At 44.0% G+C, this 274,539-nt stretch overlaps 25 protein-coding genes, 1 long non-coding RNA gene and 3 pseudogenes across 40 annotated transcripts; 16 read left to right on the top strand and 13 right to left on the bottom strand.

Annotated features, from left to right (window-relative positions):
* Nucleotides 1-8,601: 8,601 nt before the first annotated feature.
* On the bottom strand, nucleotides 8,602-10,544 carry LOC133931367 (uncharacterized). The gene is made up of 4 exons (XM_062378234.1): nucleotides 10,381-10,544; nucleotides 10,160-10,300; nucleotides 9,929-10,080; nucleotides 8,602-9,122 (listed from the first exon to the last, which is right to left on the bottom strand). The coding sequence occupies exons 1-4, from the start codon at nucleotides 10,486-10,488 to the stop codon at nucleotides 9,098-9,100; spliced, it is 426 nt and encodes a 141-aa protein (XP_062234218.1). The 5' UTR covers nucleotides 10,489-10,544; the 3' UTR covers nucleotides 8,602-9,097.
* Nucleotides 10,545-15,799: 5,255 nt separating this feature from the next.
* On the top strand, nucleotides 15,800-19,795 carry LOC133930939 (large ribosomal subunit protein mL101 (rPPR4)-like). Its single transcript, XM_062377725.1, has 2 exons — nucleotides 15,800-16,043; nucleotides 18,060-19,795. The coding sequence occupies exons 1-2, from the start codon at nucleotides 15,828-15,830 to the stop codon at nucleotides 19,449-19,451; spliced, it is 1,608 nt and encodes a 535-aa protein (XP_062233709.1). The 5' UTR covers nucleotides 15,800-15,827; the 3' UTR covers nucleotides 19,452-19,795.
* Nucleotides 19,796-23,031: 3,236 nt separating this feature from the next.
* LOC133930938 (SPX domain-containing membrane protein OsI_21475-like) lies at nucleotides 23,032-29,459 on the top strand. 3 transcript variants are annotated; one of them, XM_062377722.1, is made up of 11 exons: nucleotides 23,032-23,261; nucleotides 24,647-24,719; nucleotides 25,106-25,226; nucleotides 25,661-25,972; nucleotides 26,139-26,243; nucleotides 26,364-26,818; nucleotides 27,273-27,574; nucleotides 27,718-27,902; nucleotides 28,426-28,616; nucleotides 28,771-28,904; nucleotides 28,991-29,459. In XM_062377722.1, exons 2-11 carry the CDS (start codon nucleotides 24,667-24,669, stop codon nucleotides 29,227-29,229), a joined length of 2,097 nt encoding a protein of 698 aa, XP_062233706.1. In that variant the 5' UTR covers nucleotides 23,032-23,261; nucleotides 24,647-24,666; the 3' UTR covers nucleotides 29,230-29,459. The 3 variants fall into 3 exon arrangements, with proteins under 3 accessions (XP_062233706.1, XP_062233707.1, XP_062233708.1); XM_062377723.1 differs by lacking the exon at nucleotides 23,032-23,261 and adding an exon at nucleotides 23,293-23,416; XM_062377724.1 differs by lacking the exons at nucleotides 23,032-23,261; nucleotides 24,647-24,719 and adding an exon at nucleotides 25,295-25,344.
* A 5,892-nt stretch (nucleotides 29,460-35,351) lies between these two features.
* LOC133883200 (cytochrome P450 704C1-like) lies at nucleotides 35,352-40,222 on the bottom strand. Its single transcript, XM_062322436.1, has 6 exons — nucleotides 39,847-40,222; nucleotides 39,213-39,428; nucleotides 37,841-38,122; nucleotides 37,064-37,402; nucleotides 36,225-36,425; nucleotides 35,352-35,769 (listed from the first exon to the last, which is right to left on the bottom strand). Exons 1-6 carry the CDS (start codon nucleotides 40,189-40,191, stop codon nucleotides 35,584-35,586), a joined length of 1,569 nt encoding a protein of 522 aa, XP_062178420.1. The 5' UTR covers nucleotides 40,192-40,222; the 3' UTR covers nucleotides 35,352-35,583.
* A 2,201-nt stretch (nucleotides 40,223-42,423) lies between these two features.
* LOC133930937 (cytochrome P450 704C1-like) lies at nucleotides 42,424-46,368 on the bottom strand. Of its 2 annotated transcripts, none has more exons than XM_062377721.1 (6): nucleotides 45,942-46,368; nucleotides 45,405-45,620; nucleotides 44,682-44,966; nucleotides 43,920-44,258; nucleotides 43,232-43,432; nucleotides 42,424-42,787 (listed from the first exon to the last, which is right to left on the bottom strand). In XM_062377721.1, the coding sequence occupies exons 1-6, from the start codon at nucleotides 46,290-46,292 to the stop codon at nucleotides 42,602-42,604; spliced, it is 1,578 nt and encodes a 525-aa protein (XP_062233705.1). In that variant the 5' UTR covers nucleotides 46,293-46,368; the 3' UTR covers nucleotides 42,424-42,601. The 2 variants fall into 2 exon arrangements, with proteins under 2 accessions (XP_062233705.1, XP_062233704.1); XM_062377720.1 differs by having other exon boundaries at nucleotides 44,676-44,966; nucleotides 45,942-46,367.
* A 2,815-nt stretch (nucleotides 46,369-49,183) lies between these two features.
* LOC133930288 (putative pentatricopeptide repeat-containing protein At5g13230, mitochondrial) lies at nucleotides 49,184-50,877 on the bottom strand (annotated as a pseudogene).
* Nucleotides 50,878-51,641: 764 nt separating this feature from the next.
* LOC133930936 (uncharacterized) lies at nucleotides 51,642-57,593 on the top strand. Of its 2 annotated transcripts, XM_062377718.1 has the most exons (13): nucleotides 51,642-52,016; nucleotides 52,098-52,195; nucleotides 52,570-52,598; nucleotides 52,955-53,195; nucleotides 53,275-53,370; nucleotides 53,459-53,574; nucleotides 53,657-53,737; nucleotides 54,478-54,601; nucleotides 55,339-55,388; nucleotides 55,919-56,009; nucleotides 56,778-56,813; nucleotides 56,893-56,993; nucleotides 57,186-57,593. In XM_062377718.1, exons 1-13 carry the CDS (start codon nucleotides 51,727-51,729, stop codon nucleotides 57,300-57,302), a joined length of 1,470 nt encoding a protein of 489 aa, XP_062233702.1. In that variant the 5' UTR covers nucleotides 51,642-51,726; the 3' UTR covers nucleotides 57,303-57,593. The 2 variants fall into 2 exon arrangements, with proteins under 2 accessions (XP_062233702.1, XP_062233703.1); XM_062377719.1 differs by lacking the exons at nucleotides 55,919-56,009; nucleotides 56,778-56,813; nucleotides 56,893-56,993; nucleotides 57,186-57,593 and adding an exon at nucleotides 55,495-55,697.
* A 17,682-nt stretch (nucleotides 57,594-75,275) lies between these two features.
* LOC133930934 (LRR receptor-like serine/threonine-protein kinase SIK1) lies at nucleotides 75,276-82,771 on the top strand. The gene is made up of 26 exons (XM_062377717.1): nucleotides 75,276-75,819; nucleotides 76,263-76,334; nucleotides 76,558-76,629; nucleotides 76,728-76,799; nucleotides 77,081-77,152; nucleotides 78,069-78,140; nucleotides 78,219-78,290; nucleotides 78,378-78,449; nucleotides 78,537-78,605; nucleotides 78,769-78,840; nucleotides 78,928-78,999; nucleotides 79,083-79,154; nucleotides 79,234-79,305; nucleotides 79,389-79,460; nucleotides 79,547-79,618; nucleotides 79,710-79,781; nucleotides 79,901-79,972; nucleotides 80,052-80,123; nucleotides 80,199-80,270; nucleotides 80,358-80,429; nucleotides 80,512-80,583; nucleotides 80,671-80,741; nucleotides 80,829-80,960; nucleotides 81,056-81,394; nucleotides 81,488-81,858; nucleotides 82,050-82,771. Exons 1-26 carry the CDS (start codon nucleotides 75,590-75,592, stop codon nucleotides 82,398-82,400), a joined length of 2,931 nt encoding a protein of 976 aa, XP_062233701.1. The 5' UTR covers nucleotides 75,276-75,589; the 3' UTR covers nucleotides 82,401-82,771.
* A 3,185-nt stretch (nucleotides 82,772-85,956) lies between these two features.
* Nucleotides 85,957-94,412, bottom strand: LOC133930933 (protein TPX2-like). The gene is made up of 15 exons (XM_062377716.1): nucleotides 94,082-94,412; nucleotides 92,992-93,123; nucleotides 92,184-92,340; nucleotides 91,607-91,715; nucleotides 90,440-90,487; nucleotides 89,967-90,088; nucleotides 89,801-89,873; nucleotides 88,749-88,858; nucleotides 87,657-87,726; nucleotides 87,242-87,307; nucleotides 87,060-87,122; nucleotides 86,911-86,985; nucleotides 86,781-86,824; nucleotides 86,592-86,677; nucleotides 85,957-86,520 (listed from the first exon to the last, which is right to left on the bottom strand). Exons 1-13 carry the CDS (start codon nucleotides 94,344-94,346, stop codon nucleotides 86,786-86,788), a joined length of 1,329 nt encoding a protein of 442 aa, XP_062233700.1. The 5' UTR covers nucleotides 94,347-94,412; the 3' UTR covers nucleotides 85,957-86,520; nucleotides 86,592-86,677; nucleotides 86,781-86,785.
* A 13,693-nt stretch (nucleotides 94,413-108,105) lies between these two features.
* Nucleotides 108,106-112,016, top strand: LOC133930931 (1-aminocyclopropane-1-carboxylate synthase 6-like). The gene is made up of 4 exons (XM_062377713.1): nucleotides 108,106-108,970; nucleotides 109,050-109,202; nucleotides 110,386-110,546; nucleotides 110,638-112,016. The coding sequence occupies exons 1-4, from the start codon at nucleotides 108,503-108,505 to the stop codon at nucleotides 111,494-111,496; spliced, it is 1,641 nt and encodes a 546-aa protein (XP_062233697.1). The 5' UTR covers nucleotides 108,106-108,502; the 3' UTR covers nucleotides 111,497-112,016.
* Nucleotides 112,017-112,969: 953 nt separating this feature from the next.
* On the bottom strand, nucleotides 112,970-116,897 carry LOC133930932 (barley B recombinant-like protein D). 2 transcript variants are annotated; one of them, XM_062377715.1, is made up of 3 exons: nucleotides 116,604-116,897; nucleotides 115,383-115,498; nucleotides 112,970-114,257 (listed from the first exon to the last, which is right to left on the bottom strand). In XM_062377715.1, the coding sequence occupies exons 2-3, from the start codon at nucleotides 115,449-115,451 to the stop codon at nucleotides 113,337-113,339; spliced, it is 990 nt and encodes a 329-aa protein (XP_062233699.1). In that variant the 5' UTR covers nucleotides 115,452-115,498; nucleotides 116,604-116,897; the 3' UTR covers nucleotides 112,970-113,336. The 2 variants fall into 2 exon arrangements, with proteins under 2 accessions (XP_062233699.1, XP_062233698.1); XM_062377714.1 differs by having other exon boundaries at nucleotides 116,660-116,896.
* A 4,204-nt stretch (nucleotides 116,898-121,101) lies between these two features.
* LOC133930930 (histone H1-like) lies at nucleotides 121,102-122,134 on the bottom strand. Its single transcript, XM_062377712.1, has 2 exons — nucleotides 121,885-122,134; nucleotides 121,102-121,785 (listed from the first exon to the last, which is right to left on the bottom strand). Exons 1-2 carry the CDS (start codon nucleotides 122,068-122,070, stop codon nucleotides 121,363-121,365), a joined length of 609 nt encoding a protein of 202 aa, XP_062233696.1. The 5' UTR covers nucleotides 122,071-122,134; the 3' UTR covers nucleotides 121,102-121,362.
* Nucleotides 122,135-124,047: 1,913 nt separating this feature from the next.
* LOC133930929 (histone H3.3) lies at nucleotides 124,048-124,910 on the bottom strand. Its single transcript, XM_062377711.1, has 2 exons — nucleotides 124,730-124,910; nucleotides 124,048-124,624 (listed from the first exon to the last, which is right to left on the bottom strand). The coding sequence occupies exons 1-2, from the start codon at nucleotides 124,799-124,801 to the stop codon at nucleotides 124,286-124,288; spliced, it is 411 nt and encodes a 136-aa protein (XP_062233695.1). The 5' UTR covers nucleotides 124,802-124,910; the 3' UTR covers nucleotides 124,048-124,285.
* A 2,416-nt stretch (nucleotides 124,911-127,326) lies between these two features.
* On the top strand, nucleotides 127,327-129,438 carry LOC133930287 (protein DECREASED SIZE EXCLUSION LIMIT 1-like). Its single transcript, XM_062376923.1, has 4 exons — nucleotides 127,327-127,416; nucleotides 127,535-127,641; nucleotides 127,947-128,010; nucleotides 128,213-129,438. Exons 1-4 carry the CDS (start codon nucleotides 127,327-127,329, stop codon nucleotides 128,351-128,353), a joined length of 402 nt encoding a protein of 133 aa, XP_062232907.1. The 3' UTR covers nucleotides 128,354-129,438.
* Nucleotides 129,439-144,438: 15,000 nt separating this feature from the next.
* On the bottom strand, nucleotides 144,439-147,443 carry LOC133930928 (arginine decarboxylase 1-like). The gene has a single exon (XM_062377710.1). The coding sequence runs from the start codon at nucleotides 146,792-146,794 to the stop codon at nucleotides 144,695-144,697; it is 2,100 nt and encodes a 699-aa protein (XP_062233694.1). The 5' UTR covers nucleotides 146,795-147,443; the 3' UTR covers nucleotides 144,439-144,694.
* A 7,567-nt stretch (nucleotides 147,444-155,010) lies between these two features.
* LOC133930286 (uncharacterized) lies at nucleotides 155,011-161,117 on the top strand (annotated as a pseudogene).
* A 21,674-nt stretch (nucleotides 161,118-182,791) lies between these two features.
* Nucleotides 182,792-187,335, top strand: LOC133930927 (probable lysophospholipase BODYGUARD 3). Its single transcript, XM_062377709.1, has 4 exons — nucleotides 182,792-183,675; nucleotides 183,784-184,121; nucleotides 184,428-184,633; nucleotides 186,559-187,335. Exons 1-4 carry the CDS (start codon nucleotides 183,060-183,062, stop codon nucleotides 186,881-186,883), a joined length of 1,485 nt encoding a protein of 494 aa, XP_062233693.1. The 5' UTR covers nucleotides 182,792-183,059; the 3' UTR covers nucleotides 186,884-187,335.
* Nucleotides 187,336-189,897: 2,562 nt separating this feature from the next.
* Nucleotides 189,898-190,808, top strand: LOC133931360 (uncharacterized). Its single transcript, XM_062378226.1, has one exon. It carries the CDS (start codon nucleotides 189,958-189,960, stop codon nucleotides 190,489-190,491), a length of 534 nt encoding a protein of 177 aa, XP_062234210.1. The 5' UTR covers nucleotides 189,898-189,957; the 3' UTR covers nucleotides 190,492-190,808.
* Nucleotides 190,809-195,868: 5,060 nt separating this feature from the next.
* On the top strand, nucleotides 195,869-201,871 carry LOC133930925 (protein CANDIDATE G-PROTEIN COUPLED RECEPTOR 7-like). 7 transcript variants are annotated; one of them, XM_062377706.1, is made up of 4 exons: nucleotides 195,869-197,422; nucleotides 199,095-199,218; nucleotides 200,689-200,800; nucleotides 200,892-201,871. In XM_062377706.1, the coding sequence occupies exon 1, from the start codon at nucleotides 195,969-195,971 to the stop codon at nucleotides 197,334-197,336; it is 1,368 nt and encodes a 455-aa protein (XP_062233690.1). In that variant the 5' UTR covers nucleotides 195,869-195,968; the 3' UTR covers nucleotides 197,337-197,422; nucleotides 199,095-199,218; nucleotides 200,689-200,800; nucleotides 200,892-201,871. The 7 variants fall into 7 exon arrangements, with proteins under 7 accessions (XP_062233690.1, XP_062233687.1, XP_062233689.1 ...); XM_062377703.1 differs by having other exon boundaries at nucleotides 200,689-201,053; nucleotides 201,440-201,871; XM_062377705.1 differs by having other exon boundaries at nucleotides 200,689-201,053; nucleotides 201,146-201,871.
* Nucleotides 201,872-211,875: 10,004 nt separating this feature from the next.
* On the top strand, nucleotides 211,876-214,933 carry LOC133930924 (NAC domain-containing protein 43-like). Of its 2 annotated transcripts, none has more exons than XM_062377701.1 (4): nucleotides 211,876-212,043; nucleotides 212,287-212,463; nucleotides 212,564-212,883; nucleotides 213,912-214,933. In XM_062377701.1, the coding sequence occupies exons 2-4, from the start codon at nucleotides 212,292-212,294 to the stop codon at nucleotides 214,554-214,556; spliced, it is 1,137 nt and encodes a 378-aa protein (XP_062233685.1). In that variant the 5' UTR covers nucleotides 211,876-212,043; nucleotides 212,287-212,291; the 3' UTR covers nucleotides 214,557-214,933. The 2 variants fall into 2 exon arrangements, with proteins under 2 accessions (XP_062233685.1, XP_062233684.1); XM_062377700.1 differs by lacking the exon at nucleotides 211,876-212,043 and adding an exon at nucleotides 212,050-212,180.
* A 3,530-nt stretch (nucleotides 214,934-218,463) lies between these two features.
* Nucleotides 218,464-220,985, bottom strand: LOC133930923 (glucan endo-1,3-beta-glucosidase 11-like). The gene is made up of 2 exons (XM_062377699.1): nucleotides 219,666-220,985; nucleotides 218,464-218,887 (listed from the first exon to the last, which is right to left on the bottom strand). The coding sequence occupies exons 1-2, from the start codon at nucleotides 220,854-220,856 to the stop codon at nucleotides 218,804-218,806; spliced, it is 1,275 nt and encodes a 424-aa protein (XP_062233683.1). The 5' UTR covers nucleotides 220,857-220,985; the 3' UTR covers nucleotides 218,464-218,803.
* Nucleotides 220,986-223,956: 2,971 nt separating this feature from the next.
* On the top strand, nucleotides 223,957-228,013 carry LOC133930922 (granule-bound starch synthase 1, chloroplastic/amyloplastic-like). Of its 3 annotated transcripts, none has more exons than XM_062377696.1 (14): nucleotides 223,957-224,102; nucleotides 224,670-225,008; nucleotides 225,101-225,181; nucleotides 225,287-225,385; nucleotides 225,497-225,586; nucleotides 225,686-225,749; nucleotides 225,854-225,954; nucleotides 226,041-226,150; nucleotides 226,254-226,497; nucleotides 226,611-226,787; nucleotides 226,880-227,071; nucleotides 227,179-227,265; nucleotides 227,415-227,543; nucleotides 227,638-228,013. In XM_062377696.1, exons 2-14 carry the CDS (start codon nucleotides 224,688-224,690, stop codon nucleotides 227,752-227,754), a joined length of 1,812 nt encoding a protein of 603 aa, XP_062233680.1. In that variant the 5' UTR covers nucleotides 223,957-224,102; nucleotides 224,670-224,687; the 3' UTR covers nucleotides 227,755-228,013. The 3 variants fall into 3 exon arrangements, with proteins under 3 accessions (XP_062233680.1, XP_062233681.1, XP_062233682.1); XM_062377697.1 differs by having other exon boundaries at nucleotides 223,965-224,098; nucleotides 224,664-225,008; XM_062377698.1 differs by having other exon boundaries at nucleotides 223,967-224,098; nucleotides 224,661-225,008.
* A 398-nt stretch (nucleotides 228,014-228,411) lies between these two features.
* On the top strand, nucleotides 228,412-228,898 carry LOC133930034 (uncharacterized). Its single transcript, XM_062376726.1, has one exon. The coding sequence runs from the start codon at nucleotides 228,412-228,414 to the stop codon at nucleotides 228,721-228,723; it is 312 nt and encodes a 103-aa protein (XP_062232710.1). The 3' UTR covers nucleotides 228,724-228,898.
* A 5,607-nt stretch (nucleotides 228,899-234,505) lies between these two features.
* On the top strand, nucleotides 234,506-235,069 carry LOC133931358 (uncharacterized). The gene has a single exon (XM_062378225.1). The coding sequence runs from the start codon at nucleotides 234,635-234,637 to the stop codon at nucleotides 234,881-234,883; it is 249 nt and encodes an 82-aa protein (XP_062234209.1). The 5' UTR covers nucleotides 234,506-234,634; the 3' UTR covers nucleotides 234,884-235,069.
* Nucleotides 235,070-245,503: 10,434 nt separating this feature from the next.
* LOC133930920 (uncharacterized) lies at nucleotides 245,504-245,992 on the top strand. The gene has a single exon (XM_062377695.1). The coding sequence runs from the start codon at nucleotides 245,627-245,629 to the stop codon at nucleotides 245,873-245,875; it is 249 nt and encodes an 82-aa protein (XP_062233679.1). The 5' UTR covers nucleotides 245,504-245,626; the 3' UTR covers nucleotides 245,876-245,992.
* Nucleotides 245,993-246,210: 218 nt separating this feature from the next.
* Nucleotides 246,211-247,127, bottom strand: LOC133930918 (uncharacterized). Its single transcript, XM_062377694.1, has one exon. The coding sequence runs from the start codon at nucleotides 246,675-246,677 to the stop codon at nucleotides 246,399-246,401; it is 279 nt and encodes a 92-aa protein (XP_062233678.1). The 5' UTR covers nucleotides 246,678-247,127; the 3' UTR covers nucleotides 246,211-246,398.
* Nucleotides 247,128-248,322: 1,195 nt separating this feature from the next.
* LOC133930921 (uncharacterized) lies at nucleotides 248,323-249,878 on the bottom strand. The gene is made up of 2 exons (XR_009911818.1): nucleotides 249,455-249,878; nucleotides 248,323-249,082 (listed from the first exon to the last, which is right to left on the bottom strand). It is a non-coding gene; the product is annotated as an uncharacterized LOC133930921 (long non-coding RNA).
* Nucleotides 249,879-254,478: 4,600 nt separating this feature from the next.
* On the top strand, nucleotides 254,479-256,161 carry LOC133931357 (protein EXORDIUM-like 3). Its single transcript, XM_062378224.1, has one exon. The coding sequence runs from the start codon at nucleotides 254,532-254,534 to the stop codon at nucleotides 255,552-255,554; it is 1,023 nt and encodes a 340-aa protein (XP_062234208.1). The 5' UTR covers nucleotides 254,479-254,531; the 3' UTR covers nucleotides 255,555-256,161.
* A 3,333-nt stretch (nucleotides 256,162-259,494) lies between these two features.
* Nucleotides 259,495-261,536, bottom strand: LOC133930285 (rubisco accumulation factor 1, chloroplastic-like; annotated as a pseudogene).
* Nucleotides 261,537-274,539: the final 13,003 nt, after the last annotated feature.

Genomic DNA, 274,539 nt, shown 5'->3' with positions numbered 1-274,539 from the left:
TTGCACATTCTTATTATTGTCCCAATTTTATGGCTAATCCAGTGTTTTTTTTCTCAAAAGAATGGCAAGAGTATTGTCATTTTTTTTATAGAACAATAAAATTGACTCAATTTATAAGAGAAATCGGGCTCGAAAGAAACTAATTAAGTGACTTGTCAAAGAAAGAGATGAAAAATAAGGAAAGGAAACATCAGGTAAGAATTCATAAGCCAATGGAAAAAAATGAAGCAAGTGTCTGGGAAGATAATACCTCCAAAAAGCTACAAGAAAATCACTCCCCTTGCATCTTTTAATCCATTTATAGAGGAACTCAAAGTTTACAGTAACGTGGAGGAGGGGAAGGGGCATAAGGAGTACCTCACTCCAACATAAAGCTTAATTGAGACAGGGGATCAACTCTTGGTGCCTTATCCTGCCATGAGGCAAACTGATGTTCCCCTTCGATTCTAGCCTTACCCACCTCACACCAGGATACAAAGGAAGGGTGTCACATGGGGGAACTACTCCCTCCTGAAGCATAGTTGGTGGTAGCTCAAACTAAGAAGGAGGGTCAACATGACATAGTTGCCCAACCCCCACGGGACATGCCTGTTCCTGATGGAATGATACTGGTGCATAATTAGAAGGGCCTCTACTTGACCGTGCCAACTCTTGGCCAATCCTGTCACCGTCACAAGACAATCTTACTGAGCATCTTCATGTGGGCCAAAATGTCCACACATCTAACGAGTTGCAGTCTTTTGAACCTCCGGAATAAGAGGAGGGGAATTTTGACAACCTATCACATGTTAGCGCCATAACTGAGGATGGTCATAGCTCACAAGGATGGGTGCCTATCCCAAAAAAACAAAGACCAAACTCCCAAGAAGAAGGACTCAACAATTACCACCAGGGCAAGCTCCAGGATCCCCAGAGATAGCATAACAATTCAAGCCAAAGCTACAAAGAGAGCACAACAAAAGAACTCAACTGCAGGTACTTCTTCATCACCTAATCAGTTCACTATTCTAAATAACTCTATTAATTTGTATATTGCTAATGTCATTCATGAGTTGGAACTAGTAGCTGATAACATTGATACTCAAATTGATACATTTAAAGCTGAGGAAGTAGTTAGGGCTAGGACTGTAGAGGCAAATTATAAAGTTTTTCTGCAAAAACAGAGTGAACAGGAAGCCTCAAGAGGGGGGGGGGGGGGTTGGAAGAGGATATGACCATGGAGGTCGTTGACAACTCTTGCTAGAGATCTTGATAACCCTAACTCAGGTGCAGTTGAGCCCACAAGGAGTGGATCTATGCACAGAAAGGGGAGAGGCATACCAAAGAAAAAGAACAAATGATAATTTTTTTTTTATGGAATGCTAAGGGGTTAGGCAAACATGTAAAGAGAAAACAGATAAAGGACTATTTTATGCAAGAAAAATTGGATATCATAGGTATCCAGGAGACTGTGAAGAAGGACTTCACAGCAAAAGAGCTTAAAGAAATTGCTAGGAATGAGAACCTTGTTTGGAGTGTTCTCCCTGCTCAAGGTCATTCTGATGGGATCCTTGTTGGGGTCAAAGAGGAGTTGATGGAAGTAGAGCAATGTGTAGTTCATCAATTATGTATTCATGTAACTGTGAGAATGAGGATCACCAACTTCAAATGTGAGCTCACCACAGTGTATGGCCCTGCAAACCACAACTTTTCCAAGGACTTCAAGGACTTCATCTGTGAATTGGAGAGGATTTGTGACAAGTTGTCACTACCTATCCTTCTGGGAGGAGACTTTGATCTCGTCAGGGAGGCCCAAGACAAGAACACTAGTAACATAGATAAGAACTTGATGAACCTCTTCAATGACTTTATTTGGAGATTTCACTTAAGGGAAGTGAAAAGAGCTTGTGCCAAATATACTTGGACCAACAAACATCTAACCCCAATAATGGTGAATCTAGATAGATTTCTGATGTCCAATTATTGGGAGCAGCAATTCCCCTTATGTCATGCATGGAGCCTGACCAGTTTTGGCTCAGACCACAGCCCTATTTGCTTGGACTCAGGAGAAGCTAGGGTGAAGAGATGTAAATATTTCACCTTTGAGAGATAGTGGCTTTTGATAGATAGCTTCAGAGGGAGGGTTCAACAAAGGTGGCTGGAGAAGAAAGCAAGAAGACATGCTAATAGCTACTCTATGGATCTATGGCATGGCAGTTTATGTGACATTAGGCAGTTTATGAGGGTTGGCATAGAAAACATATTGGTGAACAGACCAAAAATAAACATGATATGCTGGCTCAGCTTGCTATGCTTGACAATAAAGCAGAGTCTGAAGGCCTGGTCATGGAGGAATGGGAATCTAAATATAAGTTAGAAGAAAGCCTTGAGAAAATTCTCTCCATTGAGGAGATCTTCTGGAAACAGAAAGGTGAAAATACCTTCATCAAAGAGGGTGACAACAACACAAGATTTTATCATTTGTTAGCCAATGGGAGGAGGAGGAAGAATTTGATCATGCCCATGGAAACTGAGCAAAGTCTGATCATTTCACAAGTTGGGAGGGCTATTGAATGACAATGAATGCTTTTGTCCACGAGTTATTCAGTAGCAAATGAAGAAAAAGGTGAGGGGTATTTATACCCACCCTCTCAAAAACTAGCCGTTATTGTGCCTTTTGAACTGACACAGAGTATCCGAGTTTACTCGAAGACTCTGGGTAACACTTAGCACTTAGCCGAAAGCACAATCCGGAGCCTACCTGGAGGGTGTGAGGAACCGTCCAAATAGTATTCTAATTAATCATCAGGAGGATCATTATTCATAATCACAACCTCGACGATTAACCCGAATACCATTCCGGTAGTCCCGGCACGTGTTTTGTGACTAGGATCAGAACACATGCCTTCCAACCCAAATATCACAACACAGTTTAATAGAGAGCAAGTAATTAAACTGGATTACAATTATTAAACATGCAACTGCTTCCACAATTTACAACAAAAGAAGAACAGCAACAACTAAGCAGCGGAAGAAAAAACCTATACAACAAAAGAGTATGGAGCCGTATGCCCTTAGGCTCCATACCAAAAGCGTCGGAGTTCGGAGTAGAATGTGCTACTCCTGCCCGCCACCCGGATCGGCAGGCAAAAAGTAGCCGAAAACCGCCTCTTCCTCGCCGACCTGTGAACCTGAAAGCAACTTAAGGGCAGCACCCTTAGTACGAAGGTACTAGCAAGTCTTACACAGTATGAGTATATATATATTCTCGACTCCAAGGATCATGCATTTAAAGCTGTAGCAAGGATTAAGACATGTTTAAGTTCATTAAGCGGTAAGCAACCTAGATTCTAGGTGTAAGCAACTAACTTAACCAACCACCAACTCAAACCCTGCCAACCAACTGACCATAACAGATATGTAAACAACAAGTGTATAAAAGTAAACCAATACCACCAAATCACCGACCACAAACCGACCAAACCACCCAATCCAACCATGCCACAACCCACATCGAAACTCTACGACCAAAATATGGTCGCTCGGTGGAGATAAGCAATAGCGATGCTCATGACCGAGAGCGCGGCAGTTCGAACTGATTATACACCCTGCAGGGGGATACTCCTGGACCCACACGACACAGGGACCATACGGCTTGTGCCACCCGCTAAGATGCGCACAAGGGGGTACCCGTGACAACCTTTCCCAACCAGGCCCAACCATGTGGATCAACCATAGCTCGATGAGGCGGTATTAGAACTACTCCTCGAGCAAACTAATACCGCTAAAAGCCCGGACTCAAACCGGACTCACACCGTCTATGACGAGGCCCACATGACCACGTCTGCGAAGGTAATCGGCTCGCCTACCATTATATCAGCATGTGGTGAGTAAGGTAAGTGCTAAAGCCGACTACACCGATGATCGGTGCTTAACCGGTGCAAGCGGTCTACGGTGTCCGGGTTCCCTTCCCGAACTGCCTGATGACTCCTCGTGAGCAGATGACACCCCTAACACCGCCCACACCTCGTCTCAACTCACCACTCAACAACCGACACATCATCAACATAACCACAAATGTGAACAGGTAAAAAGCCCTAGGCTCGCGACAACGGTGGACGCCGTCGTCGACTTCTACCGGAAAGCCTAAGTACCACTAAGCATAGCGAACTAAAATCAGACTGCGACGACACCACTAGGCTCCAATGGAATAACACATGACACGTGACCGAAATAGAAGAATGCATAGGCATAGGTTCTACCCAACTCGGAACCCGACACATGCAATGTATACATAAGCGTAGATAACATATTAGATTTTCAAGTAGACACGGTGCAATATGATAGATGCTTGCCTTGCTGCCCTAGCTGCTGCTCACAGCTACCCGAGTCACGATCACCACTGCGGGAACCTCCGGGTACAGCCCCGTTCGCCTCGTTCGCTGGGTCGAAGTTCCCTAAAAGAATCACGCATGCAATGTAATGAATATGAATGACATGCAATGAAAGATGCTTCACTGTAAGACAGCAGCGGAGATGCAATGCACTTATGCCATGAGTTAAAAGCCTGAAGGATTTCCTTATTTGAATTATTGTTTAACATTTAACAACTTATTAATCCTCAGTAAGCATTTCATAAACCCTAGCATTTTTAATGAACATGGCATAATTTAACAAGATTAACAGAATTTGATTTACCAATTTTGGACTCATCAAAAATTGTTTATGAATTATTAAAGATTAAACACATTCGTTAATTGAATAAAATTAATTATACCTTTCACAACACCTAGTATTTTTCATGTGCAGAGTATGATAATACAAGGCCAACAAAATTAGATTCATCAATTTTGGAAACACCAAACTTTAATTAGGAATTATCAAAGCCTAGACATAATTTATTAACTCAATAATTCACAGCACATATTTCATGGCCACTGGCATTTTTAATGGACAGATCATGACACAACAAAACCAACAAAATTGGTTTTAGGAATTTTGGAGCTCTACACAATTTCCTATGCACTTTTCAAGTTTTCAGCCGATTTAACATTAAACAAATATTCTAATTCGCATTTTCCGGAGTTTTCCCGATTAATAAAAATGCCCGAAATACTTTTTGCACACCCGGCCGGTTAGCCACTGAGGCTGACAGTGGGCCCGGTGGGTTTGACCCGGGTCAAAATTGACCCGCGCCCAGTACCCCACGCCGGCGGCTCGGGCGACGTCGCCGGCGGCGAACGGCGGTCTGAACGGCCCGGCCGAAGGTGGCAACAGCACCAGCACGAGCACGTGGTCACGGTGGGGGTACATGTCGACGCCGGCGATGGCCGGAGCACGGCGATCGGCGGCGAGGGGCAAAACCAATCCGGCGGCGGCACGGCTTTGACGCGCCGAAGGCGAACGGCGACGCAACAGACTCAGGTGAGGGCAGCTATAGCTTCTACGAGGGCACGTGGACCAAATGGCGCGGCCCAACGCTGAAGAACTCGACGGTGGCACGGCCGGCGGCGAGAGCTATGGCGCGGCGGCAGCCGGTCGTCGCGGACTCACGCGCCAACGACGGGACGGAGGGAAAGCGGCATGCGCAAAAGGTGTACCGGAGTATGGGGAAGCTCACCGAGCGCTTCACTGGGCCGAAGAAGCAGCAACGAGGCAGCTCGACGGTGAGGTGCGGAGGGAGGCCGCCGGCGCCGAGGAAGACGGCACGAGCTCGCCAAATTCGACCGAGAGGGGAGGGGATTCGCACGGAAATTAGTTGGAGAGGCTCCGACGATCCCTCTTTGCGCTTCTCGCGGCTTGAGCTCGAGGGAGCTTGCCGGTGGCGCGTCGGATTTGGCCGGCGGCGCGGCGCAAAGCGGCTCTGCTCTGTGGTGCGCTGGGCGACAGGGAGAGAAAGCGAGGGAGAGAGAGAGGAGCCACGAGAAAGCGTCCAGGGGGGGGGTTAAGGCCGACGACGCATCCACTCGAACGTTCGGCCGGTGACTCGACGGCGTGCTGGGTTTGCCGGCCACCGAAGTCAACAAAGCCAGCACCGCCCTCTGGAAGCAGCGCGGCTGAGTGAGGAGGGAGGATGACAAGCGGGTCCCGCAGGAACAGTAACCGCCAGGCAAAATATCTCCACCACTTTAGCCAACCATTTTGGAGGTCTTACTGTGGTCTAAAATTTGTGGAACAAATTTTGTTGGCTTCTATAAATCATGAACAATCCATTTTACTTTGTTTGACCCAAAAAGCTTGCACCAAACTCAAATGAAAATTCTCCAAAGAGGCAAGCTTTTCAAACTTGTGCTGATTTTTATGCTTTGAAAACAATCCCCAAAAATTTGGAAAAATTCATTTATATTCTCCTCCAGGCACCTACTAATTTCTAAAATTATTTCCAACTCTATGTTGTATAGCAATATTGTGAGTTGCTTAACAACGCATCAACTAATATTGATTTTTACAATTTGTTTAATTGAAAATTGCATGCCTAAAACTGCTCAAAACCAAACAAATGATGCTAATGACGCCCATTAGCACTTAAATATATGTTTTAGAAATTCTGGGCCATGACAGAGGGTCCGGACCAACCCGGAGCCTCTGGGATAAAAAATAAATCCGAACTAATAGCCCCGTCCCAGAGCTCTACCCGAAGACTCCAGGCAAGACACCAAAATCCGAAGTGTTCGGGCTAACCCGGAGACTCCGAATTCATAAAACACTTCCCTTTTTTCGGTATCCATGGGTGATTATGTCTCTCAATTTTTAGTTCTAAAAAGATACTTTGAGCACTGAGACATCATCAAGACTATCATTATGCATCCTCTTGATAGTACGGCATTTCTAAACTCAATTTTAACAATAAAAAAGAATTAAAGCCTATTGAGTAACTACATGTTGCTGCTCTATTCTTTTTAGGGACGCCAACATCGTTTAACTTCTCCAAATGGACTTAAAACATATTCATAACCTCAGTAAACTCATTAGTTCCTTAATCATTTATCATCAATTAGCTAAAACCCACATAGGAGGCATAGATGCAATTTCAAGGCGGGCGGCGGTGGTGATGAACGGAGTTCGGCTGCTGACATGGCCACGGCAAACGAGAGCGAAAAGGGACAATTCCTCCGAGCTTGAGCTTCTAAGGGCTAAGGCGGAGCTACGCTGATGATCGCTCGGGGCCTAGCTGCCTTCTACGAGGTCGGCGATGACGAGCGGCGGTGGTCGAATAGGGCACACGCCAAGGGAGAGAAGGGGAAGGACATCGACCAAATTAGGGCTTTGGCTAGCTAGCTTAGGTGCTATAGAAGGTGTAGGCGAGCGGAATTAGAGAGAGTGTATCGGTGGTCGGAATCGTGATGGTGGCCAACGACGGGCCCAAATTGGGCGTTTCCGCTTCGTAGCGTTTCGAGCTTGGGGAGGGGCCAAAATGGACTCACGGTGATGCCCTGAGCATGTTGATGTCCTTGGTTCGACCTACGGAGCACCGAGGAGGGGTAGCTATGTTTGGGGGAAACTTCCCAAGCGCAAACCATCCATCTCAGCCTCCTGCAGATCAGTGATCCAAGATTGCACAAGAGTTAGCACCTGCAAAACCACATTGTGAGCCTCTTCCTGAGAACGCTCAAAAAGGGCCGTGATAAGAGTAGCCTGAAGCAAAGGGTTTCCAGAGCCTCTTCACGCCTGTTCTGAACCTGTTGCCAGCTAAAGCCAGCTCGGGCTTAGTTTCGTGGTCCTGTCCTTGGATTCACGCTCCGGAGACGAGAACTCGATCTCGGTTGCAAAATCCTTGGTACCAGACTCAGGTGGTAGACCCTTGGAGTTGTGGCCATTGCCGCACCGCTGTCGCAGCGGCCGCAAAGCAACCCGGCGCGGCGAGCATGTGGAATGCTTTTACCATTTAACAGTTCAGCCAAATTCTACCGCCGCTCTGCTCCGCATCGCAGCCAAATTTAGACTTATAACTGACGGAATGAGGCTTCCTGTTGGCTGCGGTGGCGTTTTCGAACATCAAATTTGAGACTCGGTGGGGCAAAAGCGAAACATGACATATGATGATGGCAGAAACGAAATCCGGTCCGTGCTAATGGCAACAACGAAATTTTCCCTATTTTTAATGTATGCGAAACATGGCATTCTTCGGAGGTATTCAAAAGAAATGATTCGAATTGGTACCCGATAGAATACTAATATCGATATTGCATTTTGTTGAAGTTTTTACTTCATTTCGGGAGCTCAAAGTTTCAAATATCCCAATTGGGTTCAAACTCGTACCGCAAATCGAATGTTTCTAGCATCTCAATTATGTAAATACGAATCAATACTGATATTTGGTTGAAATACTAGAAGGATATTAATCTGTGAAATCTCAGTTTTTCGGAAGCTCACAAGTTTTGAAGTATTTACTCGGGTTCAAACTTGTCACCTTCAGTATCTCGATTACCCCAAGTAATAGGAAACCGATACCGATATTTGAAATACCAGGAATCAAAATTCTGCAGGAATCAAGATTCAAGACATGTGTAATGACTAGTAAATCGTAATTCAACTGGTTAGATATATGAATTGCTTATTGTGATTTTTTTAGATTAGCCACCTACTGTTTGCAATACTTTATGACTCTTCTTGCACCAATCGTATACTCAAGAACAAATCTGCCAAATCTTGTTTCATGAGAATTTTTTGCAATGTTAGCAGTCAAGCAACAGTAATAAGCTAATACACATTATTACAAATGCCATAAGTTGCATGAGAATTGAACTCTGAGCAATTGACTCTGGGCAAAAATAAGTTGTTCTTGCCTCAGGACAATTCACCAGAACCTAATATTAGACACACTGCAGGGATAAGATAAACAAAAACACCACATCATGCAATGAAGATTAAAAAAAAAAAAAAGATAGGCCACACTTCATAAAGGAGGGTTATGAACTTGACTCTGAGCAAAAATAAGTTGTTCTTCCCTCAGGACAAATCACCAGAACCTAATATTAGACACACTGCAGGGATAAGATAAACAAAAACACCATATCATGCAATGAAGATTAAAAAAAAGATAGGTCACACTTCATAAAGGACTGGAGTTATGAACTTGACTCTGAGCAAAAATAAGTTGTTCTTCCCTCAGGACAAATCACCAGAACCTAATATTAGACACACTGCAGGGATAAGATAAACAAAAACACCATATCATGCAATGAAGATTAAAAAAAGATAGGTCACACTTCGTAAAGGACTGGGGTTATGAACTTGACTCTGAGCAAAAATAAGTTGTTCTTCCCTCAGCCCTCAGGACAAATCACCAGAACCTTAATGCATTTGGTGGCCTTTATGTGCGTTGTCTATATTACAATTACGATTTGATTCATTTATATCTTGGAAACACACTGAAAAATGGTTCTAATCTCTAATCTCTTAAGTGATGCAATGACTTGCAAAAATAGTGCAATTGAGCGTTGCAGGTTAAAAAATGTATGCAACTAAACGATTTGGTGCCAAACACGTACTTTATTATTTTTTTCTGTTAACTACATTACTGCCCTCACCTTGCTGCTCGGATAGAGACCATGAGACTGCACCGTTGTTTCTGTCAAAGAGCCGAACATGTAAACCATCTATTATTCAGCTAACTCATGCAGTTTTGGGACCTTCTTAGAATCAGAGTTCAGAAATAGTTTTGGAGTATTGCTAATTACTTGAGCACTAGTATAATGCTAACAACTATATAATCATGGCCGTATCAAAGTACATTCAAATAAGATTCCGTCGGTGCTGCTCTATTTGTTAATAAACAAATGTATAGGACTAATTAGCAGTACAATTTTAGAATTGGATTTGAGGGGTTATTTTTGGACGAACAAGCCGCCAGAGAAGGCGTTTGTTTAACTGTTTAGTGCAACTAAAATCATTTTAATCAATTGCCTCTAGAAACGTTGTAAATTGAGAAAACTGAGGTAGGGTTTACATGAAGAGGGGATTTCGAATTCTGTGCTTCTCCAGACTGAGGGGGTTCTTCTCCTTGTGGTGTTGTTCTTGGCATTTGCATACCGGCTCACCTTCAAGAGGGGCCTGTGATGGGCGTTTCACGATACCTGGTTCCTTTTCATCACCCAACACCTGAATACACATGAATGAATTTGATAGCATTATACCGATTGATGAATGAATGATAAATTACATCTCCCCTTTAACAAACCTTCCCTATCTCCTGCTCTGCCTCCTTGTCTTCGTCGTCGTCCTCATCCTCGTCCTCAGAGTCCATGAACTCGTCCTTAAATCCCTCCCATCTTTTTTCGAAGTGCGACCCGTCGAATGGTAGAACCACAGGACCATGTTCCTGAAGAAATAGAAGTTAGGAGGAGAATTGAAATCGCAACTTGGCAAGACAAAATAGACAAGAAAAGCAATTGAACGCACCTCCAATACCATGTCGATCTTCTCATCGACCGACAAATCGGTACGGTCCAAGATGTAGGAGAGGTCAGGACCCGACAAAATCGGCGGCGGCGGCCTGAGAATCTTCATGGTTACCGGAAGTGTACAAAAGCGGCGGCAGAAGCGAAGGCGGCGTGAGGGATGGATGGTTAGTTTTCGACTGGCCTTTTATTGGCGGAGCGGAGACTCTGGGCCGACTCTGCGGCGCGTTATGTGGGCTCGCGGTGCGGGTCGGCCCAGCAGCTTTACGGCAAGGCCCGCGCCACTTGCATCTTTACTCGCAGCCGCAGCCACTGTCGGTCCTGTGTCTCGCCCACTCGCACAGTAGCTTCTCCGCCCACCGCTCGACCGCACCTCGCCGCCTCCGGTTGGCAGACCCCCGCCTGCATGCGTCTCCACTCTCCAACCGACAACGTCTTGATCTGGTGAGTAGCCATGCGCCTCCAGCCCTTCACTCTCGAGCCGGCAGTGCCGAAGTGCGACTCACACTAGAGGCTTCGCAATTTCGATCCGCTTGCTAATGAAAGGGGCAAAGGGCCATGTGACAGTACTGTTTGTTTCTTTAATTGGTTTATGCTACCTAATCAGTTAATCTACTAATCTATGTGCTGAATTTGGACCTTATTAGCATTGTGATTGTGAAGCAAAGTAGCAGCAGTTGTGGGTTGCCTAAAGCAACCTTACTTCAACATGTTGCTCCTAAGCAGATTGTTTTCTGTCACATCCCAAAATTCCTATTTTGGGTTGTGACTATTTTAAAACAATAAAACAATATATTTTTTGAAATTTAAAAGCTTTTCTAAAAAAATTAGAGTTTAAATAGAATTTGTTTTGTGTGATAAAAAAGTATTTATAAAATATTAGAATAGGTTAGGGAATTTCAAAATTGGATAAATTCTTGTTCTTTTTTTCTAATATTATCCAAAATCCCTACATCAGTTTTTTTTTTCATTTTATATCTTGTCATCATTTCTTCAAAGTTCCGAAGTTCATTATCTTTATTTCTCCCTAATTCCTTCCCATACCAAAGATGCCCCAAGCTACCATGTCCCGACTTCCATCTCTAAATCGAGAGGAGGATATGAACAATGCCATTCACCTTCCCGACTCCATGACTTCTTATTGGAGTTTCCAAAACCGATGAATTCATTAAGCACACATGTCGTTTAATTGCTAAAATTCAATCCCCTCATCAATCCCTCTTTATTTCCCTCAATTCAAGGTCATAATCGACGCTTAATTATCTCTAATGGCCATTACTCCGGCTACCAGTTACTCCTCGTCGCCCAGCCTCATCTTCTTGTATAGTTTCGGAGTTCAACACTACCTCAAATGCAAATCTTTACAATACCAAAGTTGTAGATCTTTTCGAGTACTACAAGATAGGGTTCAAAAACGTCCAATTTGAAGTTCTAAAGGTGAAGTTATCGTCCTTGAACCTATGTTGTCCGTTTCATCTTCCTGCACCCGTTCATTTCGTCTTCCTGTGCCCGTTCGTTTTGTCTTCCACCATCACCATCCTTTCACCTCCCCTCATGGCTGTCCCTCTCCCTCCCTGCACCTATAAAAGGCACCCTCCTAGGTAGCTGCAAGCAGCACACCTCCTCCCCCACGCCGAAAGGCTACCAAAATGACACCCTAACACCATCTACCCCAAGTCCGGCGGAGCACCGCCCATGCTCGTTCAATGGTGACCCTCGCATCGTGCCCTCGCTTCCAAAGCATCGAAGCAAGGTGAGACACTACCCTATGGCCTCGCCTTCGCTCCCCGTCCTCCGTCGAAGCACCATGTCGAGCCTCTTCGTTGACCGCTGCCGAGCTCCATCACTCCTGCTCTTCGCTGCACCTCCGACCCGACCGTGCCCACCTTCGGCTTCACCAAGGCGATGCGCTGCCGACGCGTCTGCTCCTCGTCGCCCCCAAGTCCTCTGTCATCAACACCACTGAGGATCCTCTCCACAACCGTGCCCCACTGGACTGCATTGCTGTGCCGCCGCCATCGATGTCGTCTCGTCTCCGTGAATCCTTCTTCCCCAATCATTGCAGCAAGGTGAGGACCCTGGACCAGCCCCTTCCCCTCCTACTTTCCCCTATATGGACGTCATTTGTGATCCCTAACCGAACCCCTAACCCCAGCCAAACTCTGGTCTATGCCATCACGGTCCTCACCGTCGCAGATAGGCGCACCGTCGTGGATGGCATCATCGTTCCCCGGTCGATCAGAGCTTGGATCTCCATGCCCTTTGACCAGCATGTGCCCCTAGATGTTCCTTATGCCCACACCAGTCAGATTTGATATTTGAGCCCTGAAGCCGCCGTGATCATGATCGGCGTTGTTGTTACCCCTGTTTGGATAAGTTCTACGCGTGCACTGCGTGTTTAGTCCGTGTTCCCTGTTGATCTAGAGACCGTATGGGTGCACCTACTGCATCACGGCGTGTCCCATAGAGTCTTCTACCGTGACCCTAGGAGCTCTTCACTGATTGTGCGGCGACACAACCGAAACGTGGTTGTCAACTGAAGCATGTTGCAGCCGTCACCTTTCCCATCCCCCCTGTTTAATCTCCTTTTCAGGTGAATTGGTATCCAAACCTCCACCCTAGCATTGTGCTCCCAAGATATATGAACATTTCTATTCAGTTGGTTTCTCAAAGTTCACAGACAATCTCTGGGAACGCGAGCGTCTTCGTTGTTGTGTCTATGCGCGGCCACCACCGAACCTGGGAGCGTTCGCCGTTGTTTTGCCGCTACCTCAAAACTCCTTTGCCAAAACAAACCATAGAACCGAGCTTGTCTTCCCGTGTTCTACACCGTTCTCTCCTTGATTTGTTGAAACACCATTGCTGCCTAACGTCAACATTGGTGATCGTCGCCACCGTCCCTATCGAATCGTACACCTCGCCACCTTTAGCTCGCCGGTATGCGTGTCCTTCTGTATCTCGGTTCATGGCTGCGTAGCGACCCGGTTGCGCCATCTCCATCAACCCCAGGCCTTCCCCCACCGGCGACGCCGAGAGCCCACCGCCGGTCGACTCCTCCACGCCGAACTCCCCTGCTCTACTCTCTCTCTCTCTCTCTCTCTCTCTCTCTCTCTCTCTCTCTCTCTCTCTCTCTCTCTCTCTCTCTCTCTCTCTCTGTGTGTGTGTGTGTGTGTGTGTGTGTGTGTGTGTGTGTGTGTGTGTGAGAATCCCAAACAACACCTCTAGAAATCCTTTATTCCTATCTTTACTTTCCTGTTTATGATATTTACACGTTAGCACTTGCCTTCTATAGTTAATTTTGTTACATCCCTTATAATTCAAATAGAATTCATCTTTTCAAATCTTGTTCAGTGAATATCATTCAAATCCAAGCAGCACTCCTTGGTTCATCTAATCTCATGACATATCCAATCATAGCATTTTTTTTATGATGTGATGCCTCTGTTTGATGTACTGCTTTTAGTTGTTTGTGTTTTCTCTTTTGTCGGTTGTTCCTGTGAGTAGACGACTACGCTCTGAAGCAGTACGAGGATCTCCAGGAGCAACAGTTCAAGATAACTGAGCAACATCATGAAGGCAAGTGTCCTAGAACATTTTACACCTAATTTTATAAAGTTTTATTATACAAATTGCATGCTCGTCAAACATAATATCCTATAAATAGGGTTTACTAGTTTCCCCTCATTTTCCTTATAGCCGTAGAATGGTGATCATGGTTTGAGTAGAAAATGCTTAGTGTCGCTTACTCATGGGTAGAATAGGCAAATGATGTTTTGTTTAACAAAGCATGACAATAACCTTGGTAAAGATGCTTAGACTTATGGAAGTTAGGGTATGGGCAAATGTGGTATGATGGTTGGCATGTGTATGTGTTCCAGGCAGATTGTAGGCTTTGTCGGATATTGGTTATCTCCCTGTGTTGGTTGATAGCGGTCTTGTTCAAACCATATTAAGGATCAGTTCGTGGAGCGACCATCCATGAAAATAGTACGACCACAAGTCTAGTATGGGACGGCTCTAGCCGAGTAATTCGCTATCCTCTCAGCATTGAGAAGGTCATTTGGTGGTACGGTATGGAAGGGTGTACTTCCTGGAACCGTAAGACGTAAGAGCGGGCTTCTGGGGTGGAGGGTGTATTCCACTTATGTACGGCGGTGAAACCTCAGTGGATCGACATGTGCTGGGGGAGGCGTTGGAAAGGCTTTGCAGTGGATTCCTAGTGCACACCTCAGAAGTGTGTAAGAGTCATCCGTCGACCAACGGATACTCGGCAAAATAGGAAGACATGTCTTGTGGGTAAAGTGTACAACCTCTGCAGAGTGAAAACTGAATATTCAACTGTGCTCACGGTTATGAGCGGCATAGACCCCTCACATGATTAGTCGAGTGGTTTATGATGGTTTGGATAGTCTTTGGTTTGTTCGGGTGGATCACAGTGGTGGGAACTGTAATTCAACCTTAGGTTTTTGGATAGAGGTGGATGGAATCTCAGATAAGGAGCAAGGTGGTTAGAACCTTGGCTCAAGTTTCATATAGTAAATATGTTGCTTTTATAACTGTTTTACTACTAAAATAGCATTTATGCAAACAAACCCCTGAGTTAAGCTATTCTTGATATTGGTCTCATGTCATACTTTTTCCAAACTTGAGGAGTACGATATGTACTCACATTTACTATTTCCAATAATATATGTTGTTCAATTGGAGAAGACTACAAAGAAATCAAGTGTTACAAGTCACGTTGCCCCCAGTTGATTGCCTGTGGTATGCCTAGAAAATCCATAGAAGTCCTCTTCTGTTTTTCCGCCGCTATCTTGTAAACTCTGATATTTATCTTAATAAAGTTGTTTTGTTTGATATAAAACTGTATATCACTTATATGTCACCGCATATATGATAAACTGATCTTAGCATATATATGGAGTACATTTGGTTACTCTTTTGAAAAACCGGGCAGCATTTTCTATACTTGCATCATGGAACAACACAGATTATTTTTATTTTGTCTTTTTGGCATGCTCTGGCAGAATAAAAATGAATCCACTGCTGTGTGATAGAATGAGTCCACTGAAACATAATACGAGCTGTGCAGTTGTTTCATAGGTGGGCTATGCTGAGAACTTGTTTTTTTTTTTTTTTACCTGTCACTAATCTACCCCTGTGCTTTATCTGTACTTTTTCCTGGATTAGTAGGAAGTACGCAGAGACGGAAACAGAAATTGCATCATAACCAAAGTATGGATTACAATATATAGTGGGATAGCCCACTGCCCATTAAGGCCCAGGAGGCCCAAAGGAATCACGCGAGTGGAAGGCGAGCTCCTCCCCGGGGTTTTTTTTTTTTTTTTTTTTTTTTGAGAACTGAGGTCCTCCCCGTTGCGCCGCCAAAACCCTCAGAACCCCCCCCCCCCCCCCGAGAACGCCGGCGAGGAGAAGAGGGAGGCGGAGATGGCGACGCGAGTGAAGGACGTGGCGCGGCGGTCAAGCAAGAAGTACGTGGAGGAGGCGCTGTACCGGCGGCTGTTCCGGCGGGGGTCGACGCCGCAGGCGGTGCGGGAGGAGGTGGACGGCTTCCTCGACAGCCGGAAGCGCGCCTTCAAGTGGGAGGTGGGCGTCTGCGTCCGCCGGATGCGGCGGCACGAGCTCTTCCGCCCGGCGCTCAAGGTCCGACCCCCGGTTCTCTCTCTCTCATTTCGTGATCTGTTGGTCCCGGAGTTTGTGCGTCGTGATGCGGCGGCTGTTGTTGTTAGATCTGATGATGGAATTAGGATTATCGAGGGGGATAAATCCCCTTGGATGTTTACTTATACGAATATGGCAGTGCGCTATGACTTGCATATTTTGCCAAGATGAAAATATTTAGTCAAACGGAATGCTTAATTTGATTGCCAGTGTTGTGAAATGTGCTAGGTCACAACAGTAGGCTTCGACGCGGTGAAATGCCACTCACGGTCTCATATTCAGTACTGTGTTCAGATATGTAAACCAAGCGCTCCACTATACGATATTGTATTATTGTGTCTTGCCTTTGGGGGGTCCTGTTTGCTTGGCCTTGGATGCACTTGCAGTGTATGTTACTGAAATACTAAAAGCGTTAGACCGGCATCGCAGTGTTGGATCAGTTCATCTAAATTGGGCTGCAAGTAGTCCCATTTTACTGTTTAATGAAGCATCATAACAGAGTCGCTGCTCGCCTGTTCATCGGTATGCTTAACTGTATTGATGATGTTCCATCTGAGGGTTTTATTAAAATGCTGTTTAGTGCTGCCAGAACACAGTTGGACACCAGTTTCTTGCTTTTCTCCCCCGCAGAGCCAGCTTCCTTATTTTGCCATCCTTGTGGTACTTCCTTGTTCTGAATGATCAAGTTTGTGTATTAAACACTCATTTGTTTTGCATTTTCTTTGGAATATTCCGTTTCAGCTCTACCCAGAGTTCTATTCCATATGTTTAGCCTGTCACTCAATTATCAAGGTGTCCTATGTTTCTCCACATCGTTGCAAATTGCCAATCTTTTATTCATTTACTATTGACTATTCATTATCTTATCGCAAGTTCATGGTGGTTATTGTTTTAATTGTTCTTGCAGAAATTGGTACTTGTTACACTATGACTCCAATATATAAATATGTTTGGCCACATTATGCTGTTTAAACAGTTTCTTCTCTGAATCTAGCACTTCCTCAGAATTTTAAGTGTGCTTTGCACACCACAACATTGTCTATGATGCTTTGCCACATTATCATGCACCTAAAGCATACCCTCTTAGCTAATTGGACAACTGACATTTTTAGCATCACTAGTTATTTTAGCCTGAAATTATTGTTTGAGTTTTGTTATGACTGATTGCGGTTAATGACTTAATGTTTGCATTGCATTATTTTGAACTACCTTTGATATGTTAGGGTTTGATCTTGTTGCTTCATTTCGGTGCAAGGTGTATAATTGAAATTATGAACCTTGCGCTTCTACAGAAATACATTTATATCTCATTGTCATATTCAACATTTTGTATCTAAGTGCTACAGAACTGTGAATAATATAATGTATTGGGTATACGGCAAAAACTATTTTAGCTGTATGATACTACTATGCAACATAAATATTACTGTATTGCACAGCATTTTACTGTAGTAGTTTCTCCTTCACAAAAGCACTAACTTGTCCAAATTATTTGCTCGCTTGGCACTAGCTAGTGAGTTACACCAATTGGTCTTTGAACTCATTATACCAAGCTAAAGATTTTGTTTCCTGCAAGCTCCCATCTGAATGACCACCAAATTTGCAGTATTGTGCGATTGTGTATGTAAATGCTGTTGGAAGACTGGATCCCTTGTGTTAATGTTATTTCTATGTGGACTACAAAGAGTTCCACCCCTAATAGGTGTTCACTGTGTATAGTTTTATATCTGGAGCAGCACTTACAAAACCATATATTACCCTTTTTAAGTGTACTACTGTGAAACAGTCATTTCTATTTGAAATTTTGTTGGTTGCTTTCGTTCTGGTGTATTTATCTGAATCGCAGCAGAATGTAAAATGCCTGTTGTGTATTCCAGATGGACATTAGTATATAATTTTAAATATTGTGTATCTGCTTGTGATGGTTCTGAAATTGAAACATATCTTTCAACGAAGTTTAAATAGATCCTTTCTCCCTATTTTTGTTTATTTCTGCAGCTTTCTGAAGTTATGGCCAGAAGAGGCATGAATCCTACAGTCAGTGATCAAGCAATCCGCCTGGATCTTGTTGCAAAGTCAAGAGGCATTGCTGCTGCTGAGAAGTACTTCATGGACCTCCCAGAAACCTCCAAAACTCATCTCACATATGGCGCTCTTCTCAACTGTTACTGCAAAGAGTTGATGATGGAGAAGGCTGAGGCCCTTATGGAAAAAATGAAGGAGCTCAACTTTGCATTCACTGCCATGTCCTATAACAGTTTAATGGCACTATACACCAAGGTCAACCAACCTGAGAAGGTCCCCAGCATCATTCAGGACATGAAGGCTGATGATGTATTGCCAGATATATTCACTTACAATGTTTGGATGAGGGCACTTGCTGTTCGTGAAGACATACCAGGGGTTGAGAGGGTGATTGAAGAGATGAAACGGGATGGTCGTGTCACTCCTGATTGGACTACATACAGTAACCTGGCTTCCATATATGTTGATGCTGGACAGTTTGAGAAGGCAGAAGCTGCTCTTAAGGAGCTTGAGAAGCGGAATACTAGCAATGATCTTGAAGCCTACCAGTTCCTTATTACATTGTATGGGCGAACACAAAATTTAGTGGAAGTCCATCGTGTTTGGCGGTCATTGAAGCGGAATTGTCCTAGAATGGCAAACATGAGTTATCTCAATATGATTCAAGTTTTGGCGAACTTGAAGGATCTGCCTGCTGCTGAGGCCTGTTTCAAAGAGTGGGAAGCCCGGCACATCCATCCATCTAAGACTAACACAAAGGACTTTGAGGCAACTAAAACATCTACAGTTGAGCCCGAATCTTCAACTAATGCACCTAATAATCAGTCCGATGTCAAGGGAACCAAGGACAAGGGCACGGAGAACCTCGATGTGAAGCATCCTAAATATGACATCCGGGTTGCAAATGCTATGATTAAAGCATATATTACAGAGGGTATGTTTGACAAGGCTGTTGCTCTCAAGAAGCGTGCCAAGATGCGTGGTGGAAGGCTTAACGCTAAGACATGGGAAATTTTCATGGAACATTATCTCAAGGAGGGGGATCTCAAGATGGCTTACTGGTGCGCCGATCGTGCAATCAAGAAGGGACACAGCAGTGGTAGGATTTGGGTGCCACCACGTGAAGTGACCGAGAGACTGATGGTCTACTTTGAGATCAACAAAGATGTAGATGGAGCCGAGAAATTTGTTGAAGCTTTAAAGAAGGTGCAAAAGGATCTGGGCCCGTTGGTTTTTGAACCGTTGATACGGACATATGCATCTGCTGGGAAGAAGTTCCCTGGGATGCGACACCGGCTAAAGATCGAAAACGTTGAAGTCAGCGAGGGAACTGCCAGGTTGCTCGAATCTATCTGTGTCGACTAACAGACGAGCCTTGCTCTTTTATTCATCTCAATAAGAGCAGTATGCTTGCTGGAAAACTCAGCTACTCGTTCTGCAAAATCTGTAATACCAGTATGTACACTGAAACTAAGCCAACATTTATTTTGTTTCATCATGTGGTTCGGGAGAGTACTCCTGGGACATGAAGTGCTGCTCAGTTCGAAAACTTTCAGTTCTCATGTCCGTCCGCCCATTCTGGGCGGGTTGAACTTTTATTTTATTTTTTTCCCCTGTGATCGGATCAAATTTTGGTATCCTGTACTGTTCTGACTTCTCCAATGCCATCCATACGGATTGTACAACTAAGTGATGCTACTTTGGATTGATCTGCAGACTCATATTTAGTAATTGTACAACTAAGTGATGCTACTTAGTGATCTGCAGACTCATATTTAGTAATTATACTATTCACGAGAATATTGTGTCGATTTTCGTCACCATGTGAAGTTGGAGGATCCTCCTCGAGCCTAAGCCAGTAGACACGTCAGTAACCACGACAGTGGTCAAGGAAATTGTAATGGACATGTGGTTCGTGGAGGAATCGATGGAGCTGCATGCTGCTACACACTACAAGTCTGGAATCTGACAAGATATGGTAATATTTAGTAGCACTGCTAGTGCAGGAGTACACGTTGGTACGATCGCATCGCACGTGACGGCGGCACCGGCACCGGCACCACGGCCGATCAGTGTGAAGGCTCGCTCGGCTCAAGTTGGCGTTAACAATGGCGCGTGATTGGCTCGACCTCTCCCGTTCCACCGGGGAGAAGGTCCTCCTCACGTCAACGTGCGTGCATGGGCAGAATCTGCCAAGCACATGCGATCCGCGGCGAAGCTACAAGAAAATTAATAGTGGTGCATACATGTATGGTTCTAAAGTAATATTGCTGATTTTAATTGTTTTACATGATCAAAATAAGCTACTTAGCGTAAAAAAGGCCTAGGCTGACGTTCTGTGCACCATCTTAGCTTAACGTGGCGAAACCTGCAGAGCCAGACCGACATGTCCCTCCGGACGTGTGCCCATGTATTGTGCCTTAGAATGTGCACCATCCTGTGTTGTACGTGACGCTGAGAAAATCCTAGGCTGACGTTCTATGCACCATCTTAGCTTAATGTGGCGAAACCTGCAGAGCCAGACCGACATATCCCTTCGGACGTGTGCCCATGTACTGTGCATTAGGTTGTGCAGCACCCTGTGTTGTACGTGACGCTGAGAGTCACCGGCAAAGATGTTACTAGTTGAAACAAATTTTATAGAATTTAATTTTATAAAAGATTTTTTTTCTGATATGTGTTTATTTTCTCTCTACTCTTCAGTTTAGTCGTTAGATCATAAAATGAATGATATAGATAAGATCTCGCGATAATCTTTATAGATAAGATCCTATAGAATTTACTATGTTTCTATAGCTTTCGTAATCCCTAGCAGATTTATCAGTGACAGTGAGGCTGTGATTATCGACCGGATCTAAGAACATGCGTGTTGCTAATCACTTGGCTCAACCAATCATTCTCCATCCTGGTGGTGAGGTGGAGCAGCACAGCACAGAGCAAACGACAAGGCCTGTCGTCTACCCATCCCATCTCGTCGAGACTGATTAGCCTGCCGGGCCGGCAGAGAGATAACACCGCTTGCAGCGCAGAGCAGCACACGGCTGCGTCCAGTCAGCTGGATCTCCTGTCCGGAGATGAGACACAGACGTCTGCAGCGCAGTGCAGAATGGTCACTGTATTTTCGTGTCCGCTAGCTTAGCCGTGGATTAGTCTCTGCCCCTCTCAAGCCAATCTGACCGGATACGATTAACGTGAATTATTATTATTATTATCGTCGTCGTCAGTTCCGCTGCCTAAGTTTTGGCTTTGTCTCGGTGCTTTCTCAGCCGTTGAAACGAGCGTAGTCGTCGAAGTCGCTTTCTTTGTCCTGGCCGGCATAAGCAAGCTGGATTTATACGTTTGCACGCGAGGCTGCAAGGATGAGAGACACATGTGGAGGTACTGCCGCCATGGCAAAGGGAACTTTTTCACGTGCTTTTATACGTGTATGACTTATCAGTTTTATTTATTTGTATTAAGATTTATATTAAAGAGGTAGGAAAAAAATATAAGATAGGTGAGTATCAGACCAGAGGGGTGGTTGATTGAGATAACACTTTGTGTGTATAAGTGCATGAGGTTTTGTATTTCTTGCCACCGCGATGGCGGGTGACGTCCTGCTAAAAAAAAAGATGGGCGAAGGTAGCAGGGTTGGGGAGTCAGATATTAATAAAATATAGATGAGTAAAATTTAAGAAATGAGATTTAGAAAGTTAATTAAAATACGTAGAGAAATAAAAATAATTTTTTGAGAGATTTTTTATATAGAGATACAAAGAACAAGGTTTAATGAGCCATTTATAGATATGCTCTGAGAAGAACCATAGACAACATCAGTGGCAGTGCATCTAAGTTGCTACCTACTACTATAATCAATTAGGGATATCGATAAGGGCATCGCTACTTCAAATATGGTGAACTTATTTCTTACTATTTATATTTTCTTGATAAAAATAGAACAATGTTAAATTTTTGTAATATTTTATTATTTGAGAACATGAGAGAAGCATCACAACCTTCTCTGAATATCACTCCTCAAAATCCAAGTATACTCAGACTCAAAACTAAACTCTAGTTATGATTAAGTCCTACGACAACACATAAATAAAATACACATAACCCTTACATACGAAGTTCAATTGAGACGTTCTTAAATTTTTCTGGAAAGCTTGTGATAAGATTTTTTTCAATAGATCTTGTCTTATCCTTAGATTTTTTTATAGATTAGTCAGAGTCGATGAAATAATATGATGTGTCACTGTTTTTAGCCTTGTTGGGTCTTATAATCGTATTAGGATTAGAGTCCAGGTTATGTATGTCTTCTTCTATAACTGTATAACCCTAGGTCGATCTCCTTATGTCTCTTATAAATATATAATAGCCGTCACAGTTTAAGCTCAGATTTTACTTAGATCAATTATATTTTAGACAGTTTCACCATATATCTATTTGTAGAATTCTAACTCGAGTACTTCATTGGTAATCAGTAATATTCAGATTGTACCTATGTATTCTTGCTTGTGTTCTCAATTCGTTTACAGAAAAAATCTTCTTAACAAGATCAACCGTGTCTTGACACAGTTAATAACCAAAGAGTAATGGTATAGTGGTTACAAGTTTCTCAATCTATTTTGATCAAAGCTTTTTAATCATCAATATAAAAACTCTACCAATCAATTTATTAATTTAACTTATCATCAGACATGGATCTCGTAGCAAAGTTTTACGTTGTATCTCTTTTTATCAAGGAGACTCGGGTGAAATCAAGCTTAACATATTTTTAAACTGGAATCAAGCTTCACTTTAGACAGAGGAAGCTAGTAGAATTGAACTATTAGCAGTGCGTATCATAAAGCAGCTTTAGATGATGAGCAAATTGTTGTACACTAAAAGTGGACCACAAGTAATGCACGACGTAACGGACTGGAGCCACGTGGCGCGCTGATGTGGACCACCCGGAAAGTGCAATCCGAGCAAGCGCGCGGGCGCGAACGCCGCGCACCGCCACGCCTCTTCGCTCCTCCTGCCTCGCCGCGGCGGCCGCCCCTCTCCTCCTCGGCTCGGCCGCCTATAAATACCCGCCTGCGGCTGCCGCTTCACACCACACGCGCCCCTCCCTTCCCTTCCCCCTTCGCTCGCCCCTCTTGCCCACGCAGACGCGCTGCGCCCGCGGCTGCCCCTGTTGGCCGGACAGAGGTAACAGCGAGGCTCATTCAACCTTGATTTTCCGCCTGTTCTTGGGACTTTTTCGGGGGTTCAATTTGGGGGGCTCAGCAGGTAGTTAGCGACTCAACATTGAGAGGGAGGGTAGTGGGATTCCCTCCCATGGAGCGGTTTCTGTTGATGACATGGTGCGTAGCGTTAAGGAGTGTTCGTTTTTTACTCCAAGTTTTTGCGGCTCCGAATCGGGCGGATTCTGCGATGATTTCTCTACGTGTTTCAGCTTTAGATTAAGTGATACTGTCTGTATGTGCTCTGCAGCTGCGACTTGCTGACATTTGTGTGCATCGGGTTCGCCTTGATTTCAGACTGGGTGTCAAATTTGTTTAGTTTCTTAGGTCTTTGTTGCGTTCTGTTTGGATTGGTAAGGTTGTGCTCCTAATTGTTTGGACTTGTAAGGGTTCCTGCCTATTACTACCAATTTGATTGAAACTGAGGTAGCCTGTGGCAGAGTAGGGTTCTACAGTCATTTGCAGGTTGTAGCTCGGATTCAGTTAGATACAGCCTAATCTTCAAAGTTGTCTTTTTTCAGTTGTTCTCCCGGTAGTTCTTGAAAATCTATAGCCAACTGGTTTCGTAGGTTTTCATATAGTTCCATGAAGCTCTTGTGCTGACTGTTCTACTGTCAACAGCATGTGCATTGCGAGTTGATACTAAATTATTTCAGGTTAATTGATTAGGTTATTGGCTGAGGAGTTATCAGTCAGTAAGCGAAGCTGGACTTTTGTGAATCCTTGTCATTTTTTGCCTTGTGAGAATGCGACATGAAAACGATTTGTGATCGTCCAAATTCATATGCGGGCTTTAATAATTGGTCAGTAAGTCACTTATGTTAGGTCTATTGAAAAGGATTAGAGAAATAGGTTGTGGCTGTAACAGCAAACTTGTCTCAGTCGGTAGCGAGAACAGAGGTCTGTGCCACTATATGTTATAAAAGACACTTTAGGTTAATTCTCACGTGTAGTACACCGTGTATGAAAGTGAAGGCACTTCAGGTTAATTCTCACGTGAAGTACGCTGTGTATAAAAGTGACCATCACAAGATGAATTGTAGTACTCATACTTTGAGGAACTATCCTGGGCCGATAGCCTTTCTGTTGGATGTTTCATCTTAGGGTGTAGGTTCCTTGCGTCACCTTACTAAGTTTGTCATTTTATTCCATGTAAAACGGTAACGTCCTATTAGGAGTTCAAAGCCGAGTTACACTAAGCAGAGAACATATGTCCATAATGAGATTGTTTATGTAACTTTGCTCGTTGACAGCTTTCTTTTATTTGATGGCACTCACATCTCAGTGATTCTATCCAATATTTGTTTTTTTCCATTTGTGCTACTGACACGGCGCTACATTTGTTTGTAGATTAACTAGTCAAAGTCAAGATGGTTAACTTCGGGAAAAAATTGATGGCTGATCAAATTCCAGAATGGAAAGGGTACGATTCATGGTTTTTGTATATATTTGTTAATTCTGAACCAATTTATACTGGTATAAAGTTATGAGTTCTCTGAACATCTTCTATTTCCTTACTTCAATAAGTGGTTTACCTTTTATTTTATTTGAGGAAAAGTAGCTTATATCCACTGCTCTAAGGAAATATACCTGGATTATCTTAGTTACATTTACTGAACAAACTAGATAACCTGGTAATGAAAATTCGACATTGTTGAACCTTTGGTTGTTGTAATCACATTCATGGACATGCTTCCCGGTAGTTTTGAGCCATCGTTGCTTTGATCTCCTCCTTGGTGTAAAAGGTTTCAGAGTAACGTCTTCAGTTACCAAGGTTGACCATTGTCTTCTTCGTGCCAATCTGTTCAGATATTATATAAACTACAAGATGATGAAGAAGAAAGTTAAACAGTATGGCCAGCAGCTCCAACAGGGTGAGAAAGATCGTAGCCGGGTTCTCAAGGATTTCTCAAAGATGCTTGATGATCAGGTAATGCAAGAAACAGATATCTGAGCAAAGTCATCACTTCATCCTCTCTGATCTGCTTTAACTTGCAGACTTTAGCTTCTCTGTGGATATTTAACTTGCAGACTGTAGCATCAACATGGTGAGCATGCATTATCTATATTTGACCTCTGTGTGCACTGGCATGTTCAGCAATACCTTGCTGTTTATGCAAATGATTAGTTTAGAAATACAATGCTGTGGAATGTTATTAGAAGTTCCTTGATCAGCACTTTTAGTCGATGATTTGTTCAGAAAGATATGGTTATGTTGCGTCTTTCGGTACATAATTCATGTGAGCCATTGTGTAGTTCAGCTGGTACCTTTCTTGGATTGATATTAATGTGAGTAATTTCATCCATTATTCCTACTGGAATCAATGTATTAATCTACAGGTGTATTATTCTATGTTTATTCAGATCGAGAAGATTGTCCTGTTTCTGCTAAAACAACAAGGAATGTTGGCAAGCAGGATAGAGAAGTTAGGAAAGCAAAGGGCAATACTACAAGAGCAGCCAGATATATCTGGTATTGCTGAGTTACGAGAAGCTTACAGGGAAGTTGGTCTGGATCTCATCAAACTTCTCAAGTTCGTTGATCTTAATGCAACTGGCATTAGGAAAATTTTGAAGAAGTTTGATAAGCGCTTCGGTTACAGATTTACTGATTACTATGTGACAACTAGATCAAATCATCCCTACTCTCAGCTACAGCAGGTCTTCAAGCATGTGGTAATGCACTGACTCCAGATTTAGTATCATTCAAATTTGTTGTTGTACGTGTGTTTATTTGTATTGCATAAATTCTTCTGTTTGTTACTATGGTCTTGCCTTCCCGATCCTTTGGAACATTCCATGGAACTTGCATCAATATACCTTACCTTTTTTATGAAACCAGGGTGTAGGAGCTGTTGTAGGAGCCTTGTCACGTAACCTTGCAGAACTTCAGGTGCGTCAGGGAAGTTACTTGTCTATTTATGATCAGCCATCTGCTGCTCTTAAGGTATGTTTCTCTTCTCGCTATTCACGTGATACCATAGTTGAGAATGTTTTTACTCATCCAGTAGAGTAGGCGCTATACTCAAGACTTGCTGCTGACCAGGCTGTTCTGGATCAACTGCAGGACCCAATCATTGATATGATAAATTCGTCAGTGGATAAGCTAACACGCTCGACTAATTTTCTTCGATTTTTGGGGCAACATGCCCTGATTGTGGATGAGTCTCCTAGTACTGCAGGGGAAGAAGAAATAGAAGACCAAAAATATCATTTCATGTCCCTTATGCTGAACCTGGTGAACACATTCCTTTATATGGTCAACACATACATCATTGTGCCAACTGCAGATGACTACTCAGTGAGCCTGGGGGCTGCTTCTACTGTTTGTGGTGTTGTCATTGGTTCAATGGCTGTTGCACAAATATTTTCCTCGGTTTACTTCAGTGCATGGTCCAACAAGTCATATTTCAAACCACTTGTTTTCAGTAGCATTGTTCTTTTCTTGGGGAATGTGTGCTATGCAATGGCATATGATATGAAGTCCCTAACAGTCCTTATTGTCGGCCGTTTACTCTGTGGGTAAGTTTTCTTTCATAGAAGCACTGTTCACAACTTCAACTATACAGTTTGACTACTGGGCGTTTGATTATTTCAGTTGTAACCTTTCTCGCACAAGGGTTTTGCTTTAGTTGTCAGTTTTATATTCAACAGCAGGAAAATGATTTCTTCACTCTTCAGTAGACAGTGTCCTTGCATTTTTAGAAATAATTTCTTCAGTTGCTGGTGTCCCTTTTCAGAATAGTGTTGATCAGAAGCATCAGGGTACAATTGCAAAGATCTCCGTATTATTTCTTTTTGGCTGGAGGAAATTTGAAATGCGATTCCTGTGACTTTTTTGTGACACAAAAGAAAAATCTTGTACTAAGTATTCTGCATGGCAGTTATTTATCTTTTCAGCATTGTTTTGTGTTTACATGTTTTCAGCACTGCTTTATGCTTTCATGTTTTAATGAGTATAATTATGTTGATACAGGATGGGTTCTGCAAGAGCTGTCAATCGCCGTTACATTAGTGACTGTGTCCCTGCAAGGATACGTATGCAAGCTTCAGCAGGATTTGTTAGTGCAAGTGCACTTGGCATGGCCTGTGGGCCAGCGCTAGCTGGTCTACTTCAGTGGAAATTTAAGATCTACATGGTTACTTTCAATCAATCAACTCTACCTGGTTGGGTGATGGCAGTTGCATGGCTATTGTACTTAGTGTGGCTATGGATCTCATTCAAGGAACCAAACCGTGCTACTGAGGTGAATGATGCCCCACAAAATCCTGCTTCTGGTAAGTCCAGAAATCAAATGTTCTGATGCCTTTTCGTTACTTTGGATCGTGCACCATAACTAGATTTTTCTGATCCACTATTCAGAAAGTTGTCTGATCTATCTTCTTGATTTAATTTGATTGGATGTTTGTCATGATGACAGGACAAAGGGTGGATATTGGGAAACTAGAAAATGGACTTGCGCAGCCATTGCTCACAGACTCAGGAATTAAACGAAATGAAGATGAATATGAAGAAGTTGATGGCAGTGAGGAAGCTGCAGAAGACTCTCACAAGCCTGCAACATCTATTGGCTCAGCATACAGATTACTTACTCCGTCAGTAAAGGTAACAGGATGTCATTATCCTAAATTAACCACTTTTTCTTGATTTGCTTCTGTACCTTTTTTCTGAGAATTTGTTTGAATCGACAGCAAGTACTGAGGGATTGGAAACAGGCTAAATATGTTTCGGTTTCTTTAGTTGTTGCACTCTAAACGGTCTCTGACTTTGATTAGTCTGCTTCCTGATTTTTCTTTTCAAAGCAAATAGAGGCATGTGGTTTTGATTTGAACAAGTTACCTCCTCTATTATGAAAAGATCGTGTCCTACACAAGTTTTTCTTAAAGTAGGTACTGGAAAGAGGTACTGTTTTTTTTTCAAAAGAAACCAAATCCGTTAGATATCAAAGTTATACAATACTTGGGGGGGGGGGGGGGAATAACCTTCTGCCTTTCCCAAACCCATATGAGGGTTCTCAAATTTTAACCACTCTCTGCTTAAGCTAAATCTACCTGATCCAAGGGAACACACTATTATTGTTTTCTCTTACTTCTATACATCTTGACTTAATTGTACTTTGCTTATGTAGGTCCAATTGTTGATATACTTCATGCTCAAATACGCAATGGAGATTTTACTTTCGGAGTCAAGTGTTATCACCAATCATTATTTCAGTTGGAATACAAGCGCAGTGGCAATATTTCTCGCAATCCTTGGGTTGACAGTCCTTCCTGTTAATGCTGTTGTTGGGACATACATCAGCAACATGTTTGAGGACAGGTTTGTGAATTCCATGCTTCAGTACTGGCATTGCTTATGCCCTTTCCTTTTTTTTATATTACCACAAGTCCATGACCGAGGACAATTTTCTCCCAGTCGTTATATAGACAAGCCTACAACTCCACCTTACCAAATTGATTGATGTTTTCGACAGGCAACTCTTGATGGCATCTCAAATTACGTTGCTAGTAGGCATTATTTTCAGCTTCAAAGTTACGAGTACATACTCTGCTATCCAGTACGTCGGCTCAGCACTCGTCACATTTGTGTCTGCCGAAGTTCTTGAAGGTGAGAAATCCATTCTTCTCCGAAACGCATGCCATTTCATAGCATGTTTCTCATTGGCATTGAGCAAAATGTCCAAATTAATGCAGGCGTGAACCTCGCCCTCCTATCAAGCGTGATGTCATCCCGTCTCGCCCGTGGCACATACAACGGTGGCCTCCTCTCGACGGAGGCAGGGACCTTGGCAAGGGTGATCGCAGACTGCACCATCACCGCGGCGGGCTACCTGGGCGTGGGGAAGCTCCTCAACGTCACTCTGCTGCCGTCCCTGGTGATCTGCGGCGCGTCCATCGCGTGCACCCTCCTGACGTACAACTCGCTCTTCTAATGGCTCCCGCAGTGTATTCGTCGTCGTCATTCGTTCCGTAGTAGTGCAAATCAAGGCAGCTAGTAGGCGGCCATCGATATGATCGCTGTAAATTGATCGCTGCAGCTGAACCGGGCCTTGCCCTCCAAAATTTTGATCGGTTTGATCTTTGGTCCCTCTCTGTTCAATTCTCTGGTTTGTTAACGTTGGTATTGTGCTCAATCTCGCGGCGTACTCGTCGTGATTCCATACTCGCATGTTCACATCGATCTGCCACTGGTATCCCTTGGCTCTTGCTGGTAGCTGCCAGGCCTTGAGCTGTGGCTTCGGCTCTCGACAATGTCACTGTTGAGACTTGCAGGAGGGATGTCGAGGCTTGGCTGTGATTAACCATTTCATTACTACTTCTTGTACACAAAACCTTCGTGAGAGCTGATTACTGGCCTGAGTTATACGACTCCGAGCATAGCCGGAGCGCGGCGGCCGTCGCCATCGTCCCTCGAAGCTGCATGCAGTGCTGCACTCTCGGTTGTCGGGACGGAGGCATCGCATGCCCTTTTCTACGTATCAGCAGACTCTCTGATGCACCTCCAGTTTTCAGTTTTTGTGCGCCGTGATTAGGCAGGCATCTAGGATTTGATCGTACATGCATCCATGGACGGCGAAACGAGATTGGTCCCAAGAGACGAAAGCCGGCATCAAGTTTACTGCGCGAAAAGAAGCACACGAGAGTCGAGACTTCCGCCGGCCGGCCAGATCGAACAAACACCGGCGCATGCAAGACTCCAGAGCTGACGATGGGCAGCATCTGGACGGTGTACGACCTGTCGGTGACAACTGACGACCTTCTTCCCGGACGGGCGCGTCTTCCAGCTTATCGAGTACGGCGTCGGCATCAGATGCAAGGACGGCTTGTCATGCATGGTCAGCTCATTGCTTCTGCTTCCAATCCAATTGCCGCGAATCCCGCGCTTCCGGTGCCCTTGCCGAAGGAGCCTGCCAATCTCCTCGATCTCCTTTTGACCGGAAGAGCTAAAAGATGCTTCTAGGGTTGAGGTGGATGGTTTGGAGACCTTACGCTTGAGCTGGATGTGGATCGGACGAGGGGGCTGGCCTGCAAATGAAATAGCGTCCACCCCTGGTCTTCGCGTACGTCGAGTCGGCGACCAACGCCACCCGCTGGGGAGCTGGGAGGCAAGGAGGGAAGGCAGGAGGAGGAGCGCGGCCGGCGCCCTGGAACTCCTCCGCCAGAGGCGATGGCTGCCACGGTTGAGAGCGGCGATGCCTAGTGGAAGTGTCATGCATGAGCTGAAGACTGAAGTGAGCTGGTTGCCATGGCCATGAGCAAGACACACGCTGTCCTGTCAAGAACTACTCCTATATGGATGTTCAGAAATTGCTAGCAGGATTAAAAAACCAACAGCAAGCAGAGATTCAGCTAAGACATTCCTTTTCTTGTATTGTGCAATAGTAAAAAGCTGCCCAATTAGGCATGGGTAGTTCAGATGTGCAGAATATCTGAACATTTTCTTCGAACACTTGCAAAACCTCCTGACGTACGTACAATCTAGATTCATGAAGGGTACATTAGCAGAAACATTGTGCCCCGGTAAGTTAAACTGAAGGTAGCAGAAGGTAAGCTCCTGAGCTTTGCAACCTAGCTGGTTCAGAGTTCAGAGAATTGACACGGAGACAGAGTGATGCCAAAGTAAACATGGCATCTAGTTCACATGTGCAGAACATTGTCTTCCAGAATCTGCAAATTCAGGCCATCAGCCAGCACACGATAGAGACATTGTTCTCGTTTGCAGCTGTGCGGCATGCCTTTGGTTCTGCTTTTTCTATAGACTAACTACTGCCTGATTTAAGGACGTTCCATGAACTGATGCAGCTGAAAAAAAAACATGAACTGGCCGATTTTAGGCCAATAATTGGACTCAAGTGTTACATAAACACCCATTGCAACCAAAATATAAGTCTTGAGCAATGGAGTTGGTGATTCAACATTATATTGACAAGGGAGGAGACATGGTCTCAACAACGCGACCACGCAAAGGCAGACACATGTACGTACAACGACAGCAGCGAGAGATGCTTGACAAGCGACGAGCCTGAGCCACCACTGTCCATGACAGTGGCTGCACACCGACCGATCGATGGACCAAGGGATTCTCTTCTCCATATCGACGGAGCCCTGATCATGGCCGGGGAATAGGATAAAGTAGCTGGTCTGAAGGGAATACGGAGAAGGGATATCCATGGTACAAACCCTCGCCCAAAGTCGCAGTAGTGCATCTCAGTATCGATCTCTCGGTCTCATCGTCCCACGCCACGGCAAATGCCGCCGCTGCCTGAGCTAGCTTCGATCTGTGGACGCGAGAGCTAGCAGGCCGCGCGCGCCGGCTGTAAGAGGATCGCGCGCGGATGCCGCAAAGTCGACGAAGGCGAGAGGAAGTGGTGTTCCGAGCTAGCGGCCGGAGAGCGAGCAAAGAGGAAGAGCTAGAGGGAGGAAGAGAGGTCCATGCCGCCGACGATAGTAGCTGAAGGCAGTAGTAGGCAGCTCTCCTCTGGCAGGTGATCATCGCTTGGTGAGATCGATCGGGTAGGATCGAGCTATATTTTCATGCATGCAATATAATATTGATGCAAGCGCTTCTCGCCTTCGTGGGTTGCCTAGGTATATAGCTGCTAGCACCATGCATGCATCTAGTACATGTAGTACATATGTGTATATACATGCATGCATGTTGTATACGCTAGCGATGCAAGAATGCATACGTGCATGCACGTAGCTAGATAGGCCATTGGGTTGTTTTTGGGTCAGCTTGGTAGCTTGGTATTCGATCGATCGATCGATATTTGTCAGATCCGGTTTCAAAGAACAAATCAGATGTAATATGTATATACATATATATATATGTCAGGATTAGTTTTCATATATTGATGTCATAAGTGAAATATACAATATCATTATATAATGATATAATTCATTATAAAGGACTCGTATGCTTTAAAAAAAACACTAAGATAATTTGCAACGGTAGCACATCTTTCATCCATTCCTAGACATTGTCCGGAGGAACACCAGCCTAGAACACTGTCTCTGGGTTGAAGTCTTCATCTCTCTAGAACTCAGCTCCATCATCTATGAGGTTATCAAAGTCTTCTCCTTCTGAGTAGCAACAGGAGATTGGAAGAAAATAAGCGTGAGTATATAGAGTACTCAGTAAGTGTGAGAAAACATAGCATGAAGGCAAGAAAGATTTGACTCATGTTTACTGCATCTATGTGTGACGACACCAATATTAAAAGAACAGCTCATCGGATTTCATCCGACTACCAGACTCACCAAATATTCCATATTCGGCTACCAACTCATCGGGGTGCCACCACCCGACTACCTAAAACCAATCATCCAAGATCCCCACTAATCATTAAGAAGTCTAAGTCCACTATTGACAGTCGTGATTCCCGTTTTGCTTCACACTTCTTGAGTGTAGAGCCGGGGTCTCACTACAAGGCCTTTACAAAACGCATCCAAATCCATATGCACCTACTAAGGTTTCACCGCTAACAGGATTCCATTCACTGCAGAGGCCCTCTCTTGTGTCACTCAACAACCAAATGGTGCGTACAGAATAGGGAGGATATCTAATTAATTAGTCAGTCCGTATCCATATAAACCTCGTGATTGTACTATTTAGCTAGGTTACATGCTCCACAAACCGGTTCTTAGGATCTAAAGCAGGTACTTGCACATCATCCAATGCGCACATAGCAGCCATACCAACCAAACTAACTTGCCTAGATCCTTATGGTCTATGTTGCTACAAAAGATTATCCAAACCGTTTCATATTGCATAGATCATTAATCAAATTAACATTTATCCCACCTGACTTGACAGCATAACTAAATATTTCTATCCTTGACACCCAAACTATAACACCGGCAATGAGGATAATCATGAAAAATACTAATAAACCATAAACATGATATTCATATTGACAAAGCATGCAATTAGAAAGTAGAAGATACACTTTCCTATGATAGAGTCAATGTGATCAAGGACACTTGCCTTCAACAACAGGTTGCTTAAACTCATCGAAAGTCTGGTTCTGCAGATTCACGAACTGTTCAGTTCCTAATGCAATCGCGACAACAAAAAACAAGCAAGCACAAACATCTAAGAATATTACATCAAATAGTAGCAAAACACTATAAAAGCTTACTAACACAAAGAACTCGCTGCTACGATCACAAGAACGCAAGAATCGTCTAAAACGGAGTTGTAGAAAAAGTTATAAGGGTTTTAAGGTATATTGTCTTTTCTGTAAAAGAACAATGACTATTTGATAAAAAGAGAAAGTTTTAGGGACTAATTTAAAAAGTTCAGGAACCTATATGCAAATAAACAAACTACATGGGCTAAAAGTAAAATAACAAGGCATGGCAAGGGCTTATTTGTGAAAACAGAAAAGTTTAGGGGCTAAATATAAATTACCTATTTTTTGAGAATAAAATGATTTGTTTTTTTACTAAAAATTCTATTTATTACGTCATGCTGGCATCACTGGCTTACTAGGCGGCTAACTGGGCTCCGTTGCTGACGTAGTCGTGCCACGTGGGATGAAAGCGCACGCGTGGCATGCACACATGGCAGCGGTGACTAGAATTAGGTTATTTAAATCTATTAGGTCATGTTTATGATTTTGGTGATTAATAACAATATAGTCAATAAGATTAACATATTTCTCAAGAATATATATTAGTAGGTCTCATGGATCCAATACATGAAGAAGTCATCGAAGCTGGAACAAAGAGAGGAATAAATTGAACTTGTTCTATAAATTTTGATGTGATCAAATAGGATGGATTTCTATATAATCTTGTATAGCTTTTCACAACTTTACATAGAGCCCAAGATCATCAAAATCGGAGTTCGAAGCGAAAAGTTATACCCAATATACATAATGTTGTTCTACTAAATTTTGCGTGACCGGATTGTTTGGTGCTCACATCAAAATTAATCCAGTGCTACATAGGATAATCCGGTGAGAACAATGAAAAACAGTCCGGTGTTCACAGAAAGTTGAAGCGGAGTCTTTTGACTCACCAGATTATCCGGTGTTCACAAAATGAACACATCTCACTAAGAGCTCTAAAATAAATATATGTATATAGGATAATCTGATGTGTTTATTCGGTGTTCAGTGAGTTATCACAGGATAATCCGGTGTTTACAGATGAGTCTGAGTGAGTTCCAACGGCTAGATTCTTCTGCTATACTCACCGAATGATCCAGTGCTCACAAAATAAATACACCGAAATATTATTTCCAGAGAACTCCAAAATGAACATATGCACATAGGATAATCAGTGCATTTGTCTGGTGTTCAGTGAGTTATCACAGGATAATCTGGTGTTAATAGAGGCTTGAGTGGGGGTTTCGACGGTTAGTTTGTGATAGTGTACTTACCGAATGATCCAGTGTAAGTACTATTGTTCTTATCAGATCATCCGATATTAATAATTTTTTTTAAGTTATTAAATTAACAACTAGTGTGCGAGTTTAAAGCTACATGCCAACGGCAGAAACATGTCAAACACCAGCAGTGGCATGAAATGTTGCCTTGCTAGAATGACGTTTATTTAGGGATGGATGCACATGGATATTCGATAAGTTGAGATTGTGCAGCCTAATAAATAACACAGACTTAGCTTTAGTTGGCCCAATCATTCTAGGCCGAATAAATAGCATAGTACTGGCCTAACCGGACCACTTATGTTTTGTCCCATAAACAACGTAGCGTTGTCCAAGGCCCAGCCAACCTGGCCGAATTGAATGTTCAGGATCGCACGCGATACTTTATAGCCAAGGGTTAGCATGCATCCACGTGGGCCCTTATTGCTGATTTTAGCTTCTCAGAAACTAAAAGTTGAAATAAACAAAGTTAGTTTATTGTTGGTTTTTGAAAAGTTAAAAAGCTGATTTCTAATAAAATAAACTAAAAGCTGATAAGCGGTTTGAAACTGATTTTTCTAAAAAGTTGGTGTGCTGAGAACCTAGCTTTTGACATGAGTCATAATTAGCTTTCAGCAAAAATCACTTTTCAGTAAAAATCCACAAGTTTCATCTGTGCCAAATGGGGCCATAGTCCCCTAACTCAAGGCGATAGTGCTTGCTTTGCTCCTTCAGTTTGCATGCCCCAAGAAAAGCCCTCCAGAATTCCATCAGCTTTCAACTGCCTTGCTGCTTCATTGTTCGCTTGTAAGTACTCGGTGTGAGTTTCTACTAACTTGCGCAAAATAAAAAGTTGTGTGATATATACATATTTCCACTACAGTACAAAGGATGCAGTAGCTTGTTTGGCAGTTCAAGCTGAACGTGGGTATGCACACAAATGAAGGCCTTTGTCGATGTGGAGGGTAAACATTGTTTTGTATGTCGGATCCTTGGATTCATCTGCCAGTTTGAACCTGAAGAAGTGTATCAGGGTGGCAGCCATGATCTTCATCTGCCTATATGCAAATTCCTTCCCCAAGCAGATTCGGGGGCCCGCCTGATCATGGAAGAAAGAGTTGTTAAATGCAAATGGTTGCCTAAATGCTAATGAAATTAGTTTTGGTTGTTTAGGTAACTTGATAACTGATGCTAACACATGTCATCTTTTTTTTTACTGTTGGGGTTATCTGAACTCTGTAGCCACTTGATGTTAGTTGCAGTGCTCGTTCTGAAAACAAAGTGATGATTTATCGCCTGTACCATTGGCTTTAATACGATTTATCTCCCTCCCTACTTCAGTTGGACTGTAATATTTCATACTAATTTTTCTGCTTTTAGCAAGAGAATGCCGCATTTAAAAGCCACTATCTGCTAATATTCTAATATTTTATTTGCTCCTTTCTAATTCTTGGTGAGAATCTAGGTAGTACCTAGTATGGACAAGTAATGTGATTATAATTGGATCTAGGTCCTCTAAACATGCGAGAGATAACTATAGCCAGTTATACTTACATTGAAGGATACAAACTTGTAAGGGCTCTCTTGCTGGAAGACTCCGTTCACAAGCCATCTTTCAGGCCTGAATTCTTCGGCATCCTCACCCCAGAGGTATGTCATTCTCCCCATTGCATAAATAATGTAGTTCATTCCATCTCCTTTTATCACTCTATAGCCATTAGGTAGTACGTCATCTTCATCTGCCATCTTACCATCCTGTAAGAGTGCCGCAGAAAAGTTCACCAAGGAAATGCCATTTTGGTCATAATATAATCTTTACTAAAATCTCAGAAATGCGATGTCGAGTAGAGCTTTACTAGATTTATTATCTGCACTAAATTGAATAATTAATTTATGTTTTCAATTTTGATTGAGCAGAAATTTCCCTCATTTTTTGCAACATATTCCTAGAATTGTAATTGCCGATTTATCCCTCTTGTAAGAGTGCCGCAGAAAAGCAAATGCAGCTTGAGAACAGCTAGTAGAAACTTCAAGGTGGTTTATAGTCTCTAACTTATAGTAATTTTACATGGATATAGAACATCCGCTTTCCTTTCTGATTATCTATTATATTTTTTTGAGATTTTTTCCAGACTTCTAGACTCTATTTTCATGCATTTGCAATAGTTAGTGCATTTTCACTGGATATGCACCCATCTAACAAAGCTCCTTCTTGGTTAAAGTTCTTACTGTTAATTAAGGATTCGCAGATTTGACCACAGGTATGCTAACACCTTGTAGGTTATGATAGTCGTTTGATGCCTTATCCAATTAGGTCAAATCATGATTGGATTTGTTTATGAGAACCCTAGTCTATATATGCAAGGAATAGCCTACAGGGAATTTATCTGTACCACTGGGACAGCAGGATACAGCCGGAGCGTCTCAGATATCGAAGCGTGGAGGTAGTGCATTTTGTCAATAGCGCCTTCGTTCAATCTTGCCGTGAAGCCTTCTGTGTTGTTATCTTCCTCGGCCCACTCAACTGACTCCTTGATTTCAATGGCAACTTTATCCTGCACCACTGGGTTCTTGCAGAGCATGTAGAAGAACCAGGAGAGAGTGTTCCCAGTCGTGTCTTTCCCAGCGATCAGGAAGTTGAGGACTATGTCACGCAGGTAACGGTCATTCATTGTCTCAGGGTCCTTCTTGCTTCCTATTATGAATCTTGAAAGTATGTCCTCTTTGGCTTTCTGCATGTATCATAAAGGGAAAGATAGGATTAGAAGTAGAACTAAGAGAAGATATTGTAGAAGTAAAAGTTTGCAGTATATTTGCTTTGGTTACTAATAGTAGATTGGAAACTTGCTCAAAAACTGTGGAGTACATTGCTCAACCAGACATAATATCAGATAATCTATAAAATCATGTCTCTTAGATGTGGTTACTTGTAAGTTTAACTGGGTTGCAAATTATGCATGCAGTATCCATACTTTAACAGATCTAGGTTAGTCCATCTTGTTAGGATGTGAATATTTATGACTGGACACCAAGATCTATTATTTCAGTACCAAATTGAGTTTTTTTTTCTTTTTTGCATCAGCTTGTTACTTAAAAACATAAACTAACACAAAAGGCAGTATATACACATTAACAAACTTATATCGCTGGCAGAGTCTTGTGGCCCTTACATTATCTTGTCCATTCATTTGCTCTCTCTTTTGATGTATCAACTTCATCACGAAGTCATCAATGATCTGAATGTTCCTTTTAAGTCTGGCTTCTGACCCGATATTGAAATACCTTTTCAGCTGCCAGAATAGATCAACATATCGGTGGTAAACAATAGAGTTTGCCTCATCAAATGCATTGCTGAACCGAACGCTAGATTCATCTGATCCAGATAGTGTGTTCAACTCGAAACCGAATCCCACTTTGAAGATTGAATCCATAGTTGTTTTCATCAAAAGCTCCTGAAGAAAGGTGCATCAATATTACACAGTTTTTCCATCAAATATTTATTCATAAGGAGAAGTACCAGGCTGGTCTACTAGTATGTATTAGAGCTCAATCAAGTCCTCAGTTTTTTTAGAAGCATACTCCCTCAAGCTGAATCAAATTAATTATATGTAGTTTGTTCAAAAAACCACCTGTAGCCTTCTAGATAAAACTGAGTCAGCTTTTGTGTTTAGTGAAACACTTTCTTCCCACAACAGTTAGCTTGAATCTATGTTTAGGTAGAGGATCTTATTTCTTACTGTTCTGTAAATTAAGGTGGTGGAGCATAGACTACATCTACCTGTATGGTCTTACTGCTTACTATGAACTTTCGAATAAGTCATAATTCATAAAGGTAAATGCATGTTATGTGTTAGAGTAGTACTTGTGTGACAGCGAGTTTAATCGTTTTTCGCTGTCGGTTGTTGTAGCTACAGTAGGATGGGGGCTGACCCCCGCGGTAATATACACCTTTGGATGAGCTCAATCCAAATAGAGGTTATTAGCAGCTATTGAGTGCTTGAATAAACATTAGAAGTTGCTGACAGCGAGTGCTTCAATCCAAATAGAGGTTGTTAGCAGTTATAGGCTTTTATGTGTTTGAATAAATATCAGAAGTTGCTGGCAGCGAGAAAACTCATGTGCTCGCGTGTGTGTTTATACGACTCACCTCTCGTAGTATCGAATCTAGCATTATGGTCTTATAATTATTCCCTACGTTCTATTTTACTTGTTGTTTTGGACATTGATGCAGTTTCTAATATACACCTTTGACCATTACATTTTCTACACATATATTAGTAAAAATACAATGACCTGAAAGTATTTTTCATGACAAATATAATAATAACATTTTTATGTGACAACTTTAATACTTTTGTCTATAGTAGAGATCAAATTTTGTAAATTTTGACTACACCTATTCTTAACGACATCTATTTGAGAACAGAGAGAGTACTGATTTAAGCTTTTTAATCATAGCGATACTTGCATGTTTGTGCTGACGTCTACCAGTATGCCCTTGTCACCTACAGATATACACTTTTGCATTAGTCATAGAGGTACCTGCATGTTGATGGTAGTTCTGTTAGCTGCTGCAGATGATATCTTATCTGCCAATTTTGTAGCATTCGTTCTGAACACAACACTGCTGAATTCACGTAGCACTTTGGTTGAGAATACATGGCTTGCCAGCTTCCTCTGGTGCCTCCACTTCTCCCCATCCGTTGCAAAAATTCCATCCCCGAAGAGATCCTTCATAATTCTAATATTGAAGTCCCCCTGTATATCAGCCTCAAACATGTTCAAAATAATGTACGTAAGCTCTTATTGTGGTAATTTGCCATATTTATTTAAGTTAATCCATTATTTGTGAGGTTAAATAATTTAAGTTGTGACAAAAAAAATGAGGTTCACTTTAAATTAAGTTTGAGGTTGATGGTAATCTACAGTTTTGACAATGTATTAGATGTTAACCATTTTGCGTTCAGTTTACTGGAGTCACTAGAGCTTATTGAATGAGGATAAGGGGTTGTTTTGAATGGATGGCTTGGTAATTTACTGTAGACTACTGAAGTTTGGACACCATCTCTTGCAGGATTTGGACATCTAACATATAGAATGTTACGTATCAGATGTTGATCCTAGAGAGGGATGGGGGATAAAGAGGGAGGGCAGAATGATCGGCATGGAAAACCACCTTACTGTATTTACTGAAGCTGGTCTTGAGGACATGCTCAATGACGGCTGGGTCAGAGGTGAACATCTCGCTGTGCCCAGGGTACACCAGCCTGCAGGTGCGATGCGCCAGCGCATACTTCACATGCTCGTCGAACAACCTGTCAAAGTTCTTGAGCTGCCGGAGCACGGTCCCGATGAGTGGCGGCCGGCCCTGGTCTCTCTGGGCAAACTCATTGACGCAGAAGACGGCGAAGCATGCAACAACACCGAAGATGTAGAGCGTCACCACCAGCAAGGCCATGGCAAGAGCTGAAAGCAAGCACAGGCCTGCGGATGCAGCGAGGGAGGATAGCTGGGAAGCCATTGGAGCTGTTGCCAGGTGCTTACTCGAGCAAGATTACCATATACTCGGCCGTTATTTATATTTGTTTGATGATTTGGTCATGGACCCTGTGCTCAATGATTGAAACAGCGACATGTTTTTCTATTGGTACCGTACGAGATCCGTTGTCAGGGTAGCGTGTGTAACCTAATAGTCTTGGGCTCCAGGAATCAGGACAGTCTTGTGCCGTACCAAATGGAGCATCCGGTGTTCAAACTCTCGATTGCCAAGTGGCCACTGGCCAGAAAACAACTAGAAATGATTTGCAAATTCGGACTTCGGTAAGACTTGTTATTCTGAATCTCTTTTCTCTTGGAGGTTTCGTAGCAACCAATTTGTCCAAATGCACTGATTTGAGGATTAACAACTGGTTGGAAGGCCAATGTGATGGAGAAGAATTCTTTTCAGTCTTGTGCAATAGCATATCGCACTTTGCAACCAAGTAGAACAATTTGGTTCAACGAATTTTTTTGGTCGTCCTTTGGGGCAGCGCCTAGCTATCAACGAAGGTGCCAAATCAAGCAGTGAGCGGCAACTTGACAAGAACGTCAGCAACGACGTGGCAGATTGTCCTTCTGCGTAAGTGCCATGGGCAACAATCCAAGGTGTATCGGTTTGTTTCCTTTTGTTCCAAAATAGATGCTATCATATGATAATGAGAAACCAAATTGAGATCTATCTTAGTTTGATTGTGATGAGTCGTTGATACCATTATATTTGAGTTGAATCTAGTTGGTATTAGCTTAGTTGTGCGTGATTTTGTTTATGGCGAACTCAAGTTTCAGTTTGAGTTTCTATTTTAGGTCTAGGAAAAATGAGTTCATCGGAATATCTGGTGTTCAGGAAGTTGGTTTCATCGGATGGTTCGGTGTGATGCTGAAGTTGATGTCGAAGCAATTATGTGCTTAAGCAAAAATGAAGATCAAGGCACTGGATTGTCCTGCGATGGGCTTAGAGAGCACCAAACTATTTCCTGCAGAAAAGAAATTTTTGGTGAAAAGTGAAAGATTTCACTGGATGATTCGATGATGCAATGCTGGTAGCGCCGAAGTATTTTCTAGTTCACAGCAAAATTTGAAATTTGAGTTTGGCATCAAATCTGAAGAAGTCACTAGATAGTCTAGTGTGGGAGTTTGTGAACATTGGATAATACACCAGACTAATTTTTGCAGAGAGGTTGCAAAAGGAGAGTCTGGCGGAGATGAAGGCGTCGGATGGTCCGGTGACAGGAAAGTGAGCATCGAAGTTTTACACTGGACCAATTTTTGCAGAGAGCATCTTTCAGTGCGCTGAATGGTAACACACTCACCGGATGTTCCGGTGCTCAGTGAGTGAACACGTTGGAACATCTGGTGCTCACGTTTTCTGCAGAATGAGTTCTGAACTGAGAATTTGTGTTATGGGCTAACTAGAGATATCCTTAGAATTTTGAGATATGTATTTGCTTGACTCATGTTGTGCAGGTGATGGATGCAACTTGACAGCCAATGGTAGGATGATCGGGGCCAAGCGGATGCTTGGTGCTAGACGATTAAGGAGGACGGGCGGAGTCAAGGATGATTCTAGCGGTACACGTGGAGTTCAAGCAAATCATGGAGAGAACGAAGGATGAAGACGACATATGACAAAGTCAAGCGAAGGAGATGTCGGTGTAAGTGACAATATGGTCCAAGAGATCGGGAGCAGGAGAGACTTTTTGACGGTCAAGATCGCAAGATGAAGTACACGTGTCGATATTAGAGCGCTTGCTTGAGACAAAACCCACCAAAATGCGCCCCCAACCCCCATAAAAAAACATAAATCCTCGTCTTTATTCCCGGTGCTCTCAACGGTAGGCACCTTCTCGTCTTCGCGAATTCGGCTCTAATCTGATCCTCACTGGTATCATGCATTTGTTGTCTTCACCTGATTCAAAGTGTTTGTCTATTGGTTCTCGATAGTTTGCTAGATGCGTAGACGAGAAAAACTCGACCAAGGGAGAGACATCCCGAAGTCATTGCATTAAGGTCGAGAAAAGGCTTCGAAAGTCGACTACAACCCGCACACTATCGCCGAGCAATCGTGTCACGACCACGAGGAACACATAGCGAGAGGCCTTTTTTTTTTGCAAGAACCAGGGTTCGAGTCCTGATTGGTAGTCTCACACCTAGAGGTCTTACTAACGAGCTATTATCATGTTCTCGCGTAGACAAGAGAAGGTCTGCCATGTCTGAATAGTCCTAGTGTTCTTAGTATTAAGTGTTATGCGATAGAAAGTATACCCAGCCAATTGTCTCATGCAGCTTCATTGTCCTTTACAAGTACCCAGCATAAGTTTTTACTAAAGAATAGTTGCGGAATGTGTAGATACATCCACTACAGTAACAAAGGATACAACAGCTTGCTTGCCAGTTCATACTGAACGTGGGTATGCATACAAATGAAGGCCTTTATCGATGTGGAGGGTGAACATTGGTCTGTATGTAGGATTCTTTGATTCGTCTGCGAGTTTGAACCTGAACAAATGAATCAGGGTAGCAGCCACGATCTTCATCTGCCTGTATGCAAAATCCTTCCCTAAGCAGATACGGGGGCCCGCCTGATCATGGAAGGAAGACCGGTTAAATGCAAATGGTTGTCTAAAAACTAATGAAATTATCTTTGGTTGTCTTACTAACTTGAGAACTGATGAAAACATGTCATTTTCCTGTTGGTGGTATTTATAGCAACTTGATGTTAGTTGCATTACTCATTCTGTATTTGAAGTGGCGATTTATCACTACTGACAATGAGGTAACTTGGTATTTTCCTACTTCAGTTGGAATGCAATGTTGTATGCTTCTTTTTTCTGCTTAAGCAACAGAATGCAAGAACTGAATAACACTAGCTGTTACTGTTTTATGTTTTTTTTTCTCTTTCTAATTCTCAGCTATGATCTGGGCTGTGCTTGGCATGGACCTAGTTTAGTTGGAGTAAGACATGTTTGTAGTAAAAATATAGGCCCTTTAAACAAGTGGAGAGATGTGTCCCCTGTTATACTTACATTGAAAGATACAAACTTGTAAGGGCTTTCTTGCTGGAAGACTCCATTTACAATCCATCTTTCAGGCCTGAATTCTTCGGCATCCTCACCCCAGAGGTATGTCATCCTTCCCATGGCATAAATCATGTAATTCACTCCATCTCCTTTAATCACTCTATAGCCATTAGGCAGGGTATCATCTTCATCTGCCATCTTACCATCCTGCATGGATGCCACAGAAAATTTTTACCAAGGCAATGCCATTCTCGTGATAGTATTTTGTTGCAAAAATCTTGGAAATGTGATATTGAATCTATCTTTAAAGAATGTAATATTGACTTAGCATTACGTTGAGCAATTAATTTCTGTCAGAAATTTTTCTTGGTCTGCAATTTTTTGCAATTGATTCCTACAACCATTTAACCCTCCCTGTTGACTTTCAAGAGTAACCAAGTTTCTTGTTGTTAAGTATAGACCCACTGGTCCATTATTATCATGTAGGTTACCATACTGAGTTTGTTAAAGCTACAAATGAATCTAGTTCTTCAGTGCCATCATTATTTAAGCTAATATCTAAAATTGCATGGTTATGATAAGGAACTGTGTGAGTAGGTGCTCAATGCCAAATCCAGATTAAGCCAATATGTGTACATTGTTATTTTAATTGGCCTCTACTCTGTACAGGAATAGGCTTTGAAGTTATTCATACCACTGGAACAGCAGGATACAGACGGAGTGTCTCAGAGATCGCAGCGTGAAGATACTGCATTTTGTCAATAGCACCTTCATTCAGTCTTGAAGTGAAGTTTTTGATGTTGTTATCTTCCTTGTCCCCCTCAAGAGACTCGTTTATTTCAAGTGCAACCTTATCCTGCACTATGGGGTTCTTGCACAGCATGTAGAAGAACCAGGAGAGGGCATTTGCTGTGGTGTCTTTCCCGGCGATTAGGAAGTTAAGGACTATGTCACGCAGGTAACGGTCATTCATCGTTTCAGGGTCCTTCTCGCTTGCCAGTATGAATCTTGATAGTATATCCTCTTCGGATTTCTGCATGTGTCATAAAGGAGATAGAATTTGAAGTAAAGCAGGTTGTTAACCATGAGAAAATGTACTACGTCTACATGACTACATTCAGAACTTATTCCAGATTTGTGGTTGTCGTGATAATACAGCTTGAAAACCCCCACAACGCCAATAATTTTCACCGTCGTACACTGTTATTTCAAAATCTGAACCATTAGAAAATTTGATAACATCTGGTATTTATACTATAACAAGTGTTGACTAATTTATGCTAGGATGTGAATTTGAAATTGCTTGATACCAGTAAATCCTATATCGTTACCAATTTAACATTGTGTATCAAGTTAGTTGTTACTCCAAAAACATGAGCACCTCGAGAAAGGCAGTATCCCTATCCATACAGTAACAAACTATAATACAGATAGAGTTTCTTAGCCTTACCCTTACATAGTCACGTCTATTCTTCATTTGCTCTCTCTTTTGATGGATCAACTGCATTACAAAGTTGTCAATAGTCTGAATACTCCTCTTCAGTTTGGCTTCTGATCCAATATTAAGAAACCTTTTCAATTGCCAGAATATATCAACATATCGGTGGTAAACAAGATAGTTTGCCTCGTCGAAGGCCTCGCTAAATTGAATGCCAGATTCATCTGATCCAGATAGTGTGTTGAGCTCAAGACCAAATCCCACTTTGAAGATTGAATCCATAGTTGTTTTCATCAAAAGTTCCTGAGGAAAATCCCATTACAGTTAATATGTAATCGAAGTGGTAAAAACTAGGTGAACTTATAATCAAAAGGGTAGAAATAAGGGGAACTACCAGGTTACTATCAGAACTTTGTGATTGAGCTTGTTCAAGGTACTCAACTTTTGGAACATGCTTAGTTCCTAAAACTTTGAACTCTGTTTCAAGTAATCCCATTATGTTTGTTTGCTTGTTCAGAAAACTGAGTTGTAGAGATCTCGCAATTCATCAGTGTTTACATGTTTGCTTCACTTTTCAGCAAAGAACAGCTAGCTTGAATTCGGGTTTAGATGTATAATTTTGCGCCTTATGTTATGTAAGTCGCCTTGCTAAACTAAATAAGAATAGACTGCAGCAACAGTTGTGATCTTTATCACTACTACCATCTTTTGTATTGATCATATTCATAGTTATAGGAGTACCTGCATGTCTATGGTAATTCTGTTGGCTGCTGCAGATGAGATTTTCTCTGCCAGTTTTGCAGCATTTTTTCTGAACACACCACTGCTGAAGTCACGAAGCACTTTGGTCGAAAACTCGTGGCTTGCTAACTTCCTCTGGTGCCGCCACTTGTCCCCATCTGTTGCAAAAATTCCATCTCCAAAGAGATCCTTCATGATTTGAATGTTGAAGTCCCCCTGCGAATTAGGTTCCGACACCGTCAAAATCATGGATAAGCTCAATTTTTTTTACACCCTTGTTTATAAGGATAAATACTAATACAAGTAATCTGACTAACTTGGACATAGCCTCACTTCGTGTTTCTACTTATACTTTGCTTATAATCGGTTCACTGTTAGCTAAGCGCATCAGTAATATCCATTCATACTTTGCTTCATATTACTTTCATGAAAACACTCTATAACTTTGCTTATAAATCTTTCAGGATTTACATAACAGAGACTGAAGTAATCTATTAGCAGAAAGGAGGGACAACCATGATCAGCATGGAAAAGTACCTTACTGTATTTACGGAAGCTAGTCTTGAGGACATGCTCAATGACGGCTGGATCAGAGGTCCAGAGCTCACTGTGCCCAGGATCAGGAAAGACCATCCTGCTGGTGCGATGGGCGAGGGCATACTCCACATGTTCATCGAACATCCTGTCGTAGTTCTTGAGCATCCGGAACATGGTCCCGATGAGCGGTGGCCGGTCCTCGGCTCTCAGTGCAAACTCTTTGATGCAGAAGACGGCGAAGGATGCAACAACACCCAGGATGTAGAGGGTCACCGCCAGCAAGGCTATGGCAAGAACTGAAAGCAAGCACAGGCCTGCGGATGCAGCGAGGGAGGATAGCTGGGAAGCCATTGGAGCTGTTGCCGCAGCTTACTCAGAGCAAGATTACCATCTATTTGCTTTGGCCCTTGACCCCGTGCTTTAGTTATAAAAAGTGTCGTGTGGTTTTCTATTGGTCCTGTGTCAGTGTAGCTTGTGTACTCTATTTTGGATTTCAGGACAGTCTTGTGACGTTGCACACTGTGTATCCCGTGTTCAGACTCTCCATTGGCTCTAATGAATGCTGGTCAAAAGTGTAACTATAGTTTATTTGCAAATTCTGAGTTTTGTAAGGTTTAATGGTCATCGCTTTGACTTGTGAAGGTTTCTTAGTAACCAAGTTTTCCAATTGCATACTTCTATATATGTTTGGCTTTACACTGATATTTCAGGAGAAAGAACAATAGGTTGGAAGATCAATATGATGGAGAAGAATTACATTCCATCTTGTGCAAGAACAAATCACACTATGCAGCAAACTTGAATGCTAAGCTTCTGTTTCAACGAAAATTTTCTGTCTTCCTTCGGGGTAAAGCCTATCTGACAAAAAAGTGTCAAATCAAGAAGTGTGTCATGAAATGTCCACTGGCTAATCCTATGGTTAGAAAAAAGATTAGAATAAAATAGAAAAATGCTATCTATTTCGTAAAAAAATTGTTAGACGATTATTTACTCTTTTTAGTAGCTATTCTTGATCTTATCTAAGAACATCAGCAGTGACCTTGCAGTTATTAGATTTATCTGTACTGCGCCACTGACATGCGGAACAATCCAAGGTATCTTCGTCACCGATGTGCCCTTCGTTTTCCCTTTTCTGAACCTATATTCCTATCCTTTTCGCAGAGTGACTGATTGTCCTGAGATCGCTCTGAACATCCCCCCTACTATCCAAATGGATTATCCTTCGATCTAAGATGTCTCCATGGTGTCAGTCAACCTTTGAAATTTTGTCAATTAGTTATTACAATCTATAAAGGTAGTACATTTTTGTCTCATGAAAATAGTATGTGCAGAATTGTCGTCGATAGTACTTCAGAGAATGCTTTTAGAAAGCGATGATGAAATATGTGCACGAAAGACCTTATCAGCTTCATAGATAATAAATAAATTGAACCATAAGAACTAAGGCCTATGCTCAGCTGGTTAGGATTCCTACGGTGAAACATGTTCGAGTCTCAGATTAAGTACGTGCTCATATTTATAAAATAATTATATATATTCTTAATGTACTGTTAGCACAAAGATAAAAAGTTATACTTATTTCATATAAAAAGCACTAAAGTCTTGTTTAAAACTCAGGAATTTCACATAAAACGGTACAACCCCCACAAAAAATCTGTGGAATTCCCGCGTCGCACTAGAGGCACACAGATTAACCTAGGGTCGTCCAGCTAAAGAAACGCTGCAGACTTTGGCCTATCCAGCCCAATTACGCTCATATATGTCGGCTACAGCAAATCTCTGATGTTTGAGGATAGGTTGGAAGACCAATATGATGGAGACGAATTATGTTCCTTCTTGTGCAAGATGAAATCATACTTTGCAACCGTATAGAAATTGAACTGCTAATTTTTTTATAGTTTTTAATCCTGAATTTAGTTATTTTTAATCGTTATATGTTCGTAACAATCGGTGCTTTAGATTCTTTTCTTTTTTCTAATTAACATAGTAAATTCGTGATCTTAAAAGCGAACATAGCAGTTCCATTTAACACTCAAATAATAATATAATAGATAAACTGTTAGGTCTTTTTTTTAGGCTATCTATAGCATATATTTAAAAAATCGTCCTCTATAACACTATTACAGTATCCTCTAATTCTATTACAGTACTCTCTATTTTTTTCATCTCTAACAGTTACTCTATAACTTATTTTCCATTAATTTCCCTCTTCTTTCGAGCTCATAGTCAGACATCCAAAATCTGCAACACTATTTAGATACTGTAGCACGTGAAAGTAGGACACTGTAGCTCTGACGGCTTAAAGCCTAGCTAGCAAAAACAGATGTTGGATCAAGCAGTGAGCAAGATAAAAGTCGCCTTGCTGATCCTGCTAGCAGACAGAGATCAGGGAGGATAGCGAGATCGAAATGAATAAAATAATCGATCAGTTGGCGAGCATGGAGTGACAACTTGACAAGAACGTCGGCAATGACGTCGTCGTTCGGTTTATCTGTGCTTCGCGTCAAACAATCCATGGTTGTTTCCTTTTGGTGAAAAATGGATGCAGTCATGGCATATGTATCTTGAACTCTGAAACTTTGACCAAACTACGATCTAACCCAAAAGGAAACCGAATAATAACCAGAGTTTTTGACCATCCAGCCCAATTTCTTTTCGGCCCAATAAATTACAGTTTCGGCCCATGCACTCAGCTCAATCGAGTTGCACTTGACTTTCCCCAACAACCCGATCACCAGCGCAGAAATTCTTTATTTTTACATTTTTTAAATCACTAGCTGAATATCCGTGCATTGCAACGAGAACTAAAAATTTATACACGATAATATTATTGACTCCTCGCCAGGAGCGAGGATAAACCACGGGGGACAACATGATTAAATTCATTTGTCAATTCCAAACTGCATGACCAAAAAAAAGCCACATATATTATCTAGTTAGCCAAACAAGTATTAAGAACACCCCAACCTGTATTAAATCCTGGGATATATACAATGCAAGCCGACTTAGGCTTAGTTTATCATTGCAATGAGAACATGTAGTCAAACTTCTCTAGCTTTGACTAGAGATAAGTAAAGGCTAAATTGGTTGTGGAAATGATACAATCATGTTTGTTCAGCAAAATATTTAGTGCAATAATTATTGTATGTATCTTTTTCCTAACATATTCATATAAAAAGAATTTTCAAAGTTACATGCAGGAGACCATGATCATGTCCAACAGACCAAAACGTCATACATCCTCACTTAGCATATGTATCAATCAGTGAATTGCTGACAATAGTGTCATTTTTGAATGTGGATTTCTCAACCAAACTGTGAATCTGGACAACATGTTTGATGGATGCTGTGCTCGCACAAGCCCGGAGCACGCTGGGTATGTAACTTGAGTTGAAAGCATACGCACAGCACGTATCTTTTGGAACACACTCAAAGCTTCTTGTCCAAAACCAGACTGGCAGTAGCCAACGATAATTTCAAGTGAACTTTCCATGTTTATGCACTTGGCATAGAGATCCATTAGTGCATTTCCAAGAAACAACTCAGGCTCATGGCCTAACTTTATAGCAAGGTTATGGATCTGCTTGCCTAGATCCAAGAAGGCGATATTAGCACAAGCTTGCAGAACACCAGACATACTAAATCCATTAGGCACCACAGAAGACCGCATCCTTCTTAGCAACATCAGAAATGCCTGTTCATTCTGATAGCTCTGAGCATACCGGGAGATGATAAAGCTAGCTCCGAAGTATTACATCATCATGGGGAATCATCTCGAAAACAATGCGGGCATCCTCAATGTCTCCACATTTGGCATACATGTCGAGCAAAGGCGCCCCACCTGCATGAGGCTCAGTATCATAAAGTGTTTTCACTGCGTAGCCATGGATGCCCCTTGCCTAGCACAGCTGATGACAAGCAAACTGCGGCCTTGAGCACACTAGTAAGCGCAAAAGGATTAGGCTTGGAACATACCATCCTCATCTTGGAGAAAGCATTAAACGTGTCCTCCAAACAGTCATTTTCAGAATAGCAAGAAATCATCGATGTCCAAGTGACAGCATCCTTATCGACGATCCCAGCAAACACACGCCTCGCATCGCCGATAACCCCACACAGAGAGTAGGCATCAATCAAGCGTACGTGCACGCCGCAGGGAAGGCCCGGTACATCCATGGAGACCACCAGCTTAAGGATCGTGGTGAGTACGAACTGGTTCACCTCGTGCCCCTCCCTCCGCAGCCTCCGGAACAGGTCCACGGCCTCCTCGACGGAATGCCTGAGCGGAACCTGCGCGCGCAGGCCTGGGGGCCGAGCTTCGCGTACAGGTTCAGCAGGACGTTGACGCAGAAGGTGTCCAGACGCGCAACGCCTACGTGCGCGTGCACAGCACGGCCGGCGCGGGCGTCGCCGCCCACGATGCAGCGCTGCAGCAGCCTTGCGCACGCGTAGGGGAGTCGAGCTTGGGGAGCACAAGCGAGGCGAGCTTGTAGTCTAGCCAATGCAACACCGCGTTGGTGGCCACACCGCAGCTGGGCGGACGATTGGGGCGGGCAAAGGTGCGGAGGAGGAGGAGGCGGTGGCGACCGATTATTGATGGCAAGATATCATGTATTCCTTCCTGACCGGCTCCACGACACCATCCATGGGGGATCCCAACACAGATAACGTCGCCTTGCCGCGGGACCGATCCCATGACGGCGAGTGGCTGGCGGTGGCGCGGGGGGAGGGGAAGGGAGGACGCGACGGGGAGGAGGTTGGAGGCTGTGGGGTCAGGGGAGAAGTCGGTTGCGGTGACGCGGTCGTCGAGGGTGAATATGGGCGGGGGTGGCGACGGGGGACGCGTCCGAGGCGAAGCGGGAGACGCCACGATGGGACGGGATCGGGGAAGCGAGGTCGTGGAAGAAGGGGGACTGTCGCGCGTTACGGCTGCCATCGTCGCAACGCGAGACGGTGGGGGAGCGGGAGGAGGCGCGACGTGGGATGGTTACGGAGATCGGGGAGGAACCGGGGAAGTGAGCGCGACGTGCGAAGCTGGAGCAGACGGAACACCTGTCAGAGCTATGGAGGGGTGACGAGAACTATTTTTTAAATAGTAGAGAAAAGATTGTAATTATATGGGTCTATTTAAAAAAATTACAAACCTAGACTCTTATGGTCTATTGAAAAGACAACACGTTTAAAATAAAAAATACTATATTTTAATACTCTTAAAATTCAAAACACTATCAAAATAGTTAAACAAAAATTCTATTATGTAGATGATGGTATCATACTTCATATGATCATCCAAGAGACTAGCATTCGGAACACGGTTCGACCAGTGGTCCTGAGCTCTCTATGAAAACTCTTTGATGCAGAAGGCTTGAATCAGATTAAGGTAATATTTGTTTTTCATTCTAAGTATGGATTCTAATTTAAAAGCAAAAGCAAAAATAAAATAATCGTATTCTAAAAACTGATTTTTATAATTCGTAAGCTAAATTGTATTACAAAATCTTATGATATATAATCTGATAGAAAATAGTTTATACGGATTCTGCAGACTGACTAGATTGCGCAACAGGCAGAAAGACAACCTAGGCCTGTAAAGCCCAAATAATTCAGTATGGGCTCAGCCCAGTATAGGAACCCAGCCCAATCGAGTTGCCCCAGGGCGGGGGGACTTGACTTTCTCTCCCCAACAACCCCACACCCCACGCAAACCTCCCCGCAACTCGATCAAACCGCCCACAAAAAAATTCCCCCAAAAATTCCCGTCTCGAACCCCGATGCTCGTCAGCGCATGAGCTTCCTGCGCGGCCTCGCGGACACGTTCTCCTCGCTGCTCTCCTCGTCGGGAGGCGGGGCGGGGGCGCCCATGGACGCGCCGTCGCCGTCGCCGGCGGCGGTTGTGGGGGAGCGCGTGGCGGTGAAGCTCAGGGGCTACTTCGAGCTCGCCAAGGAGGAGATCGACAAGGCCGTGCGTGCCGAGGAGTGGGGGCTCCCCGATGAAGCCGCCGCGCACTACCGCAACGCGCAGCGCGTCATGCTCGAGGCCAAGGCCGCGCGCGTCCCCGACGCCGTCCCGTCCAGGTGCGTCTGGTTCCCTTTCACTTCCCGATCGCGGCTAGGGCTTCTGGTTTGCTGATTGGCGAGTGCCTCTCGTGCTTGCAGCGAGAGGGGGCAGGTCAGGGTGTATCAGGAGAAGATCGCCAAGTGGCAGGCACAGGTCGAAGAGCGGCTCAGAGTGCTCGGCCAGAGGAGCGGTGAAGGTATCCACTCAATTTTGATACGTTATGATGTGCCACTGCAATGTTAGTGAAATGCGATTGGCTATGTGCACTTCACGCCTGTGATGATTCCTGCCACTTATAGGCTCAATTGTTTCATTGTGTTATCTGTGTGAACATAGAGATTAGTATTTAGTTCAACTTTCATAGTTTATATACCCGACTAGCGAATTGCTTTCAGTTTTTCTACTGCTTTTGTTCGTCTTATGGGGGTGATACAAGGAAGTTTGAGGTTTATAGTCTTTGTTTTTTGTTTTTGTTTTTTTTGTGTCAGGTGCACAAATTTTTCCTGCTTGCCTTGTTCACTGTTGTTCCTTGGGACTTAACTTTGTGTTATCTTGTGTGTGGTTTTGCAGGAGCTGCTGCTGCAGTGGAGCCGAAGAAGGTATAGATTTTTCAGACTTGTAGCTGTATGCGTGGCTATGTTATTTTGTTTTGGACTTTTGGTTAACTGCTTAGTCGCCTTGAATTTTAGTGTCTTCATTTTGGTTGTTTACAACTCTCATTGATACTTTTAAGCACTGTTCTATACCTAGGTTTTTTTAGTGAATATGTAACAACTGTGGCCTATGTTTTGTTCCTTCCCGACCAACAGTGTTTCACTGGTCTGTTGTAAAATAGTACACTGCTCTAGTAGTTTAGCCAGCCAAGTATGCTCGCTGGGGATATGTATTTCTTACAATCTTCCCCAATTTTCAATCATAAGACGTTCCGACAAATGATGAAACATCATTTTGGTAGGCTGTTACAAGCAATCCTGTAATTAGGACTGCAAAACCAGCACCCACTAGCATCCAAAAGTCTACTTTGCGGAATAGCCCGACCTTTAACAGAGGTGGCCAAGCATCTGCACCTCAGAAGAATATCAGTGGAGGTTCCAAACCTGTTCAAAGAGCTGCTGGAAGCTATGATGACAAGCTTGTCGACATGATAAATACAACCATTGTGGATAGAAGTCCTGCTGTAAAATGGGATGATGTTGGTATGCAGCTAAGAATTTGTTTTTTATACTCCAGCACAACACTCTATACAGTATCCTTGATCTGCCTTTTGACTTGTAGCTGGTCTTGACAAGGCAAAGCAAGCACTTATGGAAATGGTTATTTTGCCTACTAAACGAAGGGATTTGTTCACTGGCCTTCGGAGACCTGCTAGGGGTAAGCTCCTGCATTCTGGAATTGTTCTCTTTCCGACACTTGTTCTAATAATAGGACGACCTAATGTTAATTTCATATCATCTTCTAGGGTTGCTTCTCTTTGGCCCACCTGGGAATGGAAAAACAATGCTCGCCAAAGCTGTTGCATCAGAATCAGAAGCAACATTTTTTAATGTTTCGGCTTCTTCATTGACATCGAAGTGGGTATGTGATTATCCCTCCTTTTTTTGCAATCTGATCAATATTTGGCACAGTCTAAAACAACTCATTTTCATTGGCAAAACAGGTAGGCGAGGCTGAAAAGCTTGTCCGGACACTTTTTATGGTTGCTATTGATCGGCAACCATCTGTTATTTTTATGGATGAGGTACTTGTTACAGACCCGGATAGTAATCATTTTTAGTTAGTTTCTCAAGACAATTTTTCTGAAAGTATGTAATACTATTCTGTTTAATGTTGGCTTTGCCTCCATATTTTCAAGGAATTGTTCTCAGTAACGGAAGCCATCAGCGTGACTTGAAAGCATGTCCGTATGAATTTGTTAGAATGACAATTGCTGGACATTTTTTTTTAAAAAAATAAAGAAAATATTATTCTGGAAACTTTGGTCCACTTGAACCATGCAATTATTATACATGGAAAAGACACAATTTCCATGTTGACTTGTTTCCCATAAACTTTGCACAAAATAGTATAATTTATCAAACTTTGCATTCTGCCCTTAGGCTTCTGCACCGATGTTTTTTACCAAGAACCCCATGGCCTTCTTTTCGTAGTCCTCCTTTTTTTTTAAACTTGGTGTTTGTGCTATGGACCCATGGGATATTGGCATATTGCCTCCTCCGGAAATTTATTTGAACTTTGCCTTATGGCATTGTAACTTTTAATTTCACCAAAAAGTAAATATTTGATTTTGAGAGATTCCTTTTCTAAAATATTTCTGATGCTAGAAGTTTGGATGACCAGAAAGATATTATCTGCATTCCTGCTAACTTAGTTGGTATATGATAGTAAAGTGAATTTTTAGCTGATTTTAATTTAATTGTTTTCTTGTAAGAGTGGAGTATGAGGCTTCTTTTTTTATGGTGACTAATTTCTATTATACAGATTGATAGCGTCATGTCAACAAGGTTAGCTAACGAGAACGACGCTAGCAGGCGATTGAAATCAGAATTCCTTATCCAGTTTGATGGGGTGTCTTCGAACCCAGATGATTTAATAATTGTTATAGGTTAGCAAAGTCATCTTTTTCTACTTGACTAATTATGGTTACTTTTGTGTTGTGTTTGGTTCTAGTGAAAGTATTTATTATACATCTATTGTATGTACAACTGTAAGTTGCGGCAAATAAACCTGAATCCCCATGCCGAAACATCTCAATGATAAGGACTACTACTTTTGGGCAGGCAACGCCTGATGCTTGCTTCACTACAGCTGCTTTGGATTTGATATCCAACACTATGGATTTAGTCTATTATCTTGCCCCTAATTGTATACAATCACATATAAGTTGCAAGTAAATGACCCTCAATTTTGAGACTTGGTATAAAGTTTTTATGACTTAAGCGGCCTTGGGTTAGACTTGCCAGAATTGTGCTTCTTGGGGGTGGTAGCTCTGACATTTCTGAACCGGTTTCCAGCATATAGAGCATGTTAATGAGATGCCATTATTAAGTCAGTATAATGCATATTATACTGTTTACCTTGTCAGCTTTTTACGTTCCACATTTTCTCACATTGGTACATTTAAAGTAAAGGCAGGAAAATAACAATTTTCTTTTATGTTACCACAATTATATGGTCTTCATCTTATCAGGTATAGATAGCAATAGATTCCAGTGAAAACATATCAAGATTAGTTATGTGCACTGTGTTCATTGATCCTACTTGCCAAGGAATTATCTACATACTAATTTTGTTTCTAATACTAATTTTCTATATTTTGTTGATGGCAATTCATTTGTGTAGGGGCTACAAATAAACCACAAGAGTTGGATGATGCTGTTCTTCGAAGACTTGTAAGATTGATATCGCCATATGTATTGAGTGTCTTGCTTTTGTAGAGCTCAGAGTTGGTGCTGCATGAAATTTGGCACCTGTTCTCTGAGACACTTTTTGCCTCAGGGTATGATGGGAACCAGAGGGAATTCGTCTGGAGCCGAGACTGAAAAACACTAGTTTTACTAGAAACTAAAGCGACTTGTTGTGTCTGCCAACTTTTTCCTTTTAAAAAAAACGAAGGCTACTGTAAAATGGTCTGTTTTTATTGGAAAGAAATTATGTATATACATTCAAATAAGAAATCTACCTTGAGGAGTGAGGATTGAGTACTAAGTTTTTTATTTTGGTAGTGACACATAATTCATCTATGACAAATTGACAATATTGTCATTGCTATGTTCTGTATCGGTCACAGTCAGAGAATGATTTGGGAAGTGGAAGTTGGAACTACTTGAACACTTTTCTGTACTGATTTTTATATTAATACTTAACTGTACTGGCTTAATTTATCTATATTTTAATGTTATTTTTTTAATCTTATAACCAGGTAAAAAGAATATATGTCCCACTACCCGATTACAATGTACGGAGGTTACTTCTGAAAAATCAGCTCAAAGGACAAGCATTCAAATTATCCAGTAAGTAACTACCTTTAGGGCTTCTCTATGCTATATATCTTTTGCTGCAAATAATCTTTTGTGGCAGAACTGTTTATTCATTTTTGTCACAGAAGTTCATTAACCATTTAGAGTCTTTGTACATAAGTGTGTTTAAATATAGTTTACAAAATGGATCACTGAAGACATACTTAGGCACACAGCTGATTTTCCAATTTTGCAGAGGCTCCTGTTGTTATGGAAACCATGCACCCCTGCCGGTTAGTATTTGGTAGGTCTATTAGTATTACGAAGGTTATCTTTAGGAGTCCAAGTCGGTTAGCTAGAAGTATTAGAATCAGTTTGGTATATTTGTATGTCTGGTACTATAAAGGCAAGCAATGAGGTCTAGCCAAGGAATGAATCAACAATCAATCTTGTAAAGGACTTTGCCGACCAAACTTGTCTATGATCAGAGTCTCTTCTCGATGGGAGAAGAAGCCCGAAGATTAGAGGGCGATCAGCCCTTATCTCTGTGTGTTCATCTCGTACCATAATACCCGTTTTCCTTTTTCCTCCTTGAATGCCAACTTCTTGTTTGGTTCGTGAATAACGTCTACACGAGTTGTTTTCTCTGTCTAATGTGCATGAGTTGCGTAGGGAGCAGTGATTGAAAGGTGACGTTGTAGACAGACGAGTTGTTGGAACCTTTGAGTTTTTGTTGCATTATTTTGTACACTGTGGCTATTCTGTATGTACTACATCTCACATTAATGACAACATAATAATCTAGAACTGAATCCTTTGCAGGTCATGATTTTGAAAGGCTTGCTGTAGAGACTGAAGGTGATTTTATTTTCTGGTATACGGTCATTTTGAAAAGATGTCCTACGTAATCCTTTGTACTGAAATAATGTGCTCATAGGATACTCTGGAAGTGACCTGAGAGCACTGTGCGAAGAAGCTGCAATGATGCCAATAAGAGAGCTTGGTCCACAGAATATTCTTACAATAAAAGCAAATCAGGTATTTCTTCGATGCTTTTAAACAATTTGAACTTTAGATATATTCATTTTGTGTTTATTCCTGGTTTAAGTTGCAGCTTTAACAGACTTTTAGTTATCTTCACAGATAATGTAATCCTTAGCTATTGTGCAGTAAAAAGTGGGAATGTTGGTACCACAGCAAGTCACGCCCCTTTTCTTTACCTCTTTGCAGTTGCGACCTTTGAAATACGACGATTTCAAGAACGCAATGACTGTGATTAGGCCAAGCTTGCAGAAGAGCAAATGGGACGAGCTGGAGAAATGGAACCAGCAATTCGGTTCGAGTTGACAATGATGTGCACTGTCTGCTGAGCAGACAGCCCTAGTTTGATTTGTACATCATTTCCTCGGCATTATGGCTTACTAGTGGTCACACGCCCATTCATGCGTCCACATTGGGTACAATGCAAAGCAGAAGGTATATCACTGGAAGCGGTCTGTAACAATGTAAATGTTGCTCAGAAGCCTCCAATATAGCTAATGAGTTGGTTGAACCGAGGGCGAATTAAAGGTGGCCTCATGCTGTAAAAAAAACAAGGCTTATAACTAAAACAACGCCAAAGTGATGTTTTACTGTGTCCTTTCTCTTACCACTGTGAATGGCTGAATGGCATGCAACTAACTTGCACTGCGTTTCTGATGACTGATATGACGCTCCCTCCACCAAACCGTTCTTCAGATACTTAATGCAGCCAATACACCGTACTTGTGGGAAATACTAACTTTGGTAGGAACGGCCTTAATCCCTACTATGCAAAAACAGCCGTTTGTTTTCACGTCATATATTTCTCTACTCTCCTCTTATTTAATAAAATCTTTAAAATTTAAATAATTTACTTATTTTTGTCATTTATCATTATTCTTTAGTCTGGTTACCAGTTACGGATATGAGGTGCATTTTACCAATAAAAATAAATAAAAAATTAACAGATAATTCTATCTTTTTTTATCTCATCTGGAATCAAATTATGATATCACTCTCAACATATTTGTTTGGTTATACTTTTACGACATATCCATATCCTTATATCTTAAATTTATACTCAATATTACCGTATTTAATATTTATATTTGCATTACAACTTATAAAAGACTTAGCTAGTTCTGCAGGCTCATGTAGAATTAGCTAAGGCAAGGATGTTTCCGTGCTCCTGCAGGCTTCAGATGCAGACAGCGTCCTGGCTCATCCTCCATTCATCTTGCGGCCGCGGAGGCAACTGCTAGAATCTCGATAGACGTCCACACCCGCCTCCCGTCGCGTTCGGCTGGCCCACGACCACGAGTAGCACAGGCGGAAGGACAGGCCGGCAGGCGCCGCCGCCGCTGGTCCTCCACCGTTGCGCGCGTCCCCATCCTGATCCTGTCTCCCGCCAAGCCTTGCAGCGGACAAGAACGCCCACCGCTGATCGCGCACCACCGGGCCGCCAAGCCTTGAAGAATCTGACGGCTGAGGTCGCACGCGCAGCGAGATCCCGGCCGTCCACCGGCCTGTCGGTGATGGAGGCAAGCAGGGAGCAGTGTCTTTAAGTAGGTCACCCGAGTTAGTTAGGAGAGTGATAGCAGGTTGACATGCAAGGCGTCAACATTCAAGAACAAATCGTCATGTGCAACAAATCAGGATTCAGGAAGCGACCGTCGATAAATCGATCATGAATGCAACCATGGCTTAGGATTCTCGTTTAGGTGAGATTTGCATAGTTGCTGTATGTTGGTAAAAAATATGGATCCTCGCGTCAATACAAGAGTACCTCGTGTGCAATTCGTAGCACCACGCACAGTGCGTGTAGCTACGAGGATAACTATTGTGCTTTCGTGGTAACGAGTGACTGATTTATGAGCAAACCGACAAAAGATAATTAACCTGGCGAGCAGCACCTAGGAAACCCAGTCTGACACTACAATGACGGATCTTTATTAGCAAATCGCACCCGAGAGGGACCCCGTCGGCGCATGATCGGCCGGCGGCTTGTCCTTGGTCGTCGAGATCAAGAATGAGTAGCAGAAAAATGAAGGAGGAGGAACATGGCTACATGAGCTAGGTAGAAAAATAATAGATGTGTGTTGGTATTTGATATATTGTTGTATGTTTCAATCAGCCATGATCCTCTCATATTTAAAGGACGGCAGGTACTAGCCCTACAAAATTAAGACTACTAATTCAAACAACAAGACTTATGGATATGATTCGACTATAACACATGAATCCAAACTTTCTATAACTAATATATCTTTCCTATTCAATCACATAAATTCCCATATATCTACCTTATTATTCTTTACAGTAGTTCGGCCTTCTTCGATTCGACTAACTTTTTATCCGAACATTCGCCTGTATTACCTGGTCGTGGTCGTGGTCGTGGTACTGTTCACCAGCTGGGGGCTGTTTATCTGGACATGGTACTGTTTACTGGTCAGAGTATTTTTCCCGGCCGTCGGTACTGTTCATCTGGCTACTGTTACTGTTTACCTGTCGGATACTGTTTACCTAGTCGGAGTACTATACACTAGTCAGAGGTATTGCACACTGGTCGCAATTACTGTTGACAGTTGAAAAAAATTTTCCAGCGCTAAAATTCTTCATAATATACCAATTTCAATCCTTAACACTGTAAAAGAAATTGACCTCTCTTCCTATTATCTATCCTCACTCTCCGACATTTGGGCAAGATGATCAGACAGACAGACAGCTGGGCTGCGGTGAATTTATCTGTGGACGGCGATCTGATCCTGTTGATTTGGCTCGGAAAGTCGGAATGTTCTTCTGACAATCTGCATTGATCTACTACATCTACATGCCGGCCTGGTTGGTGAAGTGGGATTCAGGCTCAGCGCCAATCAGAGCTGAGATTTGTACATGGTGTGTCCATGCTTTGCTTGCTCATGGGAGTTGTTGGAAACATTAGTGTCAGGAGATTGTGCCGGTCAGATCATATCACGTTCTCCCACTACCATTGCCGGCCTTGCTGATTACTTCAACCGCAAACGAAATATGCTAGAGCATAAAACCGCTTGAATGATGATTCTCAGCGAACAAAATGGACCACAATGCAGTATATATTTCAAATGTCACCCAGATCAGACACCGATCGAGAATTCAGGGGATGTTTGATTCTTGCCTCCAAGAAGTTAAGTTAAAATTTAGTCACGTCTATAAAATTTTGTTTCCATTTGGTTAAACACCAAAATGTGGTCACACCTAGTTAATTTTTTTCTATAGCAAAACTAGACAAGATTTTGACATCTAAAATGGCTGTCCCAATTTTTCACTGGCCAAAATTTTAACTTAGTCTCAAATCAAACACTACTTAACATAATCAAATTTTAATATAACTTTAATTTAAATATGACCAAATTTTAGTTTGAACCAAACAGCCCCTCTGTATCTAATCATCAATAACACAAACCAGACGGTGCTTGGTTGGTAGTAGTTGGTGCCAGCACTACTCGCACAGACAAACACGCACAAGCAAGCTCAATGTCACATGAAGCCTGTTGTTGCATGATGGATCGAGAGGTGCCGCACAAAGCGCAAAGAAAAATGCTTCGATTTTGAAGGCAGCGATGGATGCCCATTGGATCCACGTCACATCGCTCGCTTCGCTTCGTTTCGTTTCTCCTTCAATTCGTCGCAGCCATTGAGGTGAAATTGAAAGAAACCTTCTGAGGATCCCTCCCTCTTCGGGGCCATGCAAGTGAGTGACCCTGCTGTCCACACCCCTCTAGCTAGTGTGCCACACCCTAGCTACTGTCCCAGTACAATTACTTTACTGCTCCTACATCACAAGAAGCTAGCACATGCTGAAGGCACTACTCGATGGCCATGCATGCAACAGTCTAGATAGATGAGCTCAGAAATGCTAGAGAGAGAGAGCGCGCGATTGGCAGTGAAGTGTTTTGTAGGAGCCGAGCAGGAAAGAGAGAGAGAGAGAGAGCTTTTTTTCAATTTGCCAGCGCTTAATTGTTTCCTATGATTTTTTTGCAAATTCCTATGGCTCGGTATTTGCAATAGGGACTGGAAGCGGATACTGGCTTTCTTGTACTATACTTGACAGAAATTTCCCCTAAAAGGGAAAGAAACAAAATCTGATGCATTTGGAACTGTTACCAGAACATCTTGCTAATCCTGACAGATCTCGAAAAGGTTGCTCTGGGAGCATGGAGTCATATATGTTCGTTTTGTGTGAAGTAAACGGAGTTATATATGCTCATATGCAACAAATGTACAAACCTTTTCACATGTTTTAATAAGACACTCTCTAGAACCTACCCCTACCAACCAAAATCAAACCTTAAATTTGTTTCTTATGTGTCTTATTGCGACAGAAGTTTCTTTCAATAATAGACGACGTATTCATCAACAATAAGGCATTTGTGCTGACTTCGTTAATCTACAAGTTCTATATCTCCAGTCTTTAGTAAGTGTTGTATGAATACGTATGCGTACTAGTGTAAGTATGTGCGTTCATCTGTGTGTTGCACTTGGTTTTAAAAAATACACTCTCTAAAAAGCAATTAGCACTTGTAGCCCTAGATAGATGCAACAGTATTCCGCATTGTTGCCTGTTGGTCTTATCTCTTCTCCTCACCATGGAGTATGAGTAACAAACTTTTTTTTCTCATCTTCCCCAGTTCTCTGGGTGCCATCATCATGCACCCTCTGCCTTCAAGCTCACATGGCCTGTACCAGCAATTATAAGCCCACTGACCTCTACCATTTTACAAACTCACCCCTCTGCATACAAGATATAACAACTCTCGACACTTTTCTCTACGAGCATGGTGCGATGCAGGGCCTACTTTTGCTTTTGCTGATACGAGGGGTGGGTTTGCAACTTTGCGTTGTGGGTAGCTGGGCTAGTGCATCAAGGTGTGGTCCATGGTGTGGCTCATTCTCTTCGTAGAGCGGCTTGCTTGCTTATTAGTTATGGGTAAGATGTTGCAAAATTTTAGATCACACAGAAATCATAATAAAACCTACTCAAGAAGGATGGGTTCATGTTCATTGAGTTGAGTGTGTAATACACATGCTCTTGTATTTTTCTCAATGTTTGGACTTTATGAATGGGCATATATGCAACCATTGATTTCAATTTCGTTTTACATTATTTTCATTCACCGGCAAAAACATCCAAATTCATAAATTTTTTGCTGAAATTTTGGTTATTTTTGTTTTCTGCTCTGTAGGTCCCACATGTCATTGAAAGAAAATTTCGAAATTCGATATTTTGTTCTCCTCTAAAAAATCCCTAAATTTCACCTAAATTTCGTCAAAAATTTTAATCCGTGTATGCAACAGCCACGTGGCAAAATCAATCTCTCTCTCTCCTTTTTGAGGGTATCTATACGTTTCTTCCATCATGTCTTGTTATTAGGGGACGAGAGAGAGGAAGTAAAACTATAGATACCCATCACGGATTCTATGATGGGTTCGATCAATCCATCCCCATGCATGCAAATTGCAATGCATGGTCCTAGCCACTTCACACATACATACACAATACCACATACCACTAATAATACGAAGCAAAAAGCAGAGGATACGCTGCTCTATATTCACCTGCTGACACCTGCGCCTGCCGTATCCATTGTAGACTGAGCTGTAAGCCGGCCATTAGTCTCATGCACAGAAAAGAAAAAGAAGAAAAATGAAAAGAGACAAGGAAGAAAAGAGAAAATCAAAATTCAAATATGTATATTATATACATGCCAATAACTATTCATGATTTGCCATGGTTTTGTGTGCACAGGAAGGAGAAAAAACTTTGTTGCTGATTGATTTGACCTGTGATCTTGCACAAAAAAGGACCCCTGTTGCCCTGCGTACAACAGTTGCAGGACAGCAGCATTCCTTGTTTGCGGCCACTGTACTATTATTGTGCTTCAGTATTACAGGGACTAGTTTCAGAGCATTTTCCTCACAAATCAGGAACCCTAGGGCTTACCAGACATGCTTTAAAAATATAATCAAAAATTTTATTTTGCTTAAAACAAAACTAACCATCTATACTCATTTTTAACTTGGGAGGCTCAATCATGTGAGGAAGTTCAGAGTTCCAAAACAATTGATCGAAGCAACAGTAGGGAAGCTTGAAACCTGCAACCTTCCAAAGAATTGCCTTCAGACCGGGAGAAGGTAGGTATTCTTCCCTACTGTTGCTGCTGGTCCCCTCCCATGCACAATCTCGCTCTCTCCAATGCTTGAACAGAACTTCAGATTACCAAAATGAAACTAAAACCAAACAAGAACAGGAGATGAGATGCAGAGAGCACCAAGAGCAGCTGCATGCTATGCATGTATGTGCCATTGCTGATGGCAATGGCGATCTCCACAATGGCTGCAGCAACCTTTTGACTACTCCAAAACTAGGCACGCAGCCGTTGCCCCATGTGTCATGCATGGGTGGCCTGTGAGCTAGCTTCATGCTGACTTGTGATGAGTTGCAATGCAGGATTGCTTGGCCTTGCCTAGCTCTACTCTAGCTCCCTGCAAGCCAGTTATTGCATGGCAGTTACAACCTTTGCACAGTTCGGGCTAGGCTTTCGGCTAGGGCAGAGAAGAGAGCGAGGGCACTGGCTCGTTGAAGGCAAGTTATTTGCTCGCCTCGCCTTGCTAGCGAGGCTAGCCTTGTTTTTTATGGAGAGCCAATTTAGCTCTCGGGCTATCAAAGAAAAATTAAAGCTGAAAAGAGCAGCTAGTAAACGAATCAAACATCTAATCACTTTCCCAGTCAAAACAAGCGACAATAAAGGATCCAAACACGCCCCTATCAAGCATCTCCTCCCCCAGGGAGGAGGGAGAAAGAGGCTTTGGAATGTTCATGTTTGTTTGCAAGCGGTATTGTGGTGTGTGTGATATTGTGCAGCTCCTCTTTTCCCTTTTCTACTTTCAGATCAGGTTGGAAAGTTTGTGGCGGTCAGACCGGTGATTTATGGTGATCAAACCGCGGGGGTGTAGATGCGATTAACCTCTGACGGTCAGACCAGGAGCCTAATGGTCAGACCGCTGAAACCAACGATATCAATATATAACCCGAATGGGTATTCTTTGTGACGAGTGCGAGATCATTTGTAAAAGGAGAGAGTTCATTGTTGAGAGAGAGCTAGGGTTGGGAGAGAAGAGGAGAGTGTTAGATCCATCAAATCTAATCATGCAATAGTGAAATTTGTTGGGGATTTGGAGCCTCCTCTCTCTTATTGGCTCCCACCTCTTATTTTTCATCTTTATAGTGGATTGTTTGCTCGCCGCCACCCGTGGTTTTTCCCCGCCACGTAAATCTTCGTGTCTACTTTTGATTTGGTGTTACTCTTGTCATATATGTTGATTAAGTCACCATCTTATTTGCTATTGGTCCATATGTTGAGTTGTTACTTGTATGAATGGTAGGCATATGAGGTATACATGTGTTCTTTGATATGTTTATGTTAGGATCACGTGGATTGATGCTCTAGTGAATTAATTATTGCAAGTGTATGCTTATTGATTCATTCGGTAGCTTGTGATACTTTGAAGCTTAGGGCTTTGTTCTTGTTTATGCTCACAAGTTATTCGGTGAAATGCTTGTGACACATTAGCTCACCGATTTTTGTCACTTTTGCTACCCCTCTGCGCCCACAAGTGGTATCAGAGCCATGTTATATTAAAGGCACTTGTTAGTTGTTGTTTTGCCTCAAGATGTCAAGTTTGAAAGTGAGCAAGTTTCATGACAATTGGTGCTTATGGCAAGAATTGGTTTATATTGTAGTAGAGGTAGACAATTTGTGTGACTAATTTGTGATGAAGTTTATGTTCCTTATTTGAGATAAATTTGATACTCTCACTTTGTACAAGTCATTTTGTGGATGGCAGTTTGATGGTGAATTTGGTCTACATGCACATTCTGAAAAGTATCTCGGCCAAGTATGGATAATTTGTTTACTATCTCTCGGTCATATGTGATGAAATTTGAGACAAAACCCTTTATGTTATATCTGTGGTTGGTGCTTTTGTTATTCTCCTGACAAAGGGTTTGCTTCAGAAGATTTGCATAGAGTTATGGTACGTGTTATAATCTTGTAGTGTCATATTTAAGACAATTTGAGTATAGTATTGTTGATGATAGTGATTATGGCTTATGAAGAAATTGTACAAGTGTTGGAAATTCTTGTGCAAGGAATATGTGAGGTTTGTTGTTGCAAGGTCTTTGGATACCTTTTGGGATTCTTCTTTGGCAACTTTGGCAGTCTGAGGTGGAAATGCAACATTTGATGAATTCTTTGTTGCTTTCTACTATTGGTGTGATTTTGGGATAGTGCTTCTGTTTCAAAAGCTATGAGACATGTTGAAGTTCTGGTTCTATTTGTACATACCATTTGTCTACATTGAATGTGACTGCCACCTTTGAGCCTTTATGAATTTGTTGTCTACATGCTGGCTCAAAGGTGGCAGTCACATTCAAAAAAAGCCCTTATGAATTTGTTCATCTTGAGGTTGTTTTAGATGGTTTGTTTGATAACATCTTGATTGCAGTCTCATTGGGACCATTCTGAATTAGGCCTTGAAAAGTGAAGGTTGTGCTCCTATTTAAGTCTGAGATGGAGGAATTTGAGTGCAAAGTAGAGTATGTTCTCTGCAGGGACTGTTATGTTTGAGTTAATGTCGGACCCCTCCTTCGGGTTACCTTGTGCAACTCATATCAGTCCCTGGATCAGTAACTGGTACACACATCTTTCTAACAGAAATAGATATCACAGGCATACATCGACTAAAGTACTATATTAGGGTACAACACATAGTTCATTACAATAAAGGCTCGTAGGCATATTTAAACAAAGCATCACAGCACAACGGAGATAACGCAAAAGCGACACAAGCCCTACAGGCAACTTGAATGCAGACAAAACCAAACCTTCATACTCTTCATCTTCACCTTCGTCGAAATCGACCACTGGATCATCTGAATCTATATATAGCAAAAGTGAGTTCATAAGGTACTCAGCAAGTTCTACCTCAAGGGGAGACATTAGATGCCTAAAGGTATATCAAGGATAAAGCTGTAGAGTCTTTAAGTTTTGCAGAAAGCTAATTTTTGATGCATGGTTCAATTTGCAAAGACTATCTTAAAACATTTTTGAAGGAACAAATAAGTTGAGCTTATGGGGTTGTTGGCCCTGGGGGAGATACTTCCATCCTGTTAGTTCTCACACTTCTTTTTGCTAGTGGACACACAGTTCAGGATATTCCAGGCATATAGCCAACACTTTTTGAAAACACGGGCACACTGCCACTCACACGCCAAGGAGATACACACTGAAAAGCTAAATCATTGTGACCGAACAATAGCATGTCCTTGATCGAGGACACGACTATCCGAATAGGTTTAATACTCTGCAGAGGTTGTATATTTTACCCACAAGATATGCACAAACTCCAACCTTAGTGATTGGTAGAACTGTCATAACGAGACGCAACGTCCTCACAACATAGTTACAATATCCACCCACGGGATACTAAGATATCAGGGGTCTTAGGATATTCACGGGAATGACCACTTAGCAATCCCAAAATTCTGACATAGCCTTAACAATATCACCAACCGGACCTTGTGTTACGTGCTGCCCAAGTCTTCTCCTGGTCCCCGTTGACACTACCGGCCTCCGAGTGGGTACCGAACTAAATTGAAGGGATTGGATCAAGTCCTGCGCATTCAGGTCATGTGGTTGTACGATTTAATACTAGGTAGGATGTCACAGTGAACCGGTCCTTATACGACCGAGGCAAGTGTCTCCCAGCAAGAACAACACAAAGACGAACCTTGCACTAAGGTTATTTCCACCTTTGTGGGGTACCTTACTCACCCCCGTTAAAAACACACTAGAGTTTACATGAACATATCTTACACACAAACCAAGCACACTACACTTCACACTATTTAAAAAGACATGATTAACGTATGTAATTATCCTAGTTCTTTATTTTAGCAAATCAATTCTAAGCATGCTACTAAACAAATATTCATCCAAACAATCATTATAGTTGATGTTGAAAACCTTCTAGGATTTCAACGAAATAAAGATGATAATATCAAGGCATGGCATAAGCAAGCTAGGTCATAACTACATTAGCATATTTTTAAAATTACAGTTATTAACTTAAGCATGCATATCCCTATAATTTAAAACGATGGCTCTATGGGTTGTGTTTGAAAATATAGGATCAACATGATCAACGTGTAGGACTTGCCTTCGTTGAAGTCCTTGCCTGCTCCTTCTTCAAACTCCAGATCCTCTGGATCTTTCTTGAACACGTCTTCCTCTAACAAACGCAACAAACGGCAAAAACACACACATAAAAAATCAATCAAATGATTATATTAAAAACTAATTAATTTAAAAAAATTAAGAAATTGATATGATTGGGTATATCTCGAATTTAGATGAATATCGGTGGAAGAATCATCGAAAATAGAGCTAGGACGAAGGAAAACGAACTTTAGAAGTTTTGTTGGGAGAAAATCAGAAAAAGGAAAAGGAATATCCTCAGAATATTCCTCGGCTATGCTCCGGTGAAACGGCTCATGGTGGTTCGGCTCGGGCGGCTCGACTCAGGGCTGAACTCGGCTCGGTTAGGGCAGCTCAGCTTGGCTAAAGGGAGGGCCCACCTGTCAACAAGGGGGGGGGGAGGTAAGGGAGAGGGGGAGGTGGTCGACTTGGGCGGATCGAGCAGAGAGAGAGCGAGAGGGAGAGGCAGAGGGAGAGAGGTGATGGGGGCGGCAGATGGTGGCGCGCCGACGACAGAGAGCGGCGGTCGGCTCCGGTGATTGGCAAAAGGAGGCGGTGGCAGTTGGATCTAGCTCAGGGAGCGACAGATCTAGATCGACTGGCAACAATGGAAGCAGAGGCAAATCTGAGCCGATGATGGCGTGTGCTGTGGCGGTGTGGCAAAGGTACGTGATAGTGTTAGGGTTTGAGGGGATCTTGGGTTGGCTTTCGAGAAGGAAGAGAAGCATGATGCTCACCGGCAGTGGCGGCGCTCCGAAGGCGGAGGTGGCGGTCGGCTTCTGTGGTGGCGCAGTGGGAGAGGAGGCATTGGAGAGGAGAGGTGGTGCTGTGCGGTGTGGAGGAGAGCAGGAAAGAGGGCATTGTTCCTCTTTATAGGGGCAACAACATGTGCATGGTGGCTGGACGGGGCGTGAGGCGGAGCTCAGGGTAAGAGGAAGCGGCGGGGCCCGTGAGGATTGGCTGCGATGAGTGGTGATGGGACAGGCGGCGTGGCACATAGCCCCGGCGCATGCGGCGGCAAGCGGCCCCAGGTCATGGGGATGGGAGAGTGAGAGGGATTTTTGAGGATTTTTTTTTTGGAAAAACATGGGTGTGACAGTTAAGGTCAATGTTTGGTATTGCGATTGGCAGTACATTGTGGTTGTCTTAGCTCTTTATGGGAGGTCTTATATAGAATTTGGTTGTACTCCACTAGCAGCATATTCTTTCAGATCATTTTTCTAGGGGCAGTTATTGAGTTCATAGCTTTCGTGTGCTTTTAGTCGATAGTTTGTTGTACATGATGATGTTCACATGTGCAAGTTGCTCATTTAGTGAGTGTTGGTTGCCGAGTTATGTACTTTAGGTGGAGCACATTTAGAAAATACGGTTTGATGTTTGATCAAAGGGTAGCAAATCCAGGACAGGTTGTTGGTTTTTCTGATTCTGTTTTTTATGGGGATCTTGATGAGATGCACTCTCTCACTGGTTATGTATTTTAGCTTTATGGGTCTTGTGTTAGCTCGAGGGCAACTTTACAGCATACGGTTGCATTATCCATCACAGAAGCTAAGTTTATGTCTTTGGCTGAGGCAGTAAAGGAGGCTATTTGGTTACTTGGTCTTTCTTGGTGATTTGGGCATTAAGCAAGTTAAACGTGTTTTCTTTTATGATAATCAAAGTGCGATTCACCTTGAGTGTTGCTTGGAATTAGTTGGTATTTGTGCTTGCCCTAGTTAGCTCCATGTGGAGCATCGGAGGTGGTGAGGTTGTTACATGTTAATTGGTTCACTTGAAAATGAAATATTCGAAGATTGAACATTTGACATCAAAAAGCTTAATGTGTTGGTTTTATGGTTCAATTGTTGTTGAGGTGGAGAATTGATGCTATAGTAAGTTAATTATTGTAAATGTATGTTTATTGATTCATTCTACAGTTTGTGAAGTAATACTTTGAAGCTTAGTACTTTGATTTTATTTATACTCATAAGTTATTCGATGAAAGGTTTGCGACATCTGGTGCTTGTGTGGCAGACTTTATGTATATTTTTCCTGTACTGATTTGCTATACCTGTTTGCTGTTTTCTCTTTTCTTTTGCATCCTTGGCTTGTGTTGTGAGTCTTGTGACACAAATGTCTCACAGTGACATAGTACTACTCAATACGATTCAGAGCTAGCAAGCTAGCTGTTGTCTTTCGAAAAGAGAGCAGAGCAAGAGCTAGCTTTGGCGATGAAGGCTGCAAAGCCGCAGCATAAATCTGAGGCTAGCTACTTCGGCTGTGCCTGACCTATGTCATGAGAAGCTCAGAGCTAAGCATCTTTCTCTTTATATATTATATAATGTATATGCATTTATCTGACTTGTTTGAGTACTTGCTTTGTCTCACCTCTAGCCTACAAGGAGCCAGAGCCATGCATTGCATTGGGGTTCTCAGAGGAAGGAGAATCCAGTTCATCACAAACATATGTAAGTCAGCTTTGCCTTTAATTTTTGAAGGGAACAAGTAGATAAAGGAGACACGTTTTAAGGCGCGCATGTATGTTTTGGCACATCGGCCGTACGTGCAGAAGCGCTCTCTCCCTCTCTCTACATACAGAATATATATAGCCTACAGATTCTATTTCTGAAACAAATAATTGCCTGCCGCCTGTGGAGGCCAGCAATCGTTCAGAAACCTATAATACAGCAGCCATATAATACAACACACGGAGAGTCTATTCCGCGGTCAGATTAATTGTAGTTTAATGTTACGTCACCTTTAAATGATAACTCAATAAACTGTCAGTTACAATTCACTATGTGGATCAGTTACAATCGCACGTTCAAAAATATATAATTGTAACACAAGAAACTAAAGAGTTACGTTTTAGATTATACTATGATTACAATCACGTTCCTTAGATTATATATTATTAGATAAAGAATTCGTTAGGTATTATGTTCATCTATAACACAATTGTAACTCAATTTTTTTTATTTACATCTAGTTGTAACTTCTTATCTTACGGATTAGAACTCTACTATTTGTACATGAGAGTGACGCAACAATAACTAGAGTTGAGTCTAGACACATAATATATATACAATCAATATATATATATATATATATGTGTGTGTGTGTATAATAATATGCTACACCTAGGATGTAGAATATGTGTGTGTGTATGTATTTATCTATAGCCGACTGTAGAATAGCCATTTCTGTAGTCGGACCCAAAGTGAGCGCACCTGACCGATCGATCTCATCCTGGCCCAGCCCAACCACCTAACAGACTCGCTATCTTCCTGATCCCTTCATCCCGGCTTGGCTCGGTTCTTTTTCATCCAGGCTCGGCTCGGCTCTCTCAGTCATCCTCATTCATAGCGATGGAACCAGCTGAGCTCCCCCCAAATTGAGCCCCCGTTTCCAGAAACTAATGCACTTCATTATAGTAATTGATTCAACATCTAACAGTTAAAATATATTACTGAGAGCAGTAATTGAATAGAGTGCATGTAATTCAATTACTACTTATTGTCGTAATTGTCCAACCATAAATGTAGTAAACACTACATGGCGTTCTCGTAAATATATTTCCTCCAACTTCACTCTTCATCCAAACCACTACAACATTTTGTTATCGATGATATATCATTTTATTGTCAATCAACATGTTAATTGTAGGAACTCAATTTTTAATTCATTCCCGCGGTATCCTATACATCTAAAATGAATACAGCCACTACAAAAAATGTAGTAACTACCACACTCCATTGTCGTAATTGATGTTAGCTTTTATTGTTATCATGGCTGCATTTAAATAACGTAATTCACTTCACTTTATACGGTAAATTGATGTACATTTTGTGGTAAGTAAAATATCAGATGACTTTCAACTGGTCTATATTGGTGGTGTGCGGCAATCAGATAGCAGAGGCTGAGTTGGTCACGGCTTGAGTCGGGCGAAAACGGAAGTCCGAGTTGATTTTCTTGTTCATGGTTCATGGATGATGCTTAACGATTTATGTATGTTACATATACTATGCTTGCGCTAATTTGATTCAAACCATACTATTACATTTTTTAGTAAATAGAGTAGCATTTTGTAGTAAGAAAAGAAATATCTCATTGTCAGCACATAGTAACAGGTGCGGCAATTTTACGGTAACACAATCAATACATCTCTTTGTTTCATAGATGGGGCTAGCTACGGCGGCCAGTAAGATAATAAATGCCGCCAGATAGTTACATCCAAATATAGTCAACATTGGTTTCATTGCTGCAGCGGACACAATCAAATATAGTTGGTAATTTTAGGAGCCTGATTTGATTTCCGTAGACCCGGCAATCAAGTATTAACTGATCCTCACGAACAGGACGGTAGTTATGATTGAAACTGGTCGGCTCGCTTCGGCTCGGCTCGAATAGAAGGCATGGAAAAACGTCCGGCTGTTGAACCGCCTAATCAGATCCGGTTTCTCCGACGCTCGTCAGTTACGATCTTGGCAAATCATAATCGGCTCGGCTCGACTATGACGCAACCAAAACCAGCTCAACGCAGAATCGGTTTCCAGGAACCAAGAGAGCCACCATAAGAAGTCTGGCTATAGGATAAACTATTTTATAGCTGGCTACAAATTATATCGTCCCTATATATATATATGTATATGTATATATACACATATGTATATATACACATATGTATATGTGTGTGTATATATATATATATATATATATATATATAGACACACACGCACACCTAAGATGTAGAATATGCATGCATGCATGTATGTATGTATGGTGACCACTGAAAACCGTTCCTGTCATCAAGTCGATCGAAGGGCTCGATTGTATATATCAGCAGCTCGCTCGATCTTGAATCGAATCCTGCAATCCATGGCTAGTCTTGGATCGATCAATCATCAATGAATTGACTAACTCCCTGCCTGCAACTGCATACATATCTAGACACTGCAAGCGTACGTAATCCGATTAATTCCTCGCTTACACAACATAACGCAGCATATGTGTGTGTGCATGATGCAGAGCCAGCCATTGGAGCTAGCCGTCTCGATCATGTAGCAGGTGTGAGCCTGAACGAACACAGCATGCAGCAGCAGCAGCAGTTACTTCGATCGATCTGAACTGCATGCGTAGGCGGCTTCAACTGAATATCGTCTCTGCAGTTGAAGCCACATGCCTTGAAGGCATATGGCTGCCTGCCTGTGCTTTCTGAATTTCTGGTTCATGCATGCAGAGACGATATGATGCAAGCAGGCACGCATATACAGTATGTGAAACTGCAGGGAGAAGTAGATGCTGCTCACGGGCGACGATCAGAGCGCTATGTTTGTGTATGGCGTTAATGACCTTGATTTGGTACTGCTCATGTACGTACGCGTAGTATCGTTAGCTGCAACCGCATGCATGAACACTGTCCCAAGCATGCATGACAGGCAACATTGAAATTTTGGAGGGAAACCAATTTTCTATTTCCGAATAACAAACAATGTATCGATGTGCTATGTATAGTTAGTTAATCTTATTTTGTTTTTTCCTTTTTTTAAATGAAAATCGAACACGGGGGAGAGCCTCCTCGCCAATTCATTCAAAACCAGTGCATATAAGCGTCTAAGTAACATATTACCCTATCCGATTATAAATAAATAATTTTTTCAACAAGATCTGATCAAAATTTTCAAACTTTGACCATCAATAATTTTTAAAATATTTAATTTTAAAACATGAAAAATTATATATGTGGGTTTATCTTTAAAAATACTTTCATAATATCGTAAACTTATTGAATTGTGTAAATATATTCTGGCTGAAAATAATATCATTGGGCCGGCCCAAAAATATTTTCGCATCTCTAATATTTCAGACATCATGAAAATTTGTTGCCGTAGTTATTTCCGTATGTTGCATTCCGGTAATCTCTTGCATATAGATTCGGACTCGAAAAAATTATCTATTCGAGTTAATTCATATATATCTCCAATATTTCAGACGTTAAAATTTAATGTTTCAGACGTTATGAAAATTCGTTGCAGAAGTTCTTCGAGAATGTTGCATCCCGACATCTCTTGTGTATAGATCTGGATCTGAAAAAATTATCTATTCGAGTCAATTCCTATATTTTCGCATCTTCAATATTTCAGATGTTCAAATTTAATATTTCAAACGTTATGAAATTTTGTTGCTGAAGTTATTTTTGTATGTTGCATCTCGGAATATAGGAATTAGCTCAAATGGATAATTTTTTTTCTGGATCTGTGTGCTTTTTTGGTGCATTTTTTTATGCTGCGAACATTGATTTCAAATGTTACAGACGTTAGTCTTCGATGTTACGACAGGCAATTGCAACGTTCGATATATCGAACGTCCGGACGCTAGCTTTACTGTTTATATAATGAGATAGATATTAATGGTGCCACCAATTGCTGATATAGTATAGAGTTCATATTTTGTTTAGTAACTTAAGTACAACATACAAATACACGCACACACTTATCACACGTACTTACTCATAAATCGTCTGTAAAAAATCGAAGATACCTATCTTAGAGATTTAGGTTCAGACTTAGATGGACTAGCATTCTTACACGGTTAAGAAGAGAGAAATGATATTGCTCTAGAGCTGGATCCAGTGGTACGAAATTCTTGTTTCTGCCAAGACAAAACCAAAATATAAGTTTGATTGATACTACGTCAATTGTTCATGTATATATAAGCCGCTCTAACACCGTTAATTCGACAACCGTCTCGATGGCTGGACGAGCACCTCTCCCCAAGCCACCTGCATGGATCTCCACCCTTCCTGATGAACCCTAATCCCATGGAAGTCATGGACACATGGTCTAACTAGATTAATCAAGCAACATCTCCTTGACGAGCCATGGGCAACACCTCGTACGGGTGCACGGCCGGTGGTGACCACAATCGACCTCCAGTTATCCATCTCCCGCCGCAGCCACACGGTCCTGACATGCTCTTACATATGGGTCCGGGACCGCACAACCGCTTGCCCTAGGCGTGCTATTAGGGTGTGTTTGGTTTTTTAATATGGTGTTATAGAGTTATATCGTATAGTCTGGTTGAGTTAAAGTAAGTTGAACGGAATCATATTTGTTAAAAGAAAGAGTATTTGATTGGTTGTAATATATTTAAATAGGGCTAAGCTAAGTTTATGTTTAGTTGATCAAATCTGAGATTATATGAACGGATGCAAAAGATAAAATTATGATTGTTTGCTCACATAGAGATAATTTATTACACTAACAAATAACTCACATATATAAGCGGATGCAATATGTCACCCGTCATGACAGATTACTAAGTGAAGCTTGAATTCTCAAACCAAAATAAGATCATATATTTACACATATTGGTATACATCAAGCTAGGCTGGGACAATTTCGTGTAATAACACACCTAGTCTTAGGACATATTTGTTTTAGCTGTAGATTGTGAAAATCAGTTTATATATTGTAGATGGTTATAATCTAAATTGTAAAAGCTAATAGCTATTTAGTAACCCGAATTCTAGAATCGGTGGATTACTACTTTTAGGTGTCAATAGTATGTAATACCTCAGTTTACTTGACATATTTATTTTAAAATACAAAAATGTATAATAAAATTTAAAGGATACATAGCAAACAAAATATAATATAGCTGTTTATTTACACAATCAGATTATAAAACACAATTCACCGTCTAAAATCCCGAACAAACCGGTCCTTAACCCGCTTAAACCCTTCCCTCCCTGCAATCTGACACGTGGGCCGGGAGATGCTGCTGCGTACGAGTGGCCGCTACTTCGTTCACTGACAGATGGGGCGCCCGCCACCCTGGACCCGCGTGTCATGGACTATTTAGCCGGGACGCGCAACCAGCCAAACGCCATGGAGAGCTGCGGGCCCCTACGGGCTACACGTACCCCTCTGCCATGGGCTCGGTCACTGACGTGGTGGGCCCTTAACCGTCAGCCTTAACACTCACCCCTCCCTCCCGCTCTTCTCTCTCCTACCACCACCATACCACCTCGCTCTCTTTCTCTCTCTCCTCGCTGCGTGCAGTGCAGCGGCTGCCCCCCGAAAGCAACAACAGTCACGTCGCTATCGCCATCACCACCACAGATCACCATACGCATCACACGCCGACCCCGTCGCCCTCCTACTACTCCCTCCTTCCTCCTGCTCATCACATGGACATGGAGCAGCAGTGTCGCCGGTGCTCGCAGTAGTGGCCGCTAACTTCTTGGCCGGGGCTGGCTTGTGAGAGGAAGCAAGAAGAAAGGTGCTGGCTTTGGGGCTGGGAGGGCGAAGCCGTGAAGGTTCTTGAGGATTCGTGGGAATGGTGGGGAGGATGGCGCTGCCGTGGTGGTGGGCGGCGGTGCTGGTTCTTGCTGCGGTGGCGGTGGCGGTGGAGGCGGGAGGAGGGGACGGGGACGGGCAGGCGCTGATGGCGGTGAAGGTGGGGTTCGGGAACGCGGCCAACGCGCTGGTGGACTGGGACGGCGGCCGCGACCACTGCGCCTGGAGCGGGGTCACCTGCGACGGCGCCTCCTTCGACGTCGTCGCCCTGTGCGTCCTCTTCGATCTCTCCTCCATGTTCTTTGCCTGGTTCAGTTTGGCGGCTGCTTGGCGGCATTCTTGAAATCTTCCTCCCCTCGCTTGCTCCTGTGTGCATTTGGTGTTCTGTGTGGGTTTCTTGCGGTATTTTTCCTGCATTTTGATCAGGAGCAAATCACTTGGATAGTTTTATTTTTGCATCATGCTTTTCTTTATTTTTGGGGAAAATTCAGGATTTGCCACCCACCCCATAACTCCATTGGAGTATTCAAATTTTGTTGTCAGTTCTGCTCTTGAAATCTTCCTTTGATGCAGCGTACCAAGAAAAAAAGTGAAATTTTCTTACAGTGTTTTGTGTTTATCTTGTACATTTTTGCTGGAAAAGAGGGGCTTATCTTATTTGTTTGCTAGAAAAGAAGCATCTTCTGATGAGATTGTTTCCCGTGAAAATACAGGAACCTGTCAAATCTAAACCTCGGAGGGGAGATCTCGCCGGCTATAGGGGAGCTCAAGAGTCTTCAGTTCTTGTGAGTGCTGATGAGTAGAGTACCGTACAATTTCCCCTTGCACCTGCTTGAGATTTTGTGCATTTGACTATACCTGCTTCTATTTTTTTTAACCCTACGCCTGATTTGACCCCTCATGCCTTGATGTGACTCAGTTCTTTAGTATTTTACTTTAAGCCGCCGCCCCCTGGATTTGCTTGCTTGCTGATTATTTTATTAGTGTGCTAATGATTTGCTCGTGCAGGGATCTCAAGGAGAACAAGCTCACAGGCCAAATCCCAGATGAGATTGGGGATTGTGTCTCCTTAAATTATTTGTAATTCCGTAATCCAAGTCTTATTTTATTGTGTTATTACCTTTTGCTGTAGATTTGTATTTTTTAAAATCGGGTTCTGTTTATGCTTGTCTTTGCAGGGATTTGTCTGGCAACTTGCTGTATGGAGACATCCCCTTCTCCATCTCCAAACTCAAGCAGCTTGAGGAGCTGTAAGCTGATCTATTCTTGTTCCCTTCTGCCTTTTAGCAAGAGCTATTGCTTTCTGATACGATCACTTTTTCACCCCAATGATATCTGGGGAGTTGTAGTGAGAAATGGGAAACCTGTTGCACATTTTGCATTTCAGGATTTTTTGTGTGAAGTTTAGTGTATAGTACAGACATGTGTTAGTGAGATTTTGTTTCTTTGTGGTTTATGGCTTGCTACCTACTGTTTTTAATGCTTTTAGATTGTTGGTCTTGTGATATTTTTCTCACTTTTATTGATGCAGGATTTTGAAGAACAACCAGCTCACGGGACCCATCCCTTCCACATTGTCCCAGATTCCAAATCTCAAGACCTTGTAAGAGCAACTCTAATCGACTCTTTACTCCCCTTCTTATCCTAAATTTTAGCAAAAATAGCAAAAAAAACTCTTCAACTGATTCCCTGTCCAACTTCCTATTTTTGAGCTCCCTATTTATTCTCTCTTACTCTCCACATCTAGTAAATGGGAAATATTCCCTATCCAGTTGTTACTGCTCTTGCACAGGTGAGGAGATGAGAAGGAGAGAGAGCAGGTGAGGGCTGGCACGTTTTAAGAACAATTACATCAAAACAGTTATCACATAAACACACGCGTTATAAGAGTAATTACTACATAATTACACACGTTATAAAAGCAGTTACTACACAAGCGCACACATTGTAGAAATTTGTAAGAACAGTTGTAACACAAGTACTCATGTTGTAAGAGTAGTTACCATATAAGAACACGTATTGTAAGAACAATTATCACATAAACGAACGTGTTATAAAAATTTATAAGAGCAGTTATCATACAAGCATATATGTTGTAAGAGCAGTTGGAAATATAGCCGTTGAAAATAACACCGTTTAAATATGAAATGTTATTTGTCAGTTACAAGATATTAATAAAATAAAGGTGAGTTATAAGGAGAAAATTTATGGAATCAATTGAAGTGTGCTGGAAAGTAGGAAAAGAAATCTAGATAGTGAATTCTCTATTCAAGGGAATAGGGGACCAGGGATAGGGATTGAGTTAGAGTTGCTCTAAGCTTCCTACGACCTTTCACCATCCGTGATTCTTTACTTCTTTTGTGATTGCTGGACACATTTGGTGATTTATGTTATGTTTGTTTTACCTACCTTTTTGGCTTTTTGTGCTTTATTGTGCATACCAAGGGAATTTCTTTTCGGGTTGCATTTTTTGTAACTTATGTAGTTCCTGGTGATGTCTATTTGTTCATTTGGAGTAGGGATCTTGCGCAGAACAAGCTTACTGGTGACATCCCGAGGCTCATCTACTGGAACGAAGTGCTGCAATACCTGTAAGAACCCTACACAATTTTGTTTTGTGTACTGTAGAAGCTTACAGATGTCAACATATCTGTTCTCTTGATCCTCAGAGGCTTGAGGGGTAACTCATTGACTGGAACTTTATCACCTGACATGTGCCAACTGACTGGGCTGTGGTACTTGTAAGTTAACTTCTCTGCTCCGTTGATGCGCTGATGCATATGGTACAGCTTGATCTTATTGACATTGGTTGCCTTCCATATATACAGTGATGTAAGGGGAAACAATCTCACAGGAACCATTCCAGAGAGCATAGGGAACTGCACCAGCTTTGAGATTCTGTATGTTGGTTTTGTGGCTATTCTATTGATGTTTTGGTTCTCATAAGTATAGGATACTACGATGCTAATTTCTTGTGTGTGACGCAGGGACATTTCATACAACCAAATATCTGGAGAAATACCTTATAACATAGGTTATCTCCAAGTAGCCACACTGTAAGCTTTCCTGATTTCTTCAAATATTTCTATATTTGCACCTTATTCATACAACTGCAATGTTCTGTTTCTTTCAAGTAGCTTTTTAGCTGACTTACTCATGCATATGTGAATGCTTGCTTTTGCCAGCCTTCTGTTTAATCCTTGCATTGTTGTTTTACAGGTCACTTCAAGGGAATAGACTGACTGGGAAAATTCCAGAAGTGATTGGCCTCATGCAGGCTCTTGCTGTCCTGTGAGTAAAATACAACACTTCAATCCATACTTATTGGTTTCTTTACTAGTCCATAATGAGTTCTTTTTGTCTGTAATTGTTTCTCAGAGATCTGAGCCAGAATGAACTGGTAGGGTCGATTCCTCCGATACTAGGCAACCTATCCTACACTGGCAAACTGTTAGTATCATCAGCAGCACTCTTCTTTCGCAAAACCATCTTAGTTTCATTTATTAATAGTTTCTGTCACTATTCTTTTTCAGCTATTTACATGGAAACAAACTTACTGGACTCATACCACCAGAACTGGGGAACATGAGTAAACTTAGCTACCTGTAAGTGATTGGCATCTAAATATTTTTGCACTTCTGTTGATGTGAAATCTTAATGAGGTTCAGTATTTGTTCCATCCAGGCAACTGAATGATAATGAACTAGTGGGCACAATTCCAGCTGAGCTTGGCAAGCTCACAGAATTATTCGAGTTGTAAGAACCTGTCCCGTATACATGTATACAAAGTAATGCTAGTTTTACCAGTGCGATTTCTGATAAGTTCTACATTTATCTAGAAATCTTGCCAACAACAATCTTAAGGGTCATATTCCTCCAAACATCAGTTCTTGCACAGCACTGAACAAATTGTAAGTTTGTAAGCATGTATTTATCTTAGTATTCGACAGAACATTTTTGCATTTTCCATGCTTAATCGTGTTCCTTTCATTCTCAGCAATGTTTATGGAAATAGACTAAATGGCTCTATCCCTGCTGGTTTCCCGAAGTTGGAAAGCTTGACATACCTGTGAGTAGTTGCTCATGCAGCAGTTTGCTTACAATTATTGCTTTATTTGAGCAGACTCCAATATGTTATTATTTTTCTTTAAAAAATACAGGAACCTTTCTTCAAACGATTTCAAAGGCCAGATTCCATCTGAACTTGGTCGCATTATCAACCTGGACACACTGTAAGGAGACCCTTTTATCTATATTTGTTACTTCGTGCTATGAATTTTCCGAGTTATGTTGTTAGTTTGCAGACGCTATGGTTTGATAACTTGAACCTTCTTCCTTCATTTTGGCACAGAGATCTTTCCTACAATGAATTCTCTGGACCAGTTCCTCCAACTATTGGTGATCTTGAGCATCTCCTTGGATTGTGAGTTGATGACCATCCTTTTAGAATCCATAGTCTTTTTAATGTCATTATTGCCTAATGTTCAAAATTGTACATGCAGGAATTTGAGTAAAAACCATCTGACTGGGTCTGTTCCTGCTGAGTTTGGGAACTTGAGAAGCGTCCAAGTAATGTAAGTGAACACCCTTATGATGTGTTATAGTCATCTTGAGATCATATGATTCATAAGTTTTCTTTAAATGCACAGCGATATATCCAGCAACAACTTATCTGGTTTTCTCCCAGAAGAACTTGGACAGTTGCAGAACCTTGATAGTCTGTGAGTCCTCTTCCATGATACCATTAGTTTGATATTCGATTGCATGCCACCTTCGCATTTTTACTGAGCTGTGGTTTTATTATGCAGGATTCTTAACAACAACAATTTGGTTGGGGAGATCCCTGCTCAGCTGGCTAACTGCTTCAGCTTAAATACCTTGTAAGTTTTGTGTGCAAACACTATCCTATTAGCATCGGCAATGACTTCTCCAGCATTAAAACATGTGTGATTTCCATTTCAGAAATTTGTCATACAACAACTTTTCTGGACGTGTCCCATCGGCAAAGAACTTCTCAAAATTCCCAATGGATAGGTACAAGCATATGGCTTCATCCGAGTCTTTTGATATCCTTTTTCTATTGGATTATAATTTCTTATAGAAACCAATACCTAAATGCAGCTTCATGGGTAATCCAATGCTGCATGTGTACTGCCAAGACTCCAACTGTGGACACCCTCATGGAACAAAAGGTACCAAACAAGTCCTGAGCTGATACTCAGCAGTCACTACTCCATTTGCTTCTGAGTTCTAACTCGGTTACATAACTTGTGCTCCAGTTAATATTTCTCGGACGGCGGTTGCTTGCATTATCTTAGGCTTCATCATACTACTCTGCATTATGCTATTGGCAATATACAAAACAAATCAGCCACAGCCACCTGAGAAAGGATCTGACAAGCCAGTGCAAGGTTTGTGTACATCTCACCACTTGAATTGCAATCTATGCCATAGCCATGTATTGATATGATGATATTCATTTATGCTTCTCTTGACCATGTTCCAGGACCACCAAAGCTAGTAATCCTTCAAATGGATATGGCAATCCATACCTATGAAGACATTATGAGGTTGACCGAGAATTTGAACGAGAAATACATCATTGGTTACGGGGCATCAAGTACTGTCTACAAATGTATGCTCAAGAGTGGCAAGTCCATTGCTGTCAAGCGGCTTTACAGTCAGTATAACCACAGCCTCCGTGAGTTTGAGACAGAACTGGAGACAATCGGCAGCATCCGACACAGGAATCTCGTCAGCCTTCATGGCTTTTCACTCTCTCCTCATGGAAACCTGCTCTTCTACGATTACATGGAAAATGGTTCCCTGTGGGATCTTCTTCACGGTTAGGACTTCTGAACTTTGATTCACGTTGTTTCCTTTTATTCTTTTATGTGTCCCGTTAAGCTTCTCTCTGGTGATCTGTGGTCTCTTTCAGGTCCATCAAAGAAGGTGAAGCTTGATTGGGACACACGGCTGAAGATCGCAGCGGGTGCAGCGCAAGGACTGGCCTATCTTCACCATGACTGCAACCCTCGCATAGTCCACAGGGATGTCAAGTCCTCAAACATCCTGCTTGACGAGAACTTTGAAGCGCACCTCTCAGATTTCGGCATCGCCAAATGTGTCCCAACTGCCAAGTCCCATGCGTCCACTTATGTGCTAGGAACCATCGGTTACATTGATCCAGAGTATGCCCGGACGTCGAGGCTCAATGAAAAATCAGATGTCTACAGCTTTGGCATCGTTCTTCTGGAGTTGCTCACAGGGAAGAAGGCTGTCGACAACGAATCGAACTTGCATCAATTGGTACGTCACCCATACTGAATGTCCTAGTCAGATTCTTAGCACCATTTGTTACACACACCGTGCAAGTCAAAACTGAACAATCAGAAGAATGCAATGCAATGTAGCTGCAGACTCCAGCCTAGACTTAGTGATTTGTAGTACTGTGATTTCTTGGAATGGTTTGCATGACTAGATGTTCCTTGCATGTGTAGATCCTCTCAAAAGCTGATGACAACACGGTGATGGAGGCTGTGGACTCGGAGGTGTCAGTGACGTGCACAGACATGGGCCTCGTCCGGAAGGCCTTCCAGCTCGCCCTGCTGTGCACCAAGAGGCACCCCTCCGACCGGCCAACCATGCACGAGGTCGCAAGGGTGCTGCTCTCCCTCCTGCCGGCCCCTGCCATGAAGCCTCCGGCAAAGACGGCCGGCGACTACTCGCGCTTCCTCGCGACAACGGCCGACATGAAGCACGACATGTCTGACATCGGAGACAACAGCTCCTCCGACGAGCAGTGGTTCGTGCGGTTCGGTGAGGTCATATCCAAGCACACGATGTCATGATTCTCTAACTCTAGGGACCTCAAAAGTTTTCTCCCAAGTAGAGCTGGAACTAAGAAGCTAGTAAAAGCATAGTAGCACAGTGCAGGAAATAGGTGTAGGATTCGGTCATTGCTCTTGTTCATGTTGATTAGAAGTGTTCAAATGGTAGAAATTGTTGTTAGGATGGATTGCAGTGTGGTTCTTGGTGTAATCAAGAGTAGATGGATCAGAGGTGTCCCGTGAGCGCCTTGAATCTGGGCCATATATGCGTTGCGATTCAGAGGTGCCATGAGTTTCTTGGATCCTGGAAACGCATTGAATTGAACCATGCACCCTGCATTGGACAGGGTTGTGCAATGTATAAATGAAATGCATCACCTTTTTTGACGGTACTTATGAGTTGCTCTGCCTCTCTGGTGTATGGCTGATCTGTATTTATGCCTGTTTGGCTGCCTCACTGTCCTGCTTGTTCGTCAGATAAGAACTAGCTGGAAACTCGCACAGTTGAAATTACAGCGTAGCTCCTACCTCCTGTGCATCTTCACAGTGTAATTTTGCGTTGAATGGGTGAATATTTCCGTCCTAACTTCTTCGCGTTTCCGTGATGTACACTTGTATTGTATTGCCTTTGAAATCTTTGCTGTGAGCTGGTCAGCTGGTACTGCGAATAAGGTGATAACAGGCGGTCTGGACTGTAGGCTCCTATTGCTGTGCCAAGACGACGCCTTCCATCCTACACAGGCAGCCGTGCCATTCCACGCATGGGCGAGCTCTGTCTCGTCTGGTAGTCAGTGGCAGTTCTGCGAGCAAATGTCCTCTCGGTTTCTCCGATTTGACCCAACCATGCTGCTCTGAGCTGAAGCATGGAAGGCTTCTGTTAGCAGCAGGCGTTGCCATGTAGCTGATAACTCGCACACCGTGCATGACGCATCGATGCACACCACTGGCATCTCCACTGAAGCCCAGGGTCAGCTGCTCTCTCTCTCTCTCAGCTCCCTAACGCGGAGCAGACTCGTCCTGGTGCTATTCACTTCAGCCGGCGACTGCACTGTACCATCCTGGTCCAGACAAGGCCCTGAACAGTATCAGCGAGGAGCCGCATGCGACGCGAGCATCATCGAGCACAGAAACAAACCCGTGAGGCGGCGGCCGGGAAGACGAGGGTCGCCGGCGTGCTGTCCGATCAGCAGCAGCAAGTCTGAGGAATACCAGAGCCAAGGCCGTGCAAACCGGCCATCAGACAGACGGGTCGGCGTCGATGGGACCAACCGATGTGCGCGGCGTGGGATCTCACGGCCACTGATCAGCCTCCAGGCCCCCCGGGGCAAGCCTGAGCCTGACCTGACCGCTCCCTGAGCCACAGCGCCAGCCAGCACTGCTCACTACAACTGTGAACCAGGAGATTCCTGGGCTACCGCTTCCATCTGCAACAACAAAAATTTCGTCCGATGCATCTGGGAACTTTGGACAGCAGTGAACAGCACGGATTCGGATCCTCTGACCTCAAGGCAGAGGTGTACGGTAGAGAAACCAATGTGAGGCAGTGATGGGCTGTTGAATTGAATTTGTTTAGCATGTATTTATTGATATTTGTTCTATTTCGTGACTAACTTGAGTTGAAGGAAAAATGTAATTGGTAATTTTCTCCGAGTTTAGAAATTTTAGTCTCACCGGATTATCCTATGTTTGAATTCTGACTGCATCGGATGATCCGATGTGTGAAAGCAAATGAAGCACCGAAGCATTTTTGTGTGGCGGCAAAATTTAAAAGGGTCACCAGATGATCTGGTGTATGGTGATAGTGAGCAACGGAGTATTTTCTTCAAAACAAAAAGATTAACACCAAAATTTGAAGTGAACACCGGATGTTCTGGTGTTGGCAATGAGTGCTTACCAGACTAATTTTTCTAGAGAGCAGATCTTTTATTGGACAGAGGAGTAACACTCACCGGATGATCCAATAATGTGTACATTAAACACCGAATGTTTCATCGAATAAATATTTGCAGAGAGGTTGCAAGCTTGTGATATGGAGAAGCTGAACGCACCAAACGCTCCAGTGATTGAAGTGTGTATACCAGAGTTTTGTATTAGAAAAATATTTACAGAGAGCAAAACTTTTAGTACGCAAAATAAGCTATACTGACAAGATGGTCCGATGTTGAGCCACAGAACACACCGGAGCATCCGGTGTTCTCGAGTTCTGAGGAATGTTCTTTCAACTAAGTATTTTAATTTTGAGTTAATCTGGAGATGATTTGGTGTGGGAGAAACATGTTTGCTTGTTTCATTGTGTGTAGGTAATGTATGAGACTTGGTGGTCAATGGCAAGATGATCGGGACCAAGTAGAAAGCTTAGTGTTAGACGATCAAGGAGGCGAGACGGAATTAAAGATGATCCTAACAGCACATGTGAAGGTTAAGCAAAAAATAGATGGAGAAGGATAAAGATGGCGTGTTGACAAAGTCAAGCGAAGGAGATGTCGGTATAAGTGATAAGATGGCCCAAGGAATCGGAAGCGAGAGAGACTTGTCAGTAGTCAAGATTGCAAGATAGAGTACACACGTCAATATCAGAGCGTTTGCTTGAGGCAAAGCAAGTGGTGGCTAGTTATGTTTTGAGAAGCGTGCTAGGGTTTCACGGTTTTACCATAAAACTACAGAAAGACTAAAGAGTCATATGGCATCATCGCGAAGCTTACGTTGAGACGAAACTAAGTCGTGAAAAAATCATAACTTTCCGTACTGAAATATACGTATGGAGGCTTATCTTTAAAGCTAAGGAAGTACAATATAAGAAGTAATTGATTCTAACTATGATATCACTGCTACTCACACGACTCAGGTTCAAATCGAAAAATAAGAGGCTAACAATAAGGGTAGAAATATTTTGTTCACTTAGACTGAGTTGGAATAAGTTAGACAGGATCCAGCACATTCGTACCTCCGTACTGTCCTCTATTTTTATAAAATTCATTTTCTCACAAGGTAACTCTATAATCTTCCAAGGTAAAAATGAGCTTATGTTCATCTCATTCTAGTCTCCTTCTTTTAGTTCCCTTACCTTCGGTGCAAGTTTTTTTTATTTTCTTGTTAATTTTTGTTTTTCCTTTGAGCTGTAATTTTTCAATCTTAAGAAGTTATTCTTCTTATTGCTAGAGGCATAAATGCTAATATTCTCATATATTTGAGAAGGTTTTGAATCCCTTTGTCTCTAGATCATCATCTCAGAGAGTTACTTCTTTCGGTAAATATCATTTGCTTTGGTTTTCGTTCAAATTTCAAGCTTTGTGCACAAAGGTACATGAAAGTCTTTAATAGAGTCTATAACTCACATTTTATCCGAAAAGTCATATTACATTGAAACTTTCTCTCTCGCTTTATCGCTTTAAAGTTTATAATTCTATTTGTGCATTTTTAAGAGACGTTGGATTAAAAAAAATAGATTATCTATTTTATAAGAAATTTATAAGACATCTATACACCCTCTCTAGCCACCTTTCTCGAGTGATGCTACAGTGATATATAGCCGAGCACTGCAACACTAGTACTGTTAATGTAAATATTGTACCTATGATACCATTGGTGGATGTGCTATAGCATCAAATCTTATACATCCACCTTAAATCAAATAACTCGCAAAAATTTCTTGTGAAGTCAGAGAATCCCATCTCGCACCGGATGAGCAGATCATTTCCGTTTCTCAACTACGATGGGATTTCCAGATGATGGAAGAAGAACTATGGCAGAGAAGCGAACAGCTTTGGAAGGCAACTGCAATACGTTACACTTTGGAGATCATGGAAGTCGGGATGCGGGATGCACGATCGCAGATACACCAGATGAGCCGCCCCACAACACCATGAGCTATGGTTTCTCTAGCTGTACAAAGGATCCCAGCCATGGCTGTGGGCAGCTGAGAGACAACGTTAAGCTACCGGCAGCAACAACTATGTAACAGGCTGGGACAAGAAACAATGTTTCGTTCCCGGGGTTAAATATCCGAATGCCGGAGATGGCCGACGACGCGCACCTCAGCGGTGGTGCCTTAATGTCAAATAATGTATGGCTTCATCTTGTTAAATGAAGAAGAGGAGATGAGTTTCCTTGTAAGTCCTACTGTCCAAAACAAACGATTGACCTACAGGATGTGGGGGACACTGTCAACACAGTAGTTCAATTTCTATCGGTGTCAAGACGATAAGTATTTACCTTTGTGCAGGTGGAGAGATGGGAATCTGAACCGGTCATTGTCAAAAGAGAAATCCTATATATTGTGTTTCTTGATTGGCTTGGGTCTGAAAATTGAGAAACAAACAAATGGAAGGTGTGTCATGCATGTTTTTAACTTGAGAAACAACATGCTAGTCATATCATCCGGTAGACAAACGTTATACTCACCAGAGCTAGCACTGCATGTTACCAATCATGTTCTCTTTGCAATCCTTGCAGCATAGCAAAAGAGATATTTGAGCACTTTAAATGCAAAGGGATGTACAAACAAGAAATGAAAGGGAATCAAGGAAAGAACCTTGGTAGTGATATAATTTGGCAGACCACTGGTCTGACGCTCTATTCCACGGTGTGCTCCAGCAGTTAAAGAAAGCTGCCAAAATGATTTATGTAAACGTCAGTGTAATTAACATGAAGGCAACCCGTTTCTGTTCTATTAGTACAAACCTTGTTAAAGAGTTCTGATAATGGAGCCGGATTGCCTTTCCTGCTTGTTGATAAGTTGAATTCCTGAGGTTTTATACCACAAGTGCAGATATTTTGAGGAATGGAGAGGCTGCACATTCTCAGAGACAAACAACAACAACAAAAAGATCAGAGGAGAAAAGAGTACCGCTACAAAAGAATACCTTAGTCACCGTTGTATTCCTTTTTGCACTTCGAAATACACCAACATCACCTTTGCTTGCTAATATCTGTTTAAGCAAGAAGAACAAGAGTCACTAGTTGCATCTTCTGCTTGACCAAACTGCAAGGCAGGAACCTTCATATAGTGATATAGTTTGTCTATAGCTGTTCCCTATGAATTGTCATCAACAATCAATTCCTTTTCTGTCTGATTAATTTAAAATAAAAAGGCATCGAATCCCAAAACTTGGAATTATCATCATTGACAAGTTTTTTTAAAAAAAAAATAATTATCATCATTGAAATTTGGTTCAAAAAAAGGCACTTTAGAAAAAGGGTCCAGGCCAGTTGAAACTAGAGGCTTCAAAGTTAAAATGAGCTCACAGATAAACAGAAGATATTGTCAGTATCAGCTACCTTTCTATCCAAAGGCCGAGCTTTAAATTTAAACATGTCATCTCTGCAATCTTCTGACTTTTTATCAACACTGCTAGGAGACAACAGAGGAAATTTTGTTAACAGACAAAAAGTTGTAGAAATGGATATTATTACTACATGCCAAATTGCCCGTGTTTTGGTAAAATCATAGGTGCTGCGTAGAATGATCACAAAAGGAACCTTACAGTCGCCTTTTGCCAGATCAATTCAAGCCTTGGCAATGCTATATATATATGGGCTGTTCTACGGTACTCCTCTTACCTCCTTCAAGGTAAGACGAGTATTAAATCTCAACCATCCATTGATCAAGGGCAGGTTTGGCCACATGAGTATCTACCTATTATGGTAAATTACCAGCTATTTATAGAAGATAACCTTTTAAAGGAATTTAATTCTCTTTCTAATATTAATACATGAGCAATTAATTACACCAACCATGCATTTACATGTTGAGTGACGAATTTATTCTCTTGATCTAAGTTAGATATATAAGTGGAGGCGTGATTCTGTTTTTGAAAATCTACAACATAGTACTTAAAAACACATTAAGCATGTTATATGTATTGTCAGAAATAATGTGTACATTTATGTGATAATCACACATTGTAATTTGTAATTTGCACAACATGTTGAAGGAAAATGCAGTCTCAAGAAAAGATAGTAACATAGCTCCCCTTTGTGCATGCATGAGAAATTAGAACCAAATTTGGCATATACAGCTAACAATAATTACCATCATTATAACTTTCTTTATTTGTCTTGTGCTTTAATGGAAATATTATTTTCTTCCATAATTATACGAAGTGAAAAGTCGATATTATCCTTATATAGTCATTGGTGACCTATTACATACTAAGAGGTAATAGTAAATAGTAGCCACTAGATCAAGAAAGATTAATGGCTCCTATTGATTTGGGTGTACTGTAAAATTTCCCTATATATATACAGGGATATCACAGGACCCGCAGTATGCAATAGATTTTGTGATTTGACCATTGCATAAGAGTCCAACAGAAGTAGGATTTGGGTAGTCCGCTGGAACTAAAAACGACACACGTCAAACAGACTTACTTGTTAAGATGCCTTGCACGATTGGATGTACATGCTGGCACATTAGACCCCAAAACGTCATGTTGTCTACTTGCATGCTGATGATCAGTAGCCCGTAAAGGTTGAACTACCTGCGAGAAACAAGTTTTGAATCTAAACCAGCAACAAAATATGAGTAAATTTCAAAAACTTACAACTATTTTGATACATATTGCAAAAAACTATAACTTTCTCACTATGGACCCACCTGTCATCCTGTGGTAACAGGTGGTAACAGGTTAATCCTCCTATTACATGTCATAGAGGATGATAGATAGGTTCACGATGAGAAAGTAGTAATTTTTTGCAATATATATCAAAATAGTTGTAGATTTTTTAAATGAGCACCAAAAGTTATAGTTTTCTGCAACATATTTCAAAATATTTGTAGGTTTTTGAAATTTACTCACAAAATATACAACTATACAAGAAAAAGAGTAAAACATATAAATATTGCAAATCCAATAGCTCTCTAAATTAAAAGTGGATGAGCTTGTTCTAGTATAGCACACCGAATCAACAACTAGGGAAAAAATAGGATCAAACAGAACATCTTAAACCATGGAATTTGATCCAAAATGCTGTATAAGGATAAATAAGGGAAGGCGAAGCTAATTTACAGGCAATGAATCTATTAATATATTGGTTTCCCTGTACTATGTTCTCTGCAGATGGTTATATATCAGTCATTTCTTTGGAGATGACATTAACAAAATCACACCTAGAATGTTAGACTAACAGCTTTCCACACAGATCATGCTACTGGGAAGCATATCTCAACTAAGCATACGTTCCTGGGAGCCAATTTGCTCATTATTTTTCAAGGTAGTGCAACGATTTCAGAATTAGCACTCAGGAAATTAGTGTAAATTCCTCCCAAAATGAAAACCTTGGAATGTTTGGGTACATATTATTTGGAAAGGGTTTGCTACGCTTATCTTCTTAGGAAGTAGGTATCAATGTATATCAATTAGCAAACGCAGATGTGATTCATAACAACTTAAAATTATAAGTACATGCCTGATAGTTCCCACCTTTCTAGTTGATGCCACCGGCATTGTAGAAGATGGTGCAACCCGTTGATTTAACTGCTTTGAATTAGTTGGCCTGAAATTTTCAGGTAAAGGAGTGAAAACTACCATAATAGAAGTACATTATATTCAGGAATGAAAACATAAAATCAAGTGAAAATGACTTTACACTGCTCTTAAAATCCTTGACCTCTCCGCTCTTAGTTTTGTTGCCAATTCAGGTTCTCTAGGAATTGTAACCTTTAATTTGGGTAGACCAGTAGGACGATCAATGTTAAGACTCATAGCATTCTGTAGCATCCATAAGAAATTGTTGTCAAGCAAAACATAAGACACAACTAATAGAAACTATAAGAAAACTAACACAGAGGTCGTGTTTTAGAACATAATAGCAATATCCATACAGGGCAGTTTAAGACATGTACAACAGCTATGACTAGTTGCAAAAGTAGGAAGCATGCATTTTTTTAAAAAAAGAAATACATGGAATAATTCTATTCAAAGACCAATATAGGTAGCCTCAGATAACTGGAACAATACAATGTCTGAAAGACGATCTTGGAATAAAGGATATATGGATGCTACAAGCATGAAATATCTATTTATAATCAACTTAAATGGATGGTTTGAGGACGTTTTTACCTTTGCATGATTTTTATGAATAAACTCAGGCCGGTGAGTAGCAGCAGCCTGTACCACAAGCAAATAGCTTCAGTAAAGAGCAAGCAACAAAGTTATCCAATACAATGATGAATAATATCAATCTGCACCTTTAGGTGGCACAAACATTTCAAGATAACAAGCCAGTGTTCAAGTAACAAAAACAGAGGCACGGTATCTACATATCATTCTTACTAATAAAATGTATCAAAGAATGTTAGTTCACGTCAAGATGATATTAATTTTTTTAGTCCGAAAATGAAGTATTGCCAATTCCTGAAGACTGTTGGTACTTCCAGTAACAAACTGAACAACAGTTCAATAGAATTAGCAAGGAAATTAAATTTAAGTTTCTACTGGAAGAAAACTAGGATTTCCTTCAAAATGCAAGCATAATCCGCATGACGTATATATGCAACAGAAAACCCATAATACATTTGTATACTGATGAAGCATCAAGGCATGTAATATGCAACTCGGCATCTATGTTTTGTTCATTTTAGTGCCAAGGCTAAAGGCAACCAACTAAAGCGAATGACACCACCACTTGTAGAGGGGGGACAATAGCAATTTCTTTTTGTTCCAATACTGAAGCTCGCAAGTGCAGACAAATAACACTACCACCTGGTAGGGGAAAACATTAAAAAGTCCAGTAGCTGTTATTTTTGCCATTATAAGTGCAACAGGAGCTGCAATTGTCACTTTTAAGATAAACATTGTAAATTAGTTCGGATAAAACAAGAACATGAAGTTTGGATCATAATGCAGTCCCAAAAATAGATAAAAAGTTTAAATGATGTGACACCACCAATTGTAGAGGGGGGACACTAGCAATTTCTTTTTGTTCCAATACTGAAGCTCGCAAATGCAGACAAATAACACTACCACCTGGTAGGGGAAAACATTAGAAAGTCCAGTAGCTGTTATTTTTGCCATTATAAGTGCAACAGGAGCTGCAATTGTCACTTTTAAGATAAACATTGTAAATTAGTTCAGATAAAACAAGAACATGAAGTTTGGATCATTATGAAGTCCCAAAAATAGAGAAAAAGTTTAAATGATGAATAAAATCACTATAATCTAAATTAAAATCAGCTTCACAATAAAATTTGGCAAATTTCACATCCTTATGAGAAAACTGTAGCATACCTTGTTGAGATGTCCATTTTCTAATTTCTGCCTTTTAGCGGATTGGTAAGTGCAATCGTTCGAGCTCATGGTACTTCTCTCGCTTCTCACTCCCACTGACTTTTTACTCCTGAAAACAAATCTAGTTTATATCCCAACAGTACTCACAAACATGAAGACAAAGTTCTTTTAGAAAAAAATGTGGATGCCATAATTTTACATTTATTGAAAATTAATTAGGTAGAGGGTAATAATAATAGATGTTTGGCTGCTTGGGGATAACATGAAAAAAAATGAAGGGAAAAAAATGGAAAACGAAGAGGAGATGAAAACGCTTGTGATTACAACAATATTTAAAACCATATCTGGCATAAACTGTTATGGCCAATGCTGAAGACACCGATTTCATGACGTATGATTAATCTAAATGAACAAACCAAAAGGCATATATAGCACAAGAGTGATGAAATAAGTTCGAGGATATCAATTAGGCAGGTGGCTCACAGAATCGACTGAGAAAATGCTATTTCCAGTTATTTTATATTCAGCCCAGATAAAGTTCGCAAAATCGATTAGTTTAACGCATAATATTACTTACTGCATTGAATTCTTCACTTCCACTTTTCTGTTTCGCCTGGCTAATTGACTGGCTGTAGGCTTCATTAATGTGGAGCTTTTCGAGGAAGTGCCCCTCATAGTATTTCGACTGCCAGGTATTCGTTCATTTTCTGATGCACCATTGCATGGTCTTCGTTCTATTTTTCAGGAAAAATACAAACAATTAATCTATCTTAGAAGAAATCAATGAAATATAGTAGCACGCTAGGCTGAACAACAGGCTCAATTTCGGGACAGACGATACAGAAGAAAATGGAGAATTGGACTCACAAGTAAACTGCTGACTCTTGCTCATTAAGGAAAGAACTCTAATGTGTTAGGGAAATGTTTCAAGAGTTTGTCTCAGTTCTATAAAACGGCTTATATTTGACATTTTTGTCTGTTGCCAGGCTAGGCATAGGCATATTGTAAAACATGTTGATCTGTAGCCTAGCAAGCACCTTTTCATCAAGAAAAGGACTTAGCTTAGCTTGTCATAGTATCAATATTTTTAATCAAGAAAGCTGGAGTTCCTTGTGTTTTCTGCTACTGGTGACCCAATGGTTCTAGAAAGGTAAACAAAACAGTATAGTGATCCAGTGGTGGATGTGCAATGCTCAGAATTATCAGTAACATCCAAAACATGAATAGAAGTAATACACAACATTAATTCAGCCACATATTCATAAAAATAAAGAAAATTCTAAATGTTGATGATAACTGAATATTGAAACAAATTAACATATTAGAAATGAAATAGTAGACTTCAGGAAACTCAGTGCTAGCATTTAGCTTTTCAAGAAGTTCACCCTGATGGAATCTTTGTTCAGCACCACTAGAGCATTCATGAGAAGTTGTAGAACACTGCACAGCATCTGTATCTGCAGTGCTTCTTAAGCTTTGCAATCCAAGGTCTTCGGCTAACATCTTAGAAATTAATGCTATATAAACAAAAGAGGAAAGGTTAGTGATATTAACTAGGCACCGAACGCCAGTAACAGTTAAAGAAGAAATAGAAAGTTTGATGCCGAGGGAGCTAAATAAAGCAGCACAAATGTTTTTATACAATTGATTGGTCAACGATTATCACTATAGTAATTCAACATGCTTTATCCATCTTTCATCGTTGACTTTCAGCAACCAACTTCTCGATCACACAATTGCAAGGGTCAAGAGTATGAGCATTCCGTGTGAAATTATAAAATGATTATGTGACTATGAATGATATGACCACACAAATGTGATCCTCTTTTTTTAAATTTCATTCCACCAGCTTGAATCGGGAGAATTCCGTAACTTTTTTCTTCGTGTGTCAGGATAATAGGAATATCTCATTGTTGCTGTCCATCAAGCTGTACATGTAAATACCCTGCAAACACTTTATAATCTATACTAATCCCAGATCAGTGACATTTGACTATCATAGTATAACATTACCCAAAAACTTAACTTTTCACAAATTAGCAAAGCTCCATGGGATGAAAATGCTCATCTCCAACAAAATTTCAGCCCCAGTGCTCAGAATATAACAGGCGCATGTGCACCGCCGCCCTCCCCTCCCCTCCCCCCCCCCCCCCCCCCCGCGGCTAAAAAAGCACCACGGATTCGCACTCCGAAACAATCTTGTATCATATATGCACGAAACAAAACGTTATTCAACACTAATAACCATAAAAATCTCGCGAAATGGCCACTTCGTAAATCCATCAAATTCCGCCATGCCACTACATAAGCATGTAACATAGGAGGAAGGCTCGAACATCACATTTCAAGCGCACACCGATCGATGGAACCACTCTCATCCCCGCATGATCCCCAGCCCCTTCCCAAATCACCACCCCTCCACGCGGAGAAACAGAATGAGGAATTTTGGAGGGAAGGGAGCGAGAGGGCACGCACGCGAGGGCGGGTAGCTGGGGGCGGAGGCGAACCACAGCTGCGCTGCCGCCGCCTCCACCGGCGCCTCCTCCTGGGCAAGGTCGAACCACCTGGGCGCGTCGAACTCGTAGTCCAGGTCCACCTGGAACCACGCGACCTCCATGACCATCGCCCCCTCGACCACCCGCTCCGCTTCCTCCGGCTCGAATCCCCTTTCCCCGCCTTCGCCGCCAGGGGAGGAAGGGGTGGAGGAGGCGTCGCACATCTCCTCGTCGTCGCTGTCCATGGTGCGGCGGGGCACGGAGGCGGCGTCGCGGCGAGGTATTTGAAGGTGGCCGGAGAAGGGGCGGAAGGGAAGGGAAGGCCGAGGAAATTTGAAATGCGGGGTCGGGACGGGAGGGGCTGGGATTTAACCTGGGGACTATTTGCGCTTAGGTCCCTGTAGTTTCCCAGTTTTCTGTTGAGAGATGGATTTGGGGGAGCAGAGAGCCCCTGCAGCAGCAGTGTACCAATCGTATCCTGCAGTACAGTACAGTACAATACAGTACTGCTCCCGGTAAGGGCATCTTCACCATATCTCTTATCCAGTGCTCCGTAAAGTAGCCAGGTTACTGTAGCATCCGTAACATTGTAGCAACACTGTTTATAGAGATTAACGATGAATTCGGAGGGAGGAGAAGAGTATTAGAAGGTATAAACAGGATAGTTGTTGAAGATAAAAAAAAAAAAGATAAGAGATATTATAATAATATTATGGGATGTTGTAATAGTATTATAGAAGATGAAATAAGTGGTAGTTAATGTCGTAGGTACCGAGGAGCTATTCTTTCTTTTTATTTCTATATTTTTTCTTGTGGTGATACGTTAAAAATATTAGTATAAAGTAAATTCAAATACATCATGCATAAGGTAATATTTATGCAGCGATGGATCCAACAGGGGCTGGTGCTCCACGGAGAGAATGAAAGAAGGAAGGAAAAAGAGCGAATTTAGGAAATAGGAAGAAAGGAGGAGATAAGCTGCCTCTAACACTCCATCCACCGGTGATAGTTTCTTGAGAATATATTCTGTTACTGAGCCCAGAGCCGCCCGAGAGATTGAGCTTCCAACACTTGGGAAGCACTGCTCATAGATTTTCTTCCGCGTTTAACCAAACTCATCGAGGCCAATGGAAAGCTAATGGCGAGCATTGACAAGTTCATCGGGGGCCGCCAGGGTGCTGCTGTTTGCAAAGAGCATTCATTAATATATTTTCAATTATACATATTTGTCGTTTTTAATTTTTTACAGTTTTTATGTGCAACTTTAATTGTTATTTTTTATTAGAATATATTTAGAATGAATTTAATAAAACTATAAGTATTGAATTATTTATAACACAAAACTACAAGTATCGTGTATTAATTTCACATAAAATCTAATTTTAATTAGATTCACAAAAAATGGTCTTATATTTCTTCAAAATCCTAAAAAAATTGTCTGTGTTTCATAATCCATGTGCAATTCATTTTAATTGGATTCACTCAAAAATATTGTGTAGAATTTAAACTAAAATTTTCTAAAAAATACTACTTTTATAACTCATAACAATTGTTAAGGCCACAAATAAAATCCAAAAAATCTAGAAATTTCATTGATAATCTTCTTATATGATGGACTAATTTATAAAATTATTTCTAGCCATATGTTATATGATGGAACTTACTTTTTTTACCATATAATCTAGGATTGAAAATAATTTTAGAAATTAATCTATTATATAAGAAGAATATTAGTGAATTTTTCTAGATTTTTTAGATTTCATTTGAGGTTCTAACAATTGTTAGGATTTATAAAAGTGGTTTTTTTGAGAATTTTATTTTAAATTCTATACATATTTTTTAGTAAATCTAATTAAAATAGGTTGCACATCGATTATGAAAATACATAAAAAAAAATTCTAGGATTTTGAGAAACATAAGATAATTTTTTAAGTTCTAATACAATTAAAATCAGATTTTATGTGAAATTGATGCACAATACTTTTAGTTTTATGCTATTAGTTACAATACTTATAGTTTTATATTATAAATAGTATAATACTTAGAGTTTTGTATAATTCACTCATATATTTATAATATTGAATAAAAATATAATATTATCGAAGTATTTTTCAAGATAAAACTACACTAGTGATTTTTATGTTTTCAAATTAAATATTTTAAAATTTATTAACGTTAAAATTTTAGTTAAATCTAATCAAAATGATAAGAATTATGACCGGAGTACATGCTGGCATTGGCCGGACCGGAGAGTCGTCGCCTCGGAGAAGGGCAGGGCAGGCCATTGGCGAGGCAAGGCGACGGAGGGGCATCACCGTACTTCCCGCTTGCCTCGGAAGCCGCGCGCAAGAATCCGATGTGAGCATGCATGCCAGCAGGCAGCGAGCGCTTGTCGGCTTCTCTTCCATTCCGGAGTAGTGTCCAGTGCATCGACATCCGGGTTTGCTCGAGGTTACCCAAGCCTGACACCTTCCTTGTTCAACGCCTTGGTTCCGGCTAATCTGGTTCAAAACTTGAATCTGGAATAATGTCGTGCTGCATTCTCAACCACCTGCCGACTTCACTTTTGTGCGGCGCAGACGACCGGCCGGCGAGGCCCCAATTACTCCGGTCGACGGCGGTCGATCCCATGGCCATAGATGCTCGTGGTCGTTCAGCAGCTCCGGCAGTTAGTGCCGCTGCACCTGCCTGCACGTACTTGTAGACTGGATCGCCCGGACCCGGAGCAATATACCTAGTTTGTGTGCAGTAGCTCGCGCAGTGACACTGGATCGAGCTCCAGCAGCGGCGTTGTGCCCGGGGCTCAAAATCTCAGCCCATCTTCGTACGAGGGAAACCCAGCAGCGATGGGCTTGAAAGGGATGCAAAGGGAGCCCAGAGTTGGTTCCCACGGACTCCATCTTCTTGGACGTGGCTATTTCGCACGCGCCTGCAAACAGTACTCTGAAGTTCAATTTCCACTCTATCTTCTTTTCTCTGTTTAAAACAGTGATGTTCTGTTACTCTAAAAATCTTAAATTTTTTTGTACGTGTTACATAATCCATGTGCAACCCATTTTAATTGAATTCACCAAAAAAATCCTATGTATAATTTAAACTAAAATTCTCCAAAAAAAAGCTACTTTTATAACTTCTATCCATTGTTAGGGCCTCAAATAAATTTTTAAAAAAATGGTAAATTTCACTAATATTCTTCTTATGTGATGTGATAATTTATAAAATTATTTTTAGTACTAGGTTTATATATGTTTGAATTCAAATTAAGTTAAAAGAAGAATATCACATGAAATTATAAAAATACATATAAATGGTGCATTACAAAGGAATCAAATTTTTTACCATATAATATAGGGCTGAAAATAATTTTAGAAATTATCACATCACATAAGAAGAATATTAGTGAATTTTACCATATTTTTAGAAATTTATTTGAGACACTAACAATTGCTAGAAGTTATAAAAGTAGCCTTTTTTGGAGAATTTTAGTTTAAATTATACACAGTACTTTTATATGAATTCAATTAAAATGGGTTGCACATAAATTATGGAACACATACAAAAATTTTTAGAATTTTTGGAGCAATAGAATATCACTGTTTTGAACACAGAAGATAGGGGAGGAAATTTAACTTCAGATTACTGTTCACCGCGGGTTACTTTTCAAGCACGGGTAGCTGTAAGGCGGGAGTGTGACTGCTTACGGTTCTCTCAGCGGTGATAAGAGTCTAACTATCTCATAAAAGGTCGGTAGACATTTATTTTTGTAAATCTTTTCATCCGAGATATATTAAATGAATTTTTATGTAAAAAAAATATAAAAAAAACTCACTTTCAGATAGCAAGGCGATAACTAGCGTCCACACGATGCACATGGGCAAGGTGGACTTGCGTCGAGCCCACTTACTTCGAGAGCATGCCGCGGGCGCGCACAAGGCCCACGTGGGTGGGTGCTCGGTGTACCTAGGTCTCCGGGTATTGCTGGGCAAGTCACTTTTGAAGCCTTATTTAGAATTTTGGCTCAAAAATTTTAAGAACAAAGTTTGGAGAAAAAAGTTCTGAGAAAATGTTAACGAGAAAAGTGTAGCTCAAAAGGTTTTGAAAAAAAAATTAATGAGAAAAGATTGGCTCAAAAGTTTTGAAAAAAATTAATGAGAAAATTTTGGCTCAAAAGTTTCAAAAAAAGTTAAATAGAAAAGTTTGGCTTAAAAGTTTTGAGAAAAAGTTTGCACGAGAAAAGTTTGAAATAAAATTCCAACACGAACCTTTTTGAACAAAATTTTCAGAACAAAAAATTTAAACAAAATTTTATCAAAAAAGTACGTTGGCCTCCCCGGCCTCTGCCCACGCGTGACCGTGTGCCCCGACAAAGCCCGTCGTCTGTGACTTCGGGCGTGCGAAAGAGAAATTTTGCTCGTGGGTACATTTGTGAATGAAAAACACTACACAGCGGGTATACAAGTATGAGTATATGTAAGACATACCAATACCCGCAATACTTATTTACCCGTATATTCTCTCTAACATGTAGGCCTAATCCTCCAAACACTAATTCTAGCTCAAATCCACTCATCCACATTCCACACCTGGTCACCTATCGTCACCCCTTAGCTACTTGTCAGAGTCACGAATCTTGACTCAGATCCCACCCCGCCACCAGTCCAACATGGCGACGCCACCATCATCGAGCCCTCACGTTCCTCCTTGCCGTCGTCGGGCCCCGCACCATCGCCTAGCCCCGCTCTATTGCCCATGTCATAAGGACCTCCCCTTCCTCCTTGGTGCTGTCGTGGTGGACAGCACTGCTCCTCCCCTTCCTCCTCGCTACTATCAAAGCTTTAGCTGCTAGATCTGCCACCTCATGTTGCCACCAGAGCCAGACACCACCACCAGGAGCTCCCCTACATCACCGAAAGGTCATCTATCGATCGTTGTCATCTCCCCACCGCAGGAGATTGCCACCCGCGTGAAGATCGAGCCATTGTTGTCGTCTTCACCTCTGGTCATCGCCAGTGCCCTCCTCGCTCATCATCTGGCATCGATGAGGACCCTCTCACCTCCCCCTTCTCTCCCTCTCCCTCGACCGAGCCTTATCGCCCTCTCCTCACTGACAGGTAAACGGGTATACCCATGGGTGACTGGTTTTCTCCCCGCTCTTTGTCCGTAGATGTTCGTGGGTATACCTGTGGGTGAGATAAAAACCAACGGGTATGCCATCCCTACTTATGAACCCTTGTAAACCTCTTGCTTACTAATCAGGCACCATGGAAGCTTTAGACGAGATGACAATAAGACAAAAGGAATGCATCAGACATGCACTGGGTGCACGTGATGCTTTGTTTATGCTTGTTCTTCACTTTTGTAAAGATAAAGTAAAAGGGAAAGTTTGCTGTCACTGGATCAAATCAAAGACGCCAGAAGAATTCCCTGTCTGGACCTCGCCTTTTGCCGCTCTTTTACCTCCTGTGTTCTTCTTTTTGACTCACAACCGTGGTTTACTCACCACTCCTTGTCAAATTAAGCTATCTTTAAGGCTTTCGCCAATCTGTCTTCGGAAGGTGAACAACGAGATTGCACTACAATTTTTTTTAGAAAGTAAAAGGCTGGACAACTCTAAACTACTGGTCAAATCTAAATCTATACTCTATGTCTGTATCTTTTAGAAATTAGTCTATTTTCGCTCCCTCAACTATGACCTTCATTCGATTTTCATACCTCAACTTCAAAACCAGAAATCTTACGTCCCTAGATACTTTGGATGGTTGTTTTGCGCACATGGCCGAACTGACTAGGTGCTGACTCGACACTTGTTTAATATGCCTCCTCGTCCTCGTCCTCCTCTCTCTCTCTCTCTCTCTCTCTCTCTCTCTCTCTCTCTCTCTCTCTCTCTCTCTCTCTCTCTCACACACACACACACACACACACACCCCTTAGTCTTTCCCCGCCACTTGTCCCAAATCCGCCATCGCTCTCCCATCAAAAACTCTAGCGCCGCCTGCCCTCCCCAAATCCGCCACTGCTCTCCTGTCGCCTCCGTCCGACCGGCATGGCAAGTTCGACGAGCTCTACATTGGTGCACTCGATGATGAGTACTGGCAGAGAGGGTGGTGAGTTCTCCTCCTCGATCTCGTATAGAGAGGGGTTGTTTGACTACTTGCCGGCGGTCTACTGTGAATGTGGTGCTAAGGCCGCACGACGGATCTCTTGGAGCAACGACAATCCAACAAAGAGGCACTTGAAATGTGCTTGAGCTCGGGTAGGTTCAGTTCCTTTAATTTTTGGTTTGACTCATTTCCTTCTCTATATGGATTTGGTCTGATTTAACATAGTATTCGTGTGCACACAAGATTGGAGGTTCCAAGTTGTGGAGATGGTATGATGGTAGGACATATGATTTTCTCAGACAAGTGTTGGTTGACATACGAGATGCAATCAGATCTTTGAGGAAGGAGAACAAAGAACTTAGAGCTGCTATCGATGCTGGAAATGTAGAGATCCAGGAGTTTAAGTTGAGGATAGAAGAATAGGTTGCTACTCTTATAAGATGCCTAAGCTTGAAGAATGAATGTGATGCTGAAAATGTTGCTAGGATTCGGAAACTAGAGAAACAGAGAAAAATGTTGATATATGTTATTGTTGCTTGTGTAGTGATGGTTGTAAGAAATTTCAGTTTGTAATTCCTAAGACATGTAACCATTGAGCAAGGAATGAATGCATGCATGCTTATCATTTTTGTCATAGTATTGAGTAATGGGGGCATCCTAACTAATAGGCCCCACAGGGGATATGGCGTTAGGCGGAGGATATTCGCTGAACCCTGACCTATTGCGCGACCAGCCCTTAACTCGCACGACCAGCGTGAGTCTTGCACGACTAACCTCCTTGCGATTTAATATGATCCCGCCAACAGCCCTTGCTCGCCATGAGGCATCCATACCTAACCTGTCTAGTCACATTTATTAATATCTATTCAAGTGTTTTCCTTCCCAAGACTCCTCCTCTAGCGAACAAAGTCATGGCCGGCATAGATGGGCAGTGCCCTATCCCGCAACATTAATTGCTATGGAGTAGGATGTTGTGGACCAACTTAACACCACACAACAGATGGGACAGAGTCTGCAAAAATGAACAGGCAAGTGGACGAGTTTGCAAGTGGACTCACGGAAGGCTAGGACGGAATGGCTTGTTGGATAAGCTTATAGCGCACGATGAGGGGACAAGCAGGACTACTGAGGTAAGGTAAGAGTGGAGGCATCCAAGAGGATGGGATGGGTCCCACAGTACCACCGGTGTAAGGTGTGGCGTGCACGCTCTGTGTGATGATGGCTTGAGAAAAGTACATCTAGCTAGGTATGAGTCAGCAGAAAAGACCGATTTGCAAGTTCTCCTCCTCTTGTATGTACAGAGGATAACGGGTCTAGCAAAAGGGATAATTTGTAATCAGTTCACAAACACTGATAATAAAATATACATGACGTAGGGTTGTTATCTTTTGGGGGGCCTGAACCTAGATAACCCTTGCGTTCTTGAGTTCATCACAAACATATGCATACCGCAAACGTTGTTCATATGCCCATCAATCGGTCCACACTCTAGAATCATTGTCAGGGACTAACCATCGACAATTGGCACGCCACGTAGGGGGAGCATTTCTGCGTTTCGGTAAGTGTTAGAGATTAGATTGGGCTACCCATGGTCGGATCCACGGCAAACACTGAGTCCCGTTCCGAGGACCCCGATCACCGTGAGATGTTTGTTATGGGGTACGACCTAGATTAGCCTGATATGCGCTAGGTATGGGACACCAAATCAGAGTTTGAAGGCTCTAAGGCTCCACGAAAAGTTTGCGTAATAGTGCAAACTACAATATACAGATATTGATAGGTAAAAGAGCCAAACTACAATATACAGATATGATAATGTAGAAAGAGTTAAACTTGCATAATAGTGCTTACATTCTGTAAAGTGTTGTTAGTACTATCCGAGTACAATATCTCCAACCCAATGCATCTCTTCTTCCTCTATCTAGATGGACTGTTGTCAGAGCCGTTCCTCATCATCTTGCTTAATTTAGTTGAGCTTTGTTATATATTGGTTACAAGAAACTATAATAAATTATCACAAGTAAATAGCTTTGAACAATAGCATTTTTTTCAACATACAGGTAACAATAGCATGGGGGAGCAGAGATGACCATTGGGCTATTTCCAACAGTTGTGCTCTGGACTTGCCCTTCTCTCTTCTCACAAGTGCTCCTGTTATGTCCTAATCGTTTGCAACGACTGCATCTGATGACTGTGCCAACCTTAAAAAAAAAATTGTTGTCGATTTTGGCTTCTCATATGCCTTTATCTTCCTACAAACTTTTGGTCTCCCAGGCATTTTGATATTTTTAGGAGCTCTTGGTCTTTCCCTTTTAGATATTGGTTATAAATGCATTCCCTCCACTGGTTGCAATCAATGGTCATATGTCTTCTTATATTGTTCAATTGAGTAACAATTGCTATGTAGTCATCAAGCTGATTTTATCTCCAGTAAATGCATGTTATGACATGTGGGCAATGCAATCCTAACAACTGTCAATACCTACATAAACATGTCTTGCTTCTTAAGTTAATAGTGAACCTATGCTCATTGTGAGTAACTTCAAAAGCATCATTACCATTGTATATTGCATGACATTATGCTGATATATTGATATAATCACAAAGTAAACAAATCAATGAATTGGTCTTCTACAAAGAATACTACCGCGACTAGAAAAACCGACTCAACAAACACCAATTACATGAAAAAAAACTAACCTTCCAATCTTGATCTACGCGGGGCAATATCGATCTGCACGTGTCACGGTCGTCTTCCTCCCATGCTACACCTTGAACGCAGATGAGTAGGATGAGGCTGGGGGCGACAGATCTTGTGTCCGGTGAGGGGCAACGGAGAGGAGGCGACAGGAGAGCAGCGGCGGATTTAGGACGGGTGGTGGGGAAAGACTGAGGGGCGAGAGAGAGGGGAGGCATATTAAACGGGTGCTGAGTTAGCGTCTAGTTAGCTCGATCACGTATGCAAAATAGTCGTCCAGAGTGTCTAAGGATGAGTTGTAAACGGTTTTGATAGATTGGGGACGTAACATTTCTGGTTTTGAAGTTGATAAACGGAAATCGAATTGAGGTCATAGTTGAGGGATTGAAAATAAACTAATTTCTATCTTTTATTTAGTTAACATAAAAAGCACGAGCCTAGTGGGAAACTTTTGATCTCATCCATTGATCTATTTGATCGAATGGTCCAGATCATGCATGTGTTCCCTCGTAAAATCATGAGATCAAATTAGTGGTGCAGCTAATCATTGCACTATTTTTATATTTAGTTCCAATCAATTTGGAAACACGAATCAATTAGTCCAATCGCAGGATCCAAAATGGCATTGCTCCTTTATAAATAGCAGATAAATCAATTAGTCCCGACTAATTTTGATACCCCTGAGCACCATTCTATGCTCAACAGCCTTTCGAGAAGGTACGTGATTTGGAGTTGTTTGTGGTTGTTTAAACCTCTTTGTCCATCCATTACCATGGTATTTTGTATGTAAATCTTCAAAACAAAAAGACTCATTAAAGGAAAGAAGAATGAAAATATTTTGATGGTTTCAGATTATATAAGGGGACATAAAACGAGCGTTATAATAATACTATAGTTCAAATCTAACCGGCCATTTTGCTGGTGATCAACAAATTTCTCTCTTCCGCAGCTCCCTTTGAAGAAGTGTAATACCCAATCTATTAGTATTTCTAGTTTCGATCCGTGTAGTTCAAGTATTCTGGTGTGATAGTTTTAATATCATTTTAGTAATTTAAATAGTTTAGGTTAACTTATAAACTTTCGCACTTCAAATATAATATCTCTGAATTAATCCTTTTACATGAAGCAAGATAAAAGTGTAACAGATATGTTATGCATATATGGGTCCACCCTATAGGTGGGTTGGATGCTAAGTGAGTTTTGGAAGCAGAGTGTTACAGATGGTATTTATGGCTAACTCTCGCTGCACGAGTGCATGCATGTCGGTCCGTGGATGGGACATGACATGGTTATGTTACCAAGGGAAGATTATGTGTATTTGTTTATTGTGTATATGTTAAGTTGCTGAGGACGTCAGTCTTGCAGGGGAGAGTATAATACTCCGACCTATTAGTGTTTCTGGTTTCAGATTGTGTGACCCAAGTGTTTCGGTGTTATGTATTTAGTAAAACCTTAACAATTTAAAAATATTCGGGCAAATTTATAAGCATTAGTGCTATAAATGTAGTACATATATATTAACCTTTTTATATGAAGTGTGAATGAAAATATAAGAGATTTGGTATGTATATTCAGGACTGTCCTATAAGTGGACTATACTATAAGCGATTGAAAGCCAGTGTTAGGTGTCGAGTTGTGCAATCTGCTCCTGGAAATCGGAGGCCACAAGCATGCGCGTCCGGCTTGTTTCCAACCTTTCTTTCCGGCGACAGCGACATCGTCCGGCGAGGACAAGCAAACGCCAAGAGAAGCAGGTGGCTGCTGGTGCGGCTCTCCGAACGTTCGGGGCGCAGCGGCAGGCTCTGGGCCGTCCAGTTGTCTGTCGTCTGAATATTGATTGGTCATTGTCCATGGAGCAGAGCTGTACGTTACGCTTTAGTTAATGGTTGCCGACGGTGGCCGCCGGCCCGACAACGGGAGATCTGAAGCAGCGCAGGAGCCAAATGATTAGTCATCGGAATTGCCCGTCAGTGTGGGACAGGTCCCTGTGCGTTTGGCCACCATGCTTGTGGTCTGAACAGGAAACAGACAATATCGTAATCCTATTGTGTGACCCAGATTCTACACGGAATCATCAGAAGAAAGGGGAAAAGAAAGAGGAGGAGAAGACTCCCGGCCAAATTAGCTAGCATGGGCACCCAAGCGGAGTGACCATGTTTCTCTGATTCCGGCATTGCGTTGAGTAAAAGTTTGTAGCTACGGATCACTGGGTGCAGAACTACTGAACATGAACCGGCCCTGTCTCGTGTTATGCGTCCCGGCGTCTTCTCAGAGCTTTTCATGCGGGATGGATGTGTGGTCAGAGACAAGCTAAGTACACAATTTTTGTTCCAGAAATGGAGAAACAAATACAAACTTGTATTTAGTGGCAGGTTCAACGAACTTGTGAAAAGATCGTCCTTTTGAAGAACAGTAGTGCAGGTTCAGTGAATCCACCCATAGTATCAGCATCTGCCATTCCATGGCGTGGTGCCGTGGTGCTTGGTTAACTTGAGCCTGTGATATTTTTTTTCTTCTTCCTGGCTAGAGGAATGCTTTGCTCTTACTAGTAAACTTGCTTTTTTGCTTCCCTCACACTAGGATTTCAATCGTGCTCTGTGTTTGCTTACGTTTTCAGAGACGACCAAGCTCTCCGATCAGAGAATAGTTGGCTCATGGATGTATACCCAGACCTTATAAGTTTAATAAGCAAATTTAGGTGGTACTTCTTCTCAATATAAATCCATCTAATCCCTCTTAGTTTGGTCTAGTTTTTTCTCTTATTTGAGGAGAACAATTTTATTGAAGCGTTCATCCAACATGTGACGTCACTGAGAACGAGAATCTATTAAGTATAAGTGAATTATTCATATTTATTTATCAACTTAGCTTTTTATAAAATGATTAGTGCATGCAACTTAATATAGTATCAAAGTTAGATATTTCAAGTTCAAACCCTAACAAATACAATTAAATAAAAAAGTTGTAGCCCACTTCTATCTCCACATCTAAGGTCCGAGGAAAATTGATTACTTTTTCTCATCAGCTTAAGCTTTTTGATGAAATGATTAGTCCATACAGCTCAATAGTATCCACTAGGCCAAGGTAAACCCAGTTTTTGTTTTTTGAAATTAAGTAGGAGTACTGTTATATCTTATTTGAAGATAAAAAAAACTTTTTTGTTGAAACTATAGGTTAACCCAGCTTCGGGAGCTCCTCCCTGACCTTTTGCCATGTTGAGCCCGTCACGGCTCTCGGAAACCAGAAACGGCCAACATCCCCGTCATTTTCTGCAACCTGCGATTTCGTCCCGTAGCACAGGTCACTCACTCTGACTATTATGCAGTGGCAGATGCAAACAAGAGAGGAAGCTCAGATTTCTCTCTTTTCCCGTCGGCTGTCGCGTGTCGCAGTGCAGAACTGTAGGATTTAGTACATCTTCACACTGTACCTGTTCTTAACGAACATTGGATGCAAACGTTAGATGGATTACGATCAAAATCAACGCAATGAACTGTACTGCTGGGTCGACTTTTGTTATATTCGCTGTCAGTGTCTTGGTATCAGGAGCGGTAGTGTCGTTTTTAGCATCTCTCCTTCTGACATGAATGCTCTATTTTCATCTCTCAATCCTCATCGATTATGGCTAACTTGGAGCCAAGTTGATCTCGTGCCTATGACTCCGCAGCGTGAATATCGCTCCTCGTTGTTGGTTTCACCTCATCACTTTGCTAGACGTGATGTAGATGCAAACTCGGTCTATCGTAACGGATAAGGTGATAAGTACAGATGGGGTGTCATGCCCCTTAAGGCTTGGCTGCATTGAACCTTTAGTTCAAGCTCGCACCTCTAGTGTAGTCAACACGCTACGAGCTCCAACAGTTGTTTGCAATCTGCTGGGAGGAAGGGATATGTCATCTCAGAGACAAGCTTTTTTTTACCAAATTGTGATTAGCATGTATGGCCAACCAATTGAAGCGCATGGGGCTGCCCAATGAGGACCCCTGTGCCGACATGGTTGGTCTCTTTGGTCCTTATTCTCTAGTTCGGCGCTCTCCAACCCCGTTGTTCTTTTCTTCACTCGTGGAGGTTTGCACGCCTCCTAGAGACTTCTTGCCCGCGATCGTTACGACCATGACGATTGAGAGCTTCTCGCCGTCAATAAGGTGGATGAGACGTTCACAACCTTCGCAACACAGAAGCACCTCGAACCACTCATGAATCAATTGCAAAAGCACCAGGATCCGTCCACGGAGCGATCGTTGCTCCAAGTTGACACTCATGTTGCCCCTTTGGACGCCATCGCTGATGGTGTTACCTAGTTGGCTACTAAGGAATGGTCGGGGCCCATGGTCAACCCTAGGTTGCAGCCTCAAGCTCCTGCCGCCAGTGCAGAAGATAAGTCCACCACAACTCCTGTGCCCATGACCTCTCCAGATTACGAGCAGTACACTATGGCTCCGTTCCTCCTTACGCTTGAGCCAGAGTCCCTGAAGTACTCCTGTGACTACTCAGGAATTGACTTTCAGCATTTGGTGGCGGCGTCTCCGATTTTTTAGCAGTCCTCTGAAGCTTACCTCCTCTTGTTGGCAGCCGCCCCCACCATGTTCGAGCCGGAGAATTTGGAATACAATTTGCCCGCTGCGCCTATTCCAGACTTTGCTGAGGCAACTGAGCATTCGCTTTTCGTGGGGGTCGAAGATCCCCTTGCTCTCCTCCGCGACTTCATCATCGACGGCGATGCAGGCAAGACGCGAGAAGAGGGCTTATGATATGTCAATAATCTGTCGAAGTGCTCGTCTTGCCTTAAAGTACCTAGCCTGTTTCGATGGATTATCTCCCTCGCCACCAATGATGCTTTCTCGGATTATTTCGGTCACCGATCTTCAAGATTACATGTAGCCCAAGAGCGGTGTTATTGTGGTTTTCTTATGTTAGATCTTTAGTCGCTTTGGTTGTAATTTGTCGTGTTGTCTCTGCGGTGTTCTAGGGCTAATTTAGCTAGGTTTCTATCGCCATTGTTTTTTTTTTTTGTCTTTTCTCGGTTTTCTATTAACTAACCGAACATATCAATCTATCGAGCTCTTCTTCTTATTAATACAATTGACAGCTCTTTTACCAATTCCGTATATCAAAATATATCACAATAATCGGGTTCATACTCGTTTTTTTTTTTGACCGTGGGGTTCATATTCATTGGGAAAGGAAGGAGCACAAGCTCGTACCACTATCACGCACGCAGGTGACTGGATGTCGGAGCCGGCAGAGAGGAATACTACTACTCGTAGTACGGTACCACACCGGAAACGGTCGGCAGTCAGTCGAGCCCGCCGCAGTGCAAATCACGGATTTTACCACCGTCGTCTCGTCAGAACCGGCAACACACGAAAGGCGGCGTGCCCCGCTCCCTCCCTCCTCGGCCACCACGCACCCAGCCAGTTGGCCCCGCACCCCACGCTCGCGCCCGCCCGCCCACTTCTCCGTCCCAAGGCCAAACCCTCAAATCCCCCGCCCGCGCCAACCCAATCCCGCCCACCACCACACGCCCGCCTATGCTGCCCCGGCGCCGGCGCGCGCCCAACAAGAAGACGCGGCACCACCCGCGCCGCGCTCACAACCTCCCATGAGGGACGACGACGACGACAAAGCCGGCAAGAAGAAGTCGTCGTCACGCGACAAGGCGCGGCGGCCGCGCGCGGACGGGGGGATGCGCATCGTGGTGCCGCTGCAGGGGGTTGTGCAGGGCCGGGGCGGCCTCGTGCTCGGCTCCCTCATCCCCTGCGCCCTCTTCTACTTCCTCCAGCTCTACATCAAGCGCAACCGTCCCCCGCACCCGCCGCGCCCTGGATCCCGCGGCTCTTCCTCCACCAACGCCAACTCCACGACGACCTCCCCTATCCACCGCTCCCTCTCCCGTGGCATCCTCTCGCCGCGCGCCGCGCTCCCGGCGCTCTCCGCCCGCGGCGCCGTCGTGCGCGCCGGGGACGAGGACTCCCTCTACTACGCCGGCCTCCGCCGATGCGCCGACGACCCCTACCACCCGGCATCCAACCCCGACGGACTCATTAACCTCGGCCTCGCCGAGAACCACGTAAAAATCATACCCCTTCCTTCATTCCTGTGCCGTCCTTGGAATCATCAATTAAGATTTTGACGTGGCGTGCGTGCAGCTGTCGCTGGATTTGGTTGGGAGGTGGATGGAGGAGCACGCGGGGGCGGCGATGCTGGAGGGGATGACGGGAGGAGGGGAGGAGGAGAGGGACCTCACCATCAGGGGGCTCGCCACCTACCAACCGTACGACGGCATACTTGCCTTGAAGATGGTAAGCCAACGGAATCCGCCTATATTCCCCTCCTATGTGTTCTTCTGTCCTGAAAAACAGCAGCACATTCTATGATTCTGTCAGCACGATGTGTTCCATGTCTGATCTAAAATGCTATGATGTGGAATCGGGCACCTCGGTTCCATCAATAAAAATAGCCGATTTTAAGAACTTATGCTATGATGCTGCTTCATTTAACCCGTGGAGTAGTATGATAAATCATTTCTCATGTAAAAATTAGATCATTTTTAGTTGTTTTCCTCTTTCAGCAATGGTTGATGTGTCATTGGTACTTTTTGGGTGACTGATTTGATTCGATGGATGTTATCCTAGACACAGTCTTGAACTTGCTAGCTCAATCAGAGTACAGTATTGAGTTAATCATTGAATTGCTGAATATCATGCCTATCCCAACTGAAGTTAGTGTCTAAGCCTGAAGTGGGGTATGATTGTTCTTAATTCTCATTGTGCTGTGTAATTATGTTTGTTTCCTTTTGCTTTTAATTTTTCGTGGCCCTATATATGTTATCCAAAGCAGATGTGACAAAGAGTCACCATTCTGGTACTGCTTTTTTCTTGTTTGTCATTTTAGTTTTGGACTTCTAGTGGCTGGAATTGTGCCATTTGTCAAATCTTGTCTTAAACTGAGAAGACCTTGACGTCCTGATCAGCTTGTTTGTAAAGCAGAGAAGATTTCAAGAGTTTTAACTCCATGTTTCTGTGACTTCCACTGCTCTTCATATTTGTGAATTTGACCTGAGATTTTACATCGATTATACTGCTTAGCACAAAGTTGTTCAGTGTTGAATGATATGCTCCTAAAACACCTAGGACCCAACTGAAGTTGAGATTACGATGGCTCTGCTTATTGGATGTTGGAAGCACTTCTATTTCACAAATAGATCTACTTTCTCTTTTTGCTTATTTTCTATTTTTGCTCGTTGCTTTTTAGTGCTTTTTTCCCCCATCCAAATCATTTTGGGAATCTATCTAATTAGCCTGGTCTGAATTGTGACGCTTCAATAAAACTGGAACACTTACCTTATTTGGCAGTTCTATTTCAAACCAATGCCGGAATTTCATTTTTTGGCAATATTCTCAAACTAAAATCCATGAATTTCTGTTTTCTTTTGTTTTTTGATCGGGTAAATTTCTAATATGAACTGTTTGATTTTAATTTCAGGCTCTTGCCGGATTTATGAGGCAAATCATGCAAGAATCAGTATCCTTTGATCCATCTCAAATGGTGATAACCTCTGGTGCGACTCCTGCAATGGAAATACTGAGTTTCTGTCTAGCTGATCCAGGAAATGCATTTCTTGTCCCGTCACCATACTACCCTGGGTACTTTTATCTCCCTCACACTCTAGGGGCACTTGTGTGCATAGTTTTGATCTTTAAAGTGAAGCACTGACTTCATCACTTTATTCTGCAGTTGGGACAGGGACATAAAATGGCGAACTGGTGTTGAGTTGATACCTGTTCCTTGCCGTAGCACTGACAACTTCAACATTAGTAACACTGCTCTAGAAATAGCTTACAAACAGGCAAAGAAGCGAGGAGTAAGGGTTCGTGGTGTTCTCATATCCAACCCTTCCAACCCTACAGGAGGCATTGTCCCCAGGGAAACACTGCATGATCTTCTAGAGTTTGCTGCAGAGAAGAACATTCACTTAATTTCTGATGAAATATTTGCTGGTTCAACATATGGAAGTGATAAATTTGTCAGTGTGGCAGAGGTTGTGGATGAGCTAGAAGGCTTTGATAAAGGCCGGGTGCACATCATATATGGACTCTCGAAAGACCTATCTCTTGCAGGGTTTCGAGTTGGAGTGATATATTCCTACAATGAAAACATTGTGGCAGCTGCTGCTAAGATTGCTAGATTCTCATCTGTTTCAACTCCGACTCAACGCCTGCTTGTTTCGATGCTTTCAGACGAAAAGTTCATTTCAGAATACCTAAAAATTAACAGAGACAGACTCCGGAAAATGTACCTTTTGTTTGTAGATGCTTTGAAACAAGTGGGGATTGAGTGCTTCAAGAGCAGTGGAGGGTTCTATTGCTGGGCAGACATGAGCAGGTACATCCGGTCTTATAGTGAGAAAGGAGAGCGCATGCTTTGGGACAGGCTGTTGGAAGAGGCAAAGGTCAATGCTACTCCAGGTTCATCTTGCCACTGCATTGAGCCTGGATGGTTCAGGTGTTGTTTCACAACATTGAGTGAGCAGGACATCCCTGTCTTGGTGAAAAGGCTCAGGAGGGTTACAGATACCCACAAATTAAACCGTTGAAAGAGTAGGCTCTCCTTTCGAACTTATGGGTATTGAAATAACTACATCTTGCCGGATGCTCCACAATGGGATGCAGGGGCACTCAGGAAAAAATGGTACAGTCCATTACGTTTCGGTCATAGAAATCCGGTCTTCTTGCCATTGGAGCTGACGGTTGGTAGAAGCATGGTGGAACACAGAATGGGATTCTGGAAACATGTTCGTATCAAAAGCGTGCCCACTGTTCCTGAGAAACTGTCATGCTTCAGCAATTTGGATGGTTATACCTTTGCTGATCTCAGCTGCTTCTCCTGTAGGTTCTTCAGATGGGAAATTGCCATTCTGTTGATGGTTCGAGCCAAACCTTTCGTTCATTCTTGTTTTGCTTTTCTTTTCCTTTCCTTTTGGTTCTTTGATGAGATAAGTTAGTGGTCAGGTTTGTTTGTAATTTGTAAAGAAAGCAACAGTTCCTGCCTGTGCCAGGGTTTTGGACGCAGCTCATCCGTTGTTTAAAAGTGATCTATTTTTTGGGGGGGCTCAATCATTTCTTGACAGTTTAAACAATTTAACACTCAACAAACAAGTCTGTCAGAGAAGTGGGGAAACAACAGAGGAATTGGTTGGGAGATTCTCACTTGTTTTTCACTTATGCAGCGAGCAGGTGTTCATCAAATGTCTTTTTGCATCACAAAATGAGATATGCTTGTGAAAAGCTCTGCGAGGTTGATTTTTGTACCTTGTCAAATTGTCACTCTGATTATCTGATAGCCTGATGTGTTTACACACACACGCTCCTCTACACTTTTCCGGCCTGCACGCCGAACACAGCACGAATTGGACCACCCGTCGTCTGTCTCGCCGGCTCGCCGACTCCTAAACCCTCAGCCACCCCTGCCGCCTCTCCCGCTCCGCCCGGCGCCATGGTGAGCCTCCCCATGTAGCCGCACCTTAACGGCCACTGCACCATTTTCGCCAAGGTCATCCACGGCTTCGAGGTCCTTGACCTCTTGGAGAAGGCGCAGACGGGGCCAGGGGACCGACCGCTCGCGGAGATCAGGCTCAACCGCGTCACCATCCACGCAAACCCACCCGCCGGATAAATTGATTTGGTGCTTGTGTTCTTGCCTCTTGGAGGAGGCCGGCTTCTGGATTGTGAGACTGCTTGCTAATATCATGATGTTAATTCTTAGTTGACCTGGGTCACAACTTGTGTCATTACAAGCTCTTTTTATCCTCTCTCCGTAAAAGGTTCTCTTTCGGAACTCAGGAGTTATATGGAAATTCGAGAGGAATTACACTGTTTCTTGTAACATTCCTTTGAGAGGTTCATGTTGTCTGGATTCCTTGCAGGCTGTGTTTAGGAACGCCAGTCCAACAGTTGTGCAAGCAGTCAACTGAACAACAGAAAAACGCTGTCATAAACGACCCCTCGGGTTCACGACAGCTTCAGATTCAATCACACCAAATGGCTAGGACAGGAGTAGACATTTGGAAGATAAAACTGGCGGGAAGGTAGAATAAGGATAAGCCATTATCTTGAAGCTAATTATAGTAGACCTTCTGCCACTACCACTTTAATCAGGATGTCAAACTATACAACGATCTCACGATGAATACTTGGGGACCACAATGAAACTTCCAGTCTCGTGGACTAGCAGCATTTCAGCACCACGAGCGCAATAACCAGTTCAGAAAAGGGAGAACCTACAAGCACTGTGAACACAAAACTCTACCCACCCACTAGAAACCAATGGCATTACAAAAGATGGCACCAGTGAGGCTTTAGGGAATGCAGGAGAAGCAACATTTGCGTGATCTCCCCTTTCCAGCTTGAATGGCAGGTACACCAATGGACGCAGAGCTACCGGATGGTGATGTACCGGTTTGTGCCATGCTTGGCCCAGTGGTCCTTGAGGTCCACCGGTGTTGAGAGATCATGGCCTTCGGCCGCCAGCCGGCTGAGCAGCTTTGTGAATGCACCACCGCTCATCTTCCTTCCCCCCATGCGGGCGTGGCGCCTGTTGGGCATCACTGGGAGCGGATACATGGACATGCTCATGGTGCAGCAGGATGACTGCCACCCACCATTCCCCCACTTATAGCACTGGCGAAGCTCCCCTGTGCACGAGCAGGCGGGCGCAGGCATGGTTGACTCGTCGAATGAGACCTGGTTCAGACCAAGGTCTTGGTCCTTCCACTGATTCTTTGTCACAGAAGCACGAGCTAAATCTTCAGCTCCACCAGACATCCCCCCATTCTTCCAGTCGCTGGTTGCCTTCTTGGTTTTCCGGAGCACACCTGATGGCCTCTTCAATGGAGAAGCTTGGGAATTATTCTTCCTTGGTTTCTTTCCCTTTCCAGCACCCCCTGGAGATGTTGAGATAGGGTATGCTTCCGATACGTGCATTTCTCTGACATGATCATATGGAGAATCCGCCAGCTGCAACGGGGATGATTGAACATGAGAAAGCTGGTCATGGTGGTGGATGTTCCTTGTTCCATTGAGAGGTCCTTGGTGAAATCCATTCCCATTATTCATATTAAATCCATTTGTACGGGCAAGCTCAAGAGCAGCAAGGGCATTGTCCCTTTCCACGATTGCAGCATTCCGCTCAGCCATTGCAGCATCCCGCTGGGCAAATGCCATATCTCGCTCAGCTATAGCAGCTTTCTTCTCCGCGAGAGCATGGTCTCTTTCTCGGATGGCACTGTCCTTCTCATTCATTAGTGCCAGGAGATTCATACTATGATGGTCCTTTAGCTGCCTTTGAGGCATCATCCACTGAAACACAGATCATACATTGTAAGTTCCATTGTCTTTGGAGGAAAGCATTCTTGCAATAAACGACAGTAGCTACAAGTTCGTCATTCGTAATCTATACTGAAAAGCAGTACATGCAAGTTCCACACTGCACATTTAGTCCTACTACCACTTGCAAGAAAGCTATATAGCACAAGAAACCAAAGAGCAGGAAGGAATAAAAGAGGCATGTAGCATTTGCTTGTCTTAGAATAACAGGGTTTCAGCATCTGGATCAAGTAAAATTTGCAAAAATAAGCTTGAACATAACTCATTTAGAATATTTTTTTTGTCCATAACAACGTCACTACCCACGGAAAGAAGCCAAAGAATGAAGGTATATATAGCATTGAGATAACAAAATTACTATCTAATCTAGATAATGACAGTGCAAAAATACATGCTAAGTGCTCACAAGTTCAAGATTTCATGATTGTATCATAATGATTCAGCTCATAATGCATCACATGCTTCACACGGTAAATTCAAAACAGTAGAACAGATATGAACAGTACAGAAACGGTTGGATATGTTGCCCTAGAAGCAACCTCATTTACTTTTTAAGATTGCAGGTCTTTAACTAGCTTTCCAGAAAGAACAACAAAGTGAACAAAAGGCATGTCATAAAGAGCCTCCCCATATAGAAATTGACTGATCGGCATATCTACATTCTAGCTAAATGTTATTGTTGAGTGTGTTTTGTACTTTGGTTCATTAACCTTAGCCATTAGGTCTGTAAAGTTGGACAGCTGGTATCCCAGCTTTTATTTTTTTCTCTGATTTAGCAATCAGACTTGCAGCTTTCAAACAAAGCTGGTCCCATTTGCTTTTGGTGTACAAAAGGCATATTTACATTTTGAGTAATCATCTACAGATATACCCTGGATTGTATCATGCAGGAGTCAAGCTCTACATGTTGACCTGAGACAGAGTTCCGGCCTTACATCCTTTAAAAGAATGAAGGTTTGCCACAGCACAATATCCAGTGGTGAAAACAATTGAACCAGATGGCTTATGCCACATTTAGTCCGTGTCTTTCATGTGTCAAAGCAACACGTATAAATATGGAATGCTGCATAGGAGTTCTAGATGATGAATCACACAAACCTGAGTATGAACTGCTTTATATTGGTCTGGCCTTTGCCTGCCATTTTCTCTATGCCCAATGTTGTCCATTATTACATTTGCTTGCAGCCAGGAAAACAGGGCAACTATGAGATCACCTGCAAAATAAAAGAAACAAAAATCAATGGTGCAGAAAACAGTACTGAAAAATGTTTACAAAAGGGTAACCTAGATAGATTATCATGCTGCAAGATTACAGGTCTAGATAGATCTGGGACAACAGAAGGAGGTAATGCAAAAGGTACTGGTACTAGAATGGAGGAGAACAACATTAACTCTCAGAAGTAGTGAGGCCAAAAAATGAGAGAATACGACAAAAAAGCAGTAATTTGAAAAACGTGCATCGTCCTGCCCTGAAGGTGTTGAAGCTTCTTACAAACCCAATTCCCAGCAGTAACCGATTTCATGCAGTAACGCCAATGCGATCTATGCATGCACTGATCACGTATGGTAAGTGTACACTACAAACAAATGAAGGAAAGCTGGACTAAACACCTGTCAACAGAGAAATTATACTTCCAACACAGGGTGAGGAACAATTATTTGCATGACTGAACCTGAACTCAAGCAAACAAATTGATGAAACATCGCAGGCCCTAGTCGGTTCTTATTTCGTGAAGGTGGTTCAATGATTCAATCGACCACAGGGCATGACATCCCTACCAGATAATCAAGCCTCTCGCCAGTCGATGCTCATACAAAATAAGCGCCAACCCTCGCAAAGTCTCAAGTTATACTAACATAAGAATGTTGGGGTAACAAGCCAGCATGGCACCGGGAGCAGCAGCAGCACTAACTAGAGTACCAAATTCCCATTCTACCAACTCCAACGGAAGCAACCGCAGCTCGTACAGTCCTAATCCCTATGCGCAAGGGTGATTCACACCACAAAACGTTCACATCAAGCACGAAGGCTACTACTAGCAGTACTACTGCCACCCGCCACTTCACCGTCCAAAAACCTCACATGCACCGCACAACTCCGGAGGCAGGCGAGGAACTCAATTAGCCCCATCACCGCGGCTCTAATCGGAGGAACCCAAATCGGAAGCGCTAAACCCTAGATCACCCAATCGGCCAGCAACACCGCCGCCAAAACCCGCGCGGATTCGCTGGGGGAGATCGCCTAAACCGCCGCCCTCCCCCCCATCCAATGCAGCCTCATTCTCACGAAACCGCGCAGGAAAAAATGAGGGAAATCACCTGCTGATTATATCAATCGAAGAATCAGCCGTCGCAGAGAGGGATGGGGGAGTTACCGTGCACTATCAGCAGCTTCCCCTCCTTCTAGAGGCTTCCATCGGAGAAGGACAGGTGAGTCCCCACCCCCTCCGGCGAGCGAGCACCAGCGCCGAGCGTTAGTGAGGAAGCCGCGGGGGCGTGGAGGCGACGAGAGGTAGGGCTCGGAGCTAGCTGCTACGGCTGCTATTAGTACCACCACCACCACCACTCTCTCTCTCCGTTTTTTTTTTTTTTTTGGCTGGTAGGGGTTGGGAAGCAAGAGAAGCGAGCGCGGAGGAGTCGAAGGGAAGCGGAGGGAAGAGACGGGCCCACGAGTCAGTGGGCGTACGGGCGCGGGTAGCTGGATGGATGGGGAGGGGATGGAACGTGAAGCAAAGGAACAGATATTACGAAAGATTTTCTTCTTTAGGATGATAGATATATGTTTTTTAATTTAGTGCAAATCGAAATTTATGGCACGGGAAATCGAAATTCGACGGCCATTTCAATCATATAGTGCAAATTTTTGCACCAAGAGTTCATAGACAGTGGATTAATATTAATTTCGAACATGTACCAACAACGGTGGGATTATGATCACCTTGTATTAGGATATGCAGAATGCTCCCGCTCGCCATATATTAGCCCATGTCGTGACGGAGTGCGTTTGAGGCGGAGAGGAGAGTAGGCAGGTAGTAGAGACAACGTCTCTAGAGTGGCGAAAAGGGACATGTTATCATAAATTGCAAGAACAAAGAAAAAAAGAATATCAAGAAGAAGAAGAAGAGTGGTGACAAGAAGGTATTCAATAAATACTATAAGAAAAGAAAGATGGCCAAGCATGTTATGTTGAGTGAGATTCGGATACAAGCTTAAGCTCCGACTCAGATGATGAGAAGTCATATAAAAAGAGTCTTGTCGGTGTAGACATCAAGGAGACACCTTCACTCTTCTCCATACCTTATTGTCTCATGAAAAAAGAAGAATCTAATATATTATGTGATGAAGATGAATATTCATATGATGATCTAGTTTAATTAATAAATATTTTTTATGACTTCATGACCAAAGAAAGAGCAAAGTTCAAGAATTTGAAGAGAAGACATACCTCTCTTCAATAATCCTATGAGGAGCTAAACGTATCTCATGAGGGTCTAAAAGAAACTCATTAGATGCTTAAGGAAGCCCATAACTCTCTTATTACTCATGACACCAACAAAATAAAAGTAGATACGAGTATATCTTGCAATATTTTTGATGATATATCTACTTCATCTCTTATGTGTCCATCTAACTCGTATGATGATTTATGTACTTTGCCTAAAGCTATATATTGCAATGATGTCTTTATTATTGATGAAAATATTATGTTAAAAGAAAAGGTAAAATACTAATCAATGATCTTGCAAGATACTATGTTAAAAAATCCAAACTTAGGCAAGTTTTGGATAGTCAAAAGTTCTCCGTAAAAAATAAAGACCTTTGGGTATGAAAAATATTCATTCATCACAAAACTATTTTTATAAAAATTTGTGGTTATTACATGAAATACAAGAAAACCAGACATGTTGAAAAAAATTGCAAAAATATCAAGCATAATTCATATGCATTTTTCGATTCATGCATCTAATGACCCAAATAAGTTTAGTTACCTAAAAGAGCTTAACTTTATTTTATATGTGAACTATAAATCCGGTGGGAGACATTAGGTGCTAGATAGTGAATGCACTCAACATATGACTCGAAATCAAAGGATGTTTACTTATATGAATAGTGATGGATTGGAATATGACAAAATCACATTTGAAGATAATAGTAAAGAAAAGGTAAAAGGATTTGGTAAAATTATTATCTCAAATGATTTGTCTATCTCAATATCTTACTAGTTGGATCTCTAAATTTTAATTTGTTATCCGTTGCTCAATTATGTTATTTAGATCTTTCATACATTTTTTCTCTAAATAATATGATAATTTCTAGCATGAAGGATAATAGTGTAGTTTTTAAAGGTTTTATATATGGTAATCTTTATCTAGTTGATTTATCTTCTAATGATGCAAGCCTAAGCACATATTTGTTTACAAAGTCATCAAAAGATTGACTTTGACATAGAAAGCTTGACTATGTTGGTATGAATCAAGTAAATTGTTTGTTAAAGTATGATCTAGTTGTAGGGTTGAAGTATATGATATTTGAGAAGAACAAGCTATGTAGCACTTATCAAGCCGAAAAGCAAGTAGAAGATTCACATCCATACAAAAGCTCCATATCAACCACAAGACCTTTAGAATTATTACAAATGGATTTATTTGGTCCAACCACATATGTAAGTATTAGAGATAATAGCTATTGTCTTGTCATCGTTGATGATTTCTTTAGATATACTTGGGTATTCTTTTTACAGGATAAGACTATTGTATTTAACACCTTCAAAAACTTTGCTAAAATGGCCGAAAATGAATCTGAGTTTAAGGTTAAGAAAGTGAGATTGATTATTACAGCATGTATGTTATAGCAATTTTGCTACATAAAATACATATATTGAGTCCCTACCGTGCGTTAGACTGAACTGGGCATGTGGATTTGCATCCGTCGGCTGTTGGTGTAACTACTTAAGTTACAGTTACACTAGTGACTGCATATGAACTGGATCCATGATTGCAACGATTTCTCCGTAGAACCATCCCCGAGGATAATATAACGAGGATGATGTCTTATGTTTACCTTAGTAGTAGTACCTAGTACAAGAGGGAGTAAAGGGGTAAAATCGCATACTAAGAATGACAGTCATGGTGTAAATGTGATAGTACTCCACAATGCATACAACCCAAGCCACATAGGCAGAGGCGGAGCTTCGTTTTACGAACTCAACCGATTGGATTCAACAAATGGTAGTACAAGATGATGGTTTGAGTGTTAGAAGTTCTAGATGGTTTAGAGTGAGGGAAACGTGTGAACTGAGTATAGTCCTTGTAGTGAAACGTGTTCATTTGGATTCGAGTCATAGACTCAATACGAGTGCTTGTATTTTATTGGAATTAAATCTTGAGAGTAATAGTATATGCATATGTTGCTGCATTCAGTAGTTAAAGCGCATGTCCGCGCTACATGAGATTACACTTCCAATCTTGTTTAGACGTATGCTATATCGCATCCATGTAGGTGTGTTTGAACGTGAATGTAGTGTGCGTGAGTATGTTTGCGCGTCTGACCTGTACTTAAAAAGAATCTAGTTACTTGTTGCTTAGGGTGGTTGTAACGACTTCTCCGTGTAACCGTCCTCAAGGATAATATAATGAGGATGATGTATTTTGTTTACCTTGGTAGGAGTACCCTAGTATAAGAGGGAGTAAAGGGGTAAAATAGCGTACCGAGAATGACAATCGCGGTGTAAATGTGATAGTACTCCACAATGCATACAACCCAAGCCACATAGGCAGAGGCGGAGCTTCGTTTTACGAACTCAACCGATTGGATTCAACAAATGGTAGTACAAGATGATGGTTTGAGTGTTAGAAGTTCTAGATGATTTAGAGTGAGGGAAAGGATGTGAACTGAGTATAGTCCTTATAGTGAAACGTGTTCATTCTGATTCGAGTCCTAGACTCAATACGAGTGCTCATATTTTATTGGAATTAAATCCTGAGAGTAATAGTATATGCATATGTGGCTGCGTTCAATGGTCAAAGTGCATGTCCACGCTATATGAAATTACACCTCCAACCTTGTTTAGACATATGCTATGACGCATCCATGTAGGTGTGTTTGAACATGAATGTAGTGTGTGTGAGTATGTTTGCGTGTCTGATCTGTATTTAAAAAGAATCTCGTTACTTGTTGCTTAGGGTGGTTGTAACGACTTCTCTGTAGAACCGTCCTCAAGGATAATATAATGAGGATGATGTCTTCTGTTTATCTTAGTAGGAGTATCCTAGTATAAGAGGGGGTAAAGGGGTAATATAGCATACCGAGAATGACAATCACGGTGTAAATGTGACAGTACTCATAATGCATACAACGCAAGCCACGTAGGCAGAGGCGGAGCTTTGTTTTACGAACCCAGTCAATTGAATTCAACAAATGGGTAGTACAATATGATGGGTTTAGTGTTAGAAGTTCTAGATGGTTCTAGATTGAGGGAAAGGGTGTGAACAAAACATAGTTCTTGTAGTGAAACTTGCTCATTCACTCGGGTTGTCCTCGTCCACTCGGCGCTACCGTTGGTGTTCTCGCTGCTTCTGCCTGATGCGTGCAACGCGCGTGCGCACCGTAGAGAGTGAACTCTGAATCCAGTGGCTGCTACTGCTGCTGCGCTGCTCTGCTTCGAGCTCAGCTCCTCCCTCCTCGTGAACTGGGCTGACAGCCTCCTGCATCGGTGTCGCTGACCAGAATCCAGAAACCTCTTTCGTCCCTACGGGAAGGGCAGTAACGCAATGAGATAATCACACATTCACACGGAGATTAAGATGAGCAAGCACTACCAACTGCCAAAATGATCTTATTAAGCCTCGTCAGATAAAAACCGGTACATCACTACAGTGAGATCGATTCTTCCCAACATAAGTAGAAGCTAAAGCGCGCGCTTATTGCCATCACATCACACAAGTTCCAGTATTTACAGCACGCAGCCGCAAGGCGGCGCTCGATCGAGCCGGCAGAGACGGCAACTACAGTACCAGAGTGCTACTTCTACTACCTCTACACGTACGGCGGCGCGCATACACGGAAGGACATGGCGGCATCAGGCGCTGGCCTTGTTGGCCTTGTTGGCGACGGCGGTGCGGGTGGACCTGGGCTGCTTCGGCTTTGGCTGCGCAGGCGCCGGCGCCGCCTTCCTCGCCCGCTTCGCGCGCGCCTTCTTGGCCTCCTTCGGCGCCGACGCGGTGGCAGTCAGCTTCTTGGCGGGCGTCCTCTTGCGCTTGGTCGCCGCCTTCTTCGCGGCGGCTGCGGCCGCGGCCTTCTTCTCCTCGGCGGGGGCCAGCTTGAAGGAGGCCTTGACTTTGACGAGCCTGCCCTTGGCGGCGAAGCTCCGCAGCTGCACGGCCAGCACCTTGCGGTAGTTGGCCGGGAGAACGTCCCGGTGCTTCTCCCCCATGTATTTGGCGATCGCATACGAGCTCGACCCCGGCTTGCCGTCCAGCGCCAGAATCGCCTCCTTGATCATCTGATCCCACCAAAATCACTCGTCAGCATCCACCGCATCACATGGTAGCACGAACAAGAACAATTGGCTGATCGATCGTGAAAAAAAAAATTCGCGCACCTCGAAGTAAGGCGGGTGGTGCGGCCCGGCGGACTTGGGCTTCCTGCTCCGCGGCTTCCTCGCCTTCTTCTCGGCCTTCTTCCCCTCTCCTTCCTCAACCTTGGGCGTCTCTTCCACCTTGGGAGCCTCCGGCGCCGGCGTCTCGCCGACCACGGCCGGTGCAGCTTCCTCTGTCGCGGCCGCCATGTGGCTGATCACTCTCGCTCTCTCTGTGTGCTTCTCGATTTGAGGCTTTGACGAGAAGCGGATTTGAGGCGCGCGGTTTATAGCTGACGATGGCGCGCTCCCATTGGTCGGACGCCTCTGCGCGCGGATCGGGATCCTCAGACGATGGATCCGGGTCGTACACGTGGCGGCGCGATGCGGCCGTTCCGCCTCCGGATGCTTCTAGACTTCTTCACGCCGCTGCGAAGGGAGGTTTAGGGAGCAGTAGGGCGTGTGTGTTTTCGGGTGTTTTTGCAGGGGACGATTTGAGGGCCAAGATTTGGAGTTTGGTTCGGAGATTTGAATTTGGAGTGGAATTGGAGGCGACATGGGTGTTGGGGATTTGAAATCTCGGCGAATGGTTCTTATTTGAGGGAGAATTTTGGAGTATTCTGAGATGGTGTGCTTCTTTGTTTGTGTTGGGGAGTGAGGATTGTGTTTGTGACCACAGTCACGGGAAATGTGAAACCCTGCCGTGTCCTCGTCCCGTCACGGGAAATGTGAAAAACGTTCGATCCGGAAATTTGGTGACTAAGTAAATCTCTTGGTATGATTTGATGATTGGTTAGAGGTTGACAACAGGATGTTAGCTATAGTGCCTTACGCCTAAGAGGTTACGTTTCCATCTACACTTAGTTGTAATCGCTGGGTTAAAAAGGAACTGAGTACAGGAAAAGGTGAAGAAAACTCGAGGACTGAAATCGGTGATGCCTTTTTCGCATGACTTTACACTACTGAACTGAACGTGTTTATCTACATGGATGATCAGCAAGCCATAACATGACTCGATATGGTCTACCATTGATCTTCTAGGACGAGGAACCAAGCCCTTTCTGCCGAGGGCAGAGAAGATTGTTAGATTATCTTCAACCATTTTCTTTTTATTTTGTTTCTTTTTTTTACTTTTTTCGTTTTTATTTTCTTTATTTTTATCTATTTTTAACCGTTTCTTTTCGAGACAAATCATGAAGGAAAAAGAGATAGAATACTGTTTAAAAAATGATCTTAAAAATTCGTTCATAATGTGAAACATGAAGGAAAACCGATGAAACATTAAAGTAAATGAAAATTCTATTATAAAAATATTCTAATCTTAAAAGAAAACCGTTAAAGATAGTGTCCAACGAATTGGTCGAATCAAAACCGAACCTGTCCCAGTAGGCTTTCTCGGCATCCCGCAATGGCATAGGCCGTCCTAGAAAGCTTCAGCTGCCATCGCTCTTTTTGCGAGCCCAGTTTGGATCATCCCAGCCTTCCAAACTTCACACACACGAAATCATGGGCCCAACTACTCGGCGCCAGTCTGAAATCAAAGACGTTGGCCCTTTTTATTTTTATATTTTTTAAATCCAAAAATTATAAAAAAAATAAACATCCGCTTTTAAATTTTGCAATACTATACTTCTATAAAAAAAATGTGCGCGATCATCTAAACCAAGAATTTTGATTTTTTTTCAAAAAAATCATTACCATTTCAATAGAATTTTAAATTTTAAAAGCATTATTACAACACTGCCTTTTGCAACTTCAAAATGTACACATATATTTACAATTTAATTTAAGAAGTGCAAAAGCAACTTCAAAATGTACACATATATTTACAATTTAATTTAAGAAGTGCAAAAATAATAAGTAGCTCCGATATTAAACAGAACCGAACTACAAGCGTGCTGCGCGTTTTTCCTGGTCTTCTCCCCCTCATTTTGATTTCATTTTGAACCAACTATTCCAATTCAACACGGATTGTCCACGTTCGAAATCAACCTGATCTGTGTTATCACTTCGTTACTAAGATTTTTAAACGCCCGTGACCACACGGTAAAAACACGAGAACTACGCGCACGACGCAACAGCAAACCACGACTACTCGTTCAACTCGGAAACGTGTCCAGCGCAGAAACCGTCGCAGACACGGCACCGTTGGCGACATTATCACGAGGGAAAGAAACCACATGGGGATTAAGATTTAAGAACATTGTGATTTCATTTAGTAACAACAACCAATAAGTCTTTGACGAGCTTGCTTCATCGCGAAGCAAACCTAAGTAACAGCACAAACGAGAATTGTACTCCTGTTTTTACATTACACTAATTAAAACGAGACTGTTACAGCTAGTTCAGATCTGAACGGGGAAGGGAATCAACGAGTCGACACCATCCTGATCGCCCTTCCGCCCTGCTGGTCCCAACGTGGGGGTTACGCGCGCTCGCCACGGATGCGGCGCGCGAGCTGGATGTCCTTGGGCATGATGGTGACGCGCTTGGCGTGGATGGCGCAGAGGTTGGTGTCCTCGAAGAGCCCCACGAGGTAGGCCTCGGCCGCCTCCTGGAGTGCCAGAACGGCGTGGCTCTGGAACCGCAGATCCGTCTTGAAGTCCTGCGCGATCTCGCGGACCAGGCGCTGGAAGGGCAGCTTCCGGATCAACAGCTCTGTGCTCTTCTGGTACTTGCGGATCTCGCGCAGCGCCACCGTCCCGGGCCTGTAGCGGTGGGGCTTCTTCACGCCGCCGGTCGTCGGCGCGGACTTCCTCGCCGCCTGCACGACAGCCACAACCACGCCTCAGCAAATCGCAACCACCGAATCTCGCGAGTACAAACAGATCGATGCAGGAGAAAACGAGAGGTGAAGAGATGGACGAACCTTGGTAGCGAGCTGCTTGCGTGGCGCCTTGCCGCCGGTGGACTTTCGGGCAGTCTGCTTCGTACGGGCCATCTCCTCTTCTAGTCGACTTCCTTCTGCTCTCCTCGGACTCGCGGATTTGGGGGACTCGAACTCGAATGCGACCAAGTGTGCGGAAAGGCGATTAGTGAGGCGAAGGCGGGGGCGGTTTATATAGACGGGGAGGGGTGCGGGCCTCTTGGGCGGCAGGAGACGCGTGGACCGAAGCGGTTTCTTGTGACCGTTGGGAAGTGGAGTCGGGATGCGCGATGCGATCGGACGGCGGGTGGTGGATGGGAGAAAGCACAGGATCCGTGTGCACTCGTTTGCGAGGCGGTGGTTGGTGGAGACGCGGATCGGTGACGTGGCGTGGTGGGGGGGGGGTGGTGGGGGGTGTTGGGCCAGAATTGGCAGCGATTGGCGGTCTCTGCGGACTGGTTTGCACTTGCGCTTGTGGATTTGGCCCTAGTACACTATAGTACATTGTTTCTACGGCATCGTTTTATATATATTTTTTTTCTTCGAGTTTAGGGTTCAATTTTTTTTGTTAAACAAAGGACAACTATGTGTTTTCAACAGTTTATTTTTTTTACTTGTGCAGAGGTAACAGTTTCTTTTCGAAAACCAATTTGTTTTTTATGTTTTTTAAAGATCACAGTATTTTTATAAGGATTGATATTACGTCCTGGGACCTATGTAGTTGTCGCTCTCACACTCGGTGCATTTTATACACTTCTTCCGGCCTTATTTCTCAGCCATCGGTGTTACCTATCTGTATCGAATGCTTGTGCTTTCACTTCATGCCCCTTGCATGGTTGCATATGGCGACAACGAAGCTCCTGCGCCAGCCAGACCAAATTTTGGTCATATTATTTGTCTAGTATTTGGTTTGAAGCTAAAATTTAATTGTAGATGGAAAATTTTGGTTACACATCAACCAGTAGCAGGGGTGAGTTTTGGACGGCCGATTTGACTATTCGTATTTTAACCAGGCTGCCAAATTTTGGTTTGGTTTGGTTAGAAACCAGACAACTATTTTTTATCAAATTTTGGTATTACCTCGTCTTTAGCCATGACTAATATTTGGCTTGACACTGTAAGTACTGCAACCAAACAGTCCTAAAATGTCAACATGTTGTTGAGAAAATCCTGCAAGTTTAAAATAAGCGTCTTAGGTGTTAAAAAAGATTACATGTTCAATTGCTTTGAGGCTTTATATTCAGCATTCAATAGCAAACTAGAAGTCACTATTACTATAATCCAACGGTTTCCTTAAGGCCAAATACTCTAGTGTAGAAATTGATAACGTTTTAAGAAAGGTGAATTTTAAAAACTTAACCGGTTTTAAAAATATTCACAAGATAAATCTATCCTAATTTCCATCTAAATATTTTATAAATTTATCTAGTGTGTATACTTTTCTGTTAAAAAAGTTTTGTAACCTATAGTCAATCATAATAAACTACTCTAAAAAGATAAGTGTGCAAAGATAGATTGCAAGTATGTAAATGTAAAAACGTAAATAATGTAAAGAGAGTAAATTTAGCATAAAGGATTTTTATGGTGTGAATGTCATTCTTGGTGTATGTTCGAGTTCCATAAAAAAATATGTTCTCAGTTGATACCCGGTCATGACACTTGAGTCACTAAACTACTACATGATGACCTCAAGCTAGATGAGCCATCGAGTCAAGCTAAGATCTCACAACTAGCGTCTCTTACAGTCACTTGTCGTTATGATCACTTCGAAACTTAAGACATAAAGATAAGAGTCTTCACGTTCCAGCACAATCGTCTTACCATTGCTCCACACCAAGTCGGAGGATCAACAAGTTTAAACAACTCAAACTTAAATTGCCAACGAGTCATAAGACTCTAAAAATCGGCATACCACTTGGTACAAGCTATAATCAACTCTTTATCCATTTTTCAAGCTACAACACATCTAGAACTATAAGCATTAAATAATCTCTAATCATTTTAAAAAATTTAGTGGCTTAGATGTCTTCTCAAATATCTATATATTTCTCTGAACTTATATATCACACATTTAAAGACTGAGTAAAGAAGTATTTATAATCTTAAATCTCACATGCTAATCGTTAACCTACCGACTAAAACATTATTAATACCGAATAATCTAAATAAAAACAGTAGTACTAATATCAAATCATTTCTAAATATATATTAGAAACTACCTGTCGGATCAGTCGCGTTGTCATCAACCTGCAGCCTCCGTAAGGGCATCTTCTCTGCCACCGGGATTCATTCGTGCCGCTGCTCCTGGAAGCCATCGGCCTCGACTCGTACCTCGTCGTCGCCAGGCTCCGCTTCACGTGTGGGGATTGTCCAGGCCGCCGCGGGTGTTCACGCCGTCGTTTACAGGCAGTTGTGGGACGGATTGGGATCGAGCTTGTGTGCTGCTGGGATCCACCATCGCCGGTGCTCGTCCTACACTGCGACTCTGTAGCCGTTGCATCGTTCTTTGCCCTGGCGGGTGGGCTCCCCGCCGCTCTCCATCGTCGTGCGCAGAAATCCTCTGCACCGTTGCTCTTCTCGTCGGCCTGTTGTGCAGATCCATGCCGCCACAGCCGCTTGCGCTGCTCACCTTCATGTTCTGCTCTGCTCTTGACTCTGTTGTGCTCTGCTCCGTTCGTGTTGGAGCAGTAGTACTGGCAGACTCTATTCATAACTCTATTCATGAGCTTCACACAGTTGGCATGTTATCTACTTCTGTGATTGCTGAATCTCTTGATGGAATGTCATTTTATTTCCTTTTGATTACAGGATGCATTTACTCTTAGGAAAGAAATAGAACTTGAGCAGCCAGGTGTTGCTGGCACAGCGATTCGGCCAGACAACAAGATTGCAGCATCCGCTGGTTGGGATCACAGGTTTTCGCCCATTCTTGCATTTTACTGTCGACTAGTGATGGCAATATAACCTATTTTAGTTGCTTTCCTTTATCAAATTGCTTAAGTCAGTAATTACATTTGATTTGGCGTTAATACTATTTGGTGGTGTGCGCAATGTACCTAAATGTCAAATAAAGTTAATCTTAATGTGGTTCCACGTGACCATGGACATGGATTTTACTGAATGAATACGGCGGACTTTCTATCGCCATGTCTTAAGTTGTTGGCTGAAGTTTCCAGTTGCTGCATTTGTGTAATCTTTCTGTGGTTTTACACAATTGCAGGATTCGAGTGTATAACTACAATAAAGGAAATGCTCTTTCTGTGTTAAAGTATCACGGTGCTCCGGTATGCAACTCCATTCATCTGTTTGTATCGTAGTTTTCTTTGCATATTTGGTATGCCTTTTGCAACTCGGCCAATTGATATTGGTTTTTTACCTCCCTTAGCTAGTCCCAAAATCCAAGAAAGTATAACTCGCTGATTTCTTGTTTGCATTTGTTCCTTAGCTCCAGATTGTAATTCTTCTGCTTCATTTTTTTTCTTGCAGTGTAATGCGGTGACTTTCTCATCTGACTGCAAGCTGATGGCTTCATGCTCGGCGGATACTACAGTTGCATTGTGGGAGCTCTATCCCCCCAAAGCTCCAAGCAAAGTAGACATGGCAACGACGGATGAGGTCTCCTGTTAATTTACTTAGACCTTCAGTGCCGAAACGTAGATAAGTGGATGGTATCGCAAACGAGTGAGACTGTGAGAGCAAGATCATTATGATTTTGATGCCAACAGACAAGTGAAGGAAAAGAAAGAACTGAAGATGCAACTCTCACTGTAAGGCGGCAGCCATGCACATACATGTGTTGAGAAAAATATGAACTTTAATGTTTTTCTTGGGCCGGTTTTTCTCTGCTGGACTGGCTGCCCGTTGGCTTCGGCTCGGTCCAAGCCCATTCGGTGGTTGATACAAGGGGCAGTGGTCTAGCTAGGATTGGTGATGAGAACTGAGAAAGACCAAGGAAGAGAGAGGATACGGTGGCCGTTGAGTGGCGGTGGCGGTGGAGTAACCGTCTCTCTGATCCTTTCAGGGGTCGTGTGGGGTTAGATGGCACCACTGCATCTATATGTAGGTCTTCTTCTTTTTTTACTGGTTTTCTCTTTTGGTTCTTGGGGATCGTCTTCTGTTCTGGATCTGAGTGGAGCACAGGCTTTGGACCGGTGATTAGGAGATGCAAGGGTTGGGTGGAGGAGCTTGTTTGTTGGTGCTCATCGGAGCTGTGATTGTGGAGGCTCACCTGCACGCGCTGATGCGGTGAGGCTTTATAGTTCCATCTTTCTCGCTGGCGGCAACGACGATAAATAGGATTTCTGGGACAATGACTGGAGAGTCGTGCCTTGTCTCGGTCCTCAGTATATTTGAACAAATTGCTCTGTGAGTACTGTTTTTCCTCTTCGGTTCTGGATAACATAATTTCATATAAGGTTTTATTGCTTGATCACGATGAATATGTGTTGAGATTGGGTATGATTTTGAGTACACTAGTATAGGCCTGTGAAGTCTCTAGTTCTGTGATAGAATCTGCTAGCCCTTTGAAATGTGATAGAATCTGCTAGCCCTTGGAAATTGCTTGATGTGTATTTGGTTATGTTCCTGTACACTGTGAAATACATGTTTGTTTAGTTCAAAGTTTGTGTACTTTGTTGGTATAGCAGCCATGTCCTCGATGATATCTTGAGAACTCTGTCAAGTTCTATATTTACTAGCTCAGACTTGAAAACATTACCCAATCGATAATATATTTTTTAGGACAATTAGAAAGCAGGACTTTGATAGTCCTAAGACCAATTGTTATTCTTTTTCTGAGCAATATTTTTTACACATTTACATATGAAAGATAGATGATGTCCAGTTCTTATTGTTCACATGATGTCACGAGTTGTAACTTATGAACTGCTGTTATCTCTTTCAAAGATCATGTGCAATAGCTTCTTTCAACATGCTCTAAGGCGACGGCCGTTGTTTGGATTGGTTCAACTGTTTTAAGTTTGATCAGTATCACGCAACAAAACTGATCCATCCCTCGCGCAGCTCGGTCCCTCGGTGCACAGGGGATGTAATGCAGGTTTATTTTCCCATACTTTCTAGTTTTCAGTCACCTGAAATCAGATGATATTTCAGTCGAGGACCATTCCAACAAGTTAGGGCTTAGGGGAGGGGGATTTTCAAGATTCAGGAGGTGTTCCTAGGCTTAGAGGGAAGCTTGGGGTGGCACCATGGCAGGATGGCCCAGTAAAAGAGGCAAGCGGTGGAGGTGAAGAATGGATTTGTTAGCGAGGTGGTGGACCGTGGAGCGGATCGAGCGACGGGACATCAATGCAGACTGAGAAAGAAGAAAAGAGGAGGAGCATCAGGCGGCCGCGTCCTTGGTTGAAAAAAAACTAGATTTTCATGCACATGACAGGTAGTGTCTCTTTTATCTTTCTTATACAAAATATTCGTGACTCTTCTGCGTATACGATAAAAATAACTTGTGAAAACTCCCAATTCTCGCGAGGATAAAAGCGTGAAGGCTATTGCGCTTCTGAGTTTGACAAAATACACAGATCAATTAGCAGAATAACATTGCTGCCTTTATCATAAGCTTGTACATTCGATGATAAACGAAACACCTAAGTTCTATTCTTAACTAAACTGCTCGTAAAGATCAACACTAAAAAAAGAGAACTCGAAGCGGACAAGTACGATCTCTTTGATCACTGCAAGGCGACGGCCTCGAAGATCGCCAGTCCATCGACCGTCCCAGAGTACTCCTGCTGCTGCTGCTGCTGTGGCTGGCTCGAGAAGTGCTGCTTCGCGGCATCCTTGGCCGCCGCCACCAGCGACGACACCGTCACCACGTCGCCGCCGCCCTTCTTGGGGTCGGAGGTGGAGACGCTGTTCCCGGCGGGCACCGTCGGCGCAATGCCTTCGAACGGCGCCTCGCAGAAGACCACCGTGGACAAGAACCTCTCCATTGCTGCCATACGGAGCTGATTCGATTGTTTGGTTTTGCTCGGCGATCAACCAAAGGCGGGGCGGCAGCTATAAGAGCACCTGGAGCTTGCCGTTTCGTTTCCGGCTCGGAAGCCGAGATCGTGCCGGGGTCGGAGTCCGAGAGGGCGATAAGACGGTTCTGCGAGGGCGTCCGGGAGTCGGAGTCCTCATGACCCCAAGACCCGTGTGCGGGACGATCCGCTTCCGCCATCAGCCTCAGATCGCTGGCAAGGCATGTCGCCGGCGGCCGATGACTGCCGGTGGCGGACGGGAAGGGGGGCATGACCAAGGCCCCAGTTCCGAACAGAGAACCCGTTCAGCGTAGAGGTTCTCCAGGTCTTCACTGGTTTCTTCCAAGGACAGCAGCGGGAGGCCGCGAGGACACCGGCGGGAAGACTGCTACGTAGGACGGACGCCACTGCCCGGCGCCGCTGTCTCGCGTTCGCCATTCTCTGTCGCATTCTTCTCGTGTCCTGTTCTTCAGCCAACTACTTCTTCTCTGAATCCCTGCCACTGCTAACAGCGCCCACCCTTGGAAATCAGCGCCTCTTCAGCACAGAATTCAGAATTCAGAATTTTACACACAGGAACAGTAGCTCACTTTCTCAATTAGAATGCAAGGTCAGCACACTGCCTGCAGCCCTGCACATTATACATTTCTTCATCTCATCTCCCAGAAAGGGCGAAAGAACACAATCGATCCCGATCATTATCTACAATCAAAGTGATCAACTCCCAACAAAACAAGATTAACATCGAGGAAACCTTCTCACTATATATTTCATCACTAGGTTCAATTCTTTTTGTCTACATCAAGAGCTTCAGCAACTGTTCCTGAGAAACCATCTGCCACGGCTCTGAACATTCCTGGCAGGTCGATGCGGTACCATCTCCCCCTCCGACGTGTTCGACGCGTAGTGATCCTCGTAATCCTCCCTTCCGCCGCAGTTCAGCGGCACGCCCATCCCTTCCCTTCTCATCCTCTTCGTCGACCTTGTCCTCTTCTCTCTGAGTTGGTTGCGGCGGTTGGACTCCATAATGTCCATTCGCGGCGGCGGTACGGAATAATAGGAGGAGCGGGTTCCATCCACGAGGGCGAGGCACGCGTCGCCGTTGCCGGACCGGGAGCGGGCGCCATGAGCCATGCGGGAGAGAGGGAGGAGGCCCAAACGGGGGACTAATTTGCAAAAACTTTGGATCACGATCCGTTTTAACTTTTAGGGAGTTTTCTGCAAATATATGGATCGCGATCCATTTTGCAAAATGTCTGGGTCACGGTTGCAAAATTTATTGACTGGGTCAGCGCGGAGGTTGGCTATTTCTAGCCATTAGATATTTGATTTACGGCTCAGATCGAGGTCAATAAGCTCCAACGACCACGTCGCGAGCTTCGCCTTCTCCATCGCCGCCTTGGCGTCCGCGGGCTCCTCCTGCCACCGCTCGGCGACGCGCCGCATCCGCCCGCAACTCGTAGATCTCCTCTGTAACGCGCGCACGACGGGAACCATCATCCCGCCGCCGCCTCTGCTCGACGTTCAGAGACTCCCCCCTAGCCTTGCGCCACTCGAACTCGAGCTCTGGTCCACTGCACCCTGGGGCCTGAGCTGAGCTTCTTGGTGCGCGCCGAGCAGAGCTCGAGCTCCCACGACATGTCGCTATGCCCCTGTCCCTCATGCTCGACGCCGCCGCCGCCGCCTACGATCACGAGGATCGTAGGGAACTGGGGGTTGATGAGAGGAGACGTTGCGACTTGCGAGAATGCCCGGCGATCCAGTTCAAGTTTAGTTAGTTGTGAATTTGCGAGCAGATCGATCAAAGTGCAGAAGCACATTGCTTCCCCAAATAAATCGATGGTAAACGAACACCTACGTTCTCCTCTTAGCTAAATTGCTCGTGAAGACCAACGTAAGAAACAAAGGACGCAAAACGGAGAGGTATGGTCGATCTCCTTGATCCCTCCAAGATTGCCAGGCCATCAACCGTCCCCGCCTTCTGCTGCATGGAAAAGAGCTGCTTCTCGCGGGCGGGTTCCTTCGCCGCCGCCACCAACGACGACGTGTCGCCGCCGTGCTTCTTGGGGTCCGAGGGCGTGGAGGCGCGCTGTCCCCAGCAGGGCCAAGTTGCCGTCGAACCTCTCCTTGTCCGTGCTGTCACGACCTCGCCGTCTGTTCACGGGCAGGGCGTAGGTCGCTCCACCTCGCGGGCCAGCCATGCCGTGCCTACTGTTGTTGGGCTGGCCCACGCACCCACGGCCTGCCCAAGGCTCCGGACAGCCAGCTAGCCCACCAAGATCAAAGGTACCCACGACCCCGACCGTCTGCTGAGCTTTTTTATTTTTTATATTTCGAAAATCAAAACATTGTAAAAATAGGTGTCGTACGAAAAAATTACAGGAACTAGACTACTATCGTCTGTTGAAAGTAGGGATGAAAATCCTACTTGCAGGTTTAGATAACCACGGGTGTCGTGCTTGACAGGTGCGAGCACAATTATTCGATTTCGCCCACGAGCACGGCTGGTTGGGTACCAATGAAGTCACGGATCAGGCATGTGTATTACAATCTGCCCACGGGTATATCCATGAAGCACACCAAACAGCCTAGCTCAATTACCGTAACCTCTCTAGCCCAGCCCAAGGTGGAAGATCTATAACCCTAGGTCTTAACTCGCTCCCAAGGTGGAAGCCGAACGTCGGCGCTGCACACTCACACCCCCAGCCGGTTCCCTGCCGGGTGCCATCCTCAGCCGGTTGACACACCCGCACCTCACCGCCAGCTGCCCCCACCCCTAGCCAGCTGACACTGATGACGCCGCACGGCCACGCCCTGTCCCCTAGCCATCCGTGCCCCGACCTTGACCACACCACCAACCGTCGCCGCACTTTAGGTACCCGATCTACACGTGCACAGGCATGGAATTAGGCTCGTCACTCTTTGCGAGCATGGGTCGGGTAACCCGATTCTGGTCTCAGGTTAGGTATGGATATGCTTCACTCTCACCCGATACGACCTGTTGTCATCCCTAGTTGGAAGGGCGATAGGCTCATCGCTTTTTCAATGGGCGTCATGTTTAAAAATATAAAAAATACTTCATTTCATTCGTTCGAAATTCAAAACACTATCGAAATTGTCATAAAAAATTCTAATTTTTTTTTTGGTGATGTAAAGTATACTATGGTCTAGCTCTTACAAAAATTCAAACAAAAATATGATCTATACAATGAGAAATTAAAAAGATAAATTTTATTGTATAGATTCTGTCAAACTCTATACAATGAAATTTGTTTTTTTAACTCTGTACAATAAAATTTGCCTTTTATTATTCTCATTGTACACGTAATTGTTTGAGTTAAATTTTTTGGAGAGTTAGATTATAGCATCATCTACACCATATATTTTTTCAGAATGTTTCATGACTATTTTGATAGTGTTTTAAATTTTGGGAGCATTAAAATATTGTATTTTTATTTTTTTTAACATGTCGCTCGTTGGAAAGGTGACATATTTATTTTTTTAAACCTATCGGCCTTCTTCCCGTGGACAACATTAGTCTAGTTCTGCAATTTTTTGAAACGAACGTCTATTTATATATTTTTTTGATTTTCGACATATAAAAATAAAAAATCCCCGTCTGCTTCCCGACGTCCGGTGCCTCCCGGCGACGGCCTTCTTCCATCTTCTCTTCACCTTACTTTTGAGCTACTTTTCTCCTTTCAGACATCAAATCTCTATATAATATATTGCAACATGTCCTTTGAGCGAGTCTGCATCTTTTGCAAAAGAAAAAAGCTCTCGTGAAACCACGGGTCAAACTATTCTTTTTCTTCGCTTGGGCTTGGTTTTTCAATGCGTGGATATCGATTTACAGAGTCGGCCAAAATCGATCACAGCAGCACCGCACAAGCACACGACCGAGAAGATCACTGACCAGATTACATTATCCTCTGCTAATTCCAACTGGGGAAAACTGGTAGCAGGGACGGAATGCTTCATCTTTTTATTTTTATTTTTTGTTTCGGTAGCTTCGACACAAATCAAAGCAACAGTTCAGAGACGGAAAATAAAATACCAACACAAACGTAGCTGATCCAAAGACGTTTCGTCAGATGAAAGAAACACGCAGGGTCGTGCATGATCTGAAAGATCAAAAATAGAGGCCCAGAATTTCGACAGCCACAGGGAGTCGTGTGCCTGAAAGTAACACTCAAGTGGTCTCATATTTGTAGCCCGATCGTTTAAAGAAAATGATCTAGTGGCGATTTACTCGATCTCAACCGCGAATTTTTGTATTGGTCTTTTTACTCTCCATTAATCAAACGTAAATCACGTATGTGCCTATTTTTCCACGCACTTAGTTTTATTCTACAGACTGTCCTTTCGTTTTTTTAACTGAAGAGTGTAGTTTCTCATTATTCTAAGCACAATAAGAATAGTATATACGGGCAGACAGATGATAAAACGATCAAAATCTTGGGTCAAATGCAAGCCACCAAATATTCAGAGGTCACGTCAGATTGAAATTCATTCTCGGCTTACATAATTCTGGTCAGCCGATGTGCACATGTGAATTCACATTTTCCACTATTTTCTTATCTGTCCTCTGATATATAATCTCCGGATCGGATATCTCTAATATGAGATGTGACATAGCAACGACCCTGTCGACCCAGGAAGCTTCACTCGTCCAACCATTCCTCTTGAAGTCGTAAAGTTTCAGAGTAGGAAGGCGACTGATCCAATCTAATACAATCCGATCCAAAAACATTAAACTAACAACGTAGGTAATCGAGTCCAAGAAATACACTTGCTCCAATGTCGCATACGAGCGTCTCGGAGACTGAAATTCATTGCTCTTCTGGACGATTTCTGCTCAAAAGTCTCCGGTTCACGGCGTCTCAACAACCACTGATCTGGTGAGTGGTAGTGTCCTGGTTCAAACATGCATCAGCAGAAACTGCTCACCTACCGTTTCTCAATGTCCGGAAACGTCCTGATCTTTCAAGTTTCAAGTCCCAGATGGATTGAGTCTCCTCGATCCGTCAAATTGGACCACATGCTGAGCTTTTTCGACAAACAGATAATGTAATTTGAAAGTTTGGATTGAAACAAAAGAAAGAAAAATGTGGTCTCTCTTGCAAGGAGCTGAAACACTTTGGTTCCAGCTCTGTAGTCAAAGTTCTGCATCCAGATTCTAGAGTGACAGACATGCAGAAACAGACCCTGCCTGATCATTTTCATAAACTAATCGCCATGAGGCGCATCTGCCAATGGTTACTCTGCATCCGCTATGCAGAAAACTGTTACAACTGCCTGGTCATTTTCATAAATGTGGTTTCTAGAAGCACAAGGTTTATTTGCTAACACTGCCGGCATCAACATGTCGCAGCATTGCATTTGAAAGATGGAGCTTGACTAGTCTATGATATGCTCGATGTCGCCCTTTAGGTACGCACCAGCTTCTCTCCATTTGACATTGTCACTGAGCTCTTCTATCTGCTCTTTCGTTTCTCCCGAGAACACGCAGGAGCTCTGCACATCATATCATTAAGCACGGATTTTGGCTTTTTTCCTATCCGCTCAAACTTGAAATGGACCTTCTGAAATAGTATGTGGATAACATGTATTGTGTATGAATGCTTCTGACCATGCAACACCAGTGGTGCAGTGAACGGCAACGCTTATCACTGCTAATGCCAAGCGCGGTACGGACTTGCCTATCATACAAGTGTTCCGGGAGCCTAGATGTCTGAAGCAGCAACTACATGAAAAGTTTAGCTCTGCAAACAAAGAAGCAGAAGGTTACTCAACTGAGTATGCAATGTGTAACTTTCAATAAACGATGCATCATGCATTCTTGCAGGAGCTGCTGATTGCTGAAAGAGGAAGGGACAGAATGCATGCACGTCTTGATAATTGCAAGTCAAGCGAAAACAAACTGCTGCATGCAATAATTCAAACTCATGACCGTTACTAATTCAAAAGAGAAAAAGCGTCACGTTGCGCTAATTGACTCAAATTGGAGAGAAGGAAAAAAAAATGGAGCTTATATGCGCTCTATAAAATTTACAATCACCTAGCCTCATCTTTAGGAAACACTCTTGCTTTACCGCTGGGTGTAAACAGTAAACGAGACAACATCCATGATCACACTTCTGAATATTTGACGCGTTCGCCATTCTCTGTCGCATTCTCCCAGAAATATTTGACTTGTGCAAAAGCGTTATTCGGTCAGTGCCAACGGTGCAGCTAACCCTTCGATACACCAGAGAGCCAGTGCTCGACAAACAATCTCGGATAAACGGCATCGAATAATCCCAGCAAGCATTAGGCCCTGTTTGTTTTTCCTATGTATCTTCACAATTTGTTTTATGTCGAGAAGTTTCTTCCTATCAGACTATGTATTATAGGATTCACACAGTATAACGTGAATAATAGATTGCGAGAATCATTTTTCAAATTGTGACTATTTGTTTTTCTTTTATTTTTTAGAATAGAATCCATAATCAGAATTAAAAAAAACAGACCTTACAGCGACGTGAGGAGCCAACGATCTAACAGCCGATGGACACCAGTATAATTGTCGAGAAGAGCAAAGAAGATTCTTGATCTCATGTTAGTCAGTCAGGCGTGAAATCTTTCAGACTTTACCCCCGGATAGATGCTGAAAGACACAGCGAATATACGCACAACATCTACGCAGTGCAGTTCGGCACTGAGCCACTAGCTCACACAGCAGCTCAGAGCTTCTTTCGGTCTGGCTAGGAGCTTGACATGCGTTGTGCTTTGCCTGGACAGGATCAGGACAAGGTCGGCAGGTGTAGGATCTGGAATCTCACAGCACAAATGCCCCATGGAGGAATGAAATAATGCTGGAAGGGTGAAAGGTCACCTGGCCCCTATCTATTCTTCACCCTGCCTACCGTCTTGGAGCTAGAATCTGATCCTTCTGGCATGCGAAAGCACACCACATGCTCTTTTTTTTATATAAAGGAAGTTTTTATTAAACTCAGATAATTATATCAAAATAATGTAATTGAGCTGAGAACACTTTTAGTCTCTGCATAACTAAGATGCACATAGCCAAAAAGAAAAGAGAAAATACCACAAAGGTTTAACTTTGATGGAAACAGGAGTTGCTAAAGTGCGCTGATACTCCGACTAGACCGTCACTCATTTTTCTAGGTAAAAAACTACCTGACCACCTGCTCAAGTGTTAACACGCTTGCGCAACCATACCCTGAGACTCCGACCTCTGTAGGATGGCACATGTACAGACGCAGTGAGTACAATGGTAAATAACCTGTAAAGGAGAAGAAATAATTCTCTTATCAAACACTATCATTTCTGCATAACCATAGTGACCAACTAGTAGCAGCTGCCCTCAGCAGGACTTGCGGTTTCAAGTCATTCCTAATACCCCGTAGCCAAGTACCGAACATATAAGATACACTATAAGGTCTGAAAAGTCTTAAAGCCACTTGTATGATAGACCACACAGCCTGGGCAAGACGACATTCAAAGAACAGATGTTTAATTGTCTTCTCTTTATGACAGAAGCAACAGTTCGTACTGCCTTGCCACTTGCATTTAGCCAGATTATCTTTCGTTAGACCTACACCTTGATGTAAGTACAAAAGGAAGATCACGACTTTGAGTGGTACCTTCAATTTTCAAAGGCGTTTGTTTAAGTTGGGAACATCATAATTCCCCAAGGAAAGACAGTGAGATTTCACCGTGAACTGCCCATTGTGGGTTAAATTCCAGTAGAATTCATCTTGCTCCCGAGTGAGCTCAATATTAGCGATTCAAGAAAGTAAAGCGTTTCACACCACTAATTTTGTTCCTATAAAGTATCATGTTTGCTCCTAACTATATTGTAGAGGCATGTTCTCGCATAGTTGAATTTTCCAACCATCGGTCTTCCTAAAACCTGATCTGGGTGCTGTCTTTGATTATGAAGTTTCCAAAGCGGAGAAAATCACGCTTCACCTTCATAAGGTTGACCCAAAAATGTGAGTCCCCAACTTTCCACTGGACTTGCGAAAGGGGCTTTGAGCCCAAGTACTTGTTGCGTATCAGCTGTTGCCACATTTCATCAGTAGTGAGCAACTTAAAAAAGTCATTTGCTAAGCAAGGCAACATTCTTGGAATCAAGATCCTGAATCCCTAAGCCCCCTTATTCTCTTGATCGGCACAGGATATTCCATTTAGTAAGACGATATTTTTTCTTTTGATCATCATTTTGCCAGTAGAACCTGGAGCAAAAATAATAAAGCTTTTTAAGAATCCCCTTGGTAAAGCAAAGAAGGACATCATGTACATAGGTAGGCTAGTAAGTACTGAATTAATCAATGTTAGTCGCCCGTCAGTTGAAATGTGTTTTCCTTTCCAACTACTGAGTTTCTTCTCCAACCGCTCCTCAACCCCTTTCTTATCCACATTTCTCAATTTCCTATAGTGGATAGGAATACCAAGATACCACAAAGGGAATTCGCCAGTACTGTATCTGAAAAGCTCAGTGTATTGCTCGGTCATGGCTTGAGCGTCGCCAAATCAAAATAGTTCACTCTTATGAAAATTGATCTTAAGGCCCAAGAGTTGCTCAAAAGCACAAAACAGCATCTTCATATTGCGAGCTTTCTCAAGGTCATGATCCATAAAGAGTATCTTGTCATCAGCGTATTGTAGAATAGATATACCATCATCCAAAAGATGAGGTATTACCCCACTTATGTGCCCGTCAGCTTTGTCCCTTTTGATAAGAACAGCTAACATGTCCGCAACAATATTGAATAACAATAGGGATAGCGAGTCTCCCTGTCAGAGTCCTTTTTTAGTTTGAAAGAAAGGTTCGATGTCATCATTCACTTTAATTGCTACACTACCTCCCAAAACGAAAGTCTCAATCCAAGATATCCACTTGGGCAAGAAGTCTTTTATCCGAAGAGTCTGTAGTAGGAAGAGCCATTTGACATTGTCGTAGGCTTTTTCAAAATCTACTTTTAAAATAACCCTATTTATATTCTATATGTGCAATTCATGAATTGTTTTATGTAAAATGATGACTCCCTCTAGGATATTTTGTCATCGCATGAACGCAGTTTGAGTTGGACTAACCACATGATCCGCAACGGAATTTATCCGATTTGTGGCCACCTTTGTGAAAATTTTGAAGCTGATATTCAACAAACAAATAGGTCTATATGGTTAGATCCGATTTGCCTCTTTGATTTTCGGCAATATAGTTATCACTCCAAAATTAAGGCTAAATAACGGGAGTTCTCCCACATATAATTCTTGGAATAAATTCATCAAGTCAAACTTGATGACATTCCAGAATTTTTGGTAAAATTCTACTGAAAATTCATCTGGGTCTGGAGCTTTATTGTGTTCCATTTCAAACACAGCATCCCGAACTTTCTTCTCCGAAAAAGGTGCTATAAGGAAATCATTCTCCACCTTCAAGACCTGGGAGACATCGGTCATAAAAGTCATCCCGAGTGAACCAACTTAGTTCTAGTTTGAACATCTTCCGGTTCCTAGGAAAGCCGCCGATCCAGTATCCAGCAACAAGGTTGTGTCATCCAAAACACCTCTATCCAGAGCGTGCACAGAAACCAACGAATATTTAGACTCTCATTCCATAGTCATCATAGCTCTGTCTAACTTTTCATAAGTTCGATTATGAAAGGAATTTGCCCAAGTAAATTGTCGCCTCGTTAAAGAAATTTCTCTAAGATCAAAGCTATCAATGACAGTATTAAACAGAAAAGGCCAACAGACGTTTATTTGTTGTTGTTCTTCTCATAACTGTTCCTCAAGATATTGAAATCTCTGTCAATCAACGTGAGAAGCCGGTTCTACTGGCAGGCCTGCACTAGCTCCGCTAGGAAGCTAGATTTGAAATTGCCTTGCGCCGGTCCATAGACCGTCATAAGGATCCATTTAAATTTATCTAACCTGTTGCTTAGATGGAATTTGAATAAAAAAACTCCCCTTCCACAATCAGAGATAAATAGAGATAAATCTATAGTGGACGCATTGATACCAAGAAGTATTCCTCTAGATCTGTCGTGAGTAGGAAGGCAATGCCAAACAAAATCAGTGCCAACCGAAAGGTGAGTCTGATTCGTTCTTGGCAAATCACTCTTCCCAGTCTCTAATAAGCCCACAAAGTCCAAATTATGTTCCTTAAAAGTATCGGCAACGTACCGATATTTAGCTAAGTCGGAGAGGCCTCTGTTACTCCAGAAGATGCTTTTCATTGGGAAACATTTTTATGGATTTCTTGCCGCTAATTGTTGCTTTTTGTCCTTTTGTCTTAAAAGATGATTTAGATTTTCTAGCAGTAGACATAAGGTCACAGATTTTTGTGCCTAGCTATACCTCATCCCATTCGACTTCGGACACATCCTTAACCAAGTGAGCGAGTAGAGCACCATCAGATTCGGTGTCCTTGTCATCACTTCCGTCAAACAGATTCACCTCTTTTGTGAAACCATTTTATGGCAAATTATTCATAGCTTTTAAATACTTAGCCACCTTCATCCTGTCTACATCAACATTTTTTAAAGCTTTGATAGATAGATTTATTTTATTGCTACAACTACCCTAAGAAACACCTAATTTACCCAGCATGGAAGTAATTTTCTCCTTAGGTAAAGAAGTAATAGAAAAATCGAAGGTAGATTGTGGCTTACCTAAAATGGTAACAGGAGAGCGTGGTGACTTGGCAAGGTCAGTCGCCAACACAAACCTCGTTGGTGAGTCCAGATTGTGGGCAGCAGCCCGCTTCATAGCCTTGATCATTGAATCTTCATCCGCCACCGCAATGCCGTCTGGAGAGTGGCTCACATTGAAGCGGTTACTTCTGCGTGGACCATCCTTGCCTACCGATCCTTACACACCACATGCTCTTGGAGTGTTGTAGCCCGCCTGATCGGGAAACAGATAGTCGAGATCAAGCGCAGATGGTGCTGAGGTTCTAAAGTTTTTGGTAGGGAATGCCATGTGCTCTGCTCTTCAGTAATAGTTTGTGACCAATGGGAGATTCAGGGCTAGTTTGGAGCTTCTTCTGATTCAAATTCTTCGCGAGAAGTGATTCTCTAAGGTAAGTAATGTTGTGGCTGAAAGTAATTATCCAATTATTCTCTAGTATAAACTCTACGGAAGAAGTGATTATGTGAGAGAATAAATCAGTGGAAGCTAGGTTTTTAGCTCACAGTATCTAGTTCATTTCAGTGAATCACTCCTACAGAATCACTCTGAAAACTAAAAACTACAAATTATCATTTGATAAAGCTCCCACTGATTTCACTTTGAGAGCTGGTTTGAAAGCTATCAAATAGGCACTCGGGGCATAAGGATCATGCACTTTTTAATGTTGATCTATCAGCCATGCAATTTGTCTTCTGTGATAAGTCGTGAATAAAATACTTCTTGAACCTGGTCTGTTGTCAGTCGTTGCATGTAAGGGCGTGTTTAATCTAGGGGATATATGTGGATGACCATCCAGTTTCTGAGGGTATTTGGTTGGAGGTTAGTCTAGGATGGATGGTCAGTTTAAGAGAATATTCTTATGAGATATTGGATGAATGCATACGTTGTGGCTTATTTTTGGTTGGTTAGAGTAATTTTTTTTTGTTATCACTCTTTCAATGATATTATCTTCTAAACCGTTTATCTGATTTGCGGTCCATTGTATCATTGTATCTATTGCAATTAAATCAACAAAACAAGATCTCACATGATTATACTTGGATGAGAAGCAAAATATATGACAAGCGGTCTCATAAAATTTTGACTAGACAAATAAGAAATTAGATCATCCTATCCATACTATCAAACAAGAAATTAGATCATTCATCCAACAAAATACGGATGCTTATATCTTATCTAAACTTATCCTCTAACCAAACGTATCATGTGTGATGGGTGGGGTCAGAGGGGAGGGACACTAGAGTAACCCTTGTTGCCAAAGTAGTAGAGTAACCCTGACCTTGTGCATGTCTGAATGCGCACAGCAATTTCCAATGGCTAAGCCGTTGTATTCTCATCTTCACTCAGTGGCAACAACGAGGGCATATACTTGAAAAGTTAAAAAAAGGGCATACATGAAAATTGAAATGCAAGGTTCCTCCCAGTTTGTAACAGATGCAACCTGTGTCTGGAGTCTCTGAACCTGAACTCTGCGCGGCGGGAAGCGGCGACAGGGAAGTCGTAGTTTAACACCTGGCTGCCGGCGGCAGGAGCCGCTCACCTACTCCGATCCACGCATCCCGGAACACGTCGCGCTGGACCTTTGCTCCAGAATCCAAAACTGCTCATAAATTTTAGACGACTTGTTCTTGCAATACTTGTGCAAGATCATCTCACCTCACCTACCGTGCCGAGAATGACATGCAGACAAGCAAGGACGCAAGCAACAGGTAGCAAAGAGTTCGATCGAATCCGCAGCAACCCACCGCGTGGCGTCCGAATATCTCTGGGTTTATCCAGCGATTCCAAACGCATGCTCGCAGCCGTAACATCTGCCTGGACTCGGAGGTCGAAAGCAACGGAAAGCATGGGCGGAGCTACCATAATTCAAGGGTATTCTACTGAATACCTATTATTTTTGGCAAAAAAATTGATACATATAGATGATAGTTAAAAAGTGTTTTGATAGGTTTGTCGTAAGTTTTGAACATCAATAGACAATAAAAATTCTCTTTCACAAGAAACACACCCACCCTATGCCCAATTATCTCACTCATACCACCCACATTGGTAGCCCCCATCCATTATGTCCATTACACCATTCCCCAATTCTGCACTATCATTCTCAATTTTATAATCTTCTATTTTCTTTTTCGAAAGCAAATAATTTTCTATCTCACTTCTGTTGATGCTGATCCGATAGTGTAGAAAAATAATATAAGTGTTATGATTGACTTTTAAAAATTGTTCAAATGAATTTGATCTTCTAACTCTTGTCTTGACTTGGTGAACTAGGTCAAATTACAAATATTTCATATGTATTAATATGATGTGTTTCACCTACCTTTCATTTAATATTGGATAATCAGTGAGTACAAAAAATTAGCTTCATAGTGTATTATACTAGATTTAATCAAAATAGCTTCTCACGCTAAAAGCTAAGATTTACGAAAAAAATTCTTCCACGCTATCGCATGATGCGTCCATTACTGATTACATTAAAATTAAACATTTTTAATAACTTTGAATACCCATTCTTTAAATCCTGGCTTCGTCACGCCATTCTTTAAATCCTGGCTTGGTCACGGACGGAAATGGAGGTACAGAACAGATGAGTTCAGTAGGATACAAGAGAGCAGCCAAGCGAAGCAGACCTGAAGGCAGGGGAGAGACGGAGGTCGCCGACTAGCCGTTTCTTTCCCGCCTCTTCCCGCCAACACGTTTCTGACGGTGCAATCCCGATGGGCTCGAAAACATCGTCGCAGTGGTCGAGTTGCCTTTGAGTTCGTCTTGCTCATGCAGAGCACCTCTTCGGAAAAGCACAAGCAAGGAAGAAGAGTCACAGCAACAGACACAAAGCAAGAACAATTTTCAGTAACCTTTTTTTCTGTCTTATTGTCGTCCTTCCACTCTGAAGAAGAGAGAAAATTACAATGGACAAGAGGGGAAGAAGACGATCGAGGAGGTTGAGGTCCCCGGCCCGTATTGTCACCTCATCCCATTGCATACACTGGCACAGCTAAATTCTTGAAGAAATAAATCTAACAGTTGAAGAGAAACTTATTAGTTCCTTTTTATTTCCCAGAAAAAAGGTGAACAGTGGACACTGACGCATTCGAAATAAAAAAAGCGGCGCCACGAAACTCCGGCGACGACGAGACACCCGACGACAACGACCATGACACGATACAACACCGGGCGGAGGGGTTACCAACGCCGGCGACTGACTGACAACTGCTGGCAACATCGTCCACCAGCGACACAGGACAGGTACAGGGGAGCTTGAGTGTTTCATCATCAGCCATCACACGGTGAACCCGCGCATGAACTCCCACTCATCATCATCTTCATCGGCAGCGCCGGCGGCAGACCCTTCCGAGTCACTGCTCATGCCGCAGCTCTCCCCGCTGGACATCACCGCTGCCTCGGGGTCGAACACGAGATACGGCATTGCACCGAAAACTCTGGCGAGGGCAGCCGCCGTGGCGCCATCGGTCCTCTGCTTCAGGACCTCGAACATGACCTCGGGCTCGTGCTGCATCGCGCGGAGCACGTCGGCGCAGGACGGCCCCGCCGCTGCGCGCGTCACCGCGAAGCAGTGGGGACCGTCGCTCTGCGACACGCGCACCACGCTCGGCCCGCCGAACAGGTTGTGCAGCCCGCCGAGCGCCTCCTGGTACGCGCCCCCGAGGAACATGCCCAAGTAGTACCCGCGGGTGCCGTGGCTGGGAAGCTCGTGCAGCGGCAGGCTGTGCCTCCCGCCGATGAACTGGCCGACCTTGCCGTCGCTGTCGCAGGTGAGGTCTGACAGGACACCATCAATGGCCGGGCGCTCGTGCAGGCGCTGGATTGGAATGATCGGGAACTGCTGCCCGATGGCCCACATGTCCGGCAGGGAGGTGAACACGGAAAGGTTGATGTGGTACGTGCGCGGCGCCTCGGCCGCGCCCATGCCACGGGCGACGATCTCACAGAGCCCATCAACCGCAGCAAGGTGCTCCAGGCCAAGAACCCCTTCCTTGAACTGCTCGGCGCAGCGGCGCTTGAGCTGGTCGGCGTACAGAGCACAGGTATCGTAGTCACCACGAACCGCAGCAGCCATGAGGTTGCGGTAGTCAGCACGGCAGTCGTCGGTGAGGTCCTCAAGCAGGTAGGCCGTCGCTGTGTCAATGCGGCCAGGCGCTGAAGCCGAGAAGGCCTCGAACACCAGGACCGAGTGGTGAGACACCAGCGCGCGGCCACTCTCGCTGCAGATGATGGGGTGCTGAACCCCCTTGCGGTCACAGACGCGGCCAACCGCGGCAACCACGGCCGCCGCGTACTCCTCCAAGCTGTATGCCACTGACATGTCGGTCTGGGCAGAGTGACTTCCATCATAGTCGATGCCGAGGCCACCACCGACATCAATGACGCGCATGTCCGCGCCGAGGCGGGCGAGCTCACAGTAGATCTGCGCGGCCTCGCCGACGCCATCGGAGAGCAGAGCAGTCGTCGGGATCTGGGAGCCAATGTGGAAGTGCAGGAGCTGGAGGCAGTCGAGCATACCAATGGTCTTGAGCTTGGTCACCACGGACAGTATCTGGGCAGCATTGAGGCCGAACTTGCCCTTCTCCCCCGACGTGGAGCCAAAGTGGCCGGCGTGCTTGGTGCGCAGCTTGGCGCGCATGCCGACCACCGGGCGCACGCCAAGGCGGCGGCTTGCCTCGACGACAATATCGAGCTCCTCCTCCTGCTCGAGCACGATCACCGTGTTGAGCCCCATGGCGCGCGCCATGAGCGCGAGCGAGACGTACTCGTCGTCCTTGTAGCCGTTGCAGATGAGCAGGGCGTCCGGGTTGCCGCGCGCGACGAGGCAGCTCATGGCGAGCAGCAGTTCCGGCTTGGAGCCGGCCTCCAGGCCGAAGCGGAACGGCGCGCCGAACTCGACAATGTCCTCAACGACGTACCTATCCTGGTTGCACTTGACCGGGTACACGCCCTGGTACCTCGCGCCGTAGCCGGTGGAGCGCACGGCGTAGTCGAACGCCGTGTTGAGGGCCTCCACGCGGTGGCGCAGCACGTCGGGGAAGCGCACTAGCAGCGGCAGCGGCAGACCGAGCCCGGCGGCTGCGCGCGGCCCCGCTGCCTTGGCGACGACCTTGGCCAGGTCGATTTCCTGGCCGGGCAGCGTGGCCGCGCCGTGCGGGCGAACGGCGACGTCGCCATCCTCGTTGACGAAGAAGTAGGGTGCGCCCCAGCCGTCCACGTTGTACAGCGCCGCGGAGAGGTCGGCCGACCACGCGGCAGCCTCCTGCTTGTCCGCCCCGGCGGCAGAGCCCATCAGTGGGGTCGGGAAGTGCGCCACGTCGCACGACGCGAAGGCGTGCGCCACAGGTGCCGTAGCGTCAACGGCGAGCGCAGGCATCTCGTCACAACCGGAGAACGCTAAAGTCCACAGAAAAAAGTTAACCTTTTTTTTTGGGATTTGTTTTCTGTGCTATAAAAGTTTGCTGTTTGGGTGGTGTTAGCGGCGACAAATCAGAACAACAGAAAAGAATGAAACGAGGTGAGGCGGTCGATCGATGTATTAGCTAGCAAGAAATCGAAGAGAAAGAAGAAAACAAGAAATGGATCGAAATCGAGATCGAGATCGAGATCGATGAAACTGCTATCGGTGACGCCAAAAGAGGAAATTCTGGAACGGGAGGTAGAAGAACTCTAGGACGGGATTTTGGATACTGTTGTGAGGAAGGGGGCTTTGAAAGCCGCCGAGGCCGGAGCCCCGGCTACCCCCGCAAACGAAGCAGTCGAGGGGAACGCTCGCGGCGGAGAGGGAGTCGTCGCCGGTGGTGGAGCCCGGGCACCCCACGCCGGCGTTCAGCAGAAGACGTCGGGGACGGAGACGGCGGAGGCGGCGGCGGCTGGGAGGCGGCCCTGTTGCTGTGGTCGGGGTGGGTTTGTTTCTTGTTCTGAAGAGAGCGGGGCGGGCGGCGGCCAATCGGAGGAAGAGCGCAACGAGATGCGAAATGGGCGACTGCGCGTCGTGACCGAGGCGAGGGTTCCGGCTGGGCGTGGAGCCTCCTTTTATAGGGGGGCGCACCACCGGTGGGCCCCGTTCGCCGCACGGCTTTTTCCACTCCTCTCCTCTCCCTGCCTTTCGTTGGTGACCTGGGGTAGGTGCGGTGAGGCTTGATCCTGACAAGTCGGGCCCACACGTCAGGGAGGTCGATGGGAAGGCTCGTGGACAGGGCCCGTTAATTGCTGCGTCTCGGCTCGCACCTCACATGCCGCCTGCCTGCCTCCGCGGTGGTCCTCCCCTCCGGGGGGTCACGTTCTTTGATCCATCCCTGTGTGGCTGTGTCATTGTTCTGTTGCGCCTCGGCTGGGACCGGGCGGTAGCTGGCGCCTCGCCGCAGCCGTGCGATCGGCCATCCGGCGGCTGGGGCCGGGCGGGATCGGACTTGTGCGGGGTTTTGTTCGCTGTTTTGTGCTGGATTCCCTGCGGCGGACGGGGTCATCCGGATTCAACCTGGCGGGCGAGGGGCGTGTGAACCAAGCGGATCTCAGGGCGGGCCAGCTGCCTCACGCTTTTTCTTCGTTTCCGTAGCAAGGGTTGGTTGGGAAAAAAAATCTTAAAATAGATCATATATCATTATATTTATAATTTTAGTATTCATATTCGGTAACTTATTTATTGAAAACGGATTTTTAACGTACCATACCCGAAAACAAATCGGCCCCATCATTTTCGGCACACAGGGTGCCGAATACGCCACTTGAACCGTATTCGGCTCCTCATATGCCGAAAACACATGATATTACAATGCTGTATTCAGCATCTCATGTGCCGAAAACAGTGAGGCCGGTTTATTTTCGAGGTACAGTATGCTAAAAATCTATTTTTATAAATAAGGTACTGAATACGTATGTTAAAATTATAAATACACGACATATTATCTATTTCGGCAAATCGGATCGGGTATGTTGTTTACTTTTGGATTTTGCATAGAGTTGGTTGCATGCTGTTCTCTTGGCGAGGAGCATGAAAAAATTCTGGCTGGTATATTCAATACATCCGTTTACCAGTTTTATCGGTGAATTCTGTAGGAAAAATTTACCATATTATGTTTACTGGCATTTTAATTGAATTTTATTTAATAAATCCGATTTATCGGTGACCTTTATCAATTTTATTTACCAGTAAAAAAATACTGGTCAACAGGCAGGGAATTAGGAACTTTGAATCCTGGGGAATTGCTTTGGTTTTTCTAGCTCTATCTTGGATCGGTGGGGGAAAATTCTCTCTGGTTTGGTTGGTGGATACGATTTTTGCTGGATTCTTTGTTTTTTGCGGAGCAGGTTGGATAACAAAAGGGAATGCACCGTTTGGATTCTCCGCCCCCTTGTTCTTCATTAGTCGAGATTTTGCTAATTTTGCACGGTAACAAGGAAACGTCTATGATCGAGATTTCAGTTTCTGCTTGAGAAAGAGAAAAAGAGCTCAAAACGCGATTCGACGTCATTACGGGGGGTTGCGCGCAAAACACGCCGGGTCGAGCCCACCTCCCTGCGCCTTTTCGAAGCGATGGCGTCGTCTGCTTCTGGAATTTGGCCTGTGGCCTGTGCCGTGGAATCCAATCCAACGAGATCCGCGGCAGGCAGGACCGCGTCGGGACGCCGCGTGGCTGCAGGTGGGACCGGCCCTCCCTGGATCTAGCGTCCGCCTCTCAAATCACATCGCCTTCTCCCTCCTTGCTCGCGTGCCGCTCCGAGGAGGAGAGGAGAGGAGAAAACGGCGGCCAGTCCACGCGAGCGAGATGCGTCGCCCCTGACCTCATGCGCGCTGCTCCCGGGGGAAAAAAAATTGTTCTCTTTTTTAACCCTAACGCTGGATATATATATCTGAACGTATACTAAATACCACATAAACTTTAGAAATTTTAACTATTAAAATATATAAAACTATTAATATTTAACATATAAAAATAATAATAATAAATTTATCATGAAAATACTTTAACACTATTTAATTTTTATCAAGTTTTACCAAGAGTTAGTTATTAAAAATAATAATTAAATGTGCTTGTTAAAGACCATGTCGATATACTAAACGATAAGTAAAAGAGAATACTTATAGTACATATTACCAGTACATACGCACACCTCTACACACTCTAAAATGTATACTAAAACTATACTAACATATATACACATACATCTATTAAAAAGATTTATAAAACTTAAGACTCCCTACACGATAGACACGATACCCTACTCTGAAAGAAGAAATTATGTGAGTCCAAGAACCGAACTCCCGACCGGTCCTCGCTCACCAGCGAGCGGACCATCGCTACGAGCGCGTTCGCAAATTGTTCTCCTTTTGATAGAAGGGAGACGCGTCCGGAAATATCGAGATTTTATCTCGGGACGGACGGGCCAGATCGATGCGTGCGTGGAATCGACGGCGCTAGGCTCTGTCTATCCGGGCTTGGCGTGCGCAACATTTTTTTTCCTACGGTTCACGTGTGAGTAGTATGGTGCCACTGGACTCATCGTTTTCGCCTGATTCGCTAACAGTGACCTGGCGACTGTGGATGTTACTATATTGGGCAGGTAAAGCTAGCTGTTCGTTGAGGTCCTACTGATCCAACGCTGTCGAGCGCGAACTCAGCAGGAGGCCCTCATCCTTGTTTTTTTTCCTCGTCTAATAGCTGGATGTACTGACTGTGAAATCATCTACATATAGATGATTCTACTATTTGAATATACGAGTTGTGTCTCGGACTTTGACGCTGTTTGCCACGCTATGACGCACACTAATTTATACGCAAATCTTGCTGGTATATGCTGCATGTGTGGCATCTTAAGTCCTGCACCAACTGTTTGGTTCACAGTCTCATGTCATCACACACTTTGTCATGGCTAAGTTTATTTGGTTTAATTAATTTAGACGTGGTTTAATTTGCTGTTATAGTTATAATAAGATGGAAAAAGTCCATTTTACTCCCTCGAACTATCACGTTTGTCCAGATAACCGCCTGAACTTTTAAACCGTCCATTTTACTCCCCCGAACTATCAATACCGTCCATTTTACCCCCTGCAGTGGTTTTTCTCGGTGGTTTTGAAGACGTGGCAGCGGTTTCGCCACGTGGCAGTCCCAGTCAGCATGCTGACATCAGCGTTGCGCAGTAATTCGATTTTTTTTAGAAAAATAATTCATGAGAATAGATTATTCCGAAAAATAGGTTTTATGTTCAGAAAAAAATCCAAAAAATATAAAATGATTTAGATAAATATTTTAATATGTTTTTAGCTCTGCTTTTATTTCTGTAAATATTATTTAATGTTTTTCTAGTGTAAAAATTATTCTAAAAATGTTAGAATAAATGTTTTAATTTAGAAAATAGTTTTAGAAAATATATATTAATTCTGATAAAGTTTAAAAATATTTTCTTTGATAAAATAAATGCTTTTAATATGTTTTGTTGTATATTAAATTAGTTTTAATTCTAGAAAAATTAGGTTTAATTTCAGAAAAATCGTTTGTAGTTTTCGTGTCCCATTTGGACACATTTTGATCACATTTGGCCATATTTTAGTCATATTTGGGCACATTTTGGTCATATTTGGGCACATTTTTAGCACATTTGGACATATTTTGGTCACATATTTGCATATTTGGCCATATTTTGGACATATTTAAGTACATTTTGGTACATTTTGGTCACATTTGGGCACATTTTAGGCATATTTGGCCACATTTGGACACATTTTAGCCATATTTATGTACATTTTGGGTATATTTTGGGCACATTTGAACACATTTTGAGCATATTTTGGGCACATTTGGACAAAATATGATCAAACGTGCCCAAATATAACAAAATGTACTTAAATATGTCCAAAATATGGCCAAATATGCAAATATGTGACCAAAATATGTCCAAATGTGCTAAAAATGTGCCCAAATATGACCAAAATATGCCCAAATATAGCCAAATGTGATCAAAATGTGTCCAAATGGGACACAAAAACTACAAACCATTTTTCTGGAATTAAACCTAATTTTTCTATAATTAAAACTAATTTAATATACAATAAAACATATTAAAAGCATTTATTTTATCAAAGAAAATATTTTTAAACTTTATCAGAATTAATCTATATTTTCTAAAACTATTTTCTAAATTAAAACATTTATTCTAACATTTTTAGAATAATTTTTACACTAGAAAAACATTAAATAATATTTACAGAAATAAAAACAGAGCTAAAAACATATTAAAACATTTATCTAAATTATTTTATATTTTTTGGATTTTTTTTCTGAACATAAAACCTATTTTTCGGAATAATCTATTCTCATGAATTATTTTTCTAAAGAAAAATCGAATTACTGCGCAACGCTGATGTCAGCATGCTGACTGGGACTGCCACGTGGCGAAACCGCTGCCACGTCATCAAAACCACCGAGAAAAACCACTCCAGGGGGTAAAATGGACGGTATTGATAGTTCGGGGGAGTAAAATGGACGGTTTAAAAATTCAGGGGTTATCTGGACAAACGTGATAGTTTGAGGGAGTAAAATGGACTTTTTCCTAATAAGATTTCTTTCATAGTGTTATGATCCTACTTGGAAAAGCAGGATAAGATTCTTTTTTGTTTGTCAAGGTTTAATTAACTTAGGCGTGGTTTGATTTGCAGTTATAGTTATAATGAAATTTCTTTCATAACGTTATGATCCTATGTGTTGGAGAGTTAGAAAAATATGATAAGATTCGTTTTTTTCAAATCGTGATGCTTATTTTAATCGCCTAACTTTAGGCATGTTAGGTAAAATGTCGTGGCACACGTCGGAGATCTCAAGACACGAATCAAACAAGCCCGTAGACGCGTGACGCTACAGATGTCACGGCCTACGCCTATCGAAAGCTGCATCCCGGTCGACGAAGACGTAAAGCTAGCCATGGATGAAAGGAGCCTCGTTCGCCCGGACCAGGGGGGGGGGGGGCGGGGGTCTCTCGGACAGGTGGACGGACCAGACTGGGGAGTAAGGAGCCATACACCTCTCGCCTAGTCTCTGGACGTCCCGGACCGTCGTGCCGCGGTGGGCGAGGCCGGGGGAGGCCGCAACCCGGGGCAGAAAGATGCGGCCCGGGCGGGCGCCGGATCACCCGCGCACGCGCCACCACAGGCAGATGCGGTCTGAGCAAGCAAAGGCGGGCGGCGCGCGGGCCCGGGTCCTCCGAATGAAAAGTCCGTCGCCCGAGTCCACACGCGCGACGTTTCTAATCTCGTGGGCAGAGGAGAGCAGGACCGGCCGGTTGAGATGGCACCCGGCGCCGGCGCTGGGTGTTTGGTTTCTCCTCCGTCCCGTCTCTTTCCTCCCCTAGAAATTGAGCGAGGAAAGCAGGCAACCACCTTGTTTCCACCCCGGCACATTGCGTTGCACGGGCTTCTTTTCTTCATTGGTCACACAACCTCGGTTTCATTCTTGCTGTGCGCTACATGATCTCTAGAGGACGTGATGCGAGGTGGTGCACGTACCGCACGAAAAAGTGCCCGGTCAAGAGGAAGGATTCCTGTTATCTCTGTCACGTACAGCTCGTCCTGTTTCACAGCCACAGGCGTGAGTGCGTGAAAATATCGAGACAGCAGACGAGCTGGTCAAGCGTGGGTGCCGAGTTCCATGCTTCTTCCTTGTAGAGTGTTTTTTTTTTTTGGGCAAACGCTGCTATCGGTGGCTCTTTCCAATAATGTTGAAAACAACCTGCCTGGCGAAAGATCTTCAAGCTCCGACGCTGTTTTACTTGTCGCTCCATACACGTTTCAAGAATCTAGAGTACGTGCTTTTCTTAAGGACTGAAATTGTTAGCGCTGTGGAGTAAATCTAAGGACTTTGTGAGGGAAAAGAAGTGGATAGTGTATTCATGCCTCAAGCTTGAAGAAGGCAAAGAAAACAAATATAAATTATCGCTCCCATACGTTAGCCTTATCTAGTTATCTACACTCTGAAGGTCATCAATCTGGTGGTGGGTATGATGTTTAACCTCTCTGTTCGGTTGGGAGAATCGGCTTGGTTGCCAACCTTCTTCATCCTTGGATCTTAGATTCATCCCTGACTCCTCCCACATTTCCCATGATTTTTCCGGTTTCGATGAAATCATGATTTTGTTACTACCATTTAATTATTTTCTAGTAATATCTTGAAACAAAGCATTCAAGTTATTTTTCTTGTTGCAAACTAAACTAGGTACCTGCAATCGCTAGTGTTGTGGCCCGTGCCACTATAACATCCTAAATATAAACTGGTTTAGGTCTGCTCGCACTCTGAACAAACCACACACTCCACCAATCTGTTTACATTTCTGTTATCGCTTCACGTAAAAATATTAATCCGAGATTAGTGGTATAAACTCTAGTAGTCCTATACGTTAAGTTTCATCTTTACTCAACTAGCAAGACGATACTAAACCTATGCATTTATTCACTTATGAGCTCAATCCAAATTGGATTGAATGTTGCGATGCCACCGATTGTAGGGTAGGATCCTAATTTCGAAATAGAATTCAGAGGCAAGATGTACTATTAAAAAAACAATTCTTCATAAAACAACTTGTACAAAATAATTCATTTGGTTTTCTCTCCACATCATAGGAAAAAGAAAGTCGAATCAGCGGCCCGGAATTAACCAAAGCATCGCGTCCACAAACCTTGAAACCTTTGCCCTGGCCTACTACGGCATGTAGCAAACTTCTTCTTTGTAATATAATGGTTCACGCGGTTGCTTAAAGAAAACACGAACGAACCGGAGAATCAACGTGAACTAGTAGGTTGCTGCCCTGTCCGCTTTCATTAGATCTCGTTCTTGTCCGCGCCATGGCGTTCGTCGATCACGACATGATTCGCACCTACCCAGCAACGAACAATTAACGAGGCACGGGATGCCGGAGCTAGGGTTGGAAAAAAAAGCTAGTGGCTCATGAGCTAGGACTCGTGAAGGCTCGACTCAGTTTGGCTCAATTTGTTATCTAAATAAATTAAGCTCAAGTCACACCGCTGACTCGTTTTGTGAACCGAACTAGGTCGCGAGTTGCTCATGAGCTCAATTGAGTCATAGACCCTTAGTATGCTTGGCTCAGTAGTTCAGCGTTTTAGCATTAATCTGTTTATTTGTAGACAGTACGTATGTGCATATTTTACTCTATTGATTTACTACCCTGCTTATTCATAGCTAGGTCTCGTGATGGATGTAGTGCAGAGCTATATAGGCATATAGTTAGGCGTGGTGATGAAGATTACAAAACCGCAGTAAGTTTGAGACTATATGGTATGAATTTAAGCTGTGTTTTATGACTTATTCATAAATGTATATAAATAAATCTAGTAGTTGCTGTTATCGTATGTTCACTATTTAAATGTGATATGTTTTTAAGTTTTTAATCTGCACTGATGCATGATAGTCTCACAGACTTGTGAGCCAACTCGAACCAGCAACTGAGCCAAACCAAACCATTATTTTAGCTTGGTTCACAAATCGAACCGAACTGATCCAAGTCTACGCTTTACCGAGCTTCTAAGCCGAGCCGAACTCGGCTCTTTCCAGCCCTCCTCGAGCCCTCAAGGCCTGAACTGGTGCCATGTGCCGACGACGCATCCGCGCGCGCAGGCTAGCCATCTGTGCAGCCAGAATCATAGCGAGCGCTGCAGAATTGCGTGGACTACGGCCACTGGCCGCCGGGCACGCCATGGATCCCGGCAGCGGCGCAGGACTACCAAGGCTACGGCCATTGGCATGTGTCTCCTGTCTGCGCGAGGCTCTGACTCCCCCATGGCCTGATGCGCACACGGTAGATGAATGGATTCGCTCCTCCGGCTCATCGCACCCGGCGGTCAGCGGCTGCACGGTGCATAGGATGGCACCAGGCAGGGATATGGCCAGGAACGCCCCGCACCGCGTCCTTCCAAAGCTGCAACAGTTTACGTACATCTCTTTGTGAGGTGGTTAGGCTATCTTTAACAAAATTTAAAATTTATTCTTATAATATTATTACAGTATCTTTTAATATTATTATAATATTTTTTATTTTTTTATCTACAATAGTTATCATATTTTTTACTTTCATTACTTTCCATCTATCATTAAACCTACCGTCGTTAATGCGGCATTCATTTTCCGTTCGCAGATTTGCAGCTAGTTGGCAAGCCTGTAGCGTGAGAAACGATGCTGCTGTAGCATGTTGCAGACTCCAGGAGAAAGCAAATCTGCAGCACAGTGTTTTAGAGAACGGTAGAACAGTGATTTGTTGATCCTGTTGGAGATAGACCTGAATCTTTTTTTAACGGTGAAGTGTCAGCTTGCTGCCTGACCGAACAGATGACTGTGAGCCCACAACTTTTTTTCCGAAGGATGGCAAAACATTTGCCAAACTTACAAAAGTTTATATCCTCCGCTAGAGCAGGTGAGCTTAGAATATATACAACAAAACGGGACTAGGACAGCATACAACTTTTCAATCTGAGAAAGAAATATGACGCAAATCACTTCTTTGGGCGTACTACATACATACAAATAACGATATCTACAAACTTTGGGTTAAGATTGTTATCACTCTAAACAGATAAAGTTCAAGGGCCGAATTAGTGCCATCTTTTAAGATCTCAAGCGGCAATGTGGCATCTTTTCGCGTTACATTATAGAATGCTGAAAGAGTGCTCTGTGACCTACTTGATAATCGATACCTAATTCTACCCCCTTCCTTTTCTATGATGGATATACCGAATCCGATGGACAGACCGCTGCTGCCTCAGAAAAACTTGCAAAGCCCGAACTGACCGAAAGAGATACCTAAACAAAACATGGAGCTACAAAACCTACTCTTATCCTGCGATTTTTTATGTCGCTAAAGAACAGGATGGTGCACATTCCGTGTCCTTCAAAGTTCAGTGACGTCGCTAGAATCCTTCAGAAATCAAGGGCACTCCATGTGTAGTGCTGGAACCGCCCGTATCATGGCCCGGCATGGATTGGGCACATGTCGCAGCTGCTCGATCGAGCGTTTTTCACTGCAAGTGCAAGGCCTGTTCAGCTAGCTCAGGCTATATTCGAATTGATTTTTTACATTAAGAATTGATTTCGATCGCTATCTATCTAATAGATGCCTGACCACCTATCGAATTGATCCGTTCTATCTCAACTCCGTCTGTCAAAGCATGGTCACCTCCAGTCCCAGGGCCATCCCAAGCCTTCTCTAAATTGCTGAAGCGAAGTCAGAGGTTGACTTACTCATCTTGGATGCCTTCTATTTTACATCCCACTGTCGCTAAATCTCTTAGCTTTCTCAGTGCATAACAGTCAGTCCAGATGCACATCTCAGCCTAGATAAGGCCCAGTTCGGGAGCAGAGAAGGGGAAAAGACTGTTTTGACGGGTGATTCAATTCAGTTCAGAAACTTATACAAACACTCCGTTTTAGTGCAGAAATAAACATAATTTAACTTCAATTTTGTAAGGTAACAAGCGCTCAGTACAAATCCATCTTTTAAATAGTCGCATGCTCCAAAAAACCAAAATAATCTGAACAGCCATGCTCCAATAAGCTCCACCATGAAAGACACTACTACAGCAGATCATCAATCAGCACAATTTAGCATAGGATTTTCAACAAGTGCTCAACATATTCATCCAAAAAAAACAAAACAGGCTCTCCCTTGACAGCAGCTACTAAAATAGGGCCCTAAAGAAGATCTTCAACATACATATCATCAAATTACATTAGGACATTGCAAAGACAAAAGAAAAGTTAAAACATCGCAATATTGAAACTAGTTCAGAGAAGTAGAAATAGAGTAATATTGAAACTACCTTCAGCAATTCTGTGAAGCTAGTGAAGGCATTACAGTCCTTAGAGCATTATCCATTGGTACTTGAGTTTCTACACTACCACCGTTCTCTTGTTGCTGTATAAAGCAATCAACCTTCTTATTTAGCTTGTAGTAATGAATAAGAACACTATATCGCAAGAGTTTTTAACAACATACACTAGATTTATTTGCCACTTTCTTTCTAAACTTGTGTGTCTTGTCGAGCCAACTTCTATGTCACTTTGAACTTTTTGGTTGAACCTCTTTTTTCTTTAGGCGTGCAGCACTAAGTAAATCCTCATCTTGTTGAACATTAGGTTGGACATTATATGAATCACTCAAAATACTTGTAGATGCACTGATTTTGTCTTCAAGTTGCTTACCAAGGCAATTAAGTGTATTGTCCAACAACAGGCAACATTCAGGAGAGCTTGCAACTTGATATACCAAATTCAGAAATTTGTGAGATAGATACTTATAATGGAGCATAGCATCCAATTTTGGATTTACAATGATGCTCCTTCCTTTGTTGTCTTGTATAGTTTCATCCTTGTCCATTGCTTCAGAACATAATGGTTTGGCAATAACTTGATATTCATCAAGTCAAGAACTTTCAAAGCATGGCCACACAATATTTCGGTCCTTTTAGACTGTCCACAACTACATGAAGCGGTTTGCTCTAAAGTATCACCAACAACTATGCGCTCTTGTTCAGAACTTAAATCACCATCAGCCCTCACATTGCAACAGCATATGTGTTATTTCCATCCAATGCTCTAGTACATGCAGCCATGGATCTTTCATATTCAGTTTGGAATGCTTCAAATATAGTGGGTATGTAAAGTTTGCTTGTTTGCAGTAGTATAGGTGTCTTCATTCTTATTCTAGCTAGTTTTTTCCTAGCTTCAAATTTTGCATCTAGTACCTTGTTTCTTTTTCCTTGCATCGCTCTTTCAAAATGCTTTAAGAACTGAATGATGTCAAAATTTGATTTCAGATATTTTTTCAATTCACTATTGAAACTCTCATTTAATTGTGTGCTACTCATTCCCAATGAGAAAATATCCCTCATGTAACATTCAACCTATTTTTCTTTGAATTTGTAGATGCTATCTAGCCACGATGTCTTCTTCTTCTCCACCTTATTCCTCATGATGTCAAATGCTTCTTCAAAGGCTGCCTTGTCCTCAATGTTATACATGTAAGCACTAAAATCAAAGAGAATATGAGGTTCTTTATCTATCTCATTTTTAACTTTAAGGGGGTGTGAGTCTTTCACCTTTGATATTGCATAAATGCTTGACAACATTCTGCATTATGTGATAGGTGCACAATCCATGCCATGCTTCTATAAATACCTTCCTAATAGCATTTCCTATTGCAGTATCTTGATCGGTAAATATAGTTCTAGGTTGCTTTCCATTGTGTGCAACTAGAAAAACCTCAAATAACCATGTGAAAGAGGCACATGTTTCATCAAACAAAAAAGCAGCACAAAAAATAACGGTCTCTCTGAACTAATTGAATCCAACAAAAACATCAAAAGACCTATATTCTTTGTTTGTATCAAAAGTAGTGTCGAAGGTGACAATGTGCATAATCAATTATCATCTTAGCATCAGCCTAGAATATATTGGTTATATGTTGTGAGAAACCGTCCAAATAGAATTCAAACTAATCATTAAGTTGATCATTTACATAATCACAACTGCAACGATTAATCAGAATATCATCCTGGTAGTCCCAGCATGTGTTTTATGCTAAGATCGGAACACACCCCTTCGCAATATAGGTCAACACAACAAAGCTTAATAAAGAGTGAGTAATGAAATTATATTATAAGTCTTTAGAAAATTATTATTTACAACAATTTACAACACTAGAGCACTAGGAGGATAAAAGAACAGTCTCACCTCCTAGCCATCTAGAGATACTATGCAGTGGAAAACAAAATCTATGAAAAAAAAAAAGATGGGTGAAGCTATTTACCCTGAGGAACCACCCCAAAACCTTATCACTTGAGTAGTTTGCACTACTCTGCCCGTCACCTACATCGGCGGATGTGAAGTAACCAAACACTAACTCCTTCTCACCTGTAGCAGCTATAAAAGCAGCGTGAGAAGATACTTATAAGACTTAATTCATAATGGGTGCATATAATAATCCAACTCTAAGGATTATACATTTGGATGAATTAGCAAGGAATCAGTCACAAGGTTAAGTAGATTCATATGCAAAAGCAATTTTTGACACAAAGGTGCGAGCATCTACACTTAATCACATATAACCTTCTATCCTGAAATCAACATCATGAACATGTCTAGAACAGAACAATCCTATCTCAACAATAGCCATCTCCAACTATGTCCCAACATATCATACCATCATCCCACATCGGACTCTACGACTGCTGTAATGGATAAAAGCATGCTCATAAATCAGAGCATGACAATTCGAATTATTTTTACACACTACAGAGGGTACATTTTTAACCACACGTCATAAGGACCATTCGGCTTGCGTGACCATATAGGTCAACACAAAAGGTACTCATAACAACCTTTCACAAGTAAGCTTCGACTAATTGGGACATGAGCCTCTAAGTGTAGGGGTCATCTAGAACTACTTCTCGAGTAAACTAGATACCCCTGATAAGCCTATTATACCGATAACACTCGAGACATTTAAGCCAAATGATCATAGCTACACGAGCTATTTGGCTTATCCTTCCAATATTAGATATGTGGTTAGTACGGAAAGCGCTAGAGTTAACTACAACAACGGTCGGTGCTTAATCGACGCAAGCGGTCTATGACATCTGAGTTCCTCTCCCGATCTACCCCTAGTATCGTCAACATCTCGTCTCATTCTCACAACTCATACTTCCCAATATTATCATTATTCTTGTGAACAATAAATAAGATTTAAGCTTGCAAACAATGATTGAACCAATGCTCGATTTTTATCGAGGATCTATACATTACTAAATATGTCGGAGAAAATTTTTAAATTAGACAACAACATTTTTAGGATTTTGTCCGTACGAGGGACTCTGGTAATGTGAATGCAGATCAGTAGGCTCCTCAGATGCATGTATGTATGCAGAAATCAGAACCAGAATTCCAGATACAGTCTCCTGGGATTAGTCTGAGCATGCTGGGAATACTCCAGTCACTTTTACTGTCAAGGTACTCCCAATGCATCCATATTTATTTGTTGGCAGTACTTATCAACAGGTTGTCTCAGTGCGCCAGGAATATATGATTCACTGCTTGAAATGTCACAGTCTGCCGTCCTGAAAGAATCAATCGATAACCTTGAATGGCCAGGTTCCAGCATTCGGATTCAAATGCAACCAGACCCTCCATCAGTCATATTCAAAGGTGAAGGTTATGGCGACTTGCAGGTCTGTTACAAGTTGGTTTGCATGAATCATGATTTACTTAGCTTCCAGTTGTGCAGATAGCTTATAGTTCACTGCTAGTTACACCATTAGACAGATTGAATTCCCCTATTATGCAAGTACTGATCTTCTAATCGTATTCCGATGTGACCGTGAAGTGTCATACAGGTAAATTTCTTATGCCTAGAAGCTCAGATGGTATGCTGCTTTGTGTTAATTTGCTGACCATACTGTTTCTTCAAGGTTTCTTCGAGCAACTAACTCGAATTTCCCAAGTAATGTCATGAAGGAGAATCGTGGGAGTAAGGTCACGATTGGGAGGGGAGGGATGCTCAAAATCCAGCACCTGGTTTCAGTTGCTAGGCCAGGTATGCAATACTTCCGTAATCTTGCTGGAGGAGCTGATCAGACAAGCCAAATCGCTCATATAGAATTCTTTGTGAAACCAGAAGAAGATGATAACACTATAAATGATGCCTAGCATTTGCGGTACAGAGATTGTTCTTAGTTTGTATAATCTATTAGAGCTAGTTTATCTTCACCTTAATTACTAGTTTTAGCTTTCGTTTCTAAGAGAAACCAGTTTGAGCAGTTAACATTTGTGAAACTGAAGGTCTTAGTTCAGTGCCTTTGGTACTAGCCTACTATCTGGCATCCTGTTGTTCCTAATCAGGTAAATCATAAGCTTCAGGCTTCAGATGAGCAAAAGTACCCTTTGATTCAATAATTAAGAATGGCGTATTTTTGAAACATCTTGTGCTTGAAATGGATTCGGCCCAGATCAATAAGACCATTGGATCCATATGGGCCTGAACCACTGGTGATCCACCCTTGAAAGTAAATGATTCTGTTACAGCTTGACATCCATGTTTTCTATAAGTAAATCCATAGTTCACAGTAGAAGCTAGTTCTTCTTGTGTCCTTGTCTCATCTAAACCTCCCATTGCCATCAATGGGCCCCCAATTAATCTATCTCTGTACTATGAACTTCAGACCGCTATTGAACGGCCCATTGATCGATTGTTAGCCATTCCCATCCGAGAACTGTGTATCAACTGCTCTTCTTGTTCCCTTCGCTGTTGTTGCCTGTATTTGTTTTGCACCTCATATAGTATTAGTATGTGCTTGCTTAAGTTGTTATTCTTGCACAGTTGCACGTCATAACTGCTTAGCACAACTAGCACTTAAGTATGCAAGACGTGTGGACTAGATATTGTTAACCATGAGAAGAAAGAATGACATCTAAGATTTCTTTTGGCCAAAAAGGCAAAAGAAAAATCGGCAACATTGCTTGCTCTATCACTGAACAATCTTTAACCAGGATAAGGTTCATGGAAAACGACCACTACTTTCTGTTGGAATCCTGTTTCTTGTAGCTTGCTCAAAGGAAATATCTATCCTGTCAAGACCCTAACGTAGCAACAAAGGAGAAGTGGTAGCTCCAACGAACCGAATTAGAAGATGCCAGAAGTACGAAAACCCCATTTCTGCTTTGCCTTCTCAGATTGAAAGTGCTCATGTACAGCACCAATGCAATCTCCTTTGCATTCAGTTTGCCACTATGCATGCAAGGTAAACAAATCTTCTCCTTGAATATCTACTCTTCCAACCTAGTGACAACTCACACATGATCACCGTACTTGTCCAAAAGATTGCTAGTAGCTAAGCTGAGAGCTGATTGGCTATAAGATTATTGAAGCACCAGAGGGTGTGCTTTTGTGCTTACTTGTGAAATGGATGTGCCGATTGAGTGACCCTAGGGATAATTCAAAGGGGCTCCAATGGGACAGGTATTCGGCTCAGCAATAAGTTTGATGTACCTAATGGCCTTTGTCCATTCCTGTGACTGCAAAATTGGCTCATGATGTTATAGTACAAGATATCTACCCTTGAGGCGCATATTGGGAAAGTCCCAATTCTGTCGGGTGAACATGATTGGCCGCTCACGGGTGCTTAAATCCGAATAATGAGACATGACCTGTAGAACACCGTGCGTGCTGATTCAAAGCTGCAACCTTGAGCACAGTAAACACATAGTGTAATTTGAGAAACAAATGTGAACTTTTTCCATTGTTTTTTTCCTTTTTGTGCTGCACAGTTAACCCATCTTACTGAATCAAAAGTGCATAAAAAAATAACCAGAGACGCATTGGCATGTGTATGTTGTTTTGACCCGACGATGGGGGCTTTTAGTGGGCAAGTTAAGTAGAGGTAATATGTAGCTCCAGTGTCCATATCGTAAGCGTCAAAATAATGCTGGGCGCTTTACCATTTCTGTTATGGTGTTCAGCTTTCACCAATAAAAATATGTATCAATGGCCAGAATTAGGTGTCCATGGGCCTCTAATGTCTCAACGAAATACCACTATAGTCGCAGCTCAAACTGTTGGAGACAAGCACTACTGCTCGTGGTTAACTTGCCATGTATGGCTAGTGAGTATTATTTAGCTTCGTATCCGTATTCACAGTTCTGTCTCGTTGTCTGAGCTAAGCTGCTGTCTACTCGTACTCTACTGCCCTGTTCCAATGAAGAAATTGGGGGAAACATCTAATTCAGAGAGATCTGAATCCAATTTGGTGACCCAAGTAGCAGGTCGACCCTGTAGGGTCATGAATGCTCCGTCTCTCTTGTACATGCACGCTGGTCCACCTGCCAGCCCCACAGATGATGACATGTGTTGACAGGTCGTGCGTGCTAGCCAGGACGAGCACATCACACATGCATGCAACGCACGTCCGTACCCTGCAGGCATGTCGGCTAATGGCAAGGTCTTTGGTGTACTTCCCAGCGAAGAAGAAGCTCGAGCCAGACCAGACTCCAACCTCTTCGGGTGCCATCAATGGCCGACGCAATCATCATGCTTGCAAGACTACGCGTAAGCTCGCTGCTTTTGCCTGACTACCTGCCGCGGTCCGATCCATTGCCTGACTCACTCGCTCGATCGATCTAACACATGCACCTTGTCAAAAAAAATTAAATTTCTTTGCGACTTGTTGCGCCTATATCATATGTGTTCCTTCCATATCAACCGAATTTCCGTACATCTTGTCAAATTTATGTGACATTTTGTCTGCCTATTTTCTAGGCAACAAGCCTCATTTTCCATTACATATACCCCTCCGTCCACAAATACTTGACATTTTAGATCTTCCACAAATACTTGACATTTTAAATAAGATCTAGACAAACTTTTAGAAATGCAAGAATCTTCAAAAACACAAGCAATTCGTCTCTAGATGTGGCCTTTAAGATTAGAGAGGACTTCGACCAATATATGTTAGCTATAGGTCCCTGACGTGATAAGAAGGTGCCGGATCTCCTGCCCTCTGTTTCAGTTGCGGTGGTCTGCTCCTTCGTAAGCAAACTTTTTGTTTTCCCTTAAACTTCTATTTTATTTCTAATCTAATAAAATCGGCAGAACTCATGCTGTCATTCTAAAAACTATCAATAACTTCTAAAATACTTGGTTTTGAATATGAAAATCATATGTAAATTTAGCTAAAAAATACTTTCATAACTTATAAATTTATTAGATTTTATAATTAGAAAATAGTGATAAAAAGTACGCATTAGAGACCGTATCGTTTTCAAAACATAAAATATTTTTGATGGAAGGAAGTATAATCGTCCGTGCTGCTGCTTTATGCTTAACTATTCCGAGAGGGACGACGTACGTGATATGTCGATCGGATCGTAGGCGCATGGCCTCATTAGCTCCTCTCGCTTGGCGCGAAACGAGGGCTCGTTCGGTCGGTGTGAGATTCTTCCAATGAATAGGCGGGGAATCGGCATTAACGTAAGCCTCACTGTGCTCAGCTGCCCTCTTCAATAATTGTCCTAGCACCTACGTACAGATGCAGCACTCACACTCACCCCATGCACGGCACCAATGGCGCTTCAATTCGCCGGACGGCCGGCCTGTGGCGGCATCGCGCCGGCTACCGCAGCTGATCTCGCCGAGTCCCACCGGTCTGCGTGTTGCTGGAGAGAGCTTACATGCATGTTGCGACGCTCTGTTACGACGACGGAGCAGATTACACTGTTGCCTGTTGATGCGCCTTGTAGCTAGCATGTGTACCGTGTAGGTGCGTTATGCATGAGAGAGATAGAGAGAGAACAGCTCTCCTGCAAGCAATATAATGCTGCATGCTCCTGCTTTCACACACGTCACTTGCTCACTCACTGATGCTGTCATGCATCTACAATTTCAGTCTCTTAAATGGGAAGGTGCTAAGCATGATGGGCAATGAGAAGAGAGGAGTTGAAGTCAATCGTCCTCGAGACACGGGTGGTTACGTAGCACATCAGGGCTTTCGGTGGTGATGCCTGCCTCTGCCTTCTTTGGCCTGGCCTGTCTGTCTGTCTCTAACCCTAATCTACCACTGTGCCCTGCCATTGCCAGCATCCCAGCTTGCACACGCTGAAGGCGCGCTACAGCTACACTGTGCCGGCCACATGAATCGAATGGCCTCTTCCTGAGGTTTCGGGAACCAAGCTTACTTGCTACTTAGGCCCGAATCACAGCTTTACAAGAACGCAAATTTGTCTTCTGTTTTTTGTTATTAAAAAATAACAGAGTGTGTTTAGGCCGACAGGCGACAATGCGGCTGGTTAGGCAGCTGCTCAACCTCGATCGCCACTGGTGAGCAGCAGCATGCAAGAGATGCAGGCGTTTATTGGTGCGAATTGAGATCTACTTCATGTTTCTCTGCTCTTAGGCAGAGGGAGACAGAGAGCTCAGCAGGGCCCTGAAAATGCTTCTGCAAACCTCTTTTTGTTTGGTTCTATATATGTTTTTCGAAAGGACGGTATGGGCCCTACCGATTTTACACTACTATAAAAATTATTTTTTGAGGCGACTGATAATATATTTACAGAGGTGTTTAACCATCCATCTCTGATTGAATGCCTGTGGAAATGAACAAGTTTCATAGACGTAAAAGAGATCGCCTGTGAAAACTTATTACCACAAACGGTTTCTTAAGTACGTCGTCTGTGGGAACCTATTTCCATATTAAGCAGGAACCTATTTCCACATTAAGAAACGGCTAGTGGTAATATGTTTACACATGCGGTTCATTAAACGAAGCGACTGTGGTAATAGATTTTCATAGACGGCACACTTTAGCATCCGCCTGTAGATAGATAGAATATCACAAACAGGTGACATAAGGACCCATCCGCAGTATGTATTTTATTTAAAATTCGTAATGGACATACACTTTATTCTATCCAGATTTCAACATATTTTTACATCATAGATTTCAACATCATTTTAATATTCAACATAAGTTCAATATTTAACACAAATACAACAATATTTACAAGTACAGTATTTTTACATCACAAGACAATATTCAACATAAGTATTGTTTCCTCTCCCACTCACAAAGCCTAGAATTGCTAGCCAATTCACCTATGTGGTCAAAGAACATACCATTCTTGTGGATGACTTCATGCATGATGAACTAGCACATGTCACGTTGAACATTTTAGATATTTTCGTCGGTGAGCGAGGTGTTAGTACATTCGATCCTTCGTGCCTGCAATGAAAAAATAACTAAAAGAGTTAAAATACTACTGACAACAGAAATATAACCAAATAAGAATGTGTAAGCGTAATGATGACTTACGTCCTCAGGTTTCGTTGTGTACCTCCTGTTTACCCTAAAAAACTGGCAAACATAATATCCACAAAGAGCAGTGTCAAAACCTTGATTGTGGCACTTCAAATAATAATCCAACTTATTCGTTAGTTCAATAGTATTTTTTGTCATAAATAGTGAGATACAAGCATTAAAAGTGTGTTATTACAGAAAAGTGTGTACGGACTACCATCTCATCCGGCTTGGCCCTATTCGAATGCTAAGAAGTAATTATCAATCCATAAATGATTTATAAGGATTTTATGTATGGAGATTTTTTTACATCTGTATAACGTCAATGAGATCTTGGTAGATGATTGGGAGAGATTGGTTGAGTTAAGGACCACGAGTCTGCTCCACTTGAATATCAGAATTATACAAATAAAGTAGTCGCTATATGAATACTTATGTTAGGTTCTTGACCGACCAATTAAGTTAGGTGCAAAATAAACTTTTAGTACTAATTGATGTATCAAACTTACTTAAGTTGTAGGGGACCATAATGTAGTCATTGTCTTATATTTCTAGTATAACCCTTCTTATATAGGTCGATATATCAAGTTTTTATGATTTGGTCATTTCTTTTATGATTCTTGCTTTCTCTCTGTTACTCTTCTCCTTAATCTCTGGGCATCCTTCCTCAACTTCACAAATATGTTGGGCTGAGAAATTTGTTGCGGATTAAGGAATTCGATCAGTAACTTCACCTTTTTCACATCTTTAACTTGCATTCTATAGAACAAATTACTAGTCATTAGTTTCTATAGCATATATTGATAGATATATGAACATAGGGGTAGGTTGTAGGTACTTACAGGCATCACATGCTTATGAGATTGACATTGAGTTTGTCACGGCGGAACAAAGCTTGCATGTCCTTAAAATCCACCATGAGATAGGAGTCTCGCTTTGAAAAACATGAGTGGGGACATAACCAGTGATTATCGAGAACCTCGCGCGACAAGCCCTCATGTACCATTCGTGGAATCTTTTCATTTCTCATGGACCATCTAGAAGTTGAACCGAGGGTAGAAATGGCTTGCAATTCTCATAAGTCTCAGGAACATCCGATGTAGGCAAGAAATCCAACTGAGGGGTACTCAGTGTTTTGCCGGTCTTTTTTGTGACATCACCATAAGTTGGAGATTCCTGAGCGGATGATGCCTTTACTTTGAAGGACAAAAGTTACCTCTTCACCAGAGATGTTAGAGTTTTTTTGTATGTGGTAACCATGATAGGGACTCTCCAATGCTCAGGTGAAGGTGTTGAAGGCGCAGACGTTGGAGGCTAAGGTATTGGAGTCGCAGACGGTGAGGCATAAGGTGAAGATGCCTAAGCAAGCAAATGTGCTAGATGCTTAGGTAAAGGTTCCATATGCGAAGATGATGATGAGTGCGGGGGCGAAGGTGCCGAAGGCGGAGAGGCTGGTTGCGGGAGCGAAGGTGCCTGAGGCAGAGAGGCTTAGTGCGGGGGTGAAGGTGTCGGAGATAGAGATGTTGGGCGCTGGGGTGGCCATGACGCTAGCAATTTTGATTACTGACGACTGAAGATGATATCTCGTCTGGGCCATAGAATGACGTTGCCAACAGTCTCATCGAGAATCTCGATACCCTCAGGTATGCTGATGTCTAGCCTGTACTTAATGAAAAATGATTAAATTGAGTCCACTTGTACCTTAACATAACCGATTGGAATGTCTTGATAATGAAACACATGGCCTGGAATGATTTGGCCTGTGGCAACCTCGATAGTGAAGTCTCCCTTGCCAACCGGAACATGTAGCATGCAAGGTGTAGCCTCTGTGATATCATCCACATGATATCTCTAGTCATCGACTTGCGTGGACCTGATGCTACTCTAAAAGCGTGAGCTGGTTGGTTGCTCTGTCGTCATTAATGCTGCTCTTTCCTTCTCCTTCTCATTCCATATTTTCATGAACTGGACATTAACTTGTTCTTGTACCTCTTCTACTAGGGTCTTTTTATATCTATTACGTGTCTTGTACTAGCCCACGGCATTTGGGAATCCATGCTTCCAGCTCACTTTTGATCCGATGTCTTGAGTGTAACCAGGGTGTTCCTTGTTTCCTAGGGCCTAGGTAAGCAGATCATTCTTCTTATGGAGCTTATCGGTGTATCAGGAACCAGGGATCCCTGAGTCCCGAGGCCAGGCCAGCCGTCCGCCACCCGTCACCATCCTGCGAGGTCCCTCCTGCGGGATGAGAAAAATCTAAGTTCCGGGAGAAGGTGCTCGGGGCCACAGCCTCTGGTCCCCGAGCACCCCAGTTCCCCGATGACCCGCAGAGTCCAAATACCGGGGAGAAAGTGCTCGGGGAGGTGCCCGCTCGCCCCCGAGTACCCTAGTCCCCCAATGGGCAGAAGAGCTAAGTGCTCGGGAGAGAGTGCTCGGGGCTGCACGTGGCAGCCTCTGAGCGCTCGGTTCCCCGAAGGTTCTACAGAAGTGCTCGGGAGAGAGTGCTTGGGGCTGCACGTGGCAGCCCCCGAGCGCTCGGTTCCCCGAAGGTTCTACAGAAGTGCTCGGGAGAGAGTGCTCGGGGCTGCGCGTGGCAGCCCCCGAGCACTCGGTTCCCCGAAGGTGCGTGCAAAGGCGCTCGGGAGAGGGTACTCGGGGTTGCACGTGGCAGCCCCCGAGCACTCGGTTCCCCGAAGGTTCGCGCGAGAGCACCCGATACCCCGACAACCCAGAAGGGCCCCCGAGGGGCCCGCCGACGAGGTGTCAACCAATCAGAGGTCCAAGGCCGTATTTAATGGGCATGCGCGCCCCGACATCCTGACATCCCCAACTGCTCCCGCCGCAGTGTCAGTCCCTGCCATGCTTTGGCAGAGGGGCGTGGGTCCATTAATTGCACGGGTCTCGTCCCGTATCATCCGGTGTATCTCGGGATAACGTTGCCAGGATCAAAGCGTTCCGCCTGCCACCCTGCCCTGGCAGAGGAACAAGACAGGGTGGGCGCGCCGGGTGCCTCTGTGGCTGCCCGGTGGGCCCTCTCAACGGCGCCCGGCGCCAGGGCGTCCACAGTGACGGGTGGTCGGACGCGCGTCGCGTTTTTCCACCGCTCCTGTCACTTCGCCTAGAGAAAATGATGACGCCTTTCTCAGTCGTGGCGTCTTGGAACATGTGCCCCTTCTTTCCCGTTTGGGGTATGTCGTGGCCGGCTAGTGCATAAAAGGATGGGCGGACAGAAAGAAGAAGATCATCCAAGGTAGATCAAGACGCCCGAACACACACCAAACACATCCAGGGACAATCGGAAAACATCCGAAGATAGACGAAGACACCGGATTGACTCGAAGCAATCGACAGTACCACACTTAGCCGAAGAACACCGCAAGCAAGCTTGAGCAGAGCTAGAACAAGGGAGCCTCAAGCTCTTAGTTAGACAATATATTCTTGTAACCAGACATATCCGTGAGGGATCCCCTTCGGGGAAGGATATTGCATCCACACAGGAGTAGGGTATTACGCCCCCGTGCGGCCCGAACCTGTCAAAACTCCGGTGCATTTATTTCTCTTTGCACTAGGTCGATCATCCCCCATCACCGACCGTTGCATTTATTTCCACTTCCATTTATTTCTCCGACGAACTCATTCAGGATCATCCCCCCGGCCGAATCTCTAAAAAGGGGTCTCTCGGGATCCCTGCGACAGGGGTTCATCCTCCGACAGAGCTTTAAAGATCCTTCGTTAGTGGTCTCTTGAATGGTCTGGGTCACTTCTATGGTCTCAGGGCTTTTAAAGACTAAGTCCCTATCCTCGATTCGTTCTGACTGAGCGTAGACCTAGTTCCTGCTTCGCTCATCACAATTTTTCAATGGATTAGGATTTCCAGCTTGGACAACCTCTTCTTCTTACCTCCTCCATTTAGTAATTTTAGGGGTGTACCCATCCATGTGTAGGTGATGGTGGTACTTGTTCTTTTTTGCAAGATTCTTGAACGATTCACTCAATTTGATGGCTTCAGGTTTTATCTTCTACCGAACAAACTCCGTCCATTGGTCTGGTGTAATTTCTCTATATTTATTGAAGGGTACTGTGTTCTTCGTAATGAAGTCCTTGTTCAGCTCACTCTTCTAGCCCCAAAAGCTCTTTCCCATATTTTTTAATGCATTCTATTTGGCGGCTTCCTCTGTTCCTGAGGGTAATAAGATGGTTTTCTACAATGTTGCATATATGAATTCCTTCGTCTCATCCGGCACCAACCGCAATCAGTTATTGTGATTGAGATGTACTCCTTGATAAGAAATACACAATTGTTATGGAATTTGGCACAATCCTCACGAGGTGCAACAGGTTCCCCTTCAATACCGACTTGCGTTTTTGTATCCCTTCAATACCGACTTGCGTTTTTGTATCCCTTCAATACCGACTTGCGTTTTTGTATAAGTGTTGGACGACAACTTGTTCCTGCTTCGCTCGCCCCATTTTCGTTTCAGCGTACCCCTAGAGGGACTCGAAGTTTTGGGCACAGAGGGAGTGAAAGGTTGTGGCGTAGATGATCGACACGAAAATCTTTGCACCCTTTAGAGAGGAAACAAGAGGAGTTGATATAAACAAAAAATATTCATCTATTTAAGGAATATAAAATGTATTGACTCATCTCAATACCTCTTCGGCGGGATCGTAGTCGGGGATTCTTGCCCGACGTCAACTCTCCTGTTCACACGGAACATGGCTCGTGCTGTGCCACGAGCACTCATTTTCAATGCTGTCGGAGGAAGACGACAGGTGCAGACTTGGGCACCTATCCAACCTCTTGCTTGCATCCGCCCCATATTGTGCCGGGGCGCCATCTAATATGAGCATCCATTGCGCTTCTGATTTTTTGGGGGTTGTTGTCCTCTTCTACCCCATAGTACTTAATCAATTACTAGATTATTGTTTGTCTAGAAAAAACTGGCAAGTATGCAATGGTTCATCAATGAAATTTCTCGTTCCAATATACCATTTTGTGCAGCAAGATGCAATAAAGATCAAATTGCTTGGCTCCTCTGGTCGGATGCAATAAAGATCAACTCATGCAAAGGACTATGCACTAAATTAAAGAGGAGAGAAGTTATGATCAAGTGTAGTATATTCTGTTCTCAATAGAGAAAAGAAAATGAATCAAGGTATATATTTTAAACTTTTAATATATTTAAATACCAGCAAAGGCAAAGGTGCCCATAGGTCAAATCACAGCTATTTCACAAAATGTTAACAAGATGTGCAAATAAGTCTTGTTGCTTCAGTCAAACTTGGAAAGTATGTGGCCTTAAAAACTTTTTTTGCTAAGGCTGCATGGCATAGTTTTCTTACTCACATGATCATTCATCTCATTCTGCTATGTGCTGCTGCATTTAAGTCCATATCTCTAGGCTATTATGTACAATATCAAGAAATTGACTACAGGGGATGAATGGTGTAGCTCTTACTTTTAGAAAAAGCAGTCCAACAGATATCTATGCAAAATGCAAAGTAACATCTTAGTTTCTTGGTGATCAAATAAGTTGGCACGCTTTTAGATTGTACATATAATAGTTTATACTCCCTACGTTGAGGTATATTTGTTGAGATATTGTGGCAACTCTCTATACATGCCTTGAGGGAAGTCCTCAAGAGAACATTTGCAGCTGACATAGCTTCAAATCCACTACCTACAACACTAACAGATGTTTCTTATCTACATGCTACTGTGTTACTTCCAGTGACCAAGGCAAGAATGGCTGACTCCTAAATCTTCTTAACTGCTAATTTTATGTTTTATCATATAGAAGCTCTTTTGTAGAATGTAGATTAACAATATCAGTCTTAGGTCATAAAAGGCTATTCATTTGCAAAGAATCTATTTTCATAGAAAATATATATTATACATGAAGCATTTTAGCCCTACTTCATATATACATGAAGCATTTGAGAAAATCTAGATGCATAGTGCCATGGTAAATACCTGAGAAAACTTGTGTGATCAATAACTGAGGAGAAAACATACACACTCAAAGCTCAGTCTATGGCATTGCAAGCTTTGTTTACTCATATGTTGACTATGGCAACCAAATTGGCCCCTTAGCCAGTTCAAGTATTTGTTGATGTTGATGATTTACCGTCTTATTTGTAAGGTGCATAAACTATATTTTGAAATTTTAATGCTTAGGAAATCTTTTGAATGAGGGTTTATTGGAACTTTTCTTTAGCTGGGAGATGCATAGTTCATATAGGGACCATAAACAAAACTCTTTTTGACCTTGGACAAGAAGCAAACCAAATGAAACATGGGAAATCAGATGCTTATATACTTTTTTAATATACTGATGGGGGTAACATGGGAAAAATTCTTTCTTAAATATTAAAAAAATGGCATGTGTAAGAAAGCTATAGCGCAGACCATACTTTGATGCCCCGTACCCCCCATACCAAGTTACCATCTATGTTAACTAATCTTCCAATATTATCAAGAAAGAACCAGAGTTATTTCGATTATTTACCATAGCTATGCACAAAACTAAAATGTTCTCAGACTAACAGCAAAAATCCAAATAACTGATAATGTGCTCCCAAGTGGTGCGTCCACTACTTCAACACAAACAATACAAAAGGCACACAAGAAATTTCTCCGGAGTCACTACAGTTGGTCTCTGCACTTAGCTCGATCTACGTACCCCAAACCAAAACCCCAAATTTGGTAAAATGCAGATCCCATTTCTACCACAGCATATGGATAGAAGCTAGCGTGGCAATGAAAAGTCACCATTTTTCTCTTAGCGGTACAATGGCTGGACATCACACAGAGCAAAAGAAAGGACCACGGCTTGCCTAAAGCGTGACTACGATGGCTCGGCCGGGTATAAACACACACACAGAGAAGGGGGATGGCTATTCACCACTCTGGTTTGTCTATGGCGAGGTGGATGATGCGTCGACGGATGCGCCAATCGGAGGTCCCTCGGGTGTCAGCGGTGTGCGAAGGAGGGAGGCCGGAGAGGGCAGATGGCCGGCGGCAAACCGTCTCAGGGTGGGATCCGGGTGACTTCAGGGCAATGGTGGACAGCGTCCGACGGTGCCGGCTGCGCCAACCTTGCAGACGAGGCGGGCAACAGCGAGGCTGTGTCACCCTTGAGTCACCCTAGCGAGCGACACGAGGGCCGGGCGAGTTTTTCTCTTTGGTTCTACATGTATCCAAGTAACGGCCGCACATGTCGGTCTGTTCAGTGACCTGATGCATCCAATGATTATCTTCGGCTGAATTTCCATCAGTTTATTGCATAAACTGATCGCTAACGACGCCGTGCTTATATTAAATTGATACTGTATGGGTGCTTTGACGAATAGATATAATCATATCGAGAGCTCGTAGTAATCGGCAACGCCCAGTGACCCAAATTAAATGTCGCCACCAACAAACAAGAACCGGTTTCCAGATTAATTAGTATCCTTTGTTTCTGCAGAATAGTTCCAGATTAATCTGACTGAACGCTTGATCTAGCTGATCTGGCTGCTTCCCAGAGTTAGATCTTTGTGCTGGTTCTCCTGAATATAATTGAATTGAAATGAAATGTCAGCATCAGTGAGCACCCCATCACTGTAAAAAAATTATTTTTAGAGGCGGGTCAAAACCTGTTTTTACAGGCGTTTATCGAATCAGACTGTAATCGAAGGCATGTGGAAATCGGACGCAAAAGAGACCGCCTGTGGAAAACGATTTTAACAGGCCGGTTCCTTAAATGAACCGCCTGAAATCGGTCCCCAAATTGATTTTTTTTTTCAAAAAAAAGCGAATTTTTTTTAACCCGAGGAACCCTCGCTGCCACGCCGTCAGAACTCACCCATCTCGCTATTTTTTCACACCGTTTTCAACATTTGCGTTCGATCCGAATCGAACCCAGGATCTCCACTCGCGCGCGACCTTCCTTACCGCCTCACCTACCAAGTACTTGCAATTGAAACGAGATATTTTATCATTTTAACTTTTTCTACCGAAGATTTCCACAGGCGGCTCACTTAAGTAACCACCTGTGAAAATATATTATCGCATGCGGTTCCTTAAGTGAACCGCCTGTGGAAACCTTAGATTTAAAATTATAAATTATCCCATCTTCAGTAAAACAGGTATAACTTTTGCATATAGACTCCGAATTCGATGTTTTTTTTGACTCTACAGACATCTATATAAAAAATTACATCCATTTCTCCCCTACTTTGTCGGGTTCGGCGAACTTTTTGAGGCCAAAAACAGCTTGGAAGATTGAATTCTCGCCCCTGGAAGTTTTTGCACCATTTTCGGAGCACACGTTTGTGTCGATAGCCGTCACCCCTTATATCAAACTTGAGCAGAAATATATAATAGTTTCTATTCTAGTGCTGCTGAGGTGAGAAAAAATAAGAGAAAAATAAAATAAAAATAAAAAATATTTATGACTATGCTAACGCTTGATGACATTTGATGCTATTGTTATTATCACTACTAATTATGTAAGCCAAGTCTTGTTGTTGATAATGGGTTCTTTGCTATTCTTTTTGTTGATCTTGTTGAAGATGTTGAAGTTGGTAGTATTATTTTTCTTCTGTGAGTTTACTTGTATTAATAGGACTTGTGATAATAATAGCATATGTGTAATTGAAACGTATGCGTGAAACTTCAACTGATTATTTGGGGATTTAAATGATTTTAAATAAAAAAATTCAACTACAATGTTGTAGATCTGGTCGAGAGCTATAATTTTCATATAAACTTTGTGCTCATCAGACTTCGTATGAAAAAGTTGTGATTTTTTTAAGATAAATTATCATCTATTACTACAGGCAATTATTTATGTGAACCGCATGTAGGAATAGAGGACTATTTTTTGTTATTAAAAAATTCATAACTTTTTCATATGAACTCGGATGTGGACAAAATTTATATGAAAATTGTAGCTCTCGACGAGATCTACAATTTTGTAGTTGAAAACTTTTTCATTTGAAGTCATTTAGATATACAAATAATCTTTTAAACTTTTAGACTGATTATTAGGATACCTGAATGACTTCAGATAAAAAGTTTTCAACTACAAAGTTGTAGATCTCATCGAGGGCTACAATTTTCATATAAATTTTATCTCCATCCGATTTTATATGAAAAGATTATGAATTTTTTAAGATAAATTGTCTTTTATTTTCACATACGATTCTTTATATGAACCGTATGTGAAAATAGAGCTATTTTCATAGTCGGTTCCTTACGTGAACTGCCTGTAAAAATCAACTCATTTTCACATTCAGTTCACGTAAGCAAACGCCTGTAAAAATTTATTTCCGCAGACGATACAAAACCATAGTAGTCCATCGCAGACTGCTCAGACGGATTTTCATATGAACCGTCTGTAGAAAGAACACTCATGTGTCTTGAAAAATAGTTTTTATAGTAGTGTATGCAACAGGGCTGGTAATATACGGTCTTGATCAACAAATAAAATTTTCGAGATCACAGTAAACGTTTTTATTCCTTGCACCCCCCCAAAAAAAAATCAAATGAGCTCCTATTACAAAGTACTATATAGTTGGTAAATGAAACAAAATTTTGTAACATTTTTAGTTGGCGAGCAGGCACGTAAAGCCCACCCCCATAATCATGTCCATGGAATTTAAAAAAACGACAGCGAGAAGGAAAAATTAAAGTTCATATGAATTTTAGCTGAAGCTCCCCCACCGGACATGATGATACTCCATTTTGGGTGATCTCACACCGGCAATCTTCATTTCTTCTCGTGCTACAGTCTACATGAACTTACATCGACCACCGAAATTATAAGCTAATAGTACCGAAACCATATCAGAATATCTGATGCACTGTTAGCTGCTAATAGTTCCCTAATAGTATGTAATAAATCAAAGTGGAGAACACCAGATATACAGCTAGCAATAAGCTCAAATCACCAGTAGCAAAATCCACTTGTACATGCTACATGATCGTTCAATTCGGTACATATATCTATCTATCAGACTCATCACAGAGAGGAGCACTGGATCAACACAGATTAAATTTGACAAAGAAAAGAGTGTGTTGCAGCCATGTTCATGCTATTAATCTGTTCATGGGTTTCAGCTGGGATGAGTTTCTTATGCCCATGCTGTCAACGACATCTACCCTTCTTCACAAGTTCAGATACGCCGTCCTCTTCAGTAGACTGTAGCTTTCGGACAACCGCGCTTCTTAGCTTGTCAATTCGCTGTAATCAATTGATTGATGCAGATTCCTAATTATCCGGTTTTGGCAGACCACACTCCTCATCCACATATATGAATCCGGAAAGAAATGATTCTGCAATCAGGGTCTATAACTTGGACCATCAACATTTCTAAGAGCATAGTAGCCTGCCTGCCCCATGCGGAAAATGGCTTCTGCCTTGCTGTCTAGGTGCTCACCGCCGTGCTTTTTGGCAATATTTCTCACTCTTTTTTCTTCTGAGCGGTGGGTATATATCATGTGCATTTCAGGCAGACAGATTGTCCTTCAAGATATCGTAATTCTTATCTGTACATCTGGACATTCTAGCATATGCAAAGTTGCAAACAGAACATTTTCGTTCACAAAAAGTTACAAAATTACGTTCCACCCTTATTGCAGTCAGAGTTTTAAGTTCCTGGATCTCAAATAGTACCGGACTCTGGCCACTACTGGTTCCTGCCATCGTGTTTATAAATTAAATTCAGAATTTCGTTCACGACCTTTTGTAGCCTGGCTGCAATTTGCAAAGTCATCTGTCCCCCTTATATATATCGTCTAAGCCTCTATTTTATCTTCATGATAAAAAATCTAGCCTGTAATTTATTTTCAAAACGAAAAAAAAAGCTAGCCTGCAAGTATTCTCCGTCAGTCGGTCACTTCCGGCAGCTCAAACCACAAAATCAGTCCCATTTAATTTCTGATACACATGTGGCATACCAACTTTTGTCAGCAAGACGAAGGTCATGGCTGCATCAAACATAGAAGCAAACAACCAACTCCAGACATATATGCACACGAACTTGTCAGACCGTTGAACAGGGGGGAAAGTACAAATCGGATGTTTCAGCACCTCCTCCTCTGACACGACGTTGTTCAAATCTTTTTTTTTTTTTTGAATTGATCGAGGATAAAACCATACGTGTAGTGCAGAAAGGAGTTGTAAATATGTACGCGGAAGTTTGCTGTGTAATCATCACATACTCTACTCAACATGATTATAGTTAGATTTAATATACTCGCCCCTGCCACAGACCATTGCAACCCCGATGGAGAGCCCGCATTTGTGCCTGTGACGAATTTCTTTGGCCAATTAGGTTCCAGCACGGATGGAATTCCACCCATGGAAGTCCTGTACGAGCTTGCACCGGTCGCCTCTCTGCTCTGGCCAGGTTGTAAGTCGTTCCGACCGACGGTCCCCGGCGGCTGCGTTCGTGGAATGCAATCGCCAAGCGCGGCGTCCTGTAATTGTGCACGCATGATCACCTGGCTGGAAAAAAGGGTGCGACACTTGCAACGCCCAGACTAAAACGGTGACTGCTGTTGCACCCAGCAAGCAGCCTGTGCATGCATGCACAGGGCCACTTGGGGTACGTGCGTGCAACGCGTGATCCACCTGGCTGGAAAGGGAATGGTCGAGATACCCAAACCAAAACGCTAGCTGCTGCAACAGTGGCGTACTCGACGTGCAACGCATGCATGCCATGACCATCGATCTTCACAACAAACACCATCGGCGTTGTGTTTCTGCTAGCAGCTAGTCCTTACTTCCTACACTCGTGGAAATTAACCATGTCGTCAGCAGCTTTACTGTCCTCTCTGTAGAGATGTAAATTTTATATTTTTTAGTCATTAGATCCATCTAAAATTTAAAAAACAAATTAGAGATTCACATCTACTTAATTAAATTAAGAAAAAAATAAGTAATAATCTAGAACTTATCTATTAAGTACATATTTCCATCTTTAGCCCGCGAGCGCTGATGTCTCGGCACTCGGCGCACCCTCCTATCCTATCTGCCAGAGCCAGCCACAGCATGCCAATTCAATTCGTCCCGGCAGGAACGACACCTATGGTGACGCGATGTTCGTCCGGGATGCCATGCATGCTACATACCGATGACGACAACGACCTAGCACAGTCAACCTGAAGGTGCCTCTGCTGCTCACTCTGACACTCTCGGTCTCTGTAGAAAACAAGTTGGTCTCTGTAGAAAACAAGTTAAGATCTGTCTTGATTTCATTATGATCGGTCATTAATAATATTAAATTTGAGCTGTAGTTTCTATTTGGTCTAGGAAAAACGAATTCATCAGAATATTCGGTGTCTAGGAAGTTGGTTTTACCAGATGGTTCGGTGTGGTATTGAAGCTGACGCCACAACAATTCTGTGCTCAAGCAAAAGTAAGATCAAGGTAACGGATTGTCCGGTGATGGTTTAGAGAGCACCGAACCATTTACCGTAGAGAAGAAATTTTTGGTGAAAAGTGAAAGATCTCACCGAATGATACGGTGATGCAATGTTGGTTGCGCCGGAGTATTTTTCAGTGCGCGACAAAATTTGAAATTCGAGTTTGCCGCCAAATTTGAAGAAGTTACCGGATAGTCTGATGTGGGAGTTTGTGAACACCGGATAATACACCGAACTGATTTCTGTAGAGAGGATGCAGAAGGAGAAGATAAAGGCGACAGATGGTCCGGTGACAGGAAAGTGAGCACCGGAGCTTCACACCGGACCAATTCTTGCAGAGAGAATTTTTTAGTGCGCTGAATGGAAACGCACTCATCGGATGTTTCGATGCTCAGTGAGTGAACATGGTGGAACATCCAGTGCTCACATTTTCTGCAAAATGAGTTCTTAACTAAGGATTTGTGTTATGGGCTAACAAGAGACATCCTTAAAATTTAGAGATATATGTTTGTTTGTTTCATGGTGTGCAGGTGATTGATGCAACTTGATGATCGATATCGGGACGATCAGGATCAAGCTGGTGCTTGGTGCCAGACAATCAAGGAGACCAGATGGAGTCAAAGGTGATCCTAGCGGTATATGTAGAGTTCAAGCAAAGCATGGAAAGGATGAAGACGACATGTGACAAAGTCAAATGAAGAGGATGGCGGTGCAAGTGATAAGGAGGCCCGATGGATCGGAAGTGAGAGAGACTTATCAATGGTTAAGATCGCAAAACAGAGGACACGCTTCAACATCAGAGCGCTTGTTTGAGGCAAAGCAAGTGGCGGCTAGTCACGCTTTGAGAAGCGTGCAAGGGTTTCGCAGTATGCCCACAAAACCATGGGAGAACTGGAGGGTCACGTGGCACCATTGTGAAGCTTGCGTCGAGGCAAAGCTAAGTCGTGAAGAAGTTGTGACCGTTCGATGGAAGGAGCAAAATCTAGACTAAAGTGCCCCGGTGGTAGTTAGAGTGCACTACCGGTGAAGGGTATTTTGGGAATAAGGAAATTTAAGGGTCAAGGAAACTCTCAAGGGCTATAAATAAAGGGATATAGCTGTGGAAGAGTCTTGAGTCAGCCATTTGAGAGCTATGTGATAAGTTTTGGAGGAGATGAGAGAATAGGCTTAGTCTTTGTAATAGGCTAGAGCTTTTGTAAGAAAAATAACTTTGTAATATTTAAAAAAATGGATGACAACTGTGCTTAATGAAGTTTATTTTCTCGTATGATCTTGTGTTCATCTCCTTTTAATCTACTTCTTTTTATTCCCTTGTGTTCGGTGCAAGTTTTTCGATTTTCTTGTTGATTTTCGTTTTTGCCTTAGAGCTGTAATTTTTCAACCTTGTGAAGTTGTTCTTCTTGTTGCTAGAGGTATAAATATTTCTATTCTTATGTATTTGAGAAGGTCTTGAATCCCCTTACATCTAGACCATCAAGTTGGAGAGTTGCTTCTTTCAAAAAGAACCGTGACAAGATGAACAATAAGGTAGCCAAGGCGGCTTCTAGGGTGTTTATGATGGCTCTCAGCGACATCGACACCTCATCAAGCGAAGTGGAAAGCTCTGTGGAGGAGGAACCAAAAGTGAAGAACAAGAAAAAGGAATCGGCCTCTGCTTCATAGCGGATGACAATGACAACGATAGCGATCCTGAGCTTGATCCTTCTGAGGTATTGTCTTCATACGACCTACTTTCCATCCAAGTCGATACCTTGAATAATGCTCTTGTTAGCCAGGATATGTTATTAAAGAAAGCTGTGCGTGAGTTGAAGGATCTTAGGCCTAATTATGAGTTTGTGTCTTCCGAGCTTGCATTGCTTAGGTCTAGACCGGATGTTGAGGAATGTGAGAGTTGTTCGATTGTAGTGAATGAACTTGCTGAGTTTCGGAATATGCATGCTCAAGTTATCAATCAACTTGAGAATGCCGAGAAGAAGCTCCTCGAGGAGGAGTCTAGATCTACTCTCTTGGGCGCTTGCAAGAATTGCTTTTTGCTTGTAAAGAATGTTGAACTGAAAGGCAAGTGGCTTAAGGAGTTAGAAACTAGATTAAAGAGTGTTAGGTGTTCGAAGGATGTGCAGCTGAATTGTTCCACCTGCATTATCTTTTAGAATAAGCTCAGCTGGGTTAGAGGGTAAGTTTAAAAGCTTTTGACTGAAAATCAGTACCTCCTCGCTCTAATGGAGAAGTGATAAGAGGGTAAAGGAAAAATAAATTTGATCTTGACCAAGATCAAAATGTGTGCTGACAAGACGGGTTTGGCTCTTGAGTTGGGTTTTAAGAGGGTGGCATACAATGGGGAGAGGTAAACTATGTTCACCACACCTACTACCATAGACGCTGAGAAGTCCAAAATCAATATCACACCACCACCCATAAAAAAGAAATCCATACCACAACCCATTAAGAAGAAATCCACACCACAGCCAAGAAAGCTCCACACCATAAAGTGAGAGCCCATATGAGAAAGCCCAGAGTGACCGGTAGCCAAGCTCCCGAGAGAATTTACCATTGCACCTACTGTCAGAGGGAGGGTCACTTGGTTGGTTTTGCTTTCGCCGTAGGAGAGATGATTGACGTGAGTGGGCGTGGAATACCCGAGACATGTACCGTCTCTCTGTTGGTGTACATAAGCCTTTACCTCGCTCCTACCCACAAGTCTCTAGCGCTTTTCAGTCTCTTCCTAGAGACGTTGCGCGTTGTAGGTTTTACTATGACTCATATGATTTTGGTCAACGTGTAAGAGGTTTTGAGTCCCAGCGCTTTGGCAGATCACGTATTCCATATTGTGGTACTCATCACTAGTGTGTTGGTGTTGAGTTACATAAACTTACTGTTTCTACTTCAGGGTAGATGACCCAGTATTGGACTCCCACGAGGTTTCTGACTAATTTCAGTATTGAGCCATCTACATTCTATTCTTCTTATATGTAGGTGGCAGACGGAGGGCTGAAGAACAAGTAACTCATCGACTCTAGTTGTTCGCACCACACGACCGGATATTCATCATGATTCTCTAGCCTCACCCCAACGAAGCAACACAAGTACATTACTTTTGGGGACGATCGAAAAGATAGAGTAAAGACCAAATAAACAGTAAAGTCAAATGAGAGTTTCGCTCTAAAAATGTGGATTTGATTGAGTATAAGAGAAAGTAAAATGATAAAGACCTGCACTGCTTATTAAACGGGTTCGATTGTGATGGTGCAACTTTGTTGAACTCAAACATTGGAGTTTCCCTTAGAACATTAATCTCAATTAGAATGGAGACGATATAACATACAGTTTTTGTGCAAAATGCACACTGTATACAGTTTTACAATTAAAAAAAAGTTGGATAAATTTAAATGTGTAACTTAGTGGAGTACCATTGTCATTTTTTTTAGAAAAAAATTAAAGCTGCATTAAAAGACAGTAGAGATTGTAAATCACAGGCTCAATGGTAAGCTAGATGAACTAGGGCATGTTACAACATCAAGAGACATATTATGTAGTGTAAAGATGTTAAATAGGCAGCTCAGTCCTGTCCGACTTGGATCATCTAAACATGACCTGTTTACTCTCGTTAGCTAAACGGTATGTACTGTGTTACTCCACGTGCCGAGCCTTTAATTTAGTCACGACTTATTTAAGATCAGATAATCCTGTGTCGATCTATGGTATGATAGATCTAATGATATTTTTTCCCGTTAAACCCATTAATACATAAAAAAATCATAATTAATTAAAAATAAAAAAACTCAAGGAAAAATAAAAAAAATAATGGGTCATACTGTGCCTGAGTCATGCATATAGTAACAGACCTCGGGTTGATCTACTAGGCACAATCAGACAGCTCTAGTATAGTGCCATTAAAAAAACCAACGAATGCAAATAACCACCGATTGCACATTTATGATTAGAATTTCTTACAGGCTCGAATAATTCCATGGAACACTACAGAAACGAACTTGAACCCAAATGATCGATCAACCCTCGTCATGAAACGCGATTAAATGCCGGTGGACGCATAGCTTTCACCTGCAGGCGGTGCCACCCCCAACCCAAGCTAGCCCACACTCTATTTAACCCAACCAAACGCTTTGCCCAAACGGCCACAAAAGAGAGCGAAAAACGCGCAAGAAACCAAGCCACCCGCCTCCAACCGCGCTTAAATGCGCGCCTTTTTTCTTCCCAGTCTTCTGCTGAGTTGAACGCCTCGTTTACTCTTACAAAAGGCCCACCTCCTCTGCGCCTCAGGTACTAGCTGTACGCAGGCAGCTTGCTGAACCTGAGCGCGCGGCCGGCGTCGGTTGCTGCTTGCTGCTGCTGCCCACCGGCCGGCCGCGGAGGTCGAGAGAGAGGGGAGCAATGCACATTGCCACCTGCGTGTGGCAAGAGAAGGCAGCGGCCATGGGGAGCAGCGGCGGGAAAGGCGAGTGGGCGGGGAGGAGGGTGTCGGTGGTGGCGCTCCTGGCAGCGGCGGGGGGCGCGCTCAACTGCGCGGTGAGCTTCGTGGTGTTCTCGCTCCTGGACGTGCTGGACATGGTGCTGTGCCTGGTGTACAAGCTCGTGGACTACGCCGTGGAGGCGGAGTGGAAGGCGTGCTACTGCACGGCGGCGGCGCGGGAAGGTGGTGGTGCGGGGCCGAGAATCTTCGTGCCCCCGGCGGCGGCCGCGCCGGGGCCGAAGGTGGTGCGGCTGTCGGCGTCGTCTGCCAAGATGCAGCTGGAGGACGTGTCCGACACGCTGTACGTGCGGCCGTCGCTGCTGGCCGACGCCACCAAGAAGGCCGGCCCCGCCGCGCCAACGCTCACGGTCAGCCCCGCCATCGCCGAGATGATCCGCGGCAAGATCGACCGCCCACCCCGCCCGCCGAGGCAGGCGCCGTGCTGGTCCGACTGCGACTGCAAGGTCTGCCACTCCTGGAGCGCCGCCTCCCGCTCCTCCTCCCACCTCTACGTCCACGTCCAAGCGCCACCGCCAAGTACGCTTCAGTCTTCATACACGCGGTTCATCTCGTACTTGGCTTTCGTGCGCATGCACGTAGAATTAACACTCACAGACCGCGCATGCACGTATGAATTGAATACAGGTGGCGGCGAGGGGGCGGTGGAAGACGTGGTGTTCATCCACGGGTTCATCTCGTCGTCGGTGTTCTGGACGGAGACGGTGTTCCCGGCGTTCAGCGCGGCGGCGCGGGGGCGGTACCGGATGTACGCGGTGGACCTGCTGGGGTTCGGGCGGAGCCCCAAGCCGGCGGACTCGCTGTACACGCTGCGGGAGCACGTGGAGATGATCGAGCGCTCCGTGCTGCAGCGCTACCGGCTGCGGTCCTTCCACGTCGTGGCGCACTCGCTCGGCTCCGTGCTCGCGCTCGCGCTCGCCGTCAAGTACCCCGGCGCCGTCAAGTCGCTCACCCTCCTCGCGCCGGTACGTACCATCGTCGTTTGCGTTGTGTGCTCCTGCATCGGTCGACACGTGTACTTGACTGCCACTTCGCTTCGCTGAAAGAAACAGCTACGGCACACATAAAATCTTTGAAAGTGTCATGTGTGTCAACCACACCAACTGTAACTGCGGCCACTTGAATCTCGGACTTGACGAGCTGCATGCATGTGCACAAAAGAGAAGCATGCAAACCACAATTCTTGAGAGAAATCTCATCCTCACGGCACGGATGATCCCATTCGCCACGAGTAATCTGACGAGCTTGTTCCATTGGATTCTGGGGTGCAGCCGTACTTCCCGGTGCCGAAGGAGGAGGCGGGCGCGGCGACGCAGTACGTGATGCGGCGGGTGGCGCCGCGGCGGGTGTGGCCGCCGATCGCGTTCGGGGCGTCGATGGCGTGCTGGTACGAGCACGTGAGCCGGACCATCTGCCTCACCATCTGCAGGCACCACCGCGTCTGGGACCGCCTCTTCAGGATCTTCACCAGGAACAGGTAATTGTTTTGTCGCAACAACCTAGCTCCTACTCTACCGCTGCTCTGTTGTCCTCTGCGTTCCGGCTACCGTCCGAGTAGACTCTCTCTGACTCGCATGCTCTTCTCTCGCCGCGGCACCCCCGACAGACTCCACAGCACCGCATACACGAATGAACACAAACGTAGACACAATATTCCCATTGAATCCGACTGGAAATTGGCAGATGTGGCACAGCTGTGCATTGCTTATTTTATACTAGTACTAGTAGTAAATTCCTTAGCGATTTAGAGTGATTGGTACTACTAGATAAGTAGAGCAAAACAGAGAAGCGCAGAAACAGGGACGGTGGCGGCAATATTTGGAGCCATCGAATAATTCTCGATCGCTGTCGCCTCCTTAAATGATCGCACTGAGCCTGAAAATGCTGTTCTCCGACAGCAGCTGGCCGGTGATAGGCTGCCGCTGAAGACGACGCATCATTTTTGTCCGTCTGAATTAATCATCACGATTGCAAGTAGTAGCCCACTTACAGCCATCGCCCTCATCCTACTTTGGAAAACACACACACACACACACACACTCCTACTTTGCACCAGCAATGCCACGACGTACCAACGGGTTCGTCGTCGTGGCGTCGTTGGTGGGCTCACCCGTGGCACGCCGAGTCTTTGTTATTGGTGTAAACGGCATCACTGACACGTTAAGTCTCCCTCGATTTATTTCTCATCGCGTGTGCAAATAGGAGTACCTCGGTGCTGCACGGCGGCGACTGCGACCCGTGCCTAAATCGGCGGTGCCACACGGCCCCGTCATAAACGGCGCGCCGCCGGGCCTCCAACCATGACGACCCGCAATTATTCCGCGAGCACACACCCCGAAAAATCACACCCGTCCAGCGCACCGGCAGCCCCGAGCTCCCGAACCCCGCGCCGCGCCGTGCCGTGCCGCCCCATAAAATCTCGCACCGGGAGAGTAAAACGGTGGGGGACGCAGTGGAAAAATCAGAGGCTTTTGCAGGTCTCTTTCGGCCGGGGTGTGGGGGGGAGAGCGCGTCGGCTTGCCCCGGGGGGTGGTGCTCAGGACTTGAGGAGGCGTGCCGCTCTAGCCGCGGTAGTCTTGTGATACCAGATTATCTCTAATAAATTCTCTTCGCAAGTTATATATTTTTAAGAAATTTTTGTTTTTTAGCACTCTAACGATTTTTTTATTCTTTTTACGAAAAGATTTTTAAAATCATTTTCTTCATTTTGAGATTTCCTTATTTCTCTTCACGAATATTTTTTAAAAAACTATTGAAAATGATGACAAATAAAGAGAACGTGAATAAGAAGAGAATAAATGAAAGAAAAATAGTTAGAGATTGTCTCGACTGTGCTCGTCTCGATTGTTCGGTTGCTGATTCGTATGGGCGATCGGTGTACTCACCTAACCATGTATCGTGCGGCCAAAGAGTTCTTTTTGGGCGAGCGGAAGAAACTGCTAGATAGGACAGGGCAACATGGTAGGGTCCCAGAGTGAAGGGGATTCAAGCCTCTGTCTCCCAGTACACACGGTCTGCTGAGTACTAAAAATACATTCATAATATATAATTCTTTCTATTTGAAACAATCTAATTTTAAACATATTGTTAGTTAAAATACTAAATTGGAAACCGTATCGATGCTTAAAATAAACTTATATTTAGGGACGGATGGAGTAGGATCGTGCATGCATGGTCGACTGAGATCTGGTAGTTAAGTTGGTTCGGAGTTGCAAATTTTATTGCTGGATTGTGCAAAGTACACAGATGCTGGTCCAGTCTGCGCTGAGAGCCGAGGGCAAGCTGCTGAGTTTGTAACGAGTCATGGCTGGGTGGGCCGTAGCGTAACGTGTGGCCTGATGGGCCGAGCCAAGATCTTCGTGTTACTATCGTGCCATGACTCACCGCGTGGTGGCGGTGCAGGATGCGGACGTTCCTGATCGAGGCGTTCATGTGCCACACCCACAACGCGGCGTGGCACACCCTGCACAACATCATCTGCGGCAGCGCCGCCAAGATGGACACCTACCTCGACGTCGTCTCCGACCAGCTCGCCTGCAAGGTGGCCCTCTTCCACGGCCGCGACGACGAGTTGCTCCCCGTGGAATGCACGCTCGCGGTGGGCGCCAGGGTGCCCCGCGCGCGCGTCACCGTCTACGACCGCAAGGACCACATCACCATCATCGTCGGCCAGGAGAAGCTCTTCGCCGCCGAGCTCGAGGCCATCTGGAGGAGCGCCGACGACTAGCATCCGTCGTCTGCCACTGCACGCGCTGAGCTTCGGTTCTATACTGATCCGTCGTCGTCCAACAATGCACAGAACAGAAGAAGAAGAAGTTAATGGCCGGTAAAGAAGAATGCAATTAATAACGATTATATCACCCCTGCAAGATCGAAGAAATAGATCATCATCAAGAAGATATGTATAATGCCCAACTAGGATGAGCAGTTCTATCCTATCATATCCAAGAGTTAATACTTATATTTATAGTTGTTTTCCTTTTTCCTTTCTACTCTTCTTTTTCTTCAATGGTGTAAAGTGTCCTGAATTAAATATACGAGTCGATCGAGTCTGTATTATTTGTTTGATTGGGCCAACAAGTTGTGATCAACTTGTCACCAACTCGATCAGGATCAATTGTAATATATGGATCCGACGTCAAAGCATAATTGATTAAGCTGCAGAAGTTGGTGTTGGAAGTAATAGCAGTTTCATATTTAAATTAATTTAATTTTTGATATAAAACCAGAACAGATACAAATAATCAATAACGATTATGTTCTGACTAGCTCTGATTAGCCCCGACTAAATTAGACTAGTCTCGAGTAGAATTCGACAAGTCTAAACACACCTGACTAGAGCATGTCCTCGATAACATATTCGACTAGGTACTCGACCAGCAGATGTACTCGATTAGTTACTCAAGTAGGATTTACATATGTACCCGATGGCGACGTGAGATGTAGACGTCCTTGTGGTGTCGATGCTCGATGCGGTAGATGATGATGAAGATGAAGTAGTCGATACATATGCCACCGTGATGTCCATTCAGTAAGCGATGACAAAGATGAAGTAGTTGAAATATATCGCAATGATACAGAGGAAGCATATCGTGAGCAGTCGCGATGAGCGTTTCCAAAAAACCTTATTCACCCTCTCTCGGTGCAAGATCCCAAGGGCGACGAGTTTTTGAGGCATGGTCTCCCGTTCGTCGATGCACATCGACGCAGCGGGATGAAGTAGACTATGTGCAACGGTGCAGCAGAGGGAAATTAGCAAAACTCTAATTGCATGTAGTGTCTCGCATATCTTCTTTATGCGACGACCGACAGATATATATAGAGGGAAAGTCGCGCGGTTGAGACGCAACACGATCGGAGACGGTTACGCCGTTACGATCATAGTCTTGACCAACATGATTTTCATATATTTATCTGCTTACCCATGAAAAAAAAACGCAAAAAGAGACCGGGCCTACGCAAACAACTGGACCCGATTTCGACAGACCATTCATTCAGGTGCCGTGCGCCCACGCCATCCGCTCCCGCTCTGGCGAGGTAAGCGAGCGCGCGATCTTCTGATCCTCTCATCTATACATGCTAAGTGGGTGGAGGAAATAAACCATTTTAAATCCCTCTGTCCACTTTGATTAGCAAGATAGGACTAAAGAATATACACTTCCCTTATATGGTTAGAACTTTAAAACTTATTTAAAATTATTCACATGATTAGGCCTTCAAAACTTATTTGAAATTATATACATATAATAGGTTAAATCCGTATATTCAGTTGGTTTCTGAGATTGATATTTCGTACCATCACTTGTGAGCTGTGACAGCCACAATCTGCTCGATCGGGGCCTGCTCAGAATCAATTCGTTACTTGTGTATGCTAGTGTTTAATAGATCGAAAGGGACTAATTCCATCAACTTCACCAACGTCTCTGTCTGTGCTGTCTCTCTCTAAATATTGTCATGCTGAAATGTTGAGACTTTGTACTAGAATAATTTCCATTTCCATTCGCTGTCTGTGATCCCTCTCCCCGGCCTTTTCTTCGAATACTGGGTCAGTCACAAGTATACTTTAAAAATGAATAGAAAGACGCGATCATCAGTCGAGTCGACGCATCGCCTTGGATCTCCACCAGTTCTTTTGGGGGAATCTTCATCAGTTGACTCCTGTGAGGTAGGGGATAAGGATTGCATGGTTGCCTTCTCAACTCTGAAGACCTTCAACATCTTGTTCAGATAAGAGCTGCAGGGTGTTTAGAGGAGATGAGATGTTTATTGGAAAACAATAGATTTTTTTCTTAACTGCACTAGCACAGGTGCTTAGTCGGATGGCTAATGTACTTACTTAAACATAACTACTTATTATTAGTACTAATAAGATAGTTAATCATACTTAAACCCATGTAGTCATGATTTGTATTGAAAATTATCATTTTTTATATAAGTGTTGAACATTTATTTTTCTTAAATTCATAGTCATAAACATCTAGCATTGTTCAGACTAAAAAAGTGGGCACGAAACAGGAGTGGACACTCTTTCTCTTTCCCTGTTTCATGTGCGCGCGAGGCAGGGGCACGGTGGATCCGCCTCTGCAATTCGATGATGCCGGTCACTTGCGCGGAAGAATGGCAAGTGCCGATCGGTCGCTTTGCCAATCTGAATTGGCGATGTTCTCATGCCTCTTCCATCCCCGGTTTCTACCAGAACTGAATAGCTTTATGTGAAATTACGGTTAAACTAGCTAAGTGTCCATGTGCGGTAATAAAATTGTGAACATTATGTATAGTAATATTAAACATAAATTTAAGTACAAAGATGTGTACATGTCATGTGAGTGTCGTCGAAAGAATAAGTAACGAGTGGTATTGTAGTTTAATTTTAGATGAGATTAAAAAAAAGGAGAAGATTATTCATTAATTTTTCCTATATTTTTTTTATTTATTTTTATCAGGTTCTATATCCATATGCTATAACGAGATAAGGATGCTGAAGAAATAAGATGAACGACAAAAAGTAAGTAAATTATCTAAATTTAGATATTTTAATTAGATAGAAGTAGAGTAGGAAAAGAGTTAATGCGGTCGGTGTTTTATATATTAGAGAAATTGCGCTGTTCTTTTTCTGTTGGGTGGGCCCGTCATTCTTGGTGGAGATTTGGAGTGACGAGTGAGCTTGCGACGCTTTTTTCCCTTTTCTTTTTAGAAAAGAGTGAGCTTGTAAATTGTAATGCTACTGCGCTCTTATAATCTCCTTGGGCTGGGCTTGGCTTAGCTTGAACCTGGCCCATACCACATAGCTCTATCCATCCAATGTTCTCCGCCGCACGTTGCTTCGTCCCTCTCCACCCCCAGCCGCAAGCCACCATCCCCTGCCCGTGGCCCTGCCGCCGCACGCCGGCGCCCACCGCGGTGTCAGCCAAGCCGCGACGCTGGAGCAGAGGCCCCCGCCGCGACCGCTCATGGGACGACGACGTCAGCGGCTCCGATTCCGACGCTGACGACGGCTTCTTCGGGCAAGAACAGGAGGACGACGAACCGGAGCAGGACGAGCCACCACAGCCCGGACGGGCCGCCTCCCCGGCGCCGGAGTCCGCAGGGGGGCAGCTGCGGGGGTCCGACGTGCTGCGCGCGCTACAGAGGGCCGCGGCGGCAAAGGAGGCTAGGAAGAGCAAGAAGAACAAGCCGGGCCAGCGACAGGGGAAGGAGAAGCACACGGGAGGCGGTGAGGTGGCGGTGGCGGGGGAGGTGAGGCCGGTGGTGATAAGGCCCGAGTGGGCGGCGAGGATCCGGGAGCTGGAGCTGAGGGTGCAGGAGCTCGCCGACAAGCACCACCACCACCAGTAGAAAGAGAAGCTGGCCAGTGAGTGACAACTGAGCAGCAGGGCCTGCTCTGCTTTCTCAATCTTTGCTGTGTCTCAAGATTACAAAGAACCAAATCATCACACAATGTTGCCGCCAACATGTTAGCAGTTGCGCACTTTGCATTCCAGCCAATCTGCACCTGCAGTCAGCTAGGCTTTTCAAGGTTCTCAACAATACAAAATCGTGCATGTTACATTTCTGACAAAAGCAGTACACGTAACTCTGGTAGCTACAGTGGTACCATTTTGCTGACTGGCTCCTGTAACTTGAGAACATTTGTTCATCTGAGAACTTGAACTGTTCTGTGATTCTGTCTGCACGTTAGAACCTTAAGGCAGCAAATGCAGTGGAATCCCTGTCGCAGTTACAGAGTTGCTACAAGCAGCCAAGATCTAGAAATGGGGAAGGTAGCTGGAGGTAATCAAGGTGCTAATCAACTTGCCAACCGGTAGCCGTGTAAACTAATCGGTAGTCTGCTTCGAGATGGCGACTGAAGCGCCATTCCCAACAAACCCCAGTAGATCACGGATTTCAAAGCACATCGTGCCAGCACCGACACCGAAATGTCAACCACCATCACCCAAGTTCAACAATATAATGTTAGTAGAGCCTATTGCAAGTAAGAAGAAAGTAGAGATAAAAGAGTAGAAAATTAATGTTTATATTAACTTTTGAAATAGTTATTATATAGAGAGAGATTGAAAGGATGGTAAGGTATCCGTTGGGAGCAACCAACCTTCCCAACGGTGACTTTTCATGTGTAACTACTAACTATAGAGATTAGCTGTTAATGGTAGTTATTTGACTAATTAATCACATATTAATCTTATCCAAAAGATATCATCTCACAACACTCCCCTTATCAATTATCCTATTTGAAAACTTATCGTTGAAACTTCTCCAAAACTATATAAGAAAATATGAGGAGAAAATAATATATTGATATGTTAATATGCTTTTAAAACTCTTTTGAAACACCGATAACTTTCTATCATCCCTGACAAGCACATCTGACACTCAGAAAAACACCGATAACTTTCTATCCCTATGCTTGATTTAGATGATCTTAGGCTCACGTAAAGCTTATTCAGAGGGATACACATCCTAACCGATTGTTTGATCTCAAACACATTGGATTAAACCTAAAATATAGTCTAAAGATCTACCATAATGAAAACTATATGAACTTTAATCTTTTGCAAAAAAAAAAAAAATACAACATAAAGGTTTCATATGACAAAGGGTTAAAACATTCACTATGATAACTTGCAAAACTCATTTGCAAACTTGGTGGCATGCCATACGGAGTAGAAATATAGACTTGAGCTATTTGCAAAATCCATTTGCAAACTATAGCATCATACCAAAAAGAGTACGAACATAGACTTGAGCTATTTGCAAAACCTATGTGCAAACTATAACATCCTACCAAAAAGAGTATGCACATGCAAATTTGAGCTTATCAATACATGGTAAAAACTTAACCAATCGTCTAGACCCCTCTTAATAGTACTACATCTATCCTCTCAATCCGGTGACTTCTCTTCTAAAATCACCATTGACCGATAAAAGAAAATATCCTACATTTTATACATTTGCCTTGAATTAGCCATCATGTTGGACTTGACGAACACATCATCCGAGTCCCGATGTTTCTTCTAGGCTTGCCATTAACTTTTCACTTGATCTTGATGACGATGTTCATCCTCGCTTCCCATATTGATCCTATCTTTATCTTTTGGAAGTTTGATGAAATTCACTTGATTGCTTCTCATGCATCAAGTATGGAATAATTTTCTTTTCATATCATCTTTATTTGGTTCATCATCGAGATATGAACTGTAAGCATCAAGCATACAAATTGTCTACTAAGTTTGTCTTGATCTTGTTTTCTAACTCGGCACATTGAATATATCGATTCAATCTTTGCTTTCATATGGAATCTAACCCCAACTTACTCTTAAACACATAGAACATGGGTTAGTCTATAAAACTCAATTGATAATTTTATATCTTTAGTAACTTGATCTCCACAAGCAACTTCGGTCTTCACGTTTATTGTCAATATTCTTAAGACCATCCTCAAACTTTGAGGTCTCTTTTTCTCTAGCTTCTTCTTAATCACATGAGCATCACTTAGAGCTCAATGACCTCAATGCATATCTTTTGATCTCATGGCATTCCTCAATAAATTCATGCTATATCACTTAGGCATCTCCTATGGAACAACCTACTAATAATTCTCAACATAATTGTTAATCTATAGGTATTATCATTAATTATCAAAACCACATTTAGGGGCTAAATCCATGTTCTATGTGTTTAAGAGTAAGTTGTTGCCGCCGTGAAAGACCCCATGCTGGTGGCCAGTGTTGCAGGCGTCTTAACTCTAAAGCAGAAAGGCGGTAGGGGCAGCGAGGCCGGTGGCGGTGAGGGTGGTGGCCAGACAGCAGTAGTGGCTGCCGTAGGGGTTGTGGCACGCGTAGGACCGCTTTGGTGGTCAAAACAGCGATAAGCAGCACCACAGCGCGAACAACGGTGGGAGCGGTGAGGGTGTCAACGATGCGGCAAGACGATGGCGACTTGAATGGGGGAAAATGGATTTGCCATGCTCACTTTCTGGGAGAGACATTCGTGCCTCTGTATGCTTGTTGTCTTCTATTGTTACTGTGATAGCTCAGTGGAGATTAAGTGACTAATAACATTTTGTAAGTAGAAGTAGAAAGTAGAGTATTGATGCTTGCATTAATCTTTAAAACAGCCATTACATATATGTATATAGAGATTGAAAGGGTGGAAAGGCATATGTTGTGAAGGTTGGTTCCTCTCAAAGGGTGATCTTTCACGTGTAACTACTAATTATAGAGATTAACGGTTAATATTAGTTATTTAACTAATTGATCACGTGTTAATCTTATCCAAAAGAGGTTTTCACAACAGAACCTGCACCACTTTTGAAAAGATGCAGGAATTTTTGTAGCGATTTAAACGTTACATATATTTAACATAGGTTGATTTATTGTCTAGAGCGTAGATAATAAAAGAAAGGAAAAAAATCTATTTTTTAACCATCAACTATGTCCTGGATTGTTTTTCCACCTTCAACTCTAAACCCGTCTGATACACAACCCTTACTTCCGAAACCAGTGCAAAACGCAACCGTGGCCTAAAACTACAGTTGTTTCTGCTGACATGGCTCGATCTTCGCTGATGTGGTGTCCACGTGCGCAATTTGTTGCTGAAATGGTGATGCCTACCAAAACAAATCAGAAAAAAAAATTGCTAGGTCCCACTGCGCTATTTTAATTTTAATGACGATTAATCAGTGTATTTGCTAACTCATGATGTGACAAGCACTTGCATGCCAATACATGGCCACGTCAGCGCCATAACAATTATGATTTGGGCCAAAGGTTGTGCTTTGCAGAATTTGTTGAAACAATATTATTTTTATTAAAAATTGTAAAAATATAATTTAGAATAGGAAAATTATAAATATAGGTATCAGTCGGTACTCAAATTACTAACTAGTCCATCGTTGGCAATCGTATAGCCTATCAATATTTAGTGTGCTGATAAGTAATTCATGAGGATCTATTGACGTACTAATTGCTGACAGGTCCTTTATCTTGTAGATGATATTAAAATAATATTTTTATATGATCTCGAATGTAGATGATATTTATATGACAATTATACCTATCAACGTTATCTACACCTTTACATGTTAGCACCTTTTTTATTTGAATCCTTTTAAATGTTTAAAAAGTGGTTAGAATTTCATATCTAGTTTTCCACACCTAAAATTTCTAGATACTTTTTGGGTATTTGAACGGATTTAAATAAAAAATATTCAACTATAAAGTTATAGATATGTTCGATAGGTATAATTTTTATATAAAAATTATATCCATCTAAGATCATATGAAAAAGTTATAATTTTCTTCTTTAAATATTATCATAATGGGTATGTTGATTGGTCCTTGTCGACACACGAATGCCGATTGGCTATCTGATCATCGACAAGGGACTAATCAACAATTGAAGTGCTAACCGACGCATACACACACATATATAATTTTCCTATTTTAGATTTTATTTTTTGTAATTTTCTAATAAATATTATTATTTAGAAAAAATCGTGTTTTGCACTGGTTTTGGAAGTTGAGGCCTGAGGGAGTGAGGGTTGTGTTTCAGGTGGTTTTAGAGTTGAAGGTGGAAAAACGAATGACATAGGTAAGTTGAAATGTGGGCTTTTTTCTAAGATCATATCCAACGAAAACTGCAAAATCCAGAAATCCAGTGCTACCGTGATTTGCGGACTACTGTTCATCCGGTTTTCATCTCCAACAGAAGCTTCATCGGTCGCTACAAGAATACGGCCGGATTGGTACAGTGAAACAGGAGAAGCAAATTTATGGTTTACTGTAGCGATTCGCAATACTGTTTATAGAGTATAACTGTGGGGTCGAAAATAGGAGGAGAGTAATGGAAGGTAGGAAATAAGATAGCTGTTGGAGATAAAAAAAATAAAGAATACTGTAATAGTGTTAGAGAATGATGTAATAGTATTATAGTGGATAAATTTTTAAAATCTCTATTAAAGATAACTAAAAGAAATACCCCTCTATGCTCCGCTAGCTCCGGATTAAACCAAACTTTGCTGCTAAGAAACCTTTAGCAGTTCTCGAACCGGTTCGTTTCAAAAGGAAACTTACAAAGCAAGTCTGCTCTATGATCTCATACAGCAACGTCCTATGTGCACATACTTCCTTATCTCCATTCTGCGAAGAACATTTGAATTCGGTGAAATTCATGCGCGGATTTTGCTGATTTTTGCAAAACTAGCGTACAAAACTTTCGCAACAAGTTTGGTTGTACCACGGTTAAAGCACGTTTCCAGTAGCCGTAGACTTGCGTATTTTCCACCACTCGTGTCCGTTGATCTGTTCATTAAGTAGGTGTAATTTTCCTCTTCTCTTAATGGCAAAAAAAAAAAAAAAATCATAGAGACTTGTCATCAGGCTAGATCAGACGGTGGAAGCAAATTTTACAGTACTCTGTTAAAAAGATTCTCGTGACATTCTATTTATGCTATATATCTTTTGATTCAATATCTATATTGAAGAGGAAAAAGATTGAGTAGATACTCATCATAATAGTAGAGTATTTTTTATAGGACCGGATCGTATGAAATTTGTTTTCCGAATGATGCCCTTCGTTTTCCGAGAAAGCAAATTCTATAGTATTTATAAAAAAATTCTTATAAAATCTTATTTATATTATTTATCTCGTGATCAATAATTAAGTTAAAAAGTTGAGAGAATAAAGTCGTGTTATAGAAGCGGGTTTTAATTTGCTTCTCTTTACCGACCCATCACGCCATCGTCCGCTCACCCTCCAAATCCCAAATCCCACCGGCCACTGCCGCCTCCCCCTCCCCCAGATCGCACCACCCAATGGCCGCCTCGCCGCCCGCCGCTGCGGTCCTGGGGGTCCTCGCCCTCCTCCTCGTCGCCGCGATGGTGCCCCCCGCCGCGGCCGAGATCCGGGAGACCCTGATCCGCGCCGACCCGCGCAGCATCATCCCGCTCGACGAGTTCGGCTTCACCCACTCGGGCGTGCTCGAGCTCAACGTCTCCGGCATCGCCTTTGACCCGCCGGCCTCCGCGGAGCTCGACCTCTCCCAGCTCGGCTTCTTCCTCTCCACCCTCGACGCCTGGGTCCACGTCCTCCGCCAGCTCCAGGACCTCGACGTCACCTGCGCGCTCCAGTCCGACCTCGTCAAGCTCGCCTTCTCCTTCGACCGCCTCCGCCCGCCATCCAACCCCGCCGGCGTCGAGGTCGCGCGCTCCTCCTCATTCTCCACCGCCTTCCGCGTCTCCGACCCGGGGCAGTACACGCTCGTCTTCGCCAACTGCCTCGGCGGCGGGCTGAAGGTCAACATGGACGTCCGCTCCGCCATGTACAACGTCGACCCGGCCACCGGGGAGCGGGCGTACCTCTCCGCGGGGGCGTCCGCGCTGCCCTCCTTCTACTTCCTCTTCTGCCTCGCGTACGCCGGGCTCGCCGCCGCCTGGGTCGCCATCCTGCTGCGCAAGCGCGCCGCCGTGTTCCGGATCCACTACTTCATGCTCGCCGTGCTCGTGCTCAAGGCCGTCAACCTCCTCGCGGAGGCCGAGGACAAGTCATACATCGAGCGCACCGGAACCGCCCACGGCTGGGATGTTCTCTTCTACATCTTCAGCTTCCTCAAGGGGATCTCGCTCTTCACGCTCATAGTGCTCATTGGCACCGGCTGGTCGTTCCTCAAGCCGTACCTGGCTGACCGAGAGAAGAAGGTGCTCATGGTGGTCATCCCCCTGCAGGTCGTGGCTAACATTGCGCAAGTGGTGATTGACGAATCCGGGCCATACGCTCGGGACTGGGTCACCTGGAAGCAAATTTTCCTGCTGGTTGATGTGGTCTGCTGCTGCGCCGTGCTCTTCCCCATTGTGTGGTCCATTAAGAACCTCCGGGAGGCTGCTCGCTCAGATGGGAAGGCGGCGGTGAACCTCATGAAGCTGACCCTCTTCCGCCAGTACTATGTGGTTGTCATTTGCTACATTTACTTCACACGGGTCGTGGTGTATGCGCTACAGACCATCACCTCGTACCGGTATCTGTGGACTAGCGTCGTGGCTGGGGAGCTTGCAACGCTTGCATTCTATGTGTTCACTGGCTACAGGTTCCGGCCTGAGGTGCATAACCCATACTTTGCGATTGATGATGAAGAAGAGGAGGCTGCTGCTGAGGCACTCAAGTTGGATGATGAATTCGAGCTATAAGGATTGGTTAACAGTTGGCATCCTCCTCGTTGCCAGTGGTGATATTGGTGTTGTATGTGCTTCCACAAGACAAATGTTATAGACTGGTATCTAGTCCACATCCTTTTGTTTTTTCCTTTGAGGTTGGTTACATTTTGTCTTACTGTAATTGGGTATTGACATCCTTGTGTGTGCGTTAAGCAATGCATCTTGGCTTACCTTTTAATTTAATCCATCATCATTGAAACGAGTTGTTTCCAGGGTGCTGTATCTAGATGTTTACTTTGTTTACACGGTAAACGAAATTGACTATGATTCAGGTTATTGACCCATCTGTTACTGATCGTAGCTCTTAGTTCCGACTTGTTCAACATACCTGTATGCTTCCATGGGTGCTCTTGTGCTATAAGACCCATTTTTCTTTGTAAAGGCAAAACATAATGACTTGATTAGTTAATTCTGATGTTTCTTAAATTCAAATGGGGTAATAAATTTTGTAGTGCACAAAAGACTAAGTTTCACCTGGCTATTTAGTTGTGTAATTTGCATTAGTCTCACCTGGTTATTTAGTTGTGTAATTTGCATTAGTCTCACCTGGTTACCTGTTTGATGTATCTGCCTTGATTGTGTACTTCTTCTTGCTGCATATGCTTTGATATGATGGCGAATATTTCACATATTAGTGCTACCTTGTTCCTTGTGAAGTTTGGTCTTTAGAATAACAACGCTGCCTAGTTTGAGTAGAGTATGCTCTAGTCCTCACTAAACTTGCCCACTCTCTGCGGTTTATGTAACTTGGCATTCAGAACCGAGCGATAGCTTGTTTGGTAGAGCCTCCTTTTGAGAGGCCGCCCACCCGAGGCTCGAACCTGGGTCCTTGTAGGTCATATGAGTACCTTCCTAAAGGGTTCAATACTCCCCTCTCTTAAGGCAAAAGCTAGGGGGACGTCTTCTCCCCATGGTTGAGGGTTTTTTTTTCGTATGTAACTTGGCATTTCTATCTGGACTATGATGATACGAGGGAGAAGATGTGCCTCTGGCTAGGATATTAGGAGCTTTCAATTTTATTAAAGATACTTAAAATTTGAAATTTAACTTGGGCTAGGATATTAGGAGCTTTCAATTTTTTTTAAAAAACATATATGATCTAGGCTGTCTCTTCGTTCGTGTGCCTCTCCTAGTCACTCAAAACACTTATCATCTTGAATTTAATTGGAACTACCATCACTTATGGCTTCTCCTATTAATATTTTATTACTGCTGTTGGCTATTGCCATCACTGAAGTTGAGCTGGGTTATATGGTAAATCGGAATTTTGTATTATGCTACATCTGATGGAAATGTTGAATGCTCAAATCTCTGGCCCTGCTATTCTTGAGCCTGTCGCCCATCTATTCTCCATCTTTCTGTTAGTGGTCTGATACACAATAGCACTGGGGATTTTCTGCCCAGATGCTGCTTACATATCCTATCATTTGACCGGAACACTGGGTGCTTCCCATACATGGTCTGGGATATAAGCTATTAATACACTCAGCACGGGGTTTGAGAGTCAGCTCAAGTATTGCATATTAGAAGGAAGTGCCAAGTCATATTTATGATTGAACTACTTTGCTGGATGTGTTTTCAAAATGGAACTAGAACATGGTGTTTTTTCAGGGGAATAAAACATGTGTATTGTTGACAATACTAGTGAAAAGATGGTATGTATTGTCTTAATTGCGTTATGTTTTTCTGCATAATTATTCAAGCTTGTGCTTTTCATCTTCAAATGTGCAGTGAAGGTTCTATCGTTCAGTTGCCAGCTTGAGAATCAAGGAACGAGGACATATACCTTCAAAGTTCTTCCTGTCTTGGTCCTTTCTTTAGGATAGGGTTCTATTAATGGCATGAAATATATAATGTAAGTCTCTTAGAAAGTGAGTTTTAATTTCAAACTTCAATATGCTGCACATGATAACATCATCTTGAACATTTCTTGACTTTGCTTTGTAACTATAAGGCTAAATTGGAAACTATGCCATGGCAATATTTCATTTTCTCATGGATTTTATATTGAAAAGAAACCTGATGGTTTATTATTTAGATTTATGAGCTTTTCAGCTCCAATTAGTGACACTGGATTTTAGTATTTAGCTTGGGGCTGGTCACTCCTCGTTGTTCTGTTTGGATCCAATGTGTAGGGCTGGGCTTTATGATTTGGTACTGGTTTGCCCTGGCCCAAGCTTGGTCCTGGCAGCTTAATGTCAGATCTGTATTGAACTTGTACTGAAGCCTGATATATAAAGATGTATGCCGGGTCAGTGCTCTTAGTTACATTGAGCAAGCACAAGGGATTTCAGTTATAGGCTTGTAGTGCTTAACTTATTTGAATCTGTTCTGGGTTTTGTAATCACTAAGTTAGTTGCTGAATGAGTCGAATGACCAAAATATACATTTGCAGCAGTGAATGTTAGTGGTAAAATATGTATTGTTCAGGTCCAAATGCTAGCTATATTGCTTTGGATCTACAAAAGAACACATAGAAACAAGTGAAGTAGATGCATGGATGACTGGAAGTCAAGATGCATTGAGGTCAACTTAATAGTTTTTTAATACGTATTTTATTGTGCAAATTGGAAGGCAAATGTACTATTTCAAATGAGCTCTAGCTTGACACTAACCCTCGAGTTTAGGGAGAGGGAGAGCATAATTATGGTTCGGAAGGGTGTTTATTTGATCTGAGCCCGTTACTATAGAGATGCCACACAGCATGCATGCCCAACGCTACCTGCAATATACTGTGATCACGTCATGGTGAATCTCATTGGGTAAGTAATCAATGGTTACCTTATGGTGAAACTTGGTGTTTGATTACTATTATTACCATGGTAATAAAGTGTTTACATCGGTTTCTACCCTAACAAGGGGGAAAGAAAGAGTGTCTCTATCGTGTCTGTTGGCACAAACCTTACTGAATTATGATTATAATAAAAGTTTGTTATGGCCTGTAAACAGGTCATAACGGTGGAAGCACTGAGCTCTGATCACTAACAAGGTGGATCAACTTTTCAAGTGGATGGAGCTATGCATGCCAAAAGCCTCGGTCATAGTTTGCCTAGTAAATGATTTCCTTTCGGTGTGTTGACATCGAACCTATATGGATATCACTCACTCCCTCCCGGTTAGTGCTGGGAGCTGAGTCAGTGTTGAAAATTGCATGCTTCCATATCGTGGAGAAGCATGTTGCTAAAATAAATTGGGTTTGTTATTGCCGTGTGGTTGGTTCTGTGGGCACTCTAGCCCCTACCTGTTGGCTTGGCCATATATGTCTTACACGGACAAATGTTAATCCTTGTATGGGTTCTCCTTTACCTTTTCTGTTGTGCTGCAGCTTGGCCAGGGAAGGATTGCATGCATCTTCCTTCATGAATGGCTCTGGTGATGGGTCACAATCTGATTCCCAGATGGTGCTGCCTTGATTTGCACTTGTTGCCCAGAGCATGGTCTGCCAGTTTCCCCATCCTCTGCATAGTGCATCTGCACTGGAAGTGGGAGGTTGAGTTGGAGTTGGTCTGAGCCCAGCCTGATCTGCAGGTTGGAGAGTCCTGGGAGCCTGCACGTAGGCCCTGCTAATGGAAGCCGCCACTTTGCCTGCCTGCTCCGAGCCTGATACTCTCACTACTGACTACACATGCCGAAGGGGAACTGGAGAAGCCATGCAGTGGAAGCTGTCTCCTTCATGGGAAGAAAGAAAAGGTGACGCTTATGTTATATCCCTGTTGCTACATTCTTGTAAAGCGAGCTACAGTGTTCCAGAACCTGATATCTGAATCCCCGGCTGCTGTCAGATGCAGCACCCGTAGATTAGGATGCAAGTATCTGAGTTACTTTACCAATCAGAAACGCAAGCCAGTTTTGTTATCAAGGTGGCATGTGAGATTGTTGTGGATCAGTCTCCCTGTGCGCGTTGGCTTTGCTTCTCTGCAAAGCCAGATGGTTGAAGATCTCTACAACTTCATTATGCAATGAAAATTAACATGAGTGATTAAGCCGTTAATTGCAAGTTTTATGTGTAAACACAACAGGACAATAGTATGTTGTAGATTCAGAGAGGTAACAGCTTTGCTTTCTGGCCTGAGCAGGAGATGCCAGGTTACACCTGAAGTTTGAGGTTCAGATATTGCCTGGATCTGGAGCGACCATTGATGAATGGCAGATGGACACCGTTGCGGTGGCCCATAACACCGCAGCTTATATCTGGTTTGGTGGCTGTTTGGTGAGATGGGGCTGGGAAGGAAAGGCATTTGGATATAGCCAGGCAGGACCAAAGAATGAAAGTTTGTGCTTTTGATCCTTGGTTCTGTATTAAGATAGAGTGTGATTGTTTGTTTGTATGAATGGAACTGATTTATTAGATGCATATAATTTTAGAGAGATGCATGTTTGGTTGATTGTATGTACTGTTTTAGTTTGATTCGATGGATGTGGATGTAAATGTATGCTCGTAGTTTGACTTGACGGATGCATATGTAGGCAAATTTATTTATCAGTGTTATAAAATTATCTTTATACAAGTAACTAATTATAGTCTTAACTCTTGTGTCCGTTTATACGGTTTTTTATTCGGTCAATTAAATAGAAACTTAATTCAGCCTGTTCAGATAAATATAACTAATCAAATATTTTTTCAATAAATATGACTCTATTCGATCTATTTTTTCTTAACATGCATATATGGTCCATACGGATAACCGATCACATCCATAATGGTGCAAAGCAAACGCGCCTCGGAGCTACTGTGGTAAAGTTCCCTTTAGAAGCTAGATTTTTCTCCCGAATCCTGTATGATCTGAACTGTTTCATGTTAAATTCCTGCGATCTAAACAGGCTTTAGCTTGGTGATCCGTTCCTTTTGAACTGGAGTACATCCCGCAGTGCGTGTTTGGTGCTGGGTTGATCAGAGTAGGGGCAGTGAACAAGATTCTGAAACCTTTTTCACTTTGGGCATGAAAAAAGGGCCCAAGCTCATTAGCCAACCAACTCAAGCATGGCTCATCAATCTAATCATTCGAGGCACGTAGTGCGAGATCTCGTTAATGGTCGCGTCCACCACCTACTACTACTTCATACCTACTGTAATTGACGAATGCAATGAACCAGATAGGAGCTCGTCCTCTCTCTTTTCTTTTTTCTCTCTCATCCATAAAAAAAAAGCTCAGAGGCTTCAATTGATTGCCAAGCAGATCCCCAAAGCCTTATAGATCCGCCCCTACTTAGCAATATGTTAGGAAAGTAAATTCTATAAAATTCGGTCCTGCAAAAGAATTTTCTTTCTGTGATGATATGTGTATATTCACTCTTTCCTCTTCAGTCTGGTCATTAGATTACATGATTGATAGTATTAATAAAATTTTACGAGTATTTTTCTAGATAAAATTCTATAAAATTTACTTTTGACTATTTTTAGCAGCGTGTTACATAGGTGCAAGTAAACTAGAGGGCCGGCAACGGCAGCCGCGACGACAACGCAGCGCAGCGAAGCGCCGGGTGCTGGCCGCCGTGATGAGTAGGGCGCGGACCCTCTCGGGGATTACATGTCGAGGAATCCGAGACCTTTTTTTTTCCGATGCGCTCGCGCACTTGGCCATGCACGAGTTTGGCCGTTAGCGCGCGTGATGGCCCCCGTAGGCCACCCATGCACGCACGCGCATGATGCCATCCTGATGCCAAAGCTTTGTCATAAACTCAAAAGGATTAAACTAACTAAACTCGCTTGGATTTGTTATTCCTTGTGTGCCTTTGGGGATGTGCTCATGGGACACCGTACCTTTCGTTTTGGCCAAATAACAATGGCAGTCAAAATGGCAAGTACAACGGGGAAATGCATGGTAATCATCTCTTGCATGGATGATGGAACTGTTTGAGTGGTCACAAGATCTTGAGAGCCAATTGTTCAATGCTGAAAGTAGTATTGATCTCAAGCTGATCTACTACTCAAATGAAGCGCCCCACAGGCGATGTAGCTAAAGAGAGATCAATTATGAGAGCTCGTGCACATGCTTGCCGGAAGCTGCCACAGTTGTGCACTTCTGTGGTCACTTTTCAGCTTGCTAATCTACTCAAGAAATTCTGCCAGTGGAAATCGTGGACTTGTTCGAATATGATATCCGATGCAGATCATTATGAGATGTAAAAGCAAATAAATCACTATGGCTTTGGACAGACACAATGCATCAAAATGTCCCGTTGTAATGTATATATGCAGCTCCTGGAGATCGACTGGAGTGAGCAAGTCTAGTAGAGAGCTTTTTCTGCAAAGCAAAGGGAAAATCCATGCTCCTTTTGTCTACACTGTACTAACTAATCACTCATTATAGCAGATCATGCATCCAAAGTGAGTGAGACTAGAGAAAAAAGAGAGGGCCGGCCTGCTCAATGCATCCAGTGAACTGAAAAAGAAGCAAGCATCCATCCATCCATCCATCCATCCATACATCACACCGATACCCGACTCTCTCTCTCTCTCTCTCTCTCTCTCTCTCTCTCTCTCTCTCTCTCTCTCTCTCTCTCTCTCTCTCTCTGTGGACCCATGCATTCTCTTTTCAAGAGCATATGTTAGTGTTAGTTCGTGCAAAGTCAAAATCAGTTCTTGATATCCCCCCACTTCAGTCCATCGATTATCCAGAAGGACGTATATACCTGAACAAAAGGAAACCGAACAACAAACATACATACTTGCCTACTCTCGATCATGCTAATCCAAAAAAAAGGAAAGAAAAGAACAGCAGCAGCAGCAACATTAAGCTATTGCCGACACGTACTCCCACAGTCCCGCGAACCAGGCAGATCGTCATCTATCCACTGCTGATACATCTGTCACTGACTCTGTGACTCCTGTGAAAGATTGTATTATTCCCTACGTTAATTCCAAACCCTACCAAGAAACACTCGGCAAAAGGGAGGACAACTGGCGGCCCGACACCGACGCCGCATGTTGGCATGCATCTCGCCCTCGTCTCCTTTCTTTCCATGTTCTCTTGGCCACGAAGGAAGGATGGATCGACCGATGGAAACGCAGGCACGCACGGTGCCTCGCTGGAATAACGGAATTCGCGTGGTGCCGTCGGAAAGCGGGGCTTGACATGGAGAGGCCACTCACAACACAAACCGAACCCGGCCGGCCATGTAACTGTAGTTACAGGTCGATCGCGCATGTCATCCATCACATTATTCCCTTGGATTCTTCGCCGTCGTTGCTACGTCCGGCTCGATCGATCGGGCGCCGATCTCCCAATCTCCCGTGGAAGGACACGACATGATTACGTGCGGAGAAAGGCGGGGATCAGCGCGCTAATACCCATGATAATTACGCTCTAGAATAGTGCTCGATCGCAGCCCTCCACTAATCCGGTAAAGGCCGGCGACGGCGGTCGAGAGCGAGGGATCATCATGTGTGACAATTCAGTTTTAACGGTGCGCGCACTAGCACTAGCACTAGCACTAGCCCAAGCTACTACCATTACAGGCAAGAGCAGATCATGCATGCAGCGATCGATGATTTGAGAGAGAGAGAGAGAGAGAGAGAGAGAGAGAGAGAATCGTGTTGCCGTCTAGAACGAAGTGGTACGTGTGTGCTCGTCGTCGCCGGCCGGGGCATTCGGAGGCGCGTGATTGGGGGTTCCGTTCCTTGAAACCCACGCGAACCGTCGTCACGGCGCACGATCGACGACGACCGCCGCGCGTACGTCGCCGGGTGGGTCGGCCGCGAAATATTCCCCTGCGCTGACGCGGCGCCGGACAGATATACCGTGACGGCAAGAAAGCGCATGTTTGGTCGCTAGCACCGCCACAGTGCTTCGCCGAGTGGAATCTGCAGCAGGACCTCGGCGGCCCCCGGGTAGCTGTGAGCCTGTGTCGATGTGCCAACCTCGCGAGGTCTTGCTACTTTCAGATGCAGCGTTCGTGTCTGGGATCCAGCTAGCCGCGGGCCTACCGTCGGTAACCGGCCGGAAATGTCCACCGATCACCATCGCCAACTGTTTAATTACCTGTAATCTTTAGCCAATTTGCAAACGATTCACACTAAACTTTTGATTCTGTTTCGTAACTTTTTTCCCCTTTGGACATGACAAGAACATATCTGAAGTGTTCTTCTAGCAACTGGACAGCTCTGAACATGGTAGGGTTTATCGGAACCTATCTATCTGTTATATTATTATTTAAAAAGAAAAAAGAGCATCTATATTCACTTTCAAGGTCACAAAATTAACATATTAATTGAAAAAAAATCTAAACCACTTATTATAAACATCTAACATTTTACATTAAACCAAAGAGGTTATATCAAATATGATTAATAAATAGCTAAATTCAAAAATCAAAGAGTCGGTATCAAATATGATTACTAAATACCTAGATTTCAAATTAAAAAATATGAAAAATTAACAGTTCGATTTCCATACAGTTCGAAAAGCAAAATATCTAAATAAAGAGATCAAATAAAATAAATTTAATAATAATTAAAATTGGGGGTTAGAATAAAAAATAAGTATTCATACAAAAAATAGTCTAATAAAAAAATCAAATACCTAAATAAAGAGTCTATGCAAAATACAATTAATCAAGAGCTAAAATTTATAATAAAAAATAATGAAAAAAATTTAAAATCTTACTAAGATAATAGATTAAGAAGCACCGTGTAGCTCAAGATCGTCACATAAAATAGCCAGTAGGCAAGACACAACACGCAGTCAAGACAAACATATTCTGAATTTAGTTAGACTATCTACACCTGACGTACGATTTTGACAGCCGATCAAAACATATACGAATCAAACCAATACGTGTATACAATTCGGGCACAAGTTTAGAGCATAGATAAGGTTCTCTTCCATTAGCATAAATTTTATCTTTTCTTCTAATATTATGTGTTTTATAACTAAATGACACTAACCTCATAAAAAAACTAAAGAGATTAATATTGCAGCGGTGCTAGCCACGCTATTTATATGAGTCTATCAATGCTACAAATAATATTAAACTATTTTGTTGTAGGATTTATACAATTTATTTACGTGTTCCTGTATTTTTTTAAAAAAATAAATAAGGATATATTCTATCAAACCGATACGCTAGCTAAATCGTTTAGCACCATTTTCATTACATCAGTTTAGGACAGAATCGTGGTATAACATGTGAGCACTCGGTTCCATAACATAGCGGGTGAACAGCTCACACGGCGTAGTGTGTTGTAACTCCAAACCCTGCATGCGACGGAATCTAGCACGTACGTACGTACGTACCACACGACTTCTACGTGCCGACTACAGCCGATGGATGGGTGCAACTGCTCGGTAAAATACTGCGGAAAATCGTCGCTTTTCGCGTCAATCGATCGGTCGGAATCCGATGGCCGGTAGTCGAGACGATCGAGATCGAGGCTGGCAAGTCTCAAGACTGAACGTTATCTATTTACTTATTTATTGCATATGCCAATTAAACAAATAAAAGCGATCGATTATCGATCGAGATGCACATCAGAGAGCGATCAAGTCCGTTGATTGGTGGCGACAGGGCCGTTTTGAGGCCCGCGGCGGGACACATCGAGACCCCATCGGCCATTACCAAATCGACACAAGTGCTGCGATTACCATCGGTCGTACACCCATTAAACCGTGTTTAATTTGATTAAGTGATACACGGGCTCCTGCCTAGCTAACTAGGCTAGGCTGTCCCGTCAACTAGAAGTATTCAACACGAAAGAACAGTAAATTTACTTTATACCAGCCTTCACGAATTTCTTTAGCGATCCAACGTCACTTTGTGAATAGATTTTTATTCTTTTCAGTGTTTTGACGGGGTTTTTTTCGGTTATCTTTACGAAGTGATTTCTAATATGAGTCGTTACAGGGCGAGATGCTCTTTCATTTTTTTTATAAATCCATTAAAAAAATATTAAAGATAAGAAAAAATAAAAAAATAAGAATAAAAAAGGAAATCAGAAGGAAAAATAGTTAGGAGTCAGATGAGCGCGCGGCAAGGCAAACTGAGGCGAGGCCCTGAGCAGACACTGCACGCAACTGACGTGTCTCCAAACACGAAGGGGTGCTGCGACTGCTGCCAAAGCAGAGCTTGGCGGGGAAGCCGCTGAACATCAGCCAGCAACAACGCCGGTTCGGCTGGCGCCGCGTGCTAGCTGCGTGTCCGCCTCCGCGGCCGCCCGCGCCAGTTGGGATCCATCGTGCCGCCCCCATGCCGACGCGCACGTCGTGGTTGGCGGCGACGACTTGCGAGCGGCAACTGTACCGGCTGTGTGATCGATTTCTGCTGAAAGGAACGGGCTAGGATATGGTGCGCCAAGGGAGAAAAGGACAGGGGAAGGGAGCACGGACGCGAGAGGATGTTGACGGGCGGGGCCAGCCGCGGTCGGATGGTGCCAGCAGCCGGCCGGTTCCAGTCGCCTGTCAGCATGTATAGACACACGCGCGCACGTACGATCAATCAGCCTGTATCCTCGAGAAGAACGTTTCACAGTTGGGAGCACACCTAGCTAAGTAGCAGCAAGCTAACCGGCAGTCAAGCAGACGTCCGCCGCCAACCGAGGCGGCGGGGGGCGAACGCCCTTGTTCGACGCTCTCCGGCCGGCGCACCCGGCCTCCCTCCTGCCGGCCGGGGGTGTCATCATATCGGTCCGACTGTGCCTCTACAACGGTACACGCATGGTCATTTCTTGGGATTGTTGGAGCTAACGGAGAGTACGGGTTTTGATACTCGATTAAATTTAGTAATATGTAGCATAGTGTTGTGTATATACCTGTTTGTTACACAAAAGATCCTTTCATCTGAGCAAAATTATTAAGAAAGAGAATCTATGCACTGGTCACAGATTTATAAGAAATACGAGGGATGCAATTTATTAGATGCCTGTTTTCTTTTTCTTTATGTGATTAATCCCAGCCATCCGATGAAGATCCCACTGCACATCGTGCAACTACTCCCGCGGCGCTCCCCTGCCACGCCCACATTCGCCTGTCTCCAGCAGCTCTCCTGTCGCCGGATCCCCCACCCCTGCCCTGCCCCCCTCTCGCCCCGCTCCGCTTGCCTCGCTAACCAATTCATTTTAAGCTCTCCCACCATCAACCATGCCTATCGCCTATGGCTCCGGCGGTGCCACTGCCGTTTCGCTGCATCGCACCACCATGCCGCAATTCACCATCGGTCCGATCGCCACACCAACCTCCCTCTTACCCCTGAGTAACCGGTGAACCCCGAAACCCTGAACTCAAACCCCTGCTCTAAACTCGTTTGCGTTCACACGGTCACTGAAATCGAGCGTGCGATTTCAGGCGCATGAAGATTAAGAAGTGTGAAGGAATATAAATGCATGTACGGACAACTCAGCCAAATTTGTCAAACGAATTGCTGGAACATTTTCTTTCTAATATATACTAATGGTGTTAGTTTGCAAAGTAAAATAGGTTTGCATAGAGGCACTCCAATGAGGAGTGTTGAAGGATGACTATATTGTTCATAGTCACTGGTTTTTAGTGAATTAGTTGATGTATGTAATAATCAGAGATCTTTAGTTTGAATCCTAGCCAGCGTCGTTTAAACTTTTTTTTTTTTTTGCATGAATGAGGCTTGAGGGAGCCTGTATTGAGGGGCTGCTAGAGTATGAGTATGGGTGAATAGGATGGTGCATGCAACTTATCTATACGAGTTTGACTGTTGGTCATGGTATATGAGATTTAGGTGATCTTTAATAAACTTATGAAGAGATCAAGTAGTACGACTTATATGTTTCACCCGAGGGTTAGCCTATTGACAATCAGATATCAGTTTATGACTTTAAGTGAAACCTGTTTATACAAAACTTACAATTCAAACCATGGTTCGTTATCCAAGTTGAGAATGAGTGTATCTTAATCTATAGGTGGATGTTCAACTTTAACAGATCTTCATCGAAATACTGGTATATCAAATAGCTTTGTGAATATGCAAATTGTTGTGGGACTTTGAGATATAGTGGAGATTTTTAGAATATAAGGGATTGGCCCATTAGATTTGTGTAATTCAAAAAAAATCTCAAAAACTCAACATGTGAAAGGAGGTTATAGTTCTATAGTCCCACTTTACTAGTGAAGGTAGAGGAAGAATAATTTAAAATGAGTTGTCTCCTCTATCCACTTAGCGTGTCTCGATGAGAGAACTAAGGGTGTGATTGGTTACCCGTATGGACAGTATATGCAGGTTGAGAGGAAGCATGCTAAGTGGAGTCATATTTATTAAAAAAAGAGTGTTTGGTTGGTTTATATTAGTCTGAATAGACTGAGCTAAGTTTATATTTAGTTGATCAAAACTAAAGCCGAATGAACGGATGTAAGAGTTGAGACTGTGATTGATTGCTCGTATAAAAATAATTTTATAATACTAACAAGTGGGCTCTCTTACATGAGCGAATGCAGGAGACTGCATCTGCTGTGCCAAGCTAAAACAGTGCACACAAACAACCAAACAAGCTTCTCTGAGATTATGCTCATCCGTTGGTCCAGGTTTCTCCCATACAGGCAACCAATCAGACCCTAGGAGAACACATACACGCACGCTCGCTCGCCTCGCCACACCATGGCTGTGGTAAAGGACGTGGATGCACAATACCTGCGTGAATGGTTCGCTGAAATCAAGTCTAGTTGCTTGTGGGGTTGCGGTCTTCTTTTGCAGTTTTATTCTTTTGTTGCGTGGGGAAATAGTTAACATGATTATATATATAGAAACCATGGCATGATCGGTTCTCTATATATATACATGTCAGCTGCCGCCGCCACAAGTTTTGCCCCTCTCTGCTGCACCACCACACGTTGTCTGCTCTGTCCCGCTGCACCGACGATCGAGAGGGCAGGTCTCCAAAACTTGCTATCCTTACGATCCTGCATCGGAAGACGACGAATAAGGTTTTTTGGGAAGCGCTCTGTGTGACTACTCGTGATCTGCTTCATTACCACCATCGATTGTTCACGATCCGCTTCCTGTCGTCGTCGTTTCTTGCATCATCAGCAAAAGGGCTTCAACGTCACTCGCTTCCGATCGATATTTTCACTATGATTAATCTTATTTTAAGTATGTTGTGCAATTCTCTGTTGTTCATATTATGAGTATATTAGACATATGGAGTTATGTTACATCCGTGCATTAGTTCTTGTTTATCATTTATCTAAGAATTAAATTAAATTTAAAAGTGTGTATTTATCCAACAAGTAATATGTAGCATAGTGTTGGGTATCTGTTTGTTACACAAGAGATACTTTTATCTAAGCAAAATTATTAAGAAAGAGAATCTATGCATTGGTCATAGATATATAAGAAATATAAATGCATGTACGGAAATCTCTGATAAATTTGCCAAACGAATTGCTGGAACATTTTCTTTCTGATATACACTAAAGGTGTTAGTTCGCAAATTAAAATAGGTTTGCATGCATAGAGGCTGTTTGTTACACAAGAGATACTTTTATCTAACCAAAATTATTAAGAAAGAGAATCTATGCATTGGTCATAGATATATAAGAAATATAAATGCATGTGCGGAAATCTCTGACAAATTTGCCAAACGAATTGCTGGAACATTTTCTTTCTGATATACACTAAAGGTGTTAGTTCGCAAATTAAATAGGTTTGCATGCATAGAGGCACTCCAAAGAGGAATGTTGAAGGATGACTATTTTGCTCACAGTCATAAGTTTTTGGGTGAACGGCTGGTGTATGTAACAACCAGAGATCTTTAGTTTGAACCTTAGCCAGCGTCATTTAAAAAAAAATTGCATGAATGAGGCTTGATGGGGCCTGCACTGAGGGGGCTGCTGAAGTATAAGTATGGGTGAATAGGATGGTTCATGCAACTCAATAAGGAGCCAATTCATCTTTTACAGGTTGTCAAATCAAAGTCTAAATTAAAAATCATCCAATTATGTGCAGATCTCTGGTATTTCATTTCTACAAAGAGATAATAAGAAACATAATGTAAATAAAAAATCTTCATGAAAGCATATGCATAGAGTTACTCCAAGGATAACATGTACCTATTTTTTATTTTAATTGGTCGATTAATTAACTAGATACTAATTGAAACTAAAGTCAGCACCTGTAGTTCTCATGTGTCGACTAATATGGGCAATTACTTTCAAAGATAATTACTTCTATTAAATTGAATGCAGTCGCCATCTTGTGGTCTTTACTCATGAAGGAAAAACGAGGGGAGACACGTTTGCACAGTGTGGAACGCTACAATTGAACTCACGCTACAACTGAACTGCAAAAATAAGCACGTACATTTCTCTATCGTTTTCCTGAACAAGTCAAAAAGCTATTGGCTTTCTTGCTGTCTGTTTCCCCAATAACCTTTTCCCCTAGCAATTGCAACCAAAACTATTTGAAATAATACTCGCTGCAAAATCTTGAACCAGCTGGAAAAGAATAACATATCCTTTTCAGTTGCTGTTGCCGATGCTGCTATTGCTGTTGCAGTGGTTGCCGCGGTGGTTATGCTGGCCATGCCCGACATGCCACTCGATTTTACCCCGGCCCGGCGTGACGCGAAGGCAGTTTCGACCGCCCGTGCTTTTCCCAGAGATTTTTAAGGTCGTGTGTCATGGCTCCGGATGTTGCCGCTTCTCCTTTCCCGGCCCTCTTCTGCATAACCTCCTCGGCTCCCTCCCTCTCTGTCCTCCGTTTGGTTTCTCTCTCTCTCAAGGTTGGTGGCTAGCCTCGCGAAACTAATCCCACTAGGCAGTGTCAGCAGCTATATATAACCACCTCCATTGTAACTTGTTTCCTTGTACCCCATCACCGGCTGAATTCCCTTTGCTCCTTCCTAGCTTCCTTCTCAATGTTAGTCGACGTCTGAATAATCTGATACAGACCACAGGCTTACTAGTAGCTAGCACAGTCTCCTCTTCCTTTCAGTGAACTGAATAACTGATCCTTGGTTGATCAGAGGAGATGAGCATCTCGGTGAACGGCCAGTCCGTGGTGCCCCCGGGGTTCCGGTTCCACCCGACGGAGGAGGAGCTGCTCACCTACTACCTGAAGAAGAAGGTGGCCTCGGAGCGCATCGACCTGGACGTCATCCGCGACGTCGATCTCAACAAGCTCGAGCCATGGGACATCCAAGGTACATGCCTCATTGCACAATGCTAGCTGCAGCTTGAGTTCTTGTCACTGGTACGTGTACTGACATGGATGCATGCCTGGGTGCGTGAACGCGCACGCAGAGAAGTGCCGGATCGGGTCGGGGCCGCAGAACGACTGGTACTTCTTCAGCCACAAGGACAAGAAGTACCCGACGGGGACGCGCACGAACCGCGCGACGGCGGTCGGGTTCTGGAAGGCCACCGGCCGTGACAAGGCCATCTACAGTACCAGCAGCGCTAGCGGCCCCGGCCGCCGCATCGGCATGCGCAAGACGCTCGTCTTCTACAAGGGCCGCGCCCCGCACGGCCAAAAGTCTGACTGGATCATGCACGAGTACCGCATCGACGACGCCCAGCCCGCCGGCGGCGGCGACCCCTACTACCCCTCGCCTCCACCCGCGGTACGTACACAACAATTTTCTCCATTATACATGCACGTAGCTGGACGTTGCATGCACGCCGGCCGCGTCTTCGACAGTAGTGGCTGCGTATGCCATGCAACTGTACATGTGTCGACGAAGTGGTGGAGATGAAGATTTCTCGTACACGTAGTGGTGCGATTTAATCATTTCGATCGATCCATCGCTAGCTCATTGGTTGTTGGAAATGGGGCATGTTTTTGCGAGTGGGAGTGGCGCTTTGACTCGCCGTCACAAAAGGCAAGTGGTGGGTAGGTTTAGTGCTTTTCAAGGAACAATTATAAGCAGCAGCATTAGCAGGGAGGAGGAGGAGGAGGAGGCCGGGGCGGCAGCGCACGCACGCTGGCCCTGGCCCTGGGGTGGTTGGATGCGGGCGTTTTGGGGTCAAGGCCGGCCAGAGAATCTGCGCACCAGCAAGATCAAACATGCCCCATCCGGCGAGCCAACCAAACACGGACGTACTTCACGCTGGGGACGGCCGCCGGGTCACACTCTCACACATGAACGACACTGAGTATAGTAGCTGCTGCCGCTGCTGCTCTTCCATTTCCAACTAACGGAGAACTACTTACTGATCGTGTGTAGTAGGAGTTAGGAGCATACACGCATGCATGCATGGACCAACGGACGGAGCACTGGACTCCTGCACGCGCAGACACCAGCATATGACAAGTCTGTTCCATCTCTTTCTCTAGGTCAACTTAGCAGGGCCGGGGAGCTTTTGAGCTGGCTCTGATCATGGGAAATCTTGCATGTGATCCTAGGATGCTTAGGTGGTGCTAGGACTCGTACCTCTTTTTGCGCAAATGGGCCTGCAATGTCCAGCTTTGGATGCTTCCTAATTCGGCTTTAACCCTTTATGGATAATCAACCATATATGCATCATGAGATACTCGAAGGGCCATGTATATAAACAAGTGACAATCACTGATAATACTTGTAACCAGTTGATCTGTTTGGCTATTTTTCCGCATGCGAATTAGTCTCACGTACGGTTGCTGAACGTACAGATGCGTGGCGCGGCCGGGGACCAAGCGGCGCAGGAGGAGGGGTGGGTGATCTGCAGGGTGTTCAAGAAGAAGAACCTCCTGCACCACGGCCAGAGCAGCGGCGCTGCCGCCGCCGCCGCCGCCGCAACGGTGACAAGCCACATGGCATCCAAGATGGCAGCCCCCATGGATAGCAGCCCGAGCAACTGCTCGTCGTTGACCGTCAGCGACCACGTCAAGGCACAGATGCTGCACTCCGCCAGCGACGACGCGCTCGACCACATCCTCCAGTACATGGGCAGGTCGTGCAACAAGCAGGACACCAAGCCTCCGCTGCTGGATCACCTTGCTGCAACCACCACTACTGCGTGTCCGAGCAGCGTTTATGGGAAGTTCATGAAGCTTCCGCCCCTCGAGCACGCCGGCGGCCTTCTGCCGAGCCCGGCCGAGTACGCCGCCGCCGATGTATCCGGGATCGCCGACTGGGACACGCTGGACAGGCTGGCCGCCTACGAGCTCAACGGCCTCTCCTACGCGTCCAAGAACTTGGTCTTCTTCGACGAGCCCATGCCGCATGCTCCCGCCGGCGCCGGTGACAGCGATCTATGGAGCCTGGCGCGGTCGGTGTCGTCGTTACACGCAGACTTGACGATGAACAACGTGTAATTATCAACCGACGAGACATGGCGTATGCACGCATGCATGCCGCACCACTATTTCGATCTACCTGCGTGCGTGCGCTCGTGCGCGTGCGTACGTACGTGCGTGCTCCCGTGCATGGCCGGCATTGCACACACGCACGCACGTGTACGTACGTAGTACGTGAATAATTCCTAGGGAGACAGAGCGGTGTGAGGCCTACGATAGTGGCCTATATATACGAGAGGGAGCTGTCCATGATGTTAAAGTGCGGTCGAGTTGTTGCCTGTAAGAACGAAAAAAGAAGAAGAAACTAAAAGGACAGCGTGGTAGGAGAACATATATATGTATTATCAATGTACCTATAGCTTATTATAAACGACCACCTTTAATTTTCTAGTGCAGTGAGGTGTGATTTCTATTCCTTTCTGATCATGAATCGATCATCATACTCGTGTCGCATTATTAACCAAGTGTGATCGTCCTCGACCGATACATCAGTCGAATTATTTACTCTTTCCCCTGTGTTATTTGGATGGAAATCTCGTTGTCTCTGGTGTCGTGACAAGGGGAAAATAGTTCAGAAAAAAGCATGTTCCTTTGGCCCCTCCAGCTGTTTTATAGAGATCTGGAAAAGGAGATGTGAAGGCATACCACCAAAGACTGCTTTTTGCGATCAGCTAGTAGCTTTGCTCGTCGAGTTGAAATATTGTAGAGGTTTCCACAGCCCTCGTGCTACATGTACAAGTATTTTTATCGCCTTGTCGTGGTCATTTGATGGTGTTAAAATCTTACGCGATCTGGGTTTTGTTTCTTCTCCGTATACCTTTACTACCTTTTTGTTACTTCTCCCCTGATAGCTAGGGAGAATTATACAAGGGCCTGTCACGTGTACTACGCATCCATGCACGCCTGGAATATATGTACATCTGAAAAGGTTATGTGATGATATCTGAAACAAGTTATTGCACGGTATATGTATGCATGCAGCGCATGCATGGGAGGAATTTGGTGATAGCGGCATTTTGCAACCATGGTGGCGCGCGCGGTAGATACTGGACAGTAACAATTCACCGAGGACTGATGGAGAACCAAGCAAGAGTATCGAAATTGCAGGTAAAAGAGTGACAACACCTACAAAGATGTAAGAACCCTGTTTACTAGTGGATCGAAATATACAAGTTTTCTGATGAAATATACATATTATTCATAATTATATCGGAATGTCTCACCATTAGGCCGGTGAGTGAAAAACTCAAATCTCTCGGTCGATGCTCTCCACCACACGATCTTACCTCTTGATTCGTGCTGCCCCTGCTCGTCTTCCTCGTCTCCGGCGCCAATCGATCGATATCATTGCTACCAAAAGTGACAAGGAATTGTGTTGTAAACTAACCAACTTCACGTGAAAAATGTACCTGACGACTGCACACTGACGATCAAAGGGTCTATCAGTAGTTCGCCGGCGTCAATAATATATGCAGAGGCTGGAACGTTTTTTTTTTCTTTTTCTAAAACCGTTCGCCTAAAACTTGTCCTTGACGATTACACATGAGAGGCAGGCAGCAGCCTAAATGCCTAATGCATATATAATTGATGAAAGTGCAAGTTTGCTTGTCTCTTTCTCCCTCTGCTAGTACAAGATACTAAAACTGGTCCTTGAATACATTGGTGAAATAGAGATGATAAGTCACACTTGAATTGGTTGTACAATTTGAGTCTGTTTTCCTTTTTTAGGGATTTTTTTGAGATCTTATTTAGGGAAATCTGAGTCTGTTCTCTTCACAGTAAAGGACCTGATCGATCATTTTGTGGATCTTAATTGTACGTAGTAGCACTAAACTAATCCCAGCTACTACCTTTGTAGGAGGACAATTTGTTTTTTTTTTTTTTTGTCCACCTAATCTTAGATTGGGTTACTATATGGTGAACCAATTTCCGGCCCAACTGAAGTCAAAGCAAAAGGCCGGGCTTTATTTTCGGCTCAGATTTTAACAGTTTAACTCATGGCCGTTATTAAAAATGAAAGATCAGAGCCGCAGACAGCCCCCGATTTATCTTAAAGGAGTCGTCAGGACCCAAACCCAAACCGGTCAGTGAGAGCGCATTCCTCTAACCCGTAGACCGCGAGAGTCGTGGCTCATGGCCATTATTGTCTCATCTCGTCCAACAGGGACCTGCAATCCGAAACGATACCATGTTACAGGCTACGACGACTACAAAGATCAATGGATGCATCACAGTCTAACTTGTGATACATGGATGGTTATGTAGAGTCGTAGGATGCAGTACAGGGAGTAACGCCAACGATGGTGGCGAGTCTTATCTCTGCACCAACCTAACAGAAGTCTACATGTGAGAGGCCGGCATGCAAGCGCATGGCAACTTGGCGATCATGGCGAGTGACGCACCTCCTTTTGGCGACGCGATGCATGAAAGGGAAGCTCGCGCGCTTGTCGACGATGGGACGGACGGAGCTGGGAGGTCCGTTTCACCGAGGAAAAGGACGCGTGAGGCCCCCAGAGAGAGAGAGAGAGAGAGCGAAGGAGCGAGCGAACGAACCTTATCGGCGGCGGCTGCCGTGTCCTTTTCCCCCGTCTACCGTTCGGGCCGAGACGACCTGCTGGCTTGACGATTCTTCTCTAGAAGACGCTAGCTGAGAGGGGGAAAAACATCAGGCGTGTCTTGCCGAGCGCTGGGGATTTGTTCTGGTTTATGCTAAAGAGATATGAATTACAGGTGATTAAGCTTGATTGATAGACAAGCAGCTGTAAGCACGACTCAAGTGCTTGATTAGAGCTGACTGTTTGGGGTGTTGTGGCGGACGGATATAGGCGCAGCCGTGGAGAGCCACTTTTCTAGCCGCCGAAACAAGTGGAGACCTCCGAGACGTGGGGCGTGGGGGAACCGACACGTGTACGCGCTTAATACATGCAGGAACTAGACTGACGATTAAAGTGAGTTGAATATATGTCTTAATAAATTTTTTTAAATCGATAATTTATTATTATTTAGATCACCTAATGTAACTTAAAACTCAAGCAAAAATAAAAATAGAAATAACATAAAATAATAAAAATACATATAAATAAAGCATTACAAAGGAACTCATTTTTTTACCATATATATTAGGGCTGGAAATAATTTTAAAAATTAGTCTATCACATAAGATGAATATTAGTGAATTTTTCCAGATTTTTGGAAATTTATTTGAGGTCCTAACAATTGTTAAAATTTATAAAAGTAGATTTTTTAAGAATTTTAGTTTAAATTCTACACATGATTTTTAGTGAATCTAATTAAAATAGGTTGCACATGAATTTTAAAGCACGCACAAAAAGTTTTCAAATTTTTGAAGTAACAGAAGATCATAATTTTTTTAAAAAATATTACTGTGAACAGTGATTTCAACGAAACACTTTTTACTTCGGCTGTAACCGTTGGGCTGTTAGCCCCTGCACCACACGTTATGCACCACACGTCAGACTGCTTAACACCTCTGAGAGAGCGGTAAGAGCCTAATCGTCTGATCAGATGACGGTAAGAGCCTAATCGTGTGATCAGATGACGGTAAACGTTTAATTTTGTATTTTTTTTATTAAGAGTCTATTTATTTAAATATTAATACTAGAAAATATAAAAATGAAAAACTCGGCCTTTCGCGTGGTGCTGGCATGCGGCCTGTGGGGTTGAAGAGGACGGTGGCCCGTTGGCGGCAGACGCGCGCCATCCTGCCCGGCAGATGATGAGGCCCAGGCGCTGAGGCGGGCAGTTTGGAGCGTAGCCGCCCAAGGTCTCGCGGGCCAGCTCAGGCCTCGGGAGGGAATACCACAGCCCAGGAGCAGTTCCAAACGGACAGGTCGCCGGAAGCACAAAATGCAGAGGCCACCTGATTTTATCCATTTACCTTCAGCATTCTTGCTAATGAATAATATCCCCTGTTTGACTGTTTCCTCTTAAAAAAATGCAGTAGCAGATGTAGCATCTCTGGGCGACGGCAATCCCTCCCGCATAATTCTAAGCTACTATTACCAGGCGAAAACATACAGGAGAATGGCGTTGAATCAGAGTCCGATCGATCAGTTTTGAGCAGGAGTATGAATGTATGTATCAAACAATCACCCATCTCTTCCTCTACAAAGCTACAAGGCGTACATATGAATCAGGGGAATGGAATCGCATTGGACGCAAAAAAATTTAACAATGATGAATCAATGAATGACATTTCTCGCTCGCTCTACAGTCTCCTATCTCTCTTCTCCCCAGGCTATGAGTTACGAGGAACAGAGCCCGGATACCATGTTTAGGAGGATGGCAGCCATCAGCAACCTTCCCGTACTCCACCGCCGCCTCTTCACCTATAATATGAAAAAGGGGATCGAGTGAGGACTGATATCAGGAGTACTGTCTAGGATCAGTAAAAACAACAATGTAGCAATTGTATGGGGGAGGCGTCATTGGCTGGCATTATCTACTGTTTATACAATAGGGTAAAGAGGGGTCATATCATACTAGTTTGACTTGGTATGTATCTCCCGGAGTATACGAGATACTTATTTCTTTTTCAAGGGATTCTTTCCAATTGCAGATAGATTATGTCCGTGCAGATCAAGTTCGCGTTGTACTTATCATGATGGCTTCTATAATCCTATCTTATGGAAGCTACACACATGTACGATGGAGATTGCATTATTAGATAATACCGTATTCATAGTAATATCTAAATTATTAATTATATATTCCTGATCAAATACATAAGTCAAAAGGGAAGACAAAAACATTGCTTGTAAAGGAGGACTAGTATAAATCACAGCGCACTGGTATGTATGCTGCAACACACTTCAGCCTTACTAGTGCCATGCATGATTGCTCACTTGATGAGCAAATCTACTATCTCTCTCTCTTTTTTAAAAAACATTCTTGACAAATAAAATAGGAGCATGATCTTAGAGCATGGCATCTTTAATTCCACTCCTTTTAGAGTAAAAAACTCTATTGCCAACCGCCATATCAATTTTGTTCCACTTCTAACTTCAGGAGCTAGCAATTAGACTAAACTAAGTGTTGTCTACCAAACTCAAGCACCATGCAGTTGATCAATGCAACTGATGAAAAAGTTTTGCAAAGTGTGGTTACCTTGTCTGCTGCTGCGGACACGGTGTAGTATCCAGTGCCCGGCCCTGCGCCGTCCGCCCCGCCGGGCCCTTGCGACACCACCAGCCCCGCGCCGCCGCTCGTGCCATTGCCGCTCCCGCTCCCGCTCCCCTTCCAGCCTCCGATCGTCGGCGGCTTGACGCTAACGTCGTAAGCGGGCGTGCCGTCCGGCTTGAACAGCCCGTAGTGCCGCTCGGACGCCGGCCCGGGCTTCTGGTCCTCGTTGAACAGCGCGAACACGTACACCTGCAGCGCCTCGCCGGGCGCCGCGGGGGTCCCCTTCCCCTGCGCCACCAGCCGCATCAGGTTGCCGTTGTACCTCGCCGCGTTCTCGGGGGTCGCGCCGGCCTCGTCTTCGTCCCCCTGCGACGGCCACCCTGTCTCCGACACGCGTATCTCCACCAACTTGCCGTAGTTGGCCCTGCAGATCGCCGCGCGCACGGCGTCCACCTGCGCATGGAGCATGTTGTCGTAGTGCAGCCCCGTGGCCGCGTCGGCGACGCCGGCGTTGGACCCGAACAGCACGTAGTTGAGGTCGACGCGGTCCGGGTCGGCCTTGTAGGCGAAGTAGGGATAGGCGTTGATGAGGAACGGCGAGCCGGTCTTGGCTAGGAAGCCGAGGAGCGGCGTCATGTACGGGAGGAGTTCGTGGCGGAACGCCGCCGACGAGGGCGGGAACGAGGAGGAGAGCACAGCGAGGGAGTGCGCCGTGGTGACGGCCACGCGGGAGGTGAGGTTGCAGGCGGCGAGCGAGGCGTGGAGGGCCTCCATTGCGGGGAGGAGGGACCGGAGCATGGTGCCATCGGTGCCGGTGAGAACCTCGTTGCCGACGGTTACGGCGGTGATTGACGTCGCCGGGAGGTGGGGCAGGATGTTGGCGCGGACCCACGCGGCGGCGGCGGAGGGGTCGGTTGCGAGCCGAGGGACGAGGCGGTCCGGGAGGCCGACGGTGAAGTCGGCGCCGGAGCCTGCGAACGCGCTGAGCACGCGCGAGTCCGCGTCGTAGAGCTTGACCTTGGTGGCGTTCAGCGCGCGGAGGAGCACGGCCGCCGCCCGCGGCGGCGGCAGGTTGTCCGCCACTTGGCCGTAGTTGATCCCTAGAGCTGGGGCGCTCGCCACCGCAGGCAGAGCCGTTGCAATGACGGCGACGGCGAGCAAGAGCCGGAGCGCCATTGCAGCGGTGAGCCGGAGGAGTGAAGTGGGAGCAGAGTTCTTGGCAACGTTGGAAATGACGGCCCTATAAAAGCGCGCGCATGTGGTCGCCAAAATGGCCCATCTGCTTTAGCAAGAAGCCTTGCTGCTTTGCTCTGCTTTGGGGACGTGTCGTGTCCGCCGTTGGTAGGGCGGTGGATTTTATCACGATCGTACAGTGTAGCATGCAAGAATCAAGAATGTGTTCTTGCGTGGTCGTCTTGTGCACGAATCACGATGCTCGTTTACAGTTAAAGATGGACAGGTCAAGTTTGAAACCCGATAGATTGAGAGACAATATGAGGCAAATGATTTCTTTGATTCTTTCCCTTCCTTTTCCATGCCATTTTGGTTCTGTTTTCATCTGTATGAGCCAGCGCTCATTTCTGCATGGAGGCAAACACAAGTTCCCAGGAATACAAGTCCGAGTTTCATGCTCGTGTAGATGCTAGTTTCAGACGGAACAGAAAGAACAACGTTTTCCTTTAGTATATGTTCTTTTCTTCTGCCGTTTACCGAACGATCTGATCAAAGAAACGGATCGATGATGCTCAGATTGTCGTCCTTGATTATAAAATATCAGAGCCAGGAACCATGTGAGTGGGTCAGCGAGTCTTCCCTTTGGGTACAAACTTTTTGATCGGTGTAACAATCCGCAGTGCAGAATTCAGTTACATTTCTGAACCAAGCACGTCCCCCCATGTTGAGTGCTGCCACTTTGCCGACTTGATAAACATTGCAACCCAAGTCGGCGGCACAAAATATCGGCAGGGTGACGGAAACTTGATCCCAATTTGAGCCAGCACTTTACCTATCGGCCCTCTCTCTCTCTCTCTCTCTCGCTCTCTCTCGCTCTCTCGCTAGCTTGGCCTCTTTTCCAGCTGCTGCGCATGAGAGATTGGGAGAAGATAGCAAGGCCCCATAAAAGCAGTGGATGGCTCCGAAAGAAGGTAAAGCATCTGGTGTAGTGGCGACTTTAAAGTGACGGTGTGCACTGCATACCGATCGATCGGAGTTTCCTTTTCCCGACTCGATTCCGCGTACAGAATATCTAAAATTATCATGCATGTATAGGGGCATATGGTCGAAACGGAATCAAATGCCTCTTAAAGCTAACCAGTGAACTTGCCATTGCTCCCGAGACTCGGTTGGAGTTCCGGCCATTTGACTTTCTTGGTCGGAAATGGAGACAGCAATTGTGTTACCTCTGTCGAACAACCGACGAGTCGCCGGTTCACCTTCTCGCCCACCGTCGCTACAGTAGTCACATAGGGGAGGCTGCCGGACCCATGATTTCTAAGATGGGTATGTAAGATTGCGAAGGAACGAACTAGCGAAGGGTAATTGAACTAGTGAGCAACTTAGTTACATACGTGTGTGTGGGCCGTAAGCCAATGAAAATATACGGAAGCGAGGATGGACCGATAGCGGGTGTCCGATAGAAAGGTAAGGTTGTGAATTTTAGATCTAATTAGCTATGTACTATACGTATATCTAACATATACTATATATAATCGATGGGTCTACCAATGGAAGATGGTGACCGAGACACTCTTATTCGGCCTACTCTGTTAGGCTCGTCTGTCATCCATCGACCTCCTTCTAAGTCCAACAACAAATAAATCATTGCTGGGACGCTACCGTCGTCATCCCCAAAGCCCTAACGCTGCTGTTATCACTGTGTTCTCACCGTCGCATGAAGAACAACGCAAAATCAGATGGCTGAACTCTAGCAACCATGGACTTTTATTGGCAGGCCTTTGCCCCGGCCTGGCATGACGAGAAGGCCGAAATAATTCCTGAGTGCTTGGATAAGCCGGGACAGATCGGGCCTGCCTAGGCTGAATTGGGCTGGACTATTCCTTTTCTTGTGTAGTGGGGCAATCGTGCCCACCCAACACATATATACACACGTGTTACTTGTCTAGAATGCTTCCAGAAGCAAATTGATGCGTCATCGTCATCCTCAAATTTCTAGTTTACAACAAAGGTTTGTAAATTCCCACAAGATGACTCAACGTCCCGCGTAGGACAAATACTCACGAGAACCAAGCTGTGGCCTACATCGACAGTATCCTGTGTACTCCAAGCTTAACTGATACGAATCATTTTGTTACTGGTGTACACTGTTTCGTTTTCCTTTGGCAGGAAAACAACTTTAACTGATGCTTCTGGTGCCACTTTTTGAACATTTGTCACGCCAGTTTGTCGGTCGGTCATACAAGTATACAGCCTCTTGCTTTGCATGCCTCAGAACAACACAGCCGCTGCATTGCATCTTGTGTTCAACACCAACTGGCATCCGGCGATCCCACGTCGTCTTGCAAGAACATGTCGCATAGATACACAGACTGGACGCGTGACCCTCCTCGCAACCCTTTGCACGCACCAATTTCGCAAGGAGAGCGCCACCGCAGCGTACGAGTACACAACACCGGGTGAGCAGGCCGTGCACGAGAAACGGAGAGGAGTGGCCGAGAACTCAAGCGAACGCAAACCGGACCTGGAAAGCGGCGGAGGCGTCACGAGTCACGATCAAACGACGGGCACGGCATAGCCCAGCAAAAGGAAAGCCGCTAGGGTCTCAACTCGTCGGTGATCCTGGTGACCTGATTGATTTGAAAGCTACGTAACCGGTGTGTTTTTGAGGATGATCGGCCGAGTGTCAGAGCACGTTTAAGGGAAATCAACGGTGAGGCTCGGCTTTGGTGTTTAGGTGGGGCAGTGGGGTTGGGATCTCTGTTAGGATGACTTTCGGTCGTTGTCAATAGTTTGTAGTGCATAGTTTATGTAAAATTAATCTGACCGTTGGTCGAACTCCGTTGTTCACGATTTATTTTATTCGTCTATCTTTCTCACTTAATATATATCTATTCGATAATTCTCTCATATAGCTAATAATTTTTTTACCTACTTAACTGATATGAATCTCTCAACTCAAATGAACTGATGATAGCGCATGACCAGGCGTGCGTCGAGACAAGAGTTAGGTGCGGGCGGACGGACGGAGGAGAGTCACTCGAGGGTCGAGAGCAGCGCGCGGTTCACGCAACGGGCTAGAAGCCTACAAATACTCACCAACGCCGGGGGGCCCCGGCTGCATTGCACGGGCCACGGGAAAACCAGCATATATTGTCAGCCAGTGAGTGAGGAGTGAGGACTAGTCCTGGGCAGCTCATCGACGACGAAGAGACCGGGCCGTTAATTTCCATCGATCTGATCAGATAGGTATCCTGTCCCTCTTCGAATTCTGGATCGTCCGTCATCCACCCATGCCTTGGTTTTCTGACATATATTTGAGATGATGTTGCATCTGATGATCGGATCATCAGATCCTTTGTGTGTCAGTGATCAGTCCTGACCAGAATGGGGGGGGGGGGGGAACGAAACCTGTTTACAAGATCTGCATGCCTTTAGATCGAGTTCTTTGGATCCAGCCTATGCATTTGATCTTTCTTTTTTAGGTCTTTGTTGGATCAAGTAAGATTTTAATTAAAAAAATATTGGCTACAATTCATATGCCTGATGTAACTGCACACTGCAAATAGATCGTTCAGTTCTTAATCAGAATTCAGAAGCACACCCCGGAGAATTCGAATCTGAACACCAGTGAACTCTTTCTTATGTGTAACAAACACATGCCCACACTTCGATTGGTCAGGGGACAATCCATTTTTTTTTTTTTGAACTTAAATGCAGATGAATTTGAAGTTTTTATGCAGTTAAATTCAAGATTCTGTGAATTCCACTCGAGACCACGCTAACTCAGTGTACTCGTGTTTTCACCACGGCTAGTCCACATTGATCATCGACATGGCGGCTCTGGCCACGTCCCAGCTCGGCACCACGCACGTCGGCTTCGGCATCGCCGACAGGTCGGCGCTGCCCATGATCCGCCGCGGTGTCCAGGGCCTGAGGCCCGGTACCTCGGCGGACACTCTCAGCATGAGGACCAGCGCGCGCGCGATGCCCAAGCAATCACGGAGGGTGCAACGCGGGAGCCGCAGGTTCCCCTCCGTCGTCGTGTGCGCCACCGGCGGCATGAACGTCGTTTTCGTGGGCGCCGAGATGGCGCCCTGGAGCAAGACCGGAGGCCTCGGCGACGTCCTCGGCGGACTCCCGCCGGCCATGGCCGTAAGCACCATCGATCCGCTCCGTTCGTCTCATGGATTCAGTGCTCGTCGTGTTTTTGCTGCATGTACCTAACGTGCACTTGTGTTGTGCAGGCGAATGGGCACCGGGTCATGGTCATCTCCCCCCGGTACGACCAGTACAACGACGCCTGGGACACCAGCGTCGTGGCTGAGGTGCGTGCTGAGATCACACCATCAGTTCATCACAGGAGTAATTTGTGCTGCCTTACATCGATCTCGCAAGATTTTCATCGTTTCTGTGGTGTACTTGCATTGCAGATCAAGGTGGCAGACAGGTACGAGAGAGTGAGATTCTTCCACTGCTACAAGCGTGGAGTTGATCGTGTGTTCATTGACCACCCATCGTTCCTGGAGAGGGTTTGTCTCTGCGATGATTCCATTCCGTTCCGTTTTCAACTGAACATGTCAGGGAAAAAATGTTCATCATTCAGCAGCTTCGGTGAGTTTTCTATTGGTTGGTAATTTCAGGTTTGGGGAAAGACCGGTGAGAAGATCTACGGGCCTACCACTGGAACGGATTACAAGGACAACCAGCTGCGTTTCAGTCTTCTCTGTCAGGTCAGTGATTTCTACTGAATTCAAATTGATCCGTATCTATTGCCATTGTGTGGATCCTTAGCTGATTCTTGGGAAATGTTTGAATGAGTGCTACTGCAGGCGGCGCTTGAGGCTCCTAGGATCCTGAGCCTCAACAACAACCCATACTTCTCTGGACCGTACGGTAAGAATGTATAAGATGTCTTCGTATCTGATGAACTTGATAGTATCTGCACAAGGAATAATCCATCAGACCGTAATTTTACGTCGAGTACTGCATCCATACAGGGGACGATGTCGTGTTCGTCTGCAACGACTGGCACACCGGCCCTCTGTCGTGCTACCTCAAGAACAATTACCGGCCCAATGGCATCTATAGGAACGCAAAGGTTCCGTTTTTCTGCTAAAACCTGTCTTCGTTTCCATGTCGGTATACGCCGTTTGTTCTGAAACTGACTGTTTGCAACTTCACCAGGTCGCTTTCTGCATCCACAACATCTCCTACCAGGGCCGTTTCGCCTTCGCGGACTTCCCAGAGCTGAATCTCCCTGAGATGTTCAAGTCATCGTTTGATTTCATCGACGGGTATGTGCATATATATCGCAATTGCTCGACTGTTTTTCGCCAATGCCGTAGGATTTCTATAAGGTGACATGATCATAACCCCAACGTTCATTCTGCTTTGCAGTTATGACACGCCTGTGGAGGGCAGGAAGATCAACTGGATGAAGGCTGGGATCCTTGAAGCCGACAAGGTCCTCACCGTGAGCCCGTATTACGCCCAAGAGCTCGTCTCCGGCGAGGCGAGGGGCTGCGAGCTTGACAATATCATGCGCCTGACCGGCATCACCGGGATCGTTAACGGCATGGACGTCAGCGAGTGGGATCCCAGCAAGGACAAGTACAACACCGTGAAATACGACGCGACAACCGTGAGCCTGGCACAAACATTTGACCTCCTCCTTTGTCACAGTGTAGACTTCTGCAAGTTTTCAATTTTCAGTGCTGACTCTAACTAGGCAAGTGTGCACGATGCCATTTTCAGGCTGTCACGGCGAAGGCGCTCAACAAGGAAGCATTGCAGGCGGAGGTCGGCCTTCCGGTGGACCGGAAGATTCCGCTGGTGGCGTTCATCGGCAGGCTGGAGGAGCAGAAGGGCCCCGACGTCATGGCGGCCGCCATTCCACAGCTCATGGAGGAGGACGTTCAGATCATTCTTCTGGTACGCAGCTACACTGCTACAGACTTGTGTCGCCAGGCTAATAATCCATTCAGAAGAGTGTGCCTGATTGATTGCTGTGAGGAGTGATGCAGGGCACCGGCAAGAAGAAGTTTGAGCGCATGCTCATGAGCGCCGAGGAGAAGTACCCCAACAAGGTGCGGGCCGTGGTCAAGTTCAACGCGGCGCTGGCGCACCACATCATGGCCGGCGCCGACCTGCTGGCCATCACCAGCCGGTTCGAGCCCTGCGGCCTCATCCAGTTGCAGGGGATGCGATACGGGACGGTACTGTACAAACTCTTTCTGCATCCGCTGTATCCTTCTCAACGTGATAGTGATATGCTGCAATCATGCGATGATACATGCCTCGATGTCTCCTGCAATTCTTGCAGCCCTGTGCTTGCGCCTCCACCGGTGGACTCGTCGACACTGTCGTGGAAGGCAAGACTGGATTCCACATGGGCCGTCTCAGCGTCGACGTAAGGCTTTCCCGCCATCTTCTCTCTCTCTCTCTCTCCCTCCCCCCTCCCTCCCCCTCCCTCCTAGCAATTGCAGATTCAGGTAGCTTCTATATAAGCATGGTGTAGCTAACGCAAGTAATTTCTCGTTTAATTCCTTCATCTTCCAGTGTGAGGTTGTGGAGCCAGCTGATGTTCAGAAGGTCGCGACCACACTGAAACGCGCCATCAAGGTCGTCGGAACGCCGGTCTATGAGGAGATGATCAAGAACTGCATGATTCAGGATCTCTCCTGGAAGGTAACGTCAGAGCAGCACAAGATCACAACTGCACACTACAGGTCTCATTCGTATATGCTTCCAGCTTACATGTGCTCATGTTGGTGACATGCAGGGACCTGCCAAGAACTGGGAGAACGTGCTGCTGAGCATGGGGGTCGCCGGAAGCGAGCCGGGAATCGAAGGCGAGGAGATCGCGCCGCTCGCCAGGGAGAACGTGGCCGCACCCTGAAAGAGGGCAGGCTCACATATCATGCAGCAACATGCATGCATGTGTGTAGGACAAAGATGATGAACAGAGCATCCACCATATTAGTATGTGAACTAGTTGCTTATGGTAGTGAAGCCATGAAACATATAGAGTGGCCGTAGGCTAATAAGGAACAGGTCGTGCTGCTTGTTAATAACTGTTCAAGGTTGTGTATTCCAGTATCGAACCATTTCGATCTTGTGGTACATTGCGAATAAATAAAGGATTTGTAGTAGTATAATCTCTGTTGTTTTTTGTGTTTGTTGCTGTTAAATTCTCTCTGTTGCACGTTCTGGAAAAATACTCTCTGTTGCATCAGCGATGACAAGAAGTGGAACAATTCGGACATTGATGTGGGTGCATGAGTCCTAGATTTACACATTAACCGTCATCATCAGTTGATCAAACTAACGGACGGTCTTGCGAAGCACATATCTATTCCGTGCCCAATATGGACGGCCCGACGGCCGCGGTTGCCGGAGTATATCCGAGTCCAAAAAGACACCACGATATCGCCGGAGAGTAATACGATTCGGTTTGACGACGACGCCTATAAAAAACGCAACAGGCCAACAGCGAAAGATCGTGGCACTACCCGTGCAACAAACCAACCGCCGCGCCGCGTCGCGTCGTTTAGGCATGGACAGGATCCTCGCCATGTCCCTCATCGGCGCGGCTCCGGGCAACGTCTTCGGCCCCGGCATGAGCGCCGGCGCGCTGGAGAGCTTCGCCCGCGACGGGCGCGGCAAGGCGGAAGGCGGCAGCAGGGCGCCAGCGGGCAGCGCGAGGCTGGCGCCAGGGAAAGGCGGGGAGGGCGCGGCCGAGAGGGCGAGAGAGGCTGGGGCGAAGGGTGGCAATGACCAGCAGGAAGGGAGCGGCGCCGGCGCTAAAGCGCGGTTCCACCCGGCGTCGGATGGGATGTACTGCTTCGAGACCGTCGCTCCGCATTGACATGCTCGGCGTGCTCCTCTGTTCTTGGCGAGTTCTTGGTTGGTCTCTGTGTTAGGAGACCTAGCGTATGTTTCGGATTGGCAACTGTTATGGAATCAAAGTTCTGAAATTGGAGCAACGTTTTTTTTTTATCGCGAGAAAACATTGCAGCAAAGTCATGTGTGCTTTCCCCTTGTTTGCTAGCAGTTTTTTTTATTGCGACGAGGCGTTGGTTGGGCTTTACTACTTCGGGGCCGTCGCTCACATTGACATGCTCGGCAAGTCGGCGTGCTCTGTTCTTGACATCTTGGGTGTTGTGTTATGAGACATCGAGTATGTTCAGCGGTAGGCACACCTTGGGATACAGATGTACGCCTATTTTTTAAAATTTTTTTTTGATTGTATATCATAGGTAATAGTTGTTAATATTAATAGTTGTAAAAAATTAATAATTATATGTTGTCTTCTGACTTAACAGAATGTTCATACTTTTCTATATTAACTCCGCTCTCTTTTAGATGTCGTTTTAATCTTCGGCACATAGAACAAAGTTACAATAAATTATTTCATACATAACATATTTAACTTCCACATTCAATTAATGGCACATAAGTTATCAATCTACCACACTCATTGAATTGAAACTTCGCTTTCTAATAGTTTTAATATGTGCACTCTAGTAAAACACCACCTTAAAAACCTAAAAAAACATCTATTTGAGAACAAAATTAAGTTTCTAAAACAACATCTATTTGAGAGCAGAGCTAGTATATTTTCTCACCACCGCACTCTACCATCATGAAGCCCAATTGACTCCTAGTAAGGTGAAAACATATTTTATTTGAATGGATAATGCTCTTACCATATACGTATCTATTTTTTGTCGGAGTCAGAGACATAAACGAATATTGCAGATACGAATTTGAAAACAGATTGTTCCGAAGTTGGAGTTGGACAACTAAAATAGTCAGATATTACTTGCACACACGGTCGTGCAAAGCAACAAGTAGTATGATAGCAATCATACCTGCTAGTCCTAAGACTATGGGTTTTGTCTTCGTTCCAAAGCCATCTATAATCTTCACGTGGATAAACTTTCGTAAGTATGCAGATTTACATGCATACCTAAAATCTCACTTAGAATATTGTCATCAGTTCGCCACCACTTTTTCATGAAGTGATGAAAGCCTAAAGGAATCCAAACAGATCTAGCATCTAGGCAAATAGATATAAAACAATATATATATATATATATATATATATATATATATATATATATATATATATATATATATATATATATATATATATATATATATATCATAGGGTTCAGTTACAAGAAAAATAAATGAATATCTATTTCTATTCCTTCTACACAAGCAAGAGGCATGCTGTCGGAGAGTGAACTCCTGTCGCAGGGATCCCGAGAGACCCCTTTTTAGATATTCGGCCGGGGGGATGATCCTGGAAAAGCTTGTGTGGGAAATAAGCGGGAACGGAAATAAATGCGATGGCTAGTGGGAGACGATCACCCTAATGCAAGGAAAAGTGGGTACGCCGGGTTTTAGACAGGTTCGGGCCGCACGGAGGCGTAACACCCTACTCCTGTATGAGCGCTATATTTATCCTTGAAGGGGATTCTTCAAGGAGGTATCTGGTTCTAAGGGGAGAACTATTTACAAAGTGCTTGAGGCTCTTATGTTCTAGCTTAACTTGAGTTGGTTCGAGTGTCTGTCGATCTATCTTTGGCCTGGTTCGTCGGAGATTGTTGGTTGTCTGGTCTCTTGGTCGTCTTGTGGTCGGGGGCTGTTGCTCTCTCTCTTTAGTGTTCTCCATCCTTTTCTTTTATAGGCGCGTCGACCTCAACATATCCTGAATGGGAAAGAGGGGACGCGAATGCCAAGGTGCCACGGAGAAAAAGGCGTAATCATTTCATCTTAGCGAAGTGACAGGGGCGGTGGAGAAATGCGGCGCGCATTCGACCACCAGCCGCCGCGGAAGCCTCTGGGCGCCATAAAAGGGGCCCACCGGGCAGCCTCAGAGGTGCCCGGTGCGCCCACCCCGTCTTGTCCTTCTGACAGGGCGAGGTGGCTGACGGAGCGCTTTGATCCTGGCAACGTTATCCCGAGGCACCCGGATGAAACGGGACGGGACCCGTGCATTTAATGGACCCACGCCTCCTCCCCTGCCAGTACATGGCAGGGTCTGACACTGGGGCGTGGGCAGCTGAGAATGTCAGGATGTCAGGATGTCAGGCCGCGCGTGCCTATTAAATGCGGCATTGGGCCTTTGACTGGATGACACCCTGACGACGGGACCCTTCGGGTCGTCGAATGATCTTGCGCGAACCTTCGGGGCACCGAGTCCTCGGGGGCCGCCACGTGCAGCCCCGAGCACTCTCTCCCGAGCACTTCGGTGGGACCTTCGGGGCACCGAGTCCTCGGGGGCCGCCACGTGCAGCCCCGAGCACTCTCTCCCGAGCACTTCGGTGGGACCTTCGGGGAACCGAGTCCTCGGGGGCTGCCACGTGCAGCCCCGAGCACTCTCTCCCGAGCACTTCGGTGGGACCTTCGGGGAACCGAGTCCTCGGGGGCTGGCGCGTGCAGCCCCGAGCACTCTCTCCCGAGCATCTGCGGATCATCGGGGAACTAGGGTGCTCGGGAACCAGAGGCGGCGGCCCCAAACACCTTCTCCCGGGACTTAGCGTCTTCCTACCTTGCAGGGTGGTGACATGTGGCGGATGGCCGGCCGGGTCTCGGGACTTAGGGACCCCTGGTTCTGAATACACCGACACATGCACACTAGCACAAAGAAATATTATAGATTTTATCAAATGGGCATAATATAGCAGGCAATAACTAGTAGCATAATTCAAAATATTGCATTGCATAGACCGATAGAATGCATACTCTATTCCATAGATAGTATTGGTCTGGGCCGGAAGCATAGACCCCGTAAAACACAGTTAATCTGATCTAAAAATTGGATAATCCGTATCCGCCAAATTCTTGTAATACCATACCTATATTCATATCTATATGGAACTATCTATATCTGCATCCGTATCTGTATGCATTTATAAAAAAAGGTTTATCGTACCCGTATTCATATTCGTATTTGCATGGATCAAATCGAAAACTATGGGTGTGATTGGTTGTTTGTATGGGTTTAACCCGTATGGACCATATATGCAAGCTGAGGAGAAGCATGCTAAGTGGAGTCATATTTATTGTGAAGAAGAGTGTTTGGTTAGCGGTATCTATCTGGACAAGCTGAGTTGAGATTCTGTTTGGTTGACCGAATATGAGATAACATGAATGGATGTAAGAGTAGAGACTGTGATTGGTTACCCGCATGCAAATGATTTTGTGACATTGATAAGTGAGCCCGTCTGCATGAACAGGTGCAGGCTCTGCATCCGTCAGGTCAAGCTGCGGGCATACAATTACATCAGGTCAACCAGGCTGGAACAATATATGCAGTCAACCAAACGGGTTTCTCTCTGAAATTATACGCATCCGTTGGGCCAGATTACCCTCGTGCAAACAACCAATCACACCCTATATGTTTCTCTTTCACCCCTACCTCCCGGTGGCCCAAACTTGTAATGTATCTAGGTCATCGAACAATTTTTTATAGCTATATACATCTATTATTAAAATGTTGGCTGTTTAGGGAATGGTTGCATAATTGAGTTATGCTTTGATTTTCAGAGTTGGTGGTACCATGAAGTTTATTTATTTGTGGACTATTGAGGGTTAATCTCTGAATGTGTTTGGGATATATCGATCGACGGGAGTGTGATCAATATTTCCTACGAGTGTGTGTAATGAACTCAAGATCATAAAGGGTTATCCAGGTTCAGGCCTCACGTGAGATAGCAACCCTACGTTTTGTGTATTTTCTAATGCTGGGGATTTACTTAGTTATAGAAAGAGTTTCGTTCTTTACAAACCTGATCATCCCTCCTTTATATAGTAGGAGAAAAGACGTATATACAAATAGTATATGTCAGAACTATGACAGTCCCATTCCTACTAAAAACTCTTACTACGCGGTCATCATTACAGAGTGTGGGCATGCTCGATCTGCCTGATCGTCTTGCGTGTCCTGTCCATCAGCCGCACGTAGTCACGTCCACTTGCGAGACCATCATCTTTGCCTGTATGGTCGTCCTGTAGCATTAATTGCTACGGGATGGGCCACTGCACTACTGTGTCGGCCACGACTTTGCCCATCGAAAAGAGGTGTCTCGAGAAGAAAAACACTTGAGTGGGTAGCATTAAATGAGATTAGACTAGTTAGGTAAATATATGTCCCACAATAAAAAAAAAGGACTAGTTGTGGGGTTTTCTTCTGCGGTCAGGGGACTAGTCGCGCAAGCTCTGCCACACGTGCATGCCGGAGTCAATTTTTATAATATCTACTGACAGCGGATCTTTGCTAATATGGGCCCAAATAATAGGAAACATTCTATTCTTTACATCGACAGCAACTACTCGTCTTACCTTTTATTTATTTTCTCTAGTAAACTATTTGTGTTTTCCCTTAGGTTTCCCCGTTTACTGTCGGTTTGGGGGCATCTAATCCACAAGTCACCCACCATAGCACCAAATCTGAAGCCCCTCTTTCCTCTTCTTGAAATCCTTCCCTCCTTTACTTTCAATTCAAATTTGGTGAAACTCAACAGGAAACATACAAAATGAAGCAACTTTTAAGTTTAATTACAACCCGGAGATCATCTAAAGAAAAAAGTCTAAAAGAAAAATATCATCTAAAAACACTACATCACAGCGATTTTGAAACAGAAAATGTCAGATCAATTATACGAACTTCAATCGGACTTATTATGTTGTTTAAACATGCTTGGACTGTCGGTAAGCGAGCAGAAGTTACCCATAACTAGATGAAATTGTGACAAATTGTTTACCAGATCATAATTTGTTTGTGCAAATTTTTTACCGACATCCACAGGTAAAGCTGTTTACCAGCAAAATTTGAAACACGAGTGTTGCCAGCAATAAAATAAAATAAAAATACTCCGGTATTGTACAGAACCGATCGCAGGCCCATCAAGCTGGCAACCGCCAACCGGCGCTCCGGGGATTTTTTATTTTTATATTTTGAAAATAAAAATAATTGCAAAACTAGTGGTCCGTTAACATATCCCTCTTCCGGACGACATGTTAAAAAATAAAAATAAAATGTACTATTACTCTTAAAATTCAAAATGATATTAAAATATTCATAAAAACTTGAAAAAAATTTATGTTGTGGAGTATGCTATTATATGGCTGTCAAAAAAATTCACATAAAAATATGATCTGTATAATAAGAAAAAAAGACAAATTTGTGAGAAACAAAAAAGACAAATTTATCTGTGTATAATGAAATTTGTCTTTTTTATTTTTCATTGTACAAATCATATTTTTGGCTATTTTTTTTGACAGTTATATCTTAGTATCCTCTACACAACCAATTTTTAAATTATTTTTTATGACATTTTAATATTGTTTCGAATGAAAAGAGAAATGCAACACAGGAGCGACATGATTAGCAGTTTCACGATTTTTTTTATTTTCGAAATGTAAAAATAAACAAAGCTCCGCTCCGGGCCTCCAACAGGGAAACATGATCAACACGCCACGTCACGTCGGTTAGAGCTGCAGATTAGCCCGGTGTCCATGCTGCTTCCGTTTCCTCGCCGCGTGTGCCATCCGGACTCCGTCTCCGTCTCGCCTTCGCGTCAGCGCTCAGCACACGGCCGTGCCGACCCTGCCTCTATAAAATCAGCACAGGGGCGTGCCAATCCAAACGCACAGACCCCGATCGATTCCTGAGTCGTTCTCCGCTTCAACTCGATCGACGAGCACGAGCAAGCAAGGCCATACCGCCATAGCCGCCGAGCGAGCCTGCAGCAGCAGTTCGAACGATGGCGCTGGAGGGGTTTTTGACGGCGCTGGTCTTCTGCGAGGCGCCGCTGGAGGATGCCTACGGCATGTCGGTGACCACCGGCGTGAGGTTCACCGCGGCACCCCGTCCCGTGGACGTGTCGAAGCTCGCGGCCGTGGAAGCCAAGGAAGCCAAGTCGCGGTCGCCGCAGCGGCGGCCAGAGTACGCGCCGGCGCTCGACGGCCTGAACTGCTTCGAGACCGTCGTCATGCACCGAGGGAGCCATTGATCGATCGACTGATTCGAGACGTGCCTCGTTTCTTTACGTCGATCTGTAGGATTAACTTGGAGTAGGCTATTGTCACCTACCCTGCTTTAATCGTTTACTGCTTTCTTATTAGTATAATTAGCATAATCGTTTACTGCCTGTTCGATAAGGAAACTTCATGAATCAAAAAAGAATTCAAATGCATAATGCAGTGTTCTTCGACGGTGTTCCATCTAAGATTCCTCTCTGTCTCTCTCGCTTTACTTGCCTAAAATATCAATTTGTGCGTATGCGCTTGTCTAAGAGATTCTTAGTGGGCCCTGTGTTAAATCTTCTTCTATTTATGGCTTGTTTATCGGGGCTCTGATCTAAAATACACGTTAGATCTAGATGAAGTCCTGCCAAACAGGATAGCTCCAAGTTTTTTATCAGACTGACCTATAGATCGCTGGCCATCGAAGTTCATTTTTCTAGATCGATGCAAAAACAACGCTCCAAAATTGTATCCAAAGCTTAGTAAACAAACCAGCTTATAAAGTTTGGACAAAATTACTCGCTTTTGCCACTAGATATAACCCCCAATGTGACTGCACTCGGCCCCTAAGTCCCTGAGTCACTCTCCCTCTCGTCTCGCTCACATCCCATGGCTCTCTCTCTCTCTCTCTCTCAAACCCTAGGTGGATTTCCTTCCCCATCCGTGGCCAGATCAAAGCTCATTGTCCCCCTCCATCCCCATCTGTGGCCGAACCTGAGCTCGTCATCCCCCTCCATCCCCGTTTATGGCCGAACCTGAGCTCGCTGTCCCCCTTGATCGCCTTTGGACATGCGGTGCCACGGTTCACCAGACCTGAGCTCGACATCAACGGACTCCTCCAACAAATCCGGCCCTGCTTCAATGATTTTGATGACCGTGACTCGGGTCCTCCCTCTTCCAACCATCATGCTGCATGTGGTTGAGGTAAAAAATTCATTGGCCACCAAATTTGTTCCCTTGGCATTTGATTTTCCCCTTTTTTGCATGAGGTGGGTATAGCACTTGACATTACGACTGAACCATGTATTGATCGTTCTATACACTTAAGTAAAATGCTACTAGGTCGATGGGTCAAATTAGTTTTTTCTTCAAGTTAAATTTGTTTCCTCTGAACATATATGACTGAACCATGCCTCTAGTTAAATTTGTGATGATTGTGTTTGCATTATGCTTTGATTTGTGCTTCCTATACACTACATGATGACTTTAGAAATTGGACTGTCAGTGATATTTTGTTACGGATATTTTTGTAGATTGATTAGCATGATGAGAATATCAGGATTATTTGTGAGTTGTTCGTCGAACAAGTGAACATTGGTAATCGACCACACACCCACTTGAATAGTGTAGGCTATGCTTCGGTTGAAAAAAAAGGTTTAAAGAATGGACATGCCTAGCGATACAAAGAGGTCAAATAAAAAACAAGTGGGAAAAGTTAAGAGAGCAATTTAAAGTTTGGAACAAGTTGCTTTTGAGACAGGTCGGAAAGGGTTGGGATACATAGAAAGGTACCATCAATATGGATATAGAATGGTGGAAAAAGATGAGAAAAGTAAGTGATATCAATCATTTGTTTTTTTTTTGTCTTGTCATGTGATGGTAGTAACTTATTTTTGTATGCGACAGAAGATTCTAGGTTCTTGGCCATTAACAAGAGAACGTTCCAGAATGAAGATCTTGTAACACAAATGTTTCGTGACATCAACGTTGATGGCGTAGACCATTGGTGTCCAATAGGGACACAACCTACCGAAGGTATTAGCGCAAACAATATTGATGGACAGGAACAAGAGGGTGGTGAGAGGAATGAGGATGATGTTCAGGAGGTTTCTCTGCCAATGCAAATGGCAAGAGAGCAGCTCCTGCTGTTCCTGACAAGGGCAAGAAGCCGAAGATAAGTTCAGCATTGGTCATTAAACAAGCAATATAAAGCATAGTTGATTCTGCCACTTCTGTCGCTACTAGTAAAGTAGGAACAACCACTATCACATAAGTGATAGACCTTGTGGTTGCTTGTGATGCAAACTATGATTCAAATGAGCATTACATAGCCACCAGTTTATTTGTGAAAAGTGAGCATAGGGAGATGTTCATTACCTTGCCCACTCCTGAGCTAAGGTTTCAGTGGCTTCGGTGGAAGTATCAAGAAGAGTATGGTAACTAATGTTGTACTGTCATTTGATGTATTGTAAAATCATTCATGTGATGTATTGTAAGACGATTATTGTTTGTTATCACACTTTGTATTCGAGAACCTCCTTGTGTTATATTCATGTGACTCTCATGTTAATTCTATTAATAAAAATAGTGCTTGTTGTCCATTTTGCTGACTCATATGCATTTGTGTTTCATGTACAAATATCAGATAATAATAGTGATGATTCTGATGACTCTAATGATGAGACTGATAAATTCTTTCATCTTTATCAAAGTAGTGCTATAGTTGCACAAATATATTGTGACATGTATCTTAATAAAACAGCACCAGGGACAACAAACCTTAGTGGGATGGGTTGGCTACAAGAAACACTCAACACTCCTGGAGAATGTCATAATATGCTTCGTATGAACAACCACATCTTCATGGATCTTCATGGCATATTGGTGGCTAGGTATGGACTGACACCATCTGTACACATGAGTACTATGAGATGCTTGCTGTGTTTCTATACACATTGGGTGGATGTTAGTCGAATAGGAGTACACAAAACCGGTTCAAACATTTGGATGAAACTGTTAGTACAAAGTTTGATCAGGTACTTGACTGTGTGTTTGCAATGGCGGAATATTATCTAAGACCTAAAGACCCTAACTTCTCAACTGTTCATAAGAGGATTAGAGATGGCTGAAGTGCTTATCCTCACTTCAAGGATTGCATTTGTGCTCTTTATAGGACTCACATACGTGTATCTCTTCCACCGGATGAGCAAGTGAAGTATATTGGAAGATCTGGAACAGAAACTCAAAACGTTATTGCGGTATGTGACTTCGACATGCACTTCACATATGTGGCTACGGGTCAACCGGGATCCATGCATGACACAAGTGTGCTTTTCCATTAAATTCAAGTTGATCAAAATGTCTTCCCACACCCCCCACTAGGTATCACACTCTTATCTATGTGAATCCAAATTGTCTTAGACAAGTAAATACTATATGGCAACAAATAACTTGTGTTCAATCATTTAGGCGAGTACTATGTTGTCGATGCAGGCTATCTTAATCACCCGGGGTACCTAGCCCCATACAAGGATGAACTGTATCATTTACCTGAGTTTCATAGAGGTTTGGAACCAAGTAGCTCAAAGGAAAAATTCAATCGAGTTCACTCATCTGTGCATAATGTAATCGAGAGATCATTTGGAGTATTGAAGATGAAGTGGCAAATTCTATTCAAGATGCCAATCTATCCAATCCAGAAGTAAAAAATGATTGTTGCTGCTGCTATGATGCTTCACAACTTCATTCGTGAGCATGGGAGTGAGGATTTGAACTTGGATAATTCTGATCGAGATCCAAACTATGCTCCAACCATCCTGGAAAGGTATAACAAATTTACTTCTCAAGTCGCATCCGATAAGACCACTTCGTATTCAAGTATAATTTCTATGGATACATTTTGTAATGAGATCCAAACTAGAGCCAACCTGCTACCAAACACCCTCACTGAAATCTGCATCTCCACTTCTGGATTTGCTCCAATCTAGATTTGTGGATCTGCAGCTGAAATATGGATCCGGATCCCTGCCGAACAGATCCTTACCTTTCATAATTCACATGGCTCGAATTCTCGAGTGAGAAGGCGAGAAACATAAGTACTCCGGCCTCCATGTACGAAAAGTTCAAGTTGAATTGAGCAGGAAGCAAAACTATTGTCTTCTAAATCTACGCGTGAACTATGACCAGTGACTAGGCCCCTTGTGTGATGTGCAAACTGCAAAGAATTCTCTGGAAGATATCGTTGTATGGTTGTATTCTGACCCAACAGAATATTCATACTCTTCTATACTACATCCGCTCTCTTTTAGATATCATTTTAATCTTCAGTACATAGAAGAAGATTGCAATAAAGTATTTTATACCTAACATGTTTAACTCTCTCGATTTCTCCCACATTCAATTAATAGAACATAAGCCATCAATCAACCACACTCATTGAATTGAAGCTCTCCTTTACAATAACCTTTAATATATGCACTCTAGTAAAACACCACCAAAAAACCTAAAATGACATATATTTAAAAACAAAATCAAGTTTCTACCGCATGTAAATGATTTTGTGACATTGACAAGTGAGCCCGCCTGCATGAGCGGATGCAGGATCTATATCCGTCGGGTCAAGCTGCATGTGTACAATTGCATCAGCTCAACCAGGCTGGAACAATACATGCGGGCAACCAAACACGTTTCTCTTGAAGATTATACGTATCTGTCAAGCCAGGTTACCCCCGTGCGAACAACCAATCACACCCTATATGTTTCGCTTTCACCCCTACCTCCCGGTGGCCCAAACTTGTAATGTATCTAGGTCATAGAATAATTTTTTTAGCTATGTACATCTATTATTAAAATATTGAGCCTGAGTATGTTTTGTTTGGGGAATGGTCGCATAACTAAGTAATGCGTTGATTTTCAAAGTTGGTGGTAAGATACATGAAATTTATTTGTTCGTGGACTATCGAGGGTTAATCTCTGATAATGTGTCCGAGATATACCGATCGACAGGAGCGTGATCAACGTTTCCTACGAATGTGTGTGATGAACTCAAGATCACAAAGGGTTATCCAGATGCATGCCTCCCGTGGAATAACAACACTATATCTTGTGTATTTTCTAATGATGGGGATCTATTTAGTTATAGAAAGAGTTTCATCCTTTACAAACCTGATCATCCATCCTTTACATAGTAGGAGAAGAGACATATATACAAACAATATATACTAGGACTATAACAGTCTCATTCATGCCAAAAATCTCTACTACGCGGCCATCATTACGAAGAGTGGGCATGCTCGATCTTCCTGGTCGTCTTACGCGTCCTGTCCATTAGCCGCACGTCGTCACACCCACTTGTGAGACCATCACCCCCACTTGTAAGGTCATCCTGTAGCATTAATTGCTACAGGACGGGCCACTGCACCACTGCATCGGCCACAACTTCACCTGTCGAAAAGAGGTATCTAGGGAAGAAAAATACTTAAGTGGGTAACATTAAATGAGATTAGACTAGTTAGGTAAATAATTATCCCACAACCACCAATGACTGTTTGTGGGGTTTACTTCTGTGATCAGAGGACTAGTCACGCAAGCCCTGCCATACGTACGTGTCGAAGTTAGCTTTTGATAATATCTACTTCCAGCGGATCTTTGCTAATGTAGATCCAAAGAATAAGAGACACACTATTTTTTACATCGACAGTAGACTGCTCGGTCTTGCCTTTTATTTATTTTCTCTAATAAATTATTTGTGTTTTCCCTTAAGTTTCCCCGTTTACTGTCTGTTTGGGGGCATCTAAACGACAGGTCACCCACCATAGCACCAAATCTGAAGCCCCTCTTTCCTCTTCCTGAAATCCTTGCCTCCTTTTACTTTCAATTCAAATTTGGTGAATCTCAACAGGAAACATACAAAATGAAGCAACTTTTAAGTTTAATTACAACCCGGAGATCATCTAAAGAAAAAAGTCTAAAAGAAAATATCATCTAAAAACACTACATCACGGCGATTTTGAAACATAAAATGTCAGATCAATTATACGAACTTCAACCGGACTTTTATGTTGTTTAAACATGCTTGGACTGTCGGTAAGCGAGCAGAAGTTACCCATAACAAGATGAAATTGTGACAAATTGTTTACCATATCATAATTTTTTTGTGCAATTTTTTTACCGACATCCACAGGTAAAGCTGTTTACCAGCAAAATTTGGAACACGAGTGTTGCGAGCAATAAAATAAAAATACTCCGGTATTGTACAGAACCGATCGCAGGCCCATCAAGCTGGCAACCGCCAACCGACGCTCTGGGGATTTTTTTATTTTTATATTTCAAAAATAAAAATAATTGCAAAACTAGTGGTCCGTTAACATATCTCTCTTCCGGACGACATATTAAAAAATAAAAAACAATATATTCCATTACTCTTAAAATTCAAAATGATTTAAAAATATTTCTAAAAATCTGAAAAAAAATGTTGTAGAGTATGCTATTATATGACTGTAAAAAAAAGCACATAAAAATATGATCTGTATAATAATAAAAAAAGATAAATTTGTGAGAAACAAAAAGACAAATTTATCTGTGTATAATGAAATTTGTCTTTTTTATTTTTTATTCTATAAATCATATTTTTAGCTAATTTTTTACCGTTATATCGTAGTATCCTCTACCCAACCAATTTTTTAATTATTTTTCATGAAATTTTAATATTGTTTTGAATGAAAAGAGCAATGCAACACAGGGGCGACATGATTAGCAGTTTTGCGCTTTTTTTATTTTCGAAATATAAAAATAAACAAAGCTCCGCTCCGGGCCTCCAACAAGAAACATGATAACACGTCACGCCACGTCACATCGGTCAAAGCTGCAGATTAGCCCGGTGTCCATGCTGCTTCCGTTTCCTCACCGCGTGTGCCATCCGGACTCCGTCTCCGAATCGCCTTCGCGTCAGCGCTCAGCAGACGGCCGTGCCGACCCTACCTCTATAAAATCAGCACAGGGGCGTGCCAATCCAAACGCACAGACCCCGATCGATTCCTGAGTCGTTTTCCGCTTCAACTCGATCGACGAGCACGAGCAAGCAAGGCCATACCGCCATAGCCGCCGAGCGAGCCTGCAGCAGCAGTTCGAACGATGGCGCTGCAGGGTTTTTTGACGGCGCTGATCTTCTGCGAGGCGCCGCTGGAGGATGCCTACGGCATGTCGGTGACCACCGGCGTGAGGTTCACCGCGGCACCCCGTCCCGCGGCCGTGGAAGCCAAGGAAGCCAGGTCGCGGTCGCCGCAGCGGCGGGCTGAGTACGCGCCGGCGCTCGACGGCCTGAACTGCTTCGAGACCGTCGTCATGCACCGAGGGAGCCATTGATCGATCGACTGATTCGAGACGTGCCTCGTTTCTTTACGTCGATCTGTAGGAGTAACTTGGAGTAGGCTATTGTCACCTACCCTGCTTTAATCGTTTACTGCTACCAGTGACTGGGCCCTTCTGTGATGTGCAAACTGCAAAGAATTCTCTGGAAGACCTAGTGTATGGTTGTATGTCTGTATAAGGACTTGCCATGTGCTTGCTGTTGTTTTGAGTGCCCGCGTGTTGTAACGAATTTTTCATAATGGAGTTTTTTAATGTGGAGATTCCCATTTTCATTAACCAAATACGGAACAACCAGTACGGATACGGGAGTTCATAGTTAGGAATACCAGGACAGGATAAAACCCAACGCCAAACAATACCGAAAGGCAGAACAGACCATAAGAGACACCCCTAGTAACAATCTAGACCGAAAGCAAAAGAGAATCACTAAAACCAGACCCCATAGTTCCATCATAAGACGAGACAAACATGAGTATGGAGGTTTGTTGAAAGAAAATCCATACGGCGAAACACTTTCATACAACCAGAAAAGAGTGATGGCTCTCTTTATAAGACCGATACAGCCAGAATAGACTGATGGCACTTCCTGATTCTGGAAGCTACAAATAAGTAGATAATTTGAATCATATTGAGTGGAGCTTGCAAGAAAAATAGAATAGGCAAAATACATCAACAGGAATGAGTTGGGATAATCCACCTCTAATTCACCCTGGTACAACCTGTGATTGTCGATTTTGTTATCATCTGACAGAATAATTGTATTGCACTTCCAGTAGTGTCAATCCACTACCCAACAAAGCATTACATGATAGAACAAGCATCAATTTATCACATATTTAGAAAAGGCACACAAGCTTCTGAACGAAGGCGCTGCTATCACCTGGTTAACATCCATGAGCATCGGACAGACTATAAGAATCAAAGCATATAAGATTACTTATTCAAAGCAGCTAGCATATGAACTAATCACAATGGGAATTTAAGACAAGCATATAGGATTATTTTATTCAAAGCAGCATTTGAAATAAGCATCAGGTTATCTATGTCCAGACTCCAGAGTGCAGAAATAGGTAACCAAATTTAGAGATTAAGCAAACCATGCAGTTTTAAAGACCAAGCCCGGCAAATTCTGCACAGCTCCCAGAAATTGCAATGGAAAACAGTTTTAGCGCATCAACGTTAAAAATACTATTGCCGCAGCTGATAATATTTTCTTATTTCGGTGGTACAACAACAAATATACAAAAACAAGAAGTTGAGAATAATACATAATAAATAAAACATGCCCTATATAATCTGAAAAGCAAATAATATTCAGACCAAGCTTCTTAATTAATTAAGACAGGTACTCCAATCGACCTCAAGAATTGCACAAAGCAATATCTGCGGCTCCGCCTTATGGTGTTTCAAAAAACTTTTGAACAAAACTTGAGTTCTGATAGACAGGATTGACCTGAACAGGAGCTTGATAGCAAGCATGCTCCAATATTCATGTTTCAAACTTTTTCTCGAGCATTGGCCGGGTTGAGGATGCCACTCGAGAAGTTTATTCTATTCTTCAACCTCTTGATTATGCTCCTACATGTAAATAGATGTCCAGTAAAGTCTCGTATGTGGACTATAGCATGCTTTTTCAACGACCAAGATTTACTAAGGATCTGTTTGTTTTATGTTGGTTCTGTCTTCTACTTCTGTCAGAAGCACAGAAGACAAAAGCCAAATAAATGGGTTTGTTGAAAAGTATTTTCTGGATAAATCAGAAATATGTTTCTGTTTGTTGAAAAGTGATTTCTGGATAAATCAGAAGTATATTTTTGAGAAAATAAACTAGAAGATGAGAAACTAAGCTGAGAGTAGCTTTTTTAAGAAGTAGTGTGCTGAGAAGTTAAAAAATTACTGTAAAATTCAACAGCTAAAATCCAAAAGTAACCTTTTATAAAAAGCTAAAAACACAACTTTTCAGAGAAACCAGAAAAAGAAAACCAAACAAACGGACCCTAAGATCCTCGGCTCCTGCTACACAGAAGTATGTGTTTTTACCTGTATGATTATATTGTCACAAACTTATTTCAAAATTCTACTTATGATAAGCTAGCATACCACAACAACAGCACGAGAGTTCCCTGGAGCACCAACAAAAATGATTGATTTTACAATGTAAAAAATTCAGATGTGTCTTGTATTAATTGTTCCTTTCTTAGGATCATAAGTGTGCTCCTCATTATCCAAGATTTACGACGGCAAGAATTATCAAGCCCCATCATCTATTCAGGTGCGAAGCACTTGCAAGAAAGCGATGCAGGCTAATGTCTGCTGGAAAAAATTGCACACGAGACACGGCAACTGGTGGTCTGTGTCTTATTGCACACAAGACACGGCAACATGGGGGGGATGGCCTCTAGTGCTCAACAAAGGCAGGCACGTTCGCATTCTCATCCCAGGGAGACGCAAGAAAGGCAAAGCAATAATATAGGGGGCAAGGCCATATCCAAGCGGACACCGACGAGGAGATAAACATGACCACAATCCAGGAGGTGAAGGGTGTGTCATCCTCCACCAACAGCAGCAGAGACGCTAGAACGCTACCCCGGCCGTCCAAGTCAACAGAGACAAAGGGGAAAATTAGATTGTGGAGCTGGGTGCCAATGGAGAGGCAAAGGCCGCATGTGTCGATCGTTTGACCGCGCGTACGCCGGCTCATCTGACTGTTCGACGGCAGCTCGGAATGTTCACCCGACCAGCCCAGTCTTGTCCGCTACCCCCGACTTTTCGTTGAGAGCAACTCCCGCACCTTCTCCCTCTGAGCTGAAATCAGAGAGGAGCGCCGAGTTCAGGTTATCGACCTGGTCGGCAGACCGGTATTGTGGCATTATCCGCCCAACAGACTCGTCAACTGCTCCCTTGTTAACTTGCAGCAGGTCCGTGATTGCAGGACTAGGCTGGGCAAAAGAGATTCATCGAGGACAGATCAGTCTCGCATCTGCCGTCTGGCGCCACGCCTTCTGCCTGCCCGCCGAACCATGGCCCCGCACCCGGCACGTCATGATGAATCAATCGGCCGCCCGTCCCACTCGGTGCGGTGGCGGACGAGGCGGGGCGGGCCGGGGCTGTCTGCCGATTGTTTCAGCACCGGCCGGTGGCCTGTCCCACCACGACGCCAACCAACGGGCCCGCGGCGCATGTCCTACACAGGAACCTCGCCAAGTGTCCGTCCATCTTCTAGTCATCGCCACCGGCAATTGCCACGTCTCGCTGCTTAATTTTTTTAGTCGGCACGAGCTGCTTGACCGACTCGGAGAGAGAGAGAGGCATCGGGTCAGCGCTTAAGGGCGCTGTCGTGCCGAGTCAGAGCCGCTTCAGTTCAGTTCAGTCCAGAGGCTGGTGGCTGGCTTGCCGTGCGCGAGTTGGGCTCGGACCGCGTCCACGAATTCCCTGCCGCGCGCGCCACGGCTCCACCTTCCAGCTCCCTTCTCCCGTTCGCCGACGCGCACACGCCCCCTTTATAAGCCAAGCACCGGCGGAGCAAGAAGCGCACACCAAACGGAACCGAAAGAACACCAGGCATCGATCGACAGTCCAAGAAGCAAAGAACGCCGAACCCTCTCTCCCAGCTGACTGACTCAGCTGTTGCTGCTGCGATCATGGACAAGATCCTGGCTTTCTCCATCCTGAGCTCGTCCCCTGCCGACATCGCGGCCGGCGGGTACTCCACCAGGCTCTCGTGGAGGAGCTCCGGCGGCAAGCAGCAGGAGGTGGAGAGGGCGCCGAAGCAGGAGAAGGCCGAGCGCCAGAGCTCACGGCCGGTGACGGAGAGGAAGGTGAAGACAACGGCGCGGTTCGCGCCGGAGTTCGACGGGATCAACTGCTTCGAGTCCATAGTTTCCTTCTGAGCAGTGTTAATTCCCCCTTTTATTCTTTTATTGCTCGGTGAAGAGAGTTGTAATTTGTACAGAGCTGCATACAGCACGCAAGTGAATGGATGATCATACGTTCGTTTGACTTATTAATTCTATCGTCAAATTTGCTCTTGTTCTCAAAAGAAACAAAAGAAATTGCTCTCTTCTGGCTCGAGGTCACGTCATCACATGATCGGATTATCCATTTGAACACGAAGCAAACCAGTTAACTACTAGTTTAGTCATAAACAAACTTGTCATAAACCAGTTAATTATGATATTGCTGTTCCGGAAGGGATGAACTGTGCTTACGAATTGGACACAATCCATTTGCTTTGAAAAAGAATGTAGAGTATAGAATCATTTCTCTTAATGCAAGTACGTACAACCCGTGGTCTCAATTAGCAACAACCAAATGATCGAACAAACACACACCGATCGATCAACCATCATCGCCGCAAAGTGCGTGATGGCGGAAAGGATCATCACACGGTTAACCCTGTCATCTTCTTGCGTGCTAATGCGACACGATGGTCTCGAAGCAGTCGATCCCGTCGAACTCCGGCGCGAACCGCGGGAAGGCCATCTTCTCTGCCCGCGCGCGCTCTTTGTTGTCGTGGGAGCGGGTGCGCGAGCCCTCCTCCTTGTCCCTCTGCCGCCTCGCCTGCGTGGGCTCCCCCTGGTCGTCCGCGCTCCTCCGCCACGACAGCCGGGTCCAGCGCCGGCCGAGGCCGGCGCCGGCGGCGATGTCGGCCGGCGACGCGCTCATGATCGAGAACGCCAGCACCTTGTCCATGACGACGACGACGACGAGCCGAGGAACTTCTTGGTGCCGCGAATTGCTGCGCGCAAAGGCGATAGCCTTTCTTGCCTTGCTGCTCAATCTGCTGCAAGGGATCTCAATTCGGGCGACTATTTTGCGTAGCTTGCTCGCTCAGGTTGGTAGCCGAAGGGTGGGAGCTGGGGATTAAATACCGCGCGAAGCCAAGAGAAGACATGGCGGATTGGGTTTGGGTTTCTTGGCCCGATGGGTCGAGAAGATTCGCGGCGGCGGTGGAAGCCGGCAAGGCCGAACGCGAGCCGCTCTCCTCGCCCTAGTGGCATACGCGGTCGCGTGGAAGTTACAACCGCCTCGCTCGCGGTTCGCGCGCATGCCGTCTTTTGCCGCCCCGCATTGGCGCGGCGGTTGCGGTCCACGGCCGGCGGCTCCGATGAGGCCGGCGGGCTCCACAAAATCAGGCGAGCCCACACGACACGGCCAATAATCGGGCGCCGGCGATACGTCCCGAGTCTGAAGTGAACTGGCTTGACCACGCGGGAAAGGAGCCTGCCAGTCTCTGCTGGCACGCGGGTTCGTAGCGTGCAGCACATCAAGCGGTCCTAGTCGTACACGTGCGGCACTTTTTTGTCACGTGCAGACGTAAATAATGGGCCGGGAGCAAATAGTCCTCATATGTGTCGGCAAGTACATCTTTCTCGGCCCAGTTTATGCTCTTTGTTTGGTCCGAGCCTAATTAAGTAGCGAAGGGCCCAACTTCGTACCCAACATTAAAATTTCGTCGAAATTTTAGTGAAATTTTATGATTTTTTTTTCACTTACATGTGAGAACCATGTAACAGAGGACAACCGAAATTTCGATTTTTTATCGGTGAAAAAAATTGCAAAACAAAATTAAAATCGCTGTTCGTACCCATCTATCGGCCTGTGCTAGCCTGCCACAGGTCAGGGCTTGCAGACTTGCGTCGTCAAACACGTTGAAAGCGGCAGTGGTTCTGTAGACGTAGCAGCAGATGCTCAGAAGAGTTGACTCGACTGACCCCATTGCAGGAGGCAGGATCAGGAAGCGGCTTAGGGATGCAGGCTGCCAAGCTCTGCAAGCTGAAGTATATGCTGCTCCCATCATGATTTCAACAAGAAGCACACTTTGTAGACTGGAGCTGCTTGCTGGTATCCCTTCACATGGATCCGAACCAGCAACTCTACAAGCACTCTGTAGACTTGAAATTGAAGATTCAAGTGACAACAACCTGATGAAGGGAGGAGGGGCTTGAGAGTCAATTACACTTCGAAGGAGAACCTACCGCTAGTAAGTGTTTAGCTAAAGAATTCAGTAGATTCAATCAGTGGCAATGATAAGAGTGGGGAATATTACTAGAATATAGCAGCAGAATTTAATTTAAATAAGCCTGCAGGAGAACGCACAAGGTCAAGCCCGCACACTGTGGTGACTATGCACTGGCAATGGGAAAATTACCCGGTTGTATGGAAGGGGCAATTTACAAATGGCGACTATGTTGTATTCACTATCATGCTCGAAGCGGTTGCATGCTATGACCTTTGGATTTGGCATATATTTTTTTTAATGTCGTTGGTTCAAACAATGATCTCAATGTGCTTTGAACCGGTCACCATTGTCCACACAGGTGCTACAAGAAAGAACTCTAGAAGTTACATTTACTGTTAATAGGTCAAAATATAATATGGAGGCACTACTTAGCTGATAGAATTTCTCCCAAGTGAACAACATTTGTCAAAACAAACCCTGCACCTCTAAGCCAGAAGAATGAATTGTTTGCTCGGCATGAAGAGGCAGCAAGAAAAGATGTCGAATGTGCTTTTAGGTTCTGCAAAAACGTTGGACTATTATAGTTGAACGAGCACGACTATGGCAAAAGGCAAGAACTTGAACATATCATGTATGATTCTGCATAGTACGATAGTTGAGGACGAGGAAGACTTCAATGAATTGTGCCATGACGACATATATAAAGAAGAAGATCTACCCGGTCAAAAACAGGACACCAGGGTCCGATTCATGAATTTTCAGGTCTTAAAAATCAACAATATTATTCATGATCAATAATCTAGAACCAAACTCACTCAATCCAAGACCAAATCGATCCAATTCAGCCCCAATTCCAACAAATCCTTCGCAAATCGGACAAATCAAGCCCCAAATCGTCGTCGAGGTGAAGCCCGGAGTCCGACGGGCGCGCGGCCGAGGGGGACCCGACACCCGAGCCTAAGCACGGAGTGGACCAGCCCAATTTTTTTCCCAGGCATCGGTGGTTCTACTTGCTTCGGTGCCGGAAAATTCTTGTAGCATCGAGTGCTGCAGTGGCCGGCATCGGTGCCTCGTCTTTCCCTCTCCCGGTGAAGCACCGACTTTTTCACACACTGTGGGTGGCCTAAAGGCAGATCTGGTGGAACATATATAGACAAAATTCGGTGATCAGCAACCTTAGAACTCATTAGTTTGTCAACAATCTTAGGTTTTATGTGTTCGTGTCCATGCATGTAGCTTGTAATTTACTGTGTTTTCATCAGAGTTCTTGTAATCTTGAATGAGAAGTTCTTGTATTCATCAGAGTTATTGCATCCCTAAATTAGATTAGCATGCATGTACTTTAATTCAACTACGTGTGCGAATGTTAGTCAGATTCAGCTAGTCTATCGTCACTTGCAAGGACCTCAAAAGAGTCGTGCTTTTCAATTCCAAAAGCAGATGTACAATAAATTGCATACAAATACAGGGAAATGATGTACCTTCAGGGAAAAAAGACGAAATTTACCTCAAATCCATGGCAAACTTTCTTGGTCTGTGCTTAGACCGCCACCCACATCCATGGGCTTCACGCACCCCCGCACCCTGCTGGTCTACACATCTGGACGGTGACGTCAAGTGAGCATACGCCCTAGGCCGCCGGCGTCGCGAGACCCAGTGATGCGAGGTCGCCGGATCCACGAGCTTCATCAGCGACCGCGGCCGTGGGAGGGGAACCGCCGGTGACGAGGGGTTGATGCATGCTCGCAAGGGAGGCTGGGCGACGGCGGAAACGAACGATTGGAGCGGCAAGCCAGCGAGCATCTATTGCTTCGTGCTTGACGTCCGAAGGATATTAGTGCTAATAAGATAATTAATTATATTTAAGTAGTTATAGTCTTTATCTATATTACAAAATATAATTTTTATGTAAATATTTAACACTTTTTTTAACATATAACTAGAAAAAGCTAATGGAGCTAGGAATGGAAATAGAGGCCGAGTTCATTCAAGTCTTTCACAGCTCTTACCAAAATTACAAACCGATTCAGCGGGAAGGCATGGACACAAGTGGTGCCAGTTACTGAAGATAGAAAGTTACCCGAACAAGTAGGGGCATACTGCATGGTAGTGGTATTCTAGTAGGAGTACGTCTCTACTCCTGGAGTTACTGTGGTCTCAGCTCTGAAGCACACTGTGCCCATACAGACTCGCACTTGCAGCTCAAAATGTAAACACGGAGAGGCATGGCCGCATGCGTGACCACGAATTTCCTCTGCAACACAGCAAGAACCGGCGTCTCTTCAATCAATGCACTGCATTCGCCCCGCCACGATTTTCCCTCCCGCTTTGAACTCTTTTCCCCGCTTTTGCCGGACATCCCGGCCCCACCCTTCTTTGTCCACTTGAGAACAACACTTGCTTCACTATTACTGCCATTGACAGGTGGGACCGTAAGTTCGGGGGTCCAGGAGTCAGTCATGCAGCCTTTTCGTCCCGCGCAAAGAGACAACCGCATCGGCCTAGCAGCTGATCTCCGCCGTCTGCTGTGGACGCTAGCGTTGCGATCTGGACCAGCGCGCTTCACTGGGCCCCACAATTGAAATATCAACAAGGGTGGCCCACGTACCCACGGGTGAGAACCCTAACGGTGCAGGTTTAAAATGTACTAGCGTACCGTGCATTACAACAGTTCCAAAATCTTATCTACAATATAAATTTATTTCTGGCATTAAGCAAGCCAACTTACGAAAATATGGTGATGCATGTGTTTCTATGCTTAGTAATTTTGGGTTGCAATAAATAAAATCATTTTTATTGGTACATTCATTCTCCTCATAATGTGAGTTTAGATAGATATAATCGGTGATAATTGATATAGCACTCAAGATATTAGGATTTAAGATCCAATGCTAGATCTATATGATTTGAATATTTATGAAAATTACTGTCATATTAAATTTTACTCTTCAAATATTAGAATACAAATCACAACTAAGACATGTAACTAAATACAACCTTATAACTTAAAAGATGAACAACACCGAGATCCTCTGATGCTAACTCATTCCTAACCGGGAAATTGAAATGATAGAGCATGTCATAATCCTGTTCGTACATAAAAATTTCCTAGAATATTTAGGACAAGTTGTAGCTTCAAGCTCAAAGAGCAGGTCATTTCCCTGCACGTTAAAGTAGTGTCTCAGTGAAACAACACATTAAAGTAGTATCTCAGTGAAACTAATTTATGAAATTAAGTATAATCTCTTAATGTTGTTTTGCAATGCAAGAAAATCATAGGAAATGGTTGAGACAATGTCAATGATGATGAATAAAATGTAAAAGTGATTCAAATTAGATAACGGTGCTTCAATAGTTTGACAAAATGTTCTCGTTACAGTAGGGGATGGGCATTGTGAATTTAAGATAAAATGGAAAGGTGGAGTTCACTTGCATAGGATAGTACAGATAAACCTAGTAAGATAAGAAAACATCAATTACAATAAAAAAAAACTTTATGCTCGATTTGACTGAAGCTTGAAAAGTGACAAAAGGAGGTAACAGAGAGTCAACAATTGCACCATTAATCTTTATATAGCAGGTTACATGGTTTAAGTAGGCATGTTGGAATAAATTATCTTTTTTTTCTTAGTGATACAAGAACTGCATATTAAGGAACCAATAAGCGTAATCACTGAATAAATATAAATGTAATGATTGATTAACATAGGAAGCCATGAGCATATCAGTTGAAGGCAAAACATGTTATTTGTGCAATAGAGTGAGTCAAGGCTGCTTTGTCATTTCAGTGAACAATTTAGGGGCATGGAAGCAAATGGAAAAGAAGTTCAGATATACCTTGGCACTTTGATCATTAGAGCTTATAGTTAATTTCACCCAACGTTAGCATTGATGTACAGAAGAATCAAGACTCCAATTCTAAAAAAAATTAGTAGAAAAGACTGCATGTTTAAGGCTTGAGAAAGACAAATAGATCATAAATAATTGCAAGCAACATGTGGATTTAGAAAGAGGGAAGGATGGTGAGTTAATAAAAAAGTGCAATGATATTTTTCAGTCAATTCTTCAATATCAAGTGAATCAATCCAAGCATGCGTACCTCTGTTTCCATGGGTTAGTTTCTCCTCTAGAAGTGACTTGTCCTTTGATGTGCTCCATGGTTTTTTCCTACATGGTACTATTGGAGTCTTCTTTGTGCTCTTCACCTTATGTGCTAGATAAACTGAATAGCCGCTGCAGGTCTCCACTTCATATGCTTGATGAATTGAATGGCTACTAGAGATCTGCACTTCCGGTTCTTGACAAACTGAATGGCCGCTGCAGATCTCCACTTCCTATGTTTGATGAACTAAATACCCGTATGAGATCACCACATTCAATGCTTGATGTACTGCTTGTTCGCCCTACATCACGCACTAGGGAACTACATCTAGAACCATCATTCACTTCTGATTGAATCCACGTCAAGATCATGTGTGCCAAACAAAATCGCAACAGTGTAGATCCGAATTAAAACTACCCATCCCTGTGCGCCGCCAGTGGGATTGGGATTTCATCCATTAACATTGCCTCTATAGATGGCTTGTGAGACGCTGGTTACAGCCGTATAATTAAACCACTAGATATAGCACTGGCTTAATAGGCGGCTACATCGAAAGGAGTAAGTCTAGTATGACAACTTAATTAAGAGCCACATAAATAATATTGCAAGACCTAATTGGTTTGAATTAACAAATTCAGGATAAATACCTATCAAGCAATACACAAAGTTTGTCCATGACACCACCCGAGCATCTTAAAATTGGCGCCTACAGCGAAATTCCTCAGCTAATGTTTCCGATGCCACTTGGCGCACCATCACTCTCATGCTTAATAATCAAAAAGCATGCAAAACCACATACATAGACCAAAAGGCGACGCCTTGTCATGACAAAACGTGATTCGGCTATTCATATAACACAATACACAAACATACAGTACAAAGGGGTGCAAGCAAGATGGACCTCTTCTAGGGCGAGGGCAGGGGTGGCGTGGTCCTTAGCGGAGCCGGCGTCGTGGTAGTCCCCCCCCAGGACTTGGCGGTGAGTGGCGCGAGCGCCCAGAACACCTCGGGCTTCGGTGCCTCCTGCTTCCTCGCCGCCTTGCCTCCCTTATCTGTAGGCAAGGCCATCTTCTTCTTCTTCTTGAGCGTCTCGAGTGCCGTGAAGACGTTGCCGCTGCCGATCTTCAACTGCTCTGTCACGCTGGCCAACCTGCTCCCTCCCCCCGCCATCCCTCTGTTACAAAATCTGATCTTTGTCCCAAAACCGTCGCGCTCGCTCGCTCGCGAGTTCCCCCTATCTGCATCGAGGCGGCGACGGCGCTCGCGGGTAAGATTGTAGAGGCAGCGAAGGAGGGGATGGGGCTAGGGTTTTGCGGGGATTGGTCGGGTCGTGGTGGGGCTGATTGGGTTTGCTGTGTTCGTTCCAATTCCAACAGCGGCGACAACGGCGTTGGGGTGGGTACGCTTGGGGTTAGGGTCACCAGGTGATGACGAGGAAGGACGACACGGTTGTGCGAGGGTAGCAGGGTAGCGCGGAGCGAGCAGGAGAGAAAGGGCATGGGGTTGAGATCAAAACCCGTGGGGGAGACTCGAGAGGAGGTGAGGAGGGAAGTGGGGAGGACCCACCAGTCAGAGCTCGGGGGAGGGGTGGCAGGATGTACTGTTTGATGCGGAGCTTAAAGCTTTGTGAGTCTCTTCACTAAGTGTTTATATATGTTATAGGTTTAGCATGTACTTTAATATATGTGTGGGTGTACTTGTAAAATGTGAGGTTTGTTTGTAGATGCGGCCAGATACTGTAGCTTGCACTCGGCATCGAGGCTAAGAAAAAAACTCGACAGGGCACTTGTACTCGCTCCTTCCGTGGTGGGAGTAGACTGTGGTGTCACCAGAAAGCGCAGTGGTTGTTTCGCACATATGGGAGCAGAGACCGCACTGTGCTCGCTGTTGGAATCAATCCATGCTGCCCATGTTCAAACAGTCTCATTATACAGGCAAGTTGAAACATAAAATTCTATGATATGCACCATCGACAAGTGAAAAATCTGCAAAAAAAATTTGACTCAAGGGCATGGGCTAAAGTTAACAGAAACAACCCACATTCCATTTAGTTCCACAGGAAACAAGCAGTACCAAGAACAGAAAAAAGGAGCCCAAGTCCAAAGAGAACAAACCAATATCTGTTTGAGTGTCTCCTCTCCACTTTAGCTCTTGCTCTCGCCCTTAAAAACTATTTATTTTAACTTGTAAATTACAAATTATGGTTATAATCTATAAGTTAAAATAAATAGATTAAATTATAAAAACTGAATTATATAATTCATAGAAACAGATAAAAAATAGATTACTAGATTTTTATAATTTAAAAGCTAAATTGTACCGTCTAGTTTTTTTTAATTTACGACCTATAAACTTTTTTCACAATCATGACTGAAACAAGCGCTAAGCTCAGCTCCAGTCCCTCTTTCCCTCTATAAAGCATCCCGAGACAAGAAACCCGCCATAAACCACCACCACCTTGCGCTCCCTAAATCTCGCCGCAATGCAGCACCTCGGTGTCCTCTTTGTGGCTCTCCTCGTCGCGCCGCTCGCCGTCGCGTGGCGCCCGTGGCCGCCGCGCAACGGCACGGGCGAGGACGTCGCGGGGGTCGGCGCGTCCAAGAAGTTCGAGGGCTCGTCGGAGTTCGTGAAGCTGGAGTACCACATGGGCCCCGTCCTCGCCGCCGTCATCACCGTGCACCCCATCTGGTACGGCCCGTGGCCCGTCGCGCAGAAGCGCACCATCCGCGCCTTCCTCCGCTCCCTCTCGCCGTCGTCCGAGGAGGAGAAGGCCATCCCGTCTCCGTCCGTGGCCGCGTGGTGGCGCACGGTGCGGCTGTACACCGACCAGACCTCGGCGAACGTGTCGGCGGTGGTGACGCTGGGGCAGGAGAAGTCAGACGCGCGCATGTCCCACGGCGCGCGGCTGTCGCGGATGGACATCCAGTCCGTGGTCCGGGACGCGGTGACCGCGCGCACGCGGCCGCTCCCCGTGGACTCCGGCGGCGTGTACCTAGTGCTCACCTCCCCGGAGGTGCTGGTGGAGAACTTCTGCGGCACCGTGTGCGGCTTCCACTACTTCACCTTCCCGTCCGTGGTGGGGTACACGCTCCCCTACGCGTGGGTCGGCAACTCCGCGCGGCGGTGCCCGGAGGTGTGCGCGTACCCGTTCGCCATCCCGTCCTACGTTCCTGGGCGGAGGCCCGAGTCGCCGCCCAACGGCGACGTGGGCGTGGACGGCATGGTGAGCGTCATCGCCCACGAGCTGGCCGAGATGGCGTCCAACCCGCTCGCCAACGCGTGGTACGCGGGGACCGATCCGTCGTTCCCGACGGAGATCGCGGACCTGTGCGAGGGGATCTACGGCACCGGCGGCGGCGGGGCGTACACGGGGCAGCTGCTGACGGACGGGCGGTCCGGCGCGTCGTACAACGTGAACGGCGCCGGCGGGCGCAAGTTCCTGGTGCAGTGGGTGTGGAACCCCGTCGTCAGCTACTGCTCCGGCCCCAACGCGCTCGATCAGTAGCAGCGCCGCGCTGCCCTATAGCTATCCATCATCTAGTAGTGTTCCTCCATGGATTGGATTTCTTTCGAAATCCATGAACCTTTTTTGTATAGCGTTAATCGGGTGAAGGAAGGTGGCGAGCAGAGCAGGGGGTGTTGGATGAAGCATGTTTGAGGAGACTTTGGATTTTGAGATTATCTTGCGGTTCTTTTGGCCTTGGTTTATTTGAATTTCGATTGATTTTTCTCGTGGCCAGGGGCAAGACGTTCAGGAGCATGCCAATGTGTACGAAAAGGTCTTTTGTGCTTTATGCTCTCGAATGTTTAGTGCATTGCAGTACACTAGTCCAAACAATAATCTATAACACCGCAGAGAAAAGCCTGTGCCAGTACATGCAATGGCCACTAATCACGGAGACGAGATCACGTCGCTCGTGATCGAGCAGTTTGGTGTGCAATGCAACAGTAGTACAGAGCAATGATTCATTGGGAGAGTGATTTGTTGGGTAGTGCACTAGGCTTTGAGTCAGATATGCGTCCATCGTTGTGCGTCCTTGCTTCACAGAATCACTGTGTTTGTAGGGGTGGGCAATGCATTATTGGCCTTAAAAAATACTCCCAGTAGGGAGTACTGTCAAGACTGTTGTGTGTGAAGCAGGATGCACCGGGATCCTCTGCAATTGGAAGTCACTGATATACGGGCCTACTCCTCCATCTTGCCCTATTTGTCAGTGATTTTTGATGTCTCTATAGTACTATAGAGGATTAGTGTCCGAAGCAGTAAGGGCGTGCCTCCAGTCCAACCAAACTCATGTCTGCCCGTGCCCGTGTCACTAGGCCGCTGTTCGGTTCTGATGCACTGCTCACCACTGATTGAGCCGTAAGTCTCACCTGTCAATGACAAACTGCTCTGAAATTAAGCACTTGATTATATATAGACGGCTGTTTGCTGACTTGACTTAGAATTATAAGAAAAAAAGAAGAAGAAAGTGATATCTAATGCACGAAATTGACTATACAATGTATTGTTTCATAACATGTCAGCTTTGGAAACCGTGATACGGTAAGATGAGAGTAGTCTGTGTACCTGAATCAGTCTAGATTTACCGCTACTTCCACTGTGCCATCCGTGATGATTCATTGTGCGCTCGGTACCGCGTGCTTTCCTGCCTGGGGATCGAGATGGCTGGCGAAAGCAACATTGATTCTGTGTGGTCATGTCGTAGATAAGGACATCATGAGTAGCACTAGTATAGTGTCGCGGCTCATCGTAGTAGCAGATGGCACTCGATGCACTTGCATAGTTTGGTGTACCGGAGTGACTCATCAATCCCCATCCTACCACCCGTTTGTTCGGCGAGTGTGCTACAAGCTGTCAAGCTGCATCCTTCTGCAGTCAGGAGAGCAGCTTGCGAGGCGAATGCGATCGGGAGAGGGCGAATGCTACTCCTGCTCCTTTGCATGGCCTCTGCATTTTCTTTTCAGTTTCCATGCTTTGCCCCGTCCGTGTGTGGTGTAGTTTAGTGTAGTGTGGTGCACCACGGGGGCGAGGCCTATGGACTATGAAAAATGCTGCATTATTGCGCTCTTTCAGCGTGTTGGTCCCGGGCTGGAGGACCAGGATCGTCGACAGATCGCTAAACGGCACGAACAAGCGAGTTCACAAGTGAACACTAGTGGGACACGACATTCTTTTTAGCCTGAATCAACTATAACTACTCTTATTATGTTTCAGAGACCCCGTATTGTCCTTATCTGACGACTCGGGGCGATTCTTTACTCCACCAGTGCCCGACAATAAGGCCAGATTTGGCTGCCACGCTGATGACGGCGGCCAACGACGGGTTTGAAGCTAGCCTGTCGCGGCTACGTTTCTTTTTCCCTTCTTTTTTTTTTCTCTCCTTCCCCAACAGACAGCCTTCCACCGCAGCTACTCGTGATGTCCTTCTCTTCGATCGGTCGCATCCTGGCTTCCTAGGGTCGGATCTACCCTCAGTGGGGGTGGATATGCCCTTTGAGCTTCGGTTCGAGCGTTGTCGATCCTGCCTAGCCAGCCTTGGGTCGACGAGTGGGGGCTTTATGGTCAGGGTGGGGTGTTTCTGGGGCGCCACCGTGTTGGTGATCCTGCCTGTAGCTTTGTCCCCCGGACAATCTCGCCCTAGCGGTGGGCTGCTTTTCGATGATGTCGGCTATCTAACCTGTTGGCGCCATGCGCACGTGTGCTACTGCCCTCTAACCGAGACGCTATGGTGAGGGCAACATCGACGGTAGCTTCTATTGTTGCCTCCTGCTGGACGTGCTCGCCCTTCACCTCGCCGTCGCGAGGTTCGTGGCATTCGGCGCTTAGGCCGGCCTCCTCAACGACAGCTGCGTGTCACCAACGTTGGCCCTGTTGCGCTGCCAATGCAGTGTCGCCCGTGCGGCAATGGCTGCATCGCTCATCCCTCCCCTACCCACCCGCTTTGCCTAGGCAACCCTCAGCTTCTCCCCTCTTTCGCGGGGGCGCTTGCTGGGGCTGCGGGATTTCCGGCTCCAGGGAGTTGTGAGGTTGTTGCGGCTCGTCTGCTGCCTTGTTGGGTTGGGCGTGGCCTTGCTTGGTCAGTGCCGCCCTGCGCAGACTTAGGGGGGAGGAATCGCAGACGAAAGCTTTGTCTGACTGCTTACTGGTGCCGGTGATGTTGGCGTCCTTAGAGCGTCATTTCCTTCTTTAAGGCGTCATTGGAGCGACTCCTCCTCCCTCGTGGCTACTCAGGGTGAAAACCCTGACCGGTTCTCCAATCGAGCGACGTCGACGTCATCGTCGCTTCCTTCCTGAAGGCATCATCTCGAATGGCCACCGCGCTCTTCGGTATCTGTCTGTTTCTTTGTATGTCTTGCCCCTATGTCCTCAGTCCGCAACGTCTCTTCTTGCTGGATTGATGCTTCACGATAGCAACTTGGTCCGATACGCGCTCATTCGAAGCGAGATGCTGCCAGCCTATGTGTAAGAGAGGTATAGCGTGGGAGCAGGGCTCCGCTGGCTGAGGGAGGGAGATACGGTGTGGAAGTAGGGCTACGCCGATTAAGTTGTGGGGGACATGATTGTCTGGCTAGTTAGCGCGCGAGTTGAGTTGGGTTGGAGTTGTCTGTCTGTCGGGTTGTACCTTTTAGTATAGAGGTTTGTTTCGAGTTAAGGTCGTATTATCGTGTCGTGGTTGTTTGTCGGGTTTTCAAACTGTACTGTTGGGAGGTTTTTAAACCCAATTTCTATTATAAACTAGATCAACTTAACTATTTTAATCTTTCATCTTCTTAATGTAATGATATGCGGATCTTCCACGTATTCGAAAAAGAAAACTATAACTACTCTTGCAATTCTGTTAGACAGGCAGGTGGCCTAAAGCGCACGGTGTCCGCCGTCCAGGCCTCGAGATGTTAGAGTCGTGCGGGGATGGCGTAGTGGTAAGATTTGCGCTCGCCGATACTGAAGAGCATCATTGATCAGAAACATTAGCTAACTATAAACTGATACATGTCAACATTTACTCTACATGGAGAAAAGAGAGGGAAGAGATAACACAGTTAGTTTTTATTGAAAAGATAATCTATAACAGAAAACAGGCCATAATTTATGAGCGTTAAAAATATGATAGATAATTTTATAGATAATCCATTTGAGAAGTTATTTTTAATAGTCTATAAATGACATGCACATAAACTATCTACACTGCTGAAGACGCTGTTCTAACCAGGAACGCAGCATCAAGACGTGTTCCGCCCGGCTGCAGGCTGCAGGCTGCACAGTAAGGGCACAAATGGGGGTGATGGCTGGTGGAGACACGGCAGCAGCGGTGCGACTCCTTGCCACCACCGTTTTCTCCTCCTGGAACTCAATCATGGAGACGCGGGGCAACGAGCACTACGAGCGCACTGCAGCACCACCATACCATCCGGCACGGTGTCACGGTGTCACCACCATCCAGTCAGGCAGTCATCCACCCGCCACCGTTGCCGTCGGGAGGCTGAAGCGAAAAGCGCGAAGCACCCGCGGTGGCTTCTGCCGCGCACCGCTGCTGCTGCTCCCTGCTGGCCTGACCAAACTGACCAAGACGTCATGTCATCGTCTTTCTCCTCGCCCTTTACCTTTTCCCAAGAACTCTCTTTTGATCATTCAACCCTACCAATCTAATCGGCCGGCTCGGGAACAGCCTGCTCTGTTTCTGGCTTAGGAGGTCAGACCAAGATCAAGAGAGACCTTGATCGATTTTAATTGGAAGAGCACAAGACTGGACTACAGGTAAGGTTGCAGTCAAAACTGGCAAAGGTGAAGGCACCTTTTTTTTTTTTCCAGTTATTAGCCTCAAAGTCACCCTACTGTACTGGTAGTACTGCACGAGACATGAGATTATTTTTTTCTTCGTATTCTTTAGGCCTTAAAAGTACGCTTCCTTCGAGAGAAGACACTAATACACTATCACGTTTGTGCCGGGAAAATTAAGTTTTTGTCACTCGCTTCGTTCGTCACTCTTCAAATACCATCTACTTCATTTTCTTTACATATTTGCTATTGAAGAGAGAAAAACTTTTATTGATGTGCCACTTTTATCTCTTTTCCCCTCTACTCGACACTCCAACATGGCAACACAAGAGAAATGACGAAGCTGCCCCTTTCCTTCTATTTTAATTTAGCTGGTTCTGTTCGAGGGCCCCCCCTGTTTGAGTCGTGTGCCACTGCCCCCCTCCACCACTGCCCCTGCCCCCCCCCCTTGCTGCCACTGCCCTTGCCCCTGCCTCCTCCTCCCGTATCGTCATCGTCGTAGTCGTTCGACCTTGTTCCGCCATCGCTGTTGGTGCCTTTGCCTCGGGAGGTAGTAGTGTCCTCCTCCCTCGCGACGATGACAAAGACGGCGAGGCGGCGAGGATGGAATTGGACGTCGGCGACCGTACCCACCCCTTGTCCACCTTCATGATGTCAAGGTCCATGTCCATCTTGCTCTGCCTTGGTGCGTCGTCCACGACCGCGACATCGTCCATCTCCTGCACCATCTTGAGCAACAACACGGTGGATGCCCCGGCGACCTCACCATATTAGAGCCACACCACCGTCACCACAGGGGCGCACGCTGGGTTCGTCTTCAGCATCCTCCACCGCCTCCCCGACGGCCTTATTCTTGGCCTACTCCATCAAGAGCTTCACCCGCGCCATGGCCGCCTCAGTCTCGACCACTTGCAGCGTGCGCTTGAGGTCCACGATTTGGTCCTCAACATCGATGTCCTCCCGCGATTGGCGAAACCGCGCGTAAGCAAGGCAGTTAGTGGGGGACGTCTCCGTGAAGGCCTCCCAGCCGTCGTCCCCATGACGGTGCGGGAAGTCTTTCATTGAGCACGCCAGCTCCCGCACGCCCTTGGGGTCGAGCTGGTTGCCGATGGCGTGCTTGGCAATGTTGGCACGCTGTAGTGGTCGAAGAAGGGGGACGAGGTCGACCGGGAATGCCTTCTCATCGAGGAGTGAGTTGCGGACCTGCGCCGCCATGAGGAGGCGGTTCTGCTCAACACCAGAGATCCACGTGGCCTCTTCGATGGACAACGGCGTGAACCCGTCCTAGGTGAGTGCGGAGATGAGGGGCGCGTACTCATGCCACTGGCCCATGCGGTCTCGGAGGACCTCGAGCCGCTAGCTGAGGTCGATTTGCAGTAGTTGGCTGGCAATGACGATAGTGACAGGTGGAAGGGCTGGTAGAGCTAGCTTGGTGACGTCATCGAGGGCGGGGTGAAGAGGAGCTTCCGGTCGCAAGGCGTGCGATGGTGCGACACAGTGGAGGACGCGTTGGGGTGCAGATGAGGGTGGGAGAGGGAGAGCATGGAGGCCTTGGGGCCTGAGGCGTCAGAGGTGGACGGAGAGGAGCGTGTCGTGCTGAGCGGGGAGGTCGGAGAAGTGGTCGGTGATGGCGCGGTGGCTGAACCCGCTGGGCTCTCGCAACTCCGTTAGCGCCTCCCACTCACAACCAGGGCAGAGAGAAGTCATTTTTCATGCCTTGAACGTCGGATCGCCTAGGTGGCAGCGAAAATAGGCCAAAATGGCACACGAGTAAGAGTTTTTCTCTCTCCAATAGCAAATATGTAAATACAATAGAATAGATGATATTTAAAGAGTGGTCAGCGAAGAGAATGACAAAAACTTAATTTTCCCCATTGTGCCCCTTTGATTACCCTATGCATAAGCAATGCGTCCGCCTTATGGCACCAAATTTTTGGGTGCTCATATACCTCGTTGAGACGCATTGCTTACCCATGCAGCAGAAGTAGAAGCAGAAGCAGTTCCGGCAAAAGAGCTAGGCGTGTTTTTTTTTCGTTCTGAAATTGCAGATACGTTGTTAAGGAAATCAAGTGAAATATTTCACATACAAACTTTTGCCTGTAACTCTAGTACAACCATGCGTTTAAGTCCTTTTACTTCTGCATGAGCCACCATCCAATTACTTCGAACCCTACGATTTTTGTACGTCAGAAATTGTACATATAGTGTTACTGAGAAATCACATGATATCAATACTCCACCAAAATTCACTTGGGTGAATGAAACGTCATCCACATATATATACCGCTCCAACTTCACATGAATAGGCAACAAACCCCGCTCCTTCATTTCAATCCACTCTTAGATATCACCACCCTTGTGGAACATGCTGAGTATGTCACGTAGTGATCACTTAGACATGGGAGATAATAAGAGTCCAAAGAGACAAAACACATGGGAATAAGAAACATCAGGAAAAAAGCTATAACTCATTACTCATGGGACCCAGCCGCCATATCTCCCACATTACCTCGCTGACCCATGATTCTCGTTGGTGTTTTTTCCCAGTGGCTTGGTGCTTCCAAAGTTAAGCACGGTGAAAGCTATCGTGTAACAAATTCTAGACGTAGTCGTTTCCATGGGGAGAATCATTAGGTCATCTTCAATAGATATTTTAAAAATCTATCTTCTATAATACTATTACAACATCCCTTAACATTACTACAGTATCTTCTATTTTTTCTATCTTCAATAGCTAACTTATTTCCTACCTTCCATTACTCTCCTCCTTTCATCGGACCCACACGCATACTCTAGTTACAGTGTTACGGGATCCTGTTCTTGGCCGCAAATTTGCCGATCCCCATTTTCATCCTGCTTTACTGTAGCAGCGAAAAAGCAGGTTTAAGTAGCTGTTGGAGAGAAATACGAAAACCATAATCGGCAAAAGTACCGAGCACAATATTTTACCGATCATTTGCCGATTCCGTTGGAGTTAACCTTACATGTGACCTATAACGAGAATTGAATCCTCAACAGGTCCAGCTCTAACGTAACCAACCGTGCTAGAACATGAGTTATTTTTGTATGCAACAACTAAAAAAACCAAAGGATACAGGCAAGAAGAGTTATAGAAGCTTTTCAGAAGGATGATATCAAATACATATTTTCTTGAAAGGGTTCTAGGCCGTTTCATTCAGCTGTATGCAAAGGAAGTAATGATCGGTTTCCAAGTGAAGTTTGTTGTTCTTTTAAGCTTCCCTTGCGTGTTTTGGTTTGTTAAAATTCTAGTATTAACGGTATGAGAGCTAAGACATCAACATATGGGAGCCATGGAGTACTAGTAGTATAGAATATGAGAATATGAAATGCTTTTATCATCAGATTCTTTAGGGGTTAAAAGTACGCCTCCGTAAAGAGAAGGCACCATGCCACCATGACTTTGTGCCGCTTTGATTACCATGAAATCCATCTGCCTCCAGGGCACCAAGATTTTGAGTGCTCATCCATGCCAGCCTCCGAACCATGAGGCGCAAGTTTTTTTTTTCTGAAATGATAAATAAATGTTGAGGAAGGCGAGTGAAGTATTTGGCATACAAGATTCAGCGTGCAATTCTCTTACGACCGGGTGTTTAAGCCAACCGATTCATACATGGGCCTCATCATCCAACTTATTTGTAGTAAAATGTTGCATATATAGAAATGCCTGGAATTCAATCCTCATCAATACTCCACCAACTCCTCGAACGAAAAAAATACTCCACAAACTTTTCACTTGTGTGAATCAAGACTTCACCATATATTTACTTACCTAACTTCACATGAATGGGCACCAAGCCCCACTGTTCCATTCATACTCGACTCAATTTCAACATCTCTTACACCGAGCAGGTTAGTACACCAAAAATTGGCTATCACCTAGATAGGGGAGACAGTAAGGCACAGTCCAAAGAGAGGTAGTAACACCATGGGAATAGGAAACATCAGGAAAGCAACAAGAAGAGCTCCATAATCCAGGAAATGCTGGAACATTGGTTCTTCTACTGTAAGTGGTGCAACTGACATTCCTCTCAATTGCTTCTGCCTAATGGTTCAGTGCTTTAGAACCTGAAGCACGGTGAAAGGCATGCTGAAACAGATTCTGGACATAGTCGACTCCATGATAAAAGTGCTTTACCTGCACTCTGCGACAAGAGATTAATCCTCAGCTCAAAAAAGAGATAAATTCTCACTTGAGGCTGGAGGACTAGCTAGGATCAACACATTGCTAAATGGCATTGGCAAGCGAGTTCACAATTGAACTGAATACTAGTACGAATTGAGAGGCAATATTCAAAAAAGGCGGACGGGTTGGTAGCTCAGTGATAAAACTCTATGTGTAGGGAGCCAATGAAAGTTCAACTCCCATTCTGCACCTAAAATATCTCCAAAATAGACTGTGTGCAGTAGGAAGACATCTGTAAAAAAAATTCAAAGTCCCGAATGAACGACTACATTTGGCAAATCTGTTCGACAAGTAGGTGGTCTTGGAATCCAAAGTGCATTTGGGTGTCCACTGTACATGCATCGATTAATTTCAGCAGGGATGGCGTAGAGGTAAAGATCTGTGCTTGCAGCTTGCACGACGTTGCGGTATCGATGACCTGCAACTGCGACAAGGCAGATGACTCGAACCAAATTCTTCAGAGCACCGCTGAACCGCAACCCACGAGAACACCAACACGATGGGCCACTTTTTATGCTGTCGAATCCACCAATCCATACGCAGCCACAGCACATGAAAATGCTTCGCAACAGCACCTACCTCCGTGCCCGCAGGACCGCACACACGGCACAAACAAGAGCGCTGGAGCCTGGAGGCACGCAGCAGCAGAACAGCCCTGCGATGCCTTGCCATGCCACCACTGCCATTTTCTACTCTTAGAGCTCGATCATGGAGACAACTAACCCGAACTAGAGTGCACCACTACCAGTCAGGTGTTCACTCATCATCGTTGCCGTGGGGAGACTCGAAAGAAAAAAAGGCAGAACATCCATGGTCGCTTCGGCTGCGCATTGCTGCAGCTGTTCCCTGTTGGTCTGGCCAAACTGGCCAGGACGTCATGTCATGTTCTCCCTTTTAAATTTTTCCAAGAACTAACTTTCGATCTTTCGACGGCCACTCTTCTGGGCAATCTGCTGTGGTGCCGCTGCCTGCACGAAATGAAGACATTTGGAGAGCAGATCAAAATGAAAATAGGTCTCGATTGCTCTTAATTGGAAGGCCACAGTGCCCACTAATCCAGTCAAACCTGCCTGAAGTGGACGCCCCCTTTTCATTTCAGTGTTTTTAGCCTCAAGCTAAGTAGCCTAGCTACGTGCCTACGTAGTTGTGGAGGGCGATTAGTACTGCACGCGAATGATATGAGATGCTTCTTCTTCAGATTCTTTAGGAGTTGAAAGTACGCCTCCGTAAAGAGAAGACACCATGTCTTTGTGATGCTTTGGTTATCATGAGATGCATCTGCTTCCAGCACTGGGAGTCCAAGATTTCAAGTGCTCACCCATGCCAACCTCTGTACCGCCAACGACTCAAACGCATGGGCAGCTAGGCAAAGAGACAGGCACAAGGTTTTATTTTACTTTTGAAATGATAGATACATGTGAAGGAAGGCGAGTTAAATATTTCGCACAGAAAATTCAGCTTGCAACTCTCTCTCTTATGACCGTGTGCTTAAGCCAACAGATTCATACATGGGCCGTCGTCATTTAATTTCTTTGTACGTAAAATGTTACATGTATACTTGTATAGCAATGCCTCAAAACCATCAATACTCCCCCAACTTTTCACTTGTGTGGATAAAAAGACTCCACCATATATATACCACTCTAACTTCACATGAATAGGCAACAAGCTCCACTGTTCCATTCATCTACAATTTCAATATCAACATCTCTTACCTCATCGAACATGTTAGTACACCAGAAATAGGAAGAAGGGAATAGGAAACATCAGGAAAGCGACACGAGCAACTCTCTTAGCCTGCTATCGTTAGTCTTGCAACTGCAGTCCTCTCAGTCGCTTTTCCTCCATGGTTCACAAGTTGAAGCACGGTGAATGGCTTGGTGAAACAGATTCTAGACACGGCCGACTCCATGCATGGGAAAACTCCTTTACATGACCCTGTAAAGGGCGATAAATCCTTTACATGGGAAAACTCCTTTGCATGCTCCAGCGCAGTCTTCTTCAACCTTGGGCAGCCGGTGCGGTGCAGCCCCTATGTCTCCGAAGAACGTTTTCCAAAATGGTTTAAACTTGCACCTACGCTCTAGACTAACGACTGCCGCTACTACGGAGCTCTCCGAACTACGACTCAAACTTTTGCAGGTAACACTAAATGACAAAGGCGATAACCGACGCATGACCGGCAATGGCAAACCATACACCTCTCGGCAAGCTTACAGACAGCTCAATGACACTGGCGTCCCAGATCCACACGCTCCATGCATTTGGAGCTCTCGTGTCCCCCTCAAGGTGAAGATTTTTGCATGGCTATACTGAAACGATAGGCTAAGCACAAGAAGCACCTCGTCCCGACCTCGACGTGCCAGCGATGCCTGTCGCACGAGCAAGATGAATTGGGTAGCGTAAGGGTGGGTTCTTGCCCTCCCCGCTGGAACAACTGCTCCCAGCCACGATCAGGAAGGTCCTAATCGAGCTGGGCTTTGAGGAGTTTATTTCTTTCTTAATGATCCTAACTAATGATAATCCCTGCGTCTTTATAGACTAGGCAGCTGGACAATCCAGCTAACAACCAAATCTTAACTAAGCAACAACAATTAAACAAACGCCTAGACTTATCTCCTCAAGGTTGTTAATGACGCTGCACCATCCTTGAATTCAGCCACTTTCAGTTAGTTGCTGCCGCCAGCACGGTATCCTTGTTGCGACGCCTGTACGCCCTGCCGACGAAACCGTCGACAACACCTCATAATCCTTTGGAGAATCTGGGACTCAAGGAACAACAAAGTTCTCCAAGGAGCCGACGAAGTCACGCGCAAGATCCTTTCAAACATTACTACTGATTTAGCCATTTGAGCCCATCGCTTTCGCCTACAAAGCCAGCGAAATATCGTAACTCAATGGCGCGATTATATCGTGTCATGTTTATATGATGAAACTTAGACAACGGTCTTTTCTTTAGGCTCTAGCAATGTGAATAACAATTATATGCTTCTCTCTTAGAAATGATTTTGTGCGCGTCTGCAAAAACAAAAACAAAATGAATGGATGATTTCATTGTCTTCTTTTAATCTAGTCATCCACGTATGAGTGTCATTCTGTCAATGAGGCGCATCTGCCCATCTAATGCATGATGTACAACATGTGCGCAATGGTATCAGAGGTACCACGATGCACTGAAATGCATTAGATGCAATATAATATGAATGCGATGCACGCGATCCTTCAATAGACTACAACCATAAACATGAGGGTATCAAATCAAATTTCACGATGAAAAGGCACCGAAATGCGTTGATACTGCCCTTGTCATCCATCGATAAGAGGCAGCGAAGCAGTGAGGTGCGCTCTTGTCTACATACACATCCTTTCCAAGCCTCTAGGCTAATTCCTCTCATGACTGGAGATGATCGGTAGTTATATAGTAGAGATCACATGGCATCCGGATAAAATATTATTCAGGATTAGAAGGCTTCAGGAATCATCCTTTGGTGTTTCCGAGACTTAACCAGCCAGCACAGCTTACTGAATCTACTGATTCATAGGCTTCCAATCAAGATCCGACCAATATTCGGTTTGCTGGAATGCAGGTCTTAGCCAGGATGCAGAAGGTCACCGGCCGGCCTGCTGCTGCTATGGCAAAGCTGACCAAGGTGCCGGAGCTGTAGCTCCAACCAGATACGTGGTGTCGGACAAAACGCAAGGCAATAAACAAGCAGCTAGCATCCCTGATCGTTCCTAGTTCCAAATGCCTTCTGGCCAATGGAGATCTACAGCGATGTCGCGCATTTCAGCACTAGAACTTGCTTACACGGATGGTTAACATTCTTTTGGCCTCCTTGATGCAAATGGAACTAAAAAAAGACGAGAAACTAAGTTAAAAAATACATTAATTTATATGTGATGAGTGATGGATAAAGATGTTGTTTTGGTTTGATGATTTGTTAGATTATATGAATATGTTTATATACTGTAATTATGATCATAACAAACTAAAGTCGCAAAGCGAAATAGAGTTAGAGTATTTTGTCTCTGTGTCAAGAAAATTGTACATGCCGGATCATCCGGTGCTCGGAAAATTGAATATGCTGGATGATCCGGCGTTCAAAAGGATTTCACGCCGAAGCATTTCAACTTAGAAGAAAAGGTTGAAGTAGCGCTGGATGGTCCGATGTTGGACAACAGTGCACGCTAGAGCATTTGTTCCAAAAAGGTTGCAGATCGGCTCTGGTGGACTTGCACTCACTAGATGATCTAGCGATGGGGCGAAATGGACGCCGAACTAATATTTGCAGAGAGGTTGCAAAATGGGCGGTCTGGTGAGTTAAACACGTTGAATGGTTCGACGCTCAGGAGTAGTGAACACCAGAATATCTAGCATTCATATAATCTCTAAGATGTGCTTTCGACTGAGGATTTTGATTGTGACTAATCTATAATGGAGTTGGAGATATGTGTTTGCTTGTCTCATATTGTGTAGGTAATATATGCGACTTGATGATTGCAGGATGATCGGGGTCAAGCGGGGTGCTTGGTGCCGAACGATCAAGGAGGCCAGACGGAGTCAAGGGTTGTCCTACCTGTGCATATGGAGGTCAAGCAAAGTATGAGAAGATGGATGATAAAGTGTTGACAAAGTAAAGCGAATGGGATGCCGATGCAAGTAATAAGGCAGCCCGGTAGATCGGAAGCGGGAGAGAGTTGTCGGTGGTCAAGATCGAAAGATGGAATATACGTGTTGACATCGGGATGCTTGCTTGAGGTGAAAAGCTGAAAGCAAGTAGCAGTGAGTCACACTTTGAGAAAGCGTGTGATGAGATTTTGCGGTTTGACTTCAAAACTGTGGAAGAATGGAGTGTATGTGGCATCATCGCGAAGCTTGCATCGAGACAAAGCTAGTCATGAAGGCGTCACGGTCGTCCGATGGATGCAGGAGAAAATAAACTAAAATACACTCGATGGTATGTAGGAGTGTACTACAAGAAAGAGGTATTTTAGAAACCAGGATACTTGACATTAAGAAAGCTCCAAAGTCCTAAAAATAGAGGGGTAGGACTGTTAGGAGAGGGTGAGCGAGCCATTTAAGTTTGAGTGCCAGGGTTTTAGAGGAGAGGGAGCTTATGTATTAGGTGAGAATTTTTTATGAGTAAAATACTTTGTAGTATATTGAAAATAGGGTTGACCTATATAGGTAATGAAGATTAAGTTTGTCCTTATGCTTATGTTCATCTTCTTCTATTAGCTTTGTTGCGAGTTTTTTTTTGTTTTTTTTGTGATTATTACTTTTGCTTAAGGGCTAAAATTCTCTTTGAAGTGGCTCTTCTTGTTGCTAGATACATAAAATTCACATACAAAAATATACAAGTGAGTCTTGAATTTTCTTACCTCTAAATCATCAACTTAGAGAGTTTTTTCACCCGGAGTCTATCTGTTGGATCTAAGTATTTTTTTCAAGTTGCAAGCTTTTGTGTGCGATGAAGTATGGATTGGGTTCCATGAAATCTAGTATTTAATTTCAACCACGAGAGCCATATTTTTTTGTGATTTCTATAGTAACTTGTTCCTCTCCAGTTTTGCTTTCGTTTTAGTTTTGTGATTTCTATATCAACTTGTTTCTCTCCACGAGAGCCACAGTCTAGCACGAGTTTTTTGGATTGTTTATGCATCCCGGGTCATCATCGGTCATGTATGACTTAGAATTATGTATGTATGTAAGAAGAGGTGAATTAGGAGCGCGACACGACGCGTAGTTTCTACCAGAAGCGGCTGCTTGGCCACAACCAAGAGCTCTATGCCATGCTTGACTCATTAACCCCTCTTCGAGCCTCGGACTTGTCCTCATTGACCGACCGAAGGCAACAAGCCATACAGACAAAAGAGCCACAAAGATGGAGTAATCACTACGGGCCATGAAGACTCCATCCACGAGGGCATTCTATTCTTTGTGACAAGCGTCATCTGGTGGCCACACAGGCGCTATACCACAAAGGCAGGGTGATAACATATGAGCCACAAAGGCATCAACCACAGAGGCAACATATTCTTTGTAACCAACATCAAAACCAAGTGATCACAACAAAGGGCTATCAATAAAAGAGCCCTCTCATCAATCTTCAACATCATGCTAATAGCAATGTGGCAAGAGGGTGCCGAAATAACACCATCTACACTATTTAGCATCCAGTAATAACAAAGGGCAGCAAGCACCAGCAGCCTCATGTCACAATGAATAGCATAAGTTAGGGACACTCGGTGCCAAGCAGCCCCAAGCTCAATACTGAAGATGATTGTAACCTGCAACAGAGGTAATAGAACAACAATCCACCAGGACCATAACCAAATTACTGATGGATCAAGCAGAGGGCAAACACATCAGCGCCCATCAAGAACAAACGTAGCCTAGAGCTTCAACAACGCGCGGTAAGAGCCTAGGCTACGACAACGTATGGCCGAAGCGCGAAGCTTCAACGGGGTATGATCAGAGCCCAATGCTACAACAGCACACGACACCGAGAGTAAAGGGCAGCCAGGGCTTAAAAAGCATAACGACGTACTCGGGCAGCACGACAATAAGCACAAAATAGAGACGAAGCCAAGATAAATCACAATAACCGGCCGAAGCACATCACGAGATTCCACGGCACGACATCGGCACAATCAGAGGCTCATCGACTTGGCAATAGCTAGGGGTCGAGCTGAGCATGGTGCGGCAATGACCAGCGGCCAGTGGTAGCACCGCAGCATGATGGCTAGGGACAAGCAGAAGCACAACAAAAACCATAACCAACACAGGCATGGCACGATGGCCAGAAACCACATCGAGCACATGGGAGTAGGGATCACGGCTAGGCCTCACCTCGGGTTGGAGTCATGGTGGCGATGGCGATGGATCGACAGTGCTCTCTGATCGGCGGTGATGCAGCAAGGACACGGAGATGGCGAATCCCAGCGGAGCTTCTATGTGGTCTGCGAGCTCGAGGGGCGGCGGCGGCTATGTGGCGAGACGACGGCGACGACAAACTCTCAGTGCAATAGGGCTTTCGCTCAACTCCCCAAAGATTTTTTTCTCCTTCCCCCTGGGCACCCCCTCCCTGCTTTTTATAGAGGCGACCCAGGGTTCTCACGCGGAGAAATCGGATCGAGGCTGTCCAGATTTAGGGGAAGGGATAGAGACGGGGAAGAGATAAGCATGAGCGAGCCTAGAGAGGGTGCGGCGCATGCAGAGCCAGGGCGGAAAGTTCGAGCGGAGCCAGGGCGGCGCGTGTGGGTGGCGAGCTCGAGTGCGATGCGGTGCAGAGCGGGGCGAGCACTGCCAAGGCGGTGCACTCAGATGGCTCAGGCCCAGGGAGCAGGGAGACAGCGCGTGTGGGTGGCTCGGGCCCAGGGAGCGATGCGGCGCGACATAGGAGCAGCAGGTGGAGGCGGCGCACTCAGGCGGATAGGCATGGGAGCGGTGTGACTCGGGGAGGAGAAGAACAAGGGTGCCCCTAGGGCTGGCTCGGTGTGAAGGAGGAAAAGGAGAGGGGAACGGGCCTTGGACCGGCTTGGTGACACGGGAGAGGAAAGAGGGCTGGGCCGGCCAAAAGGAAAAAGGCCGGCCGATGCTTTCTCTCATTTTTTATGTATATGTCTATATATGAGGATCGCACATATATACAACAAAACGCCGTCCTACATGTGGCAAATATGCTCCAAGACCCACTAGATTTGTACATTGCTAAGTGCCCTCGATGGCTTCCCTGGATCACCTACTAGCTGGGTTGGTGAACCTAACTAATGCTCATTCAGATGCACTGAAACTGAAGCCTAGGCACACAACCACCCTGGCCAATATAAGGCAAGGCAAGGCGACGATGAAGTGCCTTCATGTCCACAATACCCACCATAAACATTAGTTTTGTTACGAGCCTTCTCTTTCGTTGGTGCCAGATCCTCTATCGGACAGAGATCGTGGATACCCACATAGTAGGGATCAAATCCGCATGGCATTCAAAGGTTTTATTAAGTAGGATTGGAAGGTGTCGGGAATTAACCCTTGCCGGGTCTTGAGTGTTGTTAAATCCTTGAGTTGCTTTTTTTTTCTTTTGACAAACTGGCAAGAGCGCTGCCTTTCAATTAGAAGAAAGAAAGTTTACATAATTACAACCCCGAAAAAGGATCGAGTCTTTGCAAAACATCGGTTGTATGTTTTTATCACAATCCTTAAGTTGCTTCATCGGAGGGTATTCCTGGTTTGCCATCTATGTGATTCCAAATCAATCAAATGTGCTCGACGTTGAGGGATGCTTATAGTTCTCACTGGAGATCACCTACTGTAAATGAAATTACATGACCAAAAATGATTCCAATTAACGGGTTTTTTCTTTTATTTTCAGTTTACCAAAAAGATTGGGTAGGGTTCTCAAGCTTACGTGCATGCTTTATACGAAAACCATGGTTCAGCGTTGGTAACTGACCAGAGGTACAAAAGCTTGGCGCACGTCACTATCTGCACCAGCATGGATTCATTGTTATCTTGCGCTAGCCTGGTGGTAAGATGCTATCAACGAATTTACAAGGTCCTGGGTTTGAATCCCACATGGAGGAGAATTGAACACAAAAGTGAAGATACTGACATAGCAAACCAAACTGACAAGAAAAAAACACCACAATTGCTGAAATTGAGCACTGGCCCCCAATGTGATCTTGAATGTAATAGCTTAACTATTTTGCAATGAAATGTGTTCAGGGCTTTAGGCTGGCTGTTGAACACGACGTAGTTCGGGTCAAATAAAAACTTGTGCACTAGGGCACCCAACCAGACAGGCTTATATAAGCACGACAGCTGCAATGAAGCGCCATACACATTAGATCCGCCCCTGGGCTCCTTAGTCAGTTTTAATTCCTCTAACGAATTGAGATGATGCATACTCTCGTTGTAGAGATCATATTTGTATGGCATATGAATGACTCATTGTGTAGGATTAGAAGTCATCAGGAACTAAACATGTCCACATCAGCCCAATATTAAGAAGGGCAAAGCAGCGACCAACTTTTGAAGTGTCCACTAGGCCATTCCAAGCCTCCTTAGTATTTGGTGCTATTTTCCTGGCGAACCAAGATAATGAATACTGGAATTCTAGAGATAAAGTTTGCATGGCGCTTCAGTGGTTTATTTTCTAGAATGAGAAGGCATCAAGAATTATTGTTCAGCCTTATGGTGCCTTGTGTAGAGGCTCACACAGTCGGGATGGAGCAGCAGTTCATAAGCTTTCAAGCAAGATGGGACAAATTTCAGTTTCCTATGGTCTTCATGTCTTTAGTAGTATGATCAGACTGCCCTGTTATGGAACAATATGTTTCCCGAGACGACCTAAACGCTGGTCACTCTGCTGTGGCTGGTCCAATAGCGTTCATGGTTACTCATGCAAAGCTAGATTAGATGTCGTTTCAACACCAGGCTTATGTGGCTGCTCCAGTCTTTGTGCAACTAATGCTTGACGGGGAAAAGAAAGTGTGTGCTTGCTTCCCCTTCGTTAGCATGATTTAATCGATGGGGTGGTGACTTGCAGTTGTAGCTTCAGTCTGTCTTCTTGTTGAAGTTGTTCAGGTTCCGGTTTGATCGCGCGGACTGGAGCACTGCAACGTGTGTCGTTGTGTGCTGCACGGTACCTGTCACACTCGAGCTCGTCTGACTCGAGTTCCAGCTTCAGCGTAATTTCGGCTTCAGTGCCATCAAGGTCCATGGCCTGAACCTGCTCCAAGCAAGACCACATGGACCTGTGCATTGTTAGGTGACCCCGATGGCTTGACCCGGACCCACCAACCAGCTAGTGTCAGTGAACCTAATGGACCACACATGCCGCTATAAGGCAAGGGCGAGGCAGCGACGAAGAAGCACCTTCATATCCACAGTGCCCTCTTACGCATTAGCTTCTTTCCAAATCTCCTCTGATCCATAATCAGTGCCAATTCTCGGGGAGCCTTCCTGAATTGAGTCTTTGCGGGGCGCACCATTTAGAATGCTTTCTGACGCGAGATTAGGTCTTTGTCGCTTTTTTTTTTAGTTTTTTTCTCAGTATTGTCCTCGGTTGTGTCTCTATACTTTAGTCTGTTAGGAATTTTTTTGCTTTTTTAATGTAACAAGCAGCTCTCTTGCCAGTTACTTTAAAAAAAAAATCAGTACCACATCCTCTAGTGGAATTTGAATGGTTTATTGTGTAGGATTACAGGCGTTTGAATGATTTATTATGTAGGATTAGAAGGCGTCAGGAAATAACCATGCTTTCCTTCACCTAACATTTTCAATTCCTCAAGTTACTTTATGGGACTGCAATTGAGGTCGGCCATCTGTGCAGTTCAAAAGCTATCAAATGTGCTAGCTTGAAGATGACCGAGATCACATCTTTCGAGCAGAAGAGAAGGCCGAAGCAAGTGGAGATCCTGCCTGACACCTAGCTCTCATATATCATCGATGATAGTATTGAAAACGGAACTGTCAGGAGAAGCTACATTGCGGAAAATTCTAGA

This window comes from Phragmites australis, chromosome 10 (assembly GCF_958298935.1).
Source record: "Phragmites australis chromosome 10, lpPhrAust1.1, whole genome shotgun sequence".
NCBI classification, from domain to species: Eukaryota; Viridiplantae; Streptophyta; class Magnoliopsida; order Poales; family Poaceae; genus Phragmites; species Phragmites australis.
The sequence above is the reverse complement of the archived record's forward strand: the minus strand, read 5'-3'. Positions and strand labels throughout refer to the sequence as shown.

Excerpts from the sequence above, each read along its gene's own strand:
- LOC133931367 (XM_062378234.1), bottom strand. The coding sequence starts at position 10,488 with ATGAAGATTCTCAGGCCGCCGCCGCCGATTTTGTCGGGTCCTGACCTC. Across the intron at positions 10,301-10,380 it reads AGATCGACATGGTATTGGAG|GAACATGGTCCTGTGGTTCT; the intron begins GTGCGTTCAATT and ends CTATTTCTTCAG. Across the intron at positions 9,123-9,928 it reads ATTCGAAATCCCCTCTTCAT|TGTGTCTAATATTAGGTTCT; the intron begins GTAAACCCTACC and ends TTATCCCTGCAG.
- LOC133930939 (XM_062377725.1), top strand. The coding sequence starts at position 15,828 with ATGGCGACGCGAGTGAAGGACGTGGCGCGGCGGTCAAGCAAGAAGTAC. Across the intron at positions 16,044-18,059 it reads TCTTCCGCCCGGCGCTCAAG|CTTTCTGAAGTTATGGCCAG; the intron begins GTCCGACCCCCG and ends TTATTTCTGCAG.
- LOC133930938 (XM_062377722.1), top strand. The coding sequence starts at position 24,667 with ATGGTTAACTTCGGGAAAAAATTGATGGCTGATCAAATTCCAGAATGG. Across the intron at positions 26,819-27,272 it reads GTCGGCCGTTTACTCTGTGG|GATGGGTTCTGCAAGAGCTG; the intron begins GTAAGTTTTCTT and ends ATGTTGATACAG. Across the intron at positions 28,617-28,770 it reads AGCAACATGTTTGAGGACAG|GCAACTCTTGATGGCATCTC; the intron begins GTTTGTGAATTC and ends TGTTTTCGACAG.
- LOC133883200 (XM_062322436.1), bottom strand. The coding sequence starts at position 40,191 with ATGGCTTCCCAGCTATCCTCCCTCGCTGCATCCGCAGGCCTGTGCTTG. Across the intron at positions 39,429-39,846 it reads GCTTCAGTAAATACAGTAAG|GGGGACTTCAATATTAGAAT; the intron begins GTGGTTTTCCAT and ends GCTGATATACAG. Across the intron at positions 38,123-39,212 it reads GAACTACCATCAACATGCAG|GAGCTTTTGATGAAAACAAC; the intron begins GTACCTCTATGA and ends ACCTTTCTTCAG.
- LOC133930937 (XM_062377720.1), bottom strand. The coding sequence starts at position 46,292 with ATGGCTTCCCAGCTATCCTCCCTCGCTGCATCCGCAGGCCTGTGCTTG. Across the intron at positions 44,967-45,404 it reads GAATTACCATAGACATGCAG|GAACTTTTGATGAAAACAAC; the intron begins GTACTCCTATAA and ends GATTTTCCTCAG. Across the intron at positions 44,259-44,675 it reads ATAGACGTGACTATGTAAGG|AAATCCGAAGAGGATATACT; the intron begins GTAAGGCTAAGA and ends TGACACATGCAG.
- LOC133930936 (XM_062377718.1), top strand. The coding sequence starts at position 51,727 with ATGAGCTTCCTGCGCGGCCTCGCGGACACGTTCTCCTCGCTGCTCTCC. Across the intron at positions 53,738-54,477 it reads CTGTTATTTTTATGGATGAG|ATTGATAGCGTCATGTCAAC; the intron begins GTACTTGTTACA and ends TCTATTATACAG. Across the intron at positions 56,994-57,185 it reads TTACAATAAAAGCAAATCAG|TTGCGACCTTTGAAATACGA; the intron begins GTATTTCTTCGA and ends ACCTCTTTGCAG.
- LOC133930934 (XM_062377717.1), top strand. The coding sequence starts at position 75,590 with ATGGTGGGGAGGATGGCGCTGCCGTGGTGGTGGGCGGCGGTGCTGGTT. Across the intron at positions 80,124-80,198 it reads TTGAGAAGCGTCCAAGTAAT|CGATATATCCAGCAACAACT; the intron begins GTAAGTGAACAC and ends TTAAATGCACAG. Across the intron at positions 81,859-82,049 it reads AATCGAACTTGCATCAATTG|ATCCTCTCAAAAGCTGATGA; the intron begins GTACGTCACCCA and ends TTGCATGTGTAG.
- LOC133930933 (XM_062377716.1), bottom strand. The coding sequence starts at position 94,346 with ATGGACAGCGACGACGAGGAGATGTGCGACGCCTCCTCCACCCCTTCC. Across the intron at positions 91,716-92,183 it reads GAAGTGAAGAATTCAATGCA|GAGTAAAAAGTCAGTGGGAG; the intron begins GTAAGTAATATT and ends ATTTGTTTTCAG. Across the intron at positions 87,727-88,748 it reads CGTGCAAGGCATCTTAACAA|TGTTGATAAAAAGTCAGAAG; the intron begins GTAAGTCTGTTT and ends GTCTCCTAGCAG.
- LOC133930931 (XM_062377713.1), top strand. The coding sequence starts at position 108,503 with ATGAGGGACGACGACGACGACAAAGCCGGCAAGAAGAAGTCGTCGTCA. Across the intron at positions 108,971-109,049 it reads TCGGCCTCGCCGAGAACCAC|CTGTCGCTGGATTTGGTTGG; the intron begins GTAAAAATCATA and ends GCGTGCGTGCAG. Across the intron at positions 110,547-110,637 it reads CCGTCACCATACTACCCTGG|TTGGGACAGGGACATAAAAT; the intron begins GTACTTTTATCT and ends TTTATTCTGCAG.
- LOC133930932 (XM_062377715.1), bottom strand. The coding sequence starts at position 115,451 with ATGGACAACATTGGGCATAGAGAAAATGGCAGGCAAAGGCCAGACCAA. Across the intron at positions 114,258-115,382 it reads ATAAAGCAGTTCATACTCAG|TGGATGATGCCTCAAAGGCA; the intron begins GTTTGTGTGATT and ends TCTGTGTTTCAG.
- LOC133930930 (XM_062377712.1), bottom strand. The coding sequence starts at position 122,070 with ATGGCGGCCGCGACAGAGGAAGCTGCACCGGCCGTGGTCGGCGAGACG. Across the intron at positions 121,786-121,884 it reads ACCACCCGCCTTACTTCGAG|ATGATCAAGGAGGCGATTCT; the intron begins GTGCGCGAATTT and ends TGGTGGGATCAG.
- LOC133930929 (XM_062377711.1), bottom strand. The coding sequence starts at position 124,801 with ATGGCCCGTACGAAGCAGACTGCCCGAAAGTCCACCGGCGGCAAGGCG. Across the intron at positions 124,625-124,729 it reads GCAAGCAGCTCGCTACCAAG|GCGGCGAGGAAGTCCGCGCC; the intron begins GTTCGTCCATCT and ends GCTGTCGTGCAG.
- LOC133930287 (XM_062376923.1), top strand. The coding sequence starts at position 127,327 with ATGCCGCCACAGCCGCTTGCGCTGCTCACCTTCATGTTCTGCTCTGCT. Across the intron at positions 127,417-127,534 it reads CCGTTCGTGTTGGAGCAGTA|GATGCATTTACTCTTAGGAA; the intron begins GTACTGGCAGAC and ends TTTTGATTACAG. Across the intron at positions 128,011-128,212 it reads TAAAGTATCACGGTGCTCCG|TGTAATGCGGTGACTTTCTC; the intron begins GTATGCAACTCC and ends TTTTTCTTGCAG.
- LOC133930928 (XM_062377710.1), bottom strand. The coding sequence starts at position 146,794 with ATGCCTGCGCTCGCCGTTGACGCTACGGCACCTGTGGCGCACGCCTTC.
- LOC133930927 (XM_062377709.1), top strand. The coding sequence starts at position 183,060 with ATGCACATTGCCACCTGCGTGTGGCAAGAGAAGGCAGCGGCCATGGGG. Across the intron at positions 184,122-184,427 it reads CGCTCACCCTCCTCGCGCCG|CCGTACTTCCCGGTGCCGAA; the intron begins GTACGTACCATC and ends TCTGGGGTGCAG. Across the intron at positions 184,634-186,558 it reads AGGATCTTCACCAGGAACAG|GATGCGGACGTTCCTGATCG; the intron begins GTAATTGTTTTG and ends GTGGCGGTGCAG.
- LOC133931360 (XM_062378226.1), top strand. The coding sequence starts at position 189,958 with ATGTTCTCCGCCGCACGTTGCTTCGTCCCTCTCCACCCCCAGCCGCAA.
- LOC133930925 (XM_062377708.1), top strand. The coding sequence starts at position 195,969 with ATGGCCGCCTCGCCGCCCGCCGCTGCGGTCCTGGGGGTCCTCGCCCTC.
- LOC133930924 (XM_062377701.1), top strand. The coding sequence starts at position 212,292 with ATGAGCATCTCGGTGAACGGCCAGTCCGTGGTGCCCCCGGGGTTCCGG. Across the intron at positions 212,464-212,563 it reads CGAGCCATGGGACATCCAAG|AGAAGTGCCGGATCGGGTCG; the intron begins GTACATGCCTCA and ends ACGCGCACGCAG. Across the intron at positions 212,884-213,911 it reads ACCCCTCGCCTCCACCCGCG|ATGCGTGGCGCGGCCGGGGA; the intron begins GTACGTACACAA and ends CTGAACGTACAG.
- LOC133930923 (XM_062377699.1), bottom strand. The coding sequence starts at position 220,856 with ATGGCGCTCCGGCTCTTGCTCGCCGTCGCCGTCATTGCAACGGCTCTG. Across the intron at positions 218,888-219,665 it reads TGTCCGCAGCAGCAGACAAG|GTGAAGAGGCGGCGGTGGAG; the intron begins GTAACCACACTT and ends TTCATATTATAG.
- LOC133930922 (XM_062377696.1), top strand. The coding sequence starts at position 224,688 with ATGGCGGCTCTGGCCACGTCCCAGCTCGGCACCACGCACGTCGGCTTC. Across the intron at positions 225,955-226,040 it reads GCATCTATAGGAACGCAAAG|GTCGCTTTCTGCATCCACAA; the intron begins GTTCCGTTTTTC and ends CAACTTCACCAG. Across the intron at positions 226,498-226,610 it reads TGAAATACGACGCGACAACC|GCTGTCACGGCGAAGGCGCT; the intron begins GTGAGCCTGGCA and ends TGCCATTTTCAG.
- LOC133930034 (XM_062376726.1), top strand. The coding sequence starts at position 228,412 with ATGGACAGGATCCTCGCCATGTCCCTCATCGGCGCGGCTCCGGGCAAC.
- LOC133931358 (XM_062378225.1), top strand. The coding sequence starts at position 234,635 with ATGGCGCTGGAGGGGTTTTTGACGGCGCTGGTCTTCTGCGAGGCGCCG.
- LOC133930920 (XM_062377695.1), top strand. The coding sequence starts at position 245,627 with ATGGACAAGATCCTGGCTTTCTCCATCCTGAGCTCGTCCCCTGCCGAC.
- LOC133930918 (XM_062377694.1), bottom strand. The coding sequence starts at position 246,677 with ATGGACAAGGTGCTGGCGTTCTCGATCATGAGCGCGTCGCCGGCCGAC.
- LOC133931357 (XM_062378224.1), top strand. The coding sequence starts at position 254,532 with ATGCAGCACCTCGGTGTCCTCTTTGTGGCTCTCCTCGTCGCGCCGCTC.